The sequence below is a fragment of the Cynocephalus volans genome, chromosome 6 (assembly GCF_027409185.1).
Source record: "Cynocephalus volans isolate mCynVol1 chromosome 6, mCynVol1.pri, whole genome shotgun sequence".
Taxonomy (NCBI): domain Eukaryota; kingdom Metazoa; phylum Chordata; class Mammalia; order Dermoptera; family Cynocephalidae; genus Cynocephalus; species Cynocephalus volans.
This window is the reverse complement of record NC_084465.1, coordinates 87623975-87912332: the sequence shown is the minus strand read 5'-3', so window position 1 is coordinate 87912332 and position 288358 is coordinate 87623975. Positions and strand designations below refer to the sequence as shown.

The 288358-nt window shown below is 40.2% G+C and overlaps 1 protein-coding gene across 7 annotated transcripts; it reads left to right on the top strand.

Moving 5' to 3' along the window:
* Window positions 1-91545: 91545 nt before the first annotated feature.
* On the top strand, window positions 91546-268809 carry OSBPL3 (oxysterol binding protein like 3). Of its 7 annotated transcripts, XM_063098979.1 has the most exons (23): window positions 91546-91710; window positions 169344-169583; window positions 192661-192777; window positions 192937-192990; window positions 193955-194068; window positions 201731-201898; window positions 202584-202707; window positions 205004-205107; window positions 205312-205404; window positions 206564-206720; window positions 215307-215437; window positions 218279-218386; window positions 224553-224687; window positions 225636-225729; window positions 229401-229651; window positions 232286-232423; window positions 242263-242326; window positions 254511-254589; window positions 255667-255811; window positions 261013-261157; window positions 263373-263499; window positions 265340-265462; window positions 268507-268809. In XM_063098979.1, the coding sequence occupies exons 2-23, from the start codon at window positions 169488-169490 to the stop codon at window positions 268601-268603; spliced, it is 2664 nt and encodes an 887-aa protein (XP_062955049.1). In that variant the 5' UTR covers window positions 91546-91710; window positions 169344-169487; the 3' UTR covers window positions 268604-268809. The 7 variants fall into 7 exon arrangements, with proteins under 7 accessions (XP_062955049.1, XP_062955050.1, XP_062955051.1 ...); XM_063098980.1 differs by lacking the exon at window positions 192937-192990; XM_063098981.1 differs by lacking the exon at window positions 205312-205404.
* The last annotated feature ends 19549 nt before the right edge of the window (window positions 268810-288358 follow it).

Sequence of the window (288358 nt, the reverse complement as noted above, 5' to 3'; positions counted from 1 at the left end):
AATTCTACTCATAACAACAACAACAATGAAAGCATTAATCATTCCAGACAGGATATTTTGTTAAGGAAGTAATTTTTAAATTCTGGGGGAAGATAGAAAAATAAAAGCAAGACAAATCAGTATGAATGGAAAGTTTATGTCCTGCTTAAGAAGACTAAATATGATAAGATGATAACAGTCTCTAAGTGTGTTCCTTGGACCAGCTACCCTACTAAGAACTTGAAATATGGTATCTCTCACTCTTCACAGCAACTGTTTTAGCTGGATATCACCACCTGCACTTACCAATGAGGAATGGAGGTTACAGGGGCAAAGTGTTCAGGTCTGAGGTCCCAGAGTTCCTGAGTGATGGCACCAGGGTCAAAGTACAGCTCTGCTTGACTCTAAAGCTGTGTTTTTCCCACCAAAAAAGGCTGCCTGCCAATTAATATGATGCTAGTAAAAATAATTTTGTAAATGGTGAAGAGCTGTGCAATAAAATCCTGACTACTAAATATGGTATGCTCTATTGCCCTGCTCCTGAATGCCAGGAAGACCCAGGAAGTTCCACTTGTTTTGTGTGTCTCGCTTTCTTAAGGTTTCTATTAGCACAACCTTAGATCACAGTATTTCTAGAACAGGTAAATGGACTGATTTGCCTGCATTTGAGCAGTAGTTGCAGAATGAGTACCTTGTGGCCAATTACATCTCACTGCAAAAGGGAAAACCAAATTGCATCACTGGATGCACTGAGCTAGAGTGGGGAGATGACTCAAAGAACTCAGATGCTGGTCTATGAGAGTCCACATGCTGCTTCCATTCAAACGAGACTTTCGGTGCATGACTCCAGCCTTTACTCCTCCAGTACTCTTATTGGCCTCTCCCTGCCTCTGACAAAGCATAGGGGATAGTGTGAATTTCACTTTGGTAGCTACATCAGCTGATGGAATTTAATCCCTTGGGGAAAATGCTTAAGACTAATTTGGCCAGCTGAGTCACAATGCTGTATTACTTCACTCTCAGATTTCTTACACAGTCAGTTGTGAATCAGCATTGCCTAGACCAGTGACATGTTGTGGTTCTGGTAATTTCCAGAAAAAAAGTGTATTCCTACCAAAACTATATGTATATTTTATTTTAGTTTCTTTTTAAAAGGAATTTACCCAAGTAGCATTTGTTTTAAAAAATAACCTTAAGTAGAACCATGTAAGTTTAGTGACTAATGTGACATTCTATATTTAAACTTTTCAAAATCCTGTTTTTTCCCTTTCACAGAATTTATCAGGATTTGCCACTCTTGCCTTTGTTCAGGACCAATATTCCCCAAACCTCCTGATTTCACCAACACTAAATTATAAATGGATTTTTAATGGTTCAACTGTTCCCTGCGGCATGAAGACAGAAAAGGCTTCCAGGGAGAAAGCAAATTTTCTCAGATTCTTTGTCCCTTTATTCTTTTCCTTCTCTCACAGGTTCTTTTGCCTGGCATCTCAACAGTTAGAAATTGACAATCCAGTAGAAAAAGTAACACCCACCACAAGATCAACAATTAACCCAGAACTGAGTGAATCATAGGATTTCTAGCAGTGCATGGAATGCTCAATGGGATTTCACCTCTGGCATTAGCTAATAGCTGGAATTAAGTCTAGGAACAGAATTTGGAAAGGAAAGGAATTTTCCGTTGTGACTACTATCAAGCGGGATCAATGCATCCGTAAAATTATACATTTAAATAATTAATTATTTAAAGAGAAAAACGTGATTCTTCCTCCCTTTCATGATTCCAAGATTTGCAGTCTTTGTTCTTTATTATTCTCCTTTTAGATCTGTAAAACACTACTAACTTATCTAAAGAAGCCTGGGAGACAGGTCAAAATCTTGTGGCCTTCTTCAGGGATATTAAACATCAGCCCACAGTCAGAGATGTTAGCAGTGGTTGCCCCTTAAACTTGAGTAAGAGGGGCATCTTCTAAATCAGGACTTCCCTAGGGCACATGAGAAAGCAAAGGTAAGAGAAGTCCATTTTTCAAGGCCTCTTCCTGATCATATTAGAAATGTTTAAAATGAGGACAAGCTCGGATGCCTTTAGATTTAAGGCCTGAGCGCCATCTCTGGTCTCAAGGGGACCCAAAAATAGGCCATCATGTGTAGAGCACTGGCAAGGCTCCAGGGGAAAAGGCACTCAGAGTAAAAAAGATTATGATATTTAACAGGCACATTCCAGAAGGTTGGGAAGAGTGAGAAGCATTACCAAGCGCATTGATGCGCATATTTTATGGCATATAAAGGTTGCCACTGCAGTCAAGTTTCAGTCTGCAAAGGCTGAATTACACACGTATACATTTGCTATTGGAAATGTTTGGAGGCCCTTGACACTGAGAAAATAAAGTGCTTATGCATGTTGGTCACAGAAGATGGGCGAAATCTGTCAAAGCCTGTGGGTGGGTGGGTGAGGAGGGCCTATAAACACTAAGTCGGGTATAGTTAGGCTGCAAGTGGCACCCTGGTGAGTGTGTGTTATCCCATCCCACAAGAGTAAGGGCTGCTGTTGTATCCATAGCACTCGGCAGCTTCAGGGTTTCTTCCATCACTGTGGTTTTCTATATATGGGCTCAGGAGAGTTCAAATTAAGGTTTCACTATTATAACTTTTCTATCTGTAACATTGAAACAATCTAGGTTCTTCACACTTGCTTTGAGAATGTGTTATTTATACTTGTTCTGGCCTGAGCTGACGAACGGAGCTTGCTAGCTGTCTTCTGGCAAACACGCTTAAATGCAGCGTGCACCTTACCACCTTTGCTAAGGACTTGATCAAAAAGACACAAAGTTCTGTGACCTTGGAGAGTCATTGAGCCTCAATTTCTTTAAGAGAATGATAATATCTAGTTTCTATGGTCACTGTGAGAACATGACAGGATTATAGTCGCTGGGTTTTTTTGTTTGTTTGTTTTTAAGCTAGAAAAAATGATCCTCTAAAAGTTCCTGGCAGTCTTCTGAGAATCTTCAATTCACCATTGAAGGAGTCTTTATTTTGGAAAAACCACCAAAATGGACAGCTTTAATTAAAAAAAAAGGGGGGTGGTGAAGAGATCCAATCAAGATGGCAGAATAGACGGTTCCCAGCGTCACTCTCTCCCACAAATCAACCAAATTTACAACTATAAAAATGTAACATCAGCCAAGCTGGGGCCGCTGGAGCTCAAGGGAAGAGGAGGAGAGACCTACGGAGTTCATGAAGGTGGGAGAAACTACGATGAGAGAAAGAAAAAGCTGCTCTGAGCATTTCGGGCCGCGGCTGCTTTAAGGCTCAAGCTGATGGGTGCATGGAGCAGGAGCCGGCAGAAGCCGCAGCTGAGCCCTTCAGATGGAGTCACTAGGAGGCAGCAGGAGAGAACAGGGCCTTCGTGGCACCGAGGACAGCAAGACCACTAATAGGGTTCCCGTGGACCCACGCAGGAGGGAGGAGCCAGAACAGCTGAAAAAAGGGAGCCACTCAGAAGCCGGTGAGTCATCGCAAGGGACCGGCACAGGGCCCATCCCATGGGAAGTGTTTGCATCACGGGCGGTGGCGGAGACGGGCCCACCAGGGGAACACTGGGACACAGCAAGGACAGCTGGCCTGCCCTCCAGTCACCGCAGGACCACTCAGAGGAGACTGGTCAGGAATGCAGAATTGCATGGGGTGCAGTTTGATGAAAAGACTCAGGCCCAGATCAGAGTTTCTACACAACCCAGGTGCACCGAGTCTCTGGAGAGCCGGAAGTATCTATAAGGTCAACCATTAAACCCTGAGCTGCACAAAAAGCCTTCCCTAGGGAATCAGCAGCAAAGCAGCAATTTAAACAACCACACAGCTCAAGTACTGGTTCCCACAGGAAGTCCCCCCCCCCCCCCCCCCCCGTGTTAGAAGCAAAATACAAAAAATTAGTTCCAGCCCAGGCACACTACCAGCACCTGGGGGCCTGCCTGGGAACTGGAGGCTTGGATCTGGGGACCGGACCCCACTCCCACTTCCGGGCAAACTGCACCAGTGCCTCAGAGCCAGCCTGGGGACCTGAATCATGGAGAAGGGGACTGGACCACCCCCCCACAACCACGCACACCATGCCAGCACCTTGGGGCATGCCCAGGGACCCGAGGCAAGGAAAAGGGGACCAGACCTCTCTCCCACAACCTGGCACACTGAGCTAGCGCCTCGGGACTCACCCAGGGACCTGGGGTATGGAGTTGGAGACCAGACCACCTTCCCACAACCAGGCACAACATTCCAGCACTTCAGAGCCTACCCAGGGACCTGGGGCAAGGAGAAGGGGAATGGTCCTCTCTCCCACAACCAGGCACACTGAGCCAGTGCCTTGGGGCCCACCCAGGGACTCGAGGTATGGAGTTGGAGACCAGACCACCGTCCCACAACCAGGCACAACATGCCAGCACCTCAGAGCCCACCCGGGGACCCGAGGCATGGAGAAGGGGACTGGACCTCTCTCCCACAACCAGGCACACTGCACCAGTGCCTCAGGGCCCACCCACAGTCCCGGGGCATGGAGAAGGGGACTGGACCACCCTCCCACAACCAGGCACACAATGCCAGCACCTCAGAGCCCACCCACAGTCCTGAGGTATGGAGAAGGGGACCAGACCTCTCCCACAACCAGGCACACCAAGCCAGCACCTTGGGTCCCACCCAGTGACCCGAGGTATGGAGCCAGGAACCAGACCCTCCTCCCACAACAGGGAACACCATGCCAGTACCTCAGGGCCCACCCAGGGACCCGAGGCAAGGAGAAGGGGACTGGACCTCTCTCCCACAACCAGGCACACTGTGCCAGTACCTTGGGGCCCACCCAGGGACCCAGGACATGGAGAAGGGGACTGGACACCTCTCCCACAACCAGGCACATGGCGCCAGCGCCTTGGGGCCTGCCCAGGGACCAGAGGCATGGAGAAGGAGACCAAACACAACCCACAACCAGGCATACCGCCAGTGCCAAGGAGCATACCAAAAACAGCACCTCCACGTGGGTGGCCCACCACAGCCACCACAGTAACCATGGCTGCTGCAAAAGCGGCTAGACACAGCCACCATGCAGATCGTCTGCCAACCACTGGAGTGGATTCACACAAGAAGAGTCACCAGCAGAAACAAAAAAAAGAAGAGGATGTCTCTTTCCACAAAACCCATTTCAGAGTGACAGAAAAAGCATCTGCTCTATGATAATATTGGGGGACCTGATCACATCTCTCAGCATTGGACAGATCATCTAGGCAACAAGTTAACAGAGTAACCATTATTCTTTCAGAAGGAGAGAAGAAATCTAGGGCAATTGGGGGGGGGAGGGAATGGGGGATGGGGAGAGATTGGTCAAGGGGCATAAAGAATTGTTACAATTTGTAACAATATATATGCTAGCAATATTGATTTAATCAACATATCTCAATGTTCAACCCCCAAAATATGTATAATTGATTTTGATTCAATAAATTTTTTAAAAGGGGGTGGGGGGTAAGTCTCCAGTATAAGTACATATCAACATAGAATATGATAATACATTTAATCTTTCTAACATTTAAAATGTAAGTTCTATTTATTCTATTTAACAGATATTTATGCAGCACTTAATATGTACCAGGTATTGGTCTAAGTGCTCTGCAAATATTAACCCATGCAATCTTCATAACAACCCATATCACAAATATGAAGTCAAATTACTTCCTCAAGGTCACACAGCTAGTAGACCAGGATTCATACTCAGGTTGTTACTGTTGACAGGCTCGACTGCCCTCTTGCACTAAACAAATGACCTGAAAGTCCAAAAGTTGGTGCAAGGATTGGAAGCTTTATTCAGATAACGAGCATCTGGGAGATGACTAGGCTAAAATCATATCAACTTCTGATGCCTATTATGGGGTTTATTAAGGGGAAGAGGCAAGAAAGTGAGGTAAGGGTTTTGTTCTGCAGGTAAAGGGGGAGGCGGGTCATGGGATCAGCAGAGTGTCTGAGTCAGACGTCAGGGTCCCATGATGGACTGGGGACTTTAGCATCATGGAGTCTGCAGTTGGTAGACTGGTCAGCTTCAAACCCTTGATGTTATCTCAGGCTGGTGTATTTATCTCCTAGGGAAAGCTCAAAGACAATAACCTCAGTCAAGCAACACTGGAACATAAAAATACCTAACTCATACCTCTAACTAATGTGGATGCAGTTTTCCTTCAGTCAAGAAAGTGAGTTAATAATCAGCCAGAGTGCTCTTGGAATTCCTTTGTTTGCATTTGATTAGGAAAGGTAAGGGAAACAAGAAAACTTAGTTTGAATTCTTAATTTTAGGTGTGCAACATCTAAAGTAAATCAATATAAGAGCGTGTAATGGGAGATAAACAGAAATAAACTTTTGAGAAGGATCCTTTTGGGGCACGATTTCATCCTTGAACAGTTTCAGCCTATGGTCAGTTTCTCAATTTCTCTGGTAACCTCAAGGAATTGATGATTATCAGTTCCTTGGCTTGGAATGACTGTGACTCACTTGAAGAAGGAGAATTGTGAGTCCAGCAAGTCACTGGCTGTAATAGCATTGTTCCTAAGCTAATGGCTAACTGAAATTTTCTGCTTGGCCTTAGTTACCCCAAAGATGGCCGTTCTCTGCCGAAGGTCCCTTTCAAGGTCATCTAGTATCAGAGCCTGTGCACTTAACCACCATGCCATACCCCAGACTCAGTGTAGTGTCTGTCCTGACTACCACCACATCCTTGCACCTAGGAAAGTGCCTGGACTGTAGCAGGCACTCAAATATTGATTGAGCCTTGCTGGCTGGCACCATTCAAAAACACTTTATATATGTCTAATTTTATCCTCTTAGCAACCCTATAATATATAGCTACTGTTATTAGAGTGAGCATATAATTTACTACCTAAACCAGGACACTTTAATAATTATAGTAGAAAAACAAGCATAAGCCAGAATTGTCCCAGACAAACAAGGACATATGGTGACCTGCATTATTATTGTTATTATACAGGTGATGAAACTGAAGCAAAGAGAGGGTAATTAACTTGCCCAAGATCACATATTAGTAAGTAAAGGCAACAGGATTGGAAACCAAATATCAGACTACAGTGTCTTCGGTGGTGATTCTTTGCTACAGGGAAGTGAAATTTAGAAAGGTAGAGTGTTTTCCTTAATGTCACACAACCAGTTAGCCCCAAATCCCATACTATTTCTGTAATATACACTCCTTCTTCTAAAGCAAAATACTCTTCTTAGTATTGAGATCATTCATAAATCTCATTTGTCCTCCAAACCACCTTTGAAGAAAGGAGTTCTCTTCAGTAAAGGAGCACTCTCCTACATGGGAATGTGCTTTGCTAAACCTTTGGGAAAATGTTCAGGCAATGTTTATAAAATATTAACTTACAAATATTTGGGATTTCTAGATATATTTCTGTTATTGATTTCTTGTTTAATTCCTTTATGGTCAGAGAACATACATTATATGATTTCAATTCTTTTAAGTGAGTTAAAGTTGTTGTTTTATGGCCCAGAAAATGGTTTATCTTGATGAATGTTTCATGTGCATTTGAAAAGAGAGTGTATTCTGCTAGAGTTGGGTGGAAAGTTCTATAAATGGCAATTAGATCCAGTTGGTTGATAGTGTTGTTCAGGTCTTCTATTTCTTTGATCACTTTCTATCTACTTATTCTACAACTACTGAAAGAGTGTTCAAGTCAATTATAATTGTGAATTTGTCTCTTTCTCTGCAGTTCCATCAGTTTTTGCTTCATGCAGTTTGAAACTCTGCTATTAATTAGGAGCATACACAATATGATTGTTGTCATCTTTATAAGTTATCTCCTTAATCAATATGTAATATGATTCTTATCCCTGGTGGTATCCCTTGTTCTGACATCTACTTTGTCTGCTATCAATATAAGTACACCAGCTTTCTTTTGGTTAGTGTTTGCTTGATATATCTCTACTCATTCTTTACTTTTAACTTGTATACATACTCATATTTAAAATGGGTTTCTCATAAACAGCATATAGTTGGGTCTTGTTTTTTATTTAATCTGACAATACCTGTTTTTTAATTGTATATTAAGATCATTTATATTTAATGTAATTATTGATATGGCTAGACTTTGGACTACAATTTTATTATTTTGTTTTCTGATTGTTACCTCTGTTTTTTCTCTGTTCCCCCTGTTCTTCCTTCTTTTGAATCATTGGTCTGTTTTTTGGTATTCCATTTTAATTTATCTTTTGGATTTTTGGCTATATATCTTTGTATTTTTTTTTTTCTTTTGTGATTCCTCTAGGGATTATATATGCATTTCTACACTTACATAGTTTATAGTTAGTATTGTATCAGTCCAAGTAAAACATAGAAGCCTTGTAACTGTATGTATACTTCTTTACAAACCCCCCAACTGACCTTTATGTTATACTTGTCATATATAGTACATGCATGTACATTGAAAACCCCACCAATGTTTGCATTCTTGCTTACAACAGTCATATGTATTTTAAAGAACTTAAAGGGAAAAATAATTTTTTGTACTTATGTATATATTTTATATTATATTAACAGATAATTACTATTTCTGTTGCTTTTTCTTCATTCTTGAAGATATAAATTTCCCTCTGGTATTATTTCCCTTTAGCCTGAAGGACTTTCTTTAGCATTTCTTTCAGAGTAGGTCTGCTGGAGGCAAGTTCCTTTAGTTTTCCTCCTCTGAGAATGTCTTTATTTCATCTTTATTTTAGAAGGTAATTTTTTCAGGATATGAAATTCTAGGTTAACAATTCTTTTTATCACTTTTTAAATATGACGGTACTTCAAAAAGTGTGTGGAAAAATGGACTTAAAAGATAATATGAATCTTTCCATGAACTTTTTGAAGACTTCATATGTATTGTCTCATCATCTTTTGTACTCCATGATTTCTGATTAGAATTCCATGATGTTTCCCTTGTATGTAATGTGTCATTTTTCTCTAGCTGCTTTTAAAATTTCTGTTTGTTTGTTTGCTTTGTCATTGTTGTGTTGTCTGGTGGCTGGCCAGTAAGGGGATCTGAACCCTTGACCTTGATGGTGTTAGCACCACTTGGGATTTTTTTCCCAGCAATTTGATTATCAAATGTCTAGGCATGGTTCCCTTTTAATTTATACTGTTTAGGGATGGTTGAGCTTCTTAAATCTGTACATTTATATCTTTCACCAAATTTGAGAAGTTTTCAATCATTATTTCCTCAAATATTTTTTTCTCTGCCCCAAATTTTAAGCTTTTCTTCTGGAATTCTAATGATACATATATTCGACTTTCTGATAGTGCCTATATTAGTCAAGATTCTCCAGAGAAATAAAACCTATAGAACCCCTATCTATCTATCTATCTATCTAACATCTAGCTAGCTAGCTAGAGATTTATTATAAGAATTGGCTCACATGATGGAGGTCAAGAAGTCCCACAATCTGCTGTCTGCAAGCTGGAGAACCAAGAAAGCTGGTGGTGCAATTTAGTCTGAGTCCAAAGGCCTGAGAACCAGGGACCATGTCTGAGGGCAGCAGAAGATGGATGTCCCGCTCAAACAGGGAGCAAATTAACCCTTCCTCTGCATTTTTACTCTATTTAGGCCCTCAATGATTGGATGATGCCCACCCACACTGGTGAGGGTGATCTTTACTCAGTTTACCAATTCAAATTCTAATCTCTTCCAGAAACACACCTTCACAGACACACCTAGAAATAATGTATTATCAGCTATCTGGGTATCCCTTAGCCCAGTTGAGTTGACATGTTAAGATCAATCATCACAGTGCTCACATATGTCTGTGTCTCTGTTTATTTTTTTCAGTCTTTTTCTTTGCTTTTTAGATTAGATAGTTTCTATTGATCTGTCTTCAAGTTCACTGATTCTTTCCTCCATCCTGCTATTGAGCATATCCAGTGAGTTTATTATTTCAGAAATTGTATTTTTCAGTTCTAAAATAATTTGTTCTTTTATATAGTTTCTATTTATCTGCTGAGGACTTCTGTCTTCTTTCCATTCATTCTGAGTGTTTTACCTTTGCTTCATGTATATGCTCATGGAGCATAGTCAAAATGGCTGCTTTGAACTCATCTTGGGTAATCTTGGTGTTGACATCTGCTGATTTTCCTTTCCCTTGAAAATTGGTCACATTTACCTGTTTCTGTATCTGTCAAATAATTTTGTATCCTAGATATTGTTAATGTTGTATTGGGTAGACTCTGGGTCCTGTTAGAATCCTCTGGAGAGCACTGACTCGTGTGTGTGTGTGTGTGTGTGTGTGCGCGCGCGCGCACGCGCACCTTGTTTGTTTTAGCAGATAATTAACTAGTTAGGTTCAGACTATAAGTTCTGTAGGCATTGGTTTCAATGTCAGTTCAGTTCTCAAAACCTTTGTTGTACTTTGGGTATATCTGATTCATATGCAACTCAGGGGGATCCTGAGACTTGTGCAAGTTCATGCATAGATTTGGGGAATCCCTATCTTCCGTTCTCTTCTCTCCAGTTTCCTCCCACTTTCCATAGCCCACAGAAATCCCTATACCCCCTTCCTTTGGCTAAAAAGATAAATTTTCTATAAGCATTTTAGCCATCCATGCTGCTGCTGTGCGACGCAGCTGCATGACTGGAACCTGCCCTCTGGGCAAAGCCATGAAAGAGAAGAGAATAAAAATGAAAAATTCATTTTCTTTCAGGTTGCTTCTTCAAATTTTGACTCCCTTTCACAATCTGCTGCTGTTGTTTACTTTTCAGAGTATTCAGGTAGTTGCTTTTTATGTTTTGGCCATTCTTTAGTTGTAATCAGCATGAGGGATAGACTGTATGGGGTTTATGTAGTAGGCCAAGCCAGAAGCAGAACCCTCTATAAAATTTTAAAATACATTTTTCCTTTGGCCTACTAATCCCATTTCAGGGACTAGCCCTAAGAGATCAAGTTACCTGGATATAAGGATATGTATATATAAACAGCTATTGCAGTATTGTTTGCAGTGGCATAATAAAAGTGGAAATGGGCTGAACGACCATTAACAGGAATGGTTGAATATATCCACACTATGGAATACTTCCTAGCTATTGAAATGAATAAGTTGAGTCATATCCAAGTGGCAGATGATTGCTAGTTGTCCCTCAATATCAATTCCTCTCTTCTGATATAATAATGATTTTTTTTTACCCAGTTGAAGATTACATTTCCCAGCCTTCCTTATAGCTAGGTGGTGTTATGTGACTAAGTTCCAGCCAATGGATATGAGTTGGAGGAGTGTATGCAAATTTTTGTCATGCTCTTAAAGGGAAAGAGCATGCCCTTCCCTTCATCTTTATTCCAACCCACTGAAATGGGACATGACAGAAGGAGCTGCAGCAAATGTCTTGGATCATGAGATGGAAACTTTTTGTTGAGAATGGCAGAGGAACACCTAGCTCCCAAACACTACTCTACCACTCCTGAATCACCTACCCACATGTTTGATTGGGAGATATATAAATCTCTATCTCATTGCAGTTTCTGTATTTGTTACCTCTTTGCTATAGCAGCCAAACTTATATCCTAACAAATGTATCCATTGACCTGGAGAGATATACATGATATATTATTATTATCTTTTTTTTTTTTTTGTCTTTTTTGTGACCGGCAGCATCATGCTCAGCCAGTGAGCGCACCGGCCATCCCTATATAGGATCCGAACCCGTGGCGGGAGCGCCGCTGCACTCCCAGGGCCGCACTCTCCCGAGTGTGCCACGGGGTCGGCCCGACATGATATATTATTGAGAAAAGCAAATTGCTGAATAATATATACACTATAATCCTGTATTTGTAAATATTGAACCACAAAATAACCTATATGTGTTTGTATATACGTATTAAGTTATACATCAACTATTAACTTTGGTTATCTCAGATGTGAAGAATGGACAGAAGCTGGAGAAGGTAAATATCTGTTTTTGTGTATATATATTTGGGTTGTTTCACTTACAAGCAAATATTACATTTTATAACAAGATTAAACTTAAAAATTTTATACTTAATTATAAATTAGTAATTATTCTTTTATTAATTACTGCTTTGTAATTAAATTTTTATGATTAAAATATACTTCAAAAGAAGTTTTTAAGTCTTGGAGGTTACTACAAGTGAAATCCCCAGCGAGGAAGGTCACGGATAATAAAAAGATAATGGGTAGGTTCTCTCGAGAGCCTGGTGAGAAAGGGTTAGTGGTTCTTGGAGACACTGGCTCAGGTCCCCAGGCCCTGAGTCAAGAGAATCAGCAGGAATGCTGGTTAGCTATTCTCTTTCAGTGAATAGAGCCAGAGTAATGGTAGGCAATGAGTCCAACACAGTGGTACAGGGAAACATCCTTCATAGGAGAGTAATGAGCCTGGATCACACATGGCCATTTGCTAGCATTTTGTCTGGAAGAAGAGAGAGCCTATGTGGTTGTGACGGGCAGCTGTGGGGTAACAGAATCGCCTCTGAGCTCGGAGTCAAAAGACCTAGCCTCAAGTCCCAGCTGCTACTTATTAGTTGCACTCATATAATCTTGAGCAATTGCTTAATCTGTCTGAACCTCAGCTCTCTTATTTATTAAATGGGAATAATTACACCCACCATACAAGGTTGTAAAAATTAAGTGACATAGACATATGAGAGCCCCAAGTTGTTGAATCATTTGTTAAGAAGCTGTTTTCTGTTTATGAAAATCTTCCCACTGAAATTAGTGGTCATTAATAAGATTGTTCCATTTCCTGTTTGATTATAATCCAAATGACTTCATAGATGTAAGTTTAATCGTAATGAATTTGTGAACATAGTTTTGATTTGACATTAAGTTTCATGAACATTTGGGCCAGCCCCATGGCTCACTTGGGAGAGTGTGGCGCTGGTAGCACCGAGGCTGCGGGTTTGGATCCTATGTAGGGATGGCCAGTGCGCTCACTGGCTGAGCGTGGTGCAGGTGACACCAAGCCGAGGGCTGCGATCCCCTTACCGGTGAGAAAAAAGAAAAAAAAAAGTTTCATGGACATTTAAAAACACTATCTACTTTTTATGCATCAGTTATACAGAGACACTTTCTATAACCTTGGACAAGTAATTGAGCCTCAGTTTATTCTTCTGTATATTGGGGCTAATATTTCCTGTGCTACTTCTCACACAGGATCGCTGAATTTCTAAATATGATGTGCAGTTTGTGAAAGATATTTATAAAACACAAAATGCTAAACAAAGATATTTTTTAAAATAATGTTTTATTTTTATGACAACAGAAATAGGAAAATAAAGTAGAAGGAGAAAAAATCACTTAAATTTTTAGAAAGCACAGCTCCCATAATACTATTGAATCTCCTATGTTATTTTTCAATATATAATGTTTTTAAAAGTAATTTTAATCATATTACATGTATTATTTTATATCCTATTTTTCACTTGTTTTAATAAGCACTTTCTATGATATTATATATATTTGTAAAAATTCTTTTATTTCATTGTTTTGTTTTTTTGGCAGCTGGTTGTAAAAATTTTGAAGACTATATAATATTACCCTGAATAAACAAGTGCTACTTTTTACTCAGTCTACATGAATTTTTCTTTCTCAAATATGGATGATAATGTATAGAACATCTTAGTGTATAAACTTTTCCATTTTCAGAATTACTTTGGAATAGAATTCCCATCCTACAGTGATAAAACTGAGTCACTAAAAAATATCATATTAGGAATGATCAAACTGGCTAAAATTTGGAGTGGGCAGGAGAAATTTCCAAAGTTTCTGCATTCTGATTGTAAAGGTATCTTTATTTCCTGGCTCCTACTTCAAGAAAGGAAACTGGAAATCACAAATGATGCATTATGAAAGTGATTTAGGACAGAAAGAAGGCAGTGCACAAATCAACAGATGACAGTCAAGGAAAAGCTTTGGTTTGCATCAAACGCTTGCCAAAGTAAATGTGCACTTATATGTTACACATTAAAATAAAATATTGATGATACGTATATATCCATTTTAATGATTCTCCTTTTTAACTGAAATTTTTGATTAGCTGACCAACTATAGCTCCTGATTATTATATTAATATAATTTTTATATAATTATAACATAAGTATAAAATGTTTATGTTGACTATAAATAATGGATAAATATAATAAATATAATTCATAATATTAATATAAAAATTGTGCTATACATATATAATATTATATATATTATGGGTCAGATAAGAATTTTCTTCAGTATGATCTATTTTTCTCAAGGGAAACATTGCCAGGATCTGTGTGTACCTTCCTAGACAGACTATGGGATTGTTACACAGGAGAGTACATACGATATATACAATTTTCCTGTGAAAAATTTCTCTGTAAAAATTTATTTTTAAATAAGTATTCTTATTTTAATATTCCTACTAAAGAAAAAAAAATTTCTGTAATTGTCTCCAAGAGTCATGACTAGATGTCTTTTTTAGCTCATATTTTCTGCACCAAGGAAAGCAATAGAAGGGATCAAAAAACTTTCCCTTTTTTGGAACAGTTGCCTGCTCATATCAGCAGGGGCTTGGTGGCCTGGAGTGGGGACAGATCCACCCCTTGTCACCCACCCCATGTGCCCAGGTGCTCTGGGCTATGTAGATAATTATGACCTGCACCTTCAGGCACAGGGCAGGAGTGGTACAGATGACATTGAGTAAGTCTGGGAAGAAGGGGCGTGTGGCTGGGAAGAAGGGGACAGCAGCATGCTTTTGGCCAGTCTGTGTCTCAGGGTGTCCTGAAACTTCAGTCTCATGTCATAAATAATCATGGTAATGACAACAATGATGGAAGCTCTGTCCTACAGAGAGGAAGCGTCTCCAGTTTTGCCACATCATAAAGCAGAGTCTCAGGGTCATATGGCAGTTTCAGTTTTCCACTTAGTTAATTTTATTTGCCACAGCTGTGCTCTGCTCTGAGGAAAGATCATGATTAAAAACAATAAAGCAACAAAAATGCTATTACTGCTGGCTCTTGACAGGTAAGATTTTTTATTAGTAATTTTTGAATGGAGAGAGATTTGGGTTGATAGTTTCATTTTGTAAGATCTCTCTCTCCTAGACAGATATAGATTTCTCCTCCTTGATCTGAAAACCTTCAGTCTAGTAAACATAAAAGATGCACTGTATTAAAGCTGCTTGTCGAATGTCTTGGTTTCACGAAGCATCCTATTTTATATAAAATACTGTAAAAGATTCAGCAGAGGGAGTTCAAGCGTGCCTTTAAAATGGCACCTCCTAAAACTGCTCCTCCAAGTGAAAGTTTTCTTCCCCTATTGTAAGTCTCTGTGGCCTTGGCACTGTGGACATCCTTCTTTAAATGTCCCCCTCGTCTTCTTTTTTATTCCTGCTTCTCCAATCACTGCAAGGCTTTTCCCTCTATCCCTCTTTTTCATCCCAATCCCTACCCTGGACAATCCCTAAAATTCCTTCTCTTGTCTCTTACTCTGTCATCCCCAAACCCCTCCCATCTGCCACCTTAACTCTCCCATCTAACTGATGCTGCACACATAGTAATTGCTCATAAAGTTTTGAATGAATGAATAATCTCTAAATCTCTTAACTGATTATTTCCTCTCTCCCAGTCCTAAGCTCCAGTCTCTCTGCTACTTCACACTCAGCATGCCTGGCTTATTAAGTCCTACTTCTCCTTACCTGTCCAGTCATTTTCTCCCAGATTCCCATATTCTGTGAATGGCATGGCAACAATATTGTTCATTTTCCCTTTGTTTGGGCTAGCCCAAAGACCCCCAACTCAACAGTGTCTCGCCCAAGATGAGGGCCAGGAGCTTCTGACTCTAGGTCTAATCGGGCTCTTTGCTTCTAACAGTCTTTCAATCATCTAGAACTTTTAAACCAGTGCTGATTTATCTCCATTCTTCCTCCATCTAGTCACCAATTCAGGTTGATTTTGTTCTTAAAATGTTCCTTATGTCTTTTCTTTCTTCTCCATTTTCTGGGTAATACCCCAGTCCAGGCCCTAGTCCCACCCCCAGTGCCTGGTCTCTTGTGACAGTCTTGGTCTGGTCCCCCTAACCCTGGGCTATCCATGCTTAATCCATCCTTTGCACCACTGCCCTTCCTGAACCACCTCCTTCCTCTTCAATAAATAGAACTTTAGGCCTGGGAGGGTCTTTACAGGTTAGATAGTTTAACCCCCTTACTTCAAAAATGAGAAAATCAAGGTTCAGGGAGGTAAAATGACTTGTTCAAGGGAGTCACACAGCTAGTCACCCATTCCCTATGCAACAGCCTCAGCGGCTCTGTAATCCCTGCTTCAGGGATGCTCAGCTCTATGTTACATTCCTTTTACCTTGTCTTACTTATTCATTCCCCAGGGCCAACTTCTTGCCTCAAGCCCCCAACGGGCCAGAGATAAAATTCAAAGAAACTGCCCACCTAAGTACTAGACAAAGATTGTTTTGGGGGAGAGAAAGTTGCAAGGCCAGATTTTTATTCCCAGATGAAGGTCGGGAAAGGACAAGAAGATAACTCAGGAAAGCCAGTGGAGGGATGAGAAATATTCCACACGTAAGGTGGAAGGTAGAGGAGACGCTGCTATCACAGAGCAGAAGAGACTAAGAAGGAACCTCCTGGAGCTGCTCCTCTCCTGCCTCCTGTATCATAAGCCTCTGTGCCTCACCTCACACCTTCTTGGCTTACCTTTTTACTCTAGCCATTGCTGCAGCAACCCATGCAGGTGTGACCTTGTATCTCTTGCTTTCTGACCCAAGCTTCTCTGACACCACCTGCAGGAACCACTCCATCATCCAGACACCTGTGCAGAGCTGTAAGCACCAGGGAGTTAACACTCTAGGGAGCAACCCTTCCCCAAAGGGAATAGGAGCTGGTGCATAAATATAGTCCTCTCCCATCTGTGAGCACACCATTCTGAGAGGCACTCTACATAGCTCCTAGGAGGGTCTGCAGCAGCATCTCCAAGCCTGGGTTCTGAAAGTGCGGATCATCTTGATAACATGCTTCACTCCTCCCACCCCCACCCCCAACTCCCCCAGCTGTAGACTGGGTGCCCCCAACCTCACTGAGGCTTAATCCCCAATGAGGGGGAATTAACTGCTGAGGGCAGGAAATCCTATGATGGTCATTGAAAGGTGGGGCCTTGAATTAGATTAGATTCTGGGGATCATGCTGTAGTGAACGGAGTAATAATGGTGGTCAGGGGCATGGTTCTGAGGGCTTTAAAAGGAGAGTGCATGAGGAGCTTTCTCTGCTCTTTTCTGCTTCCACCATCTTGCAACATGAGGGGTCACTGCTGCCACCACCAGATGTATTCCTTGGACTGTGGGTTTCCCAGCCTGAAACTTAAGCAATAAATTCTGTTGTCTTTATAAAATACTCAGTCCCATATATTTTGTTACAAGCAACAGAAACAGACTAATAAATCCCCCCCTTTGGAAACACTTCCTCCCAAATAAATCATCTTCTTGCAAGCCATTGTACTAGGCTCTGCTTTGGGGAGAAATTCAGACAAAGACACCCTTCTCAGCTCGGGCCATTTGTCACCTGTAGAAATCTGCTGTTCAACAATCTGAACACTTATAAGTCCCACAAATGGAGGGATGGGAACCTCAGGACTCAGGTGGACTGAACACAAGCAGTGAGAGTATTTTCCTGTGAGTGGATTGCAGTGGACCCACAGCTACAGTTATTTCTGTGTCAATTATATGCTGTGACAAAATGTGTTTTCTCCTACACCCACCCATGTGAGTGAATTCTTTCAGTGGACATTGGGAGTAGTTGTGTTGTTGGTGATATGGCTGTTCTGTTGAACTCTTAGAATAAGGCCAAACCGCAGTGCAGTGAGTCAAGTCTCTCATAAAGGGGAAGGACATTCATGGGAACAGTGAAGACAGGCAAGAAACCTACATCACAAAGCCAAGCTTCAGTGGAGATCAAAGGGGATTTGTGTCTATCTGGATTCATTTTCCTATTAGTAACTCGGAGGAGTTTCTGACTGTTGAAAGGAAGATAGCTTCTCCCTTGTATGTAGTAAAGAATTAATTTTACCCAAAGAGAGGTCAGGCCTTTGGCCTTGCCTTCTGGAAAGTGATCTCTAGGCCCTTGGAATGTCATACCTGATAAGAGTGCCTTTGTTTACCTGGTGGCCTTAGGCCACACCAGATAGTCTAACAATGTGATTTATGCTGGGGCCTTTGGGTCACACAGTATCTGTTCTATCCCTGGAGTGGCTGGAAACTAAAGGTCAGCCACATGGGCAGTCAACTACGTCTATGTAATCAAGTCCCAATAGAAACTCTGGACACAAAGACTCAGGTGAGCTTCCCTGGTTGGCAAGACTCTGTGCATGTTTCACACTTTGTTGCCAAGAAAATTAGCACTGTCAACTGAGAGAGGATAACTGGAAGCTCCATGTTTGGAACTTTCCTGGACTCTGCCCTATCTATCTCTTCCCTTTGGGGATTTTAATCTGTATCCTTTCACCATAATATACCATAACAGTGGGTATAACAGCTTTCAGTGAATTATCAAAACTGAAGAGACTCTTGGGGATTCTCCAAACTTCCAACTGGTATCAGAAATAAAATAGGTCTTGTGTGCGGAGTATACTAACATTTATAAAGCAAATGTATTTCACAGGGCCTAGTTTCCAAAGCCCTGTAGTTTCAAGTATAACCTAACTTTTAAAATTACATATAGAGGGCCGACCCTGTGGCTCACTTGGGAGAGTGTGGCACTGGGAGCACAGCAGCGCTGGGAGTGCCAAGGCCGCGGGTTCGGATCCTATATAGGGATGGCCGGTGCACTCACTGGCTGAGTGCAGTGCGGATGACACCAAGCCAAGGGTTACAATCCCCTTACCGGTCACTAAAAACAACAACAACAACAACAACAACAACAAAACAATAAAATTACATATAGAAATGTTAAGCTTTCAAGACAGGAAACTTTCCCCAGGCTAAAGTCTCTGTTGTAGATAAGGAATTGTAACACAGCAAAATTGCTGGTTCAAGGACAGATGCCCTTGGAGCAGGTTAACCTAAAGTTACTTTATTGTTATGTAAACATACTGAGGAAACTGCTGTAGGAAAAGACAGTATTTGCTAAGAACAAGCTTTTGTTGGTGGATCGAGTTAACCTTTTACAAATTGCATTATGGAATGTCACTTTGTTATTTCACTGATGTTACCAGCCTCTATTGTTAAACTATACTTAGCCATAACTCCACCTATGTTCCTTTTCTGTAACTTTCTGGCCTGGAGAATAAATATGGAGAAAGAACCCCAGTACGGAACCCCAGCCCAGTGCTAATTTCCTGAGGAGGAATGCCTCTCTCTTGAGGGTTCCAGGAAATTAACCCTTTCAGGGTTTCTCACTGCTCAGAAGAAATGGGCTTTGAGTAATTCTTTGCGTCTCTGTCACCCAGGGGAAGAGAGGTGACAAAGAGAGTGCAACACTTGTGGGCTGTTCCCTTACTTTACATCACCAAATAGGACAGGCTGGGGAAACCAGTCTGTTGTAGAAAAAGAGGAAGATGAATAAGCAACCTTTTTCTGTCTAGTGTAGTTGTACATTTCTTTGTGTGTTTGTTCCAGCTAAAACTCACAAGGTTTATCAGGAACTAAGGGACCAATTGTGCCCATGACTGGGCCAAAGCATTAGAGATAGATCAGGGACAGCCCTGTCCTCAAGCCAAAGTGGGGTAGAGCTGGGAATCTCTATTAGGAAAAGGTGGTGAAAGAAAGTGAGCCGAGATGCCGGGTACCATTCAAGCTATATTAGAGAAAGAAATCTGCTGGGTTGTGCTCACACTGGCACAGGGCCCAGGGCTGCCCTGAAAATGGAGGGCAGCACCAGGTGTGGGGGTGGGAGAGCTTATACAGTGTGCCAAGGGCTGGCTGATACCATCAAGGAGGGTCGTTATGCTAATGTGGATCGGGGTGGAGAACTGCGTCCCAGTGGAAGCAAGAGGGGTTTCTGTTTAAGTCAGGAGGTTCTTGTAAAGGGGGAGGGGAGAGGAGATGGGCGGTGCCAGTTTGTACGTGGGCTTGTCTAAAGTGGTGCTGGTGATGTTGCAGATCTATTAGGTAGGTTATGGGGTAGGAGAGCAAAATGGGGGCCCCGAGATTTTGAAATCTTTTCTCCACATGGAAATTTTTCCTCATTAATCAAACTTGGAGAATCCAACCTGTGAGCTAACAGGTTTCCTTATTAAACTCATTTAGGCCAAGGACCCTGTCTTATGCTTCTATATCCAGCACAGCACCAAGTTCAATATAAAGCATAATGTGCACAGTAATTACTGAATTTTAAATTGATTCTTCAGAATATAATCTCTCACAGGGTAAAGAAGAGGATTTTTTAAGAACTTAAGTGGAAAGGATGCTTCAAAGTGTTCTTACAAGCTCACTTTCTTTTGTTGCTAATTTTTTCTTTTTTCTGATTTGATTGGAAAGAATATTTTGAAGAAAAAAGCACCCACAATCTTATATTCATATTAGAAACATTTTCTATATTATTATGTAGCCTTTGTATTATCTGAAATCTCTGCTAAATATTTTGTGGAGTATAGTTTGTGAGAAAGAGTCATGATCAAAATATACCTTAGGACAATGACTCTGGCACTGTGCAGAAGATAGTTTAGAGAGCTGAGCTGATGACCAGAGCCCGATGATAGAGTCAACAGATGGCAGAACCTGAGTGATGGCATGCAAGAGAGCACTACCACCTTGAAATACCCACCTGGACTGATACAGGCATCAGAAAGAAACTTGTATCTTACTTGAGCTGTTACATCTTGGTTCTTTTTATTATAGTAGTTGAGCCTACTCTAATAATGCAAAAATTGATACCATAAAGAAGGTTACTACCATAAGAAAGGCCAAAAACATGTGGAATTGGCTTAGTGGTTGAGCAGCAGGAGGGAAGAACATAGCGTGCTATCAATCTGGACTCTCTAAAGGCTGTGCTCTCAACAGCCATGAGGCATTGCTGAGACAAGGCTTCCTAACTCACCTGCTGTGAATGGTTACAGGTGTGCTGACCTGTTACACTTCCCTCTGTGTAACTGAGATAAAAAAAAAAGAGAGAGAGAGAAAGAATTCACTCAAGGTAAGATGAATAAGGTCTGGAGGGACTGCTGCCTATCAGGGGAGCAGCCCCGATTCAAAATCCACTTTTCTTTTTATTGACAAGACAAGGAAGTTTCACAAGAAAAATTGGTTGATTTCAATCATCAAAGGACATAAAAACAGGCAGTGTAAAACTAGTAACAGCAGTAACTTAACACTGTTAACATTCCAGAATGCAATTTGTTAAAAGCTAAGTCAATCCACCAACAAACAGCTTGCCCTTAGTAAACATTTTCTTTTCCACATACCTCCCTACAGCAATTTCCTTAGCATATCTTAACAACAATTAGCAGGTTTCTCAGCATATCTTAAGAACAATCAGTAGGTTAGATAGTTAATAGTCCTTCAAGTCACATTCGAACCAGTGACCTAAAATAGTCAAAGTATACAGTCCCATCCCTAAATGGTGATGAGAATTGATTAGATGGCTTTTGCCAAACTTATCTGTGGACTTTTGTCTGCTTCTCGAGAGCCTTTTAGCTCCATTCATGCATTACCTAAAAATCCTATTCTAAGATCAAAGGAGAATCATGATTTCTAACCCACCGCACTGACGAATTGATGCCCTCGGCCCTCCAAGGGTAGTTAAGGCCCAAGGAGGCCAAGCACTACAGCCTGGTTACCTCCAAACAAGAACAGTTCTGTGTTTACCACCAGTGTGCCATTTCAATACTAAATATCAAGGATATCATAAGTTTATTTAAAAAATACAAAACAAATGAAAATAAAGCATTCTTTCCATTCATTCCTTTTGACTGAAAAAGGAAGCGACCTCTCTAAGCTCTCTTATAAAACCACTCAGATTTTTTTTCTGTCTTGACTTATACAGATGATTAAAAACCCTGGCCAATTTCAAACTAGTCTCCCTGCCTCCCCGCCCCCACCTTTTTTCCCAACTTCCTAAAGCAAAGGCTATCAAAGTCAGCATATATTGCAAGTCTTCTGTATCAAGTTGATTACTTTGGTTTTTTTCCACTGCTTAACTGTAATCACAGGTAGCATGGTAATTACAAGGAATTTCATTACTGAATTTCCTTTCCAAAGATTTAATTAAATCAAGGATTTGTGGTTTCCAACAGTGAACATAGGAAGTGAGGTAATTCACGCTCTCTATCCAAGTAGGGCATGTTATTAGTGCACTTTGTTCCAAGTGGAGAACCCAATGGCAAATTAATGACCAGACAGGTCAAACCCTGAACTTGGGACATGGTTGAGACATCAATCTTTCTGGGTCAATTGTATTTTCTCAGGGAGTTCTCATATTATACCTTTTAAAAAAGAACATGCCTTAAAAAGGATTAAAATAGTAAATTTATGTTATGTATATTTTACTACAATTTTTAAAAAGTCTATGAGACAAGAAGTTTTATTTCTGACCTTCCTGTTCCCAGATGCATAGAAAATTACAGAATATCAAAGTAGAAAGAACTTAGAGATCACCTAGACATTTTGATTATTAAGCACTCACTGCATATTCATTTATACCCCAACTTGTTTCAGGAAGTTGAAGTCAACTTAAGAGCTGTATGAAATATAGTAAGCCACTATAAAATAGTAGTAGGTAGGAACTCAAAAAAAAAAAAAAAAAAAAAAAAGAGAGACCAAAATAATAATTTTTGAAAAGATAATTTTCAAAATAATTATTTTGATAATTTCAAAAATCACCATTTTCAAAAGATTATTTTCAAAATAGGGTAGGATCATGGCATAGGTACAGATGTAAAAACAAAAATGTGTAAAAGATGATATTAATGAGGAAACTGTAAGGCTCTTACAACTAGTTTAAGGGAGAAGTTGAAAAACACACATATTTACAGATCAGGAATATTGAAACAAATGTGCAAATGGAGATAAAATTGGCCTCTTCGTCTGTGGAAGAAGGAAGCAACTTGGACCTCTATCAGACGGGTTAAAATTTGCATGTCTATAGACAAGAATTATTTTGCCTTGCTATCAATAATCTGCGATTCACAGAGTTACAAAATGGCTTCCATAAAATTGGAACTAGATAACCCCCACCCAGAGGGGCGTCCTGTAGAATCTACACAATACACACCTTTTTTAAGTACAAATTTCCCCCTATACGTTAACCCAAGCCAAGAATGGAGCTAATTTAAAAATACGTACCAGTTTGGAATAGGATGAAACAAATTCTGTTTTCACAAAGAACTTGAAAATCCAAACTACTGCAAATCCAGACAGTTCCTGGCACTTTGCTTCCTATTTTATTTGTCTCAGAATCCACTTGGGAAACTGATTTGCAAGTTCAACGCGTGAATTTTATTTATCTTCTAATCTCTATAATATTCCCATATGTAAGATGACCTTTTACGATATTATTTTGGTTAATATGTCAGGGCAGAAACATTTTTTCAGCTGTGTCAGTTTCACCCTTTATTATTTTAGATGTTTTCATCTATTTGCAGTTTATTCTTTTCATTTTTCAAAATAAAGACAGGCTATGATGTGCCCCTGACACTAATGGGGTTGTATGAGTTGCTGAATCTGGGGAATTGTAAATTCTTGAGGATCATTCTGTAGCATCGAGCTATCAGCAGAAAAGATGAAATCTAAAGGTCCCTTTAAAATTGACCGTGGCACTCCTTAATGGGTCTTGGGAAAAGCTATCAATTAAGAGCCAATCAAAATTCATTGGAATTGAACATCTGCTGCCCTTTTTCTATTGTTCGATGCTGTAAGGTGAGACTCTGGCCAGAGTCCATTCTGACACTCGTCTGAGTGTATGTAGCAAAAAAATTGTATGCAACAGCACTAGTTGCTCCTCAGAAAATTCAGGTCAGGGGAGAACCCAACCCTTCAAACTACCAGAAGAACAAACTCTGAAGATGAAAAACAGTTTGTCCTATTTCTCAAATTAAAGTATGACTCTGGGCCCCCACCCTGCTCACCAGAAAATGGCTTTCTCCCCTTTCTGGGGATCTCCCTCCTCAGATGACTCCAAGAACCTTTTGATGGATCTTGGAGGTGAGCCGGTGCCATTTTGCACACAATAAGCACAAAAGGCCTCCAGCCTTTCCCTTAAGAGAAACCTCGTGGTTTCTGAGAAACAGAAACTCCTCTACTTCTGCATGGGTGCAACCTTCCCCCTGATTGCATCCACCAGCCTTTTCTTCCACACCAGCACCAAACCCTGCCTGATTACTCAGCCTTCCCTACAGCCTATATAAGCGCCCCCAGCCCACGCCTGGTGCTGCCCTCCACTTGAGCGCAGCCCGGCAGGTTCTTTTCCTTTAATAAAGCTTGATCGGTACCCAGCGTTTCGGCTCACTTTCTTTCACCTTTAGGGGTGTTCATTCAGTGCAAGGGGGTCAGTCCTGGATACTAGCGCACGAGGGGAGGAACAAATGGAAAATTGGCTCAACTCAGGAATTCAATTCTTTTCAGCTAGTGCTACTCACTGCCACTAGGTGTGGCTATTGAAACCCGAGTTATCCACCCAGCTCTGGTCCAATTCAGACCTTTTCCTGTTTTAGATTTTTTTTTTTTTTAAAGAGACAAATTAAAGAACATTTTTTAAAAACTAAATCTAAAATTGTTGCTAAATGTCATGATGCAATAGGACAATAATTTACAAGAGAAACTTGAGCATGCGAGTACACATATTGCCTATTGTGGCCACCTACCAGCTATACATCTTGGACCCTTACCAACACTTTTGTATACTCCAGGTGTTAGTAACACAGCTGGGGAAGATTGGGGAGCACATGTCCTGGAATCCCAGAGCCTTGACATGGATTATTTGTTTGGGGATTTTCATTGTCTCTTGCATCATTACTTTTTTCTGTTCTACTGAATCATTCCCATCAGCAAACAAACATGCTGCAAAATATCCCATTTGCAAAAAAAGTCCTCCCTTGACCCCACATCACCTGCACTTCCTGCCTGATTTCTCTGCTTCCATTCACAGAAAAGTTCAAGAGTTGACTGTACTCACTGTCTCCACTTCCTCTCCTCCTGTTTTCTTTCCAGTCAGGCGTTTATGCTCATCATGTCCCCTGAAAAACACATATAGCCAGATCCAACATTCAGTTGATTCACAGTCCTCATCCTCTGTGCTTGTAGTCACCAGGTTGATCATACCTGTCTTCCTGCCAAAACCCTCTCTTCTCTTGGCTGCACTCTCCTGATTCCCTCTGACCTTCCCAGCCTGTCTTCTTAGTCTTGGCTGACTCTCCCCACCTTCATGATCTCTCACTGCGGAGGGCTCTGGGGCCAGGCCTTGGACTCATCTCCAGGCATGCCCACTCCCTGGGTGACCTCAGACAGCCCTGCCTTTCCACATCATCTACACATATCCCTGACCTCTTCCCTCCACTCCGGCCTCCACATCCAGCTGCCTGTTTGACATCTCCTCTTGGTCATCTGGTCATCTAGCAGGTGTCTCAAACTTGGCATATCAGCAACCTACTCTTACTTTCTCCCTCAAAACCTGTTTCTCCTCAAGTCTTAGTAAAGTGTCGGTAAATAGTTTCTTGTTTTGACAGCTGGCAGGTATGGTTATCTGAACACTTGACCTTGGTGTTATAATACCATGCTCTAACCAACTGAGTTAGCCAGACAGCCCTGTAAATAGTGCTTCTATTCACCCAGTTTCTCAGGCCAAATACTTTGGAGTCATCTCAGACTCTTCTCTCAGACTCCATCACCAAATCCAATCCAACAGCAACTCTTATTGGCTCCAGCCTCAAAATGCATCTTGAACAGACCATTTTTCACCATCTCCATGATCACACCTCCACAGTACAAGGCACCAGAGTCTCACCACAACTACTGAACCTCTGCTCCAACTCTTGGTCATCACTTACAATCCATTCTTCACATGGCAAACAGAGTGGACAAGGTAAATAATATCAAGTTACTCCACTGCCTCAAAACACTCCATGGGCTTCCATTTTCCTGTCATGAAAATGGCACCCAAATGTCTCACCATGGTCTGCCTAGGCTCTACCTGACCTGGCTCCTGGTTATCTCTCTTACTTTATCTTCTATCTCTCTTTAACCCAGTCGACTCATTCCAGCCACACTGGCTTATTAACTATTCCATTATCCACTGTTCCATGGGGCCTTTTGCTGGCCACTCCCTCTGCTCAGAATCCTCTCCTCCATCAAGGCCTGGCTAGGACCCCCCAACCCAACTCTCTAAGATGACATCCCCCTCTCCTCTTCTCCTGCCATTAGGTTATATTTTAACACATTTGTCTTAGTCCATTTTCTGTTGCTATACCTAAATACCTGAGACTGGGTAATTTACAAAGAAACAAAATTTGGTCTGGCCATTTAACTCAGTTGGTTAAAGCATGGTGCTGATAACATGAAGATCTGGGGTTCGATCCCTGTACCAGCCAGCCACCAAAAAAAAAAAAAAAAAGAAAAAGAAAAAGAAAGAAATAAACAAAATTTATTTCTTACAGTTCTGGAGGCTGGGAAGTCCAAGGCTGAGGAGCCACATCTGACTGGCTTCTGGTGAGGGCCTTGTGCTATGCCATAACATGGCAGAAGGCATCACAGGGTGAGAGGGGTGCACTGAGAGCCAAACTGGTTTTTATAACAGACCCACTCTTGTGATAACTAATCCACTCCCATGATAATCCATTAATCCATTAACCCATGAAGATTAGTCCATCCATGAAGGCAGAGCCCTCAGGACCCAATCACCTCTTAAAGGTGTGATATTGGGAATTAAGCTTCAATGTGAGTTTCAGAGGGGACAAACATTCAGACCTTAGCAATATTTATTTATTGTTTGTTTTCTTCTGCTACAAATTAAGTTTCATGAGGACATGAATTTGGTGAGCACTATATCCCCAGTACCTAGACCGACAGCTGAGATATAAAGTACAGTTGATAGATATTTACTGAATGAATGAATGGAAGGGCAGGGCCTCTGTCTTCGAGCTGGCTGTGACTGGAGACAGATGGCTGGAACTGGAATTTAAGGCTTTGTCAAAATATTATCACCTGGTTCCAGTGTTCTAGGGTGTTACCCAGATCATTACCTGGTAGTAGCCGATACTGTGTCTGGGCCTCTAAAGCCAGACATGGCTTTCACATGTTCCTCATGTAATGTTAGCACCAACACCCAGATGCTTCCAACACTTTAGTCTTCTCACAGACTGACATTTCCAACAACAAACCAATACCAATGGTTATGACATCACCTTACAAAAACATTCTCAAAAAAATCAATTAAATTTATTTTATTCAAATATTTAGGTCTTATTAATAGTGAAATGAAAACAATCCAGTTATTGTCTTAGAAATTCACAAGTTTTCTCATGATTTCCAAGCCTACTAGTAATTTCTCAAAACTATCACCTGAATCAATTTCAAAGCTTCCTTCCCCCTGGCATTGATCCCTGCAAGAGATTTTCACCAATCCCCAAGACCCTCATGGAGCTATATTGAAATATGGGCCATCTGGTGTCCTCTTTTCATCCACTGCCAAATAACCTGTGCTGACCTGGGCAGCTGTCACCCCAGACATCTGATATATCTTGTAACCCTGTAGTCTGATAAGATCTCTGCCCACCCACATAAAAAGTTTTGATGACCTAGAACTGCTGTTGAGGTCACGATCACTGGTCTACCAATGTTCTTCTGGGTACCGAGTCACTCAGAAAAGGAAATCTCTGGTATGGGTGATCCAAGCCAACACAATAACCCTTTAATGACGTAGTGAAGAGAGTCATTTTCCCCCAAGGCACCCCCTCAGGGCCAGGGGTCCACAACAGGTTTCTAGCTGCAATCCAGGATGTCCTGAAGAACCACCCCTCCTCCCTGACTATGCATCCTGGGATCTCTTTCTGTCTCTCAGCCTCAAGACTGACCCCCTTTTCTATTCAAGGGTGTGACATTCTTTGGGGCAGGGAGGATGTCCCCTTGGTATATAAACATCGGTTGTTTTTAGGCATTACCAAATAAGCCAAAAAACAGTGACAAAAAGTGCAACTACCTCTACTTGTTCAGAGAGAGGGAGTCTCCACTAACCTGTAAATGTGCGACTGTGAAGTTAAAGGATGAACTCACAGTCAGAAGGCGAGCAACAGAGACTAACTATTGTACCTGGCTTGTTCTCCCGGAAAACAAGTCAAAATGGTGGTGGTTTTTAAGCTTTTAGTTTATGTGCTTATTATTACAGTTGTTAAAAGCATAGGGGAAAAATGTCTGGGTACAGTTGCCTTCCAGGAAGGAGATGGTATGAGACCGGGGGTGGTCCCCAGGAGAAGCATGAATCTGCATATTGGCTAAAAGATCTGGAAAAAAACCCATGTCACAAAATGGCTTGTTAAAGGGCTGGCCCGTGGCTCACTCGGAAGAGTGCGGTGCTGATAACACCAAGGCCACGGGTTCAGATCCTATATAGGGATGGCTGGTTGGCTCACTGGCTGAGCATGGTGCTGACAAAATGACTTGTTAAAGGAGCTGGTGCAATTAAACATTAATTCTGCACTCTCTGTTCCTGCCTGCGAAACCTGTCACTGGCCCTTCATCCTCTGTTTCACAGCCTTTCTTTCCTCCTTCCAGATTAGCACAGCCACATCTTAAAGAGACAGAACAACAATTTAAGAGTGGAGGGACTGATCTTAACAGATTTCATGGTGGCTTAAGTATGGTGGAAGCTCTTAAAATCACTTAAGGCTATTTTCCTCTAGAACACTACCAGGGTGAATGGTTGGTATTTAATTATTTACGGAGTACTTTGCCATCACTTTTTATTTGTTTTTCTTCACAGTACCCTAATATCAGTAGCTTGAGATAGGATAAAGTATGGGAAAGATTTTAAAGTACACAAAGTCAGGTGATAATATTATATCATTATGACTATTACTGTACTTTGATTCTTTTCTATCTCACTGTTACAGCTATTAATCTTTCCAGAGAGCAATGGGTGGACGGCAAAGGAGTAACTAGATTTGCTCCATTTCAGAGAAAAAGCTAAGAAATGGAGAACACTGGCATCTGCCTAAAACTGCTCTCTGACAACGATGTCTGTGACAGGAGAAGACTAAAGAATCCCATGGAATCCCCACTCATTGAGCACGTGTGTGTTTGCGCATACATGTGTGTGTGCACACGCACCTTCACCAACTCCTAGTCATGGGAGAAAGGCCTGGATGGTTTTGCCATTACAGGAATCTCTTTGCTGATGCCTGCTGATTTGCCACTCATAGCCAGTTGGAAACTTCATCATTAATTTCTTTGTCAGTCACTAACCAGTTCATTCCCCACAGACTGAGTTCTTTGCAGAAATTCTCTCTCTCCCCTGCTGTCACCTGCTCCACTGATCCATGCAGTCACTAATTGGCATTATTGATGACTGACAACTTGTTCTCTCTGTAGTGACACTCTCGCCATGCACCTGGTAGCCTGAGCCTCATGGCCTGTGGCTTCCCCCAGGGGCAGTGACTGGCAATCAACTGTCGGAGTGCTTGGGCTGTGCTGTTTAATATTTCATACCCCTGCTCCAGGGGACCCATTCTATAAGAACAGGCAGCCCAAGCTTCTCACACCTCTTACTTCATTTGGAGCACATTCAAGGCTGTGCATGTCACTATTCAAGGCCTGTGCATGTCACTATTCAAGGCCTGTGCAGGCACCTCCTTGTTTACAGTGCCTTATGGGGCCATGGAGCCAGAAAAGGAGAAACTTCTGCTGCCTGGGACAATGAAACCAAACCTTGACCCCCAAACATCCATGTGGTAGCAACTTCAATGACCAGGGACAGGATGGAAAGGGAGGCTTTATCCTCATGCTTTCCAGGAAGAGAGGACTTTATTCTACAGGGAACATGTAAGGGACAAAAAGCGGGTACAGTGACGTGAGTGGGCAGCACAGCAGAGGTATTTCCCTCCTTCAGCCCAGGTGAGAATACTCACTGAGATCTCTGTGCTCAGCAATGTGAACACTTTCTGGATCTTTTGTGTTTGGGATGACATAAGGAGTAGAAAGCACAGGTCCGCAGGGCTGAGTCTGCCTTGCATGGTTCAAAAGAGGGGTAAGAAGCTCTCATGGCCCCCTCCTTGGCTGGGACACTGCTGCTAGCCCTTATGGTACCTTTTTGTGAGTTAGAAAAGGTGCCCCTCCCTCAAGGCTCTAGACCGCCATCTGTTGAAGTGTTGTTGGAATGAACACATTCACACAGCCACTAGGATGCGAATAGTGCCCTTGGGAATCGTGTGGCGTGGTGGGGGGAGGTGGGGAATGGCTTCAGTGCTTCAGTAAAGACCAGGAGAGAACAAGCCACACAATCTTCAGAACTGGTATGTGGGCAGTGGCAGTAAAGGTGTAAACTGTGGCCCAATGCAGGTAACAGAGGTAGGAACCTGGAAAAGTTTAGGTACACATGTGTCTCACAGTGGCCTGGATCAGTACTTGACCCCAGTGTCACAAACTTCTCTGAGGCAGTGAGCACATTGGCAGAGGAGGAAGGCAGGTGCCATGTGATGGAGAGCACAGGTGGGGTCCATTTCCGGGGGGCAGCACTTAGAAAGATCGAGTCTGCAACAGGGACAGCTTGTAAATTGCCCCAGGACTCTACTGGAAGCAAAAGGCTTTTCTGGGGGTGGAGGTGAGGGTTAGGGGTCCTGTGATTCTGCAGATTGGGGCTTAAACCTGAAAAATCCTATTTGGTTGCTATTACTATGGTCAGTTTTACTTCTAGGATCCTAATCTGTTAAGCCATGAATACCCACAATGCCTTTAAACACTCCTTATCATCACCAAACTAAAATAATTTGACTGCTTTTCTCCCTCAGAACAATGCTAAACTCTCCATCTGGACTTTTTGCCTCTGGCCAATGCTGTCTTACTGCTGTAAACAGAAAAGACTGTCAAGAGAACAAGATTTAAGAGGCCACTGCTCTCCAGACCCTTCCAAGGGAGGAAGGGAAGGGAACAGAAATTGTTGAGCTCTGCAACACTTTCGGCCATGTGTGCTGAACTTTGCATATCTGTAATGTCAGCTTTCATTTCCTGAGCAGTCTCCATGAACCAGATCTTTTATATATCTTTACTTTTAATCCTCACGACAGCCTTATAAAGTAGGTGCGGTTCACAGAATGATAATAATGACCCCCAAGATGTCTACATCCTCACCCCAGAACTCGTGAATATGTTACCTTATGTGGCAAAAGGGACTTTGCAGGAGTAACGAAGTTAAGGTCCTTGAGATGGGGGAGATATCCAGGTGGGCCCAGTGTAATCACAGGGACCCATATAAATGAAAGTTGGAGGTGGGAAAGTCAGAGTCAAAGAAAGGGCTGTGACTGGGGCCAGCCCGTGGCTCACTCGGGAGAGTGTGGTGCTGATAACACCAAGGCCACGGGTTCGGATCCCATATAGGGATGGCCAGTTGGCTCACTGGCTGAGTGTGGTGCTGACAACACCAAGCCAAGGGTTAAGACCCCCTTACTGGTCATCTTTAAAAAAAAAAAAGAAAGAAAGGGCTGTGACAATGGAAGAAGAGAGTGATGTGTTGTGAGAAAGGCTCAACCTGCCATTGCTGGCCTTGAAGATGGAAGGAGGCTGCTAGACAATGATTTTGTTTTTTTTTTTAAGGATTGTGGCCTTGAAGCCAATGATTTTGTTTTTTTTTTTAAGGATTGTGGGCATCTGGAAGTTGGAGAAGGTGAGGAATCACAGAAGGAATGCAGCTCTGCTGCCATCTTGAATTTAGCCCATTGAAACTCATTGTGGGGTTCTGACCTCCAAAACTGTAAAATAATAACCTTGTTTTATTATTACCACCACATTTGTGGTAATTTGTTAGACCATCAGTAAGAGCTAATACAGTAGATATTCTTGTCTCCATTTTACAGGCAAGAAAACTGAAATTTGTAAGTTTTTCATAAGCCAGGATTCAAGTCTAATGGTCTGTGACTTCAAAGCTCATACTTTTCTCTACACTCTATTGCTGCCTCTTTTAAATTTTTATAATTCACATCCTTATTGAAACCATCAAATACTTAATTGCAAAACAACTACTTTAGAAAGAATGACTAATGGAATACTTCTGAATATCTCTGCTTTCTGCAAGTAACTTGTTGAGAGAAAAGACAGTATCAGTTGAATCTTGCTTGGAGAGTTATGAAAAGAAAATCAGAATATCCACATTTTGCTGTAGAAGCACTTTTAATCTAAGGGAACTAACATAACCGTCACTCTTTAGCTTGTTTATCCATTTGGTTGAATTTATAAATTATCCTATGTGCATTTAGTGAAACTTCAGACATGAAAAGATGCTCAACTTCATTAATTACCAGGGAAACATAAATATAAACCACAATGAAATAGCACTCCACATCCCTTAAAAGGGTTAAAGTTAGAAAGACTGAGCACACACATGATGATGTGGAGAAACTGGAACTCTTGTAAATTGCTGGTGGGATGTAAAAGAGTTCAGCTGCTTTGAAAAACTGTTTGACAGTTTCTTACAAAATAAACACACCTACCCTATTGCCCAGAAATTCCACTCATAGGGAACTCAACTATATGTCCATAAAAAGATTTATACCAAAATATTCATACAAGTTGTATTCATAACAACCAATACTGGAAACAATCCAAATGTTTATCAACAGGTACTCAGCAATAAAAAGGAATGATTTTGGTTTTTTTTTAAAGGAGTGAGCTACTGGTAGATGCAACAACAGGGATGAATCTCAATATCAGTGTGTTAGGTGAAACATGGTGATTGAATAGGCTACATGTTGTGTGATTCTATGCATATGAAATTCTACATTAGGAAGATAGTGATGGAAAGCAGGCCAGTTGTTGCTTCTGGTCAGGAGGGGGAAGGAGGGATGACTGGAAAGGAGAGGGGGAACTTTCTGGGGTGATGGAAATGTTCTACATCTTGATTAAGATGGTGGTAACATAGATGCATTAAAATCTCTGTGTGTAATGTATATCTCAAGTTTTGAAAAGATAACTGGGAGTTGAAACAAGAAAACAACAATAACATTGAGGTCATTGAATAATCAGTATGCATGGAATTAGGACTTTTACAAGGGAGCTGAGTGGAGTGCTGGAAAGAGCGCCGGGCAGGGAACCGAGGCTTCCTTCTGCTCTTACTTCCTCCACTCAGAGACTGATAATATATGACTTTGCAGGATTCACTTCACCTTTCTGGGTCTCAGGGTCCCCAACTGCAGAATAAATGAGCTGCATTAGGTGACCTCAACATCTCCTCCTGGCTCTAATATTCCATTACTTACCATTTTAAGTAGTAAATCAGATGACTTAAGAAGTTTCTAGTTGACACAGCACTGTTTTTCCAACACACTTCAATTCTAATCTATGATTCAATTGATACCAGGCCCTCTGTTAGCAACATAATTCTCAGAGATTACTTTTTCCTATAGGCAACTTGGATCCACTTTATCAGATAGTTTCTGGGAACACATCTTAGAGAAAAGCACGTGCAGGCTGCATACATTCAGATTATGGGCATTTTCCATATTCAGATAGAGCAGATATAGTCATAGAGATATGGAGTCACTAAGAACATGCTGTTTCTAAAACTTTGGGCAAATGGGTAGTGTAATGCAGTAAAAATACCACTGGATGTAAGGACTCTGTGACCTTGGACAAGCCACTCAGATTTTCAGGTGACATATTGGTCTCTACACTATCTGCTTCCCTAGGGCTGTTAAAAAACAAAATGAAATCTTGTCAAATAAGTGAAAGCACATTTTAACTTGAAAAACGTACAAATATAAAGTGGTTTGCTCTTACTGAGACTGGGAGAGGGGAGGAGCAGGTGTCTGGGTAGGGACCATACTGCAAATAGGAGTTGAGGTCTGGTCAGTACCAACCACTGGGAAGAAAACAGTCTCCTGAGGCTCAGATGCAGGAGATAGTGAGAGGGAGGCTGGCTGTTTGGACATAGAGGTAATAATATTTTAGAAGAATTTGCTGGGTTGCACTGAACTCCTACAGATTTCTGCTGCTTCCTGTAGCTTCTCAGCTCATCCCCTGTATTGTGACTGAAGCAAGCCCAGCCCCACCTCATCTGCAGGATGACTGACCTTTGGTTTACCAGACCAGATTGGGAACAATTCAGGAGAGCCAAATGTCCATAACTGGGTGGAGGAGGAACCACGGAGAGCACCTGGGGAAACTGATTGCACACAACTGCGGAGGCTGCCTGGTGTGCAACCTAGGGGTGGGTGTGGATTTGGAGACAGATCACCCAAAGGAAGCTCTATAGCAGATGCAGGGGGTAGGTGGGAGGGAAGGAGACACAGGAGAAGGGAGAGGTGGGGACTGGCTCCTTTCCACAGAGCACAAACCCAAAGAACTGTCAATCCTCCTTGGTGCTGTTTCCCCACTGCTCTATTCCCAGGACCTAAAACAGTGTTACCCATGCAGGAGGTGCCTAATAAATACTGGTTGAATGAATGAAATGAATGCGTAGAAAAAGCAGTTCACAACGGCAGGCTTTTCAGTGTCCACTCACCCCTGCAGGGCCCAGAGGAGGAACATCCTGGCCCACCTCTCTAGACTTGGAGTCCAAAACAGGGAAGGATTCAGCAGGCAACTTCCCAGACCCCTAAACTGTTCACATCATGCAGCGTTAATACCCTTTTTCTGATTATCCGAAAGCACACTCGATCCTTTCCTATCCTCTATGTCCAATCAAGGAGTTCCCTCAGCAGTTTTTTGAATCTTTCTGCCCTCGCTGTGGCTCTTACTCCAACACCATCATCTCCCATGTGGACGACAGCCATGGTCTTCCAACTGGTCCCCCTGCTCCAGCTCTGTCTTCCCATTCTTTGTAAATATGCATGAGTGTGTGTGTATGTCATTTACATATATTATGTATTATTTATATACAATTTTTATACATTTATATGTTATTTAGTTACTTATATATCATATTCATATATATCATTTCTATAGACAGTCCCCTGCCTGAAATCATCCGATTGCTTCCAATTACACATAGAACAGTGTCCTAACTCTGAATGACAGCCCTTGAAGTCCTGTGAGATCTGACCTACATTTTCCTTCTCTTCTTTGTCACCCGCCACTCTGTCCGTCACTCACTTTCCTATGGCAACTCTGGTCTTCCCTCTGTTCTTCAAACTTGCCAAACTGTCTGCCTCAGGACCTTTGCACCTGCTCTTTCCCCAGCCTCAGCTCACGTGGCTGGCTTTTTCACATCATTCAGAGAGCCTTTCCTAGCTAATATGCCTTCCCCTTGTCACCCTGAATACCCTATCTCCTCACCTTGTTTTGTTTTCTTTGTAAGAATTGCCTCTATCTGAAGATAGTTTTAGTTGTAGTTTACCTGGTGTTTGGCTCTTCCACATTAGGACTATGACCCTTCCGTGGGCAGGGATTTATAAATCCTGTTGACTGCTGTTTCCAAGTGTTGTTTGGTACACAGTAGACACTAAATAAGTTTTTGCACGAATGCCTGCTTACCAAGTGACCTTCTGATTCTAATTCAGTTTTCCTAGTAGACTGCCTAGAGCATGTGCCAGCCAGAGGACAATGTCCTGCCTCCCTAACAGCTCAATTTCAAAATACACAGATGGTGATGCTTGAGTTTATGTACTTCAGTGTCCATGAGTTTTGTTCATGTGAGACTCTCCCGAAAAGATGGATTCCCTCTTGGGGCACTAACAAATCAGGTTTCTGAGCCTGCAGACCTGAGAACTGTGTTGCACACTGAGGGGCACTAACTGAGGAATGGCACTTTATGATACCTTACCTGGATGAGCTCATGACCTTCATGGCCTGACAGTGAGTGTCCACTGGGCTTCTTTTTGGAACCTCTCTAGGAACAAGCAGAGAAGAGCTCCAGATGGAAAAATCTCCAAACAGTAAGGGAAGGCTATATAAGTACTCAACAGCTCTTTCATCTTGAGCTTGTATACTTTATGTAATCTTTTAATTCTGTCTCGAATGCCATCACCACATGGTGCCCTCCTTTTTCCTTTTATCTTTAGCATAACTGAGACAAGTGCACACTTTTAAAGAATGAGAAGAAGGATAAGCAAATAGCTACTGAGTTCTTACCATGTATTAGGCACTAAGGGCTTCACAAATATTATCTCACTTAAAGCAATATTTCTAAAAAGGGAAATAAAGAAAATGTGAACTGCCTGTAAGAGTCCAATATTCAAGATAACACCTGTGAACCAAATCAGACTCACGGGAATCCGAGCTCTCACCCAGAAACAAGCATTACTAGTAATTCAGGGATACAGTTAATTGTCAGGTACAGTTAAATCCTGGACACCTGGGTCCATAGAAGCTGCTCCTTGGGTCTTTTTTTTTTGCCATATCAGGATGCAGTCTGGCCCAGATATTGTGTATGAGGCCTCTAAGTGATGCATGTGGTCACCACTAGAGCAAAACAAGCAATTTGGGTCATGAAGCATCTCAGTTTTATACTCATATGGTTACATGGTTTACATGACATTTTCCAGGGAGTTGTGCCCCATAAATCAGTAGATTCCTGGTGTGTTTATCATAAGCCAGCCTAAACTGACCAGGTACATCCTGATATAAGTTTTTGTTTGTTTGTTTGTAAATGAGGACTCTCTCCCTAGTAAACACCATATGTTTACTAGGAGATTTGACCAGGGCAACTAACAAACTTTCTAACTCTCACTCTCTCTCTCTCTGTCTCTCTGTCTCACCCCCCCCTTTTCTCTCTCTCCCTCCCTTTCCCCAACAGTTTCCCAGGGAAAGAGAGAGAGAGAATGGCCATGTGCCGACCTTTTCCTCGTTCTAAAGAATAGGTTTCTGATCCTAAGAGTTCCACTGAAAGCAGTGCAGTGATTATTTTCCTATGCCTCCAAAGCCTTTCACTGCAGATGAACTCTGCTTCTATCCAGGAGAACCAGCACAGATTGACAAAACTTTTCCTTAAAGAGCATTTTCTCTTCCAGACCTTTTTTTCCCCTTCAGGGTTCATATATCTCACCACTAAGTATATTTCCATCATTAAGCTAACAACAGGTTATCTTTCCACATAGTTCTTAGTTTAAAACAAAACAAAACAAAAAAGAATTCATCTTTCCATCAGCTCTGAATAGTAATGTTTTGTTTCTTTTGTTCCACCGACTGACATCTACCACCACCAACCAGTGGGATTAGGGTGATAAAACAGTGTTAGCCCACTGAGCCCAAATTCTATTTGAATGTTGTAGAAAGCCCACCTGATACCTACCAGGTACTGAGGATGGAAAAGACATAGTTCCTTCTCTCAGGGAACTCACAGTCCTTTGGGAAACAAAAATGTGTCTATCCCGAAATTCACCAGTGTTATAGAGTCACCCTGCCTTTAATATCTAAATAAAAATGGCTGGCAAAAGAGGACATAAAAACATTGTCTCCCTAATGGTGTTCTGGAACCAATTTAAAACAAACATTTCATTCTTCTCAATACTTCAATAAATAAGTAATAGCAATGGCATATGCTTGGTGCTGCAGTATAAGAATGAACATAGAGTGGAAGGAGGAAGTAAACAGTAAATTCTAATTGGAGATGTGGAAGGAGGCTCAAAGAGACTAAGCTCAGTCAGATGAATGACTAGGAATTTATCAAGTGGGGGAAGGGCATTCCAGGTAGCAGACGTGTATATGCACAAGACAGAGGCATGAAAAGGCAAAGCATGTTTAGAGACCTCCAATGGTTTAGTACGACTAAAGCATTCAGAAAAGAGGAGTAAAGTAATAAGGATGGTGTAACAGACAAAAGGCAGCTTATGGGCTACTGTCCTCACTATTTCCTAGACATAAAAGCAAGTCTGGGATAACTGTCTTGAACAGCCCCGTTGTATCTAGGCAGGGACAAGACTAAGGTGAGGAAAATGAGGTACTCACCTTGGGTGCAAAATTTAAGGGGAGGCCAAAAAGCTCAGACCAAGATAAATAGTATTTTTATACAAAATTTTAAATAAAGACAGGATCAGTATTACTGAGTTTTCTTTTTGCCTCAGATCCAATAAGGCTCAGCAAGACACTTTTTTATTTAAAATTTTGGCATTTGGTCCTGATGGATTTTTTTTGTTGTTATTAATTTTGATTTTTTTAAAAAACATTGCATTAAACTATTCCTTATCTTGATGACTGGGATTTTTTGGCACCCTCTGCAGTGGATTGAGTGGCCCCCCAAAGTCATTGAAGCCTAATCCTTACTGTAACTGTTGAGGGTAAGAAATCCTATCATGATAATTGAAAGGTGGGGCCTTGAAGAGGTGATTAGGTTGTAAAGACCATGCCCCAGTTCATAGACGTGTTTCTGAGGGCTTTAAAAGGAGAGCACATGACAGTCTCTCTCTCTCTCTCTCACTGCTTCTGCTGTCTCACAATATGATACCCTGTGTTGCTGTAGCCACCACCAAGGGATACTCTCACCAGATGTGTTCCCCAGACTTTGGACTTCCCAGCCTCTTAAAGTGTAAGCAATAAATTTTGTTTTCTTATAAACCACCCAGTTCTAGGTACGTTGCTATAAGCAACAGAAACAGATTAATACACCCTTTTAAAAATTTTGCAACCAGGATGAGTGCCTCACTTACCTTACCCTAGGTCTTGGCTCTGATCCCACCAAACTTTATCTGTTAGCATGTGTGAAAGACACAGCATCCCACCCTGGCCTAAAGGGACAGATAAGAAAGGATAAAATTCACAACACTCAGTTGCTTATGAGATATGGAGAATAAGGGAAAGAGGAGTCAAGGATTCCATCTAGAAAAACTGTGGCGGTTCCTTGAAAAAATAAAAAATAGAACTACCATATGATCCAGCAATCCCACTTCTGAGTATATATCCAAATGAATAGAAAGCAGGGTCTCAAAATATGGAGAAAGGTTTGGCCCCTCACGAACAGGTCTTTAAGGCCTTGTTGACTCTAAATTTTTTTTAAAAACTGCAATTTTCAAAATTTAACAGCCATAGAATGACATTTTATTACCACTGAGGAAAGACCCAAATGCTTGATTTTATACCACCCTCTACCTACGGGACCACAATAGTTGGAACCTGTTAAATTGTTAATTTGGGGAAGAGGGTCTTCTGTTCGATCTCCTATAGGCCGACTTTGGATACCAGCAAAGGCAGTTTGCCCCTACCGTTTGGCACCACGCGAGAACAAATCCAATTCCAGAACTCCAGAATCACATAACTATAAATTTCTAAGGTCCAGAGGTAACATGCCTGTTTCATAACATATGAGCTTTTCCTTTTATTCAATCTTCAATAAGTAATAATGTTTATTGGACCCATGTTTTGAATCCTCCCATTTTTTGAAATACTTACTTGGGGTGATTCAGAGCCTTCTCTTTCATCTAATGATACTGCTTACACTGGAAGTCTCCTGGTCCATTACAAGTTTGCAGAATCAATTGTAGTACTAATTTTACTGCTAGCAACTTTTGCATTCCCTTTCAACCACGATGATATATAAATCATATTTTTACAGCTTTTAATTGTATTATAGTAGTGAAACATCAAATATTTATTCAAAATGCAGAAGTGGAAATTCTAAATGGGAAAACAATCATCCTAAACCCGATATTCCTGTTTGTTATCACCCCCAGTTTGGAAACAGTCTGGACTTTAATTAGGTCTCTTGCTGTTCAAATAATTTTACAGAAAATAAATTATGTTGGATAGCTAATGTTACCATTGATAAGTTTTGACCCATATATGTTTGCCATCTCCTCTACACTTTAATATCGCTAATCTTAATATTTCTCATATGTTTATATTAAAACAGAGAGCAGACGCTTGGTTACCTGTTAACCTCACAAACCGGGGAATTCTGCCCTGGAGCAAGTCACCTCTGCTCTCTGAGAGAGTGCACCCTAAGAGATCCTTGGACATTCTTATGGCTACAGCTACAACTACTACAGCAGTGACTATTCTGATTCTATCCAAACAGCACAAAGAATGGCTCTCTTCAAAATTTGACCTCTGAACATCTATCTCAAACTGAACTTTAATTCCTCCACTACATGGGAGAATGTACAGAGACTTTTACATGGAACTTTTCATTCTGATTTACATGGAGATATTCAAAATTTAATAATTAAACTTTTACAACAAATGACACAGCTTCAAGAAAAAACTCAAAAGATTACTATTAATCATTTAAATGATTTGGCCCATTGGCTTAATCCTACCCATTGGTTTCCCAGTTTAAACATAAGAATTTGGATTATTGCTGGAATTAGTGTCTTATGTATCTTGTGTTTTCTTATAGGGACTAAACTGTTATGTTCCAGCAGACTCGTCAAGCTGGAGTAATGCTGACTCTTCTTCATCAGAACGTCCTTGACTCCGACTCCTTGACAGCTTCCAATTTTTAAAATAAATAAATAAGGGGGAAATGTTGAGGGGTTAGAAATCTTGATTCTCATTTGATTTTAGAATAGGGTTTTTAGGTAAATGCATGCATAGGGTAAAAGCCCTTAGGTAAGGGGCCACAGCCCAAAGATAGCATGGCAAAAGCCCATCTAATCAACTCTAATCACTGTTTAGGTATGGGATTGTATACTTTAATGTTTTTAGAGATAACAGGTGGTTGTCATACTGATCCTGTTAAAAAATTTTAAGAAGGGCCGAGCCCGTGGCGCACTTGGTAGAGTGCGGTGCTGGGAGCGCTGCGACGCTCCCGCCGCGGGTTCGGATCCTATATAGGACTGGCCGAGTGCCGGTCACGAAAAGGACAAAAAAAAAAATTTTAAGAATAGCTGAAGGGAAAGTTGTAGAAAAATGTTTGTTAGGGGCAAGCTGTCTGTTGGGAGAAATTTTAGAGATAATTGTATTTAGATTTTTTCATAAGAATGTAACTTTTGCCTAAGGAGAGGTTATACTTTAGATAATGAGCCATTTTGACTAACTTAGCTTTTCACTAATTGTACTTTGGAATGTCACTTTGTCTATTTTACTGATGTTACTAGTTCCCATTGCTAAGCTATACTTAGCCATAGATAACTTTTGTAACTCTGCCCATGTCCTTGTGTCCTTTTGTAATGATTGAGTCAACTGAATTTTCTTGTGAACCTTCCTTGTCTTTACAATAAAAGACAGAAGCTAACTTTGAATGTGTGCTGTAACCCAGTTTTTCTCTGGGATACAGACCCTTCAGGCTTCTCAATGCATTCAGGGTGCTTTGAGTAATCCTTTTTCCATCTCTGTTACACAGTGGGAAGTGTAACATTAAAAAGATATCTATCTGCATACCCATGTTCATAGCAGCATTATGCACAATAACTAAGAGGTGAATGCAACCCAAATAATCACTGGATGAATGAATGGATAAAGAAAATGTGGTATATCCATACAATGGAATATTATTCAGCCTTAAGAAGGAAGGAAATTCTGACATATAGTACAATATGGATGAAACTTGAAGACATTATGCTAAGTGAAATAAGCCTCTCACAAAAAGACAAATACTGTATGATTTCATTTATAAGAGGTGTCTAAAGCAGTCAAATTCATAGAGACAGAAACTAGAACAGTGGTTACCAGAAACTGAGAGGGGGGTGTGTTGGGGGATGGGGAGTTATTTAATGGGTAGAGAGTTTCAGATTTGGAGGATGAAAAAGTTCTGGAGATAGATGGTGGAGATGGCAGCCAATAATGTGAATGCACTGAATGCCACTGAACCGTATGATTAAAAATGGTTAAGATGGTAGATTTTATGTTATGCGTTTTGTACCACAATAAAATAAAATTCATCTTGGGTGTCTGAGTGACTACCTGATATACTGGAGGAACTTTGGTGTATCTGGAAGGAAGACTGCAGGTTCAGTTTTGGATATACTGAGTGTGGGGTGCTGAGGGACATCTGAGTAGAGACAGGAGGTGCTATAATTCAGTGATTAAGAGCATGAGCTCAGGAGCTAGCCTGCTATGGTTCAGACCTGGCTCAGTAACTCACTATCTGTGTGAGCTAGTCCTCATTTTCCTCTTCTGTAAAATGGGAAAAATAAAAGCACCTATCTCATAGGATTGCTATGAGGATTAACCAGACAATCCATGTAAAGCAAGTTGTGTCAAGCTGGTCTACAGTAAGTACGCAATAACTTTAGCTATTATTATAACTCTGTGTCTAATAGGCAGTGGGGTCTAGAGCTCAAGAACTAGGTAGAAGTTGGAAAACAAATATAGATCTGGTAGTTGTTTTTTGTTTGTTTGTTTCACTGGTTGTCTTTTGTTTGTTTGTCTGTTTTTATTTTGTTTTGTTTTGGTAATTGTTAAATTCATTGAGATATGCCAATCAAAATCAATTTTGAAATCTGACATTTTTTTTTTTTTTTTGTCGTTTTTTCGTGAGTGCACCGTCAGTCCTATATGGGATCCGAACCCGTGGCGGGAGTGAAATCTGACATTTTCATTAACCCAGGTGTCCTTGTTGTAGATAAATACATAGTTTGCATTTGAATTTTTAGAAATATTGAAAAATAAGTGAAGGACACTCACATTTGCTTTCTTGAACACCCAAAAGTCCACATCAGTTGATTTCCCTAACCATTATTTCTTTTTGAAGGACAAATGGTAACTTCTATAGAAGAGCTTCCTCTCCCACATCTTCCCTCTCAGTTCTGGTTTCTGGGGAGAGGGACCCTGAGCTTATAACAGAGCTGGGGTCATGGTGTTTGTTACTTCTTGATTCCATTGAGGGGTCAGGGCCATCTTGGCTAAGGCTATTAATTTCCCTATTTTTGAAGTAGTCTATGAAGATTCACCTAAAACTGTTTCTGGCAATGGGTTCAGCTGCCCTCTTGCACTAAACAAATGACCTGAAAGCCTAAAAGATGGCTCAAGGATTGGAAGCTTTACTCAAATAACTGGCATCTGGGAGACGACCAGGCTAAAATCATCCCACCTTCCCATGCCTGTTCTGGGGTTTGTAAAGGGGAAGAGGTGGGAAGGTGAAGTAAGGTTTTTGCCTTGTGGGCAAAAGTGGAGGCCAGTCACATGATTAGCAGCATGTCTGAGTCAGATGTCAGGGTCCCATGATGGACTGGGCACTTTGGTGCCATGGAATCAGCTGTTGGTGGATTGGTCAGCTTTGAGCCCCTGATGTTATCTCCAGGCCAGATTCTTTATCTCCTAGGGAGAGTTCAAAGACAATAACCTCAGTTAAGCATCACTGGAGCATAAAAATACCTGATTCATACCTGTAACTAATATGAATGCAATTTTCCTTAAGCAAGAAGTTGAGTTAATTATCAGCTAAGGTGTTTTGCCTTTCTCTTAGACTTCCTTTGTTTGCAGTTGATTAGAAAAGTTATGGGAAACAAAAAAATTTAGTTTCAATTTTTAATTCTAAGTGTGTAACATTTCAGTAAATCAACATAAGAGCACGTGACAGGAGATAAACAGAAATAAACTTTTGAAAAGGATCCTTTTGGGGCATGATTTCATCCCTGGGCAGTTTCAGACTCATGGTCAGTTTCTCAATTGCTCTGCTAACTCCGAGGGGGAAGACTCCAGTGAACCCTATGGTGTTGCATTGAAACCAGAGGAATCAATATGAACTCATGGTTTAAGATACATACACACACACAAACACATACATAGAAATGTAGATGTAGAAACAAATACAGAACTGTATGCACGCATGGGTTAGTATGCATACATATATTTCCTATCTCTGTCTGCAGAGAGGGTTTAGGAACAAGGACACCTTAGTAGCAAATGATGAAGAGTCAGTTACTGTCAAGGCTAATAAGTCAAGGTATTATATATCTCAGTAATTCTTTAAGTCATCATGGTATCACTTCAGTAATTGATGTAAGAAACAGTGACCTGAATTACAAGGGAAATGTTAAAATTTAAGCTACAGTCACCATTTTCTTTGTTGCAAGGAATGCAAAAGACTTTCATCACAATGTAGGATCCAGATCTTGGTTTTTCAATAATCATTTTTCAATATAAGGCACCAAAGCTTCTTGGAGAAGTGGCTGATTCCAGGGCTTGGGCAGGAAAAAATCAAAATGAGCTTGGAACATTTTATGATGACAAAAAATAAGAAAATGCTTGTAAAAACTATTTGGGGCTGGTCAACAACATACAAAAGCCCACCAGAGGAACTCCCAGACAGCAAAGATGGAACACTTGGAGGAACGAAGTAAATAAAGGTAGAATTGATTATACTCCATAAAATAAAATGAGTATGCACGAGTCCTTGCTGATATTAATTAATTAGCTAATTCTAAAATTAAAGTTAATTTTATATTTTTATTATAATTGTTCTATTTTATTTTGTTTTATTTATTTTTTATGAGGTACAGACTTATATTTCAATACATGCATACACTTGATCTTAGCCAAAAGGCTGAGAAGTGATTCAATACATGTATACAATGTATGATGATCTAATTAGGGAAATTAGCATATTCATCAGTGCAAAACTTAATCATTTCTTTGTGATGTAAATGATTGATCTCTCTTCTAGTCATTTGATAATATTCAGTAAATCATTGTTAATTATAGATTCCTGGGTCAATCGTACACTAATAGAAATTATTTTTTCTATCTAGCTATAATTTTGTGTTTGCTAATCAGCCTCTCACTATCCCCTCCCCACTATCCCACCTCTAGTAACCACAGTTCTTATCTCTCCTTTTAACAGTTCAACTTATTATTATTAATTAATTTGTTTGTTTCTTGTTTTTGCTTCAGTTTTAGCTCCCACATAAGAGTGAGAACATGTGGTATTTCTCTTTCTGGGCCTGGCTTATTTTGCTTAACATAATTTTCTCTAAATTTTTTATCCATGCTGCTGGGAATGGCAGAACTTCATTCTTTTTTATGGCTGAGTAGTATTCCACTGTATATATAAACCACATTTTCTTTATTCAATTATCTATTGAGGTACAAGAAGGAGAAGGGAAAATTCTTTCTTAAGAAGAATTCTAATTTTAAAATGTAGAAGAAATGAGGGAAATAGAAAATCTCCATTAGGCAAATACTAGAGTAATAATTGTTACAGGCAAGATCCACCAATGGATGCTAAAATCAGTGAATGAAAGTTTGAAGAAAAACAGTATATAAGCATATTGTCAAAGTATCTCACCCTTGGCATCAGATTTATGGTGGAGAAATCCAGGAGTCACCATCTTAGCCGAGTGATCAAGGTTAACATCACCTGTCATAAGATGCAAGGACTTCATATGCCCCAAATACTGTTCACTGGGAAGGGTACATCATCATTTCTGTTACATAAAAATATGTAACCTCAATCTAATCACATTAAACATCAGACAAACTCAAAAGAGAAACATTCTACAAAATCACTGACCACTACTCCTCAAAAATGTTAAGATCATGAAAGACAAGGAAACACTAAGGAACCATGACAGATTGAAAAAGACTCAGGAGGCACGACAACTACATGCAATGTGGGATCCTGGACTGGATCCTGGGACAGAAAAAGGACATTGGGAGTAAACAGGTAGAATTCAAATACTGTGTATAATTTAGTTAATGGAATTATACCTATGTTAATTTCCTGTTTTTTTAATAATGGTATGTATGTATCCATATGGGTATGTAGGATGTTAACATTTGGGGAAACAAGTTGAATGCTATACGTGAACTCTCTATACTGTTTTTGTAACTTTTCTGTATGCCTAAAATTGTTTAAAAATAAAAAGTTAAACAAATTCTTTTTTATTTTTATTTTTTTTGCGGCTGGTGGATATGAGGATCCAACCCTTGACCTTGGTGTTACAACACCATGCTCTGACCAACTTAGCTAACCAGACAGAGCAAGAAGTTTTTAAAAATTCTTAACAAACACAACTTTACTGGGGAAAAACCCACAACATATTTCATTTTTTATGAATTAATTCCACACGCTCTTCTGACATTTTGCTAAAATACATGTTTCTCGATACATATTTGTAACCTCAACACATAGTTATACTTATAAGTGTGCATATACTGGTGTTCTCCTTTTTCCCCTTTGAATATAATTTCATTCATTCATTGATTAATTTGCCTAAATAGTGGTAACATCAACTATGAGAGGCCCCATGTTAGGTACAGAGGACATAAAGATGAATAGTACTTGGTCTCTGCTCTTGAAAAATTATGGGGATAATAAACATGAAAAAAGAAGTATAATATAAGCTTCATAACAGGTAGATGAGCAAAGAGCTGTGGGATGTAGAGAAGCTACTGTCTTTCCCTTTTTAAAAAGAATTTAGAGTCTAACATATTGACACAATCTGCATAATTACCTATAAAGAACATACAGTCTTCCACAATGTAATATACTGCAGTTGGCAGAGTTGTTCTCTAACCAGAATAGAAGTGTTGGTTTTTGAGCTCTTCCTACTTTTAAGAGAAAAGAACATTCCCACACATTGTCCTTGGGTCTGCAAGGAAGAATAGGGAGAGGAGGTAGAAGGACTTTCCTCTGCAGAGGGAGGATGACTCCCCACCTCCCACCTCTGTGATTGCAGACTGTGCATGTGATGAAAACCCATCAAAACTGATTTGTAATTCTAATCAATTTGCCTTAAAGAAGACTTATGGGATGACCAGAGCTCAGTTTAGTGTCAGGAGAGGTCAATCAGATTCTCATCAAAGTGCTCAACTAATTTGCTTTCTTTCTGACATACAGCTTCCCCTGAGTACCAACAATCATGCCACTTTTCATAATTGCAAGAAACAGAATAATTGGCACAATGAATTTCTCCAGCAAGTCTTCTCTGTCAATTCCCCAGGTGACTGTGGGGACCAAAGACCCTTCCGAGAATTGCTGCTCTAAGTCTCCCATCTCACACATCCCCCCAGTGATGCCCCTGGTTCCTGTAACTCCAACCTCTTCCTCTCTTCCAGTTCCTTCCTTCATGTTGTCAACATGCCCCAGGCTCTCTCCCTTACTTCCCAGCCCTCATGTGAACAAAAGGCAGATGGCTAAGGGCAGTCAAAATATATTTTTCTCTGCCTAAATAAATAAACAAAGGCAGTAAATAAGTGTATAAATAGAAACAATTCCTCCCACGAACCTTCACCCATCTATAGTCACTCCCCATCCATCTCCTTCCCTCCTCATCCTCTTTAGTGCCTCAAAGACATTGGGTCAAACTTGAACCCGTTATTTACCTCCACACTCATGAACGAATAACCCTGCCCCCAACCACAGTTTCCTCCTATACAGTGATCTTGGTTGACGACTTCTCTATCTCCCAAGTCACCCATGCCAGACTCTATATGTGGCCCTAGACACTTGTCTGTCGCTTTCTTCTCACATCAAAGTGGTCACCAGTTTCCATCAATTTTACTCCCTTACTATATTTAAATACTTTCTTTCATCCCCACCCAGACCCCCATCCCCACCCCCACTGCCTGGCCTTAGGCTTCCTCCATCTTGCCCAAACTATTGAAATAGCTGTCCACGCCTCCCACACACACACACCTCCTCTTCCACCCCATCTTCCATCTGTCCTCCATGTGGCTGTCCAGGTGCAGATCCACCTCCCCATGCCCTGAAGTGAAACATTTCCAGGTTTCACCTTGGTGTGTCTAGCACAGCATTTCTTGATCTGAACTTTGTCCACCTCAAATCCTCATTTTTTCCCTCCATAATAATTTTCATTGCTCATGCTAGAAGGTGTAACGCTAAGTATTTTATGTGTGTTATTTCATTTAATATTTACAAAAGTCTTTTGGTAGAAGTATTATTTTATGCACAACCCACCACCCATTATAGATAATAAGAGTCAGATCAAGAATTTTGTTCAACTGCACACAGATTATAAGTGATACAGCCAAGACTTGAGCCCAGGTGTTCTAGCATCAGGGTCTGCTTTTGTCCACATTCCCCCAAGACCCAACCTGGATGCGCACACACCAGCAAACCCGAATGAGCACTGTTTACACACAAAAAGTACTGTCACAACTTTGCACATGTTGTTGCATGTAGAAGTGAAGGAAACACTTCTACTTATTTGCCTGATGGACTTCTAAAGTTAGCCTTCAAGACCCTGCTCTAATATCACTTCTTCTATGAAGATTTCCTGTCCTCCTTCTCCATACACTATTATCCATTCTTATTATTACCTGGTTTCTTACAGAAATATATATCATGCAGTACTGAAATTGTTTATTTTTCTGCCCTGTCATTTGGTTAGGACATGTTAACAGTCTTATTTGTCTTATTCACGAGCAACTGGCAAAGGGTCTGATATACAAAAGGTACATTTTTTTTAAAGTTTTTTTAACTGAATCAGTTTTCATGCAGGTTTTATTATCTTTGTTTTCTTGGCCTTCTTTCAGGAAGTAAGGTGGCAATAATATATATCCAACAATTTAAAAATCAGTTAAACACAATAGTCAAAGTTGTAAACAATCCAAATACCCATCAATGGATGAATAGATAAACAAAATGTGGTATATACAAAAAATGGAATGTTATTCAGCCTTAAAAATAAATGAAATTCTGATATATAGTACAACATGGATGGATTTCAAAGACATTACGTTAAGTAAAAAAAGCCAGACACAAGAGGACAAATACTGTATAATCCCATTTATATGAAGTACGTAGAATAGTGAAATTTACAGACACGGAAGGTAGAATAGTGGTTACTAGGGGCTGGGAGGAGGGAACAATGATGAGTTAGTGTTTAGTGGGTACAGAGTTACAGTTCAGGAAGATGAAGAAGTCCTGGAGATGGATGGTGTAGCTCTCTTAATCCTGTTCCTGACACCACTTGTCTAGCTACACCACCATGCTAGTTGTCGGGCTCTTTTACCTGCTGGTAATCCTGTACCATCTGGGCCAATTGCCGAGCTAGGGCTGGCTCTGGAGTTCACAGACTCCTCAAGCCCGTCCACAGACTGGGTCACAAACCCTTCACATGCCTGTCTGGATCCCCAGACCCCTCCCATACCAGGCTGGGTCACTAGACCCCTCATGCGCAGTTCTATGAGCTAGGTAACTGGCCAAAAGGTCCTTGGAGCCATAGATTGGAAAGCATGGCCGTGCAGGGTGGATACCTGAGTACTTTTTGTGTGCCCGCCCACCTTCTTCACTAAAACTCCTCTCCTCTCTCTCTCTCTCTCTCTGAAGAACACAAGAACAGCAACAAAACTAAAAAGACACATTGGAACGCATGCACACTAACTCCACACACACACAATTTGCTTATAAAGGATATGCTAAAACCACTCCCAACTGGACCTGAAGCGAGGGCCCTGACCAAACTATTCTATATTCCCAACAGATGGTGATGATGGTCAAACAGTAATGTGAATGTACTGATGCCACTGATCTATACACCTAAAAGGTTAAAACGGTAAATTTTATGTTATACATATTTAACACAAAACAACAACAAAACAAACAAAAATGATCAAGTTCATCAAAAGCAAGGAAAACTGCTACAGCCAAGAGGAGCCTAAGGAGACATGAGGACTAAATGTAATGTGGTATCCTGATGGGATCCTGGAACAGAAAAAAGACATTAGGTATAAACTAAAAAAATATGAATAAAGTATGGATTTTGGTTAATAATAACATATAAATACTGATTCATTAATTGTAACAAATGTACTGTGCTAATGTAAGTATAATGTTCCTAATTAACTACTGTTAATAGTAGAGAGAATTGGGAATGGGATACATCGGAACTTTTTGTACTTTCTTAATAATTTTTCTGTAAACCTAATACTGTCCTAAAATTTAAAGTTTATTAAAATTTAGAAAGTCAATTAGATTACCCTTTTATTAAGGGTCTCCAGGACTAATTAATCAAGAGGATGTATTAAAATACCCAAATCCCAAATTAATTGTATACATTGCGATCAAGAAGAAATTTAAAAATACATGTACACTTCAACCCTTAGCTTCTGACAGCAAATATTTCATATAAAGGACATAATTTATGTGGAACAGTGATTTCAAATAGAATTGGAGCTCTAAGTTTTATCTGGCTTTGGTTAAAACAACCACACCAAGGGCAAAAGTCCTGAAATACAATATACTTGAGGGTTTCTTATTACCATAAATAAATCAGCTTTTGGTACTCTCTTGTTTTAAAGGACACTTTAATAATTAGAAAAAAGAAGCGACAAATTAATGAAAACATGACTTGCAATAATTTCAAAGATTTGCTGAGATGCACAAGTGCCAACACCCATTTCCTCCTGTCTTTCTACCTCTTTACTCAGCTTGGTGACTCTGTTCTGAGAAAACAAGGATGGGTAATGGGATTTGGGTAAAAAGGGAACATAAGTCAGAGAAACAGTCACCAAAAGGAGCTATCATTTCCTTCCGCAATCACAATTAAGCAATCACAAATGAGCTTCTTATGCACTTGTCCTCACAACCAGAAGACTTGGGACACTGCATTGGTCTGCTGTTGTAATCAGGGACCAGGAGCCAGAAATGACCCAGACATGGCTCTGCGAGGTTTCCCAGTGAGAGTCTCCCAAGAAGCAGGTTGGCTGGGCTTCCTGAGGTTTAATCCAGAATGTGGACAGCATCAGAATTGAGCAGGCTTCCAGTGGAACGGGAGCACACCAAGAAAACTCCCCAGAGCTGTGTCCCTGGGTCTTCTCTGAGCTGTCAATGCAGCAACAGGGCAAAATGGCACTGCTCTGACCAGCAGGGCAGAGTCCTGCCCCAGACAAGTGCAGGTTAAGCACATTAAGTTAACTTGAATCACCACTCTTGTTTCCAATCTGGTTGATTGTGGAAATCAATTTCTGCCTGTTTTCTTGTAGTTACCACGCAGTGCTTGTTTTCATTACTTTGCAGCAGCATCTGGCATGAGAGAGAGAGATCATGAAATGGGCACTAATCCATTCAACAGATATTTACTGAGCACCCATTATGTGACAGGCCACCCAGAGATGATAAGGACATGGCCCCTGCCATTAAGGAGCTTCCGGATTGTGGGTGATCAAGATATACAAATACCCATACAGTATTTGTATGAGTATGAGTCAATCAGGCAGAGCCAGGAAATGTTACCCAGAAGAGGTGATTTTAACACGGGGTCATGAAGGAGGGCTGGAATTATTCTGGTAGGGAGAAAGGACACTCTCAGGGAAAGGTAACAGCACATACAAAGGTTTGGATATATGGAGGAGCAGTTCTCGGTGGCTGAACCACAGCATGTGTGGACTTGGTGGTGGGAGGATGGATTTGGGCTCACAGGCACTGGATTCTGTCCTACACATCTCTCAGCATGTCATGTCTTTCCTTCCTCTCCATCCTTGCTGCGTTGTCACAGGCCAGAGCTTGCCTGGGGGATTGCAGAAGCTTGCCGATGGCTCTCTCCCGCCCATTCTTGCTCCCCTCCAATCCATTCTCTGTACTGTAGCCTGAGGGATCTTTCAAACCTCTTTGTTTGAATGTGGAACAGGTAAATCTAATCTATAGTGAAACAGAAAGTGGTTGCCAGGGGCCGGGGACTGACAGAGGGGCAGAAAACTTTGTCTAGTGATGTGTTGTCTTGCGAGGTGCTACATCTTGATGGTGGTTGTGGCTCCTTGGAGAACTGCCTGTTAACCTGGGGGCATTTTATTATTTTTAGATTATACCTCCATGAAGTTGATTTTTAAAACAACAACCTTTGTTTGCCTTGGGATGAAGACCAGTACCCTTGACATGGCCCCCAGACCCTGCAAGAAGTACCACCTTCTCGTACTTCATTCTGAACTGTCCCACCAACATCCCCACCACCACCGCCGCCACTCTGCTCCTGCCTCGCTGGGTTTCTTTTGGTTGGAGGACTCAACATGCCCTTTTCACGAGGACTGTGCCCACGTGGTCCTTTCTGCTTGTCCTCCCACGCTGCCCACTCTACCCAGCTTATTCCTGCTCATCGTTCAGGGTGCAGTTTAAATCTTAGACTCTTCAAGGGGGCCTTTCCTGTGGCCCCTGCCCACACTTCTGTGCAACCTGGAATACATCTGTGAGCAGGTCAACACTTCTCATGCCCTCTAGACAGTGGGCTTCATGAGGTTGGGGCTGTGCCCGGCTTATTCACCACGACTTCCTGCTGCCTAGTCCAGGACCTGACATGGTAAGGGATTAATAAAGGTTTCAATGAATAAACCCACCTAAGGGTTTTAAGCAGGTTTAAGGGAGATGATCATATATGCATATGTTTCTAAGAGAAGTTGTCAACTAAGATGGTTGAAATGTCTAGGGCATTTCTGTTTCAGTGACTGAGGGGTGCTATGGCCATTTAGTAGTCCGAGGCCAGGCACACTAGATGTTCCTCAATGTTCAGGACAGCTCCCTTTAGAAACACTGTTTTAGAAAGATCATTCTGTCTGTGCTGGAGATACATTTGTGAAGTGTGGAGGAAGAGGAATGGGAGGTTGAAATCAGAGAGGCTAGCTGGAAGACTATTACAATCATTTACAACCAGGAGGGCTGGTAGCCCTCTTTTGTGCCTGACTTATTTCACTTAATATAATTTTTTCTAAGCCCATCCATGTTGCTGCAAATGGTAGTACTTCATTCTTTTTTATAGCAGAATAGCATTCCATTGTGTAGATATACCACAGTTTCCTTATCCACTCATCTGATGATGGATATCTGGGCTGGTTCCAACTCTTAGCTATTGTAAATAGTGCTGCAATAAACATTGTAATACAAGTACCCCTTCAACATGATTTACATTCCTCTGGGTATATTCCCAGCAGTGGAATAGCTGGGTCATATGGTAGATCTATCTGTAATTGTTTGAGGAAACTCCAAACCATTTTCCATAAAGGCTGTATCATTTTGCAGTCCCATTAACAGTGTAGGAGGGTTCCTTTTTCTCTGCAACCTTGCCAGCAGTTATCATACTCAGTCTTTTGGATATTAGCCACCCTAACTGGAGTGAGATGGTATCTCAGTGTGGTTTTGATTTGCATTTCCCAAATGCTGAGTGATGTTGAGCATTTTTTCATGTGTCTGTTGGCCATTCGTGTATCTTCCTTTGAGAAACACCTATTCAGTTCCTTTACCCATTTTTTAATTGGGTTACTTGTTTTTTCACTGTAAAGTTGTTTGAGTTCCTTGTATATTCTGGATATAATTCTTTGACTGATGTACATCTTGCAAATATTTTCTCTCACTCTGTTGGTTGTCTTTTCACTCTGTGAATTGTTTCTTTTGCTGTGCAGAAGCTTTTTAGTTTGATATAATTCCATTTGTTTATTTTTCCTTTGGTTGCCTGTGCTTTTGGGGTCATATTCATGAAGTCTGTACCCAATCCTACTTCCTGGAGTGTTTCCCTTATGTTTTCTTTAAGGAGGAGTTTCATTGTTTCACGGTGTACATTTAATTATTTCATCCATTTTGAGTTGATTTTGGTATATGGTGAGAGGTAAGGGTCTAATTTCATTCTCCTTCATATGGATATCTAGTTTTCCCAGCACCGTTTGCTGAAGAGGCAGTCTCTTCCCCAGTGTGTAGACTTGGTGCCTTTGTCAAAGATCAGATGGCTGTGGGTGTATGGGTTGATTTCTGGGTTTTCTATTCTATTCCGTTGATCAGTGTGTCTGTTTTTATGCCAGAACCATGCTGTTTTGGTTATTATGGCTTTATAGTATAATTTAAAGTCAGGTAGTGTTATGCCTCCAGCTTTATTTTTTTTTTGCTCAGAATTGCTTTTGCTATTTGTGGTCTTTTTATGGTTCCTAGTTTAAAGTCTATTTTATCTGATGTAATAATAGCTACTCCAGTTCGTTTTTCATTTCTATTTGCATGGTGTGTCTTTTTCCATCCTTTCACTCTTAGTCTATGTGTGTCTTTACAGGTGAGGTGAGTCTTTTGAAGGCAGCATATAGTTGAGTCCATGTTTTTAATCCAGTCAGTCAGTCTGTGTCTTTTGAGTGTAGAATTTAATCCTTTTACATTAAGAGTTGTTATTGAAAGGTCTTGATTTACTCCTAGAATTTTATTGATTTTTGTTTGGATGTCTTAAGTATCTCGTGTTCCTTTCTTTCTTTCTGAGTTTCTGTTTGTCTTCTGTATTCATTGGTTTCTTGGGGTGGGAGATAACCTTTTTTTTTCTCTTTATTGTTAGCATTTTTATTTTACTAGTGGGCTTTGTTCTTTCATGAGTATTTATGGCAGGAGTGGTTGTTTTTCAGGTACTAAACCCAGTACTCCCTTGAGAATTTCTTGTAAGGCTGGCTGTGTGGTAGTGAACTCCTGCAGTTTTTGTTTGTCTGAGAAATATACTATTTGTCCTTCATTTCAGAAGGATAGCCTTGCTGGGTAAAGTATTCGTGACTGGCAATTTTTGTCTTTTAGTATTTTGAATATATCATCCCATTCTTTCCTGGCTTTTAAGGTTGCCAATGAAAAGTCTGATGTTAGTCTGATTGGGGCTCCCTTATAGGTGACTTGATGCTTCTCTCTTGCAGCTTTTAAGATTCTGTCTTTGTCTTTGAGTTTTGCCACTATTACTATAACATGTCTTCAAGAGCACCTTTTTGAGTTGAATGTGTTTGGGGATCTTTGAGCCTCCCGAATCTGAAGATCTGTGTTTTGCCCTATACCTGGGAAGTTTTTTGCCCTTATTTCACTAAATATGTTTTCAATGCCATTTCCTTTTCCCTCCCCTTCTGGAATACCCATGATTAAGATATTTGAGCACTTAAGGTTGTCTGTTATCTCTCTTAGATTTTCTTCAATTTTTAAAATTCTTCTTTCTTTTTTTTTTTGTCTGCCTGTGTTATTTCAAACAGCCCATCTTCAAGGTCAGAAATTGTCTCTTCTACTTGTTTTAGACTGCTGGTTAAACTCTCTGTTGTGTTTTTTATTTCATTGAATGAATTCTTCAGCTCTGCAAGCTCTGCTACATTCTTTTTCAGGGCATTGATTTCTTTGTATGTTTCTTCTTTCAGGTCTTTTATACTTTTTCTCATTCCATTGTGTTGTTGTTTTAGTCTGTTTGTGTTGCTATAACAGAAATACCTGAGACTGGGTAATTTATAAGGAAAAGAGATTTATTTGGCTTACGATTCTGGGAAAGCTGCATCTGGTATGGGCCTTAGGCTGCTTCTACTCATGGTGGAAAGTGGCAGGCAGCCAGTGGGTACAAGCAGATCACATGGCGAGAAGAAACAAGACAGAGGAAACAAGAATGAGAGAGAAGGTGCCAAGGTCTTTTAAACAACAAGCTCTCATGGGAACTAATAGAGTGAGAACTCACTCATTTATCCCCCTTCCCTCGGGGAGAGCATTAATCCATTCATGAGGGATCTGCCCCCATGACTCAATCACTTTCCAACACTGCCACATTGGGGATTAAAATTCCACATGAGTTTTGGAGGGGACAACACATCCAAACTCCATCAGTTGTCTAACTGAGTTTTCTTGTATCTCATTTAGTTTCCTTAGAATTGTTGCTCTAAATTCCTTGTCAGTCATTTCAAGGACTTCCTGTTCTATAGAAGCTAGAGCTTGAGAGTTATTATTTTCCTTTGGTGGTGGTGTACTTTCTTGATTTTTCATATTTCTGGTCTCTTTCCTTTGGTATTTAGTCATTGTGGCAGGGGATTTCACAGTCCACTCGTTTGACCCTAGTGTCTGGCTAGGATCCTGCAGGAACTGCCAATTTGGTGCGGCTGTCTCGGTGCCTGTGGGCTAGAGGCTCAGGCCTCTCTGGATAGTGGGGACTGGCATGGGCTGGGAGTCCCGCAGCAGCACATACCTGCTCCGGCGCAGGTGGATCGGAGCATTGCAGGGGACTTTGATGTAGCACCTGCAACCTGGCCAGGGTCTCCTCTCATTGTTCCTGTCTTTCAGCCCAGCTCTCCAACCCTACTGTCTCATCTTCTGTACCTTTGTCATTTCCTTGCCATTTCCATGACCTCCTCCCCTTGTTTTTCTGCTAATCTCCTAAACAGTTTTCAAGTTTCGGCATGAATCATTCCTTGGCTCCTTCAGGTTCAGGCGCTCACTCCTCTATGCACACAGCACACTCTATATGCATCAGAAATGTAGCATTATCCTCAGATTAGTTTATAGGCCTATCTCCCTAAAAGGCTGCAATGCCTTTAATGCAGGACTTACATTTGTGTCAGTCAGAGGGTAATTTCAGAGAACAGAATGCAGTCTAACCAGTTTAAGCAGGAAAGAATTTATGGCAGACATTCAATTTATGACTTATGAAGTCATCGAGAGCTGAAAAGAAAGATTCAAGATTAAGCTGACAGGAACCACTCTCAGGACCACAGTGCAGAACTGGGCACCGAGGGAGCTGCTCACTCTTTTGGTATCAGGTAGTCTCCAATTTGACAATATTACCACCATTAGCAAAACGAGGAACTAAATTCTCTCCACATGTATCCATCCCATAGTCAAATTCTCAAAAAGAACAAGAGTCTATTTGGCTTTCATCATCTCTGTTTGGACAATGTTGCTTAGCCACACACTAAATTTCTGATCAATTTAGAGATTGATTGCTCTTGGGCCAGGTGCTAAGTGTGGTCCAAAGAGCTTTGGTACAAGCATGGCGATGGGGGCTGCAGCCAATATGTTTTGTTTTTGTTTTTGTTTTTTTGCTGGCCGGTACAGGGATCAAACCCTGGACCTTTGTGTTATCGGCACCACACTAACCAATTACGCTAACTGTCCAGCCCCTCTTTGGTGGTGATTGATGGCAAGTCAATCGCCTGGCTGGATTGCAATTCAATTTAAATCTGCTCTTAACCTTAACAATCTCTCCAGCTTACACGGAATGAAAACTGTTCTCACAAAACAGGCCAGGATCACAGAATCTTGGTAATTAGGAAGAAATTCAGGGGTTACAAAGTCCAGTGGTTACTAAATACCACTTTGTAGCAAAAGGAGAAAAATAGGACAATGTAAAACAATAGTTTTATTTTATCTAAATGAATTCAATTTAAAGACCTAGTCTTATTGTAAGATTTTATTTTTGTCCCCCTATTTCTTTAGTGATGTACGGTATTGTAGTTCACAGCTTTTGTTCGTTTAGGCTTTTCTCGGCAAAATAAGAATTAGGTTGTCCTTTGTTAGTCCTCTGTTCAAGTTACTTGATTTTTAATTCTTTTCTGATCCTGTCTACACCAGAGTTTCACTATGACTTCTTCTTATGTTACTGTTTCTTTGTCAATTTAATGAAATAAATTTTATCCTTTATTCCCTGTCATCTACCAGGGTACGAACTCCAGTGTCTCAAGACACTGGATGTGTGCCCTGACATGTGGCAAGACCTCAAGATAAAAGGTATATTTTGTATGACTCTGTTACTGCTCCCATCCTATGTCATATCACAGGAAATTGTTTTGACACTCTCTTCTTATAAATGAGACCCCGTGCATTTGTGAGAACATGAAGTGTAATTTGTAGTTTGTCTTGGCATATTTTATCTATTTCAGCTAGGATGATTTCCTTTTTCCTCTTATCATTTACAAGTACACAGTTTATTTTTACTTATCCTAACTCCAGCTTTTATTCCACCTGTCCTTCTCTTGTTATATCTTCTAGGACTTTTTTCTGGAATGGCTTCTGATTATCTCACTTCTCTTAAATCCTTAATCTGAATCTTAATACTTGGGTACAAGAATCTATAATTTCATCTACCCATTCACAAACATTTTCTTACTGAAATACATATTATTTCACTTCAGGTTGCTTCTCTGGGCCAGTGAGTGCTCAGATCTGTTTCTTGCCCTCCTCCGGTTCTGCTCTGTATCACGGGCCTGGGTGGACCCCTGCAGGCCCAGGTGTGCCCTGGTTTCCAGCTGGGTTTGTCCAATGGGAGATGCAATGAGAGACTGGAGAGGGGACAAGGGGAGAAGCTCAGGCTCCAGCAGCCCATCTCTGCTCCATGGTCCCACTGCAGGAGGTCCCAGCTTCTGTCAGGTGACACTAGCCCCTGGTCTGATAACACCACCCCTCACCTCGGCCCCCTCAGCCCAGCAGCTGCAGGGCTTCGTGCTGGTGCTCAGCTCTGGCAACCACTTCCCCGGCATTTAACTCTGCTATAAATACTCAGAGGGCTTTTCTTTCCCAGTTAGACCCTAACTGACACAAAGATAAATTCTCAGATGTAGAAATGCTTCATCACAAACTTCAGGACTTTTAAACGTCTTTCTCTTCCTTGAGGCTTTTCTTCCACCTGTAGCTCTGTGTATGGTCAGGGCCCTCCCTTCTGCCACCTTCTCTGCTTACACGTCTCAGCCTGTGGGCATGGACTATCCTCTGGTCACATTACATTTTTTTAAATGATAAACAAAGCAAAGAGGTGCGGGGGAAGCCACCACTTCCTGTGGTAATGATATCTAGGCTTTCGGATCATGCCCAGGCAAGTGGAAAGAATAAGCAATTATCTGGGTAGTTCAAGCAAACATTGACTCCCCTTGTCTGTCATGAGTCAGTGGTGGAAGGGAGGGAGCATTGGAATTAATTATTAACGTCTTTGAAATCGCCAAAATTAACTAGAGAGTTACTGAACTTGCCACTCCATTTTCTGTCAGGCGAAGGAGTGGCGTCCGGTTGGCCGTTTCAACCATTTCTACAGGTTACGAATTTTGGCAGGACTAGGTCAAGGAACAACGTGACTTTTGCTGTTCATAGAGTTGAAAGACTTAATGACTTTGACTCCACAGGCTGGAGAAGAAGGCTCCCGGCATTGCCTCCCCGGCAGGGGAGGTGGCCGTCTGTCAATCTGAGTCGCTGCATCCTTCTGCTGCATGGGACAGGGCCCTCCTCAGCAACAAGGCTGTCAGCCTCAGTGTCTGGCTTCACGGGCTGATTTACCAAGTAAAAGCTATGGCCTGTCTTTTTCAGGCTGCTATTTATCTTGAGCGATCGCTGATTTTGTGACCCTTAAAAACTGTTTACTAGGCAATGTAGCATAGTCACCAAATATAATTCACAGGGCAAGCCATTCTCTGAATCCAGAGTTCAGGAGGCAGCTGCTGTGGAGACAGCCCTGGAGTCTCAGTCAAGAGAGCTGAGTTTGAGTCTGGCCATGCCACTCCCTAGGAGAATAACCAAACTCAGCCGCTCAGTCATGGGAGTTTATCTACTAAAACTAAGTGCTGGGAAATTGATGAAGTTACCAGAAAAAAGTAACACGAGTGCAAGTTAGTATTATCATTCAATTTTTCATTTATATTTTTCCAGTATTGATTGTGGACTTGTGCTGATTCTTGGGCTACTTGCATCCTTTCATTGGCCCATCGTTAAAAGCAATGATTAAACAATACATGGGTTAGGGTAACTAGCCAAGAGCCACCATCAACGTGGTGAAAGTCATACCGAAAGTGACCTTCTATCTGATAGTCTGGTTTCAAACACTGCCAGAGCCTAGACAGGCTTGCATGGGAGCATGTCCCATTTCCTCTGCCTCTTCCCTCAGCTCATTCTTCCTAACTTTCTATTTGGACATTATGGGTCCCCAGCATCTTTTCCTAGTCTGCAGTTGCAGGGACAGGATACCCTTGGCAAACGAGAACCTGTCTCAGGCCAATTGGGGACAGTGAGCATGACAAAAGTGAGCAACCTTTTAGAACAGGCCTGGAAAATAACATTAAGCCAAGAACAAAGCAGACGTCATTTGTGATTTAATGTGCGATATCATGGGAACAAAAAGCACTTTTACTGTCATTGAGGCTTTATTTTCCCAGGCCAGAAAAACTAATTATGAAAGAAGAGCTGGAGATGAATGTACGAGTTTTCCGTTCTGTTTTATAAATGCTGGATCAGAGCACGCTGCCTCAACTGCCAACATCCCTTCAGTCCATAAGAATAGTCAGCAGACATGCATCTTCCTTGCATGTTAAGGAACCAAGTTTCACAGATGCCCTCAGAGATTGTTTTCATTCTTAATCCAGTAGGATTCAGTCATGCACTATGAAGCCATGAAAATAGCATGGAAGTTGGAAACAGGTTAATGACTTGATTAAACAAACATTTATTGGATGCCTCCTACATGCCACATACAGTTCGAGTCAGTGCATTGAAAACGCAGCAACGAATAAAAGAAGTGATCCCAGCCCTCAAGGAGTTTCTACTCTGTTGGAGGAGATAAACAAGAATAAAAATAAAAATGCAACATAAATTCAGGTAGTGATGAGTGTTAGTAGAAAACAAAAAAAAAGCAAAAGCCTAGAAAGAAGTTAGAGAGTGACTATATTAGACAAGTTGGTCAGGGTAGATATCTCTGAGTGACATTTGAATTGAGATCTGAATGAGGTGACAGGGTGGCTTTACAGCTGTTTGGGGCAGGGGAAACAGGCCCTAATAGATCAGCATGAGCCTGCAGAGCTTGGGAAGAGCAAATGGCCGGCATGGCTGAGCAGGGCATGCAGGCAGTGCTGAGAGATGGGTTTCAACTACAGCTCCCACCACTAAGTAGCCACAGCACTTTGCTCAATTTACTTAATCTCTAGGACCCATAGATTCCTTGTAATTATTAAGGTTTTTTGGTAGCTAGTAGCAGAACTCAATTTTGGGTTAGGCTGAACTAAAAAAGAGAATTATAGTAGTATACAAGAATGCCTCCCAGAAAGCAAGGACAGGAAAGAATCTGGGGCTCAGCAGAGAATGAGACCCAGGACTGTGGTTAACAAACATCACCACCCACAAAACAAGACTTTTTCTCCATCTCTCACCTTTGTTTCTCTCTTCGTGTCAGACTTCTTTCTCTCTCTGCAGTCCAGCTTTATTTATTCCTCTGTCCACAAAGACCTCCCATAGCCTCTGAGAATTGTTGCTATGGGCTATGCATTGGATCCTCTCTAATGATGCCAGTAAGATTGAAATTACTTCTAATTACACTTGACTGCTGGAATTAGTCTGCAACACCCTTCCGAGACTAAGTTAGGTGGGTGCCTGGATTTTATTTTGTCTGCTTATTTATTTGCAAAACCTTTCCTCCAGGAAACTACCTCATTTGGGGGATGCAAGATTTAAATACTTAAAACAACAAGACATGAAATGATTGCAAAATAAGACAGGCCATTATACAGTACTATAAGGAACTACCTGTATTGAAAGATGTAAGCTATATCGAGCATGATAGAGGCAAACATGACTTACAAAATCTTCAACTAACTTCTGTTTGCTGGACATAAGTGATATGTAAAAAAATTATGGCAATTCCTTTGACATTTAGACAAATAATCTATTCTGTGTGAAAAGCAAGTTTTCTCAGGGGAGTTTCTAAATAACGATTTTGTTTTTCTACCATGCAAACAAGAGTCTTTACTGATGTAGCATTCAGTATAAGAATGCCTTCCAGATCACCCATGTACCCTTTTACAAACCATCTTTGATGAAAAATTAAACAGACTAAAAGACTTCCTGCTTCGTAGCTAATGAACGGACAGAAATACATTCAGGAAGCATGAATCAAATCGAAAATTTGCATCTAAACTCCTTTAAAATAAAATAATGTGCACTTTAAAAAATTCTGATAATAAAAGTAATGTGTACTAATGAATACTAGGTAGAAAAAAATGAGTTAGATCTAGATATATTGACATGCAAACGTATTTATTATTCAGTGTGTGTGTGTGTTTAAAGCATTGTACAGAGCAATATGTTAGAGGGATCCAGGGTGACAAACACAAAAGCCTAGGGAGGCCAAGAACATACTGAAAATGCAAAGGGCCAGGTATTGACAATAGGCACTAAGGTGTTTATGTTGTAGGAAAGTACTTGTGTAGCTATGCAACCTTTTAAATCATTGTGTGGATCAAACAAAACACTATCCTGGGAGTATACAGCTCCCCTGTGGTTTTTTGCAAGCAATAATTTTTTTAAAAAACAAACTGTATATGCATACAGTATTTCTTTACATATATATGCATGTTTGTATATGCAAAGTCAAATGCCTGGAAAGATAAACATATAAACTGTTATTGGTGCTTGCCTTTGAGAAACCGAACCCATCAAGGGCATGGGTTTGGTGGATACTGTGGTTTGAATGTTCCCAACAAGCTCATGTTGGAACTTAACCCCTAATGGTGAAAGGCAGGGCCTTTAAGAGGTGATTGGATTGTGAGGTCTGTGCTCTCATGAATAAATTGATCCACTCATGGAGTAATAGGTTGATGGTATAATGGGTTATTATGGATTGTGGACTGGTGGCTTTACAAGGAGAGCACATGAAAGAGCTCTTGCCATCCTCGCCATGTGATATCTTGCATTGCCACAGGACTCTGTAGAGAGGCCCCACCAAGAAGGCCCTCACCAGTTGTGTCCCCTGGGGCATGGACTTTCCAATCTCCAAAACTGTAAGAAATAAATTTCATTTCTTTATAAATTACTCAGTTTCAGGTGCTCTGTTATAAGCAACAAAAAACAGACTATACAGTAGGAGAATATGTTAAAATAGAACTTTTATGTTTTGGGCTGACCCTGTGGCTCACTTGGGAGAGTGCGGAGCTGGGAGTGCAGCAGCGCTCAGATCCTATATAGGGATGGCTGGTGCGCTCACTGGCTGAGTGTGGTGCCGGCGACACCAAACCAAGGGTTACGATCCCCTTACCAGTCACAAAAAAGAAAAGAGAGAGAAAAAAAAAAGAACTTTTATGTTTTATTCTATATTTCTCTATTGTTTGACTTTCACAATGGTATGTATTCACATATTAATGAAGAATTATGCTTTGTAAAAATTAAAATGCAATTTATAAAGTCTGTGGAAATTTGAAAAAATGAAAATAATAGATAAAAATCATCCATTATCTCACAAACTCAGATATAACTATTGATTGTTGTCTTAGTCTGTTCAGTCTGCTATAACAAAATACCATAGACTGTGGCTGAAACAACAAACATCTATTTCTCATAGTTCTGGAGGCCAGGAAGTTCAAGATCAGGTGGCAGCATGGTCAGGTTCTGATGATGGCCCTCTTTCAGGCTTGTAGATGGCTGCCTTCTTGCTAACAACTCAAAAGGTGAAAAGAAAGAGAGCTTTTATGTCTCTTCCATCTTATAGGGACACTAATCGCATTATGAGGGCCCCACCCTCATGACCTCATCTAAACTTAATTAACTCCCAAAGGTTCCACACCCTAATACCAACATCACATTGGGGATTAGGGCATAAATCAAAGTTTGGTTTAAGAAATTTTTGTTATGAATTTCGGGGGGATGGAAACATTCAGCCTATAACAATCATTTTTGATATGTTTCCTTCCAGTCTTTTTTTTTCTAAATGTATTTAAAATAGTTTAGATTATATGTTATGTATATAGTTTTGTACATACTTTTGTATCCTGTCATAAATATTTTTCCTTGTCATTTTATTGAGTGGATTATGACCTTAAGATGGATTCATGTAAGTGGAATTAGTGGGTCAAAGAGCATAGACTCTAAATATTTTTTATGCATATTGCTAATTAGATTTCCAGGAAAGTTGAATCAATTTATAGTTCTGCCAATAGTGTATAAAAGTACTTGTTTTACTGCACTCTTTCCAACTTTGAGAATTGTTAATTTAAAAGCAATGAAAAATGCCATCTGATTTTTTAAACTTTTTATTGTGGTATGAAGATACAAACAGAATAAATATCTGATTATTACAAAGCAAACACATTGAACAATCAGCATCCATAACAAAAAAGAGAACAATTCACCATCCTCAGAAACCCCCTCCCAAGAATGACCTCTATTCTGACTTCTAACAACAACAAAGTAGCGCTGTTTGTTTTTCTTATTTTGGTATATTAGTCCATTTTAGAGATACAATATATTATAATGTATTTATTCATTCTGCTGTTAAAGGACTTTTGGGCAGTATTCATTTTTGGATTATGAAAATTTGTGTGCATTTCTTTTGGTGATTACATGTATGCACTTTTTAATAGAAGTGGAATTGCTGGGCCATAGGGTATGTCTATGTTTAGCTTCAATACATACTGCCAAACAGTAATTTCCAAAATGGTTGTTTCAGTGTAGACTCCCCATGAGTGAATAAGAATTCTAGTTTCTCCAAATTTTGGTTAATGCTTGATATTGTCAGTCTTTTTCATTTTAGCTAATCTGCTGGGCTGATATCATTGCCGCTATAATTTGCTTTTCTCGGTGGATTAATAAAATTGAACAACTTTTCATATGATTAGTGGCCATTTGGAGATATCCTCTTTTGTAAGTTGCTTAAATATTTTGCCCATTTTTCTATTGAGTTGTTCATCTCTTATTGAATTGTATAAGCAACTTTTATATTCTAGATTTGAGTCCTTTGTCAGGTATCAAATATTAGAATCTACTCTTTGGGTTGCCTTCATACTCTTTAATGGGTTTTTTTGATAAACAAAGGATATACTTTTTAACAGAATCCAGTTTATCTATTCTTTCCCTTTATGGTTAATGCTTCTTGTGTACTTTTAAAAAAATCTCTGCCTACTCCAAGGTCATGAACACATTCTGCTCTTGTTAAATTTGTCTTCTTTGATGCTCAGTGAAATGGAATTTTCTTTTAAAAAAATTTTTTTTTGATCTTTTGTAATTTCATTGTCAGCCCTTTGTATTAGTTCTTTTCTGTTACTTATAACAGAACCTGAAACTGGGTAATTTGTAAAAGAGTAGAATTTATTTCTTACAGTTCAGAGGCTGGGAAGTCCACAGCCCAGGGGTGTGGCCCTCTGATGAGGGCCTCTTGGTGGTGGCTCTACAGCAGTACAGGGTGTCACATGGTGAAGAGGCTGAGCAAAAGAGCTAACCTTGCCACTTGCCTTTTAAAGCCATCAGACCCACGCCCATTACCACCCATTAAAACCATCAATGGATTAATCTGTCCACAAGAGTACAGCCCTCATAATCTAATCACCTCTTATAGGCCTCACCTTTCCGTTATCATAATTGGATTTCCCACCTTCTTAACACTGTTACAGTGAGGATTAAGTTTCCAATACCTGAACCTTTGGGGATGCATTTAACCCATAGCACTCTTGTCTTTTATAGGCATTGTTTTATAAACATATTGGCATTTTTCTTATTGATTTTTATAAAATATTTATATATTAATACAAATTTACATTTTCAGTCAGATATTTTTTGTAACTTGTTGGCTTGTAATTATAATAGATATTAAGGCACTCAAATTGTATTAGTCCATTTTTGTTGCTTATAATAGAATACACTGAACTGGGTGATTTTTAAAGAAAATGAAATTTATTGCTTACAGTTTCTGAGGCTGAGAAGTCCAAAGTCCATCTGGTGATGGCAACAGTGACCCAGGGGTCTCATATTGCAAGATGGTGGAAGCAGAGAGAGCAGAGAGAGAGAAAGACAGACTCTCCTCTTTTTTTTAAGGTCCTCAGAACCACACCCCTGATCACCATTGCTAATCCATTCATTACTGCACAGTCCTACAATCCAATCTCAAGGCTCCATCTTTCAATTACCATAATAGGATCTCCCACCCTCTTAACAGTCATAGTGGGGGCTAAGTTCCTAATACATAAAACTGGGGGGACACAACTCAAGCTTCAGGGAGTTTTGGGGAGACATAATTCAATCCACTACACAAATCATATTTTCTTTTGTGATTTTTTTCGTTTTCTTTAGATTTTAAAAAACTTTTCTTATCTAGCTGTTAAAAATATATATTTTCTTCTAATTGTTGTGATTTTTTTTGTTTTTATTTTGTTTTTTTCTTTACATTTAGCTCTCTCATTCTTGTACGATTTATTTGAATGACATTGTAAGGTGAGAATCTAAATGGATTTATTTCTCACTAATACCTACCCCAATTTCCTCTTTATTAATTGGATGATTCTACTCTTTCTAATTGATTTGTTATGCCACCTTTATAATGAATTGAGCTAGTTTATATACTATGATTTGCTTCTTAGCTATTTATAATGATCCCTGATTTGTATGTCAATTCTACTTCTACAATATAGATTTTAAATAGGTTTTTTGTTTTTCATGGGGCTTTTTTTGTTTGTTTGTTTGGAGTTGTTTTTGCTTATTTTTTTGCTAGGCAAGCTTTCCCATCATTTTTCAACTTTTTCAACATTATTTTGGCTATACTAGTCTATTTACTTTTCTCGATCAACTTTAGAATTTTTTTTTCAGTTCCAAAAACGTCCTTTGGGGATTCTAGAATGGAACACTTTAAACCTATAAATTAACTTCTGAAAAACTTTCTTTTCCCTCAATATTTAGTCTTCCATATCAGAATGTATTTTTTACACCTCTTCATTTGTTCAAAGCTTACTCTTTCTCCAGATAGGGATATGGATACACACACACACACACACACTCTCACATCTTCAGAAAGTTCATGGAAAGATTTGTATTATCTTTTAATTCCATTTTCCCATGAACTTTTTGAAGTACCCTATGTGTGTGTGTATTCCACAATAATAAAACTTTGAATATTATTTGGTTAGTGATTGGCTCTTGATCCAACTTCTTGTCAAATACCAACAAACTGAAGTTCCAGCAGACAATTCCTTCTTGGATGGGAGAAGGTAGTGAGCAAGGCTCTATATTCCCTGTACTTTCCAGCCTAGACTCCCTGAATTAAAACAATGGAATGCATACCAACTAATGAGGAGATTCCTGGAAACTTCCCTCTGTCCTAGAGATCCCCGCCAGTCACAGGACCCAGAATTATCACTATCAATATTTAAGCCAGAGTGGACAACTGCAACCAGTTGGCATTGATTTAAAGCCAAGGAGTAGGATCAGATTTGAATGGAGCAGCAAGAAAATCCAAGCCAACTTGCATAAGCTCATTCCAGTCACTTTATTAACCTTGCAGTAATTCAACCCATATTTTATACAGTTGAAATCTTTGAACCCCACTTATTGTGCTATAGCAGCATATTACGTATAGTATAGTTGACTTCACCTGGCAACATTGTGTGGCCCTTCCCTACTCCAAATATTAAATCCACAGATACAAAGAATATTTGGTGTTGAGGTGAAGGAGAAACAAATAAAAATATTTACTCTTGATCATTTCCATCACGGCTGATCCTAAATTTCCTGCTCTGGAAAAATTGTTTGGGCATTTGTGTGGTTCATGGGACCACACATGGGACCTGGCCCCATGAATTGATGTAAGACAGCAGCCACCTCTATGAAGGGTTCAGCTCAACTCTTTGCTATGCCTCACACAGCCACTTGCTACACACATTATCTCTTCCAATGTGACAGATACGAGCTACGATTCCTACACATACACAGATTCAATGAGAGTGCTTTGCAAAGAGGTGTCAAGTACGGTCGGGGCAGGTAGTCCACTACATTGTGCAATGTGAAAGGCCTCAGGAAGAATTCTACCGCAGATATCCTCCCCTACCCAGGTGCTACAGTTCTCAAAATCCACCATTAGAAATGAATTACTTTTGAAGTAAACACTCCTCTTTCTCTTCAGATACCATTTACTATGTGAATTGTTTCTGGAGGTGTAAAGTCATTAACACTTTACTTGGAAATAGTTTCTCAAAATTGAAGAAACTGATAGAGAAGTCTTCTGTAAAAAGAGTCGGGTAGAGGAGCGGGGAGAGACATGTAGAAGATAAACTGACTATTTTGTGATTTTGCCAGGCATAGGCCTTAGGAATAGAACCATGACTTTCTATAAACCATATACATGTTTATTGGTGTTACTTAAAGATATTTTATACCTTTAGTTAACATTATGAATAGAACTTTAAGAAATTTTAATCTCTCCTTGTTATTAATCCCTTCTCCACTGAAGATTTATTGGATGCTGTTGTAAATTCTGCATTTTCCAAAGAAACAGAACCAATTGGATGTGTGTATATATTTGAAAAGAGAAGTTTATTTTAAGGATTTGGCTCACACAATTATGGAGGGTGGCAAATCCAAAATCTGTTGGGTGGGCCTGCAGGTTGGAGACCCAGGAGGAACTGATGTTGTAGTTTATGTCTGAACGTTATCTGCTGGCAGAATTTCTTCTTGTTTCAGGGTCAATCTTTGTTCTATTAAGACTTTCAACTGATTGGATGAAGCCCACCCACATTAAGCTTTATTCAAAGTCTAACAATTTATATGTTAATCTCATTCACAAAAACCACCCTCATAGATAAGTCCAGAATAACGTTTGATCAAATATCTGGACACTGTGCACCAGCCAAGTTGACACATTGTGAGAAATGCCCTCACCCATCCAGTTCCAAAGGATGGACATGGAGACACGAGGTACAGCAAAGTGAGACTTTAATTACAACCTTAGAAGTTTTGGGTCTCTGAAAGGCACACAAAAAAGGGCTGTAGCAGGCAATTTATTCCTTAGTGCACAAGTCTCTCCCCCCACTTCCTCACTGGCTGAGTACTACAGGGTGCACAATCTTACCGATGGCTAAAATTTATTACCCCCTTCAATGCAAGGAATTCTTTTGTCTGGGGGCTCAGGACAAGCCCCTGAAAAAGGCCCGCTTAAGCCCTGTGAAGAGAGAAACACCAGGGAATACAGAAAATAATGGGGGCTAGTAACTAATTACCATCTCAATAAAACACCCTCGGATAAGTCATTTCTGAAAATGAATTGGATTGTGCCTGGCAGAGATGTGGGAGCAAGGCTGCCTGATGCTTTGGGGGCCCAGATGCCTAATTGTGCCCAGGATGCAGGACTTGGAGTCAAAGAACGTTATTTTGGAGCTTTAAGACATAATGTCTGCCCTGCTGGGTTTCGGACTTGTTTGGGGCCTGTTTCTCCTTTCTTCTGGCCTATTCCTTCCTTTTGGAATGGTAATGTATACCCAATGTCTGTTCCACCATTGTATCTTGGCAGTAGATAAATTTGGTTTTGTTTTTCAGGTTCACAGCTGGAAGGACTTTTGCTTTTGATCTCAGATGAGACTTTGGACTTTGGACTTTTAAGCTGGCACTGGAGCAAGCTAAGACTTTTGGAAGTGTTGGGATAGAATGATTGTATTTTGTATGTGAGAGTGACATGAGTTTTGGGGGCCAGGGGCGGAATGATGGAGTTTGGATGTGTTGTCCCCTCCAAAACTCATGTGGAAATTTGATCTCCAATGTGGCAGTGTTGGAAATTGATTGAGTCATGGGGGCAGACCCCTCATGAATGGATTAATGCTCTCCCTGGGGGTGGGGGGATTAATGAGTGAGTTCTCGCAATATTAGTTCCTGTGAGAGCTCGTTGCTTAAAAAGACCCTGGCACCTTCTCTCTCTCCCTTGCTTCCTCTCTCTTGCTTCCTCTCACCATGTGATCTGCTTGTACCCGCTGGCTGCCTGCCACTTTCCGCCATGAGTAGAAGCAGCCTTAGGCTCACGCCAGATGCAGCTGTCCCAGAATCGTAAGCCAAATAAACCTCTTTCCTTTATAAATTACCCAGTCTCAGGTGTTTCTGTTATAGCAACACAAAATGGACTAAAACATGAATCACTTAGATTATTTTCTTACACGCATGAAATTAACCATCACAACTGATGTCCCAAGTCCTTCCCAAATTCCCAAATTTAATAGAATGCATATACAATTTAAATAAAAAGCCCAAAGTTTGCCTCAGCTAGGGGTGCTGGTAAAGGCCAGATTCACTCATTAACTGAGTAAAACAATACTGTTTACTATAAATTCAGAACCATTTGTGTCTTCATTTGATAAACCAGCAGTTCTCAAATTTTTTGTTACCAGGGCCTCTTTCTATTCTAACAATAATTAGGAACCCCAAAGAACTTTTGCACATGCAAGTTAAATTATATATTTACCACATTGCACAATAAAACTAATAAATTTTTAAATATTTACTAATTCATATAAAAATAATAACAATAAATTCACTAAATGTTAACATAAACTTTTTATGGTTTTTTTTTTCCAGTTTTAATTTTAATCTTTTTTTTTTGGCCATGGTATCTTTGAAATGGCTATAAAATATAACTTACAAGAAGGCAGTTGTACATATGGACTAGGGCTTTGAAAACAGGTCTATAAATTTGGTAGTCATTAACATAGATTTTTTTTTTTGAATTAGAAAAATCTAAGCTGAAATTTGGTAAAGGACATGAGCAGATAAGTCACACACCCAAAGAAATGCACATGGTTAATAAGTACATTCTAGGAACTGGTTGCAGGTGGTGGCGGGGCTGTGCTGACCCCCATGTCTCAGGATTCTGGGCATCAGGCTGGGTTCTGTTGCTGGCCTGGATGTGCCAACATTTTTGTATTAAGTAACTATATATCTCAAACCAAAAAAATACTAAAAGTGGCATTATTTTACATTTTTGGAAATATGTGTTTCTGATTCAATTTATTATCTGTTGTTTTGTTTGAAGTATATGAAAACAATCTGGCTTTGCACAGATGTGTATTTGAAAAAGAAGTGTTTTATTATCCTTCTCAGATATTTGAATATTCTTCTTCTATACTATACACTGCCAAATACCCATTGTTCATCTGCCAGTAGTTCTCCATGAAAAGAAAGCAGGTAGTTCAGCTCACAACTCAAACAATTGCACATAGTCTGGAAACCACACTTGGAGAAATACTAATGTAGTCCTGAGCACAAAGAAGGGTGCAGAACAGTGGGGAGCAGCTCTGGAGAGGCAAGTGGATGATATCCAGCACACCCTTGTCAGTGTTGTTAGAGGATTAAATAGGATGGATGTTTAAAAGGTGTGTCATGCTGTAGGTGATGTCCCTTTTCCTTGACTTTAGACCCCAGAGTGCTCTTTGACTCCTCTTGACATTTTTGGCTTCTACCACTGCTTTGCTCATATTCCAAGGCCTGCTCACCAGAAGCCTGTCTTTGAACTTGGCCTTACTGTCTGGTTTTGAGGGCTTCTTGTAAGGTCAGAGCACTTCTGTGCTGGTCTCAAGCTTGCCCAGCATCTGATCCTGGACATATTCTTCTCCACAGACAACAATGCCACTTTGAGGCTGATGTGCTGACACTTTCATTCATTCTAGAGCTTTTTAAAAAAAATTATGACCCAGCAATTGCAAGAAATATATCTTTAGAACTTCCTCTTTTGAGCAAAAAAAAAAAAAAAGATATTTTCTTTTATTTCCAAATGACTAAATAAATACCTACTATGACATCTCTGGAGATGTAGAAAAAAATTTTGCATTACAATGGAAAATATCCATTGTCTATGGTAAAAGGCGAAAGATTTATGCGATCTGAAGAGAAACCAGAGTATCTATTGTCTATGGTAGATCCTTCTAAGAGATTGGGTCCTGGTCCTTAGGAGGATTGTCTTTGTAACATGTAGGTAACTGGTATATATTTAAATTACATCTTGTCAGGTAGTGATTTTAATTATCTTCCTCTGCCTCTGGAGAAACCAGTTTTGTTTCTATTTGCAATTATTCTGGGAGATAATAAATGTTTACTATTGTGTAAATTTGGTTTTCTATTACTTGCAGCCAAAAGCCTCCTAAATGACATGTCCTTTGTGAATCAGGGTCAGTAATATTGTCTTACCTGCCCCACAGGGTTCTGGTATGTAAGGTCTTTGTTTGATGAAACTTGTTCTAAATGATGACATATAGTTAAATGGGAAGTATGACACATGGGCCCTTAGGTGACTAGATGCTTAAATATCCAAAACTTAGAAAAGAAATTTTGTTCATATGCGCTCACTCTAGGCTTTAACATAGCTGCTACTTTTTGTTTTGATAGTAACCTACAAAACCAGGACTCATTCACATAATTGAATTAAACTGGAAAATAGATGTTGGAATTCAATGAAAAATGGTCAGGTAGAAAGGCCTTTAGTGAATAGAATATGGAAAACACAGTAATCTGTACTGCAAGGTTTAATTTACTGCCATTGCATTTCATTGCCAGCCATGCCATCTGTAGATGATTTGTCTCAGTCCTGCAGGTGGTTGAAATTTTAGCTTACTGTAGAACGGAGTGCTGATTTCTAGCAATATATCTAAGACCCTTCTGTCAATTCTAAGGGATGATACTAAGTTATAGTTTGGGCAAGCTCTTAGTACATATACAAGTAATCATTTATTAAATCCCCTTTGATGATTACAGTAACTATAGAACTCACCAAAACCTCCCCCCAAATTTTCAGGCACTTGGAAGTTACAGTGTATATTCTCTTCTGTTTGTCTAAGCATGTTCTGAAAATTTGGTTTCCTTTTAGGGTGATAAAAATTTTCTGGAACTACATAGTCGTTCTTGATATTGAGCAATGGGCTCACTGCCCTGAATGCACAGAAAGCCAAACTCTGTGACACTGACTTTTGTGAGAAGAAAGAGCTTTATTCTTTCTTCAATTTATTATTGCTGGTGGCTGACCAGCAAGGAAACAGTAGGCAAGCTCAAATCTGTCTCCCTGATCTGGGGTTAGGTCAAACTTTCATGGGTTAGGGGACAGGTTGGTATGTGGAAGTGATGGGGGAGCAGGTTTTGATTGGGTGGGCTTTAAATTTGGCCATTTATGGTGAGGTATAGGAGTGGGTGTCAGCAACACTGCCTGGACAATGGACTCCTAGCTTCTGAAAGGCTTTGGTGTTTCAGATTTCAGTCATGTCCTGGCCTCCTGGGTTCCTTGGGGAGAAACATTGGCTCTGGGTGTTATTTGGAGGTGCCCAGGCATGCCCAGGTTGTATGACTTGCAAATTTTGGCTCTGCTCCATCTGCAAGAAAGCTTAAGCCATAGTTAAACAATAGACCCAGCTGAGTTGGTCACATGGTTACATTATGGTTGCACAAAATTGTGAATGCACTAAACATCACTAAATTGTTCACTTAAAAACAGTTAAGAGGGTAGCTTTTATGATATGTAAATTTTACTACAATAGAGAAAAATTGTTAAAAAAAAAAATAACCAAAAAAACCCTTATTTTAATGTGCAGCCATTAACAACATCTGCCTGAAGAATGGAAGATACACCTAAGAAATAACTAATTCTAAGAGAAGAGATTTGAGGTACTCAAGCTTGATCTAAGAATAATCCCCCTATATAGAGCGGAAGGTGAGCTGTGGGCACACTACAGTTTCTGTGAGCAGATGGGTATGAATCCCAAAGAAAGGGGTCTTCAATAAAAGAGCAAATGTAAACTGGAAGATTTAACTGAAAATGGCAGACTAAATAGACATTGACTTATCCCTTCCTACTGAAGCACAGAATGAAGATGAAAGCCAGGAAACAAAACAAAGCCTAGTCCTCAGCAGAATAAAAGCTTGGAATCAACTGAGGCTGAGCCGAGGCGTTGTCCCAGAGTGATGGAAAATAAGAGGGAAAAAAAAAAGAGGAAGGATACTGCTAAAGTTCCTAGTAACTTTATTACAGATCATCCAGAGATTTAGGAAAGGTAAAAACCATCAATGGAATGTTTTAAAAGCATCTCATAGCTGAAGAAATGAGAATCTTCAGTTTTAAAAGGGCCCACTGAGTACCAAGCAGAATTAGTGAAAGATAAAAACCAGTCCTTGACACAGCCTACTGAAAGTGGACTACAGCATAAAGAGAAAGTCCTGAGAGCTTATAGCCAGGAAAAAGGGAACAGATCACCTATATTAAATCAGAATCACCAACAATAGATTCTCAGAGAAAATGGAACAATTCCCTACCCAGTCAAACTATTCATCAAGAATGAGAGAAAAATAAAGATATTTTCAGATATGCAAGGATTTGGACAGTTTATCCTCCACAGACTCTATATGAAGAATTACTCAAGTATGAAGTTATCAAAACAAAAAATCCACGAAAGGGAAAGACAAAGAAATACAAGAAAAAATGAACAAAGACACTAGTAAAACATGTTTAACTGCAAATGATTCTTGATAATATGGATGAAAAGCTTAAAACAATTGCTAAGAAATTATTCCTAAGAAAATAAAGACATTATGTGAAAAATAAAAACTACTATCACAATCCACAGCAGCACTGTCCATTATTTCTATAGAATAATAGAAATAATGCAATCTACAAATGTGAGCCACATATGTAATTTAAATTTTCCATTATTAAAAAGAGTAAAAAGAAATACCCCAAATTAATTTTAATATTATATTTTATTTTACCCAATATGTCCAAAATATTATCATTTCAAAACATAATCAATATAAGAATTATTTGCAATAGATTTCGCATTTTTTTCATAGCAGTCTTTGAAATCCGGCATGTATGTTGTACTCACAGCACATCTCAAGGCAGGTTGGCCGCATTTTTAGTGTTCCATGGCCATGTGTGTATAGTGCTATCATATTGGACAGCACAGATCTACAGCTAAAATAGTTCAGATAATTTCAAGAAAATGAAGATATAGATGAAGAATAAAAGCAAGCCAAAAGTCTTGTCTTGTTCTCAGGGTAGGCAGCATGATAAAAATTCTGACAAGTGTTAAAAATTAACAATACAAGTATGATGTACAAATTACAGAACACTGGAGAAAAAGGTACAACTAATCAAAAAAAGGCAAAAAGTAAAGAGAAAATTAAAGAAAATAAACAAGAAATCATGGCTAACAGTTAAAAAAAATAAAGTCCAAACCTTTGGAATACCATGCTACAGTTAAAAACAGTGAAGTATATACCTGTGGTAGACAGTCCTGATGACCTCCAATGACTCCCACTTACTGGCATTCATGACTTTGTGTAATCCCTTTTTCTTGAATGTGAGCTGGACTTATTGATTCTCTTCTAATGAACGGAATGTGACAGCAGGGATGAGATGCCACTTCCAAGATTAGTTTAGAAAAAAGATTTGAGGGCTGGCCCATGGCTCACTTGGGAGAGTGTGGTGCTGATAACACCTAGGCCAAGGGTTCAGATCCCTATATAGGGATGGCTGGTTCGCTCACGTGGGACAGTGTGATGTTGACAACACCAAGTCAAGGGTTAAGATCTCCATACCAGTCATCTTTTTTTTAAAAAAAAAAAAAAGAAAGAAAGAAAGAAAAAGGATTTGGTTTCCTTCTGGGTGCACTCTCTCTCATTCTCTCTTGTATCTCTCACCCTGGGAGAAGCCAGCTGCCATGTCCTGAGGCAACATTGTGGGGATACCCACGTGGCAAAAGACCTGCCAACCAGCACATGAGTGAGCCTAGAAGATTTCCACCACACTACCAGTCAAGCATTCAGATGAGACCACAGCCTCAGCCAACAGCTTGACTGCAATCTTGTAAGAGACTTTGAGCCAGGGTCACTTAAGTAAGTTGCATCTAAAACTCATCCACAGAAATTGTAAGACAATAAATCTTTGTTGCCTTAAATCCCTAAGTTTTGGGGTAATTTTTTACACAGCAATATATATATAATATAATAGCTATATATTAACATTAAGTATTGAGTGGAGAGAAGAACCCCACAAACTGTTCTATTCCCTCACACCACAACCACCAGCACAGTAAACTTCAGTGGACAAATTTGTGGGGATGTCTCTCCATCAGCAAGCAAGCAAACAATTCTGCAGCAGTCACCAGCTAGGTGCCCTCTAGTTCAGCTCTGACACTGTCTACCTGGAGATAGCATCAGATCCCAGAGGCTGAGGTCTCAGTCCCCAAGACTGCCCCCTCTTCTGATGCCAATCACAAGCTCCAGGTTGTTTTACCTGTGCTTCTGATCAACTGGCTATAAATTGGGGTTCCCACAACACCCTCCTCTGGTTCAATTGATTTGTTGATTGGCTCACAGAACTCAAGGAAACATTTACTTACGTTTACCCATTTATGATAAAGGATATTACAAAGGATACAGATGAAGACGTACATAGGGCGAGGTATGGGGGGAGGGGTAGTTTCCACGCCCTCTTGGGATGTACCGCTCTCCAGAAACCTTCACCTGTTCAGCTAGCCAGAAGCTCCCCAAATCCAGTCCTTTTGGGTTTTTCTGTAGGATCCATTACACAGACATTATTGATTCAATCACTTGCCATTAGTGATTAACTCTATCTTCAGTACCTCTCCCTTCCTCAAAGGCTGGGGGGTGGAACTGCCTTGGTCTTTCCAGTGACCAGCCCTATGCTGAAGCTACCTAGGGGCTGCCAGCCATCAGTCAACTTATTAGCATACAAAAATACAGCACTTTGGAGAATCTAAGGATTTTAAGAGTTGCAGTCCAGGAAAGGGACAGGAAAGAGGATGAAGACAAAATATATACTGTATTTCAAAATATCACAACGGTTGAAAAATCAATTACTATTTAGTTCATGTAGTAGGATCCCATATACATTAAAAACACAAAAATAAGGATGTATGCAAGGCAGACAGAGTAAGACTCATTGATCTGTGATTACTGTGCCTTTCCTGTCCCTTATTCTTCCTCCACACACTAAAGTAAGTCTTTGCCTTCCCCCACCCCTATTTTAGATGCTGCATACGGAGAATGTGTATAAAGAGATATGCCTGAAAGTTTGGGACGATTTAGTGGGATGCAAAGCTAGTTTACACAGTAAAGAGCTGGAGATGAAGAAGAGAGAAAGTAGAAAAACAGGCATAAACTGGGGCTTGGGAAAGAGATGTGACTGAGCATGAGAGACCCCCAAGGGCAGCTTGCAAAGTGTAGTGCACAGTGTGAATTGGGGCACTTTTAAGGGTTTTTAAGAGATAGGTACAAGAATTGGAAATGCTTTTTAATTAATATTTTGTGGATGAACTATATTTCATTGAATTTAACTTTATTTAGAAACTGGACTATATGGAAAATAGAATTTATTAGGGTTATGTATGTACACAGGTAAATGCTGACACATTGAAATCTTGTAAGGAAGCAATGAAGGAATTTCTATTCTATGTTCTTCTGTATTTGAAATTTTGACAGCAAACTTGTATTGATAAAAATCTGAAGGCGCTATTTGACTAAAATCTCTGAGAAATGTTGACAGTGCACAACAGAGGCAACAGATATAACCCAATTTACACTAATAGCTATGATGGAAGCATGTGCTGGTAGCCCCAGTGGTGACAAGAGACAGAGTAAGAGAGAAGAAAGTGGTGGATACCCTGGGTAACTGAGAGGCCTTTGCTAGGAACACATGGAAATACCCAGAATTCACTAAGAGAGACTTTGACATGTACCCCAAACCCAGCAATTGTGAATTGTGGGAGAGTCAGAGAAATCTTGTTTCCTGCCTGACTCAGGACCCAGTTTTAACCTTGGGATTGTGAAAACCAGGAAAATAAGAATGGCACTTTCATAAAATTACTGACAACCCTAACCATCCCCTAAGCAATGCTCCAAAGACTGTCAGTAAAGTAGAGAAATGGGAACTCTCAAATACTGTTGATAAGAGTATAAATTTGCAAAAACCAAACAACTTTGTAGATGGCAGTTTGGCTTCTAAAATATTTGAACAAAAGTTATTCTCCATCCATACTCCCACTCCCACATTCCCCAAACATTTCAGTCACCCTTTGCCTATGCAGGTTTGCAACCCAAGGTGAGTATTTAGTTTGCTCTGGTGTGGTAACTATTTGCTGACTATCTCCCTTGTGCCTATCACTGTGCTAGAAGCCAGGGGATTTGGATATCCTACAGTGTATGTCCCTGTAGACCAGTTCTTACAATCTGGTCAAGGAGAGAAAACATATCCAGTGAACAGTTGTGACAGTGTACGGTATACTATGACTATCTACTGACTGTTAAAGTACAAAACTGCATAGCACGGGGAAACACTCCTTTCTTCCTTCCCTACCTCTATCCATCTATCCATCTATTCTTTTAACAAATGTTTACTGAACACTTGCTGCGTGTCTCTGTACTAGGTCCTGGGGATAAAAAGGTTAGCAAAAACCTTGGTACTCAAATATCTGGAAGTAGATAGAGGAGACACATCAAAATATCATACAAATAAATATAAAATTATATTTTTGGTAAAGTTAGGAAGGAAAACAACATGGAGCTATGAGACTATATAATTTGACCACGGGATTCAAGTCTAGTTTGATTCCAAATTCCCTGCTCCTCTTATTAGCCATCCTTTGCCCCTGCAAAGTAACCAGAATTCCATCCTAAAGATAATATTTGCTAATTCTCCTTCTAAAATTTCCTTTTCTTCTTTGAAGCTGTTAGGAGAATTCCCTGGACTTGTATCACAGTTGTCATTGCTGTGATTTTGCAGCATGATGTCAGCCTTCAGGTTTGGAGAGCCCCAGTTTCAAACTTTGTCGCTTTCTATTTCTGTGACATTGAGCAAGCCATTAGACTTCTCTGAACCTCAGTTTCCTCAACTGTAAAATGAGAATATAATATATGTCAAGCATGTGGGACATAATACGCATGCAATAAATGGCTATGATTATTATTAATAACTGAGAATGTTAGCACCACGCTCAGCCAGTGAGTTAACTGGCCATCCCTATATAGGATCCGAACCCGTGGCCTTGGTGTTCTCAGCACCACACTCTCCTGAGTGAGCCACAGGCCGGCCCGATAACTGAGAATGTTATTGCTTATAAATAAGAACTTTTTTTTTTTTTTTTTTTTCTTTTTCGTGACCGGCACTCAGCCAGTGAGTGTACCGGCCATTCCTATATAGGATCCGAACCCGCGGCCGCTGGGAGCGTCGCCGCGCTCCCAGCGCAGCACCCTCCCGAGTGCGCCACAGGCTCGGCCCTAAATAAGAACTTCTAAACGCAGGGAAATGGGGTAGTTTGTTCAGAATTAGAGCCATACCTGATGTTTAAATTAGAATTTTATAACATATTCATGAATCTTTCCTGAGATAAGAAATAAATGTAGTTTTGATGAGAGAAAAGCAATGGAAATACATATCTGTAAAAGAAAAAAGACCCTTTGGTGTCTGTGTTTATAGAGCCATCATTTTCTGTTAAAGAAGCCTATTTGAGTAACACGCTTCCAGCTAAAGCACTTTAGCTGTATGTTTTGGCAGCAGTAAAAGGGAGTGGTTTGGGGGCTCTTTAATGCCCTGTTTCTTGAAAACCGGAGTCAGGGTTTTTGTTCCTGGAAGTGACGTTAGACTGTCCATTTATGTCCAATAAGTCTATTATCCACTAATTATAATGCATCACAACCCTCTGGAGATATTTGGGCATCAATTCTACAACATTCTTGGCATCTGGCTACCACTTTTTTTGACACCTCAGGTTTATCCAGATGAGCAAGTTGTTGCCAATGGATTTACATAATTCTGATCAGTTCTTTGGAAGGAGGCAATGGGAGTGCAGGTGACCTGTCCAACTCAATGGTCAAGGGAGTCCTAGTCCTCTCAAGCTGAAAACTTGGAGGCACATAGAGGATAGTGTTTGTTTGGACTAGGTCCTAATTCTGTTTGGCCACTCAGTAGCTCCGCAACTTGAGCTGCTCACCAGCCTCTCTGAACTTCAACTTCTTTGTCTTGGTTTCCTGTAACTAGCACATAATATATGCTTTCAAAGTGTTTTAGGTGTTACTACTGTGATATAGGTATTATTCTCCCCATTTTTATATGGGAAAATTGAGTGAGATTTAGAGGAGTTAAGCTTAAGGCCACATATTTGGTTGATGACATAACCAGTGTTTAAATCAGTGTTTCTCAACCTTGGCACTGTTGGCATTTTGGAACAGATAATTCTTTGGTTTTTTTGGGGGGTGGGCATCCTGTGCATTGTAGAATGTTTAGCAGCATCCCTGGCCTCTACCCAATAGATGCCAGTAGCATCTCCTGTGACAACCAAAAATATCTCCAGACATTGCCCAGTGTTCCCTGGGGGACAAAAATGGTCCTTTGCTGTAGGTGGGGATGCACTGATTTGAGCCTGGGTCATTCTGGCTCCAAAGCCCATAGTCATTCCACTACATCATGTTGTCACTCATACATACCATATGTTTTCTCTATTTTAAAAAAGAAGTTTAGACAAAGGTTTTTCCTTCTTTTTTAAAAAATTGCAGTAACATATTATTACCAGAAATTGATTTAAACCTACTCGTGAAGTAAATCTTGTCATTGGGTATACAGTTACCCTCCTTTGACATTTTTATCTTTTAGTGGTTTCCACATTGCCTTCCAATCACTCCCCCATTAAGTGCCCACTGATTTCATAATCTTTCTGCCTCCATCATAATCCTCTTTCCAAATCAGGGGCAACACATTCTGTGATAACATGGCTAAAGCCCCTGCTACGCCACCATGGGATGTCTCTGCATGTTTGCTGACAATATGGAGTCTTCATTTCTCCAACATGAACATTGTTTGCAAATGTGATTTCTCCCTGCATCAGTGAAGGCAACAATGGCCTTATTTTCTTGCTTATTAATATATGGGCAAGTGCTTAAAAGTGTGTGACCAGGGCTGGCTGGTTAGCTGAGAAGGTTACAGTATGGTGCTGGTAACACCAAGGTCCAGGATTCGATCCCTATACCGGCCAGCTGCCAAAACAAACAAACAAAAAGAGTGACTACTTTGATTTACATTTCATGATTACTGACACTGATCCCCATCAAGAAAGGAGAACTGACAAGATAGGTGTGAAAATTATATTTACCATTGAAGAATTAGACTCCTTTTAAAAAAATATATAATGAATAATCTGCACTGATCAATATGGTAGTGAATAGACACATGCAACTGTTGAGTACTTTGCACTGTACATGAAAAATACAAATCAGATTTCTGACTTAGTATAAAAAAATTTATAATGTCTCATTAATATATTTTAATGGCTACATGTTGAAGTGATATTTTAGATATATTGTATTAAAATATGTCATTAAAATTTAAAAAGCAAAAACAAAAAACACAGTTAACACATGGACTCATTATTATTTGATTTGACCAAAGCCTCCTGACATGTCTTTGGCACACTTTGAGTAGCCCTAGGAAGGTTTCCATAGTAGCTCTCTCAGTCTAACCATGCACATTTTCCCACAAAACATTGCCTTATTTCCGTGAAAGAAGCCATATGGGTCCTGCCATGAATACACAGCCAAAACGCTAAAGAGATCCTTGCAAATGCACCTGCCCAGCCTGCTCTTGAGAAGGAAAGAATGAAGTTCATTACTTCACACTTTGAGTGTAGAGACAATGTACACAAAAGAGAGGTCGGCAGATCTAAGGCTGCCATCCTTAGAAAGTCCTGCTTGCAAGGTTGGCCTTTGGCTGGCATCTAGGAACTTAGATGGATGGAGGGTGCCCACAATTCTTTAACTGGTAAGAATGGCCTGAGTGTTTGTACAAACAATGCAATTTATGGTGAACAACTGCCTTCCTTCTGGGAGTCTGGTATTTTCATATAAGTTAGGCAGAGGGGGCCTACGTGACCACCAGAGAAAACCCTGGGAGCACTTCATGTGTGGTGTCATAACTTGGCTTTGAAGAAACTAAGTGTGTCCTGTATGACCCCACTGGGAGAGGACTCTTAGGAGGTGGTTCGGTTTTCCTCCAGACTTCACCCCATGTGCCTTTTCTCTTCACAGGCTTTGCTTTGTATGCGTTTGCTGAAATAAATCACAGCCGTGAGTATGACTATACTATATGCTGGGTCTGTGATTCCTCCTAGTAAGTCCTCCAGCCTGGGGGGTGGTCTTGGGGATTCTTGATGCAGAAGAGCAGCACCTGTTAGCAGAAATAGAGAACTCTATAAGCTGAATGCTTTACAAAAACTTGATGCTTGACATCATTGAAACTTTTAAATAATTCAACTAATAGCACTCCAGTTGGGATTACTATTGAATACAATTGGCTATACAAAAAATATTTTTCTGGATTAGAAGCAGGAAAAGGCAATCAAACAAGTGGAGACTCTTTTCACCTTTTATATAAGACTCTCCTGAGAAAACCATGACAGCTGGAAGCAGGGCCCAACCAGCTGAAAATTAATTAGCAACTTTTTTTTTTCTCTTAAACTGTTAAATGACATTCAACCTCAGGTCATAACTAACTTGGAAAATTCAAATCTCTCTCGAAGACTTAGAGTAAGCACTTCTTTACTAAAGTGGCAGGCTGTGCAGAAATATATACAAATGTTGTTATCTGAAGCTTGAAAGAAGTCTCTGAAAAGAAGCTTTAAAAGGATGTCATTTTAGAGAACAGCCAAAAAGCACTTAAAGAAAGGGAAACAAAAATGAATAATGAATAATGAGTGTGCAGGAAACTGAGGATGATTGTCCTCAGGGAATTATCTGCTGAATCTTTGACTTTTAATGTGTGGTTCTCAGAAATTCCTTGGGAGTGAGGCTTTCATCCAGCCTCAATGTTTCAGAAGCTGGAACTTTCCACTGAACCCTGGAATTTTTCAGTGCACTTCCTCACCAACTGGATCATTTTCAGGGTGCTCAGGATGGACCCAGGAGCCAAGTAGTCTGGGGTCAGATATGTTGATGAAGAAGTCCACACTTCTCCCATATCCCCTCTTCTATGGGCAAAGTCCACAGTACACAGAACATTTCATCTAGAGGCACCAAGGCAATTCTCTGCTGTCCAACTTCGGGCATGACAATTCTAGGATCTTTCTGATGACTTTGCCACGGAGTTAGAATTTGTCGCTAGTAGATTTTGTGTGACTCATTTGCTTTCACTAAAGAACAGAGAGCTGGCTAGGAGGGCACACTTTAAGCAACCCTGGAAAGATTTCCATACTAGCTCCCCAGTCTAACTATACACATTTCCCAACTAAACATTGCCTCATTTCTCCGAAAGAAGCCATGTGGATACTGTCATGAATACACAGCCATGACACTGAAGAGATCCTTGAAAATGCACTTGATCTTGAGGAGAAAAGAATGAAGTTCATTATTTCAAGGGAGTTAGTGTGCAGACAAACCACACTTTGAGTGTAGAGAAGATGTGCACAAAAGAGTGAATGGCAGATCTAAGACTGCTGTCCTTAGAAAGGCCTGTTTGTGAAGTTGGCCCTTGGCTGGCATCTTGGAACTTAGACGGAGGGAGAGTTGCCACAATTCCTTAACTGGTAAGAGTGGCCTAAAGTGTCTATAAAAACAATGTGGTTTATGCTGAACACCTACCTTCCTTCTATATTTGCTAATGGAACTCCAGTGTTTTGGTTTGTTTTTCAGATATGAATCCTATGGTTTAAATTGGTCATGGCAGAAATTTTGTCTTGGCCAGTGGCTATTCTAGGAATGAATGGGCATGTGCTCCAATTCTGACCAGTGAAACATTAAGATAATTTGACTGGGGATTCTTGGAGAGGCTTCCTTACTTACAGAATGCAACTCAAGGAAGGGATATTCTTTCCTGCCTCTGGACATAGTTGTTTTCTGGACATGATATCGGTAACTACTGCATCTGTTTCACATGAAGCCCTCAAGATGAAACTGGCTGAACAAGAAGACAGAAAGAATCTGGGTCTTTTTTTTTTTTTTTTTTTTTTGTCGTTTTTTCGTGACTGGCACTCAGCCAGTGAGTGCACTGGTCAGTCCTATATAGGATCCGAACCCGCGGCGGGAGCGTGGCCGCGCTGCCAGTGCAGCACTCTACCAAGTGCGCCACGGGCTCGGCCCAGAATCTGGGTGTTTTGCTGACATGTTTGAGCTACTGAATGGAGCAGTGCAAAAGTTGCCATATCTCCAGAGGTCTTTCTATGTGAGATAGTATATCTTCTTGTTTAAGTGGTTTTTTATTGGGTTTCTCTCACCTACAGCCAAAGTATTCTAGCAGACAATAAAAATATAATTCTACTACCTTGTCAAGAGAATTTAGATAGTGGTTTTGAGAAAAATATACATTTGTTCAACAAACAATTTATGGGATGTCTTTTGTGTGCTATGTGAAGGTGGGACATCCAAGAAGAATAAGAAGAAAAGATTATAATCCAGAAGGAAATAGAAGATGGGCACCTAAATAAATATAATATGAAGCATCTTAAGTCACATAAGAGACGACAGCATAATGCTGGTGCTGTGCAAGTTGTTTTATACAGGTGTTATTCTGAGTTCATGTCATTTAGGATACAAGCTATTCTAAAGCCCCTAGCAGAGTTATCTCCATGTCTCACTATCCAGAATTGGGGCACACATCCACCCACTCACACTTAGAGCTGTCACTGGAAAAGGCAAATGTCATCATGACAAATTGAGCCTCTGGAAGCAACTAGGACAGCATATAAAGCTATAAAGTTGAGGTCTTTTTGGTCTGCTTCCCACCCAGAGAGGAGTACAGGCAGAAGGGAAATCCTTAAAGTAACAGCTGCTTGTGGTTCGAACACACTCTAGCCTGAAGCTGTAAGACACAAATGGTCAATCCAGTGAAGAACATTCAGCCTCCAAGAGCTCAGGCTCCTCTAGCATGTGGACTTCTTATGATTTTCTATTTACTCCTAGCTGGGAAGAGGTTGCCCAGGCCCCATCCTACTCAAGGAATAAGAAGTTCAGCTTACAGGATAAACAAGAAGATTTTCTGACTCTTATTTATTTAGAGTATAATTATTCTATACATATCTCAGACTGTAAAAGTTACTGCCACAGCGCATGATTTTTAGTACAGTATATGGTTATAATTGATCTATTTTATTTTTAGTTATTGTTAATCTTTTACTGTGCCTAACTTATAAATTGAGCTCTATCATAGTTATGTATGTATAGGAAAACAACATTGTGTATATAGGATTTGGTACTATGTGTAGGTTCAGGCATCCACTGAGGGTCTTGGAATGTATCCCCCATGGATGAGGGGAGATTATTAGACATACTCTTTACAGAAATTTATTTTTGGTTTCAGGAATTAAGTTCGTTATTTCAACATTCTATGAGAGCCAGAGTAAGACAGTTACAGTTTCTTCCCTGAAGGGCTGATTTCATCTGTGACATTCAACTGTGATATTCTAGTTGCTATGGATCAGGAGGGAGTTGTGTGTAAGTAATAAGCATAAGGGAATGGGGTACTTTCTTCTGATGAAACCACATGATACAAGTCCTAACAACACTGCTGAGAAACAAAGGGTCTAACACAAAGGTAAAAAACCCTCTTCAAGAAAAGGCAAAAACATATACAGCCATGGAGGATTCCTAGTACTCACTTCTGTAAATAGGGAAAGGTCTATGGGAACTGGGCTACAGTAAGGTGGAAGAAGCCAAACTAAGCCTACCTCTCAAGTTTCTTTTGATATATTTGGCAGAGTTGATATAGACACTCTAAGGAATAGGGAGGTACATTAAAAGGGAAATGGATAAAATGAAAGTCAGTTAATTCATGACCTTGACAATAATTGAAAAGCAATGATAGCCAAGCTGGGGCTGCTAGAGCTCAGGGCAAGAGGAGGAGAGACCTACGGAGTTCATGAAGGCAGGAGAAGCCATGATGAGAGAAAGGACGGACCCCTCTGAATGTTTCAAATCCCGGCTGCTTCTGGGCTGGAGCTGCTGAGTGCATGGAGCAGGAGCCAGCAAAAGCCGCAGCTGTGCCTTTCAGATGAAGTTGCTTGGAGGTGGCAGGGAAGAAGAGGGCCTTGGTGGCCCCCAGGCCAACAATACCACTAACAGCATTCCTATGGACCCACATAGGAATGAGGGGCCACATACAACCGAAAAAAGGAGCCATTCAGAGGCCAGTGAGTCATTGCAAGGGACTGGCACATGGCCTGTCCCATGGGAAGTGTTTGGAGTGCAGGAAGTGTGGGAGATGGGCCCACCAGGGGAACCTTGGGGCACAGCAAGGATGGCTGATCTGCCCTACAATCAGCACAAGACCACTCAGAGAAGTGGCCTCAGCCACGCTCCCCCAAAGTCTTGGTCCAGCCCAGCCATGACCCAGCCACCGGCAGAAGGCCCCCAGGCTCCCCTACCAGAATGATGGGAGTGTCACGGGCCTCAATCACACCCCCTCTCCTTCCTCCTACTTCCATCCTTTCTCCCTCCCATTCCCCCCTCTCCCTCCTCCCCAACTGCTCCACAATAACATCTTGGATTGTAAAATAATAATAATAATGATAAGTTAATTAATTAAAATAATTTATGACCTTGGCAAAATGGCAGCTTTAAATGAGGCAGAATCTTTCTGACATCAAGTTTCTATAAGATCATCTCTATGACTTGAGCACTGAGCAGTCTCCCTGCTGGGCCTGGGATAGGTGCCTACCTCCCATTTCCAACATTCCTCACTCCAGCCACCATTAAATTTCATTCTTTGGGATTCCATTTATTCATTCAATAAATCTTTAAAAATTTGCTGGTTGCTAGGTATTGGGACAGGCATTGAGATATTAAAAACACGTATGATCCTGGGGCTGGCTGGTTAGCTCAGCTGATTAGAGCATGGTGTTATAACACCAAGACCAAGGGTTTGGATCCCCGTACCAGCCAGCTACCAAAAAGAAAAGAGAAAAAAAAAAATATATATATATATATATATATGTGCACACACACATACATATATATATGATCTTTACTTTGTGGCATCAACAATCCAGGTAGGAGGCACACATTAATCAGAAAATAACAACAATAAATATAAGTACAACTCTGATAAGTGCTACCCAAACAAACAAACAAAACACACACACACACATATGCATGTATGCATGCACGCACATGCACAAACCAAAAAACTCAGTTTCAACAAAAGCAATGATAGGCTGAGTTGAACCGATGGTGAAAGTCAAGGACTTCCCTGAGGAGGAGATGACTGAATGAGATCTAAAGGATGAGTCAACATTAACTAAACGGAGAGCAGGGAACAGCACATTCCAAGCAGAGAGGGAACAGCATGTACAAGTGCCCTGTGTCAGGAAGGAACGAAGTCCTGGAAGCTGGCCAGTGTGGAGGAAGGGGAGAGAGGAAGGGCAACATAGCATAAGATGAAGCTGATGTATGCCACTTCATGGGGACCTTAAGAACCACGTGGGTAGTTCTTAGGTTTTAATTCTAAGAGCAATGGGAAACTGTGGAAGGGTTTCATGGTCAGATTTGAGTTTTTAAAAATTTACCCTGTCTTCAAAATAGAGAATGACTTATAGGAGAGCAAGAGCAGTTCCTGGCCCAGTGCAGTTTTCCAAGCAAGAAATGATGGTGGTTTGTACTGGAGTGGTGGCGCTGGTGGATATAGAGATGGGAAGTTAGGAGGATTCGTAAAGGACTATGCCTTCTGTGTTACTCTACAAAAACTGAAACATACCAGAGGATGTAGCATACAAAACCTTTTTTCTACAGACATAGTTGTCGGTGATTTGGAGGAAAAGATATGGTGGGTGCTGTGGCTTGGCTCTCTCAACTTCTAACCCAACTTCCTTCTTATGTGACTTCTTATAGTGCAGAGACTGGAAAGATGACAATTTCATTTCTTAGCCTCCCTTGCAGTTCGATTTGCAGATGTGGTTTGGAATGTAGCAATCAGATGCATTCATGCAAGACGTGAATTTGGAAATGAGATAAAGACAGAAGCAGGATTCGAGGCACCCATTTTGCTGGTGTGGCTTGTGACAGATGGGGTGTGGTTCTGGCAGTTCTGCCAAATCTTTCTAATGTGATTGGTAGCCTCCTGATGGTAACAAGTGTGGTAGAAATCTCGGCAGCCCAGTTTGGCAGTGCCTGGCACATAAATGCTTAAAATGTCAGCTGTTATGATTATACTTTGCATTTACAGCAGATAATAGTAGAAGATGTCCATATGCCATAGACAATGGAATGCTCACCTTGACTCCTGAGGTAGTTCATTCCTGAAGGAAATATTGTTTCATGATTTAATGTATATGACTTTGGTGTCTCTAAACCCCTGTTATGTTCCTTTTTATAAGGAGCCTATTCTCCTACAGTACAACATGCTGAAAGACTGGTTCTGTCAGATGCTTGGGAGAAAGCTAGCCTGTCATAACTAAAGGTGAGCTATCTTCCTCTAGAATATCCCAGGAATTTTAAGCATCTGATGACAAATGACTCATTTAGAGTTAGAATGAACTGTGACCTTTAATTGCATAGTAACCACTTAAACTAAGCAGTAGCTGTATCTGAACCAGGAAAACTAACAATGCTGCAACTTCCTCTACAAGGGTAACTTTACTGTAATAAATAAAAATTTCTGATCAAAAGTTAAAAAAATCAACAAAGAGATGCAGGAAGTGACTCTACTCCTAATTCCCAAAATAATTTCTCCCTTCTCTGAACACATTTTTGGCCTCTTTCTTAGGACATTTTCATTTTTTAGCTTGTATGAGTATTGTAGTTTTTTTATGTCCAAGTCTGATCTGTCCAATATAGGAAACTGAAAGCACTGAGGGCAGGGACACCCACTGATTCATCTTCATGTCTCTTACAGGGCCCACTAAGAATGGTCCCTCATACAAAGGAGGCAGTCAATCTATATTTATTGAAGGAATCGGTGAATGCATGTGCAACCCTTGTCATGAGCCCACTAACACTTGTAAAAGAATGCTTACAAGATGTTCATATGCAACTCAATAAATACTTTGATTCATTTTCTAGATAAAAGTGGAGGAAGACGGGAAGAATGTACAGGATGGGGAGGGTGACATCACTGCTTTAGACAAGTGTTTTCTCCACCTCCCATAGCGGTGGATGTAGTAACAAAGAGGACTGTTTAACAGGGTTGGAGACCCAGCCTCTGGCTACTCACAAGCTGTATTACAGTCAAGATGCTAGAACTCTCTGGGCCTTGATCCCCCATCTTTCCATAAAAGGGGTTGATGAAGTGGTGAACAATAGTTCTTTCTTATTTGTAATCATTCCAGATGATTGAAGCTATTATGGATCTTAAAGGTCATCTAGCTCTAGGAGGCAATTCAGCATCATCTTACATGCTGACCCTGATTTATCAGTAGTGGCTTCCAGAAGCATTGTGTTGAGGATTCTAAGGCTCTACTTGGGCTCAGTGGAAAAGAGAGCCTTGTCTTAATAATAATGTCTGCCTTGGGGCAGAAAGAGAAGTGGCAGCATATAAGCAAGATATGTCACCCCTGATCTAAGCCCAATGCCTTCGCTTCACAGGAAAAAAAATGAGACCAGAAGTTCATTTTTTGAGCTTACTATGTGCCAGACACTGTGCAAACTGCTTTTACATGCACAATTCTACTTCATCCTTAGACAACCTTATGAAGTTACCATTATTATTTCCATTTTAAAGATGAGGTTTAGGGAAGCAAAATTTGCCTGAGGTTTACAGTCCAGAAACCCATATCCTTAAGAACTTCCCTACAATGCCTCCTAATCTGTGGTCACTTACTATGTGTTAGGCTAATGGCTCTTAGTGACGGGGGATTTTGCCCTCCAGAGGATATCTGGAGACTCTTGGTTGTCACAACTAGGGAGGACAGGGTGTTCCTTGCACCTAGTATATAGAGACCGATGCTGCTAAATGCACAGGACAGTTAGTCTACTGCCTTTGCGGCAAAGAATTATCCAGCTTAAAATGTTGATGGTGCTGAGGCTGAGAAATGTGTGCTAGGCTGTGTAGCAATTGTTTGCAGACAGATGATCAAACTCTTTCTGTAGCCCAGTAGGTACAATAACTGCCTCCATTTTACAGACAAGGAAAGGTGATCTCAGAATCAGAAAGTGGTCCCAGGACAGGAGTCCAGGTCGTGTGATTCTAGAGGCCTCTGGAGTCCTCCAGTGTACTACATTATGATCAGCTTTCTTTACTATCAAAACATGCAAGTAAGTAGCACCTGCTTACTTATTATGAATTTCAGAAGCTAAGAACACTCAGCCAACTGTGAAAAATTCCAAATGTGGTGGGCGTGTCTCCACAGATAAAAAGTATTTGTTCAACAGTTCAAAGAAAACTTTCTCTAGAAAGTCTTACTATAGACATTTAGATCACTGCTTTAAAATAAAACTCTAAAGAGAAAGCTAATTTTAGGACGTTTGCAAGCTCTTTTCAAGATAATTAGCTCTGCGTGGGTTTCAACTTTGATTTTTTTCCTTTTGATTGTAGGAACTGGAAAGCCTGGAAGCTTATTTAGGAGTAGAAGAGGAAATGAAACTATGAAAAGACACAGTATGATTTCTCTTCTTCTTGGAGGCAAGAAAAAGAGGCACAATCTGAATATGAGTAGCTCTCGCATCCTGTCCAATTAACTGCCTCAAATACGAATAGGGAAAAAAACCAAAACAAAACAAAAAACATACTTAGCTTTTTGCAAGAAATTGAAGAAAAAGCCAAGATCGGGATGCGAGTTTAAACAATAAAGCCCTATGCAAATAACTTCTTTTCGGAGTTAAGGCTTGTCTCCCGAATCAAAACCAATGTCAACGAAACAGGGTGAGGTGGAAAGAGGGAAAGAAAAAGAGAGAAATAAAATAGCTTGAATTAGGAAGGGGACGGAGAGGGGGAGGATTGAGCTGGCTTCTCTCCCAGGGAGGAATTACTGAAATACGGAAGGACGCTGGGAAAACTGTCTGAGCTGCTCAGGAAGCCGGGGCTGGACGTGAGCAAGGTGCCTCCTTGAATTCCAAATGGATGGTCGGTACCAGACAGATTCATACATCCCGCGTTCGTCCGGTGTTGGCGGCGGGGGGTGGTTAAGGGCCGCGGAGTCATTCGATTTGAAATCTTCTCCAATAAGGCTCCCCGTGTGCCTACGCGGCCAGTAAGATAGTACCTTCGTTCCTCAGCTTCTGGAGATCCTCCCGCCCTCGCCCGCCGCCTGCCAGATCCTAAACCGTCCCCGACAGTCCCCGAGGGAGATGGTTCCAGAAAGCGAGAGTGACGAATGAACTGTGAATAGCCTAGCTCCCTTCCCACCGGCAGTCGACGCATTTGCAGTATGCAAACTGACCCTAGATTGTCAGCTGCTTGCCTTCAGTCAGGGTCAAAGGAGGCCCAGGAGGGAGAGGGCAGAGAAGCCAGGTGCACTTTCCCGTCTACCAAGGAACTCCTGCATGTTAATTGTAACTATGGTTCTTCCCTCGTCCCTTGCACATCAACTGCATAGGAGCAAACAGCCCTCCCCTGGGCCCCCGGCACCGGTCTTCATGATTGCCTGTGGAGGTCGGGTCACAGTCTCCGAGCCCCGGGTCCCACACCGATTCTGTCCTTCGTCATCCAGTGCCTGCAATCCTCCCCTCACCACCTATTTTCTCCCTTCTCGATCCCTTGGCCTCGGTCTGTTTAACCACGTGTGGCCCCTGAAACCGTCTCTTTAAACGAGCCCCTCCCGAGCCACCCTCCCTACTCCCTCATTCCCTGGGCCGGAAACGCCGCTCGAACACTTATTGAGCGCCTACTGCACGCAGGCACGGTGCTTGGCAGCTGGGGGCCGCTGGGAGACCCCTTGCCGCAGCTCCCACCTCCCTCTGCCTTTCCCACTCGTCCCGAACCCGGGTTTCCAACTCTCCCGACTGCGTCATGGAATTGGCCTACTTCTTCCAAGGGCATTGCCCCACCTCCTTCCTCGGAGACGATTCCTGATTGGTAGGAGTGGGGGTCACTCTGCGGCCCCTCCCGCATTCCCTGCTTGGCCCCGCCTCCAGGGCGGGGCAGGCTCCTCCTCCTCGCTCCCGCCCCGGCCCCTCTCACTCAGCTAATTGCCGGGCGGCGCGCGCCGAGAAGTTCTGGGCAAAGTACTGGGAAGTGGTGGCGCTGTCGCAGCGCCGGGGAGCCGGCCGGGGCAACGGGACCCGCGCGCCAGGCAGCCAGTGCGCCAGCGAGTGACCGTCCCCGCCCCCGGCTCCCGTGGCTGGGTGCGGGAACTGTCAGCTGCGCTTCGCGGGGAGCTGCGAAGTCGGGTTTGCCTCCTCCCGGGTCTGCGCGCGAGTCCCGGAGCCCGGCACCCGGGAACCAGGTGGCGTCCCCGGCGGCAGAGCGCGCAGGTAAGCGGCTGGGCGCCCGCCCAAATGGTGCTGGGGTGTGGTGGGGGCCCGGCGGCGCGGGCTCGGAAGGGCTGCGGTTCGGCGGACGTCGCCAGTCTCTGCAGGACCGGAGTCTGTTTCCAGAGCCGGCCGGTGGGGCAGCGAGGGAGCTAGAGAGGCCGCCTTCGGTGCCAGCTTTAGTCCCCCGGGGCGAGGGCTCGCGTGCTACCCAGCCTAGGGCTCCGTCCTTCGAGGGACGGCTCGGCGGGGAGTGACGGCGGGAAGGAGCCGAGCGCCGGGACCTGGGCGCGGGCGCGGGAGGATGCGGCGCCGGGGCGGGAGGAGCAGGAAACCTGTCTCATTGGGCCGAGCGCGAGGCTTCACCACATCCGCGGGATGGGGCGCGCCGGGGAGACCCGGGCGGCGCTCGGCGTGCAGGCGCTGCGCTCCCCGGCGAGCGTTTGCAGCCTCTGGAGTCGCTGGTGGGCACTGTCGTGGGTCGTCCCAGTATTTCTTACACCCGGCGCGTCGCCCTCCTTCGGCAACGCAACTTGCTAGCCGCCTTCTGCACGCTTGTGCTCGCCGCCTCCTCTTCACACGCCACCAGTTTCTTCTGTCGGGACTCTCAGAGCTGAAGGGGCTGTGAAGTTGTCACTTTCCATGTGTCTGGGTACTGCAGACCCCCCCCCCCCCCATGTGATGCTGGCTCTCAGAGTTTGAGTACTGGAATGGAAGCATTTAGAAATATTTTAAACTGCAGCTGCAAAAGAGATACTTCCACAGACTGATAAAAGCATAGGCCTGGTTTCTGATCATCCACGCTCTATACCCCAAGGTGAGGTCCCCCGTTATGGCCAAAGGAATCCAGTCCAGCAGGCCTGGACTGAGATGCATCAAAGCTAAATGACCACCCCCTCGACCCACTCCACACCACCCTATTTCTGTTCCTCATGTAACTTATCTGTCTCCGAAATTATCTTCCAGGGTTATTTACTGTCTGCCTTCTGCCACTAGAATATAAATTCTGGGAAAGCAGATCTGTCTTGTTCATCACTTGATCCCCAATGTCAAGAACAGTGCCTGACACAGCAGGTTCACAGTAAACGTTTATAGAATAAATAAATGAAAATTTCTCTGTAAATATGAGGAGTGATTTAATAGCTGGTGTTGATTTTCATTTTTATCCGTTTTCTTCTGTTGGGAAAATTAACAAATAGCAGTAAATACTATTGATTGAGCACCTGCTAAATACCAAGATGTATACTAGGAGCTTTGTATAGATTACCTCATTAAATATTACAGTAGTCTTATTAGCTACTTTTAAAAACCAGATGGTTAGTTGATGCACTAATGGGTTAACCAGCTTTCCCAAGGTTATCCTGGCAGAATTAGGATTCCAGCCCATTTTGTCTCTATTGTGCTAGGCCACTTCTGAGAAACTAAGATGTGGTTTCCACCATTACACCCAACAGACACTTAACTTTATTTGCAACAAAAGCTATTGCTTAGCCAAAAGAGGATTTGTTGTTTTATTATTGAGATATATTTTCAGTAATGGCTATGTTGTAGGCCAGGTACTACCAGGCCGTCATAGGCCGAATCACCTTATTTAATCTTTACCATCGTGATAAGCAGTGTTGTGAGATTATCTCCATTTTTCAGGTGACAAACTGAAAGCTAGGTTCAGGAATTTGCCCAGGGTCAATGGTAAATTGCTGAGCTAGATTTTGTTAATAGTCTTCCTGGCTCTAAACCCTTAGCCTCTTCAACTATTCTGTAGTATCTCTTGCCTCACTATATAATTAGATGTTAACTCATTATAATAGAATGCAATGATACAATATATTAAAACCATTTGAGGTTGTGCTATAAACTTTCTGATGCCAGTATCAAGTGTCTAGATGTACTGTTTGCTGAATTGTTGAGACTCTTATTGCCATTGATTTTTGTGGTTTAGTTCATGGTTTGTGGGTCTGGTAGATTGGAGACATTTAATATAGGAGGAAAGGAAATCCTTTCACCTAAATCTAAAGAGAAATCTGACTGGTTTTACCCATTATGGTAAGTGAACTCTGAATAGTAACGAACAGTAATGCTTTATACTTAAGGAAAGCATGGGCAATCAGCCTAGTTCCTCTGTTCCCATATGTAGGATGGAGAGTTAGAAACTACTACTAATTCCAAAAGCTTCTGCAGCAGCCTTTTATCAAAATAACCACATTTCAACTCTTTCCACAACTGCATTGAAACTGAGGGTGAAGTTGGGTAAGAGTGGCATGGTTACCACCTAAAGGGTTAATGGCAAAATAAGGGATGGGGAAGGAATTAGAGACCCCATTTTTCTCCTGCTTCATTCCAGTTTTGGGTGTAGCACGACGTTTTCCTTGGGTCTGGATAATCCACAGTTCTGTTTATAATGTGCTTTCAGCAGTACCATATTTTCTGAATTGTTAATTCCATTACAGGCGTACTCCAGGTAGGATTTGGAGAACTCTCCAACCTAGAATGCCCTTGGGAAGTGATGGGGATAGTGGGGCCCTGGGGAAGATGGAGGCTGCTAAGTTGAAAGAGACTTCCATGCATAATTGAGAGTTTATGGTTCTTGGCAAATTCCTCTACTATCTAAATCTACTTATTCATCAGCTTTCTGGCCCTCTCCTCTGGAAACTTCCTTCTTGACTTCCCAATTACTACTGTTCAGACCATGTTCATGCTCACCCCAAGTCTTGTCTCACTGTCTTCCATTTCAGTCCCTTCCTGTTGCCCCTCCAACATTTTAGTTCAGGGTCTTACGGACTTCTGCACTGTGTCCTAACATTGTCTACAGGTGGATTTCCCTACTTCTGTCTCTCTTTCATAACATGGTCAGGTAAATTCTTTGAGTATATTGTCTTTATATTGTTAAAAATTCTTGGGTGGCTTATATAGTTAATAATACTGTTAATAAAGGCAGCGATAGCTGCTGAACTTTTAGATACATGGTGCTGTCATAAGTGGTGCATACGCATTATTACATTTAATCCTCAGAGTAACATCAAAGTAGACACTGTTATTATACCCCCAATCTCCAGATGAGACTAGGTAAAGTTCACAACTACTTTGCTACTAATATATGGTGGTGCTGAGACTCCAAGCCCTTTTCTCTACCCATTTACCCTTTTCTTTACCCATTTTCTCTACCCATTCTGACTCTTTCTAAAGTCAGAATCCAGCAGCCTGGGCTCAGCCTTGACCTTCATCACGTTATTCCTAACCCTTTAAGATAAGAGTAGTCTGAACTTTATTCATCAGCAAAACATTTGCCTTTGCCCATGCACTCCTGTTGCCTAGAAAGCTCTCATTTTATTTCTCCTTGTGAAAACCTAAGTCTTTCAAGACCCAACTCATAAACTACTTCTGCCAGCATAATCTCTCTGAATCCAATCTCTCAGAGCATTTGTTTTGAAACATTAGAGTCCCCAATTCAGTTTCTGATCACTGAGTTTGTTGCTGGTTTCTTTCCTTTCTTTAGCACTTTATACTTTTATATCCTCCCATTCCCCTTCCCCCACCACCTGCTGACCTAGTTATTTATTCAAGTATATTGCCACTTTATTAGATTTTAAATGTCTTGAAGGTGGGACTAGTGTGTGTTCCTCATGTTTCTATCCCTCACATCACTAAGTGTGGTGTCCTATCTATAGTAGGTGCTCAACTGAAAAAAAGAATGCTAAACAATTATATTTGGTTACATTTTATTAGAGTATTCTGTGAAAAAAGTAATTGGAATGTGGCACTTTGTTTTCTAGTTTTTGATCTACAGTACTTTAATGCCTTCATCAATTTATCATGAAGCAATAGAATTCTAGTTAAATCCACAAAAAGCACCTATTCTGGTTGTCCTCACCTTTGGGCCATGGAGTTATTTGCCAGGAGATCACAAATTCAAACATGTAACAAACATTGTCTGTAGAATAAATATTTTGCATATGATATGTACTATTTTTCATATCTATGGCAACGCTGTTATTAAAAATGTATTAAAGCTTTATGGAATTCACACTAAATTTTTGTCAGTATTTTATTGATCAATGAATAATTCACATTTTAAAACAGATTTACAAGATCCTCTCCGAATCAGCTCCTACTTCCCTGTCCTGGCTCATATCTTAACATCCATCATTTATCCTGTGTGTTCCAGTCACATTCAACTAAATACAGTTCCCACCTCTACCCCCAGGACCATGCATGATGTGCTCTGGCCTCCTAGTTTTTGCATAATCTTCCGTCCTCCTCATAATCTTTTCCTCCTCACCCATATTCTGGCTCATTACCACTCATCCATCACATTTTAGCACGGATGCAACCTCTAGGAAGCCTTCCTCTGCTCCTCCAAATTGGAGTTGGAGAATGATCAGGGCACTCTGATTCCTGTACTTGCTTCCTGTCTGGATGTGAAATATTATAATTTTCACAAGACATTAAAAATTACAGTTTGTCTTATGAAACAAATATTCCTCCCTAAATCATTTGTAGTAGGCAGTAATCTGAAATGGTTAGAAGCAAAACCAAAATAATATATATATATTTTTAATTTCACAAACATTATTAAACTTGAGGTAAATGCCTGAGTGGAGTTAAAGCATGCACTGAGATCTTTATTCATATATTTCATAAGTATTTATTGACCACATGCTATGTGCCAGGCATCAGGCTGGGTATAGGGGATATGGTGATGAATTAGACAGACATGGAATCTCCCTTCAAGGAGCTTACAGTCCAGAAGGGGATATAGACAGTAAACAGTCACAGGGAATTTAAAAATAATTACAACAGGGATATATGGCTCAAAGGGAATGAGTTTGGATTTTAATTGGGACCCTGGAGAGAAAAACTCCATTTTTCTGTAGCTCATGATTCAGGCTGCTGATGGTGTGAAGATGGAGGACAAAAGAGAATGTGGCTGGGGAACCCTCCGAGAAAGACAGAAGAGCGGAGTCCTGCCCTTTTGTGGCTTTCTGCCAATTGTAGGAGGCCATGAAGAACTGAGCAGGAGGAGGGTTTAAATTCTTCCAAGGTTTTGAATTTCTCTAATGCTACACACAGGTTTGCTTATTTGCTAATGGGAATTGAATCCAAAGTTGAGTTTCACCACCTCTGTAAGCAAAACTAAATGAAATCTAACAACCTTTCCTCTAGCATAGCCATGAAAGTAGCTTAAAACAGCTTGCTGGCTCTGATTCTAGGGTAGCTCAGTTGTCTAGCATCTTTGATGAAGGAAGTTAGGGGTATTCAAAGGCCTAAAAGAATATAGGCAAAGCCCATTGGGTTTTTCTCACAGATTTAGAGCTGCTTCGAGCAAATTTCTGGTGTATATAGAAGTAACTGAGGTTTCTTTTGGAGTATGTTAGAGTCATCAGGGAATGGGGAACCATCCTGCCTTTGAAGGTGGTGCTGATAATTATAAAGGACAATAATAATAACAATGGCAGCCAGTAGCTGTTGAGCACTTACTGTGTGCCAGGCTAAGAGCTTTACTTTCACTACCTTGTTAGATCTTGTAATTTAGGGGGTAGTTATTATCATTCCACTTTACCAATGACAAAGCAGGAGCTGGGAGCAGTTACTTGTTTCTTTGTCCAACATCCATTTACCCTTCCTGATTTGAGAATCACTTCTGTACTACTTCTTTGGATATAGACTGCGGGGACCATATTCCTAGCAGAGGGGCCTAGTCTCCTCAGCTGTGGGTGGCCCTGTGAGCCAGGTCAGTCAGATGCCTCTTCCTGGACTCTGGATCCAACACTAAGGGTCAAGGAGATTCTGCTGTGAGGGTTTGCCCTCACCAGACCATTTCTGTGCATACAACATGGTTGTGGTCTGGCTTTTGATCCCATGGAGCTTTGCCAGAGCTTGCCTGTCCAGCTTCCTTTTAGTTCCTTGAATTGCTATTTTTCTAATACATTTTCATTGGTTTCATTTGCCAGATTGGTTTCTGTTGATTCCACCCAAAGAACTCTGTCACAGGCTTAGAGAGGGTTATGTAGGTTACCTATGGTCACAAAGAGAGCAAGTGGCAGACTGAACCCCAAAGAGTAAGGGGTTCAGTCAGGTTGTTCTGCCTCTTGCCAAGCCCTTGACCAGAGTGACCCTCTGTGGGATGGAAAGCACTGGACTGGGTATCCTAGGATCAGAGGGTAGATGCAGTCCCAGCAGTGCCCATGCATTTTAGGATTCAGCGTGGCTTTAGTCCTGCTAATTCCAGCAGATTGAAATGAAGGAAGGGAATGGAAGGCTAGGTAAAAAGGACATTCTAAGTAGAGAATGTTGGATGAGCTGTGGCATCACATCTAAGGGTTGAAGGAACTTCCAGTTTGATGAGAAAGACTGTTTTAATGGGAAAAGTGACAGGATATAGGAATGGAGATGTAGATTGGGGCCTGACTGGGGTGGGTCCTGAATCCCATAGTAAGTCCAAAGACTATTCTAGAGACAGTGAACAAGGAAGTGACATGGTGGGAGCTATCTTAGAGGAAAGCCCTTATGGTTGTAGAGAAGGTCAGAGGCTGGGAACACAGGAACAGGGTGATGCTACCTGAATTAGGATGTTGACAGTTGGGAGAAGAAAGAGGAAAGACATCTTCAAAATATTGGAAAGTTAGAATGACAGCCCCTGGGAACTAGGGGCTGGGGGTGGGCGTTGAGGGAGAAGGAAAGGATAATTCCATGAGGGATAATAAGTGGTGTTGGTACAATCAAACAAAAAATAAAGTTGGAACCTTATGTCATGGCTTCCCCTAAAATAAACTCCAAATTGATCAATACTTTAATATTAAAGCAACTTGGAAAAAAATGGAACACCATTTTAATAATAATGGAGATGGAAAATTCTTTTTAGATATGACACAAAATCCAGAAACCATAAAATAAAAGATGGATTCATTTGACTGCATGTTATTTTTGCAGGGCCAATTTTTTTTAACTATGTCAAAAAGCAATCTATAAATTTAGGAAAATAATTGCAATTCATATCACAAAGTACTACTTTCATCAATATATAAAGAAGAATAAATCGATATGAGAAAGGTCAGTTAGTCTAAAGGCAAAGAATGTGAACACACAGTTCATAGAAGGCGTACAAATGACTCTGAAACATGAAAATTTTAACCCCACTCTTAAAAAGAGAAATGCAAATTAAAACTTTAGTGAGATGCTATTTTTCAATGATCAGATTGGCAATTACTGAAAAATGTGAGAGCAGTGTTGGCAAAGTTTTGAGGAAATAGGTGTTCATGCATTGTGGATGGAAGTGTAAATTGGTACACTGATAATATCTATCAAAATTGCAAATGCATGCATTCTTTAAATCAGCAGTAGCAATTCTAGGGATTTTACCTTACAGATATGCAAATATGCATAATTATGTGCAAAGTTATTTATTGCAGAGTAGTTTGAATAAATAAAAGATTGCAAGTAACTTAATGTTCATCAGTAGGTACTGGCTAATAAATAATAGAGTAGTTAAAAATGAGGCAGCTCTACATCTACTTGTATGGAATGATCTGTGAGATTTATTAAGTTAAAATAAAAAACATGGTGTAGAATACATATGTGTGTGGTATACATATATATACAGAAGTATGTATGGTATGCTTCCATTTGAGTAAAAATATATCTGTGTACTTATATGGTATATATTTTATATGTATAGATGCATACACACATGTACATTTATGCAGATGTGCATGCACATATGAAACTGGTGGGCTGAAGCCAGCTCACCCTGGCTTGTGAGAACCAATTGTGTGCATCTCTTCCCAAGTCCATGGCCAGTGATTTTGTGTTGGTAGTTTGAAATCAGCCATTGTGGGAGTATTTACACCATGGAAATCAGCAATCACAACAAATGAGAGTGTTTTTGTTTTTCGAAGAGCTGATAACACTTACCAGTGATACCTACTGTATATTTAAATATAAAGTATCTCTTGAAGGATACACAAGAGGTTGGTAACACTAGATTCCTCCAGGAAGGCGTAATGGGGGGCAGGAGGATAGGTGTGAGATTAAAATTGTGAATTTTGTTCCAAGTAAATGCATTACTTAATCTGAAATAAATATATAAAGCAAACCAGAAGTTAACTGCAGAGTTTCAGGCCCGTGTGACTGTTTGTGTTATTTATGGTGCCATTGATTACTACAGGGAAAGTAGACAGATGAGTAGATTTTAGGGAAAAAGAATGCTTTTGGTTTTGAGAATGCCGAGCTTGAGGTGTGTGGGTGATATCAGGATGGAGGTGTCCAGCAGCAACTCAGAAGAGAGGGCAAAGCTGGTGACCATTTATTGGGGTCAGTAGTTTAGTTGAAATTGTGTCAGCTGAGGAGGATTCCAAGGGAGGCCCAAGTAGTACAGCATTTGGGGGAGGTCCCAGGAGAGAAAGGAGGATGCATGTGGTGTCTTGGGGAATGTAAGCCAAGAGGTAGTGTTACCACACTCAAATCCGGCTGCCTGCCCCCTTGAAAAGGAAAGGAAAAAAACTACAGAGGCCAAATGGTTGGTGTTAGAAAAGCACATGAATTCAGCTGAAGAAGATGGTAGGCTATCCCATCTCAAAGATTTACATTTACTGAGGGGTTTTTAAAGGAAGGGTTGAGGGAATGGAATGTGGGAGGTGAAAAGCAGGAGAGCAGGAGACGTGAGTTACGAGGGGTCCGTTTCTATGGGTCAGGTACAAGGTCTTGCCAAGGCCAGGTCCGGTTTCTGTTTTCATCTTTGCTGTTATCTCAGGACCTTGCAAGAATCTGATTTGCGCCGTGTACTTGGCTGGTGTCCAAGGTCAGCTTCAGTCATTTGGCCTTGATCATTTCTCAAAACTCTACAAGTCTCAAAGAAAGAACTGTTAGCTTTGCAAAGAAGTGATTATCTTCTTGGCCTTGTTTTTCTACTTAGCAAGCAAGATAAGAAAGTCAGGAGATTGAAAGAAAGAGTGGAGAGAAAAAAACTGTCTTTTTAAAAATCCTCCCCACCTCCACAGCCCAGGCAGCCTTAGGTCCCAACATGGCTTCTGTCCTGCTCACTCCAACAGTAGGTAGAGGAGAAGTAACTAGCCACTAAAGGTAGGAGGACTGTAAAATCATCATAATAGTAGTTTTCTTTTATGGAGTGTCTTCTAAAAGGGAGACATTATTCTCCATACTTTTTTGAAAGAACATCAGCTGATTTAATTCTCACAACCACTCTCTGGGGTGGATACCATTTCCATGATAACCGTTGAGTAGGGGAGGGTAATTCCAAAGAACAAACCAGCAGCAATCTCATGGGAGGGATTAGAAGTAGGGAGAGAAAGGCATTTCAGGCAGAGGGGAATGATGAGCACAGGTGGAAAGAGGGCTATGGGATGTAGCTGCAAAGTAGGAATTCATGAAACCTGAGGATGGTCCATGGCTTCTCCATTCTTTGGCAGCTGGAGAACCACACAATGTTGTGAGCAAGGAAATATGCATTAATCAGTTCTACTGGAAGTCAAATACAAAAATGAGATGTATTACAGGCGCACTTACTGTGTGTTGATTGTGGGGATAAGGAATGGTAGAAGACAGTAAAAATCACTATAAATTTGAGATAGCTAACAGGTGGCGTGTGACTACGGGTTTTCAGAGTGTCTGCAAACAGGTACTGTGGTGGCTGGTGCAAATTCAGTCTCAGTTTGTTGTTTGACTTAGGCTGAATTTGCCTGTGTGGGTGGTATGTTGTTTATCTTTTTATCTGTCAATAACTTAAGGAATGGAGGCTAAATTTTCCAGAAGACTGTGAACGGGGAATAAGCAAATTGGAGATGAATAAAGAAATGATTATTTGTTGACATAAATTTATGTATATGATTTATTTATGAGTTATACCTGAGAAGAAATGATCTGGCCTTACAAGGCACTCACCAGTCCAGCTTCTTTAGAGAGACACTGTTTGCACCAGCAGTTCTTTTATCTTACAAACATACATATACACAAACACAGTGTAAAGTTTCACCCTAATTAGGTTTTCAGCTCAGTCTTTCTCCAGCCTCAGTGTTGTCTTAAATTTTCAGTGTGTGTCGTTAAGGGATGATACCAATAATAAGGTGTCAGACAGGAAAAGAATAAAGGCTGTGGCCTAAACATAGTTCGGGAAAAGGACTGCATGGAGTTCTTGCAAACCTGCTAATGCATCATACTCCTGTCTTGTAATTCCTGTTTTTCTAGTCTTTGATCCCATGTGCCAAAATAGCATTCCAGTTTGTTTATTGCTTTCAGTTATGTATCATTTGTTCCTTGATTAAGGGGCTGGAAGCCTCTATTGTTCTCTGGCATCTAAACGTCTTGTTTTTATAGGTGTATGTTGCTAGATGTAGATCAATGTTTATGTAAGATAACTACCTTTTCTGACCTATGGATTAAGACACCTTTGTCTGACGAATGCCAGGAACCAGAAGGACAGGATGTGGGATTTTGGGTTTCTTCTGTAAAATGTGAGGTTTGTGGTCCCGACAGGTGCCCTGATTTTCCTTCATTGAAATGACCATAATCTAGGATACAAGATACTTGGGTCTTGCTGTAGCTAGTTAACTCATGCTGTGGTTTAGCAAGTCCTGGACTTGCCTGCATGTCTGTGCACAGCACTGTTTTTCCTTTCCTCTTTCAGGGGATTTGTGTGAGACTTGGCTAAGTGTTAATGGAGATGACGGTGGTTCTAAAGGGAATGCTAGCAGGGTGATTACCAGCTGGGCAGGTATCCAGCTAGGGAACCAGGTGAATAGGACACGTGGTGATAGGTTTCTCAGGAGCAGTGGTTCTAAATTTCAACATCAACAGAATGACCTGGAGCACTTGGTAAAACACAGATTGATTGGCCACACTCCCAGAGTTTCTGGTTTTGTGGATCTGATGTGAGACTCAAGATTCTGCATTTCTAACAAGTTCGCAGGCGATACTGATGTTGCTGGTCCAGGGACCACTTTGCAAGTCCAAGCATTGACTCCAAAGGCAAAGGACTGAGTCTTGACCAGCCCCAAGTCTGCTCTGATTCGGGGAAGAACCAGAGAATTCTTGTCATCATTAGGTTGTCATAACCCATTTATTTTGTATGTATTTCCATGTTTGTAAATCAGACTGAGGATAGGTGAGTGACTTACTCTAGGAGCAAATGGCTGAGCTAAGACTCGTATTTAGAGTTTCTTACCAAAGATTTAGAGCTCCTTCTACATTGCCTTTAAAAAAGCTCATAAAAAGCTTAGAGATCACCTGCTCTGATAATGCTTGATTAGAGTTTGTCAGAGTTGTTTGTTTTAGTCATACGACGCCCCAACACAAAAACAGCTTTTAAGTTTAGAATATTTTAGAGTTAGAGAAAAATTTGTGGAGATAGTACAGAGAGTTTCTGTATGCCCTTCAATGGATTGAGTGTACCCCTAAACTCACTGAAGCTTAATCCCCACTGTAACTGTTGAGGGTGGGAAATCCTATTATGGTAATTGAAAGGTGGGGCCTTGAAGAGGTAATTGGATTGTGAGGTTTGTATCCTTGTGAATGGATTGATTGATCCATTCTTGTAATAATGGGAGTGGTTCTGTTGGCTTTAAACATAGACTGAATGAGGAGTTTAGTCTCTCTCTTGCTCCTGCCTTTCTCGTAACATGATACCCTGGATCACTGCCAAAGAAGATACTCACCAGATATGTTCTCTGGACTTTGGACTTCCCAGCCTCCAAAACTGTAAGCAATAAATATTGTTTCTTTACAAATTACCTAGTTTCAGCTATTTTTGTTATAAGCAACAGAAATGTACTAATACATACACACTTTCCCCCATTAGTATGGTACATTTATCACAATTAATGAACCAGTACTGATACAATATTATTAACTTAAGTCTATTCTCATACTTTATTGAGACTTCCTTAGTTTTCCCATAATGCCCTTTCACTGTCCCAGGATCCTGTCCAAGGATCCACATTATATTTAGTTGTCATGTCTCCTTAGTCTCCTCTTGGCTGTGACAGTTTCTCAGCCTTTTCTTGGGTTTGGTGACCTTGACAGTTTTGAGGAGTAGTCAGGTATTTTGTAGAATATCCCTCCATTTGAATTTGTCTGATGTTTTTCTCATGATTGGACTGGAGTTATGGGATTGAGGAAAGAAGATCACAGAGTAAAATGCCATTCTTGTCACATCATATCAAGGATGTATATTCTTAACATGATTTATATTTATGGTCATGTTGACCTTGATAATCTGGCTCAGGTAGTCTTTGCCAGGTTCCTCCACCATAAAGTTACTTTTTCCTCCCCTTTTCGCACTATAGTCATTGGAAGTAAGTTGCTATGCACAGCCCATACTTGAGGAGTGGGGAGTTATATACTTCACCTCCTTGAGGGGGTGTACCTACATATATTATTTTGCAGTCTTTATTCAATCATTTATGTCAGTATGAATTCATAGATATCTATTTTATACTTTGTGTTTTCTGTGGATTGAATTGTGTCCCCCAAAGTCCATGTATTAGTAACTTAACCCCCACCATGACAGTGTTAAGAGGTTGGGAAATCATATTATGGTAATTGAAAGGTGGGACTTTGGAGAGTTGATTAGATTGTTAGTAGCATGCCCTAGTAAATGGTTTAATAGGTTGATGGTTTAATGGTCATGAGCATGGTTCTGATGGTTTTAAAAGGAAGGCACATGAGAAGCTCTCTCTCCACTTAGCCATCTGCCATGTGACACCCTGTGTTGCTGTCACCACTCACTAACAAGGACCTCAGCACATGTGTCCCCTGGACTTTGGACTTCCCAGCCTCCAAAACTGTAAGTGATAAATATTGTTTCTTTACAAATTACCCAGTTTCAGGTATTTCTGCTATAAGCAACAGAAATGGTCTAATACAGGTCCATCTGTGGACCTGTATTTATTTCGTTGCTCAAGTTGTTCCAGCTTTGACTATTAGGAGCCCTTTCAGTTGGCTCCTGTGCCCCTTGGACATTGTGGATTTTTTTAGCATGTCCTCACTTTCTGACACTACAGAGTGCTCAAGGCTATTTTGTATATTCCTTGCCCCAGCCCTAGAATTTTTTTTTTTTTTTTGTAATGTTGGTTTTGATCCACTACATTGATTTCAGCACCCACTACATGCATCACTAGCCACAGTGAAAACCGCTGATCCATTTCCACCCCGTGTGTGTTAAAGATAAGAAAATCAGCACCTTGAAAGGTGAAATGGCTTATCCAAGGCCACTCTCCTTGTTGGCAGCAAAACTGGGGCCAGGATTAGAACTCTGCACTTCTAATCCTGTGCCTTTTCTACCACTTCATGCTGGCAAATTCTGCCATTCATAACTTGGTTCAGCATACTTCCATCTCACCTAGGTCCTTGTGCATAGGCAATCAGATGTGAACTCAACCGTGCTGCTGTCTATTCAGTGTGATATCAGCAAAAATGGGCTGAGGGTACTGGCTGGATTCCTGTGGAGGCTGCCACAGCAAGTGTGTATTATCTGATCAGATGGGGATTTGTAGTGGTGAACAAGAATGTGACCCACAGAATGAGACTGCTGACATCAGCACTTAGCAGCTGTGATGTAACCACATGACTGGCTTCTGTCTCGTGCAGCAGTGGGCAGAAGAGAGACTTGTAGAATCCAATACATTCTTCTTCTGGGTTCTCATTTCTATGGGGAGGATGAATTCAGGAAGGAAGTAAATTGAACCCTCACATTTCACTTCATCCTGTGAAATCCTGAGATCCAGAAAAATAGAACTGAGCGGATAGGTTTTTGGTGTGCTAAAAGCTCAGACATCCTGGTGTTAGGATTGAGAGTAAATAATCAGTTACACCAAGAAGCTTATTTTCCTTTATGAGAGGAAATAAATTCAGTCATCAAAAGGTTGCTAAGATTCAGGGAATAATAAAGGACGAACTTATTTCGTATTTATTTCTTAGAATGTTCCATTTCAAAAGATGTTTTTAATTTTTTTTTTTTTAATAGTTGAGGATGGGCACTCTGGCTCAAGAATTATTCCCGTAAAGGGTTTTAAAGGAATAAGGCAGAAGTGGGATTATTAGGGCATTTGTTTGCAAGTGACAGAAACCCATCCATCATAAGGACAATTAAAAAAAAAAATTATTGGCTTATGTTGCTAAAACGTCTGAGAGTAGGTCTAACTTCAGGCATGGCTGGACCTACAGGCTCAAATCATGTCATTCAAAGCCCTGTTTCTTTCCATCTCCTAGCCTATATTCATCTGGATTCATTCTCAGGGAGGCTTTCTCCATGTGAGTACCTCTCAACAGCCACAGGCTTATTTTCTACGTGCTAAGCAACTCTATTAGTTTTACAGACGCTTATTGGCTATGAATGTTCCTGCCTGTGTCACATGCCTAACCCTGAACCAGTTACTGGGGCCAGAGTTATCAGGGTTGTCACTGGCCGGGCATGGGTCAGGTGTTCCTTATGGAACCACAGAAAGATTGAGGTGCTGGTACCAAAAAGGGGAGTTGGCTGGGCAGACAAAATAATGGATGTTCATCCTCTACAGTGCTGTGAACACTCACGGTAAATGCTTGTTGAATGAGTAAATGCCCAGCTCTGATGCTATTTGTATGTCTGTTTATTTAGTTCCTCACCCAGCTACTCACTTATTTTGTGGACTTTTGAATTCTTCTAGAGACCCTTCCTAGACATTCCTGATTAATGTGCTATCCTATCTGCCAGGCCTTGTTAGGCCCTGGCTTAATCCATTAGGGCTGCTATAATACAATACAATAAACTGAGTAGTTAATAAACACCAGAAATTTGTTTCTCACAGTTCTGGAGGCTGGGAAGTCCAAGATCAGAGTAAGGGCACATTTGGTGTCTGGTGAGGGCCCTCTTTCTCCTAGATGGTGCCTCCTATATGGTGGGGTATCCTTATGTGGTGGAAGGGGCAAGGCAGCTCTCTTGACCTCTTTATAGGAACTAATCCCATTCAGGGGGGCTCTGCCATTACGATCTAATCACCTCCCAAAGGCCTACCTCCTCATACCATGACCTTGGGGGTTAGGATTTCAACATATGAATGAATTCTGGGGGGGACACAAACATTCAGACTATAGCAGGTCCTCAGCAAACGCATTTTTTTGCTATTCCTGTTACTAATTTCAAGGCTAACTTCAGCTAGTCTTGGCTAGATCATGGTGATCCTCTCTTCTCTGAGCCTGTTTAATCACATCAGTATTAGTCAGTTTATAATTGGTTTTGGCTTAATGGTTGGCATAGATGTCTTTAATAAATCTGCTTTGCTATTGGGAGAAAGAAGATAATTTTTGATCTTCCTTTTTTCCTCAAAGCCATTCTTAGCTCAGATCATTGGTGGCTAATTCGAATTCTTCCTTCTGTGAGGGGAGAAGAATTTTCATCATACATAAGACAAGCATTATTAGTTTCAGATTTTAAAAATTTTATTTGAAAGTTTGGTTATTCCGACTCCCTGCTTGTTTTCCTTGTTGCTACCTGCTTTCTGCACATTTCACTGCCTACTAGCACTTCTGCTTGAAGGCAGACAAGGTGAGATCAAGGGGTGTAATTAAAACCTTGACAGCATCCCACCTTTTTTCTTGTTTCTTTTTGGAGGGGCTGCCTATTTGATGAAGTTTCTGTGCAAAACCAATTTTGCACATTGACCACAATAAACTGTGATGGATTATCTGTGCATTTCAATTAATCATCTTTTTGCGTCCCCTTTTACAATTCAAAGTTGAAAGTCTGCTGTGAAGTCACCTCCCTTTGGTGGATGCTTAAACTTCAGATCTTTTTCTTTTGCCTCCCTCTCCAGTCCCATCAGGATGAGGTTAAAAATGAATTAATGCCAAGTTCAGAAGAAGATGAGTGTTTGGGTCTGTTCATCAGTCTTGGGGTGCCTGTTATTTCTATATTTCATAGCCAAATATAAAAGATTTAAAAAAATCTGTCTCGGGCCGAGCCCGTGGCGCACTTGGTAGAGTGCTGCGCTGGCAGCGCGGCGACGCTCCCTCCGCGGGTTCGGATCCTATATAGGACTGACCGGTGCACTCACTGGCTGAGTGCCGGTCACGAAAAAAAAAAAACGACAAAAAAAAAAAATAAATGAATAAAAATAAATAAATAAATACTTGTTTAAAAAAAAAAAAAAATCTGTCACCATTAGCATAGATAATTGAGTTCACTATACATCAATTTTGTGTCGTCCAGTTTCTGTATTTATTTTAAGCCCTGTTTGACTAGTTCAATGCCATTAATTCTTTTTCCCTATTTTAATCTCCAAAGTATTTATCTGGGCTGTGGTTGAGATTCACAAAAAATAGTTTGAGTAGGTTTCTCATTCATTTATACACCATACAAGCAGGGAATGCTTTTGTATTAGGAGAATATTTTTAGAAGACTAATGAGGTGGAAGGATTTATGTTTCATTTCCCTTAGTTTCCCTCTATTCAGACACCTGCCTTCGCCATTAATTACTACTTCCATGGTGCTCTCTCTCTGTCTGTTGTGCAGTGTTTTAGAATAATATTGTGAGGGAAGCTGGGTGCTGACACATATCTGCATTGGAATAAATAGTTGTTTTTTTCTTGGAAGTTCAACAGAAGGTTCATTTAAGAGTAATAGCTGTATTGGTTTCTTTTCATCTTTTTCTTCAATCTGTGCCTATTCTCAATAGCTGATCTCCTTTGGTCACCTCATTTTTTTTTCTTAATCAAAAAATTTGAATACCACTTGTGATTCTTGCATTGTTTCAGAAATACAAAATTGCTTTGTTTGAGATCTCTTTTTCAGTAGTAAGCTCTTGGGTCAAACCCCAAGTCAGTTGGGTTTTTCAAGAGGCCAATATGAGCAATCACCACAGCATTTAAAAAAACATTTAAAAAGGAATAGATTTCCCCAAACAGTTTTCCAGTTTCCAAATTTTCAACCATAAATTACAAACCAATTTACATTTCCTCGAGCAGTATATGAGAGTTCTAATTGCTCTACATCGATACTTGTTATTTTCTGTCTTTTTCACTTTAGCCATTCACGTGAATGTTTAGTGGTATCTTGTGATTTTTTAAAATTGCATTTCTTTGGCTTATTAGTACATTGCTTTAAAAAATACTTTGATCTTAGTTATGTTCTTTAGTCATTTGAGTCACAGCCAGAATTTCAGTGTTAAAACAAACATTAAACAAAAATTTTAGTGGAAAGATTTATCAGCATTTATGAAGTTGTGATATGAACTTCTAGGCCAAAGAACAGATCTCCAGATCTTTATTGTATTATTCGCATCATTAGATTTACAATTTAGAAGTTTAAGGACACATATGCAATTAGAAATTTATAGTCTTTCTTTCTAATTCAGTCTTCTCTCCCATTATATTAATTGAGTGAATGTGCTGGACATTATAGGGAATACTAAGATAAAGAATATAGTGTTGACCTGCTTTAGAATTTTGAACCATGTGAATGTATTACCTATTCAAAATAAATACAGTCCCCTCCTCCAAAAAAGAAATTAGATCATGGAGAAATTTGAATTATAGTCTGACAATTATATTTTTTAGGGTTTATAAAATTCATTCAGGTGCATTTTCTTATTTTATCCTCACAATAACCAAGTGAGGAAGCAGTTTTTATTTCTGTTTCACGAATGAGAAATATAGTCTCATATAGTACATGGCAGAGTGAAATGATGCTATTATGAAGCTTTAAAAATGTGCCTTGGGCATCCTGAGGAAGGAGGGATTAAGTCCTATGAGAGGAGTCAGGAGCGTTTCATAAACATTGAAATGCCTTTGAACTTAACTGTCAAAAAATTTTGTAAGTGAAGGTAGAAGAAATGGGCATTTCCCCAAATGTGGCCAATTTAGCCACCCCAATAGGGCTGGCTCATAGAATGTGCAGAGTGACATAGACGTAGAAATTTAAAGGGAGTGAGATAAATCTTCCTAATATTCAAAGAGAGACTGTTAATCAAAAAAAAGACCAAAAAACTCATTGGATGAAACACCTTAAAACACATGAAGATACCATTTTTCACTATCCTTTTGGCCACAATGTAGCAACAATGTTTGATAAAAGATTATATTGACATGTGTATGGAGAAATAGTCTCCATTTATGGCTGGCAGGAGAGTAAAAGGCTCAAACTAAACCTCTTTGGAGGGCAATCTGGCAGTCTTTTTCAAAATTGAAAATGTGCATACTTTTTGATCCAGCAGTTCTCCTTTTAGAAATGTACCTTACAAATATGCTTATGTGTAAGCAAAAGGCTGTAACAGTGAAAGATTAGGAATAACCTAAATGTGGGAGAATGTTATATAAATTACGACCCATCCATTCTGTGGTTTCCCATGCAGCCACTAAAAAGAATGGGGGAGCTTCCTCTGTACCGATACATCCACATGGAACAATCTTCAAGATATATTGTTAAATGGAAAAAAAAAAAAAAAGACCGTGTAAAACAGTATATTGTACAATAGCATTTATATAAAAATTGGGGGGAAATTCACCCATAATTGAAAAAATAAGTTTGAAATTGATTATATTAGTTGCCTCCTAAGAGGAAAATTAGGTGACTGAGGACAGGAATGGGAGGACTATTTACTGTATACCCTTTTGCAACTTTGGAATTTTAAACCATGTCAATGTATTGCCTATTCAAAGTAAATAAAATTGCCCCCCACCCCCCCACCCCACACCCCTTCTGAAAAAGAAATGAGATCACGGAGGACTTTGAATAATAGTTTAATAATTATATTTTTTTAGAGTTTATAAAATTCATTCAAATGCATTCCCTCCTTTAATCCTCACAATAACTAAGTTGGGAAGTAGTTTTTATTTCTGTTTTACGAATGGGAAAGTTGACACTCAGGTATTTAAGCAGTTTGCACAAAATCATTCAGTGGCTGATATTAGATTTTAGAACATGAAGTGTATTGTTTAAGAAATAATTTCATTTACTATAATTTTGTTATTAAAAGGACAAAAGGCAAAATAGTAGAGTATTTTTAGGCAGAATGAGTATATACCCAGTAATAGTAGTTGAAGCTTAGTGAGTTGAGAAGTATTTATTAGCAATTTTTATCTGCATCTTTATCTGCATACCCTATTCCCACCATGATCAAGTTTCAGTTGTTCAATCTAGATTAGAGGTTGATTTTAAATTCTTTATCACTGGGTGGAAAAGTTGGAATTTATTATGAAAGAGATGGTGGTGGAAGCCTTGATAATTTTTTGCAACCTGTGAGTTTTTTTTGTTTCGGGGGTTTGGAAGTGTAATCCTCTTTCTATTGATGGGAAGGCAGGTGTTGGATTTGTTTCTACATACTTACATTGGAGATGGTGAATTTTTTTCTTTTTCATCTGTTCCGCCATGTCAGCAAAGACCACATGAGTGGATTAATGTGGCTTCAATAGGATTGGGGCCCCTTCTTTCAGAATATTAAATTCCTGTCTTAACAGAAGCAATGGGCCTATTTAAGTATAGAGACTGGAACTTTCTAGAATGGTTTAAATAGAAGTTCTACCTGCTTGGTCTTATTTGGCCTTTACAGCACCAGGCAAAGCTGATAGAACATGACTTATTCTAGTTACACTGATGAAAAACCAGGACTCATGGATGAGAAGGATTGTGCCAGATCTTACTGCTTTAGTTGGTAGATTAGACCGTGAACCCAGGAACTAGAAATTCAGAGAATCTATTCTAAAAAGAAATTTTAATAGATCAGAGGAACTCCATGAGAAAAAGGTAATGGTTGAAAGGTAAAAGAATTAAAAGAGAGAGAGAAAAGCTGGATTGTCCCATAAAGAAACAGAATAGTATGTCTTCACTGAAAAATAAAATTTTATTATTAAAATGAAGTTACAATAGTAGGTATAAGACAGATGGGAAAACCATGAAATGTAGAAAAATGTCAGATTCACAAGGAAGAATTCAAGGAATCCAAAAGTTCTAAGCTTAACAATGAGACCAATTTAAAAAGCAGAAAACCTTCTTTGAAGAATGCATATGTCATGCACACAAGACAGAGATAAAGGAAGATGCCCATTGGGAAGTTAAGAGAAGACATGAAAAAGGCAGCAGATGTTCTAGTGTTTTACTCTTCAGTTCCTTGTACAACAAAAACATGGAGTGGGCAGGTGGGAAATAAAGCCAGGGCAGAGAAAACTGATGAAGGTTTATTTTTAAAAAATTAGCTACGTTCTAATCTGAGTAGTCTGGTCACTTGTGGGATTAAACAAGTCTACCCGTGGCATCTTGTACAGATGTGGAAGTATCTCTGAAGAACACGAAGGGTGTTGGTTAACTGGGAGCCAGTTGACATCCTCCAGCCTAAGCCAGGGATTGCCCTCGGACAGACTTTGCACTGTTTCAGTCACAGAGTGGTTTTATTGAAGGCTTCATGACTAAATGGGTTCATGGATGATGGGAGTCAGCACTGAGTTCACATCCAGACATTGGCCATGGGTCACTGTCATCCTGGGAGGAGTCAGCTAGTATTTTCTGTGGAGACTAATCCAGGGCCTGTGGAAATGGACATTTTCCTTAGTGCTCTGGAATATAAAGTGGAAATTATATTCTTAAGGTTTGCAGATGGTGCAATCAGTTGGTAGGTTGGAGGTAGTTGGGAAAAACAGCCTGATCTCATAGCTACAAGTGTAGGGTTTTCGCAGCCAAGACCAGAACTAATTTGAGTGAAAAAGATTAAGGTCACAGTGACTACGCAGCACAGCAGTGGGTGTGCTGAAGGAGCTTGGTGATTGTATGTTTTAAAAACATTCATTCTGTAGATATTTATTGAATGCCTTCCAATGTTTTAAGTCTCCTTGTGAGTCCTGGGGATACAACAGTGGACAAAGTCCCTGCTCTGTGGTGTTTGAATTATAAGCAAATAAATATTTATGTCAGGTGATAACGAGTGCCATGGAGAACATTAAAGCAGGGATAAGCAGGTTAGAGTGTACAGGAGACTGGGGGTTTCTATTTGATTTTATATGGAATGGTTACAAGGCTCTCTGATAAAGTGACATTTGAGCATACACCAGAAAAAAGGAGGTACAGAATACACAATGTCTGAGGAAAGAATGATCCAGGTAGAGAGAACAGGACCTGCTGTTGTTCAGAACCTTATTTGCAGGAGGTGTGGAAAAGAGGATTGCAGGACTTGCCTTTTTGTATACCTCTTTCCTCCCCGCTTTTTTTCTGATCGTGTGAGAGAATTGGCCAGGCAGCATTGAATAATATGGTTGAAATGAAGAGAGTGATCTTTGTCTAAGTACTTACTTTGGAGCAGAAATGCCCAGGTTAAGTGGGTTTCTAGTGAATGTGTTTGTATAAATAAATTCAAGTAGTGTAAATGATTCTTGGTGTAAGAGTACCTATAACGACATTCATAATTACATGAAACTTTTAAAACTATTTTGATTTGCTGCCTTACCTTGGGACTGAAAGATCTTGACATCCTTAAGGACAAAGGATTAAAAATCAAGTCTCTTTTGGTGCAGAGAATAAATAACTTCATGTCTAATGATATCTTAATTTGCAAAAGAAAAAAAAATTAATACAGTGTGTTGAACTAGACAGATTTTTTTTGTCAGTGCTTAGTAAAGCACCCAGATGCTTCCTGGGGCTCAGGATGGTGTTTTAGCTTGAGTGATGATATATTTGGGCATTATTGCTATTTTGTTTGCCTACATGACAACTGTAATTCTTGGAGAAATTGGAAGAGTGTAATACCATGAAAGAGGAGGAAGAAAGGTCTTGGATGGAGAAAAGCTTCACATGGCCTGTTTGGCACTGCTACTTCCAGTGTTACCCATACCCGTTCTCTGAGTATGTTCTAAGTTCCATCCCAACGACTGAGGAAATGTTTCTGATGTTTGCCACTGTTTTATGTTGATTAGCATGAAAATTATTTTCTTTATGGGCTGTTTTGTCTTACATGTTGTAGCAAGAACTACATGCTGCAGCCTTTTAATTCATGCCATTGAACATTTAACCGAATGTTAGATGGCATTGACTTTAAAGGCTTCAGTTGTGCCTTGGTCTAAAGTGGCTTGAGGTTTTATTTTCATTTATTCATTTAGCATTTATTGAGCACCAGGAACTGAAATAGGTAGTGAGTAGAAATCTGCAGCTTCTGTTTAATAAGCTTCCTCCCTTGGCGATGAACTACTTACTCAGTTATACAACCTGACTGCTTACTAATGTGCCTAATTCTTTTTCTGATAATCTGTTTGGTTTTCATATGGAGAGTAATAACAAGCGCTCAATTAATAAACTTTTATTTAAGATGAATATTCAAAGTAAGATCATAATTCAACAGACATGCAATACTTTAATAAGAGACATCTAAACCCAACTTCTGAGCAACCTTTCCTGCAGGGATAGGAAATTAGAACCTCCTGGTATAAGTTTCCCAGAAAGAAACCCCAAGGAAGAGTTGCTTGGTTTGAAAACACATGGGCTAACTCCCTGGCAGACAAGTGGTTGAATAGAATCAAGCTGTAGGTGGGTTCCCAGAGCAATAAGAGTGATGATGCAAAACTACTCAAGTGAAGGTTTTATTCTTTTCAACTTTTAAGGTAGTGTTATGTTTGAAAAAGCCCAATTATTTTAAGTGAGGTGGGGGAAGGGAAGGGATGGTCAGGGAGAATGAGGAAAAGTTTCAAATCTTTGAACCCTGATGGTATTCTTAATAGATTCAGTGGATAGTTTGCATATATTGCTAGGGCTGGGAATCCTGGAAATAACCAAACCATAATCTCCATAGGGTTGATGGAATGCACAGTGTTAAGGATGTTGTAGGATTTTGCTTATGAATATACATATACCTGGCATGAATTGCCTGGAACTGGATGAAAAATTTGAGTACCGAGTCTTCTGAGGTGGCTCATATGAGGGTCTTTCCTTATCGGTTGGTAACATCTATAATTTCATTCAAATTCAAGTTATTCTTCAAGGATATTAAAAATGATTTTTTTAGACTTGGATGATTAGGCCATATCTTCTGAAGTTTCTGAGGTTTCAGGCTGCTGCAGTGTATTGTATTGAATATCAAGAGATCTTGATAACCAGGTATATGGTTAGTGGTTACATGACATTGGGCAAATCTTGAGCCTTGTGGGTGTTGGTTTCCCTGTCTTTAAAATAAAAGGTTGGACTACTTATGTTTTGCTTAGCTTTTTAAATGTTTTTTCTTAATTCTGTTCAGGTTATAGATTCTAACTCACATCAGATATTAGCCTTGTTGAGCAGAATTTAGTGTGTTATTCCAGTGTCTGGGTAGTTCAAGTGCCTCCTGACCATTGCATTCTAAGACTTTATTCATGTCTGAGCTCTTTTTTCAAAACTTGAAAGAATGGCTGGGAGGAGACCCTTCCACATTCTTTCTTGTCCTTCCTTTTATTTATTTGGTACCATAATCCAGTTAATAATATCCCTAAGAAGTGTTGCTATCAACAATACTAAAGCTCTCTACAGTCTCATTCATGCTTGAATAACATGATTCCTTTTTATGTTTTAAAAAAATGAAAACATTTGAGGTCTCATTGGAAGTGTTTATTTATTCAAGCTGAAAGATGTACCGTGGGTGTTCTGTCTGGCTTTGGAGAGCTTTTGCAGTAGATTTATGTCTAGAGTGTTTCATCCTTATTTGTGTTTCTTTAGACTGAAATTAACAGTTTTCCTTGGAAACCGTGAGGATCATTGATACAGGTTTCTCCCCTGTGGTGCTTTTTGTCAGCCCTTGCATGGAAGAAAAAGTGAAAGAATATTTTTTCTTAAGCTCAAAGCTTACGGCTTTACCAGTAAATTGGGGAACTTGGGAGAAAAGAAAAAGACAGAACATGCTGTGTGTGTATGTACATGTATATGCATAATAATAAAGTTTGAGTCATAAGCATTTAATAGTCTTCTGACTTTTATAAACCAGATTTCTTTCTTGGCTCTAAAGTGTTTTGATTTTTTTTGTATCAGCATTCATAGTCATGAACTTTATATACATATTTAATAATATTCAGTGACCTTTTGGTTTGCCATTACTTGTCATTTTTACCTATTTTTGACCAGAATGGATATGAAGCTAAATACAAATTTTCTATGCATAATTGAAAAAGTGACTTTGATTTACTTTTTATTTGAGCAAGGAGTTGCTTTTATTTAAAGGAATTTTTATTGTTAAGAAACTTGGAAAAAAGACCACCTAAAGATTTACTTATGTTAGGCCATTAAGAAAGATTTTTATATAAGGTTTTGATTGATTTTTTTCAGAGTCTATTACCATAATCCTAGATTTCTTCATCTCTCTCCACTTTCCATCCCCTGATGCCACAGTCATGAATGATTGGTGTAAGGAGAGTTTTTTTAATTGAGGTTGGGGCAGGGGGAAGGGAGATTGTTGATTTGGATATTAAATAAGCAAATGGTAGTTGTGGGGCTTTGATACAATTTCATATAAATGCAACTTTAATCTATTCATTAAGATTTAAGGCTTAGTTTTATATAGATTTGAAACAAGAAAACATTTTTTTTCAACTCAGGTTCAGTCTCCTGTGATTTTGTAACTTGACTTTAAACGATCCTTTGTGGTGACTTGAGTTCCAGATTACATAGCTACTTTAATTCTAAACAAACGTCTTCTGAATGTCCCTCTTTCTTCCCTTTTATCCTTATCTTCTTTGGCCAAGAAATTTTGCATGTTTTGTGTATTGAACTACATTGTTTTTGCTTTTCTTCTTTTTTAGTCTATCTTAGATTTTAAGTTATAAGTACTAGTTATAAGAACTTGAACAAATATTGATATAGGTGTTTTGATTATCTAGAAATCCCCTTTCACCAATATATGTGTGTGTGTTTGTGTCTCTGTTTGTATGTATGTGTCAAGGTGGGTGGATATTTGTTTCTGGAGCCTTGACTGCGTTATTAATGTTTTTTTCTTATTAAGAAATGCAGTGTGGCAAAGTAAGGTGTTTCCTTAGGAACTTCTGTACTGGCACTCTGTGCTGCTACAGAGTAAATACTTTTTATGACCTGGCTTGGGAACCTAGTCATTTATAATAGCATTTCTATGGGAAAAATAGATTACAAATTCCAAGCAGTTGATTTACAAACATACTTTTGAAGAAGAAAGCTTTGCTAAATTAAATAGTCCACTAAGGTCGAGGCTTAGTTTGGGTTCCCCTTAGTTTGCCTTAGTTTGAGTTCCCTTTAGTTTGCCATAGTTTGGGTTCCCAAGAAAGCAGATCCTGAAGCAAGGAGTTAGGTGTAGGTAGTTTATTCAGGAGGTGATCCCAGGAAGGCAGGGGTGAGGGAGCAGGGAGAGAGGCAAGGAAGGAGGAAGAGTCAGTATCAGAGAGTGTTATGAAGGTTGATGTTGTAGGCATCTGTGCCCTGGGCCATTCATGCTCTCACACTTTGGGGCTGTTCTTGCCTTCAGGCTGAGTGGGCACCCAGCTTCAGACAAGGCCCTGGGAACAAGAGAGATACTTGTGTTGCCTGCAGTGTGCATTGTCAGCTTGAGGTTACCCTACTTGGAACTCCCACTGTGGTGGTGGCTGAAATCAGAGCTGGACGGAGGGAATATAACAAAGGACACGAAAAGTATCTGCTGCCAACACCAAAAATGGATCGATTATATGCCGATTTCATTGAATCAAAGACTGTATTGCTTGTAAGACCCACCATTGAATACTTATATATTGCTAAGAAAGCATATGTACCACTGAGGAAGAAAAATATGCTGCCAAGTAAACTATGATAGTTATTAAATGAGGTAATGTGGGAAAAAGTGTGTCCTAGAATTCAGGAAACGCAGTATATAATGACTACATGAAGCTGTGCTGTAGGTCTCTATGTTCTATCATGGAAAGATATCCAGAATACATTAAGTGAAAACTGCAGGTTATACAACAGTATGTAAAATGTGATTCCATTAATGTGAATAAACAGATTGATAAATTGTAGGTGAATTTACACTGGACTGCTGGTATTCTTTCTTTCCAGTGTGGTAAAATTACTAATTATATTTTCATGGCGAAAATATACATGGCATCATGAAATTGACGAAGAAGAAATAAAATAGAGGCCCAGAGAAATCATGATTTGCAGACTCTTTTGGTAAATCATTGATAGATCATGAAGGTCAGATCTAAAACCTTCTCCAGGATATTGTTCAATTAATTACTTTTGGGTAGGGAGAAGCATTGTCATTAGAAACAGCTGGTTTCCTTTGATGAACTTTGCATTTACATCTCAGAAAAGTTTTTTTTTCCCCAGGGAGTCCCCCCATCTACCCTTCTAATTAAGATGTTTCCAACTCCATCTTCCACCCTTGATGACAGAGGACTTAGTGAGACTAGCTGGTTTCAGTGTTAGCGGAGGCAGACAAATACCCAAATAAAGAGGTAATATTAAGGATCCTGAGACCTTTAATAGATGATTTGGGCATTATTTACTCAAAAAAAGATGGAGACTCTCTCTTCAATAGAATGAATAATAGAATCTTAGGGTTGGAAGAAGGGATCTTAAATATCATCCAGTCTAGTACAACATCTGATTCTGTAATCTCCTACACCACTTTACTAATAGACATCATTTACTTGCTGAAATATTTGAAAATAGCTATCTTATCTTTTCCTAAGACTTTCTTTTTTAGGCTAACATTCCCAGACTTGAAACAACTTGAGTGTTTTCTGTCTCTGTCTTCCATAGCTAAGAGAGATTGTGATTCTCTGTGATCTGTTCTGTTGTTAGCTTCAGCTCAAGGGATTTCTCTATAGGTCTATGAGTTTGCTGTATGGTATTTGATAGGTTTTCTTGTTTCCATCTTTTAAAATTCCCAGTAAAAGATTCGTGATACAATCTCTTGTATCTTTGACACACAATAAATGGATGATCTCTTTGGGGCTGTTACAGTGTCTGCCTGTCTACTGTCAAATCATCAACACTCATCACAGAATCTGGCACATGGGTGTTATACAGTGAATATGTGTACAAGATTCAATTGAGTATACACATATATACACACACACATATATATTACTTGTGTTCAGATCATGGTTTAGTTTATAGCTTATTTCTAATGTTCAAGTTTCAGGAAATATTGTGCTGTCTACTCAGAAATAGTGACTCCTAGATATTTTTGGCAGTATTTAGCCTCCTTTCTCCTTATATAGATAAATTGTTGGTGTGTTAGGGATAACATATTATGCCAAAAATGTGACTTTGAGATTCATTTCTTTTTAGTGACTGTGGAAAGGTATTTTTTTGTGAAATAAAACTGTATAACTTTCAGGCTTAGCCCCTGGGGGAGCAAAAGCAACAGTTGGGATGATGTGCTGGAGGTTTCTGGTGCTTTAGTAAAGAGCCAGGTTGCATGTATGCTGTGGGCTGACTCCTTCTGTAGATCACAGAATTATACCTGGAAAAGCCTTATTCAGAGAATTTCCTAGCTGTCTTTTTTTTCTATTTTAATACATTTTGGGGAGAAGGATAGTGAATAGTAACATCCCACACATTTACAGGAATTTGGTTTTGCTTATATTTTCTAAATCCTATTTTATAGAATTATTGAAGTCTTTCTTAGAAGAGACCTTAGAATCTTTGAGTTCAACCCCCATCTGCTGTTTTAATTCTCTCTACAACACCTTGATTTGACCATCACCAAGGATGGAGAGCTTCTGACTTTGTTTATAGACAGCTGTAAGCCTTGCTAGAACTCAGCAGCTCAGCCTCCTGTGGTACAGGTTATTTTCTTTGTTTTAGCAATTTAAAGATACGAAAGGGTGAAGAATAATGACCAGTAACACTCATCCTTTTTACTTTGAGCACAAGCCAACCAGCACACCTTTATTGGATGCCTGGTGAGTGCTGTGGGAAAAAGAATTAAGACAGTTCTTATTCTCATAAAGCTAATGATATAGATGGAGTCACTTCTCTCTCTCTCTCTCTCACACACACACACACATACATACATACATACATACATACATACATACATACATACATACATACATACATACATATGGGTAAGGAGGACCTTGAGCTTGCCCTTAAGAAATGGGCAGGATTTCTGTGGTTGTCTGGCCTTTTGTTGCTTAAGAGTCCAAAGTCCAAAAGCTATTCATAACCTTCATGTTAAGCAAACTAATTAGTTAAGCTTAGCTTATTTAATAAAGGGGAATATATTTGTAATGAACAAAACAACAGATAATGTTTCCTTCATAATGACTCATATCTAGAATGTAAATTCTACTTACACACATTTTAATTAATTGAAACTTACCCCATTAAGTACTGTAGCAGTTTTTAAAAATGGCCAAAGGTTCTCTCATTGATAGGTAGTGTCAGTTTACCCTCCTCTTGAATATGAGTTGGCTTGTGACTTCTTCAACCAATAGGGTATAGCAGAAATGATTTCCAGCACTAGGTTGTGAAAGGTCATGCAATTTCTGCCTGCTTCTCTTGGGAGAAGCTGGTTCTGGGGAAGCTAACTGCCATGTAGAAATATGACTGCTTTGAGATTTCTATGCTGGAGAAGCCATGCATAGGCATTCCAGCCAACAACCAAGCTGAGCTCCCAGCTGACAACCGGCATCACCTACCACTCTTGTGAGGGGGCTGTCCTGGACACCTCCCCAGCTGAGCCCTTGAATGACTCCAGCCCCATCTGCTGTCTGATTGCAGTCACCTAAGGGACCCTGAGTCAGAACTGTCCAGCACAGCCTTTCCTGAATTCTTGACCCCTCAAAATTATGAGCCAAATTTGATGGTTGTTTAAAGCTGCTAAGCTTTGGGGTAATTGGTTACTTAGTAATAGAAATTGAAACAAATACTAAGGAATACAAATATTTAAAATCAACTGTTACACATCTCCTCAAAATGTATTCTCTGCTCTTTGTTTGAACAGAGCCTAGACATAATTTGAACCTCTTTTGAGCAATGAACATATTACACCGTGATTAATGCAATTATGTCCTCAAGCTATTAAATGAGCTAAAAAGGGACTGCAGACTGCTCAGCTTAGCAAAATCTTATGTGTATTTCTCTTTTTTTCTTTCCTCTTGCTGCCAGTACTCATTTCACCATATCTGAGTGTGTTACTTTCAACATGCTAAACCACATTTGGAATCATTGTGTTCGAATCAGTTACTACTTTTCATGAAGGAGGTTTTGAACAGATACTTAATGAACACTTATTTTTTGTCTGGATGAGATGCTAGGCTTCAAGAAAGCATTGATTTTTGTTACTGATGTATCTCCAGTTCCTAGAATAATACGTGGTGTTCACTACATCTTCACTGAATGAATAAGTGTGGGACATTGTGTTAGGTGGTCGGAGCACATACTCAGAATGGATTCTGTCCTTTGGAAGAGTATGGTGGAGAAGGAGCTGGAAACCATGTTTTTGGAGAATGAGTAAATTAAATGGAGATGTGTAGCCTGAAAAAAAGAAGAGTTGCTTGAAGGAGGGAAGGATTATCATGTGGCAGAGAAATGGTGCTAGATTTGAAATAAAGTGTTTTTCTTTTTTGTCTCCTTATTATCAAGTAATAGAACAATCAAGTCTTAGGTAGAGTTTACCATCAAATAACCTGTCAGTGGTGGTTTTGGTTAAAGAAAGCTGCTTGCTCTAACCAGCCCAGCTGTAGCCACCAAGCTGCTGCAGGAAGTGCCCCGGGCTCTCCGGAGCTGGGGCAGTGGGGGGCCTCGGGCCTCAACTGTGCCCCCCGCTGCAGCCAGCCCAGCAGTGACCACTGAGCACTCCAGGCTCTCCCAAGCAGGGGCAGTAGAGGGCCTTTGGCCTTGGCCACACGCCCCCCAACACATGCAACCTGCCCGGCAATGACCACCAAACTGCAGCAAGAAGGGCCTCAGGTTCCTGAGCTGGGACGGTGAGGGGAAAGGCCCTTTCCACACCCTGCTGACATCTGCACCCAGTCCAGCAATGACCAAGCCGCCACTGGAAGCCCCCCAGTCTCCCCTATGGGAATGAGGGGGGGTGCCACAGGCCTCAGTCTCACCCCTCCTCCTTCCTCCTTCCATCCCATTTTCTTCCCTTTTCCCCTCTCCTCCTCCTTCCCAACTGCTCTGCAACAACATCCTAGAATGTAAAAAGTAATAATAAAATTTCTTTTTTTTTTTAAAAAAAAAAGAAAGCTGCTTGCTCAAAAACAAGAAAAAACCTAATTATGGAATTCATCAGGGAAAAAAAAATTGAATGTTGATTCCATTGAACCAGAATTATTGCTTCATGTTTTGTGGTTTCTAAAATATTTTTTGGCAATGACGTGGTAGATGTAGGTTGCTCATTAATTTATTGTTATTTGTTTATTTTTAAATTTCGTGGGGGTTTTTGTTGTTCATTAGTTTAAAATATCACTATTAAAGAGAACAAGAAGGGCCTATGGAAGAGTTATTTACGTTGCCAGATGAGAAAAATACTAACATAAATACCATTTTGTGCTATAAACATTTGAATAAAATAGTGCATACCGAAGAGCCTTTGGTATTCCTTTTCTTTTGAAAGGGAGAGGAAGATTACATTTATTGAGAATTTAAATTGTTAAATATTTCTTCTCAGTATCACCACAATAGTCTCAGTAATTGATCAGGTAAGTTTAATGCAAATGAGACAATAGAACTGTTGCTCGTCTTACAGTAAGTTTAGGAGGTATTACAGCTGGTTTTGTAACCAGAATGTCATATCTTTGAATACAGTAAGTTCAGTCATCCCTCAGAGTCAAGTCACTTTTTAATCTTTAGTTTCTCTCCAATAAAATTATTTTAAAAAATTATTCTTGTCTTTAGATAGGCAAATTTTAAATTTCTTCTTTCGTTTTCTTTGCCTATTAGAGGAAATTGACTACATGTACAGTAGTCTTCCCTTATCCACAGTTTCACTCTCTGCAGTTTCAGTTACCCAAGGTCAACTTGCAATCTGAAAATATTACATAGAAAATTCCAGAAGTAAACAATTTATAAGTTTTAAATTGTGCACTGTTATAATTAAAATGATGAAATCTTATGCAGATCCACCCCATCCCACCCAGGACACGAATCATCTCTTTGTGCAGGGTATCCGTGCAGCAATCACTACCCCCCATCCATACCCCCACATCCCCATTAGTCACCTAGTAACCATCAAAGGTATCAGATCCACTGTCGCAGGACTGCAGTGCGTGTGTTCAAGTAACCCTTATTTTACTTAATGATGGTCCCAAAGCCCAAGAGTAGTGATGCTGCCAGTTTGGATATGGCAAAGAGAAGCATAGGGTGCTTCCTCTAAGTGAAAAAGTGAAAGTTCTTGAGTTAATAAGGAAAGACAAGAATCATATGCTGGGCTTGCTGAGATCTATGGTAAGAATGAATCTTCCATCTGTGAAACTGCAGAGAAGAAAAATAAATTTGTGGTAGTTTTGCTGTCACACCTCAACTGCAAAAGTTACGGCCACAGTGCTTGATAAGTGCGTAATTAGGATGGAAAAGGCATTAAATTTGTAGGTGGAAGACATGTACAGAAACATGTTCTGGCTAATGGCAGTCAAGTTCGGTACTCTCAGGGGTCTCAGGAATCTACTGGGAATCTTGAAACATATCCCCTGTGGATAAGAGGGACTATCATAGTCTCCTATCCATGCTAGGAAATAAAGGGTTACTTTGATTATGTAAAGTATTCTTAATTCACATATTATTGTCTCTGAAAAACAAGGTAAACTTCATAAACTGACTTCCTTGGTCGAGTATGATGATAAATGTCAAGGGATATTCAGAATGGACCACCTAAGGCCACATCTGTTTATAGTATTTATTCTGAGTGGTGACAACTTCAACAGTCCACCCCAATTTAGTTGTGTCATAATGAAGATTTAGACAACACCAGGGAATGTGAAAGCTTTTCTTCTGTCACATTTCCATTTTATTAAATCCTACTTGCCTGATTTGTTTCAAAATTGAATCTGTTTCTTAGCATGACTCGTATACTAAATGAATTTCCTTGGAGATATGTGTAGATAACAGTGTTATAGTGTTAGATCTGATCTTATCTAGTTTAATGGAATTCTTTTTAGAAAAGTATGTTCTTATTTAGGTCATTAACATATCCCAGAAAAGCAAATATAGAAGCTATGCAGGGAAGATTTGAGATGATAAATTTCTGGTTGTGAATGTGGTGTTTTGTTGTTGCAGGGGTGATTTTGAAGGTGGGGATGGGGACGGGGAAATGACAGCATTTCCGGGTATCATTCCAGATAGGTTTTCCAATGGGAAAGACTGTGTGGATCAATGTACCTGGCAAATCCCAATTCCTAATGCTGGCAATTTAACGAATTTTATGACTGTTGAAAGAGAGAGAGCATATAACTGACATATAAGAAAAAAAGCGTTCTGTTTTCTTGACTGTGAAACTTTGAAGACTTTAGAGAAGTGTAGAGGGAGCTTGGAGGAACTGGTGACATCTTGTTCAGAAAAGAATTGAGCATAATTTTTTTTTCAATATTGTGCCATGTTTCCTCTAAACTATGCCCAATACAGTTGTGCCTTGTTATGTTGAAAACCAATCTGTAGAAATGCAAACTGACATTCATCATACATATATAATGGGACAGATCTGAAGTAAATGCTTGATAAATCTTTACAGTCTTCAGGCTGTTTTCTTTAGTCATGCATTTCAACAAATGTGTACTCACATCTGTGGGTGTTGGGAAAATAGAGTAGTTTGGTCAGGGCACTCGCCTGGGGTCCAGTTGGGTGTGGTTCAGCATCCTTTGTAAGCAAATTGTGTGTGTGTGTGTGTGTGTGTGTGTGTGTGTGTGTGTGTGTGTGTGTGTGTGTGTGTGTGTGTGTGTGTGTGTGTGTAGTTAGTGCGCATGTGCGCCAATGTTTCTTTTTGGTTGTGTTGCTATTCTTGTGTTCTTTTGCAGAGAAAGAGAAGAAGAGAGAGTAGAGAGAGAAAGAGAAAGAGAGAGAGAGGAGTTTAGTGAGGCAGGCAGGCGGGCGTCTGCCTCAGGGGTCTGCCTCACACAGCCGTGCTTTCCACCCTATGGCTCCAAGGACCTTTTTGCCGGTTACCTAGCTCATAGACCTGTGTGTAAGGGGTCTGGTGACCCAGCCTGGCGTGTGAAGGGTTTATGACCCAGTCTGTGAATGGGTTGGAGGGGTCTGGGAGCGCCAGACCTGGCCCTAGCTCAACAATCGACCCAGTCGGCAGGATTACTGGCAGGTAAAAGAGCCTGACAACTGGCAGAGGTGTGTAGCTTTACAATTGATTAAGAGCACTACAAATTGGCGATGGTGACAGGATTTCAGGCATTAGCAGTAGCACCACAGTGGGTATGCATAGGCCCCATTTTTTTCTGTTTCATTTTTGCTCACTTCCTTTGTGTTTTTAAAATGTTCCAGTGATGAACCCCTGTTGATTAGTAAACACAGTCATGTTTTCCAGAGGGCCAAGAAACTGGGACCTAGGAATGTCCTTCTACTCCAGAATCTTTGGAGGGGGCCTGACTTAGAAGCTAGAGACCTTGCTAATTATTTTTGTTTTGGAATGAAATGACTTCATGAACAGACTGAAATGTTTTCTGTCTTTCATTTAAGTCTTTAATATAGGAGCAGATATGTACAGGCTGCTCATGGCCTGAGCATGCTTGTCTCACTCACTGTGTCACAGATTGCTGTGGTCTGGCCCGGAGCACTGGGTAATGAGAAGGGACAGGTTCTTCAGCATGAATACAGCTAGCGAGCTGTGGTCATGGCACTGCACCGGTGCAACCAGGAAAGGGGCATAGTTGGTTAAATCATAAAACAATGGACTGCCACAGCCAGGATAGACTACAATAGGAATTAATGATCTGTATCATAACTTAATGGGGGGAGACTTTCTGAGGTTCTACATTTGACCTGGACATTTCTTCTAGCCCTGAGCTGATGTCCTCTCTTTGGAACTACAGAGAAGACAGTCTTTGCAGGTGGGTATGACCGTGAGTTTATGTTTTTTTGTTTTTGTTTTTTGGCAGCTGGCCAGTAAAGGGATCTGAACACTTGCTTTTGGTGTTTTAATACCAGCCCTAACCATCTGAGCTAGCCGGCCAGCCCTGCCATGGCGTCTTATCTTTGCAGAAAGAGCAATAGTGTTACTCCTGTGTTGCACAGGTGTTTATAATACAGCCTCTTTTACCACAATTGTGAAATCTGAATAGCAAGAGGTTTGGTTTTTGTTTTGTTTTTCTGGAGCTCATTTGATGGCAAAGTCTGCCCTGACCTGACATGAGGCTAACATGATCTTTATCTTACTTTATAAGGATGTTCATACATGTAAGATATTAATGTGTTTGACTGCAAGGTTCTTCTGCTCTAGGCCTTGCTGGTGGTGTTATAAAATTTATGATGTATGTACCATATTACCTTTATTTTATTTTTTTTAATTTTATTTTGTCGATATACATTGTGGCTGATTATTGCTCCCCATCACCAAAACCTCCCCCCCCCCAACAATGTCCTTTCTGTTTGCTTGTTGTATCAACTTCAAGTAATTGTGGTTGTTATATCTTCTTCCCCCCCTCCCCCGGTTTTGTGTGTGTGTGTGTGTGTGAATTTATATATTAATTTTTAGCTCCCTCCAATAAGTGAGAACATGTGGTATTTCTCTTTCTGTGCCTGACTTGTTTCACTTAATATAATTCTCTCGAGGTCCATCCATGTTGTTGCAAATGGCAGTATTTCATTCGTTTTTATAGCTGAGTAGTATTCCATTGTGTAGATGTACCACATTTTCTGTATCCACTCTTCTGATGATGGACATTTGGGCTGGTTCCAACTCTTGGCTATTGTGCTGCGATGAACATTGGGGAACAGGTATACCTTCGACTTGATGATTTCCATTCCTCTGGGTATATTCCCAACAGTGGGATAGCTGGGTCGTATGGTAGATCTATCTGCAATTGTTTGAGGAACCTCCATACCATTTTCCATAGAGGCTGCACAATTTTGCAGTCCCACCAACAATGTATGAGAGTTCCTTTTTCTCCGCAACCTTGCCAGCATTTATCGTTCAGAGTCTTTTGGATTTTAGCCATCCTAACTGGGGTGAGATGGTATCTCAGTGTGGCTTTGATTTGCATTTCCCGGATGCTGAGTGATGTTGAGCATTTTTTCATATGTCTGTTGGCCATTTGTATATCTTCCTTAGAGAAATGCCTACTTAGCTTTTTTGCCCATTTTTTAATTGGGTTGCTTGTTTTCTTCTTGTAAAGTTGTTTGAGTTCCTTATATATTCTGGATATTAATCCTTTGTCAGATGTATATTTTGCAAATATTTTCTCCCACTCTGTTGGTGTTATAAAATTTATGATGTATGTACCATATTACCTTTAAAAAAAAAAAAAAAGCTAAGCAATTTTAAATATTTCTGGCCTCACAGGTTTCAGAAAAGGGACTGAAGACTTGTACCTAACAGGAAGAAAAATAGTCATCAACATAGAAAACCCAGAAACTTTGTACTTTGAGTATGTCCTAATTTAATATTTCAGGGACTCCAAATTCTCTCTGATTAAATAGATGAGACCTGATAGTAGGATGTTCCTGTTCTGTTTGCGATCAGCATGGAATGTGTGGATTATCCTGAGACAGAGAAGAGGCCTGTGAAAGATCTAAATGCAGGAAATAACAGAAGCAAAGTGTCTGGACAGGAGCTAGATAGACATGGCTTCAGCCACCCCTGCCTTGAGTGGACTTAATGCTGTGGTCAGGAATGGTGGGTCTTAGCTATATTTAGAACTATATGTTCATTATACTCATATTAGTTGTATAAAAGAATATCTATACTTAGATTGACTAATAAATTTTGACATTTCATATTGTATGAGTTCATTCCATATTATATAAGTCCCATTCTTTTTAAGTAATCCCATTGTTTTCTTTAAAAAGTTCTGAGGTTTAAAAAAAAAAAAAGCCTCTTGAGATATTGTTTAGGGAAGGCTATTTGAGTCAGTTGAACCCAACATACATTTTTGGTTGGGCCCAAAGTGCGTGGAGCAGATATGCAGCAGGCTTTACAGAATAAAACTTATTCCTTCCTGTTGTGTAATATGTTACATAGAGAAATGTGAGCAAAGAACAGCCCTGTGTCCTTAGGAAGACAGGTGTGCATACAAAAACTGAAGCCAGCCCAGCTTGCCTGGCATTTTGGATAAGTGAAGTAGAATGTGAGAGATAAAGTTGGAAAGGAAGGTTGAGGCAGAACCTGGGAGGACTTTGATTGCCACCACTACATAGTTGGATTTTACTTTGTACATCACTTGTCCCCAGTTTTGCATGTAGAATTTCAGGCAATGATGTGTTCCACTTCAAATAACTATCTTGTTTTATGCTAAATTAGCTCTCTCTTCTACTGGATGCTATTATGGACAAGTGGGAGTAGGTGCCAAAAGTAATGAAAATTTGGAGGGAGAGAAACTTAAAATGGAGGAAGAGTATCTCATATTACATCTGGTTTTTTTGTTGTTGTTTTTTTTTCCCTACAGTTTGAGAACAGACTGCCATAACTTGATTTTTGTGGTGGAACACCCTGGACCATCTCATGGGTTACAAGGAGTGTAAGAGCTCGGCTTGAAAGCCAGTGTTCTGGGCAGAGATGAGTCACTGCAGGTCTTTGCACAGAGAGGACTGACGTGATCAGAGAGATGCTCTAGGAGGATTAATTTGGTAATCGTATATGGGAAGGTGTGAGTGGGGAGAGCCTAGAAGTTGGCAGACTAGGTAGGAGCTATTACTGTCCTCCAGGCAAGAAACAGTTACTGCTCCCTGAACCTGGCAAGTAGTAGTGGGAACAGAAAGAGGGGAAATGCTGGAAGCAGACACTTTAAGAAATATCTTAGATGCATTTGATTTTTTCTCATTTTATTCTTCATGAGCACTTGTAAATTGGTACGAAGGAAGACCCAATTAGGAGGAGTTGTCTGATAATAGTCTGGGTTTTCTAGGATTTTCTCAATGTTCAGTGCAACATTATTGTATACAGATGTAAAAAGTTATCTGCCTGAAACTGTTGCCAAGGCTAATAGAATGTTAAGAAGAGGGGTGTGGGAGGTGTCAGCTTCCAGCTCAAAGCTGTCTCCTGTTTGCATTTGAGCTCCGGGCCTGTCATTGTGCTCTGCTGTGCCCATGTTGGGAACTCTTCTGACGTTCACACTCACTGTTACCCACCTCACACCACCTCAGTAACTCACTGGGTGGCCACACCTAGTACTCTCACTTCAGAGCTGGTTATCTCTGAAATACCCTGTCCTCTGTAACAGGCCCTGTCTTTCCCATCTTTCTCTTGCTAAACTTGCTCTTCAGACTCATTGTGAATTTATTCCCTCTATCCCCACTCTGTTTTCTTGGTCTGTCTGGTCTTTACTGCCCCACTCTCTTTACTTCTCCCCTGTTGTACTTGGACTATACAGTCAACCATTTGGATGATCTGTCACTGGGACCAGTAATTTTCTCACTCCATGATCTTCCGTAGTCCTCATTCAACTCTGATTCAAAAAAGTAGATAAGTCTACTTCTGTCTTTATACTCAGTCTATAACTGATTATTGGCTCCCTTGCAAACTTAAGGTTTTAATATTAATAGAACCCCTTGATACTATTTGTAAATCTTTTTGTGGATCTAAAGTTTACACCCTTTCCCATTTTCTGTAGCAGCTATTCCAAACCTGATATACTGTTAATTTGTCCTCCTGTTCCATTCTCTCCATACTGATTCACTTTAACACTGCTTAAAAACCTCTGGGTTTCCTACTATATATAGGATAATGCAGGCAAACTTATATCATGGGATTCAAAATTGTTTCCAGAATCATTTCCGTTCACATCTTCCTTAACCTGTTGTCAAGCTACACCACTACACCACTTGCTGGGTTACAGCAATAGCTAAGTGGCTATGCCAGTTGTATTGTTAGAGCAATTCATAACTAAAGCCAAAATGTTTCATTATTTTAGATATACTAAGTTTCCATTTGTATTGTCAGGGCTAGGGCTCAGACCATTCAAACCCATTGTACAGGCTGGGTCACCAGACTCCTCATACGCAGGCCCATGCTAGGTAATTGGGAAAAGATCTGGGAGCCACTGGCAGATGACACAAGTTCAGTCCTCAGCAGCAGCAGCAGCAGTTTAAAGAAGCAGCAGCTTATAGCAACAGTAATAGCAGCAGTAGCAGCAGCAGTGTCCTCTTGGGGCATCCCGGGGCACTGGCAGCAACAGCTTGCAGCAACAGTCTCCAGCAGCAGTAGCGGCCTCCCTATGGCAGCGGCTGCTGCTGCCTCCTCCCCCCATTCCCCCCTCCTCTCCCCCTCTTTCCCCCCTCATCCCCCCTCATCCCCTCCATCCTCCCCCTCTCATCCCCTCCATCCTCCCCCTCTCATCCCCCACCCTCCCTCCTCATCCCCCCAACCTTCCCCCCTCATCCCCCCTCACCCCCACCCCATCCCCCACCCCCATCCCCCCCCACCCCATCCCCCCATCCTCCCCATCCCCCACCCTCCCCCCTCATCCCCCCCAGCACCTGTGGATTAGTCACTCATCTTTTATACTTAAGTCCATAACCCAGGACACCTGAGTGCACATGCACAATTACATTAGACAATAACCAAGGAACACCTGGGCACACATGCATATTTACATCAAATGCTCAGCAAGATTCTGAACATCTGAGGGTCCCTGACCATTTTCCTGTATTTACCCAACACCTGTGCATACCTGTTCTCCAGCAGGCCCTCAAAGTCCCTGCACCTGCAGGCCATTTCTGGGACTGGAATGACTGTCCCACTCCCACTTTCTCTTTTTTTGCCTGGCAGAAGCCCAAATATAAGCTTTCAAGGCCCAGAGCCAAGATCTTCCTTTTTCCAGAATCCTTCCACTTTTTTATTTCCTATTCTGGATAGAATTGCTTATTTACTTCTCTAGGTACTCCCAGACCTTTATTTTCACTGGTGGTATGAGAACTTGGCTCATTGTATTATAGGTTTGACATTGTTAAGAGCAGGATCTTTGCTTTGTGCATCTTGAGGTCCTGGAGTACCTTTGCGTCTGTGGTCATTAAAGGTTGTATTGAAAGAATATATTCTTTTTTTGTAAATTGTTTCTGTGACCGGTAAGGGGATCGTAACCCTTGGCTTGGTGTCGCCCGCACCATGCTCAGCCAGTGAGCTCACTGGCCATCCCTATATAGGATCCGAACCCGCAGCCTCGGCGCTCCCAGTGCCCCACTCTCCTGAGTGAGCCACGGGGTCGGCCCATTTTTTTGTAAATTGTAAGAGGAAAAGTTAGCTCTAAATTATAGTCTGTATCCACGGTGTCAGCTTCCTTTGAAAAATTCACATATTTTCTAACAGAGCTTCATGCAGAAGGCCTTTTCAAGTTCATCTTTTACTAGAACCAGTAGCTTAAGGCCCCTTTATTATAAGCTGATAGAGATTGTGTTTTAGGGCAGTGATAGAAAGGATTGTATTGGAGACATTAAAGTTAACTTTTCAAGCAAGAGAAATCTAAGAATGAATTAAGTGGTGATTTAAAAAAAAGATTCCTTCTGCTAGAATATACATACCGTTTCTTTGTCTTTTCTTTTGCTTTGTTAAAGTAATTCTTACTTATTGCAAAATAAATATAAAAAAATATGAAATAGAACTTACAGATGAAAATGAAATGTTGGGGACTTTTTTTCTTCCTGGGCACATAGAGACACATTATATGAATATAGGATCTTTCTATAAATACTGTATTATAAGCTTTTTGTCCTAACCGATAGAGCTTCGTCATTCATTCTTCTTAAGTTCAGGCATAATTTATAATCTGAATTGTATAAATCTTAACTACAGCATAACCACCACCCAGATCAAGGTACAGAACATTTGTAGTACTGCAAAAGTCTCTCTTGTAGTTCCTTTATGGTGATGAAAGAATTTTGTGTCTTGGCTGTGATGGCAGTTACATAAATGTTTATATGTGATAAAATTTTATAGAGCTACATATGATACACATACATGCACATGTACACACAAAATGAATGCTTGTAAAAACTGTTGAATTTCTCAGTAAGCTCTGTAGTTTACTGTAATCCTGGTAAACTCTGTTGTCTAGTTCATTGTATTGTGCCAGTATTGATTCCCTGTTTTTGACTATAGTTATATATAAGATGTTACCACTGGTGGGTGCTGGGTGAAGGGTACGCTGGACCGCTCTGTACTATTTTTGCAACTTCTTATGAAACTATAATTTTTAATTAAAAAAAAAATTCTCATGCCTGTTTTATTATTTCAATCGATGTTTTACAGGTTATTATATAGATGTATCATAAGTTATTTAACTACTTTTCTATTCATTTAGATATCTTCCAGCTTTTTACTAGTATAGACAACTTTGTGATGAGCACTCTTGTGCATATTTTTCAAAAGGGGTCTTAAGAAAAAAACCACAAGTTTCTTGTGAGTCATTTTCAATGGCTACATACAAGGATTACATAAAATGAGGCCAACCTGTGTGGTAGTGATAATTAAGTCTCACAGAGGAAAGCATTTCAGTAAAATTGTAGTTTCTGGCTTTTTCATCTGCTTGTTGCCAAAAGTACAAGGGAGTTGAACCCTGAGCCAAGGAATAGAAAACATAAATGAAAGCTGGCCTTATTCAAACCCAGGTTATCACATTCCTTCTCAAAGGTCAAGTATTTTTAGAAAAGATTAATTCAAAGATAAGCCACATGGCAACCTCAGTTTTACAGTCTTTATTTAAAGGATAGAACCATGTAAGTAGTTATGCTAAATTTCCCTGGTACTTTTCATCCTGATCTCTAATCTTGAGTTTGAGAAGACCAGCCTGGGCACAGATTCTTGAAACCATAATGTACGTTATACTGCTCCTTAGTTTTGGGGGGCCGTATGTTTTTGGTAAAACATATATTACATGAGGGTTCTTTTCCATTGGGCACAGCAGGTATTTTCTTCTCTAGAGTTAATGAAGGTGTTTTGTTTTTCCTAAATTCACTTATCCTCTCTTACTCACTGTTGTGTCTTTGATCCAAGGAACTAAGTTATTTGTCATTAAAGCCTATAATTCAGACACATAAAAGGATTATAATGAAAAGATTATTCTTGCTCCTCAGACATCCAGCAAAGAAGACTTGTCAATAAGATCAGTGTTAAGCATGCTGTGTTGATCTGTGTAATATTTGAATAAAAAATATATTGAAAAGATTGATACTGGTGTTTTCCAAATGAGCTTACATTGAAGTGGTGAGATTTTACTTTTCACATAAAAAACTGCTCTCATATGACTTTATTTTTCATCACTTGCAAGCTTTAACTCTTGGATCCAGCTGAGAAAACTAGCTTTCTTTCAGATCTCATTTTAGAGCTATTATACATACAGTCTAACTGCATTCTCCCGTAAATGCCATTGGATTCTGTCCTTTCCTTCTTTCAAAGTTTGCTTTTCTCATTTTATCCACGGAGCCATTTATAGGCTAGACTGATGTAGTGCCAACAAATCTTAGTATTTTTTGTTAACCCTTTCTATTTATGCCATATATAACTCTTGTGTATATCTTATACAGGTATGTTTCACTGTATATTTGGCCAAAATTCCAAATTTTGATAGCAAAAGCAGATATTTTTTTAACTTTGTGAATTAACCATTGGTTTACTTTTCTCATAACTCATTATTTAAACACAACTTCTGATCAGAACCGAGAGCATATGCAAATACTTGTCTCAACTGGAACTTAAGAAAAATAAATTATGGAAAAGCAATTTTTCTTTTTTAAAATATAACAAGCTTAAAGTTTTGCTCAACTACTTACTGTTTTCTTTAGGAGTAGAAGTGTTGTCAGAAATTTCATTAATGATATATGTTCTGTATTGTGGGGTGAAGCTGGTTTGGGTTTTAGACTAGCCTATGACTGTCAGTATCTTTAGTTATGGGGTGTTTTTATTCTCATGTTCTGCTAATTTTTAACTTTAACTTAAGATACTGTTATGCATGTGAAATTAATTCAGTAAATTTTGGGACCAAATCAGAGTGCATTGAGAAAGAAAATGTTGTAAAATGTGTGTGTTTGCATGGTTGCTTTTTAATTTCACAGTTCTGTTTTTGTTTTTTTTTTTTAAACTCTAGGACAGTGTTAATAAATTGTCAGGCTGAAATGCCTCATATTTGACTCCCTCTTTGGGAGTTTGCAGGTGGTACTAGTGATCTTTTCTCCCTTGAACATGAGTAATTGAATGTCCCTGTCCTCTTTCTTCTCCATTTTAACCTTGAGCAATGAAACCCAGTCTCAGCTGGGCCCCAGTTCTGCAGGCGTCTGCTTGCTTGGCCTGTTATTACTCTGTGAATCATTGCTGGCCTTATTAAACTATTTTGGGCAGCAGCTTTTCAATTCTCCTCCTGTGAACCGTGAAGACTAGAGTTGCTGCAGCAACATCAGGTCCAGTGTGGAATTTGCATATGAAGGAATGACAGTTCACTGGTTTGTAACATGGCAGTCTGTCTCATGGAATAGTGAGGTGTCTGCCTACTGGGGCTGCTGTGTGTCTTGAAATTTTTCTTTTATTTATGAAATGATTTCAGAAAGGCCATTCTTGAATGTCCAGCATTTAGAATGCTTGAATATAAGGCATTTTGGTCTTTCCTGTTGTCTTATTCCGTTTTGGCTGCTATAACATGATACCATGGATTGGATGTCTTATAAACAACAAATTTATTTCTCACAGTTTTGGAAGCTGGAAAGTCCAAGATCAAGGTGCCAGCAGATTTGGCATCTGCTGAGGCCTCGTTTCCTGGTTTGTAGATGGTGCCTTCTGTGTCCTCACAGGGTGGAAGAGACAAAGCAACTGTCTAGGGCCTCTTTTTTATAAGGGCACTAATCCCATTCATGAGGGCTCTGCCTTCACAACCTGTCCACCTCCCAGAGGCCCTAACTCCCAGTACCATTGATGATTAGGTTTCAACATATGAAATTGGTGGGGACATAAACATTCAGACCATAGAACCCCCCTTTTTTCTTTCTTGTACTCTAGCATTTTCAGGATCCTGGTGTGTGAGGTTCTTTTGTTCTTGCATTCTTACCTACCTCAGATCCATAGGCCCACAGCAGGAACCTTGACCAGGAAGGGCAGCACAGCACCATGGATAAGAAAGTGGCCCTCAGTCACACTGGCCTGTGTTCAAATCCCAACAATGGTGGGCACATGACATAAACTCTTTAAGTCTCAGTTGTCAAAGCTTTGACTGGGAAAAATGTGCCCAGCCTCACCGGGTGGTATAAGAATTAATTAAGGTAAGACATGCAAGAACTGGTTAATGGGAAAACTGACCACTGGTTAGAAGTAGTCTGTGGAGAAAGGCCCCTTCCTTTGTTAAAGAGACATTATAGTTCATCCAGTCTAAATGTTCATTTTATAGCTCAGTCACTGAGACCCAAGGAGGTTGTGCTTACCTAATGACACATTGCTGTATATGGAAATGCCTGAGGACGAGAACCCGGGCTTTCTAACTCCTAGTTTTTTTCCAGTAAGCCTCATAGCTTCCCCATATGCTTCTGGCTCAGAGCCACATTTGAGCCATTCTCAGTCTCACTGGTGGAGGTATTTGTTGTTCAGTAATTTAATGACAATACTTTTTTCCATATGCTCTTCATTTCCTTGTCCCTCCCTTTAAGAAGAAAAAAAAAAGAAAGAAAAGGCAGACAGTGTATTAGTTTCCTATTGCTACTGTAACAAATGAAGTTGTTTTAGGCCACTAAGTGAGGGAACACAGCTTTATTCCTTGCAGTTCTGGATGTCAGAAATCTAAAATCAGGTGTCAGCAGAGCTTCCTTCTTGAGGCTCTCATGGAGAATTAGCTTCCTTGCTTTCTCCATCTTTCAGAGGCTACCTGCATTCCTTGGCTCATGGCCTCCTACCACATCTTTTCTTCATCTGCTTCCATCATCACATCATCTTCTAATGCTAAACTCCTGCCTCCCTTTTAGAAGGAGCCTTGTGATTAGACTGGTTGCACCTGGATAATCCCCTATCTCCAGGGGCTTAACCATATTTGCAAAGTCCGTTTTGCCATATAAGGTAACATTCAGTGGTTCTGGGGATTAGGACATGGATATATTTGGGGGCCATTTTTCTGCAAACCACAGATGGACACCTGACTTACAACCCAGAATTCCCAAATTATCTTTATTCACCTATAGTTCGGAATTTTTCCAAATTAAATCACTTTTATCCATCTGTTCACATACATTTTTGCTAGCCATTCATTCTCCTCACTCTGTGCCCCACAGTGAATACCTCCTTTTAAAATAGACCTATTCTGGAAATGGAAAGCACTGACACCACCCACTTGCATGACTGTTCAGACTTCTCTGCTGTCCCTGATGTTAAGGAAGCAGTGGTTGGGGGTGGATGTCTGGGAGGATCCTGTCTTCCCGCTGCTCACTTTCTGCCTGTGATCATGTACTTCCTGTGAGAATGTTAAATAATTTTTGGAATTAAAAAAGGTCATCTTTACATTCTACCATGTGTGTATTTTGCATTTGGATTGGGGAGAGGTTTGCCTTGTTTTTGGATGTAGGGCATATTGGAATTATCGTCAGCAGAAATCTCATTGGTGAATTCATTTAATCAGAGATCCTTCTTCTAAATCTAGGTTTCTAAACCCTTAAAGCTCCACAGAAGGCCTTCAGGGAGCTGGATGCCTTGGGTCTGTGCAAAGCCATATGATCTCTTTTCTGGAAAGACTAGATCATAACTTTCATTAGATTTCTAAGAGGTTAGTGACCCATGAAAGGTTAACTGAATTAATGGCAGGTGGATTATTTTCCATTTCCCCCTTAGGTAAAAGGCCCTTGGAAGTGCATATATCTTTTTAATATGTGATCCTTTTTTTAGCTGCAACTCAGCTTCCCCCATTCATATTGAAACAGCCACTGAAGCCCATGTCTTTTTTGCTGTCAGCAATAAAAGGTTTATTCTGTTTCCGCTGGCATATTTTTAGATATCTTTAGAACAAGATATGGGAAACCTTTGTTAAATGTAACTGAATCTTGGATAGGCAATGTATAATTTGTTCCTTTAGACAGGAATTGAAGATAAAGTGTTGGGTTTTTCTCCCCATAGCCCCACAAATACCAGATGTTTTATTTGCAAATTTTTTTCTTTCAGTACATGTTTCTTTGGAACTGAAAAAACTAATTTTCTTTAGTATTTTGCCTTGCATTTTCTCCTCACTTTTGATCACTGTTTACCCTTCTAACTTCTTAAGTTTCCTCATAAAGAATGTATGATGTTTTCCTTCCTTTATCATTAATTTTTCCTTCTCCTTTATTTACCCTTACCTTGCCTTATAGGAATGCAGGGAGGTGAGGACTAACTTTTGGGATTTGCTTAGTTTCCTTACATTGCTAGGTATATGAGGCTTAACAATAATAAAGAGATATTGTATAAGCATAAGGCAAAATATCAAATGAAAGCCGAGGATTAGCTAGTTGAGTCACTTCATACAATTTAAAGCTTAGCAAAATGTCAATGACCGAAGGTGATTAATATTTATGCTTTTTGAATCAGAAAAGTTTTTAAAAACAGGTACAATCTGAAATTAAGCTCAGATGACTATGAAAGGGAGTACATTATGGTTCACATTAAACTCCAGTGATTTGGCAAGTCAGCTTTGAAGCACCAGGCAATGAGGGAGCCTCACGTTGAATGTAATCTCCTTTCTTTATGGGTTCTTATTTGTACTTCTTTTTTTCTTTTTAACGTGTGGAATTCTGGAGAGAATTATGGCATTAAGTAGTATATACGAGGGGTCTTCAAAACATTCACAGAAAGATTCATATTATCTTTTAATTCTAGTTTTCCATGAACTTTTGTATCATCATATACAAACTCTTTGAAAACTGTGGGACATTATGCAAAATGAATTCTTAACTATTATGAAAGGACTATGATGCTTTCGATAAAACTTATTTATGTTCACTTTTATTTAGAACAAGAATTCAAGTCTCATTTAGTCCAACTTAACCATTTTATTGACAGGAAAAAATGAGGTGAGATGGATGGTCTTTATAGCACTATGCAACTTTTAGTGACGAAGTTGGTGATAAAATTCAAGACTGCAGATGATGACCCAGTGATCTTTGATTATACCATATTGCTTATGTTCCACAGAAAAAGGAAAAGGTTGAACATTGAATGAAACAGACTCATACCTTGTAAATTACAGTGAGGTATACCTACACACCTACCAGCATGACTAAAATTTAAAAGACTGACAATGCCAAGTGTTGGCTTAGGATGTGGAGCAACCAGAGGCATGACCATGGGAGTATAAAAAGAAACCACTTTGGAGAGCAGTTTGGCAATTTCTAAAGTTAAACACAGTTACCCTGTGGCCCAATAGTTCTGCTCCTATGTATTTACCTAAGAGAAAGACGTATTATACAAATGTTAATAGCTTTATTATAACATCTAAAAACTAGAAACAAGTCAAATGTTCATCAATTGGTGAACAAATAAATTGTAGTGTACAAGGGTACTTCAGAAAGTTTGTGGAAAAATAGAATTAAAAGATAATGTTAATCTTTCCATAAGCTTTTTGAAGACCCCTCATATTTCCATAATGGAATATTACTCAGTAATGAAAAAGACCACTGATAAAAGCAACATGGCTGAAACTCAAAAACATGTTGAGAGCAAGAAGCCAGACACTAAAAGAGCATATTCTGCATGATTTCATTAATAGGAAGTCCTAGAATAGGTGAAACTAATTGATAGTGATAGAAGTCAGGGAACAGGATCAGAAATGACAGTAAGCAGGCATGAGGGAGCTTTTGGGGTGAGGAAATGTTCTTTATGGTGGATTGAAGTGGTGGTTACATAGGCATATACAATTGTTCCAAACTCATCAAATTGTACACTTTAAAAAGGTGCATATTATTCTATACAAATTGTACCTCAATAAAGATGATTTTTTTAAAAAAAGGTAGAATACTGAGAAGCTAAGATGTTGAACATCAAAGCACAGTTGGTATAAAGCATAAAACATTTTTAACATGTCATTGAATTTCTGTGATCCTATTTTCTTTCTCAAAATTGTGGTCCTTCTGGTACTGTCCCCTTGCCACTTGTCTGTGAATACAGACAGAACTACAAGCAAGCATGCCACTGTGAAAAAACTGAACAATCCACCCATATATATTTTCACGAGCAAGTTTTTTCTGTGCCTGGGGATATTTTGCCAACTTAAGCAATAATCATGGGAATCATTTAGAGCTTCAGTTATTAATTCTTCTGTAGTTACCAAAATTTTACTAGCATAACTATATATGCAAATAAAATAATACCCTGAGAAATGCCAAGTGTTTTTTTGTTCTCTAGGAGGAAGTTTAGAGGATTTGTAGACTGAGTAGGTTGAATTTATTGCCATATTCTCTGCTAAAAAGTCTAAAAATAAAAATGTTGGCATCACAGTTGGTGTTCCTAGTCATATTTTAAATCCTGTAAGCCTGAAGCTTAGAAAAATGCTACTCAGAAAACTTTAAACTGCACAAGAAATATATCTTCATTTTGCCAACTCCCTTGCCAGCTTCTTTCTTCAGAGTTTTCATCCAGCAATATCTGGGACTAGCTTTGAAGGCATATGCGTTCCCTTGAAATGAGTTCTAGACATAGATGAAAGCAGCATTGCTTCTAACTGTGTCAAAGATCCCCAAGAGCTTTCTCTTGTAGCCTGTTTGAGGATGATTAAGTAACTCTTGGAACCCAAAGTTCTGTATGGAAAATCTAATTAAATAAAAATTAGTGATTATATCCATTCAAGTTTTCTCTTGCTTAACTAAAACAAAATAATGGCAGCAGTCTTCTTTATTACAGTGTCAGCTACATTGCTTTCACATGGAGGCATTAGTTAGCTCGTGCATCAAAAATGTATTGAGCACCTATCGTCTGACAGGTATTTTGCTAGGCAGCAGGATATATCAATGAAAAAGAGCAATGTCTGTCATCCAGAGCTTACAATTCAGTAAGGAGACAGACATGCAAACAGATGTCTTTATTGTAATAAGTAATGGGACTGTAGTATGGTTGCTAGTGCACAGACAGCCTGGTGAGTGCCAGCCTGGCAATGTTAGGCAGGAATGTATAGAAGACCTCATTTGAGCTACAGCCTGGATGGCAGCTACTCTACTAGTTCCCCGTTGAGGGCGGGGGGCGGCTGCTGCAAAGGCTGAGAGTCTGTGGAGAACTGCAAGTGGATTGTTGTTGCTGGAAGGTGAAATGTGAGATGAGTAGTTACAGGAATTGAGGCTTGTGTGTAGCATAGAGGACTTGAGACTTCCTCTTATACACTGGTAGCCCTCAAACCTGTGCATTTTAATCATCTGGAAAGCTTTTGAAAAACATGTTCATACCTAGGTCCCAGGACTGTTGAATTAGAATCTTCAGGAAGCAGACCTGAGCATGTATTTTTTCTTTAAAATGTGCATGGATAATTCTGATTTGCAGCCAGATTACCTATTATTTATGGGTAATGAATATCCACTGAAGAAATTTAAGCACGGGCATGACATGACCTGGCACATTCAAACTGAAAACTGGAAAGCTTATTGTGAAATGGTGTCTATCTTATAAACTCTGCTTCCATAGGTGCAAGCAGGTCACTATCATTTTCTGCAATTCCGACCACCTAGGAGGTACTTGTTCTAGACATAAAGAAATAATCAGCTCCAGTTACCACAGCATACCAAGCCCTGATGTAGGAGCCCACCTATGCCGTAGCTATGTCTGCCTCTTCTTTATACCCTTGCAAGACTGAAGGCTGATAAGATTTCACTCTAGCTATTTAAGGATCATTTTAATGGAACAGAAGAAGCTTTATCTTCCTAACTTCAGGTGTGCCATATTGTCTTAAAAGTGATCTGTGGAAACCGAAATAGCTATTCTACTCAACTTTTTCCGTGTCACAAATATGGGTAAAATAATGGCGATGGAGTTATGCATGTCCAACCAGCCAGCTTTCTTCACTCTAACAACATTGATGTATGAAGGACAAAGCCTGCTTTAAACACATGGTTAGCAGAACCTACATCTATCCCTGTTTTTCTCCTTTCATACACAACCCAGTGTTTCTGTTTGCTGCAGTGGTACAGAACAGCAATGAAACATTCCTAGTGGAATAGGAACTGCTGCATACATTTCTAGCCCAGAGAAGCTGGAGAATACTCTTGCAGGGAAGAATTCCTTCCTTAGGAGCTGAAAGGAAAGCCATCCTTGTAGAATTCAGTTGAGACATTTCAGTGCCTCTCACTTCAAGCCGGCCTGCCCACTGCCCTCTTGGAAGGAAGACAGATGTTTTATTAAATGAAAGGGACAGCAAGGAAAGATCGGGAAACTGTATTGGGTCTTTGAGTGTTTGGGCTAGAATTGGTATATTTCTTCAGTTCTTGAAGAGGCATCCGGGCACATATTAATATAGGTAGGCATCATCCCCAGTGTTGCAGAGCTTGGATGGCAAAGTCAGATAAGCGTACCGATGGGCTTACTACCTATATCTGTACGTGCTTCTGGGGTTTAACTGAGGGCAGTTTGTTATAGCTATAGGTCAGTAAAGAGTCTACCAGGATAATTTCTGTTTCAGCTTTTGGCTCCTTTTAATCCAACACTGTGCTCACATATGTGATATTTAAAGCATCTAACTTTTGGTCATGTCTTTTAGTAGTCTTTAATAACATTTTTTGAAAGTTAATTGTATGTATAGTTCCACTGTGACCTTATATTATAAAAGCCAGAAGACATATATAAATATGATGAATTGCTGTGCCTTCTCCTTTGTCTCCTTTGTGTATACACGCATAAAAAAGAAATGAAAAAAGAGGACACTAGTAATGACTATATATAGTTGACTTGTATTATCCCCAAAGAAGGGGGGAAAAACCAGACAGACACCCTAAGCCAGAAGAATCTGATTCCTGGGCAGAACCATGAGCAGCTGTAGGTCTAAATATCCCAGGAGAAAGTGGAACTTGTTAGACATCAAACAGCCTTCTGCCTACTCTCATATTGGTAAGCTGCTCATATAAGCCTCAGGATAGCTGATTAAATTGGCGATAATTGACATCACCAAAACATTTAAAAATGGAACTGGTTGCCTCAGAAAGTACTAAGTTGCCCATCACAGTATCAGCAGCAACTAAAGTTAGCCTTGTACAAAGTGAGCAAGCTTTGTAATGTTTGCTAAATAAGTGTCACCATAACAATAGTGGGAAGAAGCTTAACCAAATGATTGTGGTTCTTAGAGTCAGTAATTCTATGTAGGAATTCATACTGGGTACCATAGTGATAGGAAAGTCACAACTTCAGACAAGCACAAAAGTATATAGAGGACAGTCTCACTATTTTTTCCCTTCATTTTTTAAAAAAAGGTAATTGAATATATCATCTTGAATATATTCTCAATAGAAGTGTTGAAAATACAGAAAATTAATAAACCCTTCTGATTTACCGCCAAAATGTAGCCTCCTCCTGTCATCTCTCTGAGTATTTCCTTGTGATCTTTATTTTCAATGTACTTTTTTACATAGTTTTATGCACTTTCATATTTAACATTTTCCTCTTAACCATATATATTTTTAGAGGCAATTTTATTCATTATATGAAATAATGTATTCTGGTCTTAATTTGCTTAACATTTCTTCTACTCTTGGGCATTGAGATTGTGTACACTTTTTCCCTATTATAAATATTGAGTGAAAAGGTAAGAATATTTTATAAGATTTTGATAACAATAGCTAAATAGTTTTCCTAAATATTTTTACCTATGTATACTGTTATCTGTAATATGTGTCAACATTGCCAGACCTTCTCCTCATTAGGTATTGGTATTTTAAATTATTTTTCTCTTTTACAGATATCTGAAAAATATATCTGATACTGGGTCAGGGAAGAGAGGGTTTTCTTGGAATGATGCAGTGGGTAGCTCACAGATCCCCAGGCAGGCAGCAGGAAGCGCAGCTGTGACTGGGGAGGGCCTCTAGCATGATGGACAGACACCCCATCAGGTTCTCCGCTCTCCCCACCAGGCTACCCACCCACCTCAGGCTCTCTGCCTTCTTTGTCTCTTGTCTGCCTGTTACTTTGTCTGCCTCTGCCTCTGTCTCACTGCATGTGTGTGGTCTCGGTCTCCCCCACCCCCCCGCCATCCCACTCTCATCTCCACTTTCCCTGCACGTGGTTAAACATGAGCTGCCCCTGACAGTCTCGCTTGTCTTCAAAGTTCAGTGGTCATCAGAGTCTGCCTAGGTCCCTGTGTCTTGCTACCAAATTCTGAGAAAAAGAATCTGGCATAGCCCAGTTAGCACAGTGGCTACCCTTGGCTTGGGTCACCCCAGTGGCCAGGGAGATGTGGGGTACAGACCTAGATGGTGGGCCCACTCCAAGAATGGGAGAGGCTGGTTTTTGGAGCAGGGTGCTGAGGAGAGGAAATGCCCTTGTAGAAGACCGTGATAAGACCGTGTGTAGCCCTGACCCCCAGTCCTGATGAGCCCCACTCTGCAGAGAGAGTTCAGCAGGCATACCCTGTGTTCTTCCATGGCCTGGTGATGACCCTCTGTGGAGAGATCATCTATCACAATTGATGGAAACTATCTTTTAGGTTTAGATTTGCTGTTCCTAAAGTGAGGTAGATTTGCTTAACTGGTCCCATTTCTGATACTGCATGTGTGTTGCAGGGGTGGTTATACTGCAGAGTATCTCTGATGGTCATGATTATATGTTTGTCTTTTCTTTTTCCTTTTTTTTCCCCCCTCATCTCCTTAGACTCTAAATCAAACCTGCTTTTCCCCACTCTGCTTTGACCATAAAGTAATAAGGCTGCTTTGGATTCTCCCTGAGCACCAGGAGAGGGGGCAAAGAGATGGTGGGGGAAGAGCATTGTTACACCCTTCCTAGCTCTCATTTGGGGTTTATTGTAATGATGAATCACATCATACATTTTATTTAATTGTTTAATATGAGATGCATGTTTGTGGAACCAAACTCTAAAAGACCGAGGTATCCACTGAAAACTTAACCCCTCTCACCCCACCCCTATCACTCAGCCACATGATTCCATGGTGAGGGAATTGTTCCCTGGTTGGGGAAATCAAGGCACAAGGAGGGAAATTTGCTTAGGATCACAGTGCCAGAAAGAGCAGCCTGTCTTTTTAACACCAAAGTTTGCTCTCCCCAGTTCACCTTACTGCACCCTGCTGGTATCTTCCATAATACTGTCGATAGTTATTGTTTTTTTTTAACCATCTGTTTTATATTTCTCATCTAAATAATATCCTTTCTGAGGCCAGGCCAATCCCATTAATCCCCATCACAATGTATGAAAATTATTCTGCAGTATTTAAAAAATACATTACATCTGCAATACTAAAGTTGTAATACACACAGAGATTCCACAAGGATTTTTGAGGTGGCTGCTGTGTGCCAGCCTCTTTGCTCTGGGTGCAGGACATAATGGTGGTGAAAAATGGAATCTGTATTGGCCAAAGGAGATATTGAGAAGTTGCCGAAAGTCTCTGATATTTCCTAATCTACTTTCATGTATCTTCCCTATGAGAAGTATATTTTTGAAAAATCCAGCAATTTGACTTTCTGTATGAATGTTGTATTTCAACAAACAGTTCTCTAAAATTCCATAATGGGGCCTCTTGTTTGCTTTCATTTCCACATAAACAGAAATTTACTGAAATTAGAACTTTGGGAGAGTAGCCAAAAGCCACAGGCCCTCACAGGTTTAGAGATCCCTTGTGAAGGATTAGTATGTCTGGATGGGAGTAGGATGGCATTCCCAGTGTAGATCCTGCCCTGTATTAGCCCACCAGTTTAGAATACCTGGGGAAAGATGGGACCAGAGGGAGTAAACTCTTTCTGTTTCCTAATTCGTAGCTTGGATGCTCCCATTCGTGAGCTATATTCTGGAGGTGAACTTGGACGGAATTTACTCCTAAAAGAAGTACCATCTGCGCTGTGCTTCAGGTGCATTGCACAGGCCTCTTTGGACTGATCTTGGCACATGACCTCAACCTAACCGACTTCTAGGAAAAATGTTTTGAGTAGTTTCAACAGCTGATTTACAATTAATTTCCTTTGGAAACACAGCCTCTCAAATTTGGAATTATCTGTGCTTGCTCTATTTGTCTTTTCACCGAAGATAATGGAATTCAGGCGTCGCATTAGCTTGTGGTGTGTTTGATTAGTGTTAGGCTGGTTTGTGTGACTATATGTGTACATATGTGTATCTATTTTAACCTACATGGTGGTATTTCTGAGAATTAGAGTTGTAATTCTTTTTTTCGTTAATGTGGGTCTGAGTCACTGCTAAATGTAAAGCCAGCATGCCGACCAAAGGTCAACCAGTTGTTTCACAGTTTGAAGGTCATTTTAACATCACATCCAGATTTGGCTTTTAGTCATTCTGTAAGGGTTTTAATTAGACCTCTAATAGCATGCAAATAGGCCCTCAGGATAGAAGAATGCCTTTTAGATCTTGGAAAACCCCAGGTTTCATGTTGAATGGGATGGTCAACAACCTGTTAAGTGAGGAGGAATCTCCATGATATATTTGTTACTTCTGGGATGACTAATGTGGCAGCCAGGGTTGATACTTCTTGTGGTTATTTGTATGGGTGTTTCCACATGTTGAAGGTGACTTTCATGTTTGACTTTTGCTATTTTACTCTTTCCTTTCCATGGGTTCACTAAATGATATAGATTCAGAAAGCTGTATGTGGACTGTGTAAGAACCCAAATGCCCCAAGGGATCACACCCTGATCACAGAAGCCCTTCTCGGCAGCACCCCATCACGGCGCTGGTTACCCTTCTCTTCTGCATTCTCCTTCCCGCCGGCGCGAATCGCACACCAATCAGCTCCCCCTCAAGCCCCATGCGGTATGCTAAATAGGGATTGTATTTTAAACCAATCAGCTTTCCCTTAAAGCCCTATATATATGTGTGTGTGCTGCCTAATAAACAAGCTCTCTCCAGTGGATCGTCAACTGGTGTCGACTCGCCCTTTCAGACTGTCCTGAAATGATAGGCTCCCATGTATTATTTTGCTCATTTATTTTCAGTTGAACTTGCTATTTTAAAGCAGTCTTGGTGGGGTTTTCAAAACTTCCCTGTTTGAGTTTTCAAGGGATTTTTTTTTTATTGAGATATACTTTATATATCACAAAGTTTACTCTTTTAGAATGTGTCAGGTTTTTTTTTTTTTTTTTTTTTTTTTTGTAGTATATTCAGAAATTGTGCAACCATCACTATTTAATTAGTTTCCATAACCCCCAAAAGAAACTCCATACTTCTCCATTTCCCCCTGCCTCCAGGCCCTGGCAAACACTAATCTACTTTCTGTCTCTATAGATTTGTTTGTTCTGAACATTTCATTTCATACAATACATGGCCTTTTTGTCTGGCTTCCTTCACTTAGCATAATGTTTTCAAGGTTCATCCATGCTGTAACATGACACAGTATTTAATTTTTCTTTATGTCTGAATAATATTTCATTGTAACTGATATTCTGCTTTTTATTTATCCATACATCAATTGATAGACATTTGGGTTTTCCTGCTTTTTGGCTATTATGATTTGTGAAGATTCCTGTCTGTACAAGATTTTGTGTGGATATATGTTTTCATATGTTTATGTATATACTTGGGAGTAGAATTGCTGAGTCATATAGTAATTCTGTGTTTAACATTTTTAGGAACTGCCAGACTGTTTTCCAAAGTATGTATTCCCACCAAAATGTTGTGAAGGTTCCAATTTCTCTACATCCTTGATAACATTTGTTATTATATGTTTATTAATTAATTTTTCAAAATTGTAGCCATCCTAGAGAGTGTGAAATGGTATCTCATTGTGCTTTTGATTTGCATTTTCTTATGGCTAATGATGTTGAGCATTTTTTCATGTGCTTATTGGCCATTTGTGTGTCTTCTTTGTAGAAAGGTCTATTCTAGTCATTTGCCCATTTTAAAAATTGGGTTTTTTTTTTTATTGTTGAGTTGTAAGAGTTCTTTATATATTTTGGACACTGGACCTTTACCAAACATGTGATCTGCAAATATTTTCTCCCATTTTGTGGGTTTGTCTTCATTTTCTTGATGTTGTCCCTTGAAGGATAAATGTTTTAAGTTTTGGTGAAGTCCACTTTATCTTTTTTTTCCTCTTCTGTTCTGTTGTTTGTGCTTTAGGTATTATATCTCAGAAATCATTACCTAATCCAAGGTCAGGAAAAGTTAGTTACCTATATGTTTTCTTCTAGGAGTTTCATAGTTTTAGCTCTTACATTTAGGTCTTTGGTCCATTTTGAATTAATTTTTGTGTAAGATATGAGGTAGGAGGTCCAACTTAATCCTTTTGCATGTAGATATCAAGTTGTCCCAGCACCATTTATTGAAAAGATTATTTTTTCCCATTGAATTGTCTTGGTACTTTTGTCAAAAATGAATTAACCATAAATGTGAGAGTTTAATTTTTGCATTCTCAATCCTGTTCTACTGATCTGTATGTCTTTCCTTATGCCAGTACACACTGTCTTGACTCCTATAGCTTTGTAGTAACTTTTGAAATCAGGAGGTGTGTGCCCTCTGAATTTGAAGAGTAATTTTTGATGTGATGTTGATGTCCACTCTTCTATCCCACATGCTTTGAGATATCTTTTCTCTGTCATCATGAAGTCAAATTAGAAATGCTACTTTGAAGTGGACATGAATTCATTTTCAGGTCTCATCTCACTATTCTTGTGTGAATGGTATGGATTTCACGGAATCAGACATATTCTAAAAGTTTGACCTGTAGCTCTGGCTCAGTTTCTTAACTGTAAAATGAAGCTTAAAACCCAGGTCAAAGGATAGTCCTGGGAATCACATAACATAACATATGTATGATCATCTAGTATGGTGCCTTAGAAATGATAGGTACAGAATGTGTATGTCTATTGCCTTTTCCATCCTCTCCTTGTGGATGCAAAGGCTTTCCTTGTACCCTGTTATATGGTTCTGAATTCTTCCTTAATATCAGCCTTGTTCCGTTTAGGAACTGTTTTCCGCAGGGTCATCATAGGGATTGGTATTACTGAATTTCATAGTCTTTTCTGTGATATTGTTTGTAATGTAGTGTTTTAGATGTAGTTCACTGCTTTATCTCTAGTGAACCATCCCTGACCAATAGTAAGTGCTCAATAAACATTTGTTCAGTGGATATTAAATGTTGATTTCATTTTCCTGTTTGCTTGGGTAAATATAATGCTGATTGCTCAAACACATGTTTTTTAAATAAGCATATATAACAGCTGTGTGAATATTTAATTGTTGAGGTATTTTTTACAAGATTTTTTTGAGTAGTTTATCCAACTAAGAGTCTTAACTCTCTTGAGTGGCACTTCTTTCCTCCAAATGATGTTGTACTCCCCATCCAGATGTTTCCTCTTTAGGGTAATTTCAGACTGAAATAGAAAGGATTAAGTCTGAGTAGTAAAGTTTGGAAAGCAAGGGGAGAGGGGATTGGGGAAGTAGGATATGGGTAAAGATATGTGATGATGAAAGACCACGTAGAGATGTTTAGGGAGGATGGGGACTTTTAGAGAGACATGTTCCTAGTCTCTGAACATTGTTTATGGTCTTTATATGGTAGTCATTGTTTCTCATGACTCTCAAGACCGCTCAAGTCTAGACATGAAACCATAAACAGAAAGTATCTAGGTGTTATCACGGGCTGCTGTGAGCCTGATTCATACCAAGAAATAGTGCCTGTTATTATCTGCATCATGGATACACCAACCTTTAAAGGTAAGAGTTGAAATCATTTCATGGACTCATAGGATAATTGAGTTTGAAAGCTAGGCAGGATCGTTAGGCTGAAGGAATGTTGATAAATGGGTAAGTAATGCCTCAAAGAATGAATTCCATTGTCATATAGGTTTGGAATGAGTTCAACAATTAAGAGGTTTGGGTTTTGTTGTTATTGTTTGTTTCATCTACAGGATTTCTCAGAGGCTTTAATGTGCCAACATGTATTACACAGTGTCTTCAAGAGGGAATGTAGGAGCAGTCCTCCCCAAAGATGACTGGTCTGTGGGGTTTTATTTTTTCTCCCCGACAAAGAACCTTGAGGGATTGGTGGTTGGCAGGGCATATTTTTGAAAATTATGATCCAGGGTAATGTCTTCTTTTTTTCAGACATGAAGTCTGATTTCTTAGTGTTTTTGAGTTGTTTTTAGGGAGGGTCACATCTGCTGGTACGTCTCATAGAAACTGACTGTGTCTGTTGTATTAAGAACTGTCACGAAAGTGAGAGCTTAAGTCAGGAGTTACAACCAAACTGATTAGTTTCTGTGTATGTATACATATATATAAAACTTATACCCTATCTTCCAGAATATAAATACTTGTTTTTGTTTTTGTTTTCCATCTATTACTTGGATAGCTCGGTCTGTGTGGTGTCTGGTAATCCCTGATCTAATGAACTCAAAAGTTTGATTTCTGCAGCTTTTGCCTGATACATACTCCTTTAGATGGAGGACAGGAAGAGGCAGGAGGAGGACCCATGTAGAACAAGACCACTGACTTCTGCTGTGGAATAAACAGAACACAGGCAACTACCTTGTTCTGGGATGGCAGATAAGCTTGTTATGAGTGGAATGCATTCTTGCAATTCCATGGTAGAGCAAACTGTGTCCAGTTACAAATGTGGATACAGGCACTCTAGACTCCTAAGAATTCTCCCTTCTTTCCTCCCCCTACCCATACACTCACTCTTCTTTCCTTCTTCCAAGTCATCTAATAGGAGTTTTTTATTTATTTATTTAAAAGAGAGGGATAGGAAAAAATTGGTAGGTGTCTTAGTGGTATAGCTGCCCTCACTTCCAGTAAATCCAGTTTGTGTGTGTTGGTGTATGTCACCGTTGTGGTGGAATAACAGTGCAGCTGGGATTCCCAGCTTGGCTAGTTTCCATTCACGCCTGTAGTTAAAAGACCCCAACACCCCTGTTTTTCATATCTACATTCCTGGGAGTTTTCTGCACAACCCTACTTGACAACTGTCTAGAGGAGGGACACAGGCAAATTCTCTCACCTGGAGCATGGCCTGTGATGTTTCTCCAGCAACTGAGACACAACCAGAGAAAGGAGGGTCAGAGAATGAAGAGGACTGATAGAAAGGTATTTGAGTCAGAATCTGAGGTTGGTTAGTGTTGGGGGAAATAAGAGAAACATGGATCAGGTGAACACTTCAGGAAAACAAGCCATGGAAATGAGAAAAGTAATTACTGTTTTATTTTTATTTCAGTTATATGTGTTTATAATTTTTAAAAATTAAGCAAAAGAAAAAAAGTTCGAAGGTGAAAGTAAAGTATTATTACCCAAAAATCTCAACCAGAAAATCACCAGTGTTAACATTTATTTCAGACATGCCTCTGTTCTTATAGTTAGAGAGATAGGTAGAGGGATGGTTAGATAATGAAGGGCAGAAATAATTGTATTAGACTGAGTTCAAACAAAATATAATTTTAAAAGTAAAATATTCAATCTGATCTTACTTGAATTTAACAAAAGGAAAAGAAATTGCTGATCTTTCGAAAAGTAATTCTTTATCATGTTTGTTTTTAGGTTCAGAAAAGAGATGAAACCACCAGGAGGCTGGGAGTCAGGATGGATTGAGCAGAATGGGAAAACACAACAAGCAATCTAATGCTTTGTCCTTTTGTCTTGCTCCTGTTTTAGATGTTTGTTGGTGGTTTTATTTTTGTTTTGTTAAGATTTATACTTTAAACATTATAGCTCTAATTTCCCCTGGTTATCTTCTCACTTATTTAATTCTAATCAGTACACTGTTAATCATTGGTCTTTTTTTACCATGGATTGTCATTCTTGATAGTTTAATGTTTGGTGGGTTTCATGGCCAATAAGTCTTTTTTAAAGAAAGGGATTTTGGGTGCTGTATTCTCTGAGTTTGGGAATATTTCATGTTTGGGAACTTCGTTGCCTATTGCATTTATTTTTGAAAGACAAATTTTCTTTCTTTCTTTTTTTTTTTTTAAAGCTTTTAATTCATTTATTAGAAAACAAGAAATAATTAAAACAGATAAGTTCAAGTCCCCCCCTAGAAGTTTAGAAAGAAAACAACATACAGTAATAAAGATAAAGGCAGAAATTTAAAAAGTGGAAGACAAACGTTAAAAAAAAAAAAAGATTTGGAGGTATGATTAGAAAAAAGAATAACGATACCAATAAACAATTTAGAAACAATAAAGGGGAATATATTATTTTGCATTTGTGGATGTATATCTTTAGGATGAATTCCTAGGAGTAGAATTGCTGAGCCAAGGTGCAATTGCATATGTAATTTTGTTAAGCTGAATTGACCAATATTTTCTTTTATTTCTTCTAGATTTTTTTTTTTTTGAAAGACAAATTTTCTATTGCCACATTGTCTTCTGAAGAGGTTGTTCCGATTTATATTCTACTAGGAGTTTATGAGAATGCCTGTCTTGAATGAGGAACTTTTAAGTATTTCTGTTTGTCTGAAATGGTGGAATTATGTTGGGAAGTGGCTAAAATAAATTTGAGTTGGTAAATTGGGCATCAGATTATGGAAAAACTTGAATGTTGGGAAACTGGCTGTTTTCTTGGTGAATTTCTCATTTGTTTGCCAACTTAGCAACCCTCCTGCAGGCCAAATGGTAGCTATTGGTCAGCTTTCTGGAGCTGTTTCTAGGACTTTGTAAATTGTGTGAGAACACTCTTAAAAGACGTCTCATCCTCTCTCCCCACTTGCTATAAAAAATCACCTGGTTGGCTGAAGGTAGGTTTTTGTTGCCATCTGAATATAGGAGAAAGTGGTAAATATTTTCATCCACCCCAAAACTGGCATCTTATAATTGATGAACTGATAACAATTTTTTTGTAGTTCAGAAATACGATCTTTGCCTCATGTCACAGGCTCTTGTCTGAATACTGAGCAGCTATTCCTAAATGACACATGAACTTCACACTTTTTTGTTTTGGTAACATTCCTAGATGGTTTTCAGTTGAAGCTGTATGAGCTAGAGGGTCTGGTCCTTTTAGGGCAGCTCATCTCTGTGCTGACACAGTTTGCAGTACTTGTAAATTTAAGTTTGGCTTATTACTAAAAAATCTCTGCTGACCTCATGTAGAAAATATCCTGTTTTACCCTTTATTTCATTTTATCCAGACAATAGAGGGAATAAGAAAGAAAATTGCCAGGATATGACTTCATACATTTAAGTTCTGGCCATCAGACTTTGTGGTGATTCAGCTGTATGCCAGCCATTGACTTTTTCAGAACAGGTAGGGGCAGGAGCATACCTGGAAGATTTCAGGAGGTGGAAATGCGCTGAGCTGTTCTCGTTTTATGCTAATAGAGAAGATGAGTGGTTTAGAATGGCATGGTCTAAAGCTGTGCTGTCAGTATGGTAGCTACCAGCCACATGTGGCTTTGTAAATTTAAATTATTTAAAATTAAATAAAATTTAAAATTTATTTTCTTAGTTACAGTGGTCACAGTTTAGGTGCTCCCAGTAGCCACATATGGCTAGAGGCTACAGTATCAGACAGCACTAAGGTTCTGTTGGATATCTCTGGTCTACAGTCTGATCTTTTATTTCTGTGATCATTCAGGGTTCATCCTAGCCCTGATGAGTTGGTCTCCTGTCTTTTCTTCTTCCTTCCTTCTGCTCTCAACCATTCTTCTGCTCCAACTCAAACAATGAAGCACTGCTTTCTGAATTGCCTTAGTGGTGTCCTTTGCAGTTTCTGAACACAGCTGGCTCTCAGGGGTTCCTGTATGTGGTTGGGACTAGATCTTTGTGCTGCAGGATTAACTAGACAACTCTGTGGCCAAAGCCCAAGAGTTGGCATGTTCTTACCAAAGGATTAAATAGTGTTTGTTCAATCCAGTTTTGATTATTTAATAGTAAATCTGCTCTTCAGAAATACTTATTCATATACTTAGAACTTTTCCTTCCCCTTCTAGATGTGTGTTCTTATAAGTACCGCGCGCTAACCGATTGCGCCACTGGAGCTTCTAGATGTGTGTTCTTAATGGAAAAATACAGTCCTGGGTTCTCATTCTGGGTGTGCCGCCACTGACTGACCCTGTGATCTTAGTAAGACACTTAATTTCTCCGAGGCTCAGTTGCCAGTTGAGAACACACTCCCAATAGCAGCTTAAGCTATTGAGATAAATGACAAATGACAAGTGAGAAATTTTGAGGTCTGGGTTGAAAGGTATATTTAAAGCGCTCTTATGGGGTTTGTTTATCTTTCCTTCTTTGCGCCCAGTCTTAGATTTCCAGTGTCACATTTGTGGTCTATCACCATGAGACACAAACTCACCTTGATCATCTAATTGGCCCATACACTATACCATGTCTACTTCATGTAAGTGACTTTGTAAGGGAGGTCTGGGTTCATTGGCTAAGGAGCCCTCTTCCAAATCTGACCCATGCGACAGGAGTTGGGTACTATTGTAGAAGAAGCCTGCTAGCCTGAGAGTCAGAAGAGGGCATTACTGTTGACTTAACTGTAAGACTTTTTGGCCCTGTGTTCTCGTGCTTCCCTCCTGCCCGGCTTGGAGGTCTGCTAGGGATTCCTGCCTCATGTTTCAGCTATCTAATGCTGTATAATAAACATCCCCCAAACTTGGTAGGCTAAACAATGACAATGTTTATTTTGCCCTCAAATCTGCAATCTGGGCAGGACTCAGGAGAGCTGGTCTCTGCTGCATTGAGTGTCACCTTGGACTGTGAGAAGGCTGTGGGCTGGAACATCTGAAGGCTCCCTTACTCACAAGTCTGGGGGTTGATGCTGGCTATCAGCTGAGGGGGGTGTCTCAATTCTTTTCCAAATGGGCCTCTGCATATATTCCTCCATATTGGCTAGCTTGGGCTTCCTCACATCATGGTGGCTAAGTTGAAGGACAGCAAAGACAAGAGAGCATCAAGCAGGAGTTGAAGTGCCATTTCTGACATAGCCTCAGAATTCACACAGCATCACTTCTGCCGTAATCACAAGCCCACCCAGATTCAGAGTCAGGGAATATAGATAGACCCCACCTATTGATGAAATGTCAGTGTCACTTTGTTAGAAGAGTATATGGGGTGGGATATGTGTTGGTGTGGTCATCTTTGAAAAATACATCTTCCACACCTGGTATTGATGAATTCAAATTGACATAGCTCACTCTAAGCCATAAATAATCCATGAGGTCTGCCATAGGTGTGGAGACTGGGTGGGGGCATCTCATTTTCAAGAGATATGATTGTTGTTGCTCTGTGCTAGGGCTGCTCTGGCTTTGGTTGTGAGGATGGGGGAGTTGCTTCAGTGAGAGAAGCTAAGTACAAAATGGTGCATTAAAACACCCTCCGTGTGCCAGATTCCCTAAATTCAACTGATGTCTGCCATGAACGTACAATGTAGGGAAATTCACAGGGAACAACAGAGTCTTGGTTGCTGAATTTGATTTTTAAAATTGATTCGATGTAATCCAGGTAGAATTTTAATCCATTACTTATATCCCACATTTTGACTTAGATTTTATCTGTAATTTCTATTACCTATTACTCTTTTTTTAACATTCTCATTAGATGTGAACTCCTAAATAATTAGGATCTGTCTTTTTACAAATGTTTAAAGTTTGATAAATGATACTTTACAATATTTCTTTATGTACTCATGATATAAAATAAGTTTTAGTAAAAATCTTCTAGCGGCTAGTGTGAGGGGGAGGGGACACAAGTCATCAATTGGATAAACAAATAACCCACCATCTGCCAGGTCATGTGCTAGTTGTACAAAATTAAAAAAAAACAAGAACGAATAAGAATAAGATAAAGAATAAAACAATCTTTAAATTGCTTCTGACCTATACACTCTCCCAGAGGGAATAAAATAACAATTGTATTGTTAACATTAGCAACAGAAGCGTTTTAAATTTTTTCTTGATTTTTTTTAGCTCCAGTCTCCACCACCTCAGTTTTTTTTAAACCTGTTTTCTCTGCCTTTCCTTCTATTTCTCCTTCTTACAATTTTTTTTTCAGCTGTACTAGTTTAAAGTGTTTTACATTCAGTTTCTTGCAACCATCCTTCTCCTAAGAGTGAGTAAAACTTCCTGTATCCCTTGTTTTCCATACCTACAGTCAATAAATCAGCAATCCTCTTACAAGCCATTGTTTATTATTGCCCCTGCAATTTTGGAAGGATACCCCCCAATAAATCTGGAGAAATTAGTGTTATAGAGTTTGGTTTCAGCTTAGATTCTCAGTTTCAGGGTTATTTTGAGTGAGGTTGGACAAACAGACTTGAAGTGTGTACATCTGATACATTAACCACTAGGGTATTTAGTTTCTTGCTACTTGAGAGTGTTCAGGTAACATGCTTATGGAGCATTATTCATTGTTACCTGAGTATTTACATTTCTGAAAAGATAAGTAGATTTTTATAAGAGATGGAGAAGTTTTAGAAGTTCACATTCACATTTCATAGTGACTCAATTGATAGTCTTTAGATAAGTGATGAAATGCCGTCTGTGGTTGCCAATTGTTAAAACTCTACCTTGCTTCCGCAAGCAGTTGTCAGTTAAGGGAGGGTGAAAACACCCACTGGTAAAATCCAAACCACCAGATGTTATTTTAAGTTCTTGGGTGGTGCTATTTCTTCTTACCCTTTAAACTGCTAAGTCACATCCTGCATTGCATTTTAATTTGGTGTAAATTAGATGCAGCAGACACAGGTCTGGCAGTAGATACGCAAATGAAATTAAATACCAAAATAAAAGAAGGCGGTTCTGTGGAGTGAATCTTTCTTTCATTTCTGTGCGGTGGCTCAACCCTCGCTGTGCATCAGAATCACCTGGGGAGCTTCTCAGTATGCCCTTGCTCTGGCCTCATCCCCGAATGTCTGGAAGAATTGGTATGAAATGGGGCCAGGCTTTGGGATTTTGTGGAAGCTCCCCAGGGAGATCCTGTCATGCAGTCAGGGTTGAGAAATGTTGCATGAGGCTCCGCTCCCACCCACCCCTCAACTTCACCCTCCATGCTCCTCTCTACCTAGTGAAGGCTAGGTACACATCTTTAAGGCTCCCCGCAGGGCCCCTCTTCCAAACTACTGCTCACAACTCCAGCCCCACGGAGCTCTTCCCTTGTGTCTGCCCACAACACCCACCAGACGGTCCACCCCGGGTTGTGCTGTGATCTGTTTCATTAGCACATCTTATCTCGTTGATCAGACTGGTTTCCTCCTTGGATTAAGCTTCCTTCACTTATTTTCCATCACTGAGGAGTTAGCACAGCAGTAGGCACATAGTAGGTACTTTATAGATATATGCAGAGTTGAATTTTCATTAGTGTGGGCGTTCTCCTTTAGCGTCCTATCTTTTCTCTGTTGCTTCCTTTATTAGCCTACCTTTATTTATAAGTGTTTCTTTCTTTTGAGACGTGGAACTGCAGGAAGAGGAGGAAAACTCAGCCCATTTCTGATTTTTCCATCCAGGAGTGGAGGAATTGTCATATGACCTGTGGACTCATTCCTCTCAAATGAGAACATCCAATCGTCCTGATCTGTAGTGGCTCTTGGGACCACATGGGTGACAAATGCAACATGAAGGGGGCTGTCCTTCTGGAGAAGGTGGAAATGATTTGAGGAATGGATCTCTACCATCAGTCCTATTTGGAGAATATGGGATTATTTCAGGCAAGGATAATATCCATCTAGAACTTGAAAACAGTAGCTTTCCTTGTTTTGTCAAACAATTAAAAGAATTCTCATTGGCAGAGGTTCCTGTTTCTGACACAGGAAGCTGATCAGGGATGAGGTGGTTGGCGACTTCCTGTTGAGGGGTACAGAAGTGATCCAAGATTTCTAATTTAAGGCATGCTACCTTCTTAGGGCCTACATTATTCGCACTAAACCGCTGTAACTGAGAGACCCGAAAATTAAGTGGCTTTAACAAGATCAAAGTTTATTTCTCTCTCATGTAACTGTCCAGATATGGTTATTCTTGGGCTGGCACAGTAACACCACCATCCTCAACTAGTGGCTTTTATTTCTGGGTCCAGTTGTCAGCATCTCCCAGCCCTCAGGAATGGAGAAAGGACAGAGAACACATGCACATTTCTGTTTAGGATCTTGACCTGGAAGGAACACAGCTTCCACTCACATCTCATTGGCAGCACTTAGTCACAAGCCCTCCTCCAAGCTGCAGAGAAAGCTGGAAATGTAGCCTCTTATTAGATGACCATGAGCTCGATTAAAACTTGAGAGTTTTATTATAAAAGAAGAAAATGGATATTGGTGGACAACAAGCCAAGGCACGCACGATAATTTACCAAAATGTCAGATCTAACAATTACTATCCATGTTTACTGTTTGGGATAAAAATACACTAAATGTCAAAAGAAACCTCATAGTATCATGAGTGCTATGAAATCATGGTAGGAAACTGAAGGATTCAAGGGAAATGTGTGGTGTTTCTACCTTTCAGGGGAGGGTAGACAATGAGTTGGAAGAGGATTTGGAAAGTGTACAAATAACTAGCACAGATAGTGTTGACAAGCAGGGTTTGGTTTGCTGGGCAGGCTCTTGCCATCTTTTGAGGACAAGTGTGTTTGGCAAGAGATTTGCTAGCCTGATCCAGAGAGTTGAACTGAAATTTTATGAGAAGGAAAAAAAAAAAAAAAAACATTAAGACTTGGTTAGATAACAATAGGCATAGCAAGGATAAGAAAACCAGTCAGAGAGGAGGAACATTTCAGAAATTCATTAAAATAAAACAACCAAAAATGGGAAGCAGGTTGGTTTTAGGGCCTGTAGCTATTTGCCATTGCACAGCCTATGAGGACTAAGTGAAGTAAACTGGAAACATTAAAACTTGGACACAGAGAAGATAATGAGATTCATCTCACCAAGGTTAGGGTGGTTCTCATGACCAGAATATGAATCTAGAAGAGAATGTTTTGCTTCAAAGAAGCAGTCTTATGGAAATCTAGACCCTAAGGATGAATCTCTGGGTAAGGGGTGGGGGGGTGAGGGTGAGGAAGAAAAGTTGTAGTAGATCAGTATTATGGATTGCCAGACGGAGGCCATGGACGGTGCTTTCTTCTCAGAGACCGTATTTCTAGAATAGATGCCAAATGTGCTGAGAAAAGGAGATTTAAACCTGATAATTCCCCACTGCAAGTTTCATTCTGCTAACTTCTGATAAACTCTCAACTTGTTTTGCTGATCATTTAGTTTTTAAGAAGACTGAGAAAATAACGTAGGGAATGATATCTCTGGATTTCTTCCTGATTCAGCAAAGAAGCTTTGGCCAGTGTTGTAAAGTGACAGGAACCAGGAGATGAAATCACCAAAGAAGGATGTTTTGGGCATAGCCATGTACTCTAGAAACATTTCAGACAGGTCAGACAAAAGAAAGAAGTGATTCTCTTGTGGCCAAAGATTTAAAATGATAAGGAGACCTCAAAAAGGAAGGGATAGCTAAAATATTCTGAAGTACATGTGTAATCCCAAATGATTCCAGTGAACAGGAAAGGATATGGAAATAAAATGTGCTCACACAGATAACTTTTTTCCTAGCTTAACAATTACTGCTACCAATCCTTGCTTGTTACTTTTCCACTGAATATAGACGAGTAAATGAGGTCCCTGGGTAAGATGTAGACCCAACATCTAGCAGTCAGGGTATGCAGATGGGTCAAAATGAAGGAAACACAACTAATACTTTCAGATAGTACAAAAGTGAAACAGGACCAGAAGAGAAACAAAACCACTTGAGGTGGGGGAGGGGTTGAGCAAAGGTTTCATGGAGAAGGTGATGCTTCCAGTGATCTTTGGAAGGTGGAAGAAATTTCCACAGATGGAATAGAGAAAATGGGTTAGGAAGGTGCTCTGTGAAGGACTAACTAGGACAGCAGCAGAGAGGTATAACGGTGGGTGAGTGCAGAATACAGGGGTATGTATATGTGAGATGAAGTTGCAGTAATATCAGCTAAAATATAATTGAGTGAGATCTGCCAAGGACTGTGCACTGAGTGCTTTATGTGCATTATTTCCGTCAATTTTCACAAAGCCCTTTGATGTTAATACTATTATTCATGCCAGTTTTCAGATGAGGAAACAACTCAGAAGTTTAGTAACACAGGGTGAATGGTAGATAGAGCCAGAGTCCAAAGCCAGTACAGTGTAACTGTTGTGGAGGGCTTTGCATGCCAAGCTTCACAATTTTTACTTAATCCTGTAATCATTAAGGATTTGGAGCAGGAGAAGGAGGCTGGAAGATGAATTGGACTTGGGAATATAAGGTGGATTGAAGTGATGAGAGAGAAAAAGCAGAGTCGATGGCAAGGCCTAATGGGGGTCTAAAATGGATTGGTGGTTTTGAGAGTAGAAGAATGGAAAACAAATTTGGGGTGATGAGGTGAGTGTCAGGGAGAGCTACAGTATTGGGGGATCTGGCAGGGAGTCTGGTAGGACTCGGAGAGGATAGAGGTCTTTAGGTATCTGCATGAGGGAGTGGTGAGTTGGCTCTTGGAGTTCCCACTAGGCTCAATGTTCCAGTGATAAATCCAGCAGCCATCCACCAGGCTGTGGACTGCAGAGAGGGGAAGGAGCAGGTGGTGGAAGGAGTGGTGGACCACGACCTCACTGATATCACAGGTGTGGGTAAGATGAGCAGGAGCCAAAGCCTGGAGAAAGAAATGGATGAAGGACAAAACTTTGGTGAACGCCAGTGTAACTGGGAGAGAAAAAGATGAGCCTGTAGGGAACTCTTTAAAGTGAAGAGGATATTAGCACTCCTATGTTTATTGCAACACAGTTTACAACAGCCAAGATATGGACATAACCTAGATATCTGTCAACAAATGAATGCATGAGGAAAATGTGGTATATACATACAGTGGAATATTTTCAGCCTTTAAAAAGAAGGAAATCTGCAGTATGTGGAGACATGGAGGAACTTGGAGGACACTGTGCTAAGTGAACTAAGGACTCATAGAAGCAGAAAGTAGAATGGTGGTTGCCAAGGGCTAGTGGGAGGGAGGAAATGGGAGTTGCTAATCAGCTGGTATAAAGTTTCAGTTACGCAAGATGAATAAGTTCTTAGAGATCTGGTGTACAACATTGTGCCTATAGTTAATGTTGTGTTGTACACTTAAAAATCTGTTAGGATAGATCTCATATTAAGTGTCCTTACCACAGTAAAAATTTATATATATTAAAAATGTATAAAACAAGCTGAATTATCCTAATTTCCTTTTGTGGTTAGGTTACTGGATCATAAAAGTACCTCAGATGCAGTACATATATATGTATGCACACACACATATTCGAGGGTATGTCAAAACGTTCATGGAAAGATTCAAATTATCTTTAAATTGTTTTTCCACAAACATTTTTGAAGTACATATATATATATATATATATATATATATATATATATATATATATATATATATATATATGAAACACAGGAATGTTGCACAAACACGCCAGAATAATATCTGCAAATCTAACACCAGGAATGAGCCGAGGCTTGCAAAATGTAGTTAGAAGCTAGAAAACAACTTTGCAAACTTACATTCGGAGCTGGATGTACAAATAAAAGATAAGCTTCCAGGTGTGGAAACTTTCTCTTCGCAAAACATTAGGACTCAAAAGGGTATTCCAATCCCACTTGTTTTCCAGAGTCTCTTTTCTAAAGGAGAGATACTAATGGGAAAGACTACAATAAACACAGAGAGAGGAGGGGGTTGAAACCCACAACAGTGAAGGGATAGGCAACATGCACCCAGCTCAGTTAATGGGTTTTGGGTGCCCGTTCAGCCCAAACACAAACTAGGGGACTGAATTACTTCAGTGTTCATGGAACCTCTGACATCAAATTGTGCCAGATGAAGGAGATTGAAAGAGGTATCACAAGCCTAAAAAATGGGTAGATTCTGTGAAGACTGTTAGAAAGAGAAGAGGAAATTTCTGAGAACTCAAGAACAATTATTCTCATCCTTGGTTGCACACTGTAATCTACTGAGGAGCTTTTATAAAGCTCCTGTAAGTTTTATAAAAACACTGTAAACTACTGAGGAGCAATTTTATAAAAATTGCTATCCAGATCCCACCCTCAGAGTTCTCCTTAGGACTTTCTGAGGCATCCAGGAGTCAGAATCACAACTCCATAGTGATGAGCTCTACCCATCCACTGCAAAATTCTTAAATGTATTATTTATTACTAAACAGGTGAACAGTTCATATTTAGGAAAGGAGCCAGTTTGGGTTCACTTAAAATATGCTGAATTATCCTAGTTTCCTTTTGTGGTTAGGTTACTGGAACATAAAAATACCTCAGATGCAGCATATCTTATTTCTTATAGTTCATACATAAGGATTGGGGGAGGGTCATCCCCCCAGCACAGGAACTTGTTTTGGGTAGGGCTGGGATGGAACACTGGGTGAGATCTAGAACATTGGGAACCACCTGTAGTGAAGAATGCTTGGTGAGAATAGGGTAGCCAGTGAGGAAGACACCGCTGGATGAAGTCAGTCCAGCAGCATAATCCATTATCTTGTGGGAAGCCTGGTTAGGGAATTATGGTAAGTGCAAAGAGTGGAACCAATGTTAACAGGAGTAGGGGCTCGGCCTTGGAGCAAAACCCTGGGCATCGAGGTAGCCAGGCAGTGTGGCCAGCCATGGGCGGTTGTGTGTAGCAAGCTCCTTTCCCGTTTTTTAAGGAGGATGTCAGACTTCTGAAAAGTCTATTTGAGGTATTTGTCAAAGTGCCTATCTTGTGATATCCTTGTGAACAAGGTGGAAAATTAAGGCTGAGTCAATAACTTTTCTTCTGGTGAAGGACAGGATTCATTTAAGTGTGTGACAGAATTTTCATAATAACCATTTGGAAATTATTTTTCCCTCTTTCCCCAAATCTGCCTACAAGTGCCCTCCCCGGGAATCCTCCCAGCTTTGAATTGTCCATCTGTAAATTTCTGAAAGGCTAGTAGTAAGCAACCTTGGCCGCTCGGGCCTCTCTCAGTCTTCCTTTTCCTTTCTTTACTATCAAGTATCCTTTGATATGTTCCTTTCTGATTTTGTGAGCTAGAGGTTATTATTTGTGTGCTCGAACCCTCTCTTATTTCTCACTTGTCCTAAGGATGTTTGTGGCAATTGGAGCTGTCAAGCTCAGGCTAGGAGCCAGGCTTTCCCAAGACAGTGAAATGGAAGGCATCTTAGAGTTGGAAGCCAAGTAGAAAATTCACCAGTATGAGAACATCTTGCCAACAGCAGCCTACCAGCACCTTGTCTTACTTTCTAACTAAAAAAAAAAAGGTAACTTATTTAAACGTTCCATGTATTTGAAGTGGCTTCTAAGAATACCCATACTACAAAGGAAATAGTCAGTGTTGAGAGAATTGAAGCACAATAGCACTAAAGGTAAGCCCAGCACACCTTCATCAAATGCTCCTCTTCTGTGATCGAAGATTATCAGCAGCAAGCCATTAATTTCACTCTTCATACATCCTCATACTCCAAAGAGTGATATTTTCTCATCTGCAAATTCTCAGTGTCTAAAACTTTAAGAACAAGACCTTCATTTAGGAGTGGCACTCAGATACTGAGACCTGAACATTTTCTTGTAAGAGTACTTTAAAAGAAACCTCGGTATTGTATAAATTGTATGGACATGTTGAAGAGCAATTCGGAATAGCTAGTAAAGCTAAAACTAGTCCTACCTTAAGATGCTGCAGTTCCATTTATTTTATAAATCACCATCACAGCCTCACAAAGAGCAGATACAAGGGTGTTCATCACAGCACCGTTTTTAATGGTAAAGAATCAGAAGCAACCTAAATGAGTAAGTTCAATAGGCATAGTCCTACCATGGAACTTTGTTGCACTAATGAACTAGAATGTGTGTGTTTGTGTGCGTGTATTAATTCTGAGTGAAAGTAAGCCAGCTGCAGAAAGAAATGTATGGTATGATACCATTTATTATACAAAGCTTAAAAAAAAAAACAGGAAAATGGTGTGTGTGTGTGTAAAGGGTGGAGACCTATTACTTTTGTGTGGTAGGAATACGGAGATTTGTGTATATCCTTTGTATTTTTCTGATAGAAGAGTAAAACACCGATTATCATGTTGTGCAGGAGAGTGACCAATATATCCTACATTACCTAGCATGTGAGGTGACTGCCCTCTGCTAAATGCGTTTATATGGATTAGCTCATTTAATCGCTTCAACAGCCTCCTCAGGGAGATCCTTTAATCATTCTCATTTTTCAAATGAAAAACTGAGGCTTAGAAAGACTGAAAACTTACCTAAAGCAACTTAGTAAGGCTTGCTTTGAACCTGGACAGTTTGAATCCAGAGCTTATAGTCTTTTTACACTGCTCTACAAAATCTGCCGGAATAGTGCAGTTCCTCCCAACTAAACCATTAGATAATCTGGCTTGACCTAGTGCACACATTAATCTTATCTTGATAGATCATTTAATACTGGCTCTCAGTGCAGGTTCTGCACCAGAATCCTGTGGAGGTTTAGATATGCCAAAGCCTGGCCCCAACACAGTTTCCAGTGTAATAGATTTGAGATAGGACCTGATCGTCACATTTTTAAAAGTTCTCCACATAATTTCAGTATGCAGTCAGAGTTGTGATCCACCGCTTAATAAAGTCTGGACAATATGAAGTTCAAGGTTATAATGTTTGATAAGAGGCTAGAGGGCAGATATCTTGTGTTGAGGATCAAGGATGGATCCATATGTGTTGACTCTTATGACCAGATTGTAGTTAATATCTTCTGAAATTAAGGCTCCTAATCAGGATAAGGAAATGCATGGATCTCCATCCACCGCACCATGCTGGTGTGAATCTTAGCAGGATAGGGTCTGTCTTGACAACTCTCTCTTTTAGCCTTCTGGAGAGCTATTTGAGAAAATTTGCCAAGATTTTTAAATTTGATGATTAATCATGTGAGTGGGGACTGGAAGCACATGTATCTGATACTTGCCATCCCTGACATAAGGAGTAGCTAAGCAGTGGGACAAAATCTCGGAAAAGAGCTCAGAGTCTACTCTAATCCCCTGACAAATGTATAGCAGAGGTCCCAAGATTCTATGCCACGGATAAAATATTATCCGGTTGTGATAGTTCTTAGACTTGTGCATCAAAATTACATGGAGAATGTGTTAAAAACAGATTGCTGGGCCCCTGTCTCAGTTCCTGATTCTTTAGGTCTGTACTAGGGCCTGAGAATTTGCATTTGTAACAAGCTCCCAGGTGATGCTGATGCTGTTGGTGTGAGGAGCACTCTTTGAAAACCACAGGCCTAGGATAATAAAAGAGGGTTTGGGCTTCCTACCCTCTCTACCACATCGCACGTATACTCGTACAAATAGAAGGATTGGTTCAGGGTACGAGAAGAGTTGAAAGCTACTGGCTATATCAGGGGTGCATAAAAATCATCTGGGGAATGTGTTAAACATGCAGATTTTCAGGCCCATTTCTAGATGTTCTGATCCAGTTCGTTTTACGTGAAGCAAAATCTGCATTTTAAACAAGAATCCAGGAGACTTTGAAGAAGGTGGATCTGGACACTGAGAAATTGGATATCATTGTACAATTATGGGGATTTACAGTGGGTTGGCAAATTTATACTCAGAAATGCTAATTAATGAACAGATTAATGTCAGGTTACTGAGAGGACTTCATTGTCCTTGGTGCTTTTCTCCAAGCATGCTGGGTATGCTTGGAGTTTAGTAAATCTCCAGGTATCATTTACTTGGATAAGGGCAGAATCTCATGCCTATGCAATCTGGATTCTGTGACAAAGGAAAATACAGCCAATGAAATCAGTCCCTGGAAATACCTTGACATGGGTCAAAATTAACATGAGGTAATCTAATAATAATAGTAGCCATAGTAATTAATAATAAAAAGAACAGTCAAGTCCTGGATTTCAGTAAAGGAAGTAAAGGAGTCCTGTTCAGAAGGAAGCCCAGCTTCTCAGCAGTTCCTCCGACCTGACAGTCCTAGTGAACTGTAATGACTCTGAAGGTTAGTAAGAGACACGAGGACCCCCTTAAGGCAGACTTAACAGCATTAACAGTTGCAGTGTGTTCAAGGCAAGGGAGGTGACTGTTGACTTCTCTTCTGCTCTGGCCAGACCACTCCTGGAGCTTGTCTTTAAATCTGTGCATCATTATCAGGGGAAGCACAGAAAAGCAACTGTAATCAGAGTTGGACATCTGTGATCGTAAGAGCTCTGGATCCATGTCACATGAGAAAGGACAATGAAAATGTGGCTGTTTGGTCTGGAGAAGAGCCGATTTTCTGGATGTGGGGTATGGTGGGGTGGTTCCAACTCTGGTTATGGTGAAAAAAATGCTTAATCTTGTCCTCTGTAATTACAGAGGGTAAATCTAGAACTACTGCGTGTAAATGATAGTGAGACAAATTTCAACACTAAATAATGAGAAACTTTCTAGAATGAATTTTTTTTTTTAAAAAAATGAAAAGTGAAATGGAGTGCCCTATTTCTGTCATGGGAAGTGGTCAGGCAGTGATGATCAGAATTATTGCTTTGGGTGAGAAGCCGGTCTAGAATTCACTCTCAGTTTTCATGATTCTTTGAAATGACTGGTATTTTTGCATTTTGTTGTTGTTGTTGTTGTTGTTGTGTTTACTCAATGATCACATAAATGGTTCAAGCACAAATTGATATCCTGGCGCCAATGTCAAGCTTTTTGGCTTGTGACAATTGCCACACTTCAGATCTGTGTCCATGTGCATTTCTGTTGCTGGACTGAATTCTGAGCAATCTCTGTGATCTTCACTGAAGAAGTGGATTGTGAAGGGCATGGATGGAGCAGGGGGTAGAAATGGAGACTTTGTGCAGAGTATCATTTGAATATTTAGGCCTCTTGATACCCATCTTTCCAGAAGAGAATACAATAAAAAATAGTTTGTGGGGAGGTTGGTTTGCCTTTAAGGAAATGGGGGTGGGGACTTATGTGGACTCTGAGCCTCACTACTCATTCCCCAGGAGCAGTCAGACATTGGTGCCTCTGGATCAGGCCCATAGCCTGGATGGTTAAGGCAGATCGGCCACCACTTCAGACAGAGGTCCGAGATCACCTATCAGTATCTGAAGTTATTGTGATTAGTACCTGCTTCTAGAAACTTCTAATCCTGAATCTATGGTCTGTGGCACTTAGACCAAGTAACCAAAGCCCTACTTTTGATCATGTAACATCTTTGAACTCAAGGTGTCTTTTCTAAAAAGATGCATATCCAGGATCTGAATAATTTTTTTTTACCAAAGATCAGAAATGGATATCCCATTATAAATTTTTTTTGGTGTTAATTCAAGACATAATTTATATTATTTGGAACTCTGCCATCTGGTCTTCATGAGAGTTGTTTCTAGCTATGAAAGCAAAATCTGTTTCTTAAAATACAGTCAAGTGTGTAAGTGCAGACCTCCAAGCCTAATGGATTAATAAACAGAGCTATGTTATATGCCACCATTTCCAATCTACTAGTTAATGTTAAAATTTTTTTGGACAGCCAGTGATGATAAATTATGTGGCTTTATCTTTACGCATTTTCCTACAAAGTAAACATTCTGCTTTAATGATTTAAAAGTAGTCTGTTCACACTTGTGTTACAGATTTTGGGAAATGTTAATATATTATTGAAAGACACAAATGTTTTAAAATTCTGTAGAATCCTTATTTTGTTTTGATTGAAAGAGAGATATGGGTTCTTATCTTGTGCTGCATATGCCACTTTCAGGAAAGCCAGGAAAGGAGGAAATGGAACTAACATCTGTTGAGTGTCTATTCTGTTGAAGCCAGACACTGTATCCTCATTTTCTCATTTAATCCTCGCAATTCTGAGAAGTGTATCTTATTATTCCCCATTTTATACAGAAAAAAATGGAAGATCAGAGAGGTTAATACATTTGTTAGGTGCACAGAGTTTGTAATCAGGGAGCACCGGTTCAAACCTAGGTCTGACTCCTTCTGAGGCACATATATGGTGTGTACCTCTCCTTTACATTTTTTCCCAAATTGTGTCTTCTTTTCTAAGTGAAACCTACTGAAATGAGTCTTAAAACCAGCCTTTGTTGCCTTTGTTACTTGGCAGTGCATCAGTCATTCATTCTTCCCCATTCCTGGTAGAAATCAGAGTTCTTTTTTCCCTAATGGAAGCCCCAGGGCGACATTTGCTTGCACGTTTTATGCCCATTTGACTTTTAACTGAAACACTACTTTTTCACCCAAATCTGACCCATCAGCTTCTCAAAGGTGGGTGGCAATAGTGAGAGAGTACCCAGGTCATTTCAGAGACATAAGCAGGGCATTTTTCAATTACATCTGGCTGATTTTGAAAAGCACTTGGCTTTTCACACCTGTTGCATTTGGTGGCCTCTGTGATTTAGAGGAAGGGGAAAGTCGTCATATGTCCTCTCCTCCTCAACTGGGTAGTTTGTTGAAATGAAAGCAGGTCCCAAATTGAATTCTGTCACACATCAAACACTTGTATGAGGTGGAAAGCACAAAAGCAGTCATAAAACCCATTCATGTAGGTTGAGGAAGTCCTAACTCTTGTCCTTCAGGCATATTGACAAGTACTTGCTGGAGAGGTTTACTCAGGGACAGGGCTCTGCAGGAAGATCAGCTCCAGGGGCCAAGGAGCCTTCTTGGGAGGCTGAAAATGTTCTATTTCTTGATCCAGGTGATGGTTACAGAGTATTAGGTAGTGTAAAATTCTGTGTGTAAAAATGAGGTGGAAACAAATTACTGTCCTGAAGTTGTTCACAGTCTGTGAGCAGGAAAACTGTTATCTTTTGTTCAAACCCATAAACCCCTTGAGTTAGAGGTTTTGCGTGGAAGGGTCACCGGATAGGGTGAAAGCACCTAGGGTTCTTCAGATGCACCCCGTCATCCTCTCACACTCCCAGAATCAGCACCCGGGCCCTGGCCCCTTATCGCCCTTAAGGGATTTATCTTGGTCATTTTCCTGTGTCAGCACAGTGAAGTCAGCTGGCTAGAGTAGAAGACACCCTTTCATCCAGGCCCTCTGTCTCAGGATTCCCCCCAGCTGAGCCCTGTGGCATCCCCTAGAGTGTACCAAGTAGCTGCCTCAGTCCATGTGACCACCCTGGCACCTGGGGTACCTTGGCCTACTGTTGACTTTGTTCTTTATTCTGCCCCATTTTAAGCATATCCTTTTTCCTGAAATTTGATTTCTTTTGCCCTTTAAGCCGCCCTTGGTATTTTAACCAAGTTTCTGCTAAGGCTAGGCAGGAAGATTCTAGGGGATGAAATAGATATATTTCCCTGGGCAATAATCCCAGCCTCTGCCCTGGAATTAGGTGTGGGCAGGGCTGTGTATCCCCCACCCCCTTTTTTCCCTGAAAGGGGAAAAGAGTCAGGGGTTGGGGGCCACCAGAAGGTGTTTCTGGCAGAGACCTTAACTCTAAGTGCCAACTTCGGTAAGAATCAGATTTAGCTTATTGACGGCTCTGGCCCTAGTATTTGTTATCTCCGAATGAACTTTGGCAGGGTTAAGAAATAAAGATAACCCTTTTTATCAGTTGCCACTAGGACAGGGTTAAAGGGTTATAGTGTTTCTGATGTGGCACAGTTTCAGAATTCCTGTGACTCCTTTTACTGCCCCAGTTTCTCTTCATTCTTCATATTTCACACACACCTCTGGTTCCATACTCTCTCTTGTCAGAACCTCAGCCTTAAAAAACAACTCACACACACAAACAGAAACCCTTTGTTGGTATTGTTGATCCACTGTGGAATCCGTTGCCCCCTCCCACACACACATTTCATCTTTGGGGCTTCCATCAGGTGGCTTTTTCCCCTTTTCTCAAACTGCAACAGCCAACGCTGTTATTAAACAAACTATTAATATATCTGTCCAGCCTCTCTTAACTAGATTGCATTTGCTTCTAACTTCAGGTACCCTTAGTCATGCCCCTGGAAGTAAAGCTAACTTTATGAAGAGGCTGGTGTTGGTTTGCTTTTAGTCTTATTCATTGTTGCATCCAATACATAATGAATAAAGAGATTTGGGGGCTTATATGAGAGTAACATGGGAATTTAGCTCTATGACTATAGGCACCTAAATTTTATTTTCTGAGATTTTAATATTTCTCTTCATTGTTTTGATTTCAGTTTTGTTTCATTGTGTTGGTTTCCCAAAGCTAAAACCAAACGTGTTAGTTACCCTCAACTCAGGGCTATGGATGAAGGCAGTGATTCTGGGGCCATGTGTCTCCTCTCTGAAAACTAGGAAGCCCTGATTATGTACATGTTTGGGCTCAAATTTTCTTGTTCATGTTCTTTAGCTTGTCATATTGCAAAGCTACATGAACAACCACTTATACAAAATTTCTGGTAAGAGCAAGATGTAAAGCTTCTTTTCCTTCACAGCTCCTGCTGAAGTGAAGCATCATGGCTCTATAATCTGTAATGTGGATAAGCCATTTGCAGACAATTTGTGGCTAATTAGAGATGGTGTCAGATGCCTCTGACTTTCTAATTCCCTTTCTTTTGGTTTTAGGGATTTCCTCTGGGTCACCCAAAATGCTTTTAAAACGTACTGGATAAGAGCTGAACCACCTGCCTGCATCGGACTTCCATACTCTTGGCTGCACTGTCTTCTGATTGGGTTTTGACTGCTTTAAGGCCAAGTGACCAGCTGCTCATGATGAGTGATGAGAAGAACCTTAATGTATCCCAAAAATTGGTCTCACCTTCAAGGAGCACAAGTAGCTGCTCCTCCAAGCACGGAAGTCGACAGGTAAAGTTTAACTCATGCACATTTTAAATCACTGAGTGTTTGCAGGTTAAAAGTGCACATTTACTTGGGAAATCCCACTTGTCAGCTTAAGAGCATTTGTTTTCAATCGTATCTCAAATATATGAGGAGAGTAGATTCTAGGTAATTTTAATAATGTAGCGCGTGTGCCTTCCAGGTTGAAGAACTATATTTGGCTCTTTGTATTATTTTTTCAATCTTTGCAGTTGTCCTCTAATGTAGATATTGATATTCCCATTTTCCCCATAAGGAAGCTGACTCAGACTGACCAGGTTACTTGCCCAAGGACACACAGCTAGTACCAGAGCAAGCAACCAAAGCTCAGTCTATTTGGCTCCAGAGCCCACACTTTTTTTCATACCCTGCTAACCAAAACAAACAAAAAAAATCACTTTTCCAGTAATTATAATATCCACTGCCCCACTTCCTTCCCTTCACTAAACCTTTTTTATAACAGCTCGTAACCACAGATTGCCCCATGAGTCTCACCTGCTTTATATCTCTAATGAATAAGGGAACCTAATCAACAGAAAAATGGTCAAAAGGAATTAAGTAGGAGGAAGAAAGCCATGAAACAAAGGATTGAATAATTAACTCCTAAATAACTTGTCAGTTAATTACATGTTGTTTCTTCGTTTCCTTTCTAATAAATCTCTGTTAGAATTTGCTGGTTTTAGACCAGTGGTGGTAAATGCACATTAATCATTATAATTCTTCCTCTTCCAGTTAGATAGATAGACAGTGGCCTGTCAAAAAGCTGGATTTACAACCGAAGTGGTCTCTGAGACTTTTCAGCACCTGCTGGCCCTGTAGGAGTTGCCTTTGCTCCATGGGAAGCACTGGCCTAGAAATTTACCCAGCGTCCTTGGTTCCAGATTTACAAGCACCAGTTAAGCAGTGCTGCACCTCAGGCACATCCACACATATGACACATCATCACATGTCTCTCCATTTGAACGTTTTCTAGGACAGGGAGCTTGCCACCCATGAATCCATGATTCTAGGCAAATTAGATTTTGCCACAGGCCTGACATTTGGGGAGCCCTACAAGCTCTCCCCTGAGGAGCTAAGGAGAATTTTGTCAGCACTGTCGTCACTTCCTTCTGGGATTTAAAAAAAAAAAAAGACTAAAATTAGCCATCAGCTAACACACCATGGCTCCCTAGATTTCTGGGACGATACTATGCCTTCCTTCTTTGTCAACTTCCCGCAGGGGTATTTTCTCTGCCTAATCCAAAACTCTGGTTGGGATTAGAGCAGAATGTCATTCCCCCCCCACCCAACCCCCCCCCCACCGGACCCCACCCCCTTGTGCACCTGGTAGCATCTGTTGCTATGTCCTCCTTTAACAAAGTGAAAGAACATAATTCATTTAAATAGCAAGGGCTGGTAACACTAGAAGCATTGGAGCAGTTCAATGAAATCTCAGATTAAATACTACAGCAACTTATTTTAATGTGTTATTTGAAATCTATTGATTTGGTTATCACAGAGATTTTTGGGGGCTACATCATAAAAGAGGAATGTGCTGAACACCTCAACTTTTTTCTGACTTTGAATACTTGGTCAATCAGCCAGTCTCATTCATCAAAAGGTCATATTTCATATTTAGGATCTTCCACTGTAGTATGCATATAATGTTGCCTTTTAAGTGTAAACACTTATATTTCCTCTGTGGCAGAGAAGGTAGAGAATTTAATAAGTTTATTTAAACTTTAGCCTGAATTTAGTTTATAAAGCCCGTGTTTAATTTCCAGGGGTCATTTTCTTAGTCCATCTGCTTTCCCATCCTTTTATCAAGAAAGGTGTTCTGTTCCACAATAGGCTTAACATTTCGATGCATCTTCTCCATTTTGGCAGTTCATGTCCATTCTGCCTTCTCAAACTGGCCCAAGGTTGTGTTTCAGTTTTTAAAGGTGCTGCACTTGGAAGCTATCGCTTCATGGCTCTCAGGGAACATAGCCACATCTGGTGGTCTTTCGGTAGCTAAGTACAGAGATGACACTGTTTCCAGTCACATCACTGAAAAGTACAAGTTAAACATTTAAAACTTCAAGATTTACATAGTTAGAAATTTAATTTGAGGATGTTAAAATATAACTGAAGATAGTCTTTGCAATACTGTCAGGTTACAGCAATAACTACATGACTTGTCTGGTTGGGGTAATTTGTAACTAAAGCCAAAATGTTTCATTATTTTAGTTATACTGTTTCCATTTGTATTGTTGGGGCTAGGGCTCAGATGCTTCAAACCCATTTGTTGGGAAAACAGAATGGTTTGGTCAGGGCCCTCGCCTCAGGTCCAGTTGGCTGTGGTTCAGCATTCTTTGTAAGCGCATGCGCGTGCGTGCGTGCGTGCGTGCGTGCGTGTGTTTGTAGTTAGTGCCCATGCGCTGCGCTATTCTTGTGTTCTTGAGAGGGAGAAGAGAAGAGAGAGACTTTTAGTGAAACAGGCAGGCGGGCGTTGGCCTCAGGAGTCTACCCGGCACAGCCATGCTTTCCAACCTATGGCTCCAAGGACCTTTTGGCCAGTTACCTAGCTCACACACCTGTGTGTGAAGGGGTCTGGTGACCCAGCCTGGCGTGTGAGGGGTCTGGGGACCCAGCCTGGCGTGTGAAGGGTTTGTGACCCACTCTGTGAATGGGCTTGAGGGGTCTGGGAGCTTCAGACCCAGCCGTAGCTCAACAATCAACCCAGTCAGCAGGATTACCGGCAGGTAAAAGAGCCCAACATTAGCGTGGTTGTAGAGTTAGACACTGTTGTACAGACTGGGTCACCAGACTCCTCACATGCAGGTCAATGCTAGGTAATTGGGAAAGGTCCTGTGAGCCATTGGCAGACAACACAAGCTCAGTCCTCAGCAGTAGCAGCAGCAGCAGTGGCCTCTTGGGGCATCCCAGGGGCACTGGCAGCAACAGCTGGCAGCAACAGCTGGCAGCAACAACCTCCAGCAGCAGTAGCAGCCTATCAGTAGTGTACCCCCCTCCCCGCGGCAATCCCAGGGGCAGCGTGGATCAGAGCCACTCATCCTTTATACTTAAGCCATAACCCAGGACAACTGGGTGCACATGTGCAATTACATTAGACAATAACCAAGGAACACCTGGGCGTACGTGCATATTTACATCAAATGCTTGACAAGATTTTGAACATCTGAGAGGCCCTGACCATTTTCCTGTATTTTCCCTACAAATACCTTCTTGTTTTTAAAGCACCAGTTTAAAGTTATTTTCAGGTTGCTTTATTCTTTTTATCTGGAGGGGATACATCTGGTGCTGATTTTATTGACCATCTTTCACAGCACTGGTTTTTCCTCATGTGCTGTGTAATTACAGTTTAGGGCCTCATCCTGAGTTTGTTTCCTATGTATTCTTTCTCTGCACTCTGGGATTTGCTGTTGCCTCATTCCTGTCTCTGAGGACCCCTGTGCAGAGCTAAGTCTTATATTTGCAGCAGGGCCTTTGGTCGATGATGATGATGATGATGATGATGATGATGATGGAATATTCAAGATCCGCACCAGGCCAGTAAACAGCATGGCCCAGGTCCTGGTTGTGAGGCTGTGTCTGCCTCCTCCCAACCCCCTGGGCAAGCCCCTTTTAATTGTGGTGTGAGTACATGTTCTTCCACCATGTTCTCTGATCTCCAGCAGTGAGCTGGACTCAGGTCCCAGCCTTTTTCTGAGGACATTTTTAGCCCCAGTCACCCATGGAAGTAGGCTAATGGACATCTCTATCTACAGTACACTTTATATTTCTATTTTGTTTTTGATCCGTGGAGGTTCTTAATCATTTTTGTCATAGTCTTCCCCCCCCAGGTTTATTGAGGAATAATGTTTTGATATATGTATACTTTGTGAAATGATTACCACAATGAAGCTAATTAGCATATCCATCACCTCACATAGTTATCTTTGTTGTGTGTACGGTAAGAACTTTTAAGATCTACTACTCTCTAGGCAAATTTTAAGTATGCAGTGAAATGTTATTGTATTCACCATGCTATACATTAGCTATCCGGAATTTATCCATCCTGCCTAACTGAAGCTTTGTATCCTTTGACCATCTTCCCACCCCACCCCACCCCAACCACCATTTTACTCTCTGCTTCAATGAATTTGATTTTCTTTTAGATTCACATATAGGTGAGACCACACAGTGTTTACCTTTCTGTGTCTGGCTAATTTTACTTAGCATAATATCCTCCAGGTTCATTCAGGTTGTTGCAAATGACAAGATTTCCTTCTATTTCAAGGCTGAATAATATTCCTCTGTGTGTGTGTGTGTGTGTGTGTGTGTGTGTGTGTGTGTGTGTGTGTCCCCATAACATTTTCTTTGGAGGTTCTTAATCTTGTTTTTTATCATACAGACACAAACTGCTCCTATCTGTCTGTAACTTTGTACGTTTTTGGTAGTTTGGAGCAGGAGTGGCAGTAGGGTGGAGGCACTAAGTGCATGCAATTGAAACACCAGCCTGGCTGAAAGACTTGCTCTTCTGAAGTCATTTTCACTTAAATTCTTATCCAGTGCTGCCAGGTGATGTTGAAAGTCTCTGTACTCCAGCTACACTGGCTTTGAGTTTTTTGAGCTGAGTTTGTCCTTGTCTTTCTTTCTTAAACTAAACTTGAACTTGTCCTTTCTAACACAGAGCCTACTTACATAAAATCTCAAGGAGCTATACATTTATGTATATACTCCCCTATCTCTATATCTATGTTGAAAGAGCTTGCTTCCTTGAAGGAGAAAATGATTGAGAGCTGGGTGTTAATTGTGATCTGTGTTTTTACTTTTACATCTGACCTAGCACAAAATGTACAACTTAGGGCTGAGAAAACACACAGAGAAAGGTTCTGTCATCTTTTAACTGAAATACTGGGGTTTTAAAAATTTTCAAAATAGCGTGCCTCACAGCAGTAATTAGCAGAGCCTGAATTCGAACCTGGCTGACTGCAGAGTAAGCATGGTCCACTTTGTATGTGCTTCTTGTTGAGGGCATTCCAGTTGCTTTAAAGAAGCTTACTTTAAAGTAAGTAGCTTTGCCTGTTGCAATATCATTTTTGTGAAGAGCTTTTAAAAGGCACTTAAAATGTGTGACCCTTGTTTGGATCCTGATTTAAACAAACAGTGAAAAAAAGAGACACTTTCTAAAACAATCAGAAAAGATTAAACACAGACTGGGTATTAGGTAACCATAAGAAATTCTTGCAATATTTTTCAGTGTGAAATGTTTTAAAAATCTTGTCTCTTGGAGAAATATTGAAGTTTTTATGAGTAGTTTAAAGAGTGAGGAATGGATTAGACAAGAATGGTAAAAACTGCTAGTAGTTGTTGAAGCTGGGTAATAAGCATCTGAATTGTACTATTCTCTCTATTTTTGTGTATGCTTACAATTTTTATAATTAAAATTTAAAAAAATAGTATGCCTCATTCTGCCATTATGGAAACAACCTTTATATAAAATCTTACCAAGATAGTTTTAGGAGGAAGGTATGCATAGTGATTAGAACTTGAACTCTCCAATCTTGGTTTCACCATCAATTTGTTCTGTGATCTTAAATTCTCTAAGCTTCAGTTTTCTCATCAGTAAAATTGGAATTATAATTCTCATAGAATTATGAAATTCTGGGACATAGAATCAGTTCTTTTCTCTTAGGGTTATTGTGAAGATTAAAGGTAAAGCACTTAATCCAGGGCCAGACTCGTGGTAAGTGCTAAGTAAATATTAACATTCATTTTTATCATTATTATTAACATTAATTTGAACTTTAGTCTTATTTGTGGAAGGCCTCCATGCTCATAGTAAATAATTGTATTTTTTACCCTAGAAACTTTTGCAGACATCATACATGTGCTCACCCATATACCTCTTTAGTGTTGTACAAAGACCCACAAAAGTATACAATGCACATGTGAATATATACTTTTAAAATGAAAAGTGCTTTACTTTACACATTAACAAAATGCTTTCATGGAAGAAGGTAACAGAATGTTTAATAATTGGGCTACATTTGATACTTTCAACATCTGGCACAACCTGTACCTAAATGAGTAAAAACAGTTGGTGAATTCTTACCCTGTACTATTCTGTTGGCCCTAGTCGTTGCATGGGTGGTAAAGGGTTTTCATCTCTCATCTCCTATGCCAGCATCTATCTAATTGGTAGTAGCTGTGTAGAGCATTGTGTTAAGAAGAATCTGCAATTGATTCTGGGTTTAGGGGGAATGAGTACCATGTTTTTAGCTATGACTCGTGGGCAAGAGGCGAGGAGAGTGGTAGAATGGGTGCCACGTTTGTCACCCCTTGGTGATGTGGGAGACTTGAACTCAAGAAATCCTTGCTGCAATCTATATTTTGTTATTGGAGGAATTTCAGGCAAGTGAAGTTTGTCTCAGTTTTCCATCCATAAAATGGAAACAAAACTCATCTCCCACTTTTTTCCCAGGGATTTGATGAGAGAAAATGGAGCATTTTCACTAGCTAAAAGTCGTTGAAACTCTTTGGAGAGAAGTCCTCTGTAAATTTAAGAAACTGGTACAATTACAGATGAGCTGCCTTTACTCTGTCCAGTTTCAGAGCCAGAACTACGATGGCCTTATTTCAGGAACTCTGACACTCTGCAGAAGAAATGGGTCTCTTTGAAGTAGACCACTTTTCAGATGCAGTGACTTCACCATGTGAGATTCTATTTTCCTTGTAGGAAATGCCTAGCTAAAGGAACCGAACTTATACAAAGAATAGGTTTTTGGTCCCTTCTGACTGTCTTAATCATACCATTATTTATAGGGTTCTAAGTTGATCTTGACTTCAGCATCCTTCCTCATCCCAGGCTCTGGCTCAGCTATCTCTTTAGCTAGACTGATGCATATGAAACCATACTGCCCTTTTGAGTTTTGTCATTTCCTTGACAAGCATCTCATTTATTGCTTTAAAAATGATTTTTATAAAAATCATATATGCTCATTGTAGTGCATTTACAAGGTACATGCAATCTATGTGAATTACAGTACTTTTAAGTGGCTGCTGATAGGTCAAATAAAATGAAGCTTGAGAATGACTGTGGGTTGTGGAGGTCACTGTTGACATTTTCAGGTGGTTTTCTTGCAGTGCTGGGGCAAGAGGTTGGTTAGAGTCAATTCAAGAGAGAACAGGAACAGAGGAATAGAATGCCCCCATTCTACTGAGCCCCCACACAGGATTTGAGAGCAGCCTTCACAAATCTTTTTAGAGCCTTGAGCTTGGCTAATTCCACGCTTACCATTGCCATCCTCTCTCCCCACGTAGTTGACTCTTGATTAATTCATTGTTTAAAAGAGTGTATAGTTCTTTGAATACTAGGTCCTGTTTACACATCTTTTTATCTCTCACAGCACAGGGCTTTACACATGGTAGATAAAAATTATTGGAGTGAATTTGCCAAATGCCGGCAGGGCAAGTTAGAATGTATGGCCAGGATACATGGGGGAAAAGCCCACAAATTCCTAAGGTCCCCCACTCCAGTGACATATTGTGAGGATCTGTCAAAAATGAACAGAGTCCTCTCCATCGAGTTTATTCTGGCAAATGATGAAATTCATAAATGCTCTTCTATACCTGTCTGTGAAAGGATTACTCTATTGAAAGTGTGGAACGAAAGTAAAGACTCTTGTTGCACGTGACCTGTATTCACATGGCCTCTTCTTTGTGCCCGCTGGGTAACGTTGACATGTTACTTAACAACTCTGAATCTAAACTTTTTAACTGTGAAATTTGGACAATCATGCTTGCTTTTGAGAACTAAATGAAATGGTAAATATGAAGTTCCTAGACTAGCGCATGGGAGATAGTATGGATTAAATTAATGAATGAATAAACACACAGTTGCTAGGTAGGATGATTATTACTCACAAAGCTCTGTAGATATATTAAGTGGGTTAAGAGATATCTAAGTGGGAGGGAGAATTGCTATTTAAAAACCTGTAAAATATGAGTAATCACAATTTCCTCTTGTCTTTTTCCCACTGCCCCCTTATATTTCCTTCCTAGGACTTTCAAAGTAACACATTTCAGACACCAGATTGAGTTAGATAAAGATGAATGAATATTTTTATTTCTTCAACCAGTATCTGCTGAGAACCTATTGTTAGAAGGTCCTGAGCAGGGAGATGTGAAGCTTCAAAGGATAGGACAGCTGAACAGACCATTACAAATAAGAAATCAACTCTGATTGGAAAGACTATGGATTATAAAGAGCACAGACTCTATTCTTTTGTGTGGTGTTAGCATTTGGCATAAAAGTCAGAAATCAGAAACTGAATCCTGCCAAAATAATTGACTAGTGCTTCACTTATGATTGCAGGGGATTTGAAATTTGAACTCTATTCCTAGGTAAGTCTCCATACACTTATGCATCTCACTCTTATCACCCTGCTATCACTGGTCTAAACTAAGGTGGCATTAGGGCTCTCCCAGGGTCACCTGAGGAGACTTTATTTATGCAGCCTTTTAGATTATGCTGTACTGCAGAGAGCCCAGCCTGGCCGGGCTTGGTGCCAGAACCCATAAGACGTGTGTTGAATGGGGAAAAATTTGCCAAGGAATGAAAAGTGAATTAAAGCTCTAATGTTCAGATGTTTATAATTTCAGCTGTTTGGGTATTGAAAATGTTTAGTCCAATTTCTTTCTTTTAATTCATCATGTCTTTAGAGATACTGAGATTACCAGCTGCCTTTTGTTAAGTATGCTCTGAATAAAACACCACAAGAAAGACCAGTCAAGGAGGAAGGACCTTGGGAATGTCATGACCATGTCACATTGTTCTATGATAGTCATAGAAGTTGAGAGGCAGCAAACATGAATTCTGGAGCCAGACAGGTTGAGTTTGAATCTTGGACTGTTTATAAGCTGTTTGACCTTGGACAAGTTACTTACCTCCTCTGTTCCTTGGTTTCTTATAAAGTTGTACAAATTGTTCAGTTAGAAGAGAGTCCTGATATAGGAAGTGCTCTGTAAGCATTTGACAAATAAACCATTCACCTTCCATAATTGGGTGATTCTCTGCTTCACCCCTGTGAGGTGGGTGGCACTGTGCCCAGGCAGACAGCTTGGCTTATGTGTGGGCTGCTCTGAGAGGAAGAGTCAGCAAGGGACGTTAGGAGTTAAAGCTGTTTGATAGCCTCTTTACAGCTCATAATATCTTCTTCTACTGCCCTTTGGAGTCTCAAAACCAATTCAGTGAGGTCTGCATTGTTTTCTACACCATGAAAAGAATATATTAACACACTTGTTGAGAGTCACTTGGCTAATACTTCAAAAAGTATGTGTAGAAATGGAATTAAAAGATCAAAATAATAAATATCAACTTTATTTTTCAACATAAGCTCCCTCAAGTTCAAGACACTTTTGTAAAGCATTAATAACATTCATTTAGTTCATCCCTACAGAACTAAGGGTCCTGGGAATTTAACCATGTCAATGCAGTCTTTTTTACATTATTAACTGAAGAAAAATGGGTGCCTTTAACATTTTTAAAGATTAGGAAACAAAAAGAAGTCAGAAGGAGCCAAATCAGGACTGTAAGGTGGATGCCTAATGATTTCCCATCAAAACTCTTGCAAAATTGCCTTTATTTGATGAGAAGAATGAGCAGTTGTGGTGGAGAAGGACTCTGGTGAAGCTTTCCCAGGCATTTTCCTGCTAAAACTTTGGCTATCTGAAAACACTATTGTAATAAGTAGATGTTATCGTTCTTTGGCCCCCCAGAAAGTCAACAAGCAAAATGCCTTGAGCATCCGCCAAAACTCTTGCCAAGACCCTTTGCTCTTGACTGGTCCATTTTTGCTTTGATGGGACCACTTCCACTTCTCGGTAGCCATGGCCTTGATCGTGCTTTGTCTTCAGGATTGTACTGGTAAAGCCATGTTTCATCTTCTGTTACAATTCTTCAAAAAATACTCCAGGATCTTCATCCCAGTTGTTTAAAATTCCCATGGAAAGCTCTGCTCTTGTCTGCAGCTGATCTGGGTGCAACAGTTTTGGCACCCATCGAACAGAAAGTGTGCTCAACTGTAATTTTTCAGTCAGAATTGTACAAGTTGAACCAAGGAGATGTCTATGGTGTTGGCTGTTGTTTCTGCTGTTAATCACTGGTCCCTTTCAGTTAGGGCATGAATGAGATTATTTTTTTCCCTCACAAATTGATGTTCTGCCACCGTGAGCTTCATCTTCAATTTCATCTGTTGGGCTAGGGCTCACAGACCCCCTCACACCCATTGTGCATACTGGGTCACAGACCTCTTGTCAGGCTGGGTCACAGACCCCTCAAACCTGTTCTGTGTAGAGTGGGTCACAGACACCTTATATGCTGCAGGCTGGGTCATAGACCCCTCATATGCAAGTCATGAGCTAGGTAATTGGAAAGATCCTGGGAGCCATTGGCAAGGTCGACATGCTTCATGAGCTCAGCCCCCAGCCTCCTCAGCAGCAGCAGCTTACAGCAGTCTCCAGCACCCTCCAACAGATCTTGCAGCAGCAGCAGCAGCAGCAGTCCCCTGGTAGTCTCCCAGCGGCATCCCCAGAGTCACTGTGGATGAGAGCTGCTTGTCCTTTATACTTAAGTCAGATAACCAAGGGACACCTGGGAGCACGTGAGCAATTAGCATATTTACATTAAACAGGCTAGGTCATGCTTGGTAAGATTCCGAACATCTGAGGGAGCCTGACCATTTGTCCATTTTCCTTACATCATCTTATCCCTTCTTAAAATGAATTATCCATTTGTAAACTGCTGATTTTTTGGGGGCATTGTCCCTATAAACTTTTTGTAAAGCATCAACAATTTCACCATTCTTCCACCCAAGCTTCACCATCAAGTTGACATTTGTTCTTTAAGTTTAGCAGAATTCATGTTGCTCTGATAGCAGATCTTTTCAAACTGATGTTTCTTAGATTTGCCTCTGCACCTGTACAAACTAGATCGTGTTTAGACGTGTTATAACAAGTTAGTATGAGTTTATTTTGGTGCAAAAAAATTTTGCAATCCGTGCATAGTTTTTTCATAATATGCATTTTCCATAAACTTTTGGAAGACCCTTTGTAAGTGGTAGTGGACCAGTATACCATCTCTTTGGAGAGCACTGGTTTTCTTTAGTTGCTAGATGGCTTCTTTAGATGCTAGATGGCTTCTTCCATGTGCCTTATGTACAAGTGATTGTTAAACAAGGCTGCATCAGTCAACCCCTGTATGAATGCAGGGCCAAGAAAAACATGGATGAGTGAAGCAGCCTTACAGATTCCTGTTTACCTGGAGCTGGCTCCAACAGGGAAGAGTAATTAACTATGTATTTCTCTCTTAGTTTTCCAGATTCTCATTTCCAGGGCTTTTTCCTCTCCTTACTGCTGACCTTTTGACCACACCTGTGGTTGTGACATTATGCCCTGCAGATAGGAATGGCAAAGAAATAAAACTCAATTCTCAATATATTTCTACTCTGAGTAAGTCTTACAAAGAAACAAACAAACATCTGATATTGGACAAGGTTAAAACATCAGCTAAAATAACTTATCTGAGTTGTGAGGTCTTCTTTGTTCTCCATGTCCACAAGTGATAGACTGTCAGCTCCATTCCACCCTCTGAAGAGCAGGAAACACTGAACTCTTAAAACACTTCTGGAAGTTGCTGAACTGTCTATGCTCATCTGCAATTCCAGAATAATAAGCACAGCAAATATATTTGGGTTTTAGAAATATTACTTTGGTAAAAACAACATGAGATGCCTTAAGAAAATAAATATATTTACTCATGTTTGGCAGTGGCCACAGTGCAGGATACAGGAAGGCAGAATGCTGACCCAGATGCTTTGGTTGAGAATGTGACTTACCAGCTGTGCAGTTACTGGAGTGTTATTGAGAAGCTATAGACACACGTGCGAACTGAACCAACTAACTCAACAGTTCTTTCCAGGAGGGGAAAGCCTACTTCAGTAATTTGAGGATATGAAAATACTAAAGGTCCAGGAGTGACAGTGTAAGAAGTAGGACAGAGGCAAAATAGAAGACTTCCCTGGCACAACCTGACATCACTCTAAGGCCTACACCCTGGGCCTGCCATCTAGTCTAGCTGCATTTGCCTCTGCACCTGTACACAAGCCTCTGTCACAGCTAAAATCACCTCCTCTCTGTTCCTGCTCTGGATCAGTCACATTCCTGGCATATCCCTGGACTATCTCTGGTGTAGTGGTCCCTCTTGCCCTGTGTAGTGGGCTGAATGGTGGCCTCATCAAAAGATATGTCCACATCCTAATCCCTGAAACCTGTGAATGTTACCTTATTTGGAAGACGTGCCTTTGCAGATGTAATTAATTTAAGGGTCTTGAGATGAGAAGTACATCCTGGATTATCTAGGTGGGTCTTAAATTCACTGATAAGTGCATTATACAAAACACACAGAGGAGAAGGTGATGGAAGCACAGACTGGAGTGATGCAGCTAGGAGTCAAAGAATGCCATGGAATGCTGCAGCCACCAGAAACTGGAAGAGACAGGAACCAGTTCTCCCCTAGAGCCTTCAGAGGGAGCACGGCTCTGCCAACACCTTTACTGTGGACTTCTGGCCTCCAGAACTTGTAGAGAATAAATTTTTGTTTTAAGGTACCACGTTTGTGGTAATTTATCAGGGTAGTCTCAGGAAACTAACACAGTCTTCTTACTGTGAGTCACATTTTCTCTGCGTCCCAGCTCTAGTCCTTAGTGCTAGCTAAGGTGGATCTAGCCCTCAGTGATTGTGCCTCCCTGAGCCCCTGCAACGGGTTTGAACTTCCCATTTGGCATTTACACATTTTTAACCTTGTGGTGTCTCTTTATTTTTAATTTATGTTGTAAAGCTACAGACTACACCAGTTGTCGGGTCGAGGCAATAGCTATGCTAATTGTATGGCTAGGCATTTCATAACAAAAACCAAATGTTTCGTTGTTTTAGTTACACTAAGTTTTCCAATTGTATTGCTAGGGCTAGGGGTTAGAGCCCACAGACCCTTCAAACCCGTTGTACAGACTGGGTCACCAAACCCCTCACATGCAGGTCCACGCTAGGTAATTGGGAAAGATCCTGGGAGCCATTGGCAGATGACAGGGGCTCAGTCCTTAGCAGTAGCAGCAGAAGCAGCAGCAGCGGCAGTGGCCTCTCGAGGGTCCTGGGGGCACTGGCAGCAACAGCCTCCAGCAGCAGTAGCAGCGTCCCTAGGGACATCCTGGGTGTGGGGGACACTGTGGATTAGAGCCACTCATCCTTTATACTTAAGTCCATAACCCAGGACACCTGGGTGCACATGTGCAATTACATTAGACAGTAACCAAGGAACACCTGGGCATACATGCATATTTACATCAAATGCTCGGCAAGATTCTGAACACCTGAGGGACTCTGATCATTTTCCTATATTTTCCCTACATATGTTAACTTCTTGAGGGCCAGCACTTGGTTTTATACCTTTGCATCTACAGTGCCTGGTGCTGAGCTTTAGACCTTTGAGCAGGGACCCCACCCTATTAAGGAGAAGCTGCTACAAACTGTACTATAACATTCCTAACACTGAAATCATTTCTTCATTGATTCATAAGGTTCTCCCAGATCTTAACCTGTTGCTAGGTTCTCATTATGATCACTGGTTATTCCTATGAAAAAAATCATTGCTGATTTCGATCAAGGATAAGGAAGAGTTTATTGTGCTAAACTTCTGCCACCTACTCCTGTGATTCTAAATCATGTATGCATTAATTACCTGGAGTGTGTCTCTACTTTGACTGCAAATTTCAATTAGCTCTAAAAAGTTTTGAGCACAGTGTAAGAGAGAACACTATTATCAGCTAGCACCATCCAGCAAGGGAGTGGGTTTTGTTGGAGTTGTGAGTGCCCTGTAACTGGAGTGCAAAAGAGTCTGTGAATCTTGCCAGTGACCAGTTACCAAAAGGCAGGACTCTGTAGTATGCCACTGAAAGGTTTTTTAAAATTAAAAGGTAATAAAGGTAAAATATGAAAACCATTCTGGAAGATATAAAGAGCAAAAATGTCTGCACCTTCCGACCTCTGCCCCAGTCCCATTCATACAGGAGTCTGCAGTGGAAATTCCCCCCCATCCCCACATGGTAGTGCTTGTGTGGGGATTAGCCCAGAATCTCCTCCACAAGGCTCTCTGCCACTGTGGAAACAAGTAATTCGCAGAAAGGGGTTGTGGAAAGGGCTCTGAGTTGGAGTTGAAAGGCCTGGGCCCTGGTCCTCAGAAGTCCCTCGCTCATTTTTGTGGCCCTAAGCAGATAACTCAGCTGAGACTCCTCATCTCTAATATGAAATAGCTGGGCAGGCGACTTCCACATTCTCTTTCACACTGAAGTTTACAGCAAATATCCCATGACTCTGGGGAAAAGCCAATCATTGCAGCCTACCCTAAATGGAAAAAATTAAAAAACCCGGAAGAGACCCTTGAGTTCCTTGGGGGTGCAGAATTATCCTGTCATCATGGCTGACACCCATGCATATTGAGTGCAGGAACGAGCTGTCAAAGACAGACTGTCCTGCCTGGGGAGAGAATAGTGCTAGGGGTGAGAGGGCTGGACTGGTGGGGGAGTAGGTGGCCCTGGATGGACTCATCTGAGTCCTAATGTACTTCTTAGGTGACCTTGTCTAGAGTGCATGTTCAGCTGAGAGTTTCCACGTGTGGTCTCCAGACTCAGTCCACTAATGGATTCCACCTCTTAATAGTTTGTGATCTTGGGCAGACTACTTTGGAACTTCATTTTCTCATCTGGAAAATGAGGCTAATGATATTTGATTATAGAATCACTGCAAAGTACACGGAAAGTATTCAATAAATAGTAGTTGCTACTTTTATTATTATAATCCCTACTACAATAGCAACTGTAAAACCACCACCACCCCCTTGGTGGGCTGCATGGCTGGAGTGGAATGACATTTATGGGTTGGGTGTTTCCATCTTAACAGTAGCTACAGCTCTTAAAAGGCCCCTGTTCACAGAGCAGAGCCTTACGTGGAGAAAAAAGTGCATAGAAGATGCTGCCGTTCGTAGCCTTTATGGGCTTGGTACAATTAGGGAATATTTAACAGGTGTTTAATCTCCAAATACATCTGAGGAACCTAAAGTGCCAAAGCAATTGCAGCCATAAATGCTGACTGAGGGATTAGCAGGGTAGAAATGGTCATTATATGTGCATTAAATTTTTTATTAATACTATTTTAGTTATCAATCCACCAGTGGTCTAGACCGTTGGAAAGCGTTTTTCTCTCATTTGAAAACCCAAGATGGGAATGACCTCAGGTGGACACCGACAGAGCCCACAGCTCCCATATTTTTTTCTCCCCATTTTCAGCATGAATTGCTGACAATGACCCCTTTCCCTCACCTCCCGTGCCTTCTTGAGGATCCACTGCAAAGACTGCATGTATATTCTCCCATTATCTGAGTAATTAAGGCACCAGTGTTTTTGGTCTGTGGCTAGCCAGTTAATAGGGTAATAAAACTTTAAACATTTGGGGGCCTGAATCATCCACATGTTCACATCCCCAGCCTTGGCATACGGTTGGCGAGCTACTTCTCTGTGTGTGAAGAGAGAGGAAGGATGGAGATGCTGGGCAGGTGGTGATTGCTACTGCCCATGATGCCTTCAGAATCTGGGTGTGTTCTTCATTGCCCAGTCTTCTTTCATCTTTAATCTCACTTAGATGCTAAAGTCAGGGATTGTACCCGAGATTGCTAGACTGAACCTAATGCTGCTGTTTAATATGGCATGAGTTTATGACATAAGATTAGAAAGGATCTCATAGGTCATTGGTTCTGACCTCCCTCCCAGGCTTGGGATCCCCTCTGCAGTGCCTCTGCCAGGTGGCCATCAGCCCCTGACAGAGCACTCCAGTGACTAGGGAGGTTGCTCTTTTATAGAGCAACCATGTCATTTTTGTCATTTTTCGTGGCACTAATTAATAGATAATTAGACAATCAGTCCTTAATGCAGAGCTGGAATTCAGGGCCTTATAACTCCCATCCACTAGTACTGGTTTTGCCCTTGGAGTCTGTCAAGTCAAATCTGAATTCTTCAAGACAGCCTGGTTTTCTAGAACATGGTTACTCTCAGCGGGCTTGTGGTCCAGCAGCAGCCCAGCCCCGTCTGTGCAGCTGGAGCATCTCAGACCTTCCCAGACCTACTGAAGTTTGTCCTACTGAGTTTGGACAAGATCTCTGGATGAGTGGTATGCACATTACAGTTTGAGAAGCGCTGATTTGATCTATATACCACCCCTCCCCCAACTACTTTTTCTCTTTTTAGTTACTATTACTGTCAGGCCTGCTGGTGCTCCAAAAATCAGTTGAGAAAGAAACATTTAACACGAAGCAACAATTCCAGCTCTCAGTAATTGAGATATAAGTACAGAAGTGATGTGACATCAGTTAAAGTTGTCATTCTATTAATTGGAAATCTTTTGACAAGTATTTCCATGTAGGTAATATTGATGATCTTTAGCATTTCTGGATAGGATTTAGAAGATCACAAATGCCTTTGGAATCATTAAAGACATTAAATTATGCTCCATGTAATTTAATGCCAAATATTGCCTTGTGATTTTAAAATACCTGATAAACAGACTAAGTAAGTTAATCAGAACAATTCACTTTCCAGTCATGCCAGACAGACAGCCACAAAACTTTATTCCTAACACTCTTCAGCTGCAGGAATAATGAAAGTTTAAATCATTTTCTATTTCTGACATCACTGCAAGGGCAGAGACTCAGAATTCAGTGTTTGAAAGGTGCCTAGGAGATGTACCCTATGGAAACAGCTGTGCTGGAGGGAAGTGCTTTCAATTTGTGCACTCAGCAATATGGAAATGAACTTGGCAAGTTCGTGAGCATGAGTAAATGCTTAACTGCCTTTCCAACCACAAAACAGCTTTCTATCTTTGGCAATTTTTAGACGTTCAGTAAAACAGACCGAATGTAATACCAGATGACACAGTGCCAGACTGTCTTCAGTTAAACTCTAGCAAAAACCTGAAGAAGCTACTTTTCCCAGCCCTTGTCATATTTCTCTCTTCATCTGGTATATTCATGATGCCCTTTACACCTGATACCCCACAGGAGGGGACATCAGCCCAGCAGTGTTAGGTTAATGCAGTAAGTCTTGATCTCCCTGGGTCCCAAGTCCATCCTGTGTTGTGTCTTTTAGGGTATTTAGCTCAAGGTTTAGGCCCTACGCCTGGGTCACTGGGACAGCAGGAGCCACTCCTTGAGACATGGGCCCTTTAGCCAGGAGCAACCACCATCTCTGTGTTTTTTCTGTTGTGAGTACTGATTCACTCTAATCTAGCCACATTATTAAAGTCCTATGTTCTGAGGGCTCTGTGGGGCTTTTTTATACCCCCTTGCTTCCTCAGACTCATTCAGTAAATATTTATTTAGGGTGCCTATTTTTCCCAGGTAGTAACATTATAATTAATAAGACATACTCTCTGTCTGCACTGAACCCACATTCTAGCTAGGGAGGCAGATGGTGCACATGAGGTTTGCATTAGTGCTATCAGGAGAAAGAAGGAGAGATTTCTGCCTGGAAGAGGAGGTTTGGGACTAAATGAGAATTCACCAGGCTGAGAAGTAGATGGGACTGGCATTCCAGATATAAAAAAGCAAATGAGCAAAGACTTGGCAGTGTTAAAATGCACAGGCTAATGTCCCTCCCTGTGGGATACCTGGTAGCTCTGGGCAGGTCACACACCTTCTTGCCTCTAGCCATATGGCCTTTCTCCTTAACTGCTTCCGATGTCAGGGTCTTGGTTGCTTCCTGGATTTACCCACCACTTCCCCCCCACCACAAGGGATTTATTTCTTGTTGATCATCAGAATTTATGTATTTAAACTATAGTGAAAATGCGGTATGCCATAATATGTCACAGAATGATTAAAAATGTTGATTCTGCATTCAGGAAGCGTTACCACTTGGTGGCTTTATAACACTGGAGGAGTTACTTAATTCTCTCTTCCTCAGTTTCCACGTTCAAAAAATAAGGATACTAATAAATCCAACCTCAAAGGGTAGTGCAAGGATTAGCACAATAATATGAGTATGGTGTTCAGCACACTATCTGATATATAGTAGATGCTTAATAAATGTTAGCTATTGTAATTGCTTCATTAATTCTTTCAATGTATTTATTAATATCTAGTATGCACTATTTTAAGTAGTGAATAAGACAGAAAATGTTCCTGCTTTCATGAAGCTAGAAAGTGTCCCAATCATTTTATATTATTATTGTTTGCATTTAAGTATTATTACAATCAATCCCACTGGGTAATATTTCCTGAGGCACTATTCTTTTGTGTTTTAAGTGGCATGCTGTACAGAATTGTGGATGCAGCTTAATACCTCCTTGTAAGCCAACTGCACTTTGTCATTTACTTGGTTTGAGAACTTTATTTTCTTGATTTGAGGCTCCAACAACTAATAAACCAGGAGAATTCTCTTAGCTCCTACTATATACTTAGTACTTTGCTGGGGTTCTAAGCAAGTTAAAAAGATGGTCCCTATGTTGGTTTGGGAAGAAAAGACCGAAGGACTAGAGATAAAAATGAAAAAAAGAAAAAAGAAAAAAATCACCCGTTAATTAAACGCTAAATTAATTGGTATGAACAGTAATACTCTTGTAATTTATAGGAATATATGACCAAAGGGATTTGGATAGTTTAGGAATTTTGTGGAAGGAGGTAGAAACTGAACTAAAATCTCAAACAGTTTACATGGGTAGAAAAGATCAAGAGAAGATTCTTAGAGGCTGGAACAATATAAGTAAATCACAAAAGTGGAAATAAGGAAAAACATGTCACATTCATTTTTATGTTGCATGAAAAACAAAATTATAATGGGGTCCCATAAAAGGGACCTGGGAGCCTGGGTTAGGGTGGTGGCTGGGGAATGGAGGAAGGGACATAGAAAACATACATTCTGAAGATGGAACCAACGGGACTTATAAGAAAATCTTAGAGTCTTTACAATTTTCAGAGCAATTTTACATACACTGTGTCCTGACCTGCTGTTCTTTCCCAGCATAATACACAGAATTTGTGCCAGGTTCATCAGCAATTCTCAACCCCATCATTCCTTTAACCAGTGTCCCCACTTTACTCTCCTCAAATGAAATTCACCATTAATTTAATGTATTTGCACACATAATTTTGAAAATATCAACATCATGCTTTACTGTACTATAAAGTGAAGTTCAAAGAATGTGATATATATTTTACATATATACCACATATATATTTCAATATGTAAAAGTCCAAGCATGCCTGTACCATAATGAAGTGGTCAAATATCCCTAAACAGAGTACACAACAGCTATGAATGCAGATGATGCAAGTGTGTTGTTAATAACTCACTGTCATGACCTACAGTGATGTGAATTTCTATAATGGTGGGCAACACTTGGTAAAGTTCCAAAAAGAACAAAGTACAGTCTTAACTTGTTTATTCACTACTTGCATTCCTGAGAATTCAGAGTGTATAAAAACTATGCAAAAATTGTTTTGGCATATGTGTGAAACAGTTCAGTTCTCTGCTCGAGTAATTTTAAGCAGGTTTTCACCTACAAAAATGTTTGATAGCACTTAGGAAAGTCTTCCGGATGTGGGACAACTTTTTCATTGTACAAGACTGAGGCATTGCAGGGCATCTAACATTCCTGGCTCCTAGCCATTAGGTGCCGGAGACATCCCCTATCATTGTGACAACGAAAAGTACCCCAGGATTCCACAGTGCCTCAGAGGGAGCAGCTCCACCCCACTGAGAACCACTGGTCGGATGTTGGCTCTCAGATTTCAGCTGTGTGACTCAAGGACGTGACAGACAGGGAAGTGGGGAGGGGGAGGATTTGGGTGTTGAGCCCAGAAAGAGTTGGCTGCAGTGCTTTCTTCTTCACTCAAGAAGAGCCTTCACTTTCTTAAATACTTCAAATCTGGCTTTTCCAACCTGGTAACAGTTTCTAGTTCTGAGCACAGGTAGAAGATAAAATGAGGAAAATAGATGGTATTTGTAGGAAAAAAGTTGAAACCTTTTGTCTTATTTACATTATGGGCCAACAAACCCAATCTTAATTCTCTTCCCTCCATGTTGGCTCATTGGTGGGAATGTACTATGTATGTCCCAGGAGTTCAGGAGCAATCTAGTTCTAACATGAATCCTTGAAACTGTTTTGAAATTTAATTCTTGTTTTTTTTAAATGACAGGTATGATCTCATCCTTTTCCCCCCGCTCCCCCATGTTTGTAACATATGCAATAACAATGTCTAATCTTTGGTGTTTGCATTGTGCACAACTGAACATATTGAGAAGATGTGCATAGTTTAGCCTTAGCACTCTGCAGGTTGCCTTCTGCCTGGGGTTCTTAGAGTAAAGAAATCAAAAGGCCTTAATACACTTAGAGTAATTTCTAGAGGATTTAGAGCCTTGGATTTTCATTTAACAATGACAACAACACACAAACTCCTCTTTCACAAATATGGATGTATGGTATCTAATTATTTTTGTAAATAGTCATTTGGCCCAAAGATACTGGGCATTCTTCAAATGCATGCCAATTTATGGTATTCCAAGAACACAAATCAGTCTACAGCCTTTTTTCAGAGCGAAGTTTATTCATTTGCCAATCAGATGCATACTGTTCACAGGACAGCAGATTAGGCATTGTAAGTAAAATAGACCCTTTGTACTGTCAAGGAAACTGTTGTCCAGTAGGGATGATAAAACCTCATATATATTATCACAAGTAAGTGGTGAACCATTGGAGATGTGAGTTGGAACGTGGATGGGGTCTCTAAGGATGAAATAGTACTTTCTCTGGAAAAGTCAGAATTTTTAACTTGAGGGCTTTAAAGATTCATTAACATTTAGACAGGTAAAATGCTTTAAATTTTGAGGAGTGGCCTTCTGAGCTAAAATAAATGTGAGCAGGATTTTTTGTGTTAAGTAATGAGCTTCGTGACTTCCCATCACTAAATAATATGCATGCTCCTTTTATTGTCTGGGTTTAATTAAGTGATTTGAATAACTGATAATAATTGCTATAAAGAAATCTCATCCAATGCTACTAACTTTTTGAAAAAAGTCCTCTAATTTAAAAACTGAATCTTTTCTCTAAGCTTTGCTTTTTTTCCATCCCTTTCACAACTCTAAATCTTGGGATACCACTGTGATATTTCAAAACTCTGGAATATACCTTTAACTTAGTTCACAGCAAAGTGCCATCAGGTAGAAGGCAGGTATAAAGAGTTCAGTTGCTTAAGTAGGAAAGGGTTCTTATTACCAAGTGGGTCCCATGTATTGAACTTGAGGGCAACACGGAAACCGAGCCAGAGCCACCCAGGACACCGTATGGTTTCCATACCCTCTCTGTTAGACAATCTGTGTCCTGGGACTGGAGTCTAACTGCCTTCTGCTCCCTGGTGCTGGTCCACACTTAACTGTCTATCTCCCAGTACCTCCTGCTTCTGCCTTTACCACCTGCTTATAGGCTGGAGATTTGACTTAGCACAAATTCGGAAAACTTAATTACCCTATGTTGGAAATGTTTTTATATCTGTACTGGATGGTAGTTAATGAGTATATATGTGTATAAATTCATCAAGTTGTACTCTTAAGAATTGTACGATTCACTACAGTGTTTATTGCAGCTTACAATAGCCAAGAGTTGGAACCAGCCCAAATGTCCATCATCAGATGAGTGGATAAAGAAACTGGTACATCTACACAATGGAATTCTACTCTGCTAAAAAAAAGAATGAAGTACTACCATTTGCAGCAATATGGATGGACTTAGAAAAAAATATATTAAGTGTAATAAGTCAGGCACAGAAAGAGAAATACCACATTTTCTCACTTATTTGTGGGAGCTAAAAATAAATAAATAAATACACAAATGGGGGTGGGAGGTGGGGAAGAAGAAACAACAATCACAATTCCATGAACTTGTTAAGACAAGCGAATAGATATGATGTTGATGGGGGGGGAAGGGGGAGAAGGAGGGGGAGGGAGGCATCGGTAAAGGGACAGAAAAATCAACTGCATTGTATATTGATAAAATAAAAAAGATGTGTGCATTTCACATGGGATATAACCCAGTAAAAAATGTAAAAACAATAATAATAAAAATCAACTATCTCAGTCACTGAAGTATTGCAAATTTTAGTTTATCTTGGGATAATTTAGCAATGATTTATTTTTAAGCATTTTCAAATAAATTTTCAGAATTTTTATTGTTTTTCTTTTTTATTTCTTTTAAAATTATTTTTAAATTAGTCAAAATAACCTAAATAGCTAGTAATGGAAAATTAATTGTAATAACTATTTGTAGCTCTTCAAAACTGCAAACCACTCAGTAGCCCCCCAAAAAGAGTTTTTGAGACAAAAGAAAGAGTTTTCAAATTTCTGGAAAAAAAGGATGAAAATACTTGTTGCAAACCATCTTTTTGATGCTTCAATATTTCTAGTACTTAAATACCTAGAATTTGAAGATATTAATTTTCAACTAAATCATTATTTTGATGAAGTTGTCATGTTTACTAACTTGTATCCAGTCTCACACTTTTCAGCCAATTGTTAAACCAACCCCCCCACCGCCCCCACAGCTTCTGTCCTGGTGTCTGTAGCTTTTGGTTAAAATTCAGACTGAAGTCTAGTGCTGAATGAACAGTAGCTGAGTGATGATGTCCAAGTGAACAAAAATAGAACTTAGAGTAAGTAAAATCTTTACTTTTAGCTATGGTTGTCAAAATTCAAACACTAAAAGAGAGAGAAACATTTCCTTCTAAAAGAGAGCTTTTTAAAAAAATCAAGTTTGATGCCTCTAAATTACAGCATTAAATCCTTAAAATCCAGGGATGGTATAAAAATTAAATTTGAATTTTTTCTCCTCAACAAACCCATCCAGACTCACCATCTTGGATGGATCTACTGATAGTATGAATTGCTTCTTACTGTTATTATTTTTTTAAAAAGACAGACATTTAGCATGAACTCTTTTGTTGGAACAGGACAGCTGGGAGGTGGTGGAAGGACTGAGGGGGGAGATGAATTATACTCAGGAGCCACCAGTCCAGAAAGGATTTCTGCTGAAAAAGAGGAAATGGCCCTTAAAAGGCTGGCACAAGGTAAGACACTGACTGTGGCTGTACTTTTGTTTGCACCCACACTATCCCACCCAGCAACTGGTTCTTAACCACTTATATTTAATTCGAAGCTGACATTTGAGACCAAGGGAATGGTGTTTAAATGGAACATCTCAATGAATTATACTTTCTGCTCCACAGAGATTCTTCTATCTGGACAGAGGAATCTTGAAATATGCCAAGAGCCAAACTGATGTAAGTCTTCTTTTTGGTGCAACATGCTATTGAAGAATTCTGAAAGGGTAACTGTCAGCTCAGGGATGAGACTGTGTACATTTGATACATGCTATTGAAGAATTCTGAAAGGATAACTGTCAGCTCAGGGATGAGACTGTGTACATTTGAGGATTACAGACCTCTGAACTGGAAATCGTGGAGGGTAATGGATTCCCCAGGTGGAACAGAGGTGCCTGCTTCCCCTGGTCTCAGCCCTGGGTTCTGGGTAGGGTGAGTTCACCCACCAGGGTGAGGCTCCTGCAACACCACACTGGTATCCAAAGGTCTGTTGTGGTCTTAGGGTTGTGCTGAGGGATTCTCTGGGTGGAAGAAGATGTCTTTGCAGCTAGGTCACAGGAGCAAAACACAGGGCAGGTGTCATTCCCACTCTTACAGTGACTGAGGGGTTTGGTGGAGGAGGCCCTGGGTGAAAGAGAGTTCCTCTCTGGTTAACACTAGGCAGTTGTCCTATGAGGGCTCTGAGGGACCATCAGTCCTATTGCCCTTTGTAAGGGTCTTCTCCTTACTTCCTCTGCTGTCCTCTCTTAGCCTCCTGCCCATACTTCTAAATGAATTTAGACACCAGAAACTAATTCAGTGGGAGGCAGTGCAATTAACAGGTTAATTCATGGCTATGGAAGTCAATCCATGGGGTTTACTTTTTTGTATCCTCGTGTACTGGCTGTGTAAACTGCTTGTTATTTAACCCCTCTGGACCTCAGTCTCATCTTTAAAACAGGGAGAATGCTGCCTATCTCACAGATTAAAGAAGACTTCATGCACAGCACTTAGTACTGATTCACAGTAGGCACTTGATAAGTTGTCGAGTTCATGTTCACTGTTAGTGGGTGTGGAAGGCGAGGGTAGAGGTAGGTAGTATCAAGGGCATTATTACTACTTTCAACACAAGGGTTCTCGAATGGCTCTCTTTGTGCCTCTGCAGATAGAAAGAGAGAAGCTGCATGGCTGCATTGATGTTGGGCTTTCAGTGATGTCTGTAAAGAAGTCATCAAAGTGCATTGACCTTGACACCGAGGAGCACATCTACCATTTGAAGGTGAGAGTGCTTCCTGGTGCACGGAGTTCGTCTATGTCAGGAAGGGATTGTCGGTTATTATACTACCTTTGGGGTATTCAATCAACATGTAGAAGATCTTCATTTCCAAATTGTTTCTCACAGACAGTATTAGGATGGGACAGTTCTTCGTTGTGCAGGATTGTCTCTCCCACTGCTTGAAGGTTTGGCACCCTTGTTGCCTCATTCCCTAAATGCCACCCCTCCTCCTTAGTCATTGTGACAACAATCAAGAACAAAACAATCATGTAATCATGTTTCTTACACCCCACTCCTCGCCTCGGGCAGTACCATCTTTAGTAAAGAACCATTTACCATAGGTTAAAATATGTTCCCTGAAATATAATAGTCAGTGGAGCCCTGTCTTACAACTTCAGCTAATTTTATAGGGATTCCATTAAAATTCTCATATTGAAGTGAAACATCAGGAAATTTTTCCCTAAAGTGTGAATTTCAAACAGTACTTTTCAAAGCTGTGTTTAACCTCTTGTGCTCTCTCCTACAGATGGTATAGATAGTTAAAAGCATGAAGCATGAGATCTTGATCTGGTTCAGATCTTGACATGGCTAATTACTAGATATTGAACTTTGGCTAATCACCTAATCTCTGAAAGTCTCAGTTTTCTCACCTAAAAAAAAAAAAAAAAATTATTTTAGTGCTTATCTCACAGGACCACGTGTAGAAAACTTGGCATAATGCCTAGCCCATAGGAAGCTTAATAATTTAGCTATTGCACATGATTATTGACTGGTACCCCAATGATAGAAACTAATTGAGAAAATGCTGAGCCTCTTTTCTTATTTGGGCAAATTACTTGGGATATTAGAAAAGGGGGCTGAGGGTTAGGAAAACAAAAGCATGAGATCATGAGCTCCATGTCTTAACATGTTCCTGTCCTCTCCATAGCATGTGTGTGGTGATGGAGCAATACTGGCCTACCACATGTGAGGGTTCTTCAGAAAGTTCATGGAAAGATTCTTATTATCTTTAATTCTATTTTTCCACGAACTTTTTAAAGTACCCTCATACATATGGTTGGTTGACTGGGCAAGACAATCAAATCCATTTCTTTTCCTGGACTAACTCTGTACCTCTCGGTTGTAGTTAATTGTGTAAATCAGGATTTCTCAACCTTAGCACTATTGACATTGTGGGCTGGGTGATTGTTGGGGGCTGTCCTGGGCATTCTAGGATGCTGAGCAGCGTCCCTGACCTCCACCCACTAGATGCCATTAGCATCCTTCTCCAGTTGTGACAACCAAAAGTGTCTCCAAGCATTGCCAAGTGTTCCCTAGGGGGTAAAATCATCCCTGGTTGCGACTGACTAGTGTGAAGTAAAGCAGGGAAAAACCTATCATCTTAGAAAAAAAAAATTTGAGAAAGAATATAATCCCCTCTCTCCCCCCTTGTTTCAGTGATCACTCTCTACTAGAATAGTTTAGGTTCTTTCTCCATGTACTTCCGGTGACTCTTAGTCCTGTGTTTTGATGTGGTCAGAAGAAGATTTTTGTTTATCCACTATTCTAATTAATAAAAAGTAATTATTAATTCCTCATCTATAAAGAATTAGAATGACTTAAAATACATTGAATACTAATACTGCAGTAAATACAGTTTAATATTTCTCTGTGTGATTCACTTTAAGTTCTGTTTGGTTTCTAGTTTGTTCTTTTGAACATAAGCTATGACTGTTCCTGTATGTAAGTGTGGTTATCTGGGGGTTCTTGTTAATAACCTCAGAGTCAGGCAGTTTTTAAATGTGGGCCAGTTAGTCCATTCTCTTGTTTTATAGATGAGGGATCTGAGCAGCAGAAAGGTTAAATGGCTGTTCACCCACAGTCCTAAAGCTATTTGAGATGCTGGAACAGAACCCTGCTCAGTTATTTAATAAAGTGCTTTTATTCTTTTACTTTGTTTAACCAGTAAAAAATGAATCAAGGTGAGCACTTTGGGCACTGACCTTTAAGGGCCTCTGAGAATAGATCAGTGCACAGGATGACAAAAGATTCTTGTAAAATTTCTCGTAACCTCATCTCGGAAATAAAATACATTTCAAGGACATGATTTAGGGGAGACAAATAGATGTGGGCCTGTTTGTGTTGCTTCTTCCCGTAAATGACACGTTAAAGAGCACCTGGAAAATACTAAAAGACAAAGATTGCCAGCCAAGAATACTCTACCCTGCAAGGCTATCCTTCCAAAATGAGGGGCAAATAGTATATTTCTCAGACAAACAAAAACTGCGGGAGTTCACTACCACAAGACCACCCTTACAAGAAATCCTCAAGGGAGTACTGGGTTTGGTTCCTGAAAAATAACTACCACTGCCAGAAAAACCTAAGAAAAATCTAAACCCGCTAGTACAATAAAAATGGCATTCATGAAGAGAAAACAAGCTAACAAAAACACTATCTACAACCTAAGGAACCAACAAACAAAGAAACCAAACAGTAAATCAGAAAGCAAGGAACAAAAGACACCTAAGACAACCAAACAACCAATAAAATGCTAGGAATAAATCAACACCTTTCAATAACAACTCTTAATGTAAAAGGCTTAAATTCCCCAATTAAAAGACACAGACTGGCTGACTGGATCAAAAAGCAGGACCCAACTATATGCTGCCTACAAGAGACCCACCTCACCCATAAAGATTCACACAGACTAAGAGTGAAAGGATGGAAAAAGATTTACCATGCAAACAGAAAAGAAAAACGAGCTGGAGTGGCTATTCTTATATCTGACAAAATAGACTTTAAACTAAAAACCATAAAAAGAGACAATGAGGGACACTACTTAATGATAAAAGGACTGATCCATCAAGAAGACATAACAATCATAAATATGTACGCACCCAATGTTGGAGCAGCCAGATTTATAAAACAAACTCTATTAGACCTAAAGAAGGAAATATGCACTAATACCATAATAGCAGGGGACCTGAACACTCCACTGTCAATATTAGACAGATCATCTAGGCAAAGAATCAGTAGAGAAATACAAGATCTAAACAAGACTCTAGACCAATTGGAATTGGCAGATATCTACAGAACATTCCACCCAACAACCTCAGAATATTCATTCTTCTCATCAGCACACGGATCATTTTCCAGGATAGATCACATATTAGGTCACAAATCAAGTCTCAATAAATTCAAAAAAATTGGAATTATCCCATGTATCTTCTCAGACCACAATGGATTAAAACTAGAAATTAATAACAAACAAAACTCTGGAAACTATACAAACACATGGAAATTAAACAGCATTCTACTTAATGACATATGGGTCCAAGAAGAAATCAAGCAGGAAATCAAAAAGTTTATTGAAACTAATGAAAACAATGATACATCATACCAAAACCTGTGGGATACTGCAAAAGCAGTATTGAGGGGAAAATTTATTGCATTAAATGCTCACTTCAGAAGAATGGAAAGATGGCAAGTGAACAACCTAACACTTCACCTTAAAGAACTAGAAAAACAAGAACAATCCAATCCCAAAGTTAGCAGACGGAAAGAAATCATTAAGATCAGAGCAGAACTGAATGAAATTGAAAACCAAAAAACAATTCAAAAGATCAACGAATCAAAAAGTTGGTTTTTTGAAAAGATAAATAAAATTGACAAACCATTAGCATGGCTAACAAAAAAAAGAAGAGAGAAGACTCAAATAACAAAAATTAGAAATGAAAAAGGCGATATTACAACTGATTCATCTGAAATACAAGGAATCATTCGAGACTACTATAAACAACTATATGCCAACAAATTTGAAAATCTGGAGGAAATGGATAAATTTCTGGACACACACAAGCTCCCAAAACTGAACCGTGAAGATGTAGAAAATTTGAACAGACCAATAACAATAAAGGAGATTGAAGCTGTTATCAGAAGGCTCCCAACAAAGAAAAGCCCAGGACCAGATGGATTCACAGCAGAATTTTACCAAACATTCAAAGAGGAATTGACACCGATTCTTTACAAACTATTCCAAAAGATTGAAACAGACGCAAATCTCCCAAACTCATTCTATGAAGCAAACATCATCCTGATACCAAAACCAGGTAAAGATATAACCAAAAAAGAAAACTACAGGCCGATATCCTTGATGAATATAGATGCAAAAATCCTCACTAAAATATTAGCAAACAGAATACAGCAACACATACGAAAAATTATTCATCACGATCAAGTGGGATTCATCCCAGGGATGCAAGGTTGGTTCAACATACGCAAATCAATAAATGTGATACACCATATTAATAAACTCAAACACAAGGACCATATGATCATCTCTATAGATGCTGAAAAAGCATTTGATAAAGTTCAGCACTCATTCATGACAAAGACCCTCTTTAAGTTAGGTATAGAGGGAAAGTATCTCAACATAATTAAAGCCATATATGACAAACCCACTGCCAATATCATCCTGAATGGGGAAAAGCTGAAAGCTTTTCCTTTAAGAACAGGCACTAGACAAGGATGCCCACTCTCACCACTCCTATTCAACATAGTGTTGGAAGTACTAGCCAGAGCAATCAGAGAAGAGAAGGCAATAAAGGGCATCCAGATTGGAAAAGATGAAGTCAAACTGTCCCTGTTTGCAGATGACATGATCCTATATATCGAACAGCCTAAAACCTCTACAAAAAAACTGTTGGAATTGATAAATGATTTCAGCACAGTAGCAGGATACAAAATCAACACACAAAAATCAGTAGCATTTCTTTTCTCCAATAGTGAACATGCAGAAGGAGAAATCAAGAAAGCTTGCCCATTTACAATAGCCACCAAAAAAATAAAATACTTAGGAATTGAGTTAACCAAGGAGGTGAAAAATCTCTATAATGAGAACTACAAACCACTGCTGAGAGAAATTAGAGAGGATACAAGAAGATGGAAAGATATTCCATGCTCTTGGATTGGAAGAATCAACATAGTGAAAATGTCCATACTACCCAAAGTGATATACAAATTCAATGCAATCCCCATCAAAATTCCAAAGACATTTTTCTCAGAAATGGAAAAAACTATTCAGACATTTATATGGAACAATAAAAGACCACGAATAGCCAAAGCAATGCTCAGCAAAAAAAATAAAGCTGGAGGCATAACACTACCTGACTTTAAGCTATACTACAAAGCTATAATAACCAAAACAGTATGGTACTGGCATAAAAACAGACACACTGACCAATGGAATAGAATAGAGAATCCAGAAATCAACCCACACACTTACTTCCATCTGATCTTTGACAAAGGCACCAAGCCTATTCACTGGGGAAGGGACTGCCTCTTCAGCAAGTGGTGCTGGGATAACTGGATATCCATATGCAGGAGAATGAAACTAGATCCATACCTCTCACCGTATACTAAAATCAACTCAAAATGGATTAAGGATTTAAATATACACCCTGAGACAATAAAACTTCTTAAAGAAAACATAGGAGAAACACTTCAGGAAATAGGACTGGGCACAGACTTCATGAATACGACCCCAAAAGCACGGGCAACCAAAGGAAAAATAAACAAATGGGATTATATCAAACTAAAAAGCTTCTGCACAGCAAAAGAAACAATTAAAAGAGTTAAAAGACAACCAACAGAGTGGGAGAAAATATTTGCAAAATATACATCTGACAAAGGATTAATATCCAGAATATATAAGGAACTCAAACAACTTTACAAGAAGAAAACAAGCAACCCAATTAAAAAATGGGCAAAAGAGCTAAGTAGGCATTTCTCTAAGGAAGATATCCAAATGGCCAACAGACATATGAAAAAATGCTCAACATCACTCAGCATCCGGGAAATGCAAATCAAAACCACATTGAGATACCATCTAACCCCAGTTAGGATGGCTAAAATCCAAAAGACTATTAACGATAAATGCTGGCGAGGCTGCGGAGAAAAAGGAACTCTCATACATTGTTGGTGGGACTGCAAAATGGTGCAGCCTCTATGGAAAATGGTATGGAGGTTCCTTAAACAATTGCAAATAGATCTACCATACGACCCAGCCATCCCACTGTTGGGAATATACCCAGAGGAATGGAAATCATCAAGTCGAAGGTATACCTGTTCCCCAATGTTCATCGCAGCACTCTTTACAATAGCCAAGAGTTGGAACCAGCCCAAATGCCCATCATCAGATGAGTGGATACGGAAAATGTGGTACATCTACACAATGGAATACTACTCAGCTATAAAAACGAATGAAATACTGCCATTTGCAACAACATGGATGGACCTTGAGAGAATTATATTAAGTGAAACAAGTCAGGCACAGAAAGAGAAATACCACATGTTCTCACTTATTGGAGGGAGCTAAAAATTAATATATAAATTCACACACACACATACACACACACACACACAAACCGGGGGGGGGGGAAGAAGATATAACAACCACAATTATTTGAAGTTGATTCAACAAGCAAACAGAAAGGACATTGTTGGGGGGGAGGGGGGAGGGAGAAGGGAGGGAGGTTTTGGTGATGGGGAGCAATAATCAGCTACAATGTATATCGACAAAATAAAATTTAAAAAAAAAAAAAAAAAAAAAAAAAAAATAAAGAGCACCTGGAGGGGTTTTCAGTCTTGTACGTACTTCTGCTAATCAACACAAGAGCCAGCCTAACAGTTCCTCAGTGAACGATGCTGCAGACATTTATTTGCACATCCTTGCTCTCAGCTGTGGCATCAGGAAAGAACAGGATTAACCTGGATTTTTCATCTTGGAAGTTAACATCCTTTTGGGTTATTTTAAATTGCAGCTTCATAAGTTTTTGTGTCCTCATATATAGGTATCATTTTTCACTTTGAAAATATCAATACATACATACAAAAAATATTTATTGTTAAGAAATATCTGTAGTACATATGTGCTTGTTATATTCTTTGTGGTTCTTTTATGAACATGTGAAGTATTTTATAATACAAGTCACTAATTACAAACATTATTCTTCATGGAAATTAGAAATTGATAATTAACTCATCTGTGGAGAGAATGGCTAAATGTTTGTTAGTGTCATAAAAATTACAAATAATAATACTGCTGTGTAGTACTTGATCACGTTTTTTCCCCCTACTTTTGAGAGTGGGAGAAATGTTCTTTTAAATAACCTTCACATGCATTAATATATACTCTTCAGCAATGTATTCTTTTGTCAGAGAAGATGAATAAGTTAAATATTTTAGGAAGAATTTACTAATTCATTCCAGTTGAGGGAAGATTGGTCTGAAAAGTCTAAATTATAAAAGAGTTTAAAAAGAAAAATGGTTCTAATATTTTCAGTAGGGTTAAGGGAAGCTGGGATTAGAGAACTTGGAACTGCTTTAAGAGACAGATAAATATAAATTTCAGTTTATTTTTAATATAACTGGCACCGTTTTGCTTTCTTAAACATAGCGTAACAATTAGACTGTCTCATAGAAATCCTAAACATGTACTTTACGATGACCATTTTTACTTTATGTTTCCTCCTCAAACTTGTTCCCATAGACCAAATAAATGTAATTTAAGTAAGAGACATTTCTACGTAAAAAGTGGATGTCAAGAGTGACCTCAATTTGGTGAATATTGTTCCTTTTGGTAAGTGACTGACTCTCATTTCCTTCTTTCAATTTAACACATTTCAGGTGAACTCAGAAGAAGTCTTTGATGAGTGGGTGTCTAAACTCCGCCACCACAGAATGTACCGGCAGAATGAAATCGCCATGTTTCCACGCGAAGTTAACCACTTGTTCTCAGGGTCCACCATCACGGACTCTGCATCTGGAGTGTTTGACTCCATTTCAAGTAGGCAGGTAATAAGTGTTTTGCTGATAATGAATCTAAAAGAAGGGCGTGGCTTGGGTGAGGAAGTCCCATCTCGGGAGCTGAGTCTGAGGAAGGACAGGCTTTCAGAGAGGAGCAGGGTGAGCTTTAATTTGTCTGTGGCTGCCCAGTGAGCCAGAATCAGGACCTGCTGAGTATCTACAAATGGTGGGACAGTGGCTGAAGAATAGTATGTAAGGAGGAATTTCACATCCTCGAGTGCCTTGGCTTTCTCTCGACCAGTTTGACTTTGGTTTTCTTATCTGGTTGTAAAATGCTGTACTACGTGTGTAGCCATACAAGACTGCAAAATATGAGGGTATTTCAAAAAGTTCATGGAAAAGTTCCTGTCATTTTTCAATTCTAGTTTTCCGTGAACTTTTTGAAGTACCCTTGTATTGTCAAACATTTATATTATTATTTTGGTATTATTACCATTTGACAGAAGAAGAAAATAAGGACTGCTATCCAAGGACTTATAACATGGTATGGCTAAGCAGGAGTGACAGCCAGAGGTGTTAGGGTCTCCTGCAGAGTGCTTTGCTAGAAGCCTCTTCCTTGTTAGAGGCAGGTGGCATCCATTAGCTAATAACCCACTCTGTTATCCTTTACCCTCAAGTGTACCCGCTGGGCTCTGTTTTCATTTATAATGTTCTTCTGTCATCTGTGGAACAGCGTAGCAGTATATCAAAGCAGAATTCGTTTCAAACTGGAAGCAATTTATCATTTTCTTGTGGTGGTGAGACACGAGTTCCATTATGGCTACAGTCTTCAGAGGACATGGAAAAATGCTCAAAAGGTAGAGTGCCTGGAAACTTCTGCTTCTTTCTATCCTGACCCTCAAATGACACTGGTTTGGTATTTTATACTTCAGATGCATTTTTATCCTTCCCCTTCACACGTCTACATTCCCTCCTATATTTTGCTTATTAAGGCTGCGCTCATTGTCAACAAAGGACACTTTCTTTGCAGAGCCTTGTGTATTCACCTATGTGTGCATGCAGACAGGTTTCCTTTTCTATTTGAGTACTGATGCCTGATTTCCACATGGGCCTATAGGTTACAGTCTCCAGGGGTGGGGTCTACACAGCTGTCTTAAGTGCCAAAAATGATTCTGATGTACATCCAAGCTTGAGAATCAGGATTCTAGAGGTGAGTAGGTGACCAAATCGAGAGCCCCACAAGGTAGGTGTTCTCTACCCTTGCTGCACATTAGAATCACCAAGAGAGCTTTTATAGTGCAGGAATACCAACGCCCAAGCCTCTCTCCTAAAGAATCTCTTTAAATTGGTCTGGGGTCAGGCCCTGGCATCACTGATGTTTCTGTTTCCCAGGTAATTTTGATAAGAGGCAGATTTGAAAACTCCTGCCATAAGGAAGCGCAGCATTCTTGATTTTAATTAGCTAAGACTTACCCAGGGAACTAAAAATAGAAAAGATCACCAATGGGATTGGGAGTGCTCTGATTTAATTGTCTGGGGTGGGACTTGGGCACATGTAATTTAAAAACTTTCTCCGGTTGATTTTAACGTGTAGTAACAATTGAGAAACACTGGTTTATTTGTGGTTCCCCCCCCCCCAATTTTATTTTATTTTTTTATTAATTGATTGCACAGTATAATCATTTTTGGTTGCCCTTTAACAAATTCTTGCTAAACCTGCCGCCTTACCCCCCTTTCCCACCTCTGGCGGCCTCAGTTCCATTCTCTCCTTTTGAAAGAAGAACCACTGTTAAAGATGCCAGGTGGTAGCCTTGAAAATTGCATATTCTTTTATTGAGTGCAGATATTATCACCCCTGGGGCCATGTAGGCTTTGCCCTTCCAATAAATATCACCCATGAGCTACAATGAGTGACATCAGGGTGGAATAGTCCCTGAAGTGTTGTCTCTGGGTCAGCAGCATTGGCCTGGCCTGGGAACTTATTAGAAATGCAGATTTTCAGGCTCAACCCAAATGTTCTGTATCAGAAAATGGGGGTGGAGCCCCACAATCTGTGGTTTAACAAGTTCTCCAGGTGATTTTGACAATACCAATGTTTGAGAGCCATTATCCCAAGGCAATTTAACCTTGAATCATTAGCAGAAACATCCATCAGCATCCAGTGAACAGCAAATTGTGAACTAGCTTTTGAGTTAGTGACTGCGATCTGGTCTGAGAGAACTCTTCTGTCTCCTCAGGTCCATCTGCAGAGACTCTATGTGGTCCTCATGCAGGTCCCTGATCCACAAAGTACAACTTTGATTTTCATTTCATCCACTTAATGTGTATTGGGTCCTTGCACATGGGTAGCAGCAGCCTGTTATTGCAGGATTAGAAATAACAATGATGATGATGATGACTGGTTTTTATTTAGTTCTTGCTATGTGCCAGGCACTTGTCTAAGCACTCAGCATATATCAACTCATTTAACTCACAAGTATCCTGTGAGCTAGGTGTGTAATTATCCCTGTTTTCCAAATGTAGAAACTGAGACACAGAGAACTTACGTAATTTGCCCAAGAGTCACAGTTCATTACCTGGCTATGAACTGAACCATCGTGGTTCTCCAGATCCACACCCTAAACCACTATAGTCTACAACCTTTCCTATATAGATGGAAGTAAAATTTTCTTCCCTTACAGAGAAAAAATCAAATACAGATGCTCTTCAACTTGCAATGGGGTTATGTCCTGATAAATTCATTGTAAGCTGAAAACATTGTAAGTCAAAAATGCTTTTGATACACCTAACCTCCTGAACATCGTAGCTTAGTCTAGCCTACCTTAAACATGTTCAGAACTCTTAACAGTAGCCTATAGTTGAGAAAGATCATCAAACACAAAATCTATTTTAAAATAAAGTGTTGAATATCTCATGTAATTTATTGAATACTGTACTGAAAGTGAAAAACAGAATGGTTGTATGGATACTTGAAGTGCGGTGTCTACTGAAGCAGATCACTTTCACACCATTGTAAAGCCAAAAAATCATTAAGTTGAACCATTGTAAGTCAGGGGTGGCCTGTATAGATAAATAAGAAAAGTAGCTGGCACGAGCATAGCCATCCCTCTTGCTAATGGAGAATCGTGAACAATGCCCTCTTTCCTCCCACAGACCTGGCCCACTGCCATGCCTATCTGATGGAAATGAGCCAGCTCCTGCAAAGTATGGACGTCCTGCATCGGACATACTCAGCACCGGCTATCAACGCCATCCAGGTCAGCCACAATCTTCTTCTGTTTGCATTCCAGCATTCTTCTTCCCTTCCTCTCCCTAGCCTTTCACTAACAGTGGGATGTTGTCTGGTTGAGTTGGCTTCCGCCAAACTCAAGGGGATGGAGGTGGTCACTTTGCTGTGCATTTATCTCTACTGGTTTGGTGGACCTTACTATCTGTGCTCTCTTTCCTGTTTTGAAACAAAGGGTGGAGCTTTTGAAAGTCCCAAAAAGGAAAAAAGATCGCACAGGAGGTGGCGGTGCAGAGCTATTGGTAAAGATGCTAAAGGAACGCTGCAGGTAACCTTTGCTTCCCCCAACAGGCTGGTTTCTTCATGAGCCATGCTCTGCATGCCGCATGCTGGGAGCTACTTTGACTCACATAGGACACTAGACAAGTGGATATTCTGTAGGTGTTCTCTCCAGTACCCTGTGCACAGAGATGAATTCAGATTTTCTGGATACAAAGATAAGCATGTCATAGATATTGGGCAGGGAAGAAAATATTTTCTAAGGGAAAAATGGCCACCATTTTTAAAACTTTTGGTTTCACCTTCTTGAATGTTTTGCCTGCCTGCCCTCTTCCCTGCTTTGGTGTGTATCCTGTTCTGTGGCTGCTGTGGCCGTGTGCTCTGACCCACACCTTCTGCTGATGCTTAGTGGGTGAATCATCCCCTGAGCCCACAGGCCAGAGTCCCTCAGTGCAGGATGTTGTGCAGACTTTTGCCTCTTATCTCGAAACTTTCCCAATCTCCCATCAGAGGTTCACACATCATGCTAGGAACTGTCTTTCCAAGCGCAAAGCCAAGTCATATGCTGAGATTTGCAGCTTGGCTGTTGGATATTAAATTACAAAATTGTTAGATCAAAATAAATCCCAAGCTTTTGATAAATCACCTGATATATTCTTGTACACTCTTTGGTTCAAAGCACTTTGTGGGTTGAACCTAAATACTTTTAAAGAGTGTTCCATGTACAAACGTGAGAAGTTAGTTTTGTAGAAGCCCCAGGTGCAAATAAAGAAAAGCATTTTTAAACCTATTCACTACCGACAGCCTAGATACTGGATATTATTGTATGGAGGAAGGAACTGAGTATAAATAAGAAAGCTTGGCAGCATTAGTTGTCATTTTCAACCTCTGGCTTTAACGTTCTTATCATTTCCAGTAGTAGAATATGTGATTTCTCACCCATTTTTATTTCACAAGAAGCAAGTTGCTGTGGAAAGTGTTTTTCTGAGTTTTATTTTTCTTCTAATTTATCACTTGTAGGAAGACTTCATGTTCTTCTCTTAATATGCCCCAATCTTAAGACCAAATAAATACAAGGGGAGTTCAAAAAGTTTATGGAAAAATAGAATCAAAAGATAACACGAATCTTTCCATGAACTTTTGAAGTACCCTCATATTCTAAGCAATCTGCATCTGAAAGGAAATATCTCCCTTTGATGTCACTTTAGGTGCCTAAACCTTTCTCTGGCCCAGTAAGACTGCACTCCTCCAACCCTAATTTGTCAACACTAGATTTTGGAGAAGAGAAAAATTATTCTAATGGCTCTGAAACCTCATCAGAGTTTTCTAAAATGCAAGAAGATCTGTGTCATATTGCCCATAAAGGTAAATGAATTTTCTTTCTTTGTAGTGTGTTTCATGAAAATGTTAAATGCATGTATGAATGTGGGATGTCTTTGGAGAGGGTTTCTTAGTTGGTTCATTTTCTGCGCTATTAAGTTTTTGGGCAGTGTAATTTTTGTTTTATTTTCCTGGTACTGGAGAATGTATTGGCAAGAAGTTTCTTTTTAACCTCAGGGAGGAGACAGTGAGTGTTAGGTCTACTTTCAAAGCTGATAATTCATATGATGCTGATGGGAGTGTAAATTGGTAATTTTCTGAAGGGCCAGATGACATTATGTTCCAAGTATTTTTTTAGGCTGCCTATCTAGCAATTCCACCTTTTTTTTTTTTTGGATGGCTGGCCAGAATAGGGATCTGAACCCTTGACCTTAGTGTTATAGGACTGCACTCAAACCAGCTGAGCTCAATGGCCAGCCCTGCAATTCCACTTTGAAGAATTTATTTGTAGGAATTAACTTCAAATTTATCCAAATAAAGATATCCATTATAGCATTACATGTTTATCCTATGAAAAATTAAAATAAATGTTCAACATCATTAACCATTAGGGAAATAAAAATTAAAGCCATGATATGATATCACTGCATACCTATTAGAACAGCTAAAACTTAAAAAAAATGCAGTACCAAATGCTGGTAAGGATGTATAGAAACTGAATCTCTCATACATTGCCAGTGGCCATGTAAAACATACAACAGCTCTGGAAAATGGTTTGGCAGTGTTTTATAAAACTAAAGATGGACTTACCATTCAACTCAACACTCACATTCCTGGGCATTTATCCCCCCAAAATGAAAATTTATGTCCACACAAAGACCTATACACAAATGTTGAGAGTTAGATTTATTTGTGTTAGCCAAAGACTGGAAACAACTCAAATGTCCTTCAACAGATGACAGGTTAAACAAACTCATACATCCATGCAATGGAATACTACTCAGCAAAAAAACAAGGAACAAAGTATTGTTATATGCAGCAACTGGGTTCTATATTGTACCATAGTTATGTAAGATGTTACCATTGGGAGAATGGTATAGGGTACATGGCACTGCCCTGTACTGTTTTTGTAACTTCCTGTGAGTCCATAAATATTTCAAAATAAAAAGTTTAAAAATAAAATTTTAAATTACCTAAATGTCCAGCAATAGGGGATTGGATTCTTTTTAAATGCAATATGATCACATAATAGAATATTCAGCCATAATGTTCATAATAGCTATCTTATATTGAGCACATAGCTAGTATGTCAGGTATTTGCTGAGTATGTTACATGCCTTGTTTCATTTAATTCTAGCAGCAACCCATGAAGTAGATATTATTGTAATCTCCATTGCTTTGATAAGAAACCTGAGACTTAGAGAAGCTAAAGAACTTCCTGAGGGTTACATGGTTACAAAGTGGCCAACCTGAGACTTGAATCCTAACCTGCTTGATCCCAAAGTCCCTACTCCTCACCTGTTGTTTCACTGACCCTACAGATGGGGTGGCCAGGGTTATTTTTTACAGACAGAAAAATGTCCACAATGTATTATTGAGTAAAAATATAAGGTTACAAAACAATATATAGGTATGATCCCATTTTTCAAGAAAAAAATGTATCTCTGGCATATATAGTCATACTGAAAAGTCAAGGATGTACACAAGCATTTTGGTGATGGAGGCTAAAGTTATAAGTACCTATCTTCTTTCTGCTTATCTTTTTTTTTTTCCTTCAATTTTAATATACTGATTATTTTTCTTAAAGAGAAATGGATTTAAAACTTTTAAGTGGGAGGGCAGTGCCTGAAGTGAAAGGAGGAAAGGTGGTCCCTCTGTCATCTTTTTCTCCTAGCCCCATATTTTTCTTCCTTATGTTGTTGATTCCTTCAGCTTTCTCTTCCCTTACCCCACAAACCTAAAACATCGGTTATGAGGTTGGTTATGAGGGAACTATGCATGCTTTTTACAGATTCCTACCTCAAACTCTTCTCCTAGTTGCTATTAGCATTTTTTAGTGTTTTGCAATACTGTTGTGTGGTCTGTTTGTAAAACGGGAAGAATTACCTGGCCCACTCCTTAAAAGCTCTTCAAATACCCTCTTGGGCATTCTCTCTTATTAAAAGAATCAGTTGTAATTAGGACATTTTAGGTTTTATGGGAGGAAATTCCTACAAAACACCATTACTTTTTAATAATATGAACTGTCTTTTTAAAAATGAAAGGATAATGCCCCTGCTACAAAAAGTAAATGTCCTGAAATTTACCTGCAATGAAGAAGCTGCTTCCTCAGCAGGACAAATGTTGCCATATTGAGTAGATCCGTTGATCTCATCCTCCTGCAGAGATCTCTGTCTTGATGAGTATCTGTAGTGGGCCCCAGCCAGCTGCTCTGTCTTTGGGGCTTTGTGAAAACAGAGCTGCCACATACCTGAACTAGGTCGGCATTCATGCTCTGAGAACGGTCCAAGTGCACTTAACAACAGCCTGAGCCCCAGGGCGTATGGATAGCAAATTCCACAGGAAGCCCAACAAGTTGTGTTTCATTCCTGTGATTTTAAAGTGCACTTGCAAAGACTGAAGGAAGACCTTCCTTTTCCTACTTCTGGGAGTCTCTTTAACACAGACTCAGGGATCTCATGGAATAAAGACAGCTGTCAGGTTTGCCCTGAATCCTGTGACCTTGCATGCTTTCTCACTTCCATACATTCATACTCGAAGCATTGGACCTTTCTTCCTGTGTAAGCCTGTTTTGTTGCTAAAGGTGTCTCTTGTACTTTCTTGACTGCATCACTATTCTATTGACTGTAATTCTGAAGCAGCCGAACTAAAGGCAAGAATTCCACTGATGTAACGTAGTCTGTGTGCCCTTCAACTTATTATCTGCATCTGAATTCTCCCAGTTTTGTAGATCAAATGGTAGGCAACCAGTATATGTCCATCCTATTTTTAGAAGGCCTTGTTGTATATTATAAACTGTAAATTTCATTTTTATGGCATATCATTGAACTAATTCTCATTGGTTCATGTTTCTGGCTTTGTGTGTATGTTGACACACTTCTAAGCAACAGAGAACAAAACTGTACTAAAGCCTAAGAGTTATAAGTAATTTATGTTGCATATGTAAACTTTTACATTTCTCAAAATGTGTTTTATGGAACACTTTACCTATAAAATACTCCAAAAAACAAACAAGAATTTCATAATTAAAAATGTTTGGAAAACACTGCTGACCCTTTGGATTTATACAAGAAACAGTAAATAATAAAGTCTCTGAGAAGTCCTGCAGCAAAGAAACCTGTTTGCTTTGTTTAACTCAGTGATTTTCATTAATATTTGGGAAGCTCCCCTCGCCTACCTCACAATCCTCAATAGCTGTTAACATCCTGGAACTTAAGTTCCTGAGAAACATACTTCAGGAAACACTGTCAATAAAAAGCCTTTTTCAAGTTTACCCTCTATGATGGCTGAGTAGGCCCCCTATGTTACTGACTAGCTGTGGGACTTTGGCTTCACTGGTTAGCATCTTTGGCCCTCAGTTGCTTCATCTGTTAAATTTCTTAAAGTAGTTGTCTTGACTCTTTTGGCTCTCAAATTCTATAATTATCTTCTATGATTGTTTTACAATGAATAGAAAGAATTCATACTGTTGCTTATTATTACATGAAGGTTTTATGAGAGTGTTTTATTAGCAGTAGAGACAGAAATGACCAAACGTGGTGAGCAGATTTCAGGTGGAAAAGAAAGGAATAAGATAGGGCCAGGGTCAGGCTACTCCAAATGGAAGTAGATGTTCACATTCTGCCACGGAAGGGAAACAAATGGAGTTTTAGGGATACTTTTCCTACAGGTGAGGGAAATCCTCTTGTACAAATGCAGAAACTAAAAGTAAAACAAAACTAAAATGTATTAACTTACTATTTTGTTCCTGGATTATTTTCCTGTGTTGAGATGTAATTGGCTAGTGGTCATCTTCTAAACTATTTTGAGCTTTTGGAAGCATTGAATAAAAAGCCAATGTGTCACAATAATACCACTTTCATAGATTAAAAGTTAAAAGATATATAAATTAGAATTCAGCATAAGTGTACTTAGCAAGTAGATTCATGTAAATTATCGGAAAATAAGCGGTACCATTTAGTAACATTACCTAAAGTACCTAAATCAATTTGCATAGAGTTTGGTTTAGAAAATATTTTAAAACCATGGACCTCCTGTAATGCTTGAAATTAGAGGAAGCAAATTACAGAAGATCAGATCATCTTAGATATTCTAGGAATATTAACATTTTAAAGAAAGTTCACCCAAAATGTGGTTCCCATTTAAAAGAAGGAAAGAAAAAGGAGCTCTGCTGTGTGTTAGGTGCCACGTGATAGGATGTTTTCTCATTGCTTCCTTAAGGCACACTTGAGATGTGGGTATTATTCACATACGTAGATATGGAAACCAAGGATTGTCCAAAATCTAAATGGCAACTAAGTCGTAGAGGTGGGACTTAAGTTCAGTCTTCCCTTATTACAGAATTTCTCTTCCCTGTGCCACATAGGTAGGTGTGGTAGGGGTGGTCTCTGTAGGGGTGGTCTCCATGGCATTCATAACTATGTTTCTCAAGATCTTATTCTTTCCCGATGCTGAGAAATTGCTACATAGGAGCATGTTGAGAAGTAGAGCTCAGGTAAATTAAGAGTACAGTTATCCAGCTTATGCCATCCAGACATGCTGCCTGTTATACTCTCACCATCCTAACTCAGAGAAAGAATGGCACGAAGGCCTGTAGAAACAGGACAGGTAGTGACCACCCAGAGCCACCTGTATGATGCTGATGGTGTTCTGTTCTGTGGATGCAGCTTAAGGTTTCTTGTTTGTTATCAGAAGCTCAATCTGTGTCCCACTCTCTTAGCCCAGCAATGGGGTCTGAGAAATGGCTAAGGACAGCCTGGGAAAGAAAGAGACAAGTGAACAGAGATAACATAATTGTCTTCCAATATCCAACCAACCCATGAAAGAGGAAGTAGTCCTGTTTGACACCGAGAAGACACTGAGGCATGTGTTGGCTTAGCCACAGGAAGGACTTTCTAAGTCCCAGAGCAGAACGTGTACTGCATTAGGAGACAGCTGTGCCCTGAGAAATGTGGGCTGAAAGCCCGTTGGGCAAGGAAGCTGGGGATTGCCAGGAGCTGGTCATGTTGTGGGGTGGGTAGCTTTGGTGGTCTTTGAGGGTCCTTGTAGCTCTGAGCATCTGAGACTTTCTCTCTGGCTTTGTTTATTAGGTATTCATAGATGTGAAACACTCATTTGGATCTTCTGGTTTTTTAAGCTTTTTATTTATCTCCAGTAAACTTAGAATCATGTTAGAAGTAAGAAAACACTCCTGTCACGGAGAATATTCCTGACCTTTGGGATCTTGTGTCTTTCAAAATTAATATAAATATGGTCTCTCGTGAACGGTCTCTAACCATTGCTCCATGTGTGGCTGTGAATGACCATCTTAATGCCTCTGGGTGAGCCTTAATAGTTATTTAAGGAATTTAGTGCATGGGGATCTGATCATCGGAACCCTTTTGTCAGATGATTTAGGAAGAGTTTTACACCTTACAATGAAATATAATGACTATTATGAGTTTCTTTCTGCTTATTTTGTGCCCACCACAGTCCTGTCTGTGATATATTTTGAACCAAATATTGTCTATTCTGCCCGTTTTTAAAATTTAAGTCAGATTCTTCTAGTTTGGTTGAAAGCCTTGCTTTACCACAGGTCACCTGAAAGCTAGAGGAATTGATTTGGGAAAGTGGCAATCAGCTGAGTGTCACATTTATTTTATTGGGAGCAATAAACATGACAGAGAAGAGGTGGTTCCCCCTGGGACCAACTCCTATGGTGGGCATACTGTGTGTGTGTGTGTGCATGTGGCAGGGTGTTGGTGCCTTTATAGGACGTAAAGTGCAGTGAGTTAACTGCGTGGCTCTCCTCCTGCTCTTCTAGGGCTCAGTAGACCCTGGCCAATCTTCCATTCATATAATCTCTACCCCGTGTATAGATATTTATAAGCATTGTCCTGGCAAGAGACTAAAGTGTCCTCCTAGAGCTGTTGCCCATATTTCAAGAGACTGCAGTCACCATCATTTTTATCCTCATCACTGCTGGTCAATTGCAGTGAAGTTATTTATCACACACCACACTGGGGTTAAGTGCTTTGCCTGCATTATCTTATTTAATCCTCGTAATGGTCTTACAAAGAAAGTGCTAATGTTTTCCCCACATACAAATGAGGAAGTTGGGGTTCAGGCACCTCATACAGTTTTCCGAGGTCATGGTATGAATAAGAGATGCAACTGGGAAGAATCCAGGGCTGATAGTGGAGCCCAAACTATTGGTCACCGTTGTGCTGCCCATGACTTTGCTTCACTGAATTGTTTAAAGGGCTGAGTGTGTTTCATGGGTACTGTTAGGAAATTTTAGCACCTATTGACCCCTGTCTTCTGTTGACAGAAGCAGCACTATAATGTGTGTGTGTGTGTGTGTGTGTGTGTGTGTGTGTGTGTGTGTGTGTGTGTACATGTAAACAGATTGCTTATTTGAGCTATGACTTTGTGAAGATGCTCTAAGATCATCACTAAATGCCACACTGCTGTGACATTTCAAGAGGTTCATTGTCCTCCTTGCTGTTAAATGAAGGAAGTCAATAATGTGTATTTAGTTTCTGTGTTACTCAATAGGCCACTCTTGGATAACAATACCTCTAAAAATGCAACCCTGTGGAATTCAATAATATGCCAGGTCACTTGAGAAGAAGTATGTCTCGGTCTTTACTCTTCTTCCTGCCCTTCTAAAACAAAACATAATAAAGGAGATTGGAAAGATGATATCAAGTATGATGTCCGTGATCAATAATTTAGATGACAGTTTCCTCATAAGTTGTATATTATGTGATCAAAACCTGATAAATTTTTTACCATGTGTGTTCAGACATTTGAGCGCCTAGTAGTCCTAAGCTCTCATTGTACCTGAACGCTCACTAAAGTGAACAGAGTAGCTGAATGCCAAGATTCAAGGTGGGGGATTCTGGGTCCCGTAGCGGGAAGAACTAATAAGAGGGTAGGTAGCACCTTATTTTCAGATAAATTCAAACTTACAGAAAAGTTGCAAGAATAATACAAAGAACTCCAATATAGTCTTACCCAGATTCACCACTTTTAATATTCTGCACATTTGTTTTATACTTTCTCTCTTTCTGTGCACAAACACCTTTATTTTTTTGAATCATTTGAGAGTGAGATTCATACATCATGTCATTCTTTACGGCTTTATAATTAAGTGCATATTTCCTAAAAATAGGGATATTCTGTTAAATAACCATATCAAATTCAGGAAATGTAGTATTGAAACAATGCTTTTATCTATTCTGCCTTCATATTCAAATGTTGTCAATTATCCCAGTAATGTCCTATAAAGCCATTTTCTCCCTTGAGCACAGGATCTGGTCCATAATCATATATTGTATTTCATTGTCGTGCCTCTTTAGACTCCCTTAATTGGGATATTCCTCAGCCTTTCTTTCTCCTTTATAAAATGGACACTTTTGAAGAGTATAGACCAATTTTTAAAAATAGGATGTTCCTCATTTTGGGTTGTCTGATGACTGCTCATGATCACATTCAGATTGTATATCCCTAAGTGTGTGCAACTAAGAAGATGTGTCTTTTTCAGGATATTGTACCCAGAAGATCACAAAGGTCACCTGACTCTCACTTGTAATTAATTTTGATCACCTGGTTAAGGTGCTGTCTAGTTTTTCTGCTGCATTGTTACCATTTTTCCCTTGATAACCACCAATAAGCTTTGTTTTTAAGCATTTCCAGTCTTTGGGGATACAAATAAAACTAAATGCTGATCATTGAGAACCCAGAAGTGTAGTCCAAGTGTCAATATATTTTGATAAGTCATAAAACCATGGAATGTTTTAGTGAATAGGGGCCTTGGAATTGGCAAATGTGTGTGTATATGTGTTAGTTTTAATAGACTTTATTTTTTCAAGCAATTTTAGGTCTACAGCAAAATTGAGTAGAAAGTACAGAGTTCCCATAAACCCCTTCCCCCATGTAAGCACAGCATCTCTCACTGTCAACATCCCCCACCAGAGTAGTACTTTTGATCCAATCAATGAACATACATTGTCACGTCATCATCACCCAGAGTCCCTAGTTTACACTAAGATTCGCTCCTGGGGTTGTACATCGCAAATGTGCTTTTTAAAAGTCAGTGTAAAGTATACATTTGCTGCATTTTCAGAAATAAAATTAAATTTATATAAAATAAAAATAAAATATATAAAATAAAAAAATAAAAATATAAAAATAACATAAGATTTTCAGAACTGGTTGGGCTGGCCTCTTAGCTCGGTTGATTAGAGCACAGTGTTGTAACACTAAGGTCAAGGGTTCGGATCCCCTTACTGATCAGCTGCAAAAAAAAAAAAATTATTCAGGGCTGTTACTTTGCTAAATCCTTTTATAAGAAATACATTTTTCTGTATTTTGTTTTTACTTATGCCTCTTCCTTTACTCCTTTTTATAATGATTATATCTTTATAGTTTACTTCACTTTAAGGTCAGCTTTTAATACCATGTCAATGGAGAGAGAGAAACTGAGGCAGCTGATGGAGCAGGATGCCTCCTCACCCCCTTCTGCTCAGGTCATTGGTCTGAAGCATGCACTGTCATCCGTAAGTTACGTGTCTGTGTCACAGAAATGCCTGAAAAGATGTCCAGGCTCACAAAGTTTTTGTTTTCCATTTCCATGGTTGTGTTGAAAATTCAGGAGAAAATCAAACAAATTATCTAAATTGTATTTTGACCTTTTATCATATCTGCTTATTTAAAACACCAAAACTTAGCCTACCCAAAATCTTACTAGCTTGTATTTTATTAAGTGATGGATTGTTTGGTTTCCTCCGATTTACCTTAATTTTTGTTTCTGTAAAACTTTTACTGAATGTGTGTGTCTTACAGATACCTGTTTGTTATTGCTTTCAAAATCTGTCAGTTTGGAGGAGATGTTTTATACCTGAGGCACCACAAGCTTAGACTGACTTTCCAAATGACAGGTGGCAGAGTGAAATTTCCAATTCACACTCAATTTTCTCTACTGCTGCTCTTTCAAAGACATAAAAGTTATTTTATTTGATTAAGTAGCACAAATATTTAGCTCCCTGCCACCCCACCATGGGCACAAATAGATGAGACATAAGTGTCTGTCAGGTAACCTCACAGTGTCAGAAAAATCACTGTCAAAGCCTCAACTATTTTTCAGTAAGCCATTCTGTCACTCATTTTCTCTCCTTTTTTCCTTCAGTTTTAATTCATTCCTCAGAATAGTTGGGCTCCTTTGCAGTGCCGTATCCTAACCCTATCTGAACAGCTGAAGTTGTCTGGTTATCTACTGAGAAGCTAGAGACCTTTTGAAACAACATACTTACTTGCGTGTACTCTTTGCTTACACTTTGAAATTCTGACTTTAAATGGAGAAAGAGCGTGTGTACATCTGAAGTGACCATCTGAAGCAGTACTGAATTTTCTGTTTCAGGTCAGGTGGGGGAGATGAATTTTAGGATTTTTGTTACTGGAAGCCAATACAGATACTGAGAGAACTAGAAAATGTCTGTTCACATTTTCTATTCATCGTGTTGCTGAGAAATGTAATGCTCTTGGTGCAGTGTTAATGATAAATTCTTTACCATCCGCACATGTCGTTGTTGTAGAGTATTTAAGAAATAACCATTCAGTTGACTATTCCAAGTATGCTTTCTGAAAGAAAAATTAAAAATAACATTGGCTTACTCCATATATAGAGTCTTAATGTCTTAACGGCAGAGATAGAAACATCCAGTTTTCTTTTTTGTTTTCTTTTGGTTTTTTATTGAAACATAATTGATTGTACATATTTGTGGGGTACAGAGTTAAATATTCTATACCTGTGTACAATGTGTGATGATCAAATCAGGATAATTAGCATGTTCATCATTACAAAACATAATTATTCTTTGAGAAACAGCCACTTTTGGGTCCCATTGGGCAGCCAGCTGCGCATTGGGTGCCACCTTGGTTTGAGAAAAGCAAAGTGGCTCTTTTTTTTTTTTAGTTTATTTCTTAGTGATACAACGCATTTCTTATTTTTCCCTTTAGGTTGGCCATTAGTGCATTTAGAAGGTTCCTCTGATGGGCTCCCGTAAGTCCCTTTCCCTGTGGTTTTCCTCTCTCCTGCCTCCCCTGTGGAGGTCTGGCCTCATCTTGTTAACTCTCTTGTGTGGCCATTGAGACCTATTTGGCTGTAGTATCCCAGGCCGACGTTGTTCTCACGTTTACTAAAAAATTCACTCTCACCCATGTTCACGATTCTGGAAACTTAAGATAAAACAGAATGATCCTTTTTTTCCTTTTTGGCTTGGATTCCTGATTAGGTTCAAGACTTGTTTTTTTAAAATAAAATTTTTACAGCCCTCTCAGGGCTGTTGGAATGGGTATGTTGGGGCTGTATGTGCAACCTTGGTACGTTTCTTACTTCTGCCTGTGGCTTACAAAAGAAAGAGAAGCTACTAAAATAACAGTTTTCAGGCCATACTAAAATTCTAGCCACCATACCAGTGTCATATGGGCCAGAATAAAGTGAGTGCCCTAAAGAGATTGTTATGAGTGGTTGTGAGGTCTTAGTTCAGTGATTCTTAAATGATTCTTGAGGATTTTCCAATAACTCATACCCCACTGCGGGTACTAAGAAATAAAGCCATAATCCTTGTTGGAGATCCAGGCTGTGGATTAGGCAGTGCCATGTCCTTCTGTGCTCTCAGCAGGTAGTCCCTAGGGGCCCTGATAGATGGGAAGGGCTCTGAGCTCCTTGGAAGAGAGTTGGAATACAGACAGGCTAATGGATATGTGCGCAAGCACCGTGGAGCTGATTGTGGGAGTGTCTGGGAACAATTAGGAGAACTTGTCCCCTTCCAAGGACAGACCACTTGGAGAACAGTTGGGCATGAAGTGCACAGGAGTGTCAGCATGAAGGAAACGTCTCTATTTACCTTTGAGCCAGTTCCCTCATAGTTGAGAGGTTGAGATAAGGAAGGGATCTGCCCAGGGGAAAATAAAAGAGGTCTGCGGTGGTCTCATATGTGCTCACATCTCACATCCTATTCCCAGGGCCGTGGTCCTTAAGCTGTTATGCAGGTAAGTGAAGTTGGTTTACTTATTTATTTTTTAAATTTAGTTGCCTAAGTCCTGAAGAATGAATAAAATAATCAGCGTCTATATTGGAAAAGAGTGAAATTAATCTTGCACAAAGTCCTACTTTGCACACTACCAGCACACTTCCTAAGATCCAAGCATGTCCTATTTGTTTTCTCCCAGGCTTCTCAGAACCAGTATCCTGTTGTAAAGCATTCAAGGAAAAAGTCAGGGCTCCATCACGGAGAGGTTTATCAGACTCTTAGAGATCTCTCCTGCTGGTTCCACTGCTGTGCTTTTCTGAAACGTCTATTTATTAACGGAGCCCCACTATTTTTAACATGTTCCAGGCCCTAGCACAAAACACAGATCTTAAAGACCGCTTACGCAGAATCCATGCAGAGTCTCTGCTCCTCGACACCCCTGCTGTTGCCAAGTCGGGTGACGGTCTGGCAGAGGTGGGTAGGTTTCTCGTCTGGTAACTCTCCATGGCCTCACGCGGCACCCTCTGTCCCGTCCCACGGCCTCCCTGCTTCCCCTGTGAGTGGCGTTCACACCTCTGCCTGCCTCCTGGCGTTGCTGGCCGTAACTGCCACATGGACTGGGGTCTCCTTGGGCTTCAAAAGTTTTCTTGAGAGTGTGTTGCTAATGGCATTTTTAAACTGCTTTCCTCCCCCCACCCCAATTCTTCTTCTTTTTGTATTTCTTCACCCTATTTCCCTCCTAAGTATTGCCTTTTTATCTAAGTGTTACTGGAGTGGGACTACAGAGAGACAAACATTTTCTCCTTTCTGAACAAACCTAAATTTCTCTGACGTACAGCTTCCCAGTTCCTGGCCAGCCTCCTTTGCTCCTCTGTAAGAACCACACTGCCCCTTCTTTGGGCTATTCCCTTCTTCTACTTCCTGTGGTTTTTTTTTTTTCTTTTTCTTTTACAGCACGTAGCAGCTATACACTCCGAGGGAGAGAATATTGCATTATGGTTGAAGTGCCTCGATCAGTTAATAATGCATTAAAAGATCATTTCTCAAGACTTGGGATGTTTATTCAAAATAGTTTTCAAATGCTTAAAATGAGAAATTTCAGAAAAATACAAGTGGGTTACTCAAAATAAGTAGGAAAGGGTAACGAAGATAAAAACTGTTTTTAGCTATCTCTTATATTTATATGCCTGCCTCAGTTGTGCTAACATTTTCATTAAACTTATTAGACTGAGTACATTTAAGATAAAAAATGAGGAAGGTAATAGACAAGCAGGGGAAGTGTATATATATAAAGTTGTCAGAGAAGTCTCTAATATCTAATCACGTCCTTCTTCCTTCTTTTCTTGTCCTCACACAATACATTCACTCCTTGGGAAGCCGCTGTGTTGGGCAATGAAGAAGGTTGAGGCTGAGGTCAGTCAGTACGTAGACACCAGGCCCCAGGTGTCTGCCCCATCTGAAGCACAGGCTGTGCCCCTTGTTGACAGGACCATCTCCGTCTGATGAGAGTTACCCTGTCTCTGCAGAGGCTTATGGGTCTCTCATTAATAATGAGGCACATGGGAGTGGTAGAATAGGAAATTCTTCTAATGATGTACTACTCCCAAAAGATCACTTTTCATTTATTTTAGCCCAGACCTAACCTGTCACTGACAGGATTGAGCACCTAAACATTACTTATAGTGGCTTTCATTTCAGGCCTGGGCAAAGAAATGTGCTTACCAGGCAGATCCTCTTCTGAATCTGCACATTTGCTAGAGCAGAGCCCAGTCATGGCTGTGACAGAGAGGGTTGTTTGCTGCCAAACACTGTGACATTCTCTGGAGCTTCTTGCATTTCCAGACAGTACTTACCTTTTAAATAGTATTAGCACATAAGTTACATTGATCTATTTAACAAGTAGTTAAGTAGATAACCTTCATTTATGCTTTTATGAACTTATGTTCAGTGGTGTATACTTGGGGCCATTTGTGTTTTGGAAAGGAAACCAAAATCACAAGTCTTTTAAAATGCATATTTTAAAACTGACCTCAAAAGTAACATACCTGAAAGCTTAAACGCTATAAACTGTCCTTGAGTAACATCACTCAAACTCTCATTTTCCAAAACACCCTTTTTGAGTCTTGGATCAGTTTTGCAGTCGTCTCATTTATCAATTTCCTCTTTCAGAGATTTTCTGTTTCCCATGTTTTGTCCCTTTCTTCACTGAGTGACTCAGCTAACATTCCCAGCAGGGGAAAAGCCGTTGTTGCCTTCAGGAAACAAGTATGAGAATGAGTGGAAATGGCCACCCAGACTGAAAGCTTGACTCCAGTTTATTTCTTTAGGAAACGCCCAGGCACCTCGAATACTCTGTTGGGGAGTGACAGTCCCCGACAGTGGGGCCAGCCTGAGGTGCTGTTTTCAGGACCCCTCACTGTCTTTGCTTCCTTTCTGTTACCTTCTTTTAGCTGCACAAATTACCCATCTTTGGTGTTGGGCCTGGCTACTCAAATTCTAAAATTCCCCCTTTCCTATCAGAAATTACCCCTACAACTTATCAAGTCCTCCTATTCTACATTCCTGAATGTGAAGATTTGGTATTATCAGTTGATCAGTTTTTATAGTATTTTAGATTCCAGATGAATGGTCAAATGACTTTTGGAGGTAACATCCTACCACATCTAAAATTCATTTAATTCCTTAAAATTCATTTAAGGGCAAGAACTTTAAAAGAAAAGTCTGAAAGAGAAGAAGGGAACTTAATTCTTTTAATTGCCAACTTGTTTGTTATATTCTATATGCATTTGAAGGCATTGTCTCACAAACTCCTAACTACAACTCTGTGACATAGGTGGTGGTAGTTTCATTTTAGAGACGAGGAAACCAAAGCACAGAGAGGTTAAATAACTTCCCCCAGAAACAGAGCTTGTAAAAGACAGAGCTGGGATTTAAATCCACATCTAATGAGTCCAAAGCACTTGTTTCATCATTACCACCTACTGCTATGTACGTAAGGAGGAAAGATATGCCTAGACAGAGAATAAACACTCAGTGAGCTCCAGTAATTTAAATAAGGTGGTGATGGTATAAGATGGACAGAATAACAATCTCAGGCATAAACACCCTTTTATATAAAGAAAGAAATATATGGATGGAAAAGGCATTAAAATCCATTGGGAAAAAGATGAATTATTCAATAAATTAGCTCGATGTAGCTCAAAGCAATTTAGAAAGAACTTTAAAACTTTCCATTGCATGCTAAAATGAATCACCAGCAAATTTGAGTTAAATATAAAAATTCAAAACACAAAATATTTATCAAACTGCTGGAGTAGGGAGGATGTTTGAAGTTGGGGAGTAATAGAAAAAGATTGCAAAAAAAATGTTTACTAGATTTGATTCCTATTTTTTTTTTAAGGAAAAAAATTGTGTGTGTCAAAAATAGGAAGGGAAACAATAGGAAAAATAGGTTCAGTGAAAATGGTGGACTCAGATAATACCAAATCAATGATAATGTGTTTAATATGCAAATCATGAACAAATAACATCAACTAACTTCAGACCTCAACAAGTAAATGGAAAAAGGACAATTCACACACACAAAACCCCCCAAATACACATAGTTGTGGGATTTTTTTGTTTTTTACTCTTTGTTTTGTAATACTTACAAATTAACAGGAAGGTGCAAAAAAAATACGGAGAGAGGTCCCATGCACACTTCTTCCAGCCTCTCCCCACATTAACATTTCTGCAGCTCATTTTTTAAAAGAGAAAAAATATTCAACCGAATGAAAATTAAAACAATTATATTAGCACAAAACTATTTCTAAATTATGATATTGGGTACCCTTAATGTAGAGCTATAAAGAAAGTAGAGGTTTTCTCACTTGTTAATGTAATTATGTAATATATATTTTGCCTTAAATGTTTTAAATAATTCTGCTTCTGAAAATTGATTGTAACATATAATGAGATACAAGCAAAGATATATTTACAAACATGCTTACCCTCTTTGCAAATCAGCAAACACCCTTAATTTCATATAAAGGGAATTGTTATTCTATGACATGCACATATTATAATGTATATAATAAATACCTATCAATTAAAGCTCGTCTCAAAGAATTTCTAATGGTCTGAGAAAATGTTCACAATATAATGTTAAGTGAATGTCGCAGATGATTTACAGACTATGTACAGTTTGATCCCAGTTTTTCAAAATAAAAAATATGCAGAAATATTTTAATACAAAAAAATACACCAGCACATTAATAGGTGCCATATCTGGGTGATGGGACTTTGAGTGGTATTTATTTTACTTATATTTTTCTGTACTTTCTGTTTTGAATAACTATTAATTTTATTCTCAGAACACACGATAATTTTGAAAAAAATACTTTGGTGCAATGTTGTTTGGTGGAAGTTTGTAAAATTACATATATACACACAAATAGTATGATTACACTTATTTCAAAACAAAGCAAAACTACGTGTATAAAAAAGGTTGGAGAGAAATGTGTCAAAATGGTTATAGTGGTTGTTTCAGTGTGAAGGGATTATGGGTGTTCCCTTCCCTGCTTTTTCTCTGTTTGTTTAACTTTCTGTAATTTTTCTCTGTTTATTTAACTTTTTGTAATGTAAACAATAGATAAATAACCACTTATTTGTTACAAATGTGAGGGGAAACTATTGAATTGAACTGACTATGTTAGTATTTTCATAAATGAGGTCCTGGGTTGTTCAAGACACTGTGGTGAGGGCCTGGGGCTGCTGCATCCTAGTGAGGTTTCAGTACATACTCATAAGAAGTTACTGGAGTCTTCTCCAGACTAGGTTAGGGGCTCACAGTATTACCTTCAGTGTGGCTCGGCCGGGAAATCCTTACTCCATCAGTCTAGGAGTAGGAAGATACACAGCAGGAGTGACTGGTAACAAATTAATGAATATAACAACTAAATAAATCGTTAGCATCTTATGTGGCAGGGTGACACATCCAAAGACACAGGACAATTGCATTGTTTCAGTGAGCATTAAAGGAGCTCAGCTGTTCACTACGATGTTGTCAAACTCAGTAGCTTTGTGCCTGGCTCTTTTGAAAAGAGAGACCTTTCCCTTGAAGATGACAGCTGTGATACTTATTTATAGATTCTAAAGTGATCTCTTTGTTAGGGTAGAGAAGAAGCCTGCTTTTCAGAAGACTACATGGATGTGAAAATGGGTAGGATCTTTATACTATTTCCTTGGGCAGATATCTTGTTTAGGAAGAATCCAAGAGAAGGATACACATTTCAGTGTGATCCTGGCGTAGACACTTCATAAAAAGACCACTTGCCCTTTATTAATTGTGAAAATCTGCTGTGGCACACTTCTGTCATAGCATCCCCTCCTTGGGTATAAATTATGTTTATGAGACTGAAGAGTGGGCCTCTCAAGAGTGGGCTGAACTCATAAAACTTCTGGATGAGACACAATCTGCCTTAACTTTTATTCCCCAAATTATTCTGGGACTTGCTCAAAAGATACATAATGATATAGTAGCAGTTCCTTCATCAACCCAGTGAAAAATGTGAGCTGTTGGTAAGCGTAGGGGAACGATGCAGTGTGATTCGAAGGAATCAAATCACATTGTCCTCAACCTGTTCTTTTTCCTCACGTGTCACCTCTGTGAAGCCTCTCCCTAACCAAAGCCCCCTAATCAGAATCAATGTCACCTTCGTCCCTGCTTCTGCACCACTTTGTTCTATAGCCTTGGTGCGATGTGTGTTGGGGTGTGTTCTCTTCACCACTCATTCAGGCTAGAAATCTTGTCTTACTTATCATAATATCCCTCCATGGCCAGCTCAGGACTGTATGCAAATCATTTTGCTCAACTTGTTGAGTTGAATTGGATTTTCACTTGCAAGCAGGATAGAAAGCACACTCTTAAAGTATTTAGGTCGTTCCCATAGGGAAAGTCTAGACCCAGTAGAGTGGAGAATGGAGAGCCACACAAGACAAGAAAATAGTGATATTCTACTGTGCTGTTGGTGCAGAGGCTTATAGAGAGGACTGGGGATTTACTTCCGTTGAAGCATCCTTGTGGGTGGAGAGAGACAAAGAGGACTTATCTCATTCATCCATGAGTAATGAATGATGTACCGACAGGGGAACTTCTGGACCAAAACACACTGTTTATTTGTCAAGGGATGCTTCAAAAGCAGCATATTGGCTACTGAGAAAGCCTAGGACAGAAGAAAGCTATGTTGCTCTGAACCAGCCATGCAAGGACATGCATTCAGTACAGTCAGGGAATTTTAGGATGAAAAGAAACATCCAGCAGTTTATATAGAGAATAAAAGGATATGGTTCAGAGAGCATTTGGAATTTTCCCTCCTTTAAATTGAACAAAGACTGACCAGGACAGTTGTTTTTTGCTTTGCAATTTATTACATATACGTGAGCAGTGACAGTGCCTGTAAGTGAGGTGCCCGTTGCAGGGAGAATTCATTTTTCATTTTGTTTTACATGAGACTGACTTCTCAGCTTTGGAGCTGACCTCTGCTTTGAGTTGCTTGTTTGCATGGGCCTGTTACCTTACATGTTACACAACTAAATTGTTTGTTTATTTTGCTTCTCTTGAGACTGTTTCCAAATACATGCTTTTTTGTTTTTGTTATAGGAGAGCTCCAGAGATGAAAACCGAGCTCTAGTTCATCAGCTTTCCAATGAAAGTAGACTCTCCATCACTGACTCTCTTTCAGAGTTTTTTGATGCACAGGAAGTCCTGTTATCTCCGAGCTCTTCAGAAAATGAGGTTTGAGCCCTGTTTTCAGTTAGGTGCCTCCAAAATCTCTTGTTGCTTTGTTGATCAACCTGTTTAGTGAATATATAAATTTAGAAACACTAGACTCAATGGCTTCTTTCCACCATTACATTCTGAGGGTCCTCTTATAACTCATACCCCAAAAGCACAAAATGAAACAATATGTTAGAAGAAAAAAGTTGTAAAAAATAGAGGGTGTTAGACACTTGCTTGTTTCTGATACTTAATTTGTTATACTTCTTTTCAATTACAGGTTAATAACCTTGACCTCTACCTGTTTGATAATGTAATATTTCTACTACAGGAAAATAAATTATCATCCTGTGTATTTTTAATCATGGAATTTGAGTTGTATTAATTCATGACATACATTATGTTATTATGATCATTATAATATGGTTATTATATTAATTTATAGTATATGATAATATTGTTTTAAATTGGTACATAAAAATTTTATTTTCCTGAATAGGTAGGTATCATAGCAAGCATTGCTATATGTAAATGTGTTATTAATCATTTTACCCTTTAAATATAGAAGTAGTAATCTTATTTATGTATTAATTCCCATAGAAGATTCTTTTTTTCACAAATACTTCTAAGACAAATTGCATCTCCTTCTACCCAAACACTAGCAAATTCTCAAAATGAAGTCTGAATTAATAAGAATTTTTATGATAACAAAAATCTTGAGTTTACTTGCTGTTTGCCTTGTGAGAATTAATCAAGAATGTTTAAAAATTTTAATAACAAGTGTTTTCCATGAATACATCATAGGCAGATTGGTGGATGGGCCTCTATGAAAACAGCACCCCAAATTATTTCTGTAGATTTGTGCTGTGAGACTCAAAAGGTGTGATCATTTGGAGTAAGCATTTTATGACAATCTGGCTTTTGTTTACTCTTACTCTAATGCATATTATTTCTTTTCTCCCGTAGATTTCTGATGATGATTCATATGTCAGTGACATAAGTGATAATCTTTCCCTAGACAATCTCAGTAATGATTTAGATAATGAGAGACAGACCTTGGGTAAGATTTACATTACTTGATCTCTGAAAGTTTGTATCGTCATAGAATACTAATAAGCATATATAGAGTGCCTGCTGCAAGCAGAGCACTGTAAGCAAGTACTGCCTAGGAAAACTAAAACACTATCCCCCTGCTCTGTGATTTTGTAATCTATATGAGGAGACAGCACCCACATGTGAAAGATAACATTCATTCAAATAAATTTGCTTGTGCAAATTTTTATTTTATAAAGTGAAGGTATACCAATTATCATAAGAATATCAAAAAATATGCAACAAATATCCCTTGTGTAGTCAAACATTAGAATATAGCTTTTTGCCTTTAGGTATCTAGGTGTTTTTGTAATTTAAGAATTTGATAAGGTTTACGCAATAAAAGATCTGGTCTAAGTAGTAATTTAGCTCAGATTCTTCAAGATAACATATTTAAAAGTTACAAACTTCTACCTTCCCTCAAGCTTATACTGAGATGTCCCTTTATTACTGGTTGATCCCAAGAGGGAAAATGATGACCAGGAAAGGTATTTCATAATGCTAATTTGAGCTGTGGAATACCTGGAGTGTCTGACTAGTCCCAAACAACTCTGATTTGGGACTTCAGTAAGCAGACTGAAGCTGTGCCCTTAAAAAGAATCTGCCCAATCGAACAGTTCTCTGCATTGGTCCTTATAGCATCAAATAGTCCCAGTCTTGGTGCTCAGTGTGCCTTGGAGTCTCCAGGTGTGGTGTGTCTGTGCCATGCACTGTATACTCAGAGCACCGCCCATTTTTGTATCTAGACAGAGGATAGGGGGCATGTCAGGTACCTTTATGATATATCAGTGTTTCCCAGCTCAATAAGCATGTGTGAACTATGATGATGAATTGTTATCTGAATGCTAAAGAGCTGCCTCTTTGGGGACCACAGTGCAGGAAAAAAGCAGGTCATTTTACCATGCTCTGGAGAGCAACTTTCAGTATCACACCTGCTTGAGGTGAGATGCTCGTCATGCTCTGTATTTTGTTTCAAATGTTTCTGGAGAGGTGAACCTCTTGGTGGAAAAGTCTAAGAACCAGCAGGTTCAAAGGAGAAGGCCAGTAATACAGGAGCAAGTTTATGTGTTACTTGTTTTTCTAGAAAAGCAAGGAGGCAAATTGAGAGAGAAATGAAACATTTCTCCTTTGGCAAACACTCTAAAATGGCACTCTCACTGTAGACGAGGATCACTGTCAAATGCTGAAGTCCCCATCTCCTTGAGGCCTTGTGGGAGGTGTAACCAGAGGGAGCACAGAGTGAATGGAAGTTCAGACGTCAAAGGCGGGAAAAGGAGACAAGGACTAGAACCTAAGACCATGACTCTTAGGGCTGTTTTTATCTTATTTCACAGGCATTTTGCAAGAATGCTAACCAATGTTGCCTTAGCTTGACCAAACACTGGACAAAACCCAGCTTTCTTCTTTGTCTGTATCTGAATGTAGAAATGGGTGTCCTCCAGTTCTTTACAGCATTCTCTGAGGAGGGTTAGATTTCTAAACATTAGTACTCTACTAAAAAAATAGGATATAGAAATAACAGTTTTGCCTACAAAGGGAAACAGGATTGGATCAAGGTCTTCATACACTATCATACTAGAATTTCTCTGAGCTTTTAGTAAACGTTAGGTATTTAAAGCGTTTTCTATTAATTTCTTCCCCCCAAAAGTTGCTGGGCACTTATTAGGATCTGTCACTGTGCTGGCTGCTGTGGGAAGGTTAAATGGTTAAGAATAGGGATCCAGGGACCTTTTTCATTTAACTCCAGCTCTGCCACGCACTGGCCATGTGTTCTTAGGGCAAGTTCCTCAACTTTTCTGTGCCTCATTTTCTTCATCTCTAAAACAGGGATAATAATACTTTTTACTTCAAGAGGTAGTTATGAAGAATACATAAGAATAATACATGTAAAATGCTTAGAAGACTGCCTGCCACGGAGTAAATAGCAAGATATGAGGGTACTTCAAAAAGTTTGTGGAAAAGGAGAATTAAAAGTTAGTATAAATCTTCCCATGAAGTACCCTCATATGTGCTAGCCATTAGCAGTGGTGGTGGTGGTGGTGGAGGAGTAGCATTCTTTCAAAATTTAAATTAGTGTAATTAAAAAAAATATTTTGAGACCACATGGAAAGCTGTTTTCAAACACTACTACCATTTGCAGTTACTGATCTGTGTCAGATTTTGCCCCATTAAGCAATTAAGACACATTCAAAAACTAGTATGATGCTTAGATTAACATGAGACTGCACAGTATGACCTCAATTTCATATTTTTCTGTTTGTCAAAGCAGCCTATTTGTTCAGAGTGATTGGCTTTATAATGAGTAAATGTTAAGTATTTATGTTTAATTAATGAATATATACCAGCAAAATATGTTGGTGTAATGCAAAAGATTTCATTTGAAAATAGGCACAGTTGAGATGAGAAAGGAATTTCAGAGGATAAGCAAAGGACATTGATAGATCTACATACCTAAAACATAAATGTTTCATTCATCAAAAACTCCATAGACCAAATTTAAATGTAAATGCCAAATGAATATTAAATTGCAAAACAAAGATAAGAACAAAAGATGTGGTCTTAATACACAAATAGGAAAGTAGACTGTTCAGCAAAGAAGAATTTGTACTCACAAAAGCATTTTAGACCACACTAGTGGTCTAAATAATTTTTAGAATGTAAGTTAAAACAAAGAGATAACACTGTCAGCCTAACAATTTGACAAAAATTAAAAGCGAACAATGACAAGCCTGGAAAGGCCTCAGGAGATCAATATTCACATATGCTGTTGATAAATGAGAAACCTTGTTCAGCCTTTTTAAGAGCAGTCTGATCCTATGAATGGCAAGTCCAAAAGCATTTATAGTCTTTGACATAGAAATCCCACTTCCATACATGCTAAGAAAATAATCAGAGATATGGGCAAATATCTAAATGTGTGAATATTCACTGTTGTTTTTTTGTTTGTTTTGCTGTATCATAACAAAATAGTGAAACAAATTTAAAAGCTCAACAGTAGATAAATGATTCAGTAAGTATTATGGCATAATATCTATAACATGGAATATGTTTACAGTCATTAAAAACAATGTTTAAGAAGAATTTTAAATAACATGGAAAAATATTTTAAGCAGAGCATAAAACTGTACATACAGTATGAACTATCAGGATGCAGAAAACACTAACCAGAGACAGTCCAAGATATGAATGGCTGCTATTTGGGGCTGGTAGAATAATGGATGACTATTATTTCCTTTTTAATTTTCTTCTAATAAGCACAATTGTTTTTATCAGAATTTGAAGTGCTTTTTAAAAAACACTTCAGAAGTTTTTATAAACAGTAACCTGCTATCGGCATAGAAATCCCGTTTCTAGTTTTATTCTACGTGTACGTGAGCTATGAGGAACTAGCTTTTGAGCAGGAACTGAAGGGCCTCCCCTCCAGTTTTAGTGAATAAAGTCCATGAGTTTTAGTGCATGTAACTTTTGGTACTTAATTGCTTAGAATGCTTTTTCTTGTTTTCTGGCTTTCAGTCGTGCTCTGGATCACTGAGTTTAGTAGTAAAATTGAGTAAAGTTTTATTCATGGCTTTAAAAAAAAAAAAAAAAAGAATAAAATCAAAAGCTTTATTGAGACAACCAGGCCTCTTTCCCTCTCAGGGCCTGTTCTTAGAAGTGGCGGGGAAGCAAAGTCCACAAGAAGAACTTGCTTGCCGGCGCCCTGCCCCAACACCAGCAATATCAGCTTGTGGAATATTCTGAGGAACAACATAGGAAAGGACCTGTCCAAAGTCGCCATGCCCGTGGAGTTAAATGAGCCGCTGAACACGCTGCAGAGGCTCTGCGAGGAGCTGGAGTACAGTGAGCTTCTGGACAAGGCTGCTCAGATTCCGAATCCCCTGGAAAGGATGGTGAGGAATCGGCCTTCCCACGTCACTGCCCAGCCTCTGACCCGAGCCCCGAGGCCATTCGTGTGGGCTCATCAGAGCCAAGTCAGGCAGGGCCGAGAGCGCTCTCATCCCTGCTGGTTTTCATTTTGCTTCTTAGGGGGTTCATTTCTGTCTGATTCCCTTCCTTCTGCCTGGTTGTTTCCAGCCAGCTTGTAGGGATTTGCCGTGGGAGGAAGGGGCTTCTTTGTAGCAGCTGTCAGGGGTAGTTCTGCTCTGTGGTTTTGTGCCTCTTCGTTCTCCAGGAGCCTCCCATCTATCTGACTGTCCTGATGGCTGGAAAAGATGTGTTCAGGGCTGCCTGCATGTTTACTTTTACTGCCCTGAGTGGAAAGAATTTAATTTCTTGAGCTGGTTTTTCTCTTCCAGGGTAAATTTCCCTTGAGTATGTTTTTGTTTATTTCTGCAATTGTCCTATCAGCTCCTAGGTTTTTGGAAAGTATCATTCACAGAAGAGGTTTCCACATCAGAAAGATTCCATTTTCTCTCTCTCTCATTTTGTATAGATTAAGTTAAAAACAAAAACAAACTCATCCTGGAAAAATCCAGCTTTTGCTGTCTACTCAGGATCACCTCCAATTACAGATGTTGGTTTTCAAGAGACTTCCAAATATTTCTCATCCTTCCTCTGTCTTGTGGGGATGGGGGAAGCGGGGTAGGAAGTACCAACCAGGTAAGACTATGGGCAGATCAGCACTTCCCGTGTCTTCCAAATGCAGTCTCTTTCCTGGGCATTTGTTGATTGGCTAAATTGGAATCAGAGCTTCACAAACCTAGCTGTGCTGACACCTTTCCATTGACAGAGGATGCCATTCTTTTCTAAATTCTAAGCATTTTGCAGTTTCAACCCTCATCAGAACTTCATTATACCAGTGATTTGGAGATTAAGGAGAAATCTTAACTACTGGCTAAAAGAGACACCCCACAGTCAACCCACTCAGTCTCCAGAACTCCCCCCTCAGAGACTTTCTTTCTTGCTGCTAATGATAATAAGGGTAGGAGAGGAAAAATAAGCTGTGGGGTTTTGTTTGTTTGTTTGTTTTGTTTTATTATCTTCTTTTTACTTTTTCCCAAAGAATTCCTGATGAAAAAAGTGAGGTACATAGCTTCTAAGGCAGGTGTTAAAAGTCAACATTTGTAGAGACTCTTCTTTAAAGAAAAGGATTGACTTTGAAGATGAAAGTATTCTTAAAGGTGTTTCATTCTTGGGGCAGTTTAGAGAGGCTGAGGGTGTTCATCTGCGTAATTGACCTTGAGCAGAAGTTCGAGGAAAGGCTTCACAGCCCCGGCACACCACTGATTTTGCTCACTTTTCTGTGGGTCAGCTTATGCTCCTGCGTGGCTTTTCTCTCATGTCACCAACCCAAAAAGAGGTGCTTCATTTCGTCTACCCCTCACTCTCTTCTCCCCCCAGCATGATGAATGACACTAGGTTCTTTTATCAATTTTGTTATATTTTAAATCGTGAAGGTGATTCAAGGTCAATCATATACACAGTGTGACTTTACTGTTTCACAGGTAACAAACACATGAGGGAGCAGATAGCCAGGGTTCAAGGAAATGGGCAGTCCCAGAGGGGACTGATTTGAGCAGGGTGAATTGATTTGTATAAGCTCTCCAGCTGCTCTAGAGTGTTCTGTAGCATGAGGTGGCAGGGCGAGTCTCACTACAGGTGACACCAAAAGTTTTGCAAAAGGATGGTAAGGAAAATTATGTGACTCATGAACACTTATGAAAGGCACTCAGCTTTTCTTCGATGTAAGAAACTTTATGAAATGTGCTAGGAAGAAAAAATGTTGAGATTGTTACAACTCAGTATTAGAAAGAAAAATTTGCTACCACGACTTAGGCTTAACTTTTTTGACCAAAACAAACAAAAAAAGACAAAAGGATAATGTGTTTCTTTGGTGCCTTGAAAGGGGAACTGATAAAAATGATGAGAGCCTCACAGTGAGGGCTGTTAAAAGATTTTGCTCATTTCATGTTCACATATAGATAAGCCTTTTTTTTTTTTTTTTTAATGTTTTATTCCTCCCAAAAAAGCAGAGCTTTAAAGTCACTGTATCCTGTAGCTTGTTTCCCAGGCTCAGGAAATGACTCTCACAGATTTTCTTTGGGCAAAGTGAGTTCTTAGGTTTTTATAATATCAAATTGTGAATGATTAAACGTATGATCCTTATTCCTGAATCTTGGGGGAAGTTTGGCTTTTTTTTAATACTCTTTCTCCCCTCCTTCCTGAAAATACCATGTCACTATTCTCAAATATGTCGGGCTTAAAGGTACTGGACACAGCTTAACAGTTCAAAAACAGTGTAGTCCATTTCATAAATGTCATCATCTTGATAGCATCTCACAACTTTAAGTCATCAAAATAAATGTACAGTTTAAAAATATTTGGTTAATTTGTTTCTGGGCCAAGATAAATATGATTTAAACCTACAACTTCAAGCCTATTTTGGATTGGTCATCTTTAAACAAAGATAGATCTTAGGCTTTCTGAAATGAAACTATTATAAAGAGAAATCGAGGTTTTATTTTGTGAAAAACAAATTTCTTGGTGACACAAAAATGACAAAATTCTTTCCTTCTTGTCCTTAGGTGTATGTGGCAGCCTTTGCCGTATCAGCATATGCATCTAGCTACTTCCGAGCTGGGAGCAAGCCTTTTAATCCGGTTCTTGGAGAAACGTATGAGTGTATTCGTGAGGACAAGGGCTTCCAGTTTTTTTCAGAACAGGTGGCTATACACCCTTTTTGTTTGTTGGGAGGAGTTGCTTATGCCTCCCATTAAATGTGCTTCTGAAATATTTATTTTCCACCTTTCACTGGCTTCAAAGCAACTGAGATAATTACAGTGCTTTTAAACATAAAGAGAGGGATCAATTTTCCTTCCACTGAAACCTGGCCACCACTGTGGACATAAAGGTGTATGGGAATTCTGACCACTCGCTTGGCTATATGCATTGACCGTGTCCTTTCTCTTTAAAATCATTAGTGAAGGAATATTTTAGAGCACAAATGCCCCCATCAAAATGGGTAGCACAAATAAATGCATTGTTCTCAATTTAAGAGGAATCATTCTTCAAATTGATAAATTATTTATTGAACATATATCGTGTGCCAGGCACTGATCTAAGTGCTGCGATACTGCAGTGGGGTGGGGGGGTTAGAGGGTCAGACAAGAATCCCTTGTCCTTAATGGATGGACATAACTACACTTATGCAGCCTGAGTTTTCATTAGACTCATCCCACATAAGAATTAGCACAAAACAATATTCAAGAGTCAAATGCCTAGGTTCAAATCTCAGCTGTACCTTATACTAGCCTTATAACCCAGAGCATGGTATTTAACTTCTCTGTGCTTTACTTTCCTCTTTAAAGTGGAGGTGATAATAATGTTACATACCTCAACTGGCTTTGAGATGATTAAATGAGATACTGTCTACAAAGCATTTAGAGCAGTGTCTGATCCCTGAAGTATGAATGTTATATGAGTGTTTGCTGTCATTATAGATGCATGACAGCATAGTTTGCAATAGCAGAATGTTGGGAACATCCAAAATATCTGTCAATAAGGAACTGTTTAGCTAAAATAGAGTTCATACATACTAAAAATAAAAATAACCACCTCCTACCATGTTAACGCAGCAATTGAGCATATTCACGGTCTGCACATCCCTAAATGTCAGCTTAGGGACACTAAACATCATTGCCTCAAAGCATTTCTCTCCTCCCAATTCTTAGAAAACTGAGGGAAAGGGGAGGGTTGGGATCGCTAAAACATTCTTCTCCTTCCTGTTATCTTGCTGCCCTCTTTATGAATGGATTTGCATTATGGGGAGACGAATGGAGGGGTGGTAAGGCTGAGAGACTTATGAAGGTGGTGCTTGTCCTAATTGTAAATGACAAGCAGTGTTCTCTGGAACTCAAAGGAAAATAAATATACAATAATCTCAAAGTACATTGTCAGTAGCCTCCCAGTCAGAAGCTAGAACAAGAAATGAAACACTGAGTGATACTGGGGAGGTAGGGGATTAAATTAGTATAGTTAAAGGGATAAGATAATCTGTCTGATGCAAATTCGATTGGGTTATTTAAATACCAAACCTAAAATGGAATGAGAATGAATGAAAATATAATTTGGTTACCATGGTATTATATGTACTCTTGTGAAAAAACAAAGACCAAAAATAGTCCCAAACTATAGCAGACAATCAGGACAGGATGAATAGCTGTAAGAAAGGAGTAGTAACATGAGCTTGTGTAAAACTAAGCTTCAATCCTCTGATCTCCAGTAGGGCAGGGCCAAATTCAGGATCTTCTGTGGTGGCTTGGGGGTGGGAGGGATTCAGAGCTCCTGGGCACGTGTGCACAAAGATGGGAATAGCCTTACATAACTTAGTCTTCAGTTCCATGAAATATATTCCAGGGAAATAAGCAAGAAAGAGATCTGGTTATTGTTAGTAGCATAGGATGTGCTGGGTGGGGTGTAGGAGTCATAGACCTGCCTGCTTCGAATCCTAACCCCACCATTTACTCTCTGTGTGGCCTTGTATAAGCTACTTAAACTTTATAAGCCTCAGTTGTTTTCTTATCTATAAAATAGGAATGATAATTCTTGGCTCATATGTTGGGTATGGCTGAAATGATAATACACTGACGTAAATGTTCAGTAAATGGCTATTGCTTTTATATTTAGAGGGAACTTTTTAAATGCTTTTTAATATAGAGTGTTAAGAATAGTAAGAGGAGTATTTAAAAGGCAGAGATGAGTTTCAGGAATGAATTGATCGAGGAAATCTAGAAAGGCATATATCCATTATAATACATGCTTTAGTATGTTAAAATTAGATATGCTATATCTATTCTACTAGTACAAGTGGTTTGAAGCAAACACTCATATCGCATATATTCATTATAATACATGCTTTAGTATGTTAAAATTAGATATGCTATATCTATTCTACTAGTACAAGTGGTTTGAAGGGGACATGATATCGCTGGTGGGTCTCTGACAAAAAGCCAGCCATCATGCAACCAGGAGTCCTCATAGCTGGCTTCACCATGGTAATACCACCAATCCTGATGATGATGGAGCTGCTTCATCTGTCTGGAATTTAGTCTTATGGCCTCAGATAGTTGGTTATTTTAATACACCCAAGAATGAATGAATTTCTCAGGGATAGATTCACACTAGCTAAGCTTATAAGAGACTGATGTATAAACTAGAATGCTACTATTATATGCATTTATTGTTAAAAATAGACCTGCTATGGGGACCAGAAAGCTTTGGCCAGCATGACCAGGCATGATTTCCCCATAGGCAGATTACTTGGGAAGCCAAATTATAATCATAGGTCAGTGTATAATATGAAGATGTGGTTATATGATTCAGTGCACCAGACAGCCCTTTACCCTGTGTGTGGGAAGGGTTTGGGGCCAGGACCTTCCTTTTCCTGGCCAGCAGGAGACATCAATTCAGCACCCCCCCCCACCTTGTTTATGCTGACCAGCTGACTCATTGTACATGAACGCCTTCTAATTTAACACTTCCAAAGAGAATGCCAGAGCGTTTATTCTGTTTCATGCCAGTACCTGCCAGTGCGGCTCTTTTGCTTCCAGCCCAGGAGACAGTCTACCTTTATGGGGACAGCATGACCACCCTTCTCCATTTTATGTAGTTAGCGTACTTAAGCTTCAGAGTTTGGAGGTTTCTTTGCTGTCTTGTGCCTCTCTACAACAAGTACAGGTTTCTGAATGACAATATAATAAACTGGGAAGGGCCCCAAAATTAATATTTTGGGTGCCATTTTATTTTAACGAGAACATTGATAAAAATAATATCTCCAAGCTAAAGGACCCATGAAGAAACAAATTGGCTTTTCTTCTGAGTTTTCCAGACAACAGAGTCTGTGACTTACACGTGATGGCTATCGCTTTCCTCCTAGCCCCTGGCTGTTGGTGCTTTGTCGTTTTGTTGGGTATGCGCACGCACGTTGGAGGTGGTGAGTGTTCAGGGAAGTTGGAGTAATTGCTGCTTCAGCGAGTTTGGCTACATCACCTCTTGCCTGTGCTTTGTATTGTTTCTCAGACCCCAAACCACAATATCACAATGACTTATATGGTCAGAAACCAGAGAAAGCATTTCTTGTTCAAATTTTCTTAATGACAATTAAGTATTAGATGTGTAGTGGGCTTTATACTTTCAAACTTGTACTTGATCTTATTTGATCCCCAAAATAGCCCTGTGTGGCAAGCGAGGCGAGGATTAGTTACAGGCGAGGAAACCAAGGCCTGGAGGATTAGTTGTCTAAGTGCTCCTCAGTTGACGCTAGAATCCAAACCCTCTGTCTCCATGCCAGTGCCCTTTCTCCTCAACCTTTTTGGTTCTCTTGTGTAGATCTAGTTACTGTGCTGAGAGCTACCAGAGTTGTTGGCTGTGGATGTGAAGATTGTGTTTTTGTTTACTGCTCAGTTGGTGGGATTTTGTCTGTCATTGTCACTTAAACCTCTCATCCTCCAAACTCACAGAGGACTTTGTTCTCAACTCACATTGTGGGCTAGGGTGTGGCTTTTGTGAATGAGGAGCATTCAAGACATAAACATTCCTGTCCTATGTCCTAACCCTCTGGCTGTCCCACCTTCTCGGGCTTTCCTTTTTGCCAAGACATCTGATTCAGCCTTGGCTTTCTAAATTAGCCCAGAGAAGGGGGACTTCAGAGAAAAAGGACTTCCTCGCTTCCCTTGCTGGTTAGGGACTGCGTGTCCTCCTGGCAGTTAGTCATTCCCTGCCTCGCTCTCCTGCTGCTGGCAGAGCTAACTCTCTGGCTTTGAGCTTTGTCAAGGGAACGGATGGCTCAGAAAACTCATTTCAGTTAGCTGTGCTTCTTTTTTGGTACCTTTGGGAAAGGTTTGGTGTTGAAAGGATATGCAATTAAGCTATTATCTAAAAGTAGCATTCCCTAATTACATGGAACTTTAGTTGTCCAGATCATTGTTCAAGTAATTTTAACCATTTACCCACCCAGTTACATACTGTTGAGTTTACCTCAGAAAAGCCGAATACAGTTACTAAAAGTTATTAAAATGTAAGATTCAAATGAAGTCTTTTCTTCCTTTGCTCTGTGAGCTCAGCCCTTCTTTTGTTTCTGTTATTCATTTGGAGAACTCTGAACATACATTTTTGGACAGACTTAAAAATACTACACCAATCTCTTCTCTCCTTGCATACTCATGTCAGCCCTGAATAGTTCTTTTATCTACTAGTAGGCAGAGTTATTACTACTGATTCAAGTGGCATCTTTACTAAAGACACTATCAAAGGGGAAATTCAAGCTGTTTAAATGAAAGTAGCAATAAATCAAATACAAGGTGACTGAACCATTGCTTTGAGGTTTTCTTCTTTTCCAGGTCAAATCATCACTTAATGTGTTTTTGTTTTTTTCAAGAAGCCATATGTTTATGAGACAAGTGATTAACTCTGAACCTAGGGAAAGAGAAAATAATTGGCAACTGCATTCTCCCCCAAATTAGGCCAGTATCTTTGGCATCATCCTTAATAGTTCTTTCTTTTATAATCCATATCCTATTCATCAGCAAATCCTGGGTCTCCCTTCAGAAGCCTTCCTTCCAACGCCAGTCATTTCCACTACCTCCCCGTCCCCCACTGGTGCTGGCCACCAAGCTCAAGCCACCGTAATCAATGACTGGGATTATTCCAATAGACTCATTAACTGGTTTCTTGTTTACATAGCCAATTCCTCACCCAGCAGCCAGAGTGATTGTTTTAAACAGAAGCAACATCTGCTCTACACCCTCCCACAACTTTCCAAGACACTTGGAGTAAGATCCAAAGTCTTGGCCATGGCCCACAAAGCCCTCCAAGACCTCGCCCCCTGGTACCATGCTTCTCCTGATTCCTACTGAGCATTTTCCAGCCCTTGGCATTTGCTGTGTCCTCTGCCTGTGGTATACTTCTCCCAGATGTCTGCGTGGTTAACTTCCTATTTCTGTTGGCCATAGAGGTTCCCATCATTACAGTCCTGCCCCTACCACGTGTCTGGAACAGCACTTCTGCTCATCACCCCCCCGTCCTCATGCCTTGCTTTATTTTTCTTAACACACATTCCTGCCAGCAAATTAGGTACTTATTTGTACATTGTCGATCTCACCACTCCATGAGGGAAAGGGTTTTTGTTTCTTTTATCATCGTATCCCCCATGACTAAGTCAGTTCCTGACACATCACAGGCAGTCACTAAATGTTTGATGAATGACATGGGAAGAATGGCCACTTGTTCCCCTCCCTGGATGATTTTTTCAGCAGGTACTTGTCTTCTTTTCCACAAGCTGCCCTATAGTGCTGTAGAGGAATCAGGAACTAGGAGGACTATGTAGTTATGTTTCTGGGCAGTTGCAGGGGAGAAGTGATGTATGTAAGGGGTGTTTTTCTAGATCTGAAAAAGAAAAACTTACAAAATATACCAGTATTGAAATATGTTATTGACCCTTCTGTTTCTCCCCTGGCTTCTTATATAAAGAGCATTCAAAACATAAATAAAAAATTGTTAGGTTAGAGTGAAGAAAGCCCTCAGATACACAAATAAATGACAAAAGTTCTTCACCAGGTGATCTGTATTGGGGCTTGTAGAATGAAAAATACATGTCATATAAATACTTAGTAGTAAAAACCATATATCATAATTTCTTGCATACTTGAGAATCCTTACCAGTCAGGAATTGTCTTCTTCAATTGGAGAGGAAGTGATGGAGAGGGATGTGAAAAGCCAGTGTTAGCTGGATTCATCTAATAGGCTATTAGACAGTGTTTACACCGGGCTGGGTCAGTTCAGACTGAAACGCATTGACTGTCCTTCTTTGCCTGTATTGATTTAATAATAAGTAAGAGTGGGGAGGATTCGGTAAAGGGACACAAAAATCAACTACATTGTATGTTGATTAAATTTTAAAAAATGATGAGTATACTAATTATCTTGATTTGATCATCACATGTTGTACACAAATACCAATAGTCAACTCTATCCCACAAATATGTATAATCAATTATGTTTCAATTAAAAAAAGGAAAAAATTTAATAAATGTCAAATGATGCAAAAAAATTGATTTCATGAAATATCAAAAAACAGGTTAAAATCTACTTGGTATGGGAATTTAAAACTATTATTATTGAGGTTTACATTATGAAATATTTAGCATTTGTAGAAGTTTTGCTGAATAAAATAGCCATTAAAAAATCATCACCATATTAAAAAAAAAATGTATTAAGAATAGAGACTCAATCAAATCCCACACTAACAAAGACAGCTTAGATTGTGTTTGTTATTCTCTACTCCAGCAGATTTTAGAAAGACTGCCATCAACAACGATTAAATGATTCACCCATGAATTACTCCTTTCCATGAGCATTCAAGTTCATCAAAGCCTTATAATATTTTCAAGTTGGCTGGCATACACTGCCACCTTTGATGCTAAGGTTCAGAAAAGAGAGAGCGGATGAGATTGAGAGCAGATGTTAGAATCATAACATTTTGAAGCCAGGAGAGAGCCTCATACCTCTTTTTACAAAGGTATAAATGAGACTCAGGTTGGAAAGGTCAGATTCAAAAGCCTCTTCCTCTGAATGTTCATGAGAAGGAACTTTAGTCGTGTCATGGCTTTGGGGAGAGACAAGAGCCCAGCTTTGAAAGCAGCCATTGGAAACATACAGAGCGAGCACTGGATCTGGAATCAGGACCAGTGTTTAAAGTGCTGCCCTTGTCTTTCATTAACAGTGTAGCACCATGTAAGTCCTCTGCCGGGCAGAACCCCTGTTTCCTAATGTATAAAATAAGGTTAATGAAGATAAGGTTTGCATGAGAACTAAATGGAAATACACTCACTAGAAAAATTAAAATGTAGTCTCTGTCTAAGCCACACCATCCTGTGATGCTGGACACTTTTCATGGGTTATCCCTTTTCAGTTGGCCAAATGAGTGGTATCAGCCCTATTATACAGATGAGGTAACTGAGGCCAAGAGGGATTAAGGAACTTGCTCAGGTTCATACAGCCAGCAGATGATATCGCACCCGGATCTGTGGGACAACAAAAGCCCTCCCTCATTCTCTGACACAGGTACAGCCCACAGCAGATGCTCCAGAAATGTTTCATGAATCAATATGTGTTGTGAGGGAAAACATCAAAGAAAAATAAGGCATCAATGTAAATGTCCCTGGAAAGGGTTTGTAAACTTCTTAAACGCAATGTGGACTAAATAAATCATTCTCAAAGGCCTCAAGAACCATAAAGAAATAAGCAAAATGACTGGTATTTGAATGCTGAGATTTATTTATTCAAGAAACATCTTTCGGGCCCATCTAAAGGCATCATGCTAAACATTTATTCATTAATCTAGCACAGTAGTTTTAAAAAGGTCAAAGTTACATTTTTATGGCATGTGTATATACTTTATGGTATAATAGGGCTGCTTTTAAAATTCATATGGAGAATATATTTAACCCTGTTTTATGGGACTTAAAATTATTACAGGAGAGGTGTGTTGGTTTTATATATTGTATTTTGCTTTGATGTTTACATTTGGCCACACCAAGAAAGATGCCAAATTCTCCATTAAGGCTATAATGCTTCCCTCCCCCATTACTACATCATTTCTGTGAGATGAATATCATCTACTTTATAATAACTCACTTTAACATATGTCTGCATTATGGGGCAGGGGAACATTCCATAGCTCCTCTGCCATTCCACAGTGGGACGCACTGGGTGGGGTGGGGACTCTCTTGCCCTGCTTTAGTTTTACCTGATCTCAAGGTTTCAAAGTTAACTCCGTTGTTTGCATTGAGAGGTAGCTGGTTTGGGGAAGAAGGAAGGGGTGCAGCATTTTGTGATATGAAGTATCACCAACTGGTTGCATTAAAAAAAACGATGACAAAGGAAAGCAGAAAGTTGCATCATAGGGGTTAGGTTTGTAAAGTCAGTGTTTGAAGTTAAAATTGCCCTTGAAAAGCCCGTAGGCACAGCGAGGGGCTAACGTTCTTAGGAGGCACATGAAAACTAAGACAAACCAAAGAACAGTAGATTTGCATTTCCTACTTCATATTGCAGCTAAGGACTTGTGTTCATTGGACAATCTGAAAGATAACCCACACTAGTTAAGTCTTTGTCTGTTCTTGTCTTTGGCCCAAGCTGGTACAGTTGCAGGCCCATCTGTGAAATGTGGGTACAGCATGCAGGACTCTGGAATATTCCATCCTGCAGTTCTCTACCCAGAGGAGTGGCACACAGAACTGGGTTTCAACCATGATCCTCAGCTCAGTTGAGGGTTCAGAGCAAGGCGAGTGGCTGTGGATTTGCACCCCCTGCTCTCCCTCCCCCCCTCGGCCCCACCACATACATCCCTTTCATCTCAAACAGGGCCCAGTACTCTGAGTTCTTGGAAAGATGGGTTTAAAACAGCCTGCAGCTGCTTAAAACTTTGTTTTTGGAAAGCTGGAAAACCATTGAGGTAAACCAGAAATGCTGGGTTTTACTCTCTTTCTTTCCTATCGGTGTGGTTTGGGAAATGTTACTTAATCTTTCTGGTTTCAGTCTACTTGTTTATAATCTGAAGATCTGGGGATAGATACTATAAGTGTAAGATAACTCTGCTAGGAACCAGCTAAATCAGAGAAATTTCTGGAAACACCACCGCCAGCATTACTTTGTTTTCACTAGTACTGAATTATAACAGCACATAAACCACTCAGAGTTCTGTGAGTGTAACTGAGATAATGAGGAAATAGAACTGAGGAGCCATTTCCTCTTTAGCTTCTTTATTACTAAGTAATGACCCCTTGCCAAAAGGTGGTCTCTGTTACAGGGGATTCTCTTTTCTGGAATGTAATTACTTAATTACTCAAGAAACTTTTGTATCTTGACAAAAATTTTTTTCTTAGGAGTTGACTAACATTTCCTCAACGATCGTGTGTACAGCTCTTTTTTATAAAAAACATTCTTTTTCAGAAGTTACCTTGGCTCAGTCTTCTTGTAGGTAATTTGAAGAGGCTGGGCTTTGTCATGCAATTTTCAATAATTAAGTCTGCCGAGCCCCCAGGAAGAGTGTTTTTGTGTTGCTTAGTAGTCCCATATTAAAATACTTCCTGTTTGAAATCACAATTAAAATATTTGCAGGTACTTTCAGAACAGATAATTTTTACATTGGTAGCCAATGTCAGGTTATATGCTTTATGAATGGGCAGTCCTCAAAAGTCCGTTTTTATTTTTACGTTTTTCCAAACATCTCTATCCTCATCGCTTGCCACCTGGCCGCCCTCCCACGCAGGCTTCTGGAGACTTCCATTCATTCACCGGTTTCTTCTCACCCTGACTGACCTGAGCGAGTTGGAGCTGACTGTATCAGGAGCGCCCTCTTGAGGACAGACTTGCTGAAGGAAACTAAAGACGTTTCCTTCAGTCAAACGTTGTGCATTGCCTTGAATCTCAGAGTGTAGGAGAAGGAACAGATTTCATGAGTCACAGAAGTTCATTCATTTTGTTTTTTGCCCTTTGCTTCCACCAGGTCAGCCACCATCCACCTATCTCTGCATGTCATGCTGAGTCTGAAAATTTTGTTTTCTGGCAAGGTAATGTACTAATATTTAATTAACCTGCATTTTGTGTAATGCTCTAGGTTTATTTTGTTCAAGAATTGCTATAAATGCTGGCTGAGATCAAAAGTGGCCCCAAACTTGGACCCGGTTAGGAGGATCTGTATCAATTGTTCTCACCTCATGGCTGAACAATAATTGATATTCGTCCATTTTTAATTGATATTAAGCATTTGATTTTAAGGGATTATTAATTGATATTAAGAATTCAGGGGAATAACTTATTTAGTTTTTCCATTTTTAAAAATCCTCAGTCTTTATCTGAGCCACCACCATCTTTTTCTGTAACTTTTTCTCTATCTCATTTCGTAGCCACTTGAAATGCCTCGAATATTTCAAGAGACACTAAATATTTACAGTTGTTCATCAGAGTGGTGACAGCAGAGGGGTTATTGCTTTTAAAAAACTGAAAATTTTATTTCTGAAGTCACACTTTACATTGCTGACTTCTTTTTTCAGTTTTGAGATTGTTCCTAAAATTTCATTTAGTTTATATTTGGATGGGGGAGGGCAAGTTGCTCTCAGGAATAAACAAGACTGTACATATTTCCTAGATGGATTAGTTAATTTTTTTAATGTCTTCATTTATTCAAAAAGAGTGTACTGTAGAAAGAACATATGGGCATCCTGGGTTTTCAAACAGCACATATCAGTTTTAAAACATTTTTTCTCTGCTAACAGTGATATCACCTGATGACCCATATTGCCCTTATATATATATATATATATATATAAATTTTAAAGTGCAATAAAACATACTGTAACATTCTCCCCCAACCCCATCTTCTTCCCCAGGCACCCAGTTTCTCTCTTTGAAGGCAATCAGTATTACCAGTTTAAAGTTACATGTATGATGGTTTTCTTTCTTAACCTTTGCTATTAAAGTTTAAAGTTGAAGCTTAATTTGAAACTTCTCTAATTTTCAGTAAAACTCTCTGGAAATAATTCTTATAAGGTCCCTAACCTACTAATTGCTAAATCTCATTAAGTGTATAAGCATCTCTGCTTTGTTTTTTTTTAAATTATGTAGTTTTTAAATGGGAGGCATCTTTACAAAGTAGTTCCTGTATGCTCCCTACCTTACATGTTTCCCTCCTCAGCTCCTTTCCTAATTATCTTTTTCCTGGCAGTCATTCCTCATCAGCCTTTCCTGGGCCATCGCACCTGTTACCATAGACCTATGACTCCCAGTTCTTTCTTTTTTATCCAATCTGACATTTCTCTGCCTTTGAATTAGGTTGTTTAGACTGTTTACATTTATTGTGATTATAGATGTAGTTGAGTTTAAATCTGCCCTCTTGTTATTTGTTTTGTCTGTTGTTTTAGTCCATTTTGTGTTGCTATAACAGGATACCTGAAATTGGGTAATTTATAAAGGAAAGAGGTTTATTTGGCTTATGATTCTGGGACAGCTGCATCTGGCGTGGGCCTCAGGCTGCTTCTTCTCATGGTGGAAAGTGGCAGGCAGCTGGTGGGTACAAGCAGATCACATGGTGAGAGGAAGCAAGAGAGAGAGAGGAGGTGCCAGGGTCTTTTTAAGCAACGAGCTCTCACAGGAACTAATCAAGCGGAAATTCACTCATTAATCCCCCCTCCCCCAGGGAGAGCATTAATCCATTCATGTGGGATTCGCCCCTATGACTCAATCAGTTTCCAACACTGCCACATTGGAGATCAAATTTCCACATGAGTTTTGAAGGACACAACACATCGAAACTCCATCATCCTGCCCCTGGCCCCCCGAAACTCATGTCACTCTCACATACAAAATACAATCATTCTGTCCCAATAGTCCCCAAAGTCTTAGCTTGCTCCAGCACCAACCTCGAAGTCCAAAGTCTCCTCTGAGACCAAAAGCAAAAGTCCTTCCAACTGTGAACCTGTGGAAACAAAACCAAATTTATCTACTTCCAAGATAGAATGGTGGAACAGACATTGGGTACACATTCCCATTCCAAAAGGGAGGAATAGGCCAGAAAAAAGGAAAAACAGGTCCCAAACAAGTCCGAAACCCAGCAGAGCAGGCATTAAATCTCAAGGCTGGTGAATCAGGTACCTTGATTCCATGTTTGACTGCCTCTGCACACTGGTGCAGGGGTTGGGTCCCCAAGTCCTTGGGCAGCTCTGCTCCTATGGCTTTCTTAATCTCGGGCCACACTTCACCTCTCCCAGGCTGGTGTTCCACTCTGGTAGCTCCACAGGTCTGGGGTCTCCATGGTGGTCCTGCTCTCATGGCTCCACTAGGCATGGAGCTGTTGGGGTTTCTCTGCTGCAACTCTGACCCCACATTTCTGCTCGGCATTGCTCTAGCAAAGGCTGTCTGCAGTGACTCCACCCCTGTGACAGATTTCTTCCTGGGCCCCCAGACTTTTCCATACACACTTTGAAATCTGGGTGGAAGCTCCCAAGGCTTCCCGGCTCTGGCATTCTGTGAGCCCGCAGACCTAACACCACGTGGATGCCACCGAGGTTTCGGGCCTCTTCTCTCCAGGGCTGCTGCACAAACCACACTTGGGGCTGCTCCAGCCGGAGCAGCTGGGATGCAGGGAGCAGGTTCCTGAAGGCAGCTGTGCCCCAAGTCTGTCCTCTGGGACAACTGAGTTCTTTGGGGCCTCAGGGCCTGTGATGGGTGGGGCACCCTTCCAGACTTTTCAAATGCCTTTAGGACATTTTTTCCATTGTTCTGGTTCTTAGCATCTGGCTGCCTCACTGCCAAGGTAATGTCTTTAGCAACCACTTTACCTGCTTCACCCTTGCATTGTTCTCCAGCTCTCTGCTTCTTTACCGCATGGCCAGGCTGCAAAGTTTCCAAATCTTTATGCTCTGCTTCCATTTTAAATTCTGGCTTTATGTCATGCCTTTGCTGCCATAACTCAGAGTAGGCTGTTAGAAGTAGCCATGCAGTGTTCTTAATGCTTGGCTGCTTGGAAATTTCTTCAGCCAAATGCTCTGGTTCACAACTCTTAAGTCCCACCTTCCACAAAGTCCAAGGGCATGGACACAATGCAGCCAAGTTCCTTGCTATGGGATAGCAAGGGTTATCTTTTGTCCAGTTCCCAATAAGTTCCTCATTTCTATCTGAGACCTCATCATCCATATGGCCTTTACTATCCACGTTTCTATCAGCATTCTGCTCGCCACCACATAAGTCTCTAAGACATTCCAAACTTTCCCTCATCTTTTTCTCTTCTTCTAAGTTCTCCAGACTCCTCCAACCTTTGCCCATTACCCAGTTCCAAAGCTGCATCCACATTTTCAGGTATCTGTATAGCAACACCCCATTCCTTGGTACCAATTTTCTGTTTCAGTCCGTTTTGTGTTGCTATAACAGAAATACCTGAGACTGGGTAATTTATAAGGAAAAGAGGTTTATTTGGCTTACGATTCTGGGACAGCTGCATCTGGCATGGGCCTCAGGCTGCTCCTACTTGTGGCGGAAAATGGCAGGCAGCCGGTGGGTACGAGCAGATCACATGGCAACAGGAAGCAAAAGAGAAAGAGAAGGTGCCAGGGTCTTTTTAAGCAACAAGCTCTCGCGGGAACTAATCGAGCAAGAACTCACTCGTTAATCCCCCCTCCCCCAGGGAGAGCATTAATCCATTCATGAGGGATCCACCCCCATGACTCAATCAGTTTCCAACACTGCCACATTGGGGATCAAATTTCCACATGAGTTTTGGAGGGGACAACACATCTAAACTCCATCATCTGTCATATCTGTTCTTTGTTCTTCTTTTCCTCTTTTGCTGTCTTCTTTTGAACTAATTGAATACTTTCCATAATTTCATTTTTATCTCCTCTGTTGGCCTCTTTGTTTTGTTTCTTAATTGTTACTTTAGGATTCATTTTATTTATCTTTAACATATTACAATCAAGTACAGTCATGAACAGCATAACAGTGTTTATTGTCAACAACAGACCACATATACATGATGGTGGCTATAGCATTTAGCCTAGGTGTGTAGTAGGCTTCACCACCTCCGTTCATGTAAGTACACTCTAAGATGTTCACATAATGGAGAAATTGCCTAATGACACATTTCTCAGAGTGTATCTGAGAATGTATCATTAAGTGAAGGACGACTTTTATATACTAGGGTACTTCGAAAAGGTCATGGGAAAATAGAATTAAAAGGCAACATGAGTCTTTCCATGACCTTTTTGAAGTACCTTCGTATTATGCCACTTCACATATAGTATAAGAAACTTACAAAAGTGTACTTCTATTTTCCCTCCCCCAACCTTTGTGCTATTTTTGACATACATTTTACTTATGTGTGTTATAAACTCCACAATACAGTGTTATTATTTTTGCTTTAAACAACCAGTTATCTTCTTTTTCTTCAACAAGTTCATTGAGATATGATTCACATACTGTATAATTCACCTGTGTAAAGTGGACAATTTAGTTTGTATTATATCCACAGAGTTGTGTAGTCATCAGCATAGTTCATTTTAAAACATTTTTATCACTCCAAAAGAAAATGCTTTAGCAAATACCACCCTCCTAATTTCCCTCAACATTCCCTAGCCTTAGACAACTACTAATCTGCTTTCTGTCTCTATAAATTTGCCTATTTGGGGCATTTTATAAAAATTAAATTATGCAATATGTGGGAAGGCACTCTCTGTTCCCAGCCCCACCTCTCTCACCTGGACTGCAGTCATGGTGACTTCTGGCCTCCCTGCTACCACCCTTAGTCCTATGGTCTGTCTGTCCTCAGTGCAGCAGTGAGATGGGACCTCCTCTACTGTTCTTTTTCTATTCCCTGTCTCTGTTGGTACCACCATTTGTGCAAGTTAGAAAAATCTGACATCATTCATAAATTCACTCTTTCTTTCTCAAGCTGTATCTAATTTGTCACCCAGTTCTGTATATTTCTACTTTAATATTTCTGGGATCGGGCCAGCCCCATGGCTCACTCAGAAGAGTGCGGTGCTGGGAGCGCCGAGGCTGCCGGTTCGGATCCTATATAGGGATGGCCGGTGCGCTCACTGGCTGAGCGTGGTGCGGACCACACCGTGCCGAGGGTTGCAATCCCCTTACCGGTAAAAAAAAAAAAAATACACACACACACATATATATATATATATATTTCTGGGATCACTTACTTCCAACTCCATCCTCATGGCTGTTGTCTTGGTTCACTTCAACCCAGTGTATCCCATGGACAGCTGCAATAGCCTCTTAACTTGCCACCTTGCTTCTGATCTCTCCATTGCCTGTTCCATTTCCCATGTTGCTTCCAATTGTCCTAGCAAGGTGTGTATCTAATCACATCAGTTCCCCATTTGCTTTTCCCCAGTGCACACAAACCAGACTGCTTAGCCAGGCTTGTAGAGCCCACTGTTTTTTGTCTGCAATCTGACTTTCTTTTTTTTTTTTTTTAAAGATGACCGGTAAGGGGATCTTAACCCTTGACTTGGTGTTGTCAGCACCACGCTCAGCCAGTGAGCGAACCGGCCATCCGTATATGGGATCCGAACCCGTGGCCTTGGTGTTATCAGCACCGCACTCTCCCGAGTGAGCCACGGGCCGGCCCTGCAATCTGACTTTCTACTCTTCTCTCTAGACAATCTCAGACCTACAGGACAGAACCACATCGTGCTCTCTTATACCTCTGTCCCCTTGAACAAGTTATTCTTATGCTTTAAATTACTTTTTCTCTACCTGGTGAACTCCTGCGTATTTTTCAAAGCCCCATTTATTTTTTATTTTTTTATTTTTTTTTTAATTTTATTTTGTCGATATACATTGTAGCTGATTAATGCTCCCCATCACCAAAACCTCCCTCCCTTCTCCCTCCCCCCCTCCCCCCCAACAATGTCCTTTCTGTTTGTTTGTTGTATCAACTTCAAATAATTGTGGTTGTTATATCTTCTTCCCCCGCCCCCCGGTTTGTGTGTGTGTGTGTGTATGTGTGTGTGTGAATTTATATATTAATTTTTAGCTCCCTCCAATAAGTGAGAACATGTGGTATTTCTCTTTCTGTGCCTGACTTGTTTCACTTAATATAATTCTCTCAAGGTCCATCCATGTTGTTGCAAATGGCAGTATTTCATTCGTTTTTATAGCTGAGTAGTATTCCATTGTGTAGATGTACCACATTTTCCGTATCCACTCATCTGATGATGGGCATTTGGGCTGGTTCCAACTCTTGGCTATTGTAAAGAGTGCTGCGATGAACATTGGGGAACAGGTATACCTTCGACTTGATGATTTCCATTCCTCTGGGTATATTCCCAACAGTGGGATGGCTGGGTCGTATGGTAGATCTATTTGCAATTGTTTAAGGAACCTCCATACCATTTTCCATAGAGGCTGCACCATTTTGCAGTCCCACCAACAATGTATGAGAGTTCCTTTTTCTCCGCAGCCTCGCCAGCATTTATCGTTCATAGTCTTTTGCATTTTAGCCATCCTAACTGGGGTTAGATGGTATCTCAATGTGGTTTTGATTTGCATTTCCCGGATGCTGAGTGATGTTGAGCATTTTTTCATATGTCTGTTGGCCATTTGTATATCTTCCTTAGCGAAATGCCTACTTAGCTCTTTTGCCCATTTTTTAATTGGGTTGCTTGTTTTCTTCTTGTAAAGTTGTTTGAGTTCCTTATATATTCTGGATATTAATCCTTTGTCAGATGTATATTTTGCAAATATTTTCTCCCACTCTGTTGGTTGTCTTTTAATTCTTTTAATTGTTTCTTTTGCTGTGCAGAAGCTTTTTAGTTTGATATAATCCCATTTGTTTATTTTTCCTTTGGTTGCCCGTGCTTTTGGGGTCGTATTCATGAAGTCTGTACCCAGTCCTATTTCCTGAAGTGTTTCCCCTATGTTTTCTTTAAGAAGTTTTATTGTCTCAGGGTTTATATTTAAATCCTTAATCCATTTTGAGTTGATTTTAGTATACGGTGAGAGGTATGGATCTAGTTTCATTCTCCTGCATATCGATATCCAGTTATCCCAGCACCACTTGCTGAAGAGGCAATCCCTTCCCCAGTGAATAGGCTTGGTGCCTTTGTCAAAGATCAGATGGCAGTAAGTGTGTGGGTTGATTTCTGGATTCTCTATTCTATTCCATTGGTCAGTGTGTCTGTTTTTATGCCAGTACCATACTGTTTTGGTTATTATAGCTTTGTAGTATAGCTTAAAGTCAGGTAGTGTTATGCCTCCAGCTTTATTTTTTTTGCTCAGCATTGCTTTGGCTATGCGTGGTCTTTTATTGTTCCATATAAATGTCTGAATAGTTTTTTCCATTTCTGAGAAAAATGTCTTTGGAATTTTGATGGGGATTGCATTGAATTTGTATATCACTTTGGGTAGTATGGACATTTTCACTATGTTGATTCTTCCAATCCAAGAGCATGGAATATCTTTCCATCTTCTTGTATCCTCTCTAATTTCTCTCAGCAGTGGTTTGTAGTTCTCATTATAGAGATTTTTCACCTCCTTGGTTAACTCAATTCCTAAGTATTTTATTTTTTTGGTGGCTATTGTAAATGGGCAGGCTTTCTTGATTTCTCCTTCTGCATGTTCACTATTGGAGAAAAGAAATGCTACTGATTTTTGTGTGTTGAGTTTGTATCCTGCTACTGTGCTGAAATCATTTATCAATTCCAAGAGTTTTTTTGTAGAGGTTTTAGGCTGTTCGATATATAGGATCATGTCATCTGCAAACAGGGACAGTTTGACTTCATCTTTTCCAATCTGGATGCCCTTTATTTCCTTCTCTTCTCTGATTGCTCTGGCTAGTACTTCCAACACTATGTTGAATAGGAGTGGTGAGAGTGGGCATCCTTGTCTAGTGCCTGTTCTTAAAGGAAAAGCTTTCAGCTTTTCCCCATTCAGGATGATATTGGCAGTGGGTTTGTCATATATGGCTTTAATTATGTTGAGATACTTTCCCTCTATACCTAACTTATAGAGGGTCTTTGTCATGAATGAGTGCTCAACTTTATCAAATGCTTTTTCAGCATCTATAGAGATGATCATATGGTCCTTGTGTTTGAGTTTATTAATATGGTGTATCACATTTATTGATTTGCGTATGTTGAACCAACCTTGCATCCCTGGGATGAATCCCACTTGATCGTGATGAATAATTTTTCGTATGTGTTGCTGTATTCTGTTTGCTAGTATTTTAGTGAGGATTTTTGCATCTATATTCATCAAGGATATCGGCCTGTAGTTTTCTTTTTTGGTTATATCTTTACCTGGTTTTGGTATCAGGATGATGTTTGCTTCATAGAATGAGTTTGGGAGATTTGCGTCCGTTTCAATCTTTTGGAATAGTTTGTAAAGAATCGGTGTCAATTCCTCTTTGAATGTTTGGTAAAATTCTGCTGTGAATCCATCTGGTCCTGGGCTTTTCTTTGTTGGGAGCCTTCTGATAACAGCTTCAATCTCCTTTATTGTTATTGGTCTGTTCAAATTTTCTACGTCTTCATGGTTCAGTTTTGGGAGCTTGTGTGTGTCCAGAAATTTATCCATTTCCTCCAGATTTTCAAATTTGTTGGCGTATAGTTGTTTATAGTAGTCTTGAATGATTCCTTGTATTTCAGATGAATCAGTTGTAATAGCGCCTTTTTCATTTCTAATTTTTGTTATTTGAGTCTTCTCTCTTCTTTTTTTTGTTAGCCATGCTAATGGTTTGTCAATTTTATTTATCTTTTCAAAAAACCAACTTTTTGATTCGTTGATCTTTTGAATTGTTTTTTGGTTTTCAATTTCATTCAGTTCTGCTCTGATCTTAATGATTTCTTTCCGTCTGCTAACTTTAGGATTGGATTGTTCTTGTTTTTCTAGTTCTTTAAGGTGAAGTGTTAGGTTGTTCACTTGCCATCTTTCCATTCTTCTGAAGTGAGCATTTAATGCAATAAATTTTCCCCTCAATACTGCTTTTGCAGTATCCCACAGGTTTTGGTATGATGTATCATTGTTTTCATTAGTTTCAATAAACTTTTTGATTTCCTGCTTGATTTCTTCTTGGACCCATATGTCATTAAGTAGAATGCTGTTTAATTTCCATGTGTTTGTATAGTTTCCAGAGTTTTGTTTGTTATTAATTTCTAGTTTTAATCCATTGTGGTCTGAGAAGATACATGGGATAATTCCAATTTTTTTGAATTTATTGAGACTTGATTTGTGACCTAATATGTGATCTATCCTGGAGAATGATCCATGTGCTGATGAGAAGAATGAATATTCTGAGGTTGTTGGGTGGAATGTTCTGTAGATATCTGCCAATTCTAATTGGTCTAGAGTCTTGTTTAGATCTTGTGTTTCTCTACTGATTCTTTGCCTAGATGATCTGTCTAATATTGACAGTGGAGTGTTCAGGTCCCCTGCTATTATGGTATTAGTGTCTATTTCCTTCTTTAGGTCTAATAGAGTTTGTTTTATAAATCTGGCTGCTCCAACATTGGGTGCGTACATATTTATGATTGTTATGTCTTCTTGATGGATCAGTCCTTTTATCATTAAGTAGTGTCCCTCATTGTCTCTTTTTATGGTTTTTAGTTTAAAGTCTATTTTGTCAGATATAAGAATAGCCACTCCAGCTCGTTTTTCTTTTCTGTTTGCATGGTAAATCTTTTTCCATCCTTTCACTCTTAGTCTGTGTGAATCTTTATGGGTGAGGTGGGTCTCTTGTAGGCAGCATATAGTTGGGTCCTGCTTTTTGATCCAGTCAGCCAGTCTGTGTCTTTTAATTGGGGAATTTAAGCCTTTAACATTAAGAGTTGTTATTGAAAGGTGTTGATTTATTCCTAGCATTTTATTGGTTGTTTGGTTGTCTTAGGTGTCTTTTGTTCCTTGCTTTCTGATTTACTGTTTGGTTTCTGTGTTTGTTGGTTCCTTAGGTTGTAGATAGTGTTTTTGTTAGCTTGTTTTCTCTTCATGAATGCCATTTTTATTGTACTTGCGGGTTTAGATTTTTCTTAGGTTTTTCTGGCAGTGGTAGTTATTTTTCAGGAACCAAACCCAGTACTCCCTTGAGGATTTCTTGTAAGGGTGGTCTTGTGGTAGTGAACTCCCGCAGTTTTTGTTTGTCTGAGAAATATACTATTTGCCCCTCATTTCGGAAGGATAGCCTTGCAGGGTAGAGTATTCTTGGCTGGCAATCTTTGTCTTTTAGTATTTTGAAAATATCATCCCATTCCTTTCTAGCTTTTAGGGTTTGTGATGAAAAGTCTGATGTTAACCTGATTGGGGCTCCCTTATAGGTGATTTGACGCTTCTCTCTTGCAGCTTTTAAGATTCTCTCTTTGTCTCTGAGTTTTGCCAATTTGACTATGACATGTCTTGGAGAAGGCCTTTTTGGGTTGAATACGTTTGGAGATCGTTGAGCTTCCTGGATCTGAAGATCTGTGATTTTTCCTATACCTGGGAAGTTTTCTGCCACTATTTTTTTGAATATGTTTTCAATGGAATCTCCATTTTCCTCCCCTTCTGGAATACCCATGACTCGGATATTTGAGCGCTTGAGGTTGTCTGATATCTCTCTCAGATTTTCTTCCATGTCCTTGATTCTTTTTTCTTTCTTTTTGTCTGCTTGTGTTATTTCAAACAGCCCATCTTCAAGTTCAGAGGTTCTCTCTTCAACTTCGACAAGCCTGCTGGTTAAACTCTCCGTTGTGTTTTTTATTTCGCTGAATAACTTCTTCAGTTCAGCAAGTTCTGCTACATTTCTTTTCAGGACATTGATTTCCTTGTATATTTCCTCTTTCAGATCCTGTATACTTTTCCTCATTTCATCATGATGTCTAGCTGAGTTTTCTTGTATCTCATTCAGTTTCCTTAGAATTATCACTCGAAATTCTTTGTCAGTTATTTCAAGGGCTTCTTGTTCTATAGGATCTAGAGTATGAGATTTATTAACTTTTGGTGGTGTACTTTCTTGATTTTTTGTATTTCTGGTGTCTTTTTTTTGGTGTTTATTCATTGTGGCAGGGGGTTTCACAGTCCAGCGGTTTGAGACTAATGACTAACTAGGATGTTGCTGTGGTTGCCAATTTGGTATGGCTCCCGCCGTGACTGCTCAGTTGGCCTATAGTGTCTTGTGTGTGTGGTTGCCTCGGGTCTTGGGCTTCTCCGGGGATCCACCTTTCTGGTCAGCTTGTACTCTGCTGGGCTGGTGGATCACGTACCACAGGGTGTGTGATCTCTGTTGAGCTTTCACTTTCTGTACAGGACTTCTCCCCGTTCCGTGTGCTCTGGCCCAGGCTGTTAGATCGTGCAGTGGCGACCCCACCGGGTGTGTGGTTTCTGTCGAGTCTCCGCCTCCCTGGCCACACGTCTCCCCCCTCTGTGCACACTGTGCTGGGCTGGGGCGTGTCTTCTGCACCCCTCGTCTATCAGCTGGGCCTTCAAGACCCTGCTCAGCACCGCCTCGCCCAGGAAGTCTACCAGGTTTCTGCTAGGCACAGACGACCGGTCTCTCTGGGTGCCTTTGTAGCACTGTGTAGATCTTTCTCGGGTCTTGTTCACCTTTGTATCCCCCCGGTATAAACCGAGTCTAGTGCCCGCCTGCAGCCTGCTCTCCGGCAGGTTCAAGCGGACCTGGGAACTCTCCTACCACACTATTCCCAACCAGAAATTCGTTAGGCTTTTTTCCAAACTGGTGGTCGCGGAGATGGTATCTGCCTCCCAGTAACAGGAAGTTTACCGGGGCCGGAGTCCAGGGTGTGGTGGAGTGACAGTGGGCCCGCCCGTACTTCCTAGCCCTCCCAACACTGGTCGGGACGCCCCACACCCCCAGCCCCGCCAGCAAAGCCCCATTTAAATGGCCGCTCTGACAAGCTCTTCTGATGACTTCCCCAAGCATATTGCTCATTCCTTCTTTTCCAGTTTCATGTCACCGTACAACACACTCAGTTACAGCCTGTGCCTCTCTGTGTGGTCACTGCTTGTTTTCACTTCTGTCTGCCTTTCATATTACGAACTCTTCCAATGGAAGGACTTTATCTTATAATTTTAGTTTCCCCGATTCTGTCTAAGGTAACCAGTTGGTACTATATTGCATGAAAAGTTATCCTATACAGCAATTGATTTGTTTATGAAGAGGTTGTACTATATAGTGTTGATCATTTATGTAGCCTAAGAATGCTTTGATTTACCTAGCTGTCTGCTAAATATGCAGCATTTGGTATTTCATTTCAGATGTGAGATGGAAAAACAAATTCTGGGGCAAATCCATGGAAATTGTTCCCATTGGCACAACCCACGTGACTCTCCCAACGTAAGTTCTTCCTGTGATTTGGGATGTTACCGAATTTAGGGCCAAGATTTTACTTTAGGGACAGGCTGCTCACTGTCCTCCATGGCCTGAGTGTATGTTTTTATATTCTAATCTGTTCAACAGTAGATTTAAGTGTTCCTCATTTTGGCAATCTCATGTTTTCGTTCTTGCAAAATGGAAATGCCTCCTGGAGACCAAAGTTCCCTGAATAGAAGCTTTTTAAAACTCTTTTCCACTTCCTAACAAGATTAAGAATGGTAGTTTTTCTGTAACAGTGTTGTCCTGCCTCACTGTCAAAATTCCTTTTAAGAAAGATAATGGCCTTGATCTTACAGGCATCATTGATGCTTAGTTATAAAGCACAGTGATTGTGAGCAGGGATTCTGGAGCCACAGTCAAGCTTCACACTCTTCTCTGTCCCCTACCGATTGTGAGTACCTGGCTGGTAACTTCACCCTTCCGATCTCTGGTTCCCTCGTCTATAGGTTGGGGATAATAAACCACCTATTTCCTGGGGCCATTGTGAAGATGAAATATAATATATGTAAAGCACTTAAAATAGTACTTAGCACATGTATGTGCCATATAGGTGTTTGGTCTCATTACCATTATTTCCATAATTATTATTTAACGCCATAAGTGATATCTGAATACTTTATTATCATAAAAGCCGCAAGTAATAAATATCTAGCAAATTGTGTAAAACCCCCATACCTTCCTCACACCCATTCCCTCTCCTAGTTCGGCAACTTTATACAAGTTACCTCTGGCTCTGCATTGCCTCCTCTGTCAGAAGAAGGAGTGGGTTGTTCCGGGAGATCAGCAGCTTCTACTGAACTCTGGCAGCTTCCAGAGTACTCGAATCTGTCTACTGTCATTTTCTATGGCATGCATGCCTTCTTGGAGAGCAGAAGCTCGTACAATGCCCAGCATGGTGTAGACGCCGTCAGTGTTGGTTCCATGAATGAAGGAATGAGCAGTTCACTGCATGATTTACTTTCTAAAATAGTGGTGTTTGTTTGCATTTTCTGCTGGCTCTTCTGGGAGTCAATACTTTCACCTTTTTCTCTGTTTTAGTTTTGGAGATCATTTTGAGTGGAACAAAGTGACCTCTTGCATCCACAACATCTTAAGTGGTCAGAGGTGGATTGAGCACTATGGAGAGATTGTCATCAGAAACCTGAGTGATGATTCCTGCCACTGCAAAGTGAACTTTATAAAGGTGACTTGGGTGGCCCTCTGAGCTCTGGCAGAGCCCGGGCCTTGGGCACAGGGCATTTGGGGGTATTTTTTACCTTTACCTTCGTACCAGCACGCAAGCAGTACCCCCTCCTTGCCTCCTTCCTCCCACCCTTACTCCCCTATGATCTCTCCTCAGCGCAGCAGCCAGAGGGACCCTTTTAATATATGTTATCATGCCTTAACATCGATGCACCTTGAAGACATTAAGCTAAGTGAAATAAACCAGACACAAGACACGTATACTGCATGATTCCCTTATATGAGATACTGGAGGAGTTAAATTCATAGACAAACAATAGAATGGTGGTTGCTGGGGGCTGAGAGAGAGAGGAATGGGGAATTAGTATTTAATGGGTAGAGTTTCAGCTTTACAAGATGTAAAGAGTTCTGTTGACGGATGGTGCTGATAGTTGCATAACATTGTGAATGTACTTACTGCCACTGAACTGTACACTTAGAAAGGGTTAAAAAGGTAAATTTTGTTATGTATGGTTTGCCACAATTAATAATAATTCATGCCATATCATTCCTTTGAGCAAAACCCTCCAACAACTTCCATCTTTATCAGAATAAAAGCCTGCATCCATACAGTGGCCCACAAGGCCCTGCACAGTCTGCAGTCCCCACTCCCACCCCTTCACACATGTGCTTGCACACTCATGTGTACACACATGCACTCACATGCCACCCTTGCTCCTCTCCACCCTCCGCTCCTCCCACACTCTCCTCCCCTCTGTGCCATCCCCTGGCCACACTGGTCTTTCTCTTTCTTCATTTTCTCTGCCAGGGCTTCTCTCCCCAGATCCTCTAGCCACCAGCCCCACCCTGTCACTCACTCTCTGTCGTGTCCTGTTTTCTTCAAAGTTTTATCATGTCTGAGGTTAGCTTGCCCGTTATTGCTTTACTAGTTTATTTTCTGTTCTCCACATCCCCCTTGCCATCCCTGACTCCCTGCTCCATCTTGCTCACGACTGTAGCCCTGATGCCTGGAAATGGTGTCTGGCACACAGCAGAGGTGCATAAACAGTCAGAGAATGATGCAGAGATTTTCCAGAAGCAAAAAAGGATGGAATTGTCTCTTTATCATTTCAGCTTCCTTAGCTTGTCCATCTTCTCTCCCTCCTAGATTGCTTCTTCCCCTTAATAATTTCAGGTATTTAAAATGGCTTTAAAGTGTTACCTTCCTCAAGGAACAAAGTACTGCCCTCTGTAAGTTTCAGTTGCCCATGGTCGACCATAGTCCAAAAATACCAAATAGAAAATTCCAGAAATAATTCATAAGTTTTAAATTGTGCACCATTCTGAGTAACATGGTAAAATCTCTCACCGTCCTGCTCTGTCCTGCCTGCGATGTGGATGCTCCCTTTGTCCAGCATATTCACATTGTCCACGTTCCCCGCCCGTTCATCACTTGGAAGCCATCTCAGTTATCAGATCCACTGTCACAGTAGCAGCACTTGTGTTCAAGTCACCCTTGTTTTACTTAATAATGGCCCCAAGGCGCACGAGTAGTGATGCTGATAATTTGAATATGCCAAAGGGAGGCCATAAAGTGTTTCCCTTAAGTGAAAAGGTGAATTTCTTGACTTAATAAGGAAAGAAAAAAATCACATGCTGAGGTTGCTGAGATCTACGGTAAGAATGAATCTTCTTTGTATGAAATTTTGAAGAAGGAAAAAGAAATCTGTGCATAGTATGTACAGGGTTTGACACTATCCATGGTTTCAGGCATCTACTGGGGGTCTTGGAACATATTTCCCTAGGGTAAGGGGGCACTACATGTTTGTGTTTAAGATCAAAATCATAAGCTGAGAGATTAGGTTCTAATTGTGGAATTTCATGCAGTACCTCTCTGTACCACCCGTAACCCATAGGGGGTGCTCATGAAGAGGTGGATTGGGGTCTTTATTATTGCGCTCATAAATGGATTATAGGCAGACATAAAGCTGCAATGACCTTACACTTGGGGTAAAATAAATATGACCCTACCTTGAAAGCTTTGTCTAATAAGCTTTCTGTACAAAAGGAAAGGGCAACCTGGAGCAGGGCATGTTACCCTGACCAGGTGAGAGCCACCTAGTTCTCATCATTTCCCCAGGGAAATGTGCTAGAGCCACGTCTACCCACCCACTTGGTTCTCATCCACTGAGGACCAGAGAATGGATTTTTGTAGTTATGAGAGATGAGCATTGGACATGCCTCTGGTGTTGAAAGAGAATCTGAAAGCAAATGCCACAATTACCTATGGAATAAGACTCTCCCTCTGTGGCTTTTCATCAAATTGTCAGCATTGGATTTGTAGGCAAATAACCTCTGAGAGGAAATCTGACTCCTGCTTCAGAACAAAGTTAAGAATCTGAACAGCCTTTTTTTCCCCCCCTCATTTTTACATGGCTGGAGAACTTAATTTTAAATTTCTTTTTTTTTTTTTTTTGTCTTTTTCGTGACCGGTACTCAGCCAGTGAGCGCACTAGGATCTGAACCCGCGCCGGGAGCGTCGCTGCGCTCCCAGCACCGCACTCTCCCGAGTGCGCCACGGGCTCAGCCCTTAATTTTAAATTTCTACTTCAGTGCTGAGATGCTGTTATACCCCATCCTTCCTTCCCATTTTTACCACAGCTTTGGAAAGGAGAAGCTGAACCACTGGAATACGACCTGAAAATGCCACTCAACTTTGTTGGTTTCCAAATATGGATTCCATTTCAGCTGAAAATAGTACTAGGATTTTTGATTTATGGAGAAATACCTTCTTTCTGCTCTTTCATAGAGATTTTTAGGGCAGCCAGGTATTGGGAGTTGAAAAAATTAGCTATAGCGTGTTAGAGCTCCCTCTGCTGGCTCGGGTGTGGTACTGTATAAAACAGGCAAGGTTGGGCTGGGCTGGGCTGGGCTGGTTTGGCTTGAACTGAACTGAGTGCAAGGCATCTCACAGACCACAGTCAGTACACAGTGAGGTCATGGTCTGCATAAGGTTCCAGTGGGTTGGATGAACAATCCTATTTTGGGGGAAAAAATAATAAACTGAATTCAAGCAGCCTCCTTGGTTGGTTTGCAAAGGACCATCTAGTATTTTTAGAGAAAAAAATTATATGAGTTAAATTTCCTTGCAGTAGTCAGAGCTACAGTGCTGTAAGAGCCACGGTGACAGCCAAGGAACAGCTGATCTATAAGAGGAGGCTTATGGGCCAACCACACTACTTGGCTGATGTCTTAAGGGTAGAACTCAGCATTTCCTTCCTACATTGTATGTAGCAAAAGTAGAAAAAAACAATGTATCTTACATAAATGTTGGTTATTCAGGTACAAATTAGAGAGTTTACCATTAATTTTTATTAAATAACTAAAGGTATGATTTAAAAAAAAAAAAAAAAGCCAGAGCCCAGGCATAAAACAGACACATAGACCAATGGAACAGAAAAGAGAACCCAGAAATAAATCCATCCATTTAGGATTAGTTGATTTTTGACAAAGGTGCCGAGAACACACAATGGGGAAAGAAAAGCCCCTACAATAAATGGTGTTGGAAAAACTGGATATCCACATACAAAAGAATGAAATTAGACCCTTATCTCAAATTATATATAAAAATCAACTCAAATTGGATTAAACACTTAAACATAAGACCTGAAATTAAAACTGCTAAAAGAAAATATAGGGGGGATGGGGCCGGCCCGTGGCTCACTTGGGAGAGTGTGGTGCTGATAACTCCAAGGCCATGGGTTCGGATCCCATATAGGGATGGCCAGTTAGCTCACTGGGTGAGCGTGGTGCTGACAACACCAAGTCAAGGGTTAAGATCCCCTTACCGGTCATCTTTAAAAATATATATATATATATTGGGGGAAACTCCATGATGTTGGCCTGTGCAATGATTTTGGGGGGGAGGATAGACTTCCAAAACACAGGGAACAAGAGCAGAAATAGACAAATGGGACTACATCAAACTAAAAAGCTTGTACACAGCAAAAGAAACAATAAAGAAGAGACAACCTACAGAATGGGAGAAAAGATTTGCAAATTATACATCTGATAAGAGGTTAATATCCAAAATATATAAGGAACTCAACTCAATAGCGAGAGAACAAATAACCTGACTAAAAAATGACCAAAGGACCTGAATAAACATTTCTCAAAGGGCTGGCTGATTAGCTCAGTTGGTTGTAGTGCAGCCATCTAACACTGAGGTCACAGGTTTGGATCCCCATACCAGTCAGCTGCAAAAAAACAAAACAAAAAACTCAGAAGATATACAAATGGCCAACAGATAGATGAAAAAATGTTCAACATCACTAATCATCAGGAGAATGCAAATTAAAAACAAAATGACATCACCTCATACCTTTTAGAATGGCTGTTAAGAAAAAGACAAAAGATAACAAGTGTTGGCAAGAATGTGGATAAAAGGGGACCCTTGTACAGTGTAGGTAGGAATGTAAATTAGTACAACCATTACGGAAAACAGAGTGGGGATTCCTCAAAAAATTAAAAATGAAATTACCATATGATCCAGCAATTCCACTACTGCGTATATTTCCAAAGGAAGTAAAATCAATATGTCCAAGAGATATCTGCATTCCTGTGTTTATTGCAACACTATTCATGATAGTCAAGACATGTAATCAACCTAAGTGTCCAAAAATAGATGAGTGGATAAAGAAAATATGGGTATATATACACAAAGAAATACAATTTAGCCTTTAAAAAGAAGGAAATCCTGTCATTGTGACAACATGGATGAACCTGGAGGACATTATGTTAAGTGAAATAAGCCAGGCACAGAAAGACAAATACCCATGTTCTCACTTATGTGTGGAATCTAAAAAAGTTGAACTCATAGAAGCAGAGAGTAGAATGGTGGCTGCCATGGGTTTGGGGAGGATTTGGGACATGTTGGTCAAAGGATACAAAATTTCACTTGGACAAGAGGAATGAGTTCAAGAGATCTATTGTACAACATGGTGACTACAGTTCGTAACAATGTATACTTGACAGTTTCTAGGAGTAGTGTTGAAGTGTTCTTACCACAAACAATAAGTATGTCAGTTAATACATATGTCAATTAGCTTGATTTAGCCATTCCACAATGTATACGTATTTCAAAACATAATGTGCATTAAATATATATGTAATAATCTGACACTGAAGTACTAAACAGACAACTAACTGTCATTTGAATCCTAGGCAAAATACTGGAGCACTAACGCCCACGAGATCGAAGGCACCGTGTTTGACAGGAGCGGGAAGGCCGTGCATCGGCTGTTTGGGAAATGGCACGAAAGCATCTACTGTGGAGGCTCCTCCTCCTCCACCTGTGTCTGGAGAGCAAGTGGGTATCTGGGTTTATCGCCCCCTGGCAGAGGGTGGGTAGGTGGGCGTGACAAGAGGAGCTGCGGCTAGGTCAGTGTCCATTTGGTGTCCCCCACCTCCACCTGCTGTGAACTAGGTCAGAGGTATCGGCCCTTCTTTCGTTCATCTAATCACGACTCAAACTCCTCATCCTGCTACACCACCACCTCATTTGGGTGCTAGGTACTGGGTTCCTAACCACAGAAAGAAGCCCTTGCTAATCCATGGGCATTCTCTGAGAGAATGTTCTAGTCCATACATATGACTATACTGGGCACTGTGAAAGAATATCAATGAAATGCAAGAAGTCATTTTAGAGCAAGAACAAAGAAGAAAGTATTACTGGAGAAAGAGTGACCTAGGGGTTCAGCAAGCATTGGGGATCCCCCCGGTTGACCCAACACCATAGACCATTCTGATCTCTCCTGTGATTCCAGAGGGATGCTGAGCCCTTGTAACAGCTGTGGGGAAAAGTGCATCCCCACAATATTTTAACACCTTATTCCTTCTAATCTCAGAAATGTGTTTTTTCCCCAAGTCGTAGTCATATTATAAAACTATTGTTCTGAGATACAACTGTTAGAATGCTTTAGGCTGATAAAAACCAAATGACAAAGAAAACCATTCTGCTAGTGGCTTACACCATTAGGATATGTGCTATTTCTTCACAGTGAGTGAGGGAGTGGGTGGCCCCGGGGCTGTTACATAGGCCACTTACCTGTGTGAAGGACGCAGAACAGAAAGGACACATTTCCAGTGTGCCGTGGATGTCTCCCCTCATGGATGTAACACAGTTGTCACAATTCAGTGTCATATCCCTGCATGGCAGCACACCAAGGAGGCAAGAAGGAGAGGACAAGAGAGCTTTCTTCTCTTGTACCTCTCTTCTCAGGAGTGTAGTATTTCCTAGGATCCCCCCAGCAAGTGTGTCTTTACATCACGTCAGCCTGAAGTGAGTCCAAACCCGTCCCTGAGCTAATCATGGGCAGGGGAGATTCTGTTAGGCTTGGGTTCATCCCTTGGGAAGGTGCGGGGTGGGGAGGACAGTTATGCCAGAACAGAAACAGTGATCTGGTAGCAGGTAAAAAAGAGAAGTGACTGTAGAGCAGGCAGCCAATGATGTCTCTTTCAACACGTAGCAGCCACGTCCACCATTGCAGAGTTTGCCACGAAGCTAGAATGAATTGGCACCAGTGGCCACCTACCTGCTTCAGAGGCACACATGAGATTTTGCAAGTAGGATAGTGTCCTTCCTTTGCTGAAAGTATTGGCCACAGATGCAAACTGCCATCCCCTCTGGATGTTAAAGTAGCACCTTGACAAAGGAACACTGTTTAAGTTGTTACTATTATCCATTGATCTTATGTCCCTACGTTGGCTGTGAGCATCCCTGGCCCATCTTTAAGAAAAACCACTGTCTTTACTCTCAGGTGTTACGGGGCTGGGATGGGTTTCTGAAGACATAGTAGGAAGCTTTACTATTATTTTCATGCATAGGATACACAGAGAGTTAGACTAGTTATGAGAAGGACGTCTGAAGCTTCAAAAAATTGATCTGCAGAAAAGCTCGTGCAAAGCATTTGTATATATGTGAATAGCAAGAGCTAAGGCCGTGTGCGGATTTTATTGGTCTACATTCAATTTACCCAATATATAAATTTGGGTATGTTTAGTTTCATTTCTAAAGTCAGAAATCTAAGATTTGGGGGCAAGAGTTGGTGAAAACAAGGGCAGGAATGGAAGAAAACAATAACATTGACCACTTGCTATGGGTTTAGCACTGTTCTATGTACTAGACAGAGCTGTAGGAGAATTTGACGTTGCTTAAATGAAAAATGGATTCTCTAGAGTAAGTCTCTTTAGTCAGGAAAAATGGACCCAAAGTTCTTTCTAGCATGTTTATTTTAATCTCAAATTATTTTCATAGCTTAAACAATACAGAAACTTCCCAGCATTGAATACATTTGCTATATGACCACACAAAGGAGGCCGTAATCCTGTAGATAGAAGAAAACTTATAGAGAAGATTTATAGAGAAATATTCAGCACCTGTTTGTTAGAATATTTTAATAGAAATGGAACAATTTAGAGCTGAGAAAGCAAAATTGTAGCTGGTCTGAATGAAAACGGTAAAGGAATTAAAATGCAGCATAAATGAAATACAAGTGAGGGTGAATGGCTTGTTTTCCTTTTAGATCCCATGCCGAAAGGCTATGAGCAGTATTATGGCTTCACACAGTTTGCACTCGAATTAAATGAAATGGATCCGTTGTCAAAGTCATTATTACCACCTACTGACACTCGATTTAGGCCAGACCAAAGGTAAGGGTTTTTTAATGATTTTACTCTCCAGAAATGTAAAACTCTTTACAGAAAGTCTTATTAACAACTCCCAGGCCATCAGAGGCACCCGAGAGAGCTAGGTAATGTCATCAGGAGAGGCGGAGGGGGATTTAGGCAATCGTGTCATACAAGAAGTGGAGCCCAGCTTAGATCTGAGTGGGGCATGGACTTTGTTTATCAATAGACCCCCGTTTCTTTTGAAACCCCCCCCAAAAAGTGTTTATTTTGAAGAGTTTTACAGCATGCAGTAGTAAAGAACTTACTGTGTATTTGAAAGACTGAAAAGCATCCAGCTCCTCTGACCTCTCAAGTTTAAATTATTCTGGGGCACTGAGAGATTGAACTGATTCTAGGTTTTCTGCTAACAAGCTGTGTGGCACATGAAAGTCTTTTAATCTCTCTCAGTCTCAGCTTCCTACTCAGTAAAATGGAAATAATAATCTCTCCCCTAATGCCTTTGTAATTCAGACTCAAAATGCACAAACCAAAAAAAAAGAACATTGCTGCATTTGATTTTATTTTAAAAAAACGAAACAAAAACAACCCTTCTTAATGGCAAAGTAAATAAAAATGTATAACCAAGGTTAAAAGATAAATGACAAACTGAGAAATATGTATTTGGAACTCATATCATGAATTGGTTCCAGAAATCTAATAGACTAACCTGTTAGAAGATATGGACATGAGAAAATGAGTTCACAAAAATAGGAAATGCAGGTGTCCCTTAAACATATGAAAAGATGTTCAGCCTCACTCATAATAAGAAAAATGCAAATTTTTTTTTTTCTTTTTTGTCTTTTTCGTGACTGGTACTCAGCCAGTGAGTGCACCAGCCATTCCTATATAGGATCCGAACCCACGGCGGGAGCGTTGTCGCTGCGCTCCCAGCGCCACACTCTCCCGAGTGCGCCACGGGCTCGGCCCGAAAAATGCAAATTTTTAAAACCACACTGACATACCATTTCTCAGCCTATCAGATTGACAAAAGTTCTAAAATCTGATATACTCTGAGGCAGTGGGAGAAAAGGGCATTCATAACTTCGCCAATGGGAATGTAAATTGCTGTAATCCACATAAAGGGCAGTTGGGTAATATATAAATTACAAGCTCAACCTTTAACCCAGCAGTTGCACTTCTCCAAATTTTTCCTACCTTTATACTTACCTATGTGCAAAATGACAGATATACAAGGTCATTCACTGCAGCATTAATTGTAACATTAAAAAATTGGGAACATCCCAAATGTCTATCAGTAGGAAATTATTGTGTATCCACACAACTGAATATTATAGAGCTATTAAAAAATGAAGATGTCTGTGTATTACCATGGAAAGATCTCCAAGATACATGTGAAGTAAAAAGTAAACCAAAGGAAAATCAAGATATAGATAGTATGTGTAGCATGCTTCCATTTATGTTTTTAAAAGGGAGGGAGGGGTAAAACTATATCTTAATATTTGCTTATATATGCATGTAAGAAATCTCTAGAAGGATGCACAAGAAGCTACTAACAGCAGGTGGGAGGGTAAAGGTGGGGGAGATGGGCCAGGAAACAGGTAGAATTAGAGACAAGGAAGAAAGGAAGACTTTGCCCAAAATTCCTTTCTGTAGATATAATTTATAAATTCTGTATTAATATATCACCAATTCAAAAAATATTGTCTTCCTAATAACTACCTCAGAATACTGTTTTAAGGGTTGGGGGAGGGTTCCTATGTATAGGAGAGGATTTTGAATATCTAGTCTTGGACACATGCACATGACAATTGTTATGTTTCCTTGGAATTAATATTTTATTTTTTTCCCCTCAATGCCTCAGGTTTCTAGAAGAAGGGAACTTAGAAGAAGCTGAAATGCAAAAGCAGAGGATCGAACAGCTGCAGAGAGAAAGGCGCCGGGTCTTAGAAGAAAATAACATGGAGCACCAGCCTCGGTTTTTCAGGTTTGTGCCCAGATCGTGTGGGTCGTCAATTGAAAGGTCCTGCCCACACTTCATGCTTCTGGTCTGGAGAAAGGGGACAAGAGTGTCCCTCCTCACATGAGAGCATCCTCCGCATTCTTTCTGCTTCGGAGCAGGAAACCTCTCCCCTGTGCTGGGACCTGACCTTGCGCATGCTTCTCCGGGGCTCTGCCTTTCGCTGTCCTTGGCAGGAGTGGTGTCTTCTTTCCTGCATCCCTTGCGAGGGCCTGGCACAAAGAGCTTGCAGAGGAGGTGCTCAGCAAATGCCTGTGGAGAAGCAAGGGAGACTGCCACAGCCAAGTCCCTGTTCCAGACCAGCTTATTAAATTCATGGCTGAGACTGGTCACCCAGGTAGATGTATTTCACACAGCGACAGAGATGATTAATGATCACCCCACTGCTTACCAAAATGGACATTCCAAGTAGTCTAATTCTTGAATTGCAGAAGTTCCAATACACTTGGGCTTGGATTTGGAATATTTACTGTTAAATAACAGTAAAATAACTTGCTAAGAAGATCTTGTTAAAAGTAGAGTAAAATTTTTAGAAGAGGCATGACAGGTCATCAGCCCTTTACCTCTCTCCTCCCCTCTTTTATTTTAACTAACCGAGAAGAAACTAAGACCTAGGAAACATACGAGGGTGCTTCAAAAAGTTCATGGAGAGATTCATATCTTTTAATTCTATTTCTCCATGAACTTATTGAAGTACCCTTGTAGGAGATTTGTTGAAGGACCCAGTGCAACGTCCTGGGCCAGGGCCTGTCTCTCCTTCTCCTGACGACCAGGTCAGGGCTCTATATGGGTGTAGTTTTTTCATTTGTTATTTTTTTAGAAATGAAAGTCATAACAGGCATATGTAGGAAAGCAGCAATCTCCTGTCCTACTTCCTCTACTTCAGTCCTGCTTTCAGGGCGACCACTGGTTCTGGTTGTTTGGGGGTGTTGTTTTTCTTTTTTTTTAATGGACAGCAGAAGTATTTTAAGAGGATATAGCTGTCATTCTATCAAAATATGTTCTCCAAGTCGTCAAGATAGCAACAAATAATGTTTTATCTCTAAAATATAATATTCTTTTTCCTAAAGTTGGTGTAGATTCTACCAGATCCCTTCTGATCATTTCCACGAACTTGGAATATTAGTGATTGAAGATCAACTGGCCAGAATTTCATCCTGAAATTGTCATAACTACATTTAAACATTAAAAAAATGAACATTTAAAAAGATGTTCATTACAGTATTTTTTAGGGTCATTAAAAATTGTGGGCAACCAAGCTCTCTCAAGTATTAGTTAAGGAGATTCATCAACTTGATCTAATCCAAAAACATTGAGAATGACCTCGTAAAGGCTGTGGAGATATATAGGAAATGACTTAACATTTAAATGCAAGGTGAAGAATGTTATGTACAATCATGTAAGAATTGTGTCTGGAATGGAAAAGGCTTGAAGTTGATGTAGCTGGGGTGGTAATCACTCCTTTTCCATTTCATTGTCTACAGAATTATCAAAGTATCAGTGGGGAAAATAAAAAACTGGAGGAAAGACTGAGGGTTTTTCCACAGTAGCAGTCTTGCTTGGGGCTGTTCAAATGAGAGACCTAACAACGAGATTTCAGAGAGGAGTGTGGAGATGTGTGTGTTACCATTACCACTTACTGAGGGACAGCAGAATGCCACTGGAAACCCTAAGTGGTAGCTGCAGATCAGGCCACGTCAGGCCTGTTTGTTTTATAGCCAACTATCTGATACACAGATCGGCTCATTTTAAACACATCCCTTTATGGGAATAGCGAAACAAGTATAATAAAAATCTACATTCCTGAGAGAGTGGGGAAACAGGCACTCTACTTTTGCTTCTAAAACATGGTAGAATCAGTCCAAATTACAAGTGCATGTATTCTTTGACCCAACAGTGCTAATTACAGGAATTTTTAATGTAACTATAATCACACACATACTAAATAATATGTGCTTTGTTTATAATAGCTCGAGTTGAAAGCACTGCTGGCACATCAGGAGGGTACCATTAGGATAAATTGTGGTCTGTCCATACAATGGAGTATCATGAAACTGTTTAGTAAGAAAAAGAGGAATCCCTTATTGCTGAGTCACCAAACGTTTTCTTTTCCTGTAAACAGCAAATGGTAAATATTGATGGCTTTGCAGGCCCTAAGGTCTCAGTAGCAATTCTTTAACCCAGCTACTCAGAATGAAAGCAACCACAGACAACATTTAAGCAAATGGGCATGGCTGTGTTCCAATAAACAGTATTTCAGAGATAGGCAGAAGGTGGAATTTGATCCTTGGGCTGTACGTAGTTTGCTGACCCCTGCCTTACTGTACTAATGGGAAATGATCTCCATCAGACATTGTTATGTCAAAAACTCAAGGGGTGAGACAATGTCTAGCACTACCATTGTGTAAAGATGGGAGAGGGTGGAGGCGTGAGTGCAGGCACACACACACATGCATGGAATTTCTCTGAAAGAATGAAGCTGGTAACATCACTGCCTCTGAGGAGAAGGACCCTGAGGCCAGGAGAACAGAGTAGAAAGAGAACTTCTAGCCACGTACCCTTTTGTGCCTTTTGAATTTTGATCTACGTAATGCGTTATCTATTCAGAGAATAGTAAACCAAGACTTCTCTGCAGACTTTGACGACTTCTAATTCCTTTTTTTTTTTGTTTTTATGATGTTAATTTATCACTTTCTATGAACAGCTGATTGATGTGTAGCTTTTACATAGTCACTCCCGAGATGGTGACTACCCCAGCTGTGCTGTATATACAGCAAGCGCTGTATACCCTACCCCCCACCCATTCTTCTCTCAGACGCCCCACTTTCCACAGCTCTAGGTCTGAGAAGTTAAAGTCAGAAGTAACAAAATGGCTTCCAGGCTTCCCCTTCCCTGTTCCAATACTGAACTGTCAGGGACATTGAATGCACGTGAAAAGGATGGGGGCAGGGGGTTGGCAGAATATGGCAATATTTTCAAGAGTCTGGAAGAAATTGTTTCATCTTTCACAGGAAATCCAGTGATGACTCTTGGGTGAGCAACGGCACCTATTTGGAACGTAGAAAAGATCTTGGTTTTTCCAAACTGGACCATCCCATCTTGTGGTGAACAAGTAAAGAAGACAGATACGTTCGTGTACGTCTCCCATGTTTGCTTCCCGAAGCAGCATAACCCGTGTCTATATATTTAAAAGATGTTACCTAGGATGATTCACTTGTACTTAGCTTACTTAGCGTTGTAAGAATTTAAGTATATATTTTCTTCAGTGGGTTTATTTACAACTTCAGATGCTATCATGATTGTTTATATGAATGTAGTAGAACACCTTGTTATTTCTTTTTATATATAAGCTATTTAATAAAAATGAAAAATTGAATGTTAATGTGTGGGTTAGAAAAGAAGCTTTAACACTAATTTTCCAAAGGTTAGGGAAAATTCAAATCAAATTTATGCCTTATAAAATTAAGTTGGAGAAAAAAAAAAAGAAACAACCTCTCCCAGGTGCACTAAGAAATTAAAAGTAATACCCAGGGTTACTTGGCCATGTGTGAGCTACCCAAGTTTAATTTGGTAGCTGAGATATCTTTTTGCCTCAGACAGCTCTTGAATTGCTTGTACAGAACAACTCTGCTGGTGCTAGAGTCTGAAGAATATTTTCATTTGCATTTTAGCAATTAGGGGGGATGGTATAAGATTAGTGGAATGCATGTGTTTATAGGAGATGGGTATGGCACCTTCGTGAAGAGGAGGCATTTGAGCTTGTTCCTCTATAGTTCTGTTGCCTTATGTGCAAGATTGTACTCTCTTGCTCAGAGAAACTGTCATTAATCAGAGAAATCCCCAGTAATTAAATATCCAATGGCATCCCAGAGGGGCAGTAGGAAATTTCTCCTTAGTGAGAGCTTAATCCTTGGCAAGTTAAAGAATGGTTTCCTGCTTCCTGCTTCCTGCCCCATCCCCAGCTTTTTGACCCTTCCCGTTTGACCACATCTCTGTTGAGTATGGAAGTCCCAGTTTAGTGTAAAACGTATAGTGCGTTCCACACAGCAGTTTGACTTTCTGAAAGTTTAGCAAAGTAACTGATTGTTTTAAATACTCAACTTGTCTTTCTTAAATACTGTTTTGATATTTTCTACCTCTTAATAAGCACCGTATTTTAGATCTTGTATAAAAAGTTTGACCATCTGCCTTATAGACAAATGTAGAGAATTGATGTTCTTCCTTTCTGTCGTGTTCTGATAAAGCTATCAGTGTCTTGCCCCTTCCCTACACGTTCTTATTCATATCACTCTTTTGTGAATTTTGCAGCAGTCTCAGATAACACAGATTATGGCTATTGAAAGCAGGGAAACTTTGCCTTTTTAAATGTGTTTTTTATTTCAAATTACTATAATATGTGCAGTAGTTGAATTGCATTATCAAAGCAATTCCAACTTCTGACAAGATTACATTAAAACCAAAGCCGAATTGTTAAGCCTTTTACTCTAATGTCCATAACAATCCTATGGAATATCTAGTATAATGATATAATAAAAAGAATTCTCCAGAAAATCCAATTATGTTGGATTTTTAGATCTTTGAAGAATTTTAGAGCTTGTAGAATGCCATGAATGAAGAATAAAATAAATAGTGGGAAAAGAACATGTGATCTTTCAGCATCACAGCCAATAAGCAGTTGGACAGTATTACATTTCCAAATGGAGAGTTATCTAAAGTGGATCAGTAGCCTTTTGGAATCTGCCAGTGGCTGGCATTTTAAGACAACTTATTTTTTCAGTAATGGGCCACAATAATCAACCACATTGTATATTGACAAAATAAAATTAAATTAAAAAATAAATAAAACAACTCATTAAACATTGGATTCATTTATTCCATTTTATCGAGACATCAAAATGAACACAATGTGAATATCCTTTCCATTTCTAAGCAGTTGAATGACACATGTGTGTGCTTTGTTCTTTTCAAGCATTTATCCAAATTCTACTCACAGACTTGAGGAAGCAGGCTGTAGATTTAAGGGTACTCAAGGGGAAAACAAATCCAGTTTTCACAGTGTGAGGGTAAATGTAAAATTTTAGTAATATTGGCTGTTAAATAGGCCTGCTCCAGCCTTGAGAGGAAAAAAACAACAGAAGTGAAACACAGGGCCTGAATGGATGTAGCTTTGTCATGCAGTATCTGGAAATTCTTTAATTGTCCCAATGTTGTTATTTTAATTGATCTTATTTTATTGGCGGCTGGCCAGTATAGGGATCTAAACCTCGGACCTTAGTGTTATCAGCACCACACTCTAACCAACTGAACTAACCGGCCAGTCCTTATGCTTTATTTTAGAATCACAGGGACAACTGGGCCAATTATCACCTTTATAGTCATCTTATTTGAGATGAGAGGTGGGAATGAATTAAAATATGATACAGAACTATATGCAAAGTAAAAAATCTCCTAGTCAGTACCAGCATCTATAAAAGACTTGAAATTTAAACAGCTTGGCGATGTATCCTGATACTATAATCTTAAAACTATCTTGAGGGGAAATGGCTTCTGTTTTCCTTCTGTCCCTTTTCTCAAAAGCACCTTTCCACTAACTTTGTATCTCTAGGACATTTTATATTTTTAAGATGAGGAAAACAGAAACATTGCATTATTTGGGAAGAATTAAGGTAGAATTTAATTTTCTGGACTTTGACTCTTCCGATTAAATAATGCTAATCTCTGCACCATTTGAGACACGTGTTTTAACCTCAGTTTTATTCCTAATTATTCTGCCCCAAATTTATGGTGAGTCACACAGACTTTCTTGGCAGTGGTGCTTTGTGCAGGCGACTGCACTGCACTTCAGAGGCTCCTTTCGCTGCTTTTGACAACCCCAAACTGCAGGCAGTCCATTCAGGAATGAGTCAACTGTCTCCAGTGTAGCTGGGAGCGGATCAGTCCCTCCCCAGGCCCCAAAGTACCCTTAGGCTGGTATTCTCTGTGTCAGATGTAATGGTAAAAGCTCAATGCACCTGCTCCATACAGTTCCCTTCCCAGAAGCCAGGCTGGTTCTGGCACTCACTAAACAGCTGGAAGTTCACTTTAGGACACAGCCCAGTTATCTTAACAAGTACCCAGAACACTCATGGGCCTCCTGCAGGACTCTCTGGGGCAGAAAACTATACAAACTGATTTTTTGTTAATGTTTACTTTGTTTGGGCTTCTGCAGTGATGTTACCAGCTTTTTCTGCTTTTCTCATACTCTGCTTTTAATTACTTCCACTACATCATTTGCTTGGGTTTCAAGCACTGTCCTTCATCTGTGCTTCCCAGATTTATGATGAGTGATCTTGTTCTACTGTTAAAGATGTCAAGTCCAAAAGAAAAATAATAAGGTTTTTATTTTACTGTTGAACCTTGACATAGGCCTACTACATATACTAGAAGTTATATTATGCCTTCTAGCTATCATAGACTCTCCTTGGACCTTTTAGTTATGAGTAGGAGCAATAAGAAGTCATTTTTGTGATCTTAGGAACAGTGGTTCCAATGCATTGTCATAATTAATTTGAATGTCTTTAATTTTGATATTAACATCAGCATAAATCTATTTTTGCTACCAGATGATTATTTTCATGTGCTCAATTTTTCTCTGTATTGTATTAATCTGTTACTCAGTGTTAGTCTTTATTTTTCTGTGTTCGAAATCTGCATCACGTAAATATCTGCAAATCATGACAATCTAAAATGCAAATCATTTTCGGAAACTTTGATTTTGAGGAATGCAGTGATCAGAAGTGGCTAATTTATTCGTGATGATTGTATCTTTCTCTGTTATCCTTAGAAGATACTTTTTTAAAATGTATATTTGTATATCTATTTAACTATATGTAAAATTATTTTCTGTTTAAATCCCCCCCTTCCATCGATACCCCTAAGCCTCCCCCAAAAGCTCCTGTCATTTGTTTAGCTCCCTCATGTAGCTAATTGAATGTGAATAAATCACATGGAAAAAGGCCACCATTGTCTTTGTTTTTCTAGGTTAATGGGTACATGTGACTGCTGAAAGGGGACAGGACAAGACTCTGGCCTAGGCTTTTTCAACGAAGAAGCACACCAGGTTACCTCAAGTGATGGGAATCAGAGATAAGAATACCCCAGGAACAGAGAAACTTAGAAACCTACTTTTGGTCCCAAAAGTCCAAGGCATACTACAAATGTAGATCCCCCCAGCCCTTGGAACAGGCACAAGTCAGTTGGAGCCCCCTCTGTTACTCCCCGCATGCTATGAGAATATATCATTATTCTCTGTGTGTGTCCTAACATGAAAAAGGAAAGTGCTGACCACTCGCACCAATTGAATGGCCCTTACCAGTGACTGATTCAGCTACTGCCATTCCTTTGCAATGCCAAGAACACCCTTAGCGTTTACTGAGGTTCCGTTTGAGTCCATTAGTATGTTTATGGGGTCACATCACATGCTGCCACATCGCAGAGTTACACAAGGTCATATCTCTGCACCCCTAAAGACACTTAAAGAGACATCCAAAAGCAATTCATGAACCTTGATTGGATCCTGGCTTAAAAAAAAAGCAAGCAAACTATAAAAGACATTTTGAGAACAATTAGCGAAATTTGCATATAAACATAATAATGAAATTATTACCAGTTTTCTTATATGTATTGTGATATTGCCTGTTGAACTGAATGAAATCTGAGGACCATTTTCCAGCATTATTCAAAATAATGTGCTGTGGACACTGAAGGAAATCTTAAAAGGCACCGTCAGAATAGTTTAACATGTTGGCCATTATTCTACAAAGTTGGCATTAAAGCATCCTAAGGTGTCGACTTTGAAGAGACAGTAAAATTTGGAGGTACACATTTAAATTCCAAGCCATTAATTTAAAAATGTAGTCATATTTTCTATTCAGACCAATGAAATGCTAGCATTAACATCTACCAGTGATTAGCAAATCAGGACATCACTGTTCTATAAAGGCTTATTTATTATGGACTTAACTAGTTGGAGTCCCTGCAGGAAACGGAATCCAACCCAGATGGTTCAGGAGGCTGCAGGGACTGCTTGCAGGGCTGCGAGCAGCTCTAAGGCACCGAGAGGTCAGCAACAGCGGAAAGTCGTTACTGCCCCAGCAGTGGCTGGAGCTCCTGAGGAGGGGACAGCTGTCAGGAGCTGTAGGTGTAGAGAGACGTGAGGCTTCTGTCAGAAAACTCCAGACTGGAATAAGAACTATACCAACATCAGTCTCCTCAGACCCCCACTCTCCTGGCCGAACCGCAGTGAGCACAGGAGCGCCTGGGGAGCGGTTCTCAGAGCTCAGTCTCTGGGGCTGGGCAGGGAAGCACAGACAGAACGATAAGCCCCTGGGCCTTACAGCCACCAGCACAGCCCATGCCTGAGCTTTCAGAGGAATTTTCAGCAAGTGGATAGAGACCTCAGAGAGGACAGAATTTGTTAAGTGATTTTGGTTCCCATTTACTTTACCAAAGGTGAAGTATGATTAATGGCTTTTTAAAAACTCTTTGGTTCTCCCTAATATTAATTGTTATTATAATGGTTTTAATGAGCTAAGAACAGGCTGTTTATTAAATGCTATAATTTAAACATATCAGGCTGGGAAAGATATATCAAAGCAGTGATTCTCAAAGCTGGCTGATGTCCTGGGGATATTTTGCACACACACACACACACACACAGACCTCAGTTTGTTGATCAGCATTTGATCAACATGGAGCTGGGACACCACCTTCTAATTTCATGATGGTTCTAGGACTTCAAAAATGGCATGTTAGGAAAAATTAGGTGTTTCTTTTCACACAATTTTGTATATTGCTTTTGTACTCTCTTTGAAAATCAATAGTAGGTGCCAGATCACCTCCTTCCCCTGTGACATCTCATGGGTACTTTCACAATGGCTGCAGACAGAAGGCACCCCCAGCAGCTGCTGTGGAAACGTTGAGCCAGGAATGGTCCTGGACGCTGGGGAGGGAGAATGGTCCCTCCCTTGAGAAGCAGCCAGTCTGGGGAAAGCTGGTGGAACGGTCCACAGTTGGTGTGGTGCGGTGAGAAGGCTCCATGACAAAAGATGCCCAGGCAATGAGGGGAGCGGGAATGGGGGTTCCGCTAAGCCGGTGACTGTAAGGACCTCAGAGGCAGTGGAGAGAAGGGAGGGGACGTGGCAGCAGGGAAGGAGGGTCACAATGACTCATGGTTCCTCTCTGTCCGTGCTAATTAAACCACAACCTGCTTCCCAGCCACGAGCACAATGACACATGCTTGATGTGTCACAATATCTGGTGTTTCCTCAGCCTGGAGGCATGAAACAGGGTGGGGAATAGAGACAGGCAGCACTCACATGATTGGGGGGCCAGAGAGACCAAGGAAGTCATGCCCAAGACTGCAACTCTTCCCTCTTTGCCACAGATCACATAAGCCACTGTTTGAATGAAACCATCTAGCTGGTAGCTCTGTCCCCAACAGCTGAGAGGCCTGGACAGACAGCCCCAGTAGGAGATTTACGTGCATGGGTCCTTCGGGGTTCCCTGCAGTCAGAGGCCAGATTGCCGGCAAGGCTTTGATGACACAACCATGATGTAAAAGTTTAAAAGTTTTTAGTACCTACAGGCCCTGCAAGTGTCAGATCCTGGAGGCCACCAAGAGGAGGCCACATGTACATGTAGGTCGGGGGGGGGGGGGAGAAGCAGAGAGAGGGGACCAGTGAGCCAACGCCTTTATTGGGTCTAAGGCATTCTTCAAACAGATTTCCCTCAGGGGTTTAATTAGTGGGTTTGAAGCAAGCAGGCACTAGTTGCAGGAGGTCATGCTGTGACTGATAGGTGGCCACTACAGGCTCATGGGCAAACGTCTGAATGGTTTGTTTAAAGGAAGCTGCGGGAAGCTGGAAAGCCCGGCCTGCTAGGTGGGAAAGATGCCCCTAAGCCTTTACTTGTGACCACCAGCTAGAGCCATCTGGACAGGGCCTAGTCCTGGAAGCTGTGTCGGGCTGACTGAGCCCTGCTTCTGGTATAAAAAGTTAAACTTATATTTAAGAATGGATGCTAAGGCAGCATAAAATGATAAGCACTCGCTACAGTCACCTCCTCCAGTGTCCCCCACCCATACATCCAAAAGCCACCCCAGGGGCCAAGAGTGAGGCCAGATCTCAAGGAATCTGAGAGATTATCTCTCCAAAAGTGACTGAGCATTACCCAAGCAGACTGTCTACACAATCACATTAGACTTCACTTTTTAGAAAATGTTTATTGTGGTAAAATACACATAAATTTTAACCATTTTTAAGTGTATGGTCAAAAAATTGTTCACATTGTTATGAGAACTTTCCGTCAACCCGTACTGAAACTCTGTACCCATTTAAGTTTTAAACAAAATTGGATAACTTCGGTTAATCTTTCATTGCTAAGCCATAGGTGAAGCGATCGTTAGGACCAAATAAGTTATTGACAAGATGACAGAATTAAGTTTTTTTCACTTGTGAGTTATAGGGTGAGTTGCAGTTTTGCAACTCCACTCCAGAAACCTCATGTCAGTCCCTCTTAGGCATTCCCCGTTTATCAGAAGAGTTCACTGAGGACTGGAAGCTAAGCAACTTGACCAAATGCTCACAATAGCAGTGTGGGCATCCCGGTGAGTGTCTGCCTTGTTTCCAAATCCAGCTCCTTATGCTACACAATGAGATGCAAACAGTGGGACCCCAACAGCCCTCGCTCTTCCAACTTCAGGCACTTGTTCTGTAATCTTTGTTCCAGAGGTTTCCTCAGGTCTTTGCAGTGGACACAGGCAGCTCAAATGGACAGAAAAGAACGCTAGGGTGGGACTTGGGAAGCCTAATTCTAGTTAATGGGGAGACCGCGGGTAGCCACTTACCCTCTGCAAATCTCATTTGCTCCAACAGCAAACGGACACATTGTCATGAAAGTTCCCTCTGTGCTGCCCCTGTGTGATCTCAGGAGTAGGTGGGAATGGTCAGCAAATATTCAAGAGTACCATGCATGTGCCAGACACAGTCCCTGCCCTCAGGGAACTTACCGACAATGCAGAATCTGCCCTAAATTATTGTTTTCCTCTTAATCCTAACAATGGAAATTATTGAGCCATCTGAAAGAATGTACATGTGCATGTGTACAGTGAGGGATTGTGAGATATTAATAGATTACAGACAGCAGTGGGGCTGAAGAATTGTTGGAGACAGAGTACTAGGAGGAAGGATCTGGAAAGATAGGAAATGGTAGTCAAAGACTAGAATGCTTGAAATGTTTAAAACAAGTGTGCTATGGGCTAAATAAATCATGAAAACCCTTTATGTTAAAAGAAAGGATGCGACCATTATTTGATATCGCTTCAGTATTTTCTGTGACAGGAACTATGACAGAAGGCACTTTATAAAGTAAATAGTGAAAACAACTCAAGGTACAGTACTCTATCCCAGGGATTTGCAAAATTTTTTGGGAAAAGGCTAGATAGTACGTATCTTAGGCTCTGCAGCCCACATGGTCTCTGGTACAATGAACTATGCGGGTGAAGCCCGAAAGCAGCCAGAGACAATGAGTGGACATGGCCCTGTTCCAACAAGTCTGTATAAAAAACACAGGTGGCAGGCAGAGCTCGCACTGCAGGCTGTAGTTTTGCGGGCATCTCTACCCCAAAGCACAGTCTATAGGTGCCCAGGAGAAGGGTGCAGGGTCTTCTCTCTCAGGGCCTCACCTACGAAAGTCAAGAAGGACATGCCTACAATTTAACCAAAGTAAGGAGAGGTGAACTACCTCTAAGGGACTTAGTGATAATGAGAGCTGAGAAGTCCCACAATAGGCCATCTGCAAACTGGAGACCCTGGGATGCCAGCAGTGAGGCTCAGCCAAAGTCCGAAAGCCTCAGAACCAGGGAGGCCAATGGTACGAGTCTCAGTTTGAAGCCAAAGGCCTGAGAGCCCTCTGGTGTGAGTCCTGGAAACAAAAGGCTGAAGAGCCTAGAGTTCTGATGTCCACGGACAGGCGAGAATGAATTTCCAGTCTTTTAAGAAATAAAATTAAAAGACTGGTTCAGGAATTAAATCACCTTTGGAGCAGGAGGTGGGAATAGTGACGTAAGGAAAAGGAGAATTAGACCAATACCAAGCTGACAAAGTGCCCTCTGGTTCCCATATCACCAGGCTCATTTGCTTAATAGAACTTAAATCTACTGCAGGAGGTTTTAATTAAGGCAATCCATTAAGGTTTTCATCTTAATCCAATTTTTAAGTGACATAAAAGCAAATCTTAGTGAGGTGCTGAGGATCTGGCTATAAAATGAAACCTGGGATTTGCCTCAAAATAAAATGATGGTGGTTGTGGCAGGATGGCTATAGATGAAACAAATAATTATAGAAGCTGGATGATGGAAATGGGGGTTAGTATACTGTTCTATCTTGTTGGTGTAGGTTTGACATTTTTCATTAAAAAAAATTAAACAAACAGCAATTAAACCCAGGAACTGGCTCGTAGTGATAAAGTCTGGCTCAGGCCCCTCAGTCTTCCCATTTTTGAGACTCTGTTCAGAAGCACTGCCACCGCGTCCACTGTGGCCAGCCAGCTCTTCCTTCCCACAGCTCTTTCTTAGAAGAGATTCTAAGAGGCTGGTTGGGGCAGGTGGGCAGGGAGGTGTCCCTGGGCCTCAAGGAGTCCCCTGCAATCGCTTTGCGAGCTTGAGATATCATGGAATTGCAGTCATTTCACAAATTTGTGTTGATTTTGCATTCCAAACAACATGAGTTTTAGGCAAATTATTTAATCTCTCTGAGCCTCAGTTTCCAAATTAGTTAGATGAAACCACCCTGATTTCATAGTACAGAAATTAATAAAATAACATGTATCAAAAATTATCTAGTAGTGTGCTGAACACATAGCAGATAATTAATATTCATCCCTTCTCTTTTCCTGAATAATTAAAAAATCTGCGAGAAGGTCATTGCTTTTCTAGACTTATGATAGAGTTAGGATGATGATGTATCCACATAATGTTTTGTAAGAGGATGAGAAAAAACAAAACCATAAAACCTAATATTGGAATTCCCCTTCAGAAAAAAAAAAAAAGATGCCTTCATTGGGAAAATTAATTTGGTAGAACACTATGTGAAATATGGCACTGCAAGAGTATGGATCAGCCAAACACAAAGAAACCACAGAGATGGCAAAATCCCAGGGCCTTCTGGGATTATGCAATATTTAGTTGCTTGTTTTGCTTTCTTATAAACTTTCTATTTCCCCCCAGCCTTTAGTAGCGTCTTCCACACTCTCATGCCTTGTGTGGTGGGTATTTGTGTAATGAAAGACAGAGGCTCGATTCCATATCTAGATCAGCTCCAAAGTGAGGGGAGAACAGGTATGAATGGGTGAGTTTGCAGATCCAGGACCTTAAACGTTAGATTTCTGGGAAAAGCATGAAATCTTTGGGAGGTCCTGGTTCTGGTTTGAAGGTTGAAGGTGAAAGATGAATTGTGAAATAAAAAAGACCAAGCAAGTAATTATGATACTGTTTGTATTAGGGGCAAATGAGTGATGTCCACAGGAAATCGCTCGAGAGAGATGACATCTTTAGACAGCTGCAATGTGCTTACAGAGGAGGTGGAGGATGTACGGGGCCTGGAATTCCTTGTAATTCACGCTGGTGCCGATACAAGAGTCTCTCTGAAAGACAGAATGTTTCCCTCCTAGAGAAAGCAGGATAATTTGTTGATAACCTAGACCTCACATGCTTTCAAAAGACATTTGTGCACCTAAGAGACACACATCTAGGTAAGCACAGGGAAATTAAAGATAAAAAGAGATCAGAAACCATGAAGCAAGGAGACAGTAGGGCTGAGAACAAGAGAAGATGTGTCTGTGGCATTGGAGCCTTGTAGTAACCCCACAAAGTAGCAGTCACAGAGCTTTATAGCTGACAAAAGCAGTTCTACCAACTCAGAAGGGAGCACTAGATTCTAGAGGGTTCTTCCAGGGGAGTGTTCCTCTGTCCATATGTAAGCTTCTTAGCTTGGCTAGCCCCAAAGGCCATGCCATCACTATTTTGGAAGACACAGAAAGGCTCATATAAAGGTGGGGGAGACAGGGAGCTACACCGACAAATTACAACATGACAATGACTGTTCATTAGCCTTAAAAATTCTTTAGATCAGCATAATATATCTGAAGCTGAAAGTCTCCATAAAACACGAAAATAAGAACCAATTACAAACCAGTAAATGGAAGAACAGTATAAATTGCCATCAAATATGAGCACAATTAAAATGAGTTACTCGTAAACTATTGTAAAATGAAGGCCAATGGTATGTGGATTTATGATTTGCACTAAAATTTGAAAAAAAGAATAGTGGCACTTTATCTTAAGCTATCAAACAATTTTTTTCCAATGTGCTTCAGATACTGGCTATATAACTTGAGATGTCGAAATCATAAAACAGAATTATAGCCCAAATGGTTTAAACAGTGATGTAAGACTAAACACTGAGTTCATTTATACCCATGGGCTTATAAATGCCTGAATGGAATTAAGTTTATAAAGAAAATAAAATGAAAAAACATGTTTTAATTGTCACTGATAAGTTTCCAGGAAAATGAAGAGAGACCTTTCAGGGATGGCAGTGAGGAAAAGAACAGGCTTATTCTGCTGCTGAGTTCTGGCTTGCACATCCCCTGGGGCCTCCCAGTTCAGGAGGGCAGCCCGGCGTTCCAGAGCAGAGTGTTCATAACAGTGCAGTTCCCACCACCTGGAACCAGCACCCACCACGTCTGCCTCACCCCTTCCCATAGGGACTTGAATGCTATTGAGTGTTTCATTGTTTGGAATAACCCAAACCCCTACCAATTAGATTCTTCACCTATGAAGATCAAGTCTCAAAAAAAAAAAAAAAAAAAAAACCCAACAACTTATAAAAGTAGAGAGTAGAGTCATAGTTACCAGAGGCCAGGAAGGGAAGAGGGGGTGGGAAGGGGTGGATTAATGGGTAAAAAGCTACAGGTACACAGGAAGAATGAGTTCTGGTGTTCTAGGCTGACTAGAACTGATAATATTATATCGTATATTTCTAAGTAGCTAGAAAAGAGGATCCTGACTGTAATCACCAAAAGAAAAGATAGATGTTTAGGTGATGGATATGTTACCTACCCCAAGTGAATCCTTGTACAGAATATGCATGTACTAAAATAACATACTATACCCCAGAAAAATGTACAATTAAAAATAAATTAAAGAAAGATCAAGTCTCATCTAATATCCTCTTTTATAAATAAAAGGTGCATTAGCATATAAAAGTAAAGGCAACTAATCAGAAAAAATACCACCTCTCTAAGTTGAAGCAGGTTGGATTTCTGAAAAGTTACTGAACTATATGGAAATCCATTCCTAGAATCCCAACAGCCTTTAAGAATACATAAAACCAAGTTAGACACGGAAGCTACTAGAATTTGATGAGAAATACTTCCATAAAATCAACAGCTATCATTTATTAGGCACCAGATATAGGCCAGGCACTGCACTAATTACTGAAGTTAGAATTATCTCTAACACACAGCCACTGTTGATTGTTTCTTCATTCATTTATGCATTCAACAAGTATTTGTGGAGTGTTGACTCTGTGCTAGACATTGTGACATGCTGGGGACACAGTAGCAAGCAAAGCCAGGCATGAAAACCCCCCTCATGGAGCTTACATAAAACAGATACTAAACAAATAGTCACACTAACAATTAACTAATTACAATAAAGAAAATTACTAGGGAGAAAGATATGAGAAGAAATAAGAGAAACCTTATTAAATCTGTGGGTCAGGGACTGCTGTCTAGAGAAAGTGAAATTTGAGCTGAGATCTGAAAATAAGCAAGATGCAGTCACATGAAGAGTTGGGGACAGAGTGGTCCCTATCAATCAGAGTCCTGTGGGAAGGGGCTCAGCACTTTCAAGGAACTGCAGGAAGGCCACTGAGGGTGGCCTCACAGAGTGAAGGGACAAGTGGGCAGGGACCCGATGATGTAGGGATTTGGGGCTGTGCCTTTAGAAGCAATTGGAGGACATTGGAGGGTTTCTAAGATGCCAGCTCTTTCCAAAAAGGCCTGCCATGGTGGCATTCATTACCTTGGAGAATATAACATACATCAGGATCCATCAGATACTTACTTTTGGGGGCTGGCCAGTTATCTCAGTTAGTTAGATCACAGTGTTACAACACCAAGGTCAAGTGTTTGCATCCCCTTACCAGCCAGCTGCCAAAAACAAAAAACAAAACCCTACTTTTATCAGCATGGGAAAGCTGGGACACACATACATTAATCAAGCTTCTTAATCAGTGACAATAAGATTTTTTGAAATAAAAATGCCACATAATTATCAATTAAGAATTACCATCCCAGGCAAGGGATACCCCAAGTCCAAGTGACCAGTTCGTTCTATCTCTGTCAGCAGCTCTCATCACTAAGGGGCTATTGTGTGTGAACTCAGGACAAGGGAACAGCATCAGGTGAAATAATGGCCAGTTCTAGCTATTTCTCAATAGAGCGGACTTGCAAATGGGACAAAGGTAGTCAGGCCATTCTCTCCACTCACATCTTCAAGATAGGGATGCTCTTAGGCTCTGTCAGTGGAATGGAGCGGAACTGACTGGGATGGGTCTCAGGATGCTTCTTAGGAGTCCCCTGCCTCTCTTCCTCTTGGCCTTTCCTTTCTTTAGAAATGTTCATGCAGCAAGGCAGGCACAGGAGCAGTTTTGCAACCAAATGGAACTTTGCACATCAAATGAGTGTGTAGCCTCCAGGTAAACTCTCCCGAGACAGTCTTCACACCTCTTTTCCAAGCTCTCCAAGGTACCTTCCTAGAACCTGCAAATACTGACTAGGGTGCAATCCGTAGATGTGGAATAGAGGCCCAGAAAGTCAGGTAACTTGCCCAGGACTACACAGCCAGTAAGTGGCAGAACCAGGATGCAAGCCTAATTCCACTTCTACGGCACCAAGAGACCTATGATAGACTCCAAATAAACAAAAGCATCATTAATGCGTCCACCATGAATTCAAGAGCTCATAGTAATTTGAATAAAAGGGTCCCCTTTCCAGAGAGGCTTTCCTCAGCCACACTATCAAAAATTCCCCACCCCCATACAGCTCTTTAGCTCCTTATTTTTTTCCTCTTAGCATCTACCACTATAGAAGATGACTTATGTTTTCTTTTTTCAGGATGTTTTTCTTTATTTTTGGTTGATTTTCTGCAGTTTGAATATGACATGACTAAGTGGGTTTTTTTTGGCTTTTTGTTTATTTGTTTGTTTTTTGCATTTATCCAGCTTAGTGTTCTCTGAGATTTCTGAATCTGTGGTTTGGTGTATGACGTTAATTAATTTGGGGAAATTCTAAGTCATTACTGCCCCCAAATATTTCTTCTTGTTCTTTGTCCAAATATTTCTTCTGCTTCTTCTTTCTCTCTCTTCTCTTTCTGGTATTTCCATTACATCTTTTGTAGTGGCCCCACAGTTTGGGCATATTCAGGGTTTTTTGTTTGTTTGTTTTCTCTTCAGTCTTTTTTTCTGTTTGCTTTTCAGTTTTGGTAGTTTCCATTGACATATCCTCCAGCCCAGAGGATTTCCTCTTTCCTCAGTCCTCCTTGGTAGTCCAGTCCACCAATGAACCCACCAAAAAGCATTCTTCATTTCTGTTACAGTGTTTTTGATCTCTAGTATTTCTTTTGGTTCTTTTTAGAATTCTCATCCCTCTGCTGACATTATTCTCAAGTTTTTTTCTGGAGTGTTTTCTGACACCAACCAATTCTCTGACTCTTCAGCACCAACTGAGTGTTCAACAATTTAGTTCAATTCTGACACCAACTCACAGAGTTAGCACAGACCCTGCAGGCTAAGGGCTCAGTTCCACAAGACTGCCCCACTTCAGACGCTAGTTGCAAGTGTCAGTTCCCCAAGTAACTCACACTTTTGTCTGACTTGGCTATAAATTGGGGATTCTCACAACTCCCTCCTCGGGGTCAATAATTTGCTAGAACAACTCACAGAACTCAAGGAAGTGCTTTATTTACTATTACCAGCTTAGTACAAAGGATACAACTCAGGAAGAGCCAAATGGAAGAGATGCTTAGGGTAAGGTATGGGGGAGGGACACAAAGCTTCCATGCCCTCTCTGGGTGCACCCAGCACCTCAATGTATCCACCAACTTGGAAACTCTCTGAACATCATTGTTTTTGAGTTTTATGGAGGTTCCATTATGTAAGCATGATTTATTAAACCATTGGCTGCTGGTGATTTAACATCAATCTCCAGCCCTCTTTACCCCTCTGGGGCTGGGAGAGGGGCTGAAAGTTCTAACCCTCTATTCACATGGTTTGATCTTCCTGGTGACCAGTCTCCATCCTGAAGTTACCGAGGGCCCCTCAGCCAAGAGTCATTAGTATACCAAAGACTATCTTATCACTCAGGAGTTCCAATGGTTTTAGGAGTTCTTTGCCAGGAACCAGGGACATAGACCAAATAGTTTTTAGTGTACCACAATCACCAGTCTATTCTTGCATGTTGTCTACTTTCTCCATTAGAATCCTTACCATATCAATCATAGTTATTTCAAATTCCCAGTCTGACAATTCCAACATCCCTGCCATATCTGTGTCTGGTTCTGATGTGTGTTCTGTCTTTTCAAACTGTATTTTTTACCTTTTAGTATGCCTTGCATTTTTTGTTGAAAGCTGGACATGATGTCCTGGGTAAAAGGAACTGTGGTAAATAGGCCTTTAGTGTAGTGGTGAGAAGGTGTGGGAAGGGGAAGTGGTCTAGAGTCCTATTAAAAAGTCTTTTGTGAGCCCGTGCCCTGGGCTGTGACACCCACAAGGGCTTCTCACTTGGCCTCCCCTGATGTGGGCAGGATGGCTGGAGGGGCTGGAGCTGAGCTAGGCTCTGACAGAACCTCAGTAGTCTGTGGTAAGAGTTTCTCTTGAGGACAGGCCTTGTTAAAGAACAGATGCTCTGGTGGATTTCACAATGGCGGCTTTGTCCTCGCCGCTGGAAGCATGAATGGATTTTTCTCTGATATTCATCTGTTAGAACCTGGTTAGAGTCCTGGAGGTACCACTCACAGAAGTGGGAGTTTTTAACTCTCAGACTTGTCCTTTTTGAGCCTCCAGCAGTTCGTCAGTTACAGTTCAGGTCTCCCTCCTTGAGGAGGTTTCTGCTCTGGTAAGTTGTGACTCTTTGTATCTGTCTGTCTCTCCACGACAGTGGTTTGCCCTATGAACCCAGGAGTTGTTGATTTTTGAGTTTGTTCAGCTATTTACTCATTGCTAGGACAGAGCGATGACTTCCAAACCCCTTACAGGCCATACCAGAAACCAGAAGTATATTTTTGACACTTGTCCTCTTTATTGTCATTTCACCCATTAGAACATGAGCTCTCTGAGAGCTGATGTTTAAGTACATTTGTGTCTGTTGTTCACAGCTGTATCCCCAGTGCCTAAGACAGTGCCTGGCACACAATAGGGGCTCAGTGGATATGCTGAATGATTTGTCTTTGTTTAGCTCATGGGCCGCCCTGATAAAATAGACTGAGTTAAGAGGGGAACAGATATTCACTGAATTGTAAAACCCCTTCCCAAGGCTTCACCATAATTATAAAAATTAAGTTACTGATTAACCTTAAGACCCCTTTGGGAATTCCCTCATGCCCACAAAGCTTCAGGGTGACTGCTACAATGACCCTACTGGGGTGACGGTAATGGACATCACCACCATCTTGAACCTACTGAGCAGGCATAAGGACTAAAGCCTTAACTGAGCATGTGCCTGTGAAACAACCAGGAAGAACAGACTGGGCCACCTCCAGTGACACTGGCCTGTCCCCCTTAACTCCTTTCCCTATAAAAGACCCTGAACAGCTCCCCTCGGGGCGGCTAGCGTTCCTGTGGCTCCCTACCTTATGTGTAAGTCTAGCTCCTCCTTCTATAAAGCATTGCTTGCTTTACTGCTGGGAGCATTGTTCATTTCTATGACTTTGGGATCCAAGAGCCTAATTTGGTAACAATGTGATATAATACAACTTAACATAATATAATTTAATATAAATGCTGTTTATGTTTGAACTGCTGATGAAAGCTTTCTGCTAAGCACATTAATTGGGTGGACCAGATTGCTTTAGAGTAGTGCTTCTAATCTTTGTCCTGTCGTGGCACACGTGGAAAATAAAAGTACTCACGCAATAACTGGCCAAAGGCTCATGTCTCAAGGGCTGATGGCCGCAATTTCTAGATCCACTTGTCACCCATGTGCTGCACCTTTTGAGAAACTCTGCCTTAAGATAATGTTAAACTTACCCAAAGATACCAATCCATTTGGCTCAGCCCCTTTGAATGGTCCCTGTCGGGCTCTTGTTGGAATCCTGCTGACGTCGCCAATTGTGGCGCTCTTTTACCTGCCCATAATCCTGCCGACTGGGCTAATTGTTGAGCTACATGACTCTACCAGCTGTCGAGCTAGGGCTGGGTCTGGAGCTCACAGACCCCTCAAGCCCATTGTCCACACTGGGTCACAAACCCTTCACATGCCAGGCTAGGTTCCTAGACCCCTCACACGCCAGGCCGGGTCACCAGACCCCTCACACGCCAGGCTGGGTCACCAGACCCCTCACATGCCAGGCTGGGTCACCAGACCCCTCACATGCCAGGCTGGGTCACCAGACCCCTCACATGCCAGGCTAGGTTCCTAGACCCCTCACATGCCAGGCTGGGTCACCAGACCCCTCACACACCAGGCCGGGTCACCAGACCTCTTGCACGCAGGTCTATGAGCTATGTAACTGGAAAACGGGTCCTTGGAAGCTGTAGGTTGGAAAGCATGGCTGCATGGAGCAGTGGCCACCAGAGGCAGATGCCAGCAAAGGTGGCAGCGCAGCACAGTGCACACTAACTCCATCCACACACAACTTATTTGCTTACCAAGAATGTGCCATACCTACAACCTGCCCTGAGGTGAGGGAACCTGACCAAATTATTCTATTTTTCCAACAGTCCCCAAGGACTAAAGAGAGCTAAGGCCAAGAAGGGAGAAAATGGAATGGAGAAAAGATCCAAGTGACACTTCCCCATTGTCGTGCCTCCTCATATCTTTCCAGTCTCAGTTTCTCACCCCTTCTCCAAAACTTATACAATACTCCACTTTGCTCCCCTTATGCCAGTCCCTTTATGCAACCACTCTAAATCTTACCATTTCTTTGATAATTAAGTCCCAAACACAGCCCAGCAGGTGTTTCCCAACCCTCTCATGCAGAATCTCCTCCTCTGAGCTCCTGGGCCGTTGGTCCATAGCAGTGCATTTGAGTTTCTGACCCAGAATTTTAAAGTTTAAAGTAACCTCAGAGACTGGGTTCAACCTTTAATTTCCAGGTGAAACAGGCAGCTCAGAAAAGTAGCAGGACTGTGCTGGCTGCAAGACCAGCTGGGGGCAGCCTTAGAACCTGGGTGTCCTGGTTTTCTGCTCTTTCCACTACCTGCTTTAATTTGTTTTGCTAATGATAAAACTTGATAATTTATTGATGGGTGAGACTGGGTCTTTGGAGAGTCTATATGATCAGTAGCAATAACCAGATGGTCCTTAATAAAACATTAATAAAGCAAAAGCAGATAGTATTTAATAAAGTATTATACAAACATGTCCGACAGCCATCAAAAGCACTTTTTTCTGGACTCCCTAATAATGGAAAATTATCAGACAAGATACGAGAGGAAATCGGCCACCAAATTGTGATCTAAGAAAATGTTCTAGTTTCTTACAGATATTCTGCATAATAAAAGATTTAAAACTTAATTTTGTCTCAGATTTCTTAGCCCTACAATGACTGTGGTTTGTAGCAATTTTATAAGAAATAACAAAAGCTTTAGTAGAAACAAAAGGAAGTTTCTACAACTTCCTCCTCCCTTAAAAATCCAGCCAAAGCCAGGCTACCCAATTCTATCGACTTTTCTAGAAAAAGAGGTTTCTAGAACTCATAAAAATAACATATTTTAATATCAGGGCAGTAGAAATCACTAGACTGGATTGTAGGAGTTGTCTTAGGAGTCACCATTTCAGAGGACTTTTAAGAAAAAGAGGAAATAACCAGTTTTGATTGGATGAATATTCATTTACCTGAAGATAAAAGGTTGGACTTTCAGGTTGTGTTCGACTTCCTCCCCAAATTCACCCACCAGGCCGTAATTGAAAATTAGGGCATGGATTAAGACCTGAGTTCAAATGTTAGCATCAATTGGGCCAGATTTGTAGGCTGCCTTTCTAGGATTCATTTTCCATATGTAAAATAGGGATAACAATACTTTATACAGTTGTACAAACATTCAGTGAAATATTGTATCTAAAGACCATGCTGCACACAAAGGTAGCATTCAAAAAATGTATCTATTATAGATATCTAACCTGGCACCCATTGTTGTAACTATGCTAAAGGTAGCAAAGTTATAAAATAACTCTGTATTAGTTTCCTTTTTGTAACCATTCCATGTCTTTCTGGACTTCTTCACTAAACCCTGCTTTCAGAAAGGGTCTATATCAACATTTATAGCTTACAGCGATTTTAGCAGAATGACTTCCCTGGGGGTATTTACATCTCATCTATTTCTAATTCTGGAATAGAAGGCTAATCATTCCTGGAAGGAATGTCTGGCATTACCCTAGTGGGAACAAGGCTTTTTTTGGCCAGGAGAAGGAGATGAGAAATAAAACCTCGGCAACTTTTAAGTATGTTTGCTCGGCTTGTCCAGATCCTTCTGTGCAAGGTCCTGATCAAAGGCTGATTTTCCCAAGACACATTTCCCCACAATGTCCCCTCCCAGTTCAGAA

Excerpts from the sequence above, each read along its gene's own strand:
- OSBPL3 (XM_063098979.1), top strand. The coding sequence starts at position 169,488 with ATGATGAGTGATGAGAAGAACCTTAATGTATCCCAAAAATTGGTCTCA. Across the intron at positions 202,708-205,003 it reads CATGGAAAAATGCTCAAAAG|ACCTGGCCCACTGCCATGCC; the intron begins GTAGAGTGCCTG and ends TTCCTCCCACAG. Across the intron at positions 229,652-232,285 it reads CGAATCCCCTGGAAAGGATG|GTGTATGTGGCAGCCTTTGC; the intron begins GTGAGGAATCGG and ends TCTTGTCCTTAG.